Source organism: Podarcis vaucheri (genome assembly GCF_965113315.1).
Source record: "Podarcis vaucheri genome assembly, chromosome: 6".
NCBI classification, from domain to species: Eukaryota; Metazoa; Chordata; class Lepidosauria; order Squamata; family Lacertidae; genus Podarcis; species Podarcis vaucheri.
The window spans coordinates 72,780,828-73,069,185 of record NC_138764.1 but is presented as its reverse complement, the minus strand read 5'-3'; the positions used below and the strand labels follow the sequence as shown (position 1 = coordinate 73,069,185).

The window sequence follows — 288,358 nt, the reverse complement described above, 5'->3', positions numbered from 1 at the left end:
CCTGGAATATGGTTTCATTTAGCCCCTTGTCCCATGACCTGTCTTCTGGCCCTGGTTATATTCAAAACAGGTCACACATTTCCTTTGCCTGGCCAAAGGGGGTCATCATCTGCTCTCAGTTTAGCACGTTGCTGCATTGTGTATCATTAGTCAGATTGTGTTTTTTCCCAGGTCTCTGACACTTACGAAACTGCACGATATTTTCTGGCTTACTCTCAGAAAGTCCAGCAGTTTGGACTTCCCCTGGAAAATAGCCAAAGGCAATGGAAATCCTGCGAAGTGCAATCTTAGAAATGCAGAAGGGCTGAAGGAACAGCAAGATCGCAGAAGACCAGAGCTGCTACTCACTCATCAAAGATCCCACTTTCCACAGCAACCTTTCCCAACCTGGTGCCCACCACCAATATTTTAGACTAGAACTCCCATCAGACCCATTCAGCTTGTGAATGAAAACATGTACAGGGCTCCTGGTTGAGGAAGCCTAGACCACACTCCTCTCAGTGTCACGAGACTTTCTGCTGTTTCCTTATAAAAATTGCATACACTAATATACAGGCAAATTTAGAAATAACGGCTGTAATTGAACTTAAAATGCAATGAATCTCACTATATTTGAAAGGCTGAGACCAGGTGCTCTGTGCTTCTGCTTAGTTTGCTGTGACATTTAGAATAGAAAGGGGCTGATGGGTGAGTGGCAGACTCTTGCAGTGGGAAAGTCTGCTACAGCTTGCACCCCAAGGTTTTGTTGGAATAAGCAACCATCTTTTATTAAGACCTGCTGAGCTGAAAGAGAAGACAAAGCTGTTAAAGCATTAACATATATAGGAACAGAAAGCTAAGTGGTCTTCCTTAGTTGTGAGTCCTTGCTTCAACTGTCATGAGCAATGGTTGGTATTTCTAGGGTCACACTCACACCATATATTTAAAGCACTATGATACCACTCTAAACAGTCTTCACTTCTTCCAAAGTGTTGTTAAGGGCATAATGAGCTGTTAAAAGAACCCCTATGCCCCTCCCAAAGCTACAAATACCTGAATGGTTTAGCAATCAATCCCTTTTCACAGGGAACCCTGGAAACTGTAGCTCTGAGAGAGGGACAAGTGTCTCCTAACAACTATCAGGACCCTTAAAAAGCTACAACTCCCATAATTCTTTGGGGGATTCATGACCGCTTTAAGTTGTATCATAGTGCTTTAAATATATGGTGAGATTGTGGCCTAAGTAAAGGTCCAGTTCAATCTTTGCATCTGTGTCTGTCTTCCTCGAGATGAAACAAAGAACCTACTCAGCAACAGGTTTCTCATTCTAAACAAAAGGCATCACCATTCATAGTGAATGGACTCCATCTGTGAGCAGGACTCTCCTAGAAATGGGACAGAAACCTAGGAGCTGAGCTTGTTTGTTTTATAGAGAGCACATAAGAATGAATATTTCCCCACACCTGGGTTCCAGCATTGTCCCAAGGTGGACAGATTCAGAAAGCTCACAGGTCTCTCCACTGGGGTGGAGGGAGCCCTCAGCACCCCCTTCTCCACATCCCAGCCTGAGGACATGGCTCTCTTGCCATCATCAGGCTCTAGCATCGATTCTCCAGCAGCTTATCCTCCGCCACAACACAGAAGAGCATGTGAGCATTACAAGCTTGTGGGGCCTTTAAAGAATGCAGACAGTTTACCAGAGAGGTGCTGCCAATGGAAGGGATGGCCCTGCCAGCCTTAAGCCTTCTGATCCTTTGCTGAGATAGCATCTTTGGCCTGACTCGACCTCACTGAAGCAGCTCCACTTATTGCTTCCGCTTCCTCTACAGGCCCCAGCAGAGGTTCTGACATTCCCATCTCATTGGCAGTTGCCAGAAGTGTTTAACTAGGAGGACACGAAGCCTAAGCCTGCTCTTGGTTTCATGTGATGTATGTTACTTTGAACTGTTTTGAAGAAGTGGTGTAGAAGAATTGTAAAACAAGTAGAGTCCACAGCCTTTGTCCACTAGTAGGTGGGTGTGGGTGGTGCTGTGGGTTAAACCACAGAGCCTAGGACTTGCCGATCAGAAGGTTGGCAGTTTGAATCCCCGTGACGGAGTGAGCTCCCGTTATTCTTTCCCTGCTCCTGCCAACCTAGCAGTTTGAAAGCATGTCAAAGTGCAAGTAGATAAATAGGTACCGCTTCGGCGGGAAGGTAAACGGCGTTTTCATGCACTGCTCTGGTTCGCCAGAAGCGGCTTAGTCATACTGGCCACATAACCCGGAAGCTGTATGCCAGTTCTCTCGGCCAATAAAGCGAGATGAGTGCCGCAGCCCCAGAGTCGGTCACAACTGGACCTAATGGTCAGGGGTCCCTTTACCTTTAAGTGGCATCCTACAAATGGCTATGACTCACTAGGTTGCTTTTGTCTTGATTTAGCTGAATGGTGGGGTTTTAAGAATACATCGCTTGGTGTCCTGGTAGGAATACCTGCTCATAGGCGCCAACTTTTCTGCCGCAGCAGCTTGCCAGGCGCCTCCCTGAAGCTTCTTGTACTTTCACCTTGGTGGTGTAGAGAGTCTGCCACAATGAGCTCCCACTTGTCATTTCCTCTCTGTGGTCAGTGCCAGCTCAGTGCTCTGCCTGAGTCTTCCCCGCTGCACAGCCTGGCTGTGGCTTCTGGGGGTGATTGCTAGCATTCAATTTTACATTCCATTGGCACAATAATGGATTTCACTGCAAGAACTCACATGACCTGATGAGTTCATCAACCTCTGTGGCCTACAGGGCTTTCCCCTGCTGTTTCCAGATTTACACATCGTGAAAACATAATACTCTTTGCCGCCTTCTCAGGAGAGGATCCTGCAACTGGAAGCATGAATCATTTTTATTTTATTGTATTGCAACATTATCATTCCTCAGACTTTACCTTTTTTCCCCCTAATGAAAGGGAAATTTGGCCAAGTTGGATAATAATTCCAATGGGCTGCATAAACTGTCCCTGATCATGCCAATGCTGTTTTCTTTATTTCGTGTATCATATTATCTGCCCCATCAGATGTGCTATTGATGTCCTAAGTGTTTTAAGCAGCGACATACTGTGTTTTATTGGTGGTCTGATGAACAGAATTTCTCAGCATTGCAAGGAATTGGGATTTACTAACAACTGCTTGAAATCTAAAAGCATCTGATCTGACATTAATGGAACACTGACCTCAAGTTGGTGCAGCTGCTCTGCAGTGCCCTGTCCCAACACCTTAATAAGATTTTTATTAGAGCAGTAAATTTTAAGCAGCTGCACCAAATTCCACAATCCTCACTTATAGGAGTGCCATTTTCTGATGAGATAGGAATCTGAAGCCCACAAGACTAATGGTTTACGAGTCCAAAGTACAGCCTGTATCTTTTCTTTTCTTAAATGTGGGTAGTTTGTTGCCTAAAGACTTCTGTATTTTGGACAGCTTCAGAAGTGGCTCCAGTCCTTCCTGGAACTTGCACAAAGAAAGCGACCTCAAATGAGCATGTTCTGAGTTTGATCTCTAAGGGCAAGGCCCTGAGCAGGGTAGAGAGTTCACCTGCTGCTGCTGCATTCCTCAAGCTAGAACTCATCATGCAAGGAAATGCCCAAGTTGCTGGCTGTTCTTGCCTTTCTGCAGAACAGAATCCAAGACTGCAAGTCATAACTGGTGAAATATCAGAGGAAGATGGGCTCTGCCAAGGAGCAAACTACTCTGGCCCTTCTTCCAGTTGCCTGTCTTTATCCAGCCCCTCCTAACAGCATGGTGTTTCATGAATCTGTCTGAGTGTCTCCTGTCCTTTCCTTGCCCTAAAGTTCTGAAGTGGCCAATTTACTTCCCAAAACGTGTACAAGCAGGAAAATAGACACCAATACATTCTTCACATATGACAGTTGTACATGGTTTGTACGCCATTTCCAATACAAAAAAACAACCCTGCATGAAGCTATCCTCTAAAGAACCTGCCCACTCCCTCTGAGAGATGGACCAGAGTGCACTGGCAGAGCAAATGTGTTCAGAATCTCCCAGATTTGATCCTTGGCATCTCCAGTCAATAGGGTCAAACAGCAGGAGAGGGGAAAGTCCTCTGTCTAGGACCCTGGAGAGCTACTGCCAGGAAGTTGGGCTTCCACTCCCATCACCCCTTGCCATTGACCGTGCTGGATGGGGCTGATGGGATTTGTAGTTCAAAACATATGGAGGGACCAAGTTGGGGACGCTAGAGTAGATTATGCTGAGCTAAACGGACAAGTATTCTGAGCTAGTATAAGGCAGCTTCCTATATCTGAGTCCTAGGAGGCACCTATGGCAGTAGCTGGAAAGGCTGAACCAAGGAGTGTTTTCCTAGAGAACGGGTCCTGAAACCTAAAATGCTAACGTGAAAGCCTTATGTCTCATTGTCCAACTGGCAAGCAAAACGGGCAATGAATTAGAAACAGTTGCAGAACACAGGTTTATGTCTGCCATCACGGGAAGGAACATATTATTGGAAAAGAAGCCAGTCCCATGATGCTGTCTGGCTGCAATTTGGGTCCATTCTTCTCTGAAGCTTGCTTTAGTGATGTATTAATATCATCTGTTTGAAATGAATTTTGAATTGTGCTGCATGGTTCCATTTGGCTTCAGCCACTCCTTAACATCATTCTGCAACAAAAAAAAAAGCCGGGCGCAGGAATGCCAAACAGACACTTCACCGCTGAAGTCCACTCCAAGATTCCAGTGCCTGGGGATAAGGCCCCAGTGCCAACTTTATTCTGAACCCTAAAGGTGCACCAGGCTCAGCCTTCAACTGCAGAAAGATGAGGTCCAGGCCACCAGAAGCTCCATTCAGTCTACCAGATAGCATCTCAAGCTCTGCAAAACCTGTTCCTGCCTTCAGCAGATGGGGGATAATGGCCTATGGGCTCTTTCAAAGAAAAACAGCTACCTAAACAAGAAGAATATAATCACAGAGCTAGATGGGGCCACAAAATGCATCCAATCCAATCCCCTGCCAATGCAGCAAATTTACTGCTTACACAGCATCCCTGTTAGATGTTTTTAAGCAGAGGACAGATGGCCACCTAACAAAGAGCCCACCACTTTTGGGGACAGTTTATTCTGACACAGCTTGTACCACCAGAGAATTTTTGGTCATCTTTCTTGTCATTTGAAGCCATTGGTTGCCCTCAGGAGCAACTGAGAACAAATCTTTTCCAATATGGTAGCCCTCTAGATATTTGGAGGTGAGTGACATATTTCCTCTTAATTGTCTTTTCTCCAAACTGAAGATCCAACGCCTTCAGCCTTTCCAGTCAGTATTTTGCAGGAGATATTCAAGCACTTTGTGCCCCAGTACAACACTTTTTAAAAAAATGAGCTTTCACCAGTTAGGAAGGTGACAGGGAAATACACTGAAAAGTGTGGAATGAATGATCAATGGGAAGATATATAAATACCCTGCAAGCAAATCAGATGAATTCCAACTAAATGCTTCTTGCCCTGCAAACAAATCAGAATGAATGCTCAATATTCACAAAAAGTGGTTTTGTTTTATAATATATGTGGCTAACAAAGATCATGATTGAAATACCTCCCCTACCCAATCTATGTTCTCTATGGAAGGATATGTTGTGATAATTTGTAATCGTTTTATTGTACTGGAAGCCCAAACTATATTTTACAACCTGGTTACTATTTTAAATTGTGTGATGCAACACTTAGAGATGTATAAATCTCATTTTCTGATCAGGGCAATGTACCTTTTTTGGAAATACCTGTATTACTTTACTAGTCAATCACTAATGTTTGTACATTCTTTTCATTTAAATTTATATATTGTATACAATTTAATGTATGTTATTTCTTCTTATATATTACAAAAAATAATAATAAAATTTTTAAGTAAAAGAATGAAAACTCAACATATATTACCCAGCATCCATGTAAGTTTTGTACAAGCAAATAAGGATAAATGCTCAAACAGTTCCTCAGGAGTTCTTAATACCACATATCATGTCTCTGAGCAAGATGAAAAGTTCCTTTAGGTAGTACTCATGACATCATTAAAGGTCATTGGATGTTTGCAGAAATGTTTAAACAAACAAATCCATGCCCAAACAGAAACCTTATGTATAAGCAGTGAGAATGAAATACCCGCAAAGCATAGAAGCCAATACTACCCACTTATTTTAATTTTTAGGGGGAAAACTGAAGTGGGACGTTTCTCAGCTTTCATTCACTCCAACTGTAGCTTAGTCAGTCAAGACAGAATGGTTTGTCCTCCCATTCATTGGGTTAGCAATCTAAACAACATTTGGATGGTGAACATTTGAGAGAATTGCCAGTTTCTTGATTTGATGGGTGTCTCTAAAACTGCAATCCTATACAACTTTACCAGGGAGAAAGTTTGATTCAATGGCACTTACTCTCAGTAGACATGTATAGGATTGCACCATGAGGGAATTTTGCCAAACTGGGAGGAGGATCCTAATTTGGATGCTGAACCCACAATAGGTACTGAATGAAATGTAAATAGCTATTCTTTAAAAAGATAGAATAGAGAGATCCACAGCTAGGGCACAGTATTAGACATGGAAAGTAGCACGGCCTCTAAACTTGCTCAGGGTTTTAGTTACAGTTGCTGCAGATTTTCACCTAAAGGGAAACATCACAACCAAGTGAGGAGTCTTATGAGAAAAGCTAAAAGTATTTGCAAATGTTTGCAAATATGATTGAATGTCAAATATCTGCTGAATATTCTGCATGTATATGAATGTCCACAGAACATCTGGTGAATATTTGACATCTAGTTTCACAGGGTAGGTTTGTAAAGAGCCAGCCTTCAAGAGTCTCCTCCAATGCCTCTTATCTGAACACAGCTCAAGTGCCCTCTAGTGGGATTTATCTAAGCATCATTTGCTCATCTTTTTAGAGAGGCAATTGAAATGAGTTTGTGCATTTCTGGAAAATGAGCTAGGCAAATAAAATTAATGTGCCCCAAACCCTCCACAAGAGGATTTCAGAGGAGAGAAAGCACTTGGCCAACCGATCAAACTGTTTACTCTCTGTCCAAGGACCTTACAGCTTAAACATACCTATATTATATAGTTTAGGACAAGGGTGTGCAGAAGGTAGTTTGGAATCTACTGGCGAATCGCTAGGTGATCTGCCATAGATTGGCTAGGGCTTCTGTCTCCCAGTTATTTAAGAACAGCAACAACAAAATAACTCACCCCATCTAACTCAGCTGCTGAAATGAAGAATGCTTACACACGCACAGTTACTTTGCTTCATACAGATTCAAGCTATGCAGGATAAAATTAAAGTGTCCAACTGCCATGTGAATCAATTCAAAGATCAAAAGATAGCAAGCTTCTATCTATCTAAACACTGGCATACATTAAATAGCTATTGAGTAGCATCTCCCATTCTCCCCTCCCTGGAAGACAGATACCTGTACATTTTGACATGCAGATTAAAGCATCTCAGACTTAAAATGAAAATTTGGCCACTTCATCCCCTTTTATGGCATCTCTCACCGCTTGCCTCTTCCTTCAACCTTGTGATAAATTAGTTTCTCTCTCCCCTCCCTCCGCCTCTCATACAGTCATGCAGAACGTGCTGGTAGCTTTGTACAGCCAGTTTTTGTACCTGGAGCTCAACGGCAGACAATCGGCCAGGAAAAATTGAAATTGACCTAGGAATAAAAACTATACATGTCTGCTGACTCTTTAAGAACAAAGGCAAAACTATGTGGCTTTAAAAATAATCAATATATTTCATGTTTAGATGAATATAACCCTTCATATTACAAGGACTCCAAATGGTGTGCCCTCTATTACTGATGGCAGAGGGGAAGATCCTTGCCCCCTCCTGTATCTCTATTGCCTATGCTTTGGGGGGGGTTTCGGGGGGGTGGTCTTCCTTCAATTCCAGCCTAAGAGCTTTCACAGGCAGTTCCCTTTCCCAACATTCTGAGTATTGTTCATGCAGTACAAATCTTGGATTTTGAGCTGGAAGGCCTCTATTCAAATTCTGATGGAAACGTAAATTTGTTTCCATCAAATCGTTCCATCTCACCCCATTTCTTCCTCTGCAAGTAGCGATGACCTACTGCACTGGGCTGTTATGAAGACGAATGCACCAGTGTGGTTTTTTCCTGTGGTTACAAATGTTCCAGAATCAATCAATTAAACTGAAAATTATTTTTATGCTAGTAACAGTGTTACGTGATACAACTGGGACCTTCCAAAAAATGTTATGGTGTGGAGAGCTCCTGTTCAGGATGCCAGCCAGCCATGCCCCTTTCCAAAATACTCCATCCCTTTCCTACCTCCCGGTTTTCTGATCTCCACCCCTGGCAGTCAGTCCATATTCAGTGCCCAGTGAATTAGCTCACGCATCACCAAGCTGTTACCTCACCCGCTTTTAGGGTTCCCCCCACCCAACAGTTTTTCCAAACCTTCACATTTCTCCAAGTCTGCTGACATCTCCTTCTTGAGCATGGATGGGGCACTTTTAAGCTTCTTAAGGAGCCACACTTGTAAAATATGTGTCCTATTTGTACATCATCACCACCAATTATTTATATGCTGCCCATCTGACTGGGTTCCCCAAGCAACTTTGGGTGCCTTCCAACAAATTAAAACACAATATGACAACATAAAAAACTTCCCTGAACAGGGCTGCCTTTAGATGTCTTCTATAAGTCAGATAGTTGCATATTTCCTTGACATCTGATGGGAGGGTCTCCACAGGGTGGGCGCCACTACTGACAAGGCCCTCTGCCTGGTTCCCTGTAACCTCACACATTTCAGTGAAGGAACTGTCAGAAGGCCCTCAGAGCTAGATCTCAGTGTCCGGGCTGAATAATGGGGGTAGAGATGCTCCTTCATGTATACAGGGCCAAATAGGATTTGTTTTGTGTTTCTGTTGCTAAAGTTTATCTCATTTAATAAATAATAATATTAATGTGAGGAAGGGAGAGTTGTTGGTTTGTTTTTGCCTTACGTATTTTGTACTGTCATTTTGTATTATTCTGTTATGTACCACACTGGGATCTTTGGGATTCTTTATAAATGCCTTCTTTTGAAGGCCACAATGTTCAGCTTAATGGCTGATAGATTAGAATACTCTTTGCCAATCTGTTGCCTTCCGGAGGTTTTAGGCTACAACTCCTATAAGCTCCAGCTAGGCATGAGGGAGAAATTGAAATTAGTTCACATTTAATCTTACCTAATTCAAACTTTCCAACACAATATGTGAAACAACCCACCATTTGTCAAAACTGGTCTGTAGAAAGGACTCATGTATTGAAAACAGAGACACTGTATGTACTTTTGCTACCCAAGAAAATCTTTTAATAACATAAAAAAAAATCAGCACTTCTTACTTCTGCAGTGCAGTTCTCCAGCCAAATGATGTGTAGAAAAATGCATATATTGGGATTGTGAAAATAGCATACAAAAAGCAAAAATCCCAGACCAAAATGTACATACAGTATTGGAGAAATTCAAGCTAAAATGCCAATGAGTTTTCTTGAGGACTTTCTTTGAAAAAGTAATCGTTTCAAAGTGAAAGGGAGAACTGAAGAATGGGAAAATAAGAAGCCAAGTCCAAAACTGTCCAAAACTGACAGATGCAACTATCCCTAGCCCCAGGCAGTGCAGCTGTATGTGCTCATGGAAACTGTAGTCCAAAACATTTTGAGGGCCCCAGGATGTCTAAAGTTGCACTAGAAGTCTTTTAATTTTCCGTTGATGCAGTCCTAGATGATACCTTAGGTGCCTCACCTCTTTGGTCTCTTGCTGAAAATGAGACTATTGTGGAATGGCAACAATAATCTTCGGCTGCCACCCCAACTGCATTGCTGTCCCTGCCATCTATGGACTTCCCTTACAATGTGAAGCAGCTCCAAAACATCTCAAAGAACACAGGCTGAGTGTAGCACATGTGTTTCTCTTCTAAAACATTTGCATCCAAAAACCCACTTCCCTGAAAACAGTTTTAGTGCAAGTTATTTTTGTGAGGCAAAAGAGTACCTTAACTATTTCAAGAATTACTTCAAAAGATGCTCGGGCTGAGGTGGGTGAGATTCCAGAACTTTACTATCTTAGATACTCTCTTGCGCCTGAATTTAAATTTCTTTCTTTGCATTAAAAAATGTACACCCCAGCTTTCTTGGGCTCACGAACCACTCCAGGTGACTGACAACAATTTAAAGTGCAGGCTACAAAAAATGCCCATAAAACAAAACAAACTAAATACAATAAAAAATACATAAGACACAGAACATTAAGAAAGCAATAGAGATAAAAATGGCATTCACAGCTGAAACATAGCAGACAAAAGTCTTTGCCAGCAGCATGTTGTTGTTTACCAGCCACACACACACACACACACACATATATATATATGTATATATATATATGTATATATATATATTGTCCAGACTAGCAAACAAGCTTATAGAAACAGGAACTTGGTACACTATATCCCTGACCAAATTTAACTTACATGTCTGTAAGCAAGGCAAATGCATGCCATTACAGAGAGTTCCCATGCAAAAGGAAGTCAGTCTCTAAATCACCGACATTAGACTTTCATCTGAAGTCACATTAAGAGTGCAATTGCTTTACACGTTGCCAAAAATACTTGGTTTTGTTGTAGAGTGAGGTCCTTCCAGGGGAAACAGAACAGACATCTTGAACTTCTACAATAACCCACCAAAAGCTGGAGACCATATGCATATGGGATGAGGAGCGTTTGGGCTGCATCTGGGTTTTTTATGTGCATTTCTCTTTCTTGCCAGTGCCTCTGCTTAACAAGGCATATGCCATGGATGACACCATTCCTTTGGAGGGAGGTAGTGTGGTATAGTGGTTAGAGCATTGGACTAGGACCTGGGAGACCAGAGGTCAGAACCCCACTGGGTGACCTTGGGTCAGTCACTGCCTCTCAGCCTAACCCACCTCACAGGGTGGTTGTGGGGGTTAAATGAGGAAGGGAGAAAGCCATGTAGGCTCACTGGAGGAAAAAGTATGATGTAAATGGAATAAATAAATAATAGTTGCTATTTAAAAAGTTCTACCTCCAGTTAATATTCCGCCTCCACTGACATCATGCATCTGAATACCAGTTGCTGGGAATCACAGTAAGCAGAGCAAGTCGAGTGTTGTTGTGCTCATGTCCTGCTTGCGGCTTTCAGACACCACCACCTGGTTGGCCAATGCCATTGGCCTAATCCCAGCAGGCTTCTGACTGAGAAATCACCAAAGATCTTTGGACACTGTTATGTACTGAGTTGAACAGGATCCAAAATGCAGCAGTCTTATTGGTCCTAGAACAATAGGATTCAGAATGCAGGTGGAAGTAAATCCACAACCTGATTGGCCTACAGGAGAATCCTAGAATTAGCCAATCATGTGTGGTCCATTGTGTAAATAATGTATATAAAGCAGATATTTTGGGGGAACATTCATTCCTCCTCACCACTATGAGCTGAATAAGAGCATGAAATCCACTCTCGACTCAGAGTATATTTCAGACACCAAGCTGAAGGTTAAGAAATATCCTTCTTAAACCTGAGAAATAGCTCAGTCAATAGAGCATGAGACTTAATCCCAGAGCCGTGGGTATGAGCCCCATGTTGGGTGAAAGATTCCTGCATTGCAGGGGGATAGACGAGACAATCCTCATGGTCCCTTCCAACTCTAAGATTCTATATATTGTTAGGTGTGTATAAGAATCTATTTTGGCTCACACGTATCTCTTTGATTTGATCAAAGTCAACTACAGATGCATATCAGCAAAAATGTGGGAGTTGACCTAGGTTTTTGGAGAGTGAAGGATTCCATAGGCATCCTCCTCCTGTCATTAATTCCTATAAAGCTTGTATTCATGCGTTTTATAAATTCATAATAAAAAAAATTCCTTCCAGTAGCACCTTAAAGACCAACTAAGTTAGTTCTTGGTATGAGCTTTCGTGTGCATGCACACTTCTTCAGATACACTGAAACAGAAGTTGCCAGATCCTTCTATATAGTGAGAAGGTGGGGAGGGGTATTACTCAGAAGGGTGGTGGGAATGGGAGATTGGCAGATAGCTGAGATGAGCCTGTTGACGACTCTTAACGACTGCAATAGGTCTTTAAGGTGCTACTGGAAGGAATTTTTTTATTTTGACTATGGCAGACCAACACAGCTACCTATCTGTAATTATAAATTAATATATCACTCTCCTAGTTTCCTGCTTGGCAGGGGGTTGGACTCGATGGCCCTTGTGGTCTCTTCCAACTCTATGATTCTATGATTCTATGATTCTATGATTATCTGGGTAGTTCATAAAATAAAAATAATATAACAAAGCCATCAGTAAAACAGCAAGAGAAAATAGTAGCCATAAAAAATAATAAAACGCCTCAGATGTTAAAAAGCCAGGCAGAATAAAATGGTCCCACTGAGGCAGCTTTCCCCATCTTGGTGACCTCCAGAAGTTTTGGACTATAGTTCATATCATCACTGACCACTGGCCACACTGGCTGCAGCTTCACTCCAGCTACATCCGGAGGGCATCAGGTTCAGGAAAGCTGCAAGAGACATTGGCATAGGTGCCAAGTGAGTCTCTCTATTTACTATCAGAGTTACAATGCATCAGTAGGGCAGGGGGTGGGGAGAGAGAGAAATGGAATCTGTTTGGTCTGAAACAGAGGAAATCTGGAAAGGGATTCAAACATTAGGTTCTGGTCTACCCATGCCTTGTCTATACAGTTTCCAGATCTCCCTGCATGCAGCCTTCCAGGCAATTCCTTCTGCAGCCTTCGCCTAGGGATCGGCCTTAGTAATGAAAGTGCTCAGTGGCACTGAGTCAGACTCTCCACAGTGGAGCAGTTTGTGATGATCCAGGATGACAACACTTGACTTACCAGAACAAGAAGTTTCCCAGAAAATGGGGGAAAATGAGGGATTTACTGTAAGCTTATGAAACTAGGCCATTTGAAAAAATAATATTGGCTTTCACTTTCTCATACACACCTCACTGCTCAATCTCTCTTTTTTTCATTAACCCACGTGTTTGTGATTTGGCAGGTATATTTACCTGTCAAATCAGGTTAGCCATATATTTGATGAAATGGATTGTAGTCCACTAAAGCTTATGCCATTGTAAATTTCTTAGCTGCCTCAAGACTCCCTGTAAGAGAACCTTGACCAACCATTCCCAAATAGAACCCCTCTCACATTCTTCCCCAAAGCACACAGATTTATAAGAGAATGGAAACAGATGAAGAGAACAATGGTGCTAGAATGGAATCAAATTGTGTCAGAATGGTGGAGGCAAGGGCCTGCCAATGATCCAGATGAAATGATCTGGAACCCCAATGATCTGGAACCCCAAAACGGCCTGTTCTATCATGATTAATGGATGTGGATTTTCAGCTCAAATATCTTTCTTCTCACAAATGCAGTCTTTATTTTCTTTTCTTTTTTGCCAATCATTTTTATTAATTTTCCAATACAAATTTATAGTCTTTATTTTCTAAGGGTGCAACAGTTGTCCTTGGGATGCCCTTGCCATGTACCCTTAATCATTTTGGCAAGGGCTCATCAATTGACTTTTAAAGAGACCAGTCTTACTGAAGCACAGGGAGTTGACACAGAGGAAATACAGAAGACATCTAGGAAGGATGAATGGCTATGGATCAAGGGATAGACTAAAGGGAGATACAGTGGTGCCCCACAAGACGAATGCCTTGCAAGACGAAAAACTCGCTAGACGAAAGGGTTTTCCGTTTTTGCGTTGCTTCGCTAGACAAATTTCCCTATGGGCTTGCTTCGCAAGACGAAAACGTCTTGCGCTTTTTTAAAAAAGCCACTTGAAGGGGCGCAGTTGTGACGGACCGTGTTTCGCAAGACGAAAAACATCGCAAGATGAAAAGACTCGCAGAACGAATTCTTTTCGTCTTGCGAGGCACCACTGTAGTTCAAATTTGAAGTTGTCAAACAATAGTCAAGGCTACAACCTCACTTTAGGTGTTCCACCATACTTTTAAATACAGAAGCAGAATGAACACTGAACTTGATCAAGGCTAAAGTTGACAAACATTACACGTTGGTCACAAAACAGACACACCCGTCGCATTATTAAAATCTGAGTTACGTATGTTGACCAGCCCTCACAATTTTCAAGTCTACAGGGGGGAAAGTTTGAGAATGGCTGATGGGCTTCTGTGTTTTTTCCTTTTTTGCCATTGGGCACCATGAAGCATGGAACATTTCTTTGACACCATTAAACAAAAGAATGTTTCAGCTAGTTCATACTAGCAGTAGCCTCGGTTGGAAAGGAAGCTGATGATGAATACAAGAAACATGTAACTACAGAAGATGATGGTCATGAACAAGATGCAAAGATATACTGCATTTTTCCATGTATAAGACTAGGGTTGTTTCTTTACCAAAAAAATAGGCTTAAAATTGCGGCTTGTTTTATACACGGGTAGTCCTGAAGGGTGTTTTCATTTGGAGTCCCCAAAAATAGGGGGCATCTTATACATAGGGGCATCTTATACACTGAAAAATACATAAAAATTTCAGTTCAAATTTCAGTCCTATTTTTACTGAGGTTTAAGGTAGGTTAGACCCAAAGCAGAGCCCTCAAGAACTGTAATCCCTGCATGCAGGCCTATGCAGAGCTTGTCTGAAGCCCAGGGTGGGAGTCTTGTTAAAATGAGTTATAAACTGAAACAAAAAAAGAAGCTGGTCCCTGGAGGGGGTGGTCAGCTTAGCCCTCTGAGGCCCAGGGCAAGGGTACCAGGCTGTCCCCCACCCTGCACAGGCCTGCATGCATGAGTTACCTTAGGACCTAAACCAAGGATGGGAAACCTGTGGCCCTTCAGATGTTGATGGATCTAAACTCCCATTGGTCCCAGGTGGCATGAGCAATGGTCAGGGATGATGGGATTTGTAGCAACATCTGGAGGGCCACAGGTTACTCAGACTGCATATGTTTAATACTACCAACACTACTGCAACTAGTCCAGGCACCATGTTCCTTGGCCAAAATGGTCAGCAGTGGATGGTACAAAGACTGTCTCTTTGATAAGGGGTTGTTGTTGTTTAGTTGTTTAGTCGTGTCTGACTCTTCGTGACCCCATGGACCAGATCACGCCAGGCACTCCTGTCTTCCACTGCCGCAGTTTGGTCAAACTCATGCTGATAGCTTCAAGAACACTGTCCAACCATCTCATCCTCTGTCGTCCCCTTCTCCTTGTGCCCTCCATCTTTCCCAGCATCAGGGTCTTTTCCAGGGAGTCTTCTCTTCTCATGAGTTGATAAGGGGTAGCCAAGCCAATAGCTAGACTCTGCTGGACCGTTAACCTGTACTTTGCTTCCTACCAGTTCTCAGCCTCTCTCCTGCCTTCTTTTTCAACCCTCCTAAAACTTCTCTCTGCATTTGTAAACCTCCCTGTCTTGGACAAACTCCCTGAAACTCAACCCTGTCCTGAACCCTATAAATAAATAACACTGCTGAGTTGTACAGACTGACACCACCTCTCTAATCAAAGCCATTTCTTGAAGCAATCAATCCCCATGACATTAAAAACCATTTCTGGACACACCTGCACTAAGCACCACACACACACACACACACACACACACACACACACTTCTGATGAAGTAAACAAGAAATGGTTACTAGTAGCAATGCTCCCCCTCCTTGATCAGGAAATTAAAGACGTTCCTTGTACACCTGGCATACCCAGCTCTCCTTCAACCAGGGCCAGCCTGAGGTAGGACTTTGTAGCAAAAACACACTGCCCAGCCCAAACTGTAGCAAGTAGGAAAGTCCTCCTAACCCAAACAATGGCTTGATAGGCACACTTTTGTGCCTCAGAAGCAGGAAACAGTGGAGGAAGAACATCCAGTTTGATGCTTTGGAAGGGCAAGGAATGCCCAAACAAGCAAGGAGGATCAGTGGCAGAAGAAAGTGGCAAAGAGAGGCCCAAGGACATTCAGGGATGGGTTTATGGCATGGTTAACTGAGCACAGAGCTAGACTAGATGACTCTAGGAGTCATTTCCAACTCTCTGATTCTATGTTTCTAAGGAGGTGTCACTGAGTTACCAGGGCTAGTTGCTCAGCAAGGCCACACCTCCGAGCAATCAGGGTTCATGGTTGTTGGTTCAAGAGGACAAAGCAGGCAATGTGCTCCTTGCACAGTGGCAGGGCCTCACTGAATTCCAGTTGAGAAGTGACAACAGCAGGAGAGGGCAATCCACATCTCATTTGTAGCTTTTCTTGAAGCACCTGATAGGTGTATGTGTGAGCACAATAGACGTTTGCTTAGATCAAACAGAACTGCCTTTAACTTCTATTACAGCAAGCAATTAGGCAACGGGACTACAATATTGTGTGCATTGGACTGGACCAATCCAATCCAGTGTGTTTGTTCTCCCTCACAGGAAGGCTTCAAGCAGCAGTTGGACAGTCATCTCTTTCCTGTTTTGAGCAGGGGAGTTGGACTAGATGGCACCCTCCAACTCTTAAGTATTGCAAGGGATTCTGGGAAGGAGGTTTTAGCAAGCCACAACACAGCCAAGGAAATGGGTGGGTGGAAGAGCAATGAGATGCAACAGCCCCAGAATCCATTGAACTGATGGGCGGATTGGCAATGACCAACTCCAAGATCCAGTGAATGGGCACAACTTAACAATTTTGGTAACGTTGGCGAAAAAAATTCAGAGTGTTGGAGGACAAGCCATCTCTCTGTTCAATTGTTTTGCAAAAGATGTGCACCCAATAAAACCTGAGGACTGACCTTTGAGCCCAAGCTTTGAGCCCATGGTTGGGTGTCACAATCTGTAGTTTTTGCCCAAGAGAGCAGATCTCCAGTGGAATTACTCCTCACCACATCACACGTCACCACAGTCTGTTATGTAAATAAAGGGAAAGAAGGGAAAGTATGCCATCCCTTTCCCTGCTGGGTTCTCCCATTACACATTCCAACCTCAGAGCATTTTTTAAGGACCACAGAAATGCATACTTTAAAACCTGTCTAGTAAACTTCCTTGACACTGAGGCATACACTTTGGATTTAGTCACTTTCTCTCCTCACACTGCCCCTTGGAAGAATTTCTACTCTGGAGAGTACCTCTAGCCTAGACAACGGGTGATTCAAGGTCTTCTGGGGTTGCTATGCTGACAGGATGAAACGAACCCGAACTGGTCACAGGAATAACCTGTTTGGACTTAAGGAAATGCCTTGGGAGGTATCCAGCAACAGATGGTTCTGCTGTTGAGTAATAAGACTATAATTCTCAACAGATTTGTAGTAAAGGTGCAAATGTGTCCATGACACTAGCTAGTAACCATTAGTGTCTGCTTTTCCACTCATAAATCTCTTAATTGCTGTGTGGAAGTCATAGCTGTTCGCTGGCTTCCAAAAAGGGAAGGACAGATTCTGAATAGTGATTCTTACAAGGCTAGACATAAAGTAGTCAAAGAACAATCACAGAACACGCACAGAATCTGGTGTCCTCCAGATGTTGTTGGACTCTAACTCCCATCAGCCTCAGCCAGCATGGCCAATGTTCAGGAGTGATGGCAGTTGTAGTCCAAAGCATCAGAAGACATGGGATTGGGAACGCCAATTTATAGCTTAGAGTGAGGATAGGCACAATATAGATTGGGATCTACTGGTGGATTTCTGGACAATCAGCAGTAGATCTGCAAGGGTTTGTGGCTCCTAATGGTTTAAACCAGTGGTTCTCAAAGGGTGTGGTGTGCCACACCAGTGTGGCAGGAGAGGATGGCAAACATGGAGGGACATTTCAGTGTAGCGTAGCATAGCATATGCATATACATATACACATACAGAGAGAGAGAGAGAGAGAGAGAACCAGAAGCAGAATCCACACCTCTCTTCAAGAGCATTGGCTATTCTTCTACAGCTCTCCATAACATTGTTGTGAACTGGGATTTTCAACTCAGACAAATATGTAAGATCAGAGAAGAGAAAGGATTATTTGTGCTGGTGAGGAGATAGGAGTTTGTCTCAAATTAGACCTAATAGGTATGAATTATCCAGCAAAAGCAAGCTCACACATCTCATTGAGTTTGTATACGTACTTAAGGTACATATGTAAGAGGCTCATTTACAATTACATTTAGGGAATTATTCATGTTTTTATGTAGCTGCATTGCTACATAAATGACTATATTATAAAGTAGTGGTGTTTTATGTTATAAATCAAGCACTGCTAGGAGTTGTTTCTTTTTGTGTTCCAGTGTATTTCTTATCAATTAAAAATTCAGTGTTACACGAACAAATTTTTATTCTCCCAGAGAACAGAAGTTTGAGAACCACAGCTTTAAACAGCAGCAACTCATTTTCTTTCTAAATAAGGCCTCTCAAAATTTTAATTAAGGAAGCTTGGAGGTGAAAACCTGGAGTGGGTTTTTGTAAGAAAACTGACTTTTTGTACTAAAAATAATTCCTGTACTGGGCATGTGCTCAGAGGTATTCTGTTCCGTAATTATCTGTGTTCCAAATCTGCTATTTGACACCCACTGGCCTAGCTATTATTTTTTCATTTCTATACTACTTTATTTTTATGGACAAAATCTTGAGTGGCTTACAACACACTGAAACATCAAATAAAACAATCCAGAATGAAACATTACTAAACAAAGCCAAATATAAAGTATACATTCTAAGCAACACCATTAACAGGAAATTAAAATATTATCTTGAGCATTTCAAAACAAAACATTACTAAAGGAAGTCAAATATAAAATGCCCATTTCAAACAGCACAATTGTCAGGAGAATAAAATATCTGCTGCTTCTTCTGCCAACCCTGCTCATGGTGGACAATGGTTGTGGAAGCTGAGACTCAATGACCTGGGTCTGCACTTTTGCATGACCTTTTTTAATTGGCAGGTTCTTCTACCAAGGCTACTGGATTTTATGGTTCAAGTAACAGAAAAAATAGATCCTGGAAGCCTGAAGTCTGCCCTCCTCTGGCCTAGAGGTAATTCCATCCTTTCAATATTGTCATTGCTTTCAAGATGCAATAGGCTCCTTACAGAGGTCGTGTTTGCCTTGTGACACAGCAGTGGTGAATCAGCTCATAACAGTCGAGAAGATGACAAACATGTTGTCCTCGTTGTTCCATTGCCCTTTAATGATGGCTAAAATATGATGTTGGCTTGCCACTAAGGACAGTCCAGGCTATTCATGAGTTCCCACAAAGGGAAAAGCTTGCCATTTCTAGCTTCTGTGTGATCTTGATGGCTAACACTTTGACTAATCACAGTCTGAGTTAATTTTCTTGGCTGAAAATAAAATATGTGGTAAAAAACCTGTACAATCATACATTTCGCCACAGAAGCCTTCCCCAACCGGGTGACCTCTAGATGCTTTGGACTGTATGGTGCTGTGCTGGCTGGGGCTGATAGAAATTATAATCCAAAACATCTGGAGGTTGGGGAAGACTGCTCTAGCGAAAACACATTAGAGAAAAGGGCAAAGGTTCTTGGGCATGTTCCAGCATGTGTTATCTGGACCTGATGGCAGTATCTACTGTATCTTTTGGGAAATCGATTGTGCTTCTGTGTGTTTGTTCTCTATGTGTTCAGATGCCTATTGAGATACCATCACCAAACTCAGCAGAAGGGTTCCCAAGGTGAGGACAGTGGTATTCATAGATGTTTGGATGCTGGATGCCATTATGAATCGAGATGAAGGACTGAAAAATCACTTTGGCATGACTTCGCCCATTTTCTGACAGGTTCGGCTTGTTTTTTGAAATATCATTGCTAAATTGGGCACGAGGGTTCCTGAGGTGGTGGTCTTGGTCAACATTTGGGTTATAGGTTCCATGACGTACATTAGCTATAGTAACTAGGTGGAACTTCTGGGGGAGGGAATTCAACGTTGCACTATCATGATCATCCCATGAGTACAAACATTTCTGCCTGCCAGATGAAATAATCTCCCAATGAAGGAGAGTCTCTTACAGAAGTCTGTTCCACTGCTGGAAAGCTCTTGCTATCAAGAAGCTTCTAGTGTTTCTCCACCAAAAGCTGCTTCTTTACAATTCCCACCCATTGGTGCTGGTACTTTACTGTGGAGAAACAGAAAACTTCAGCTCTAAGTTCAGAATTTTAGCAAAAGAGTAGCCCTTCACTATAAGATGAACTTGGTTATCCGAAGTCCTGAGTTTGTTGTAACATCACTGAGAAAAGCTATCTTGTTCCCTCTTGCTGCTGAGAATTGGCTCAGGAATGAATATTTCTAAACAATGGCTTTGATAACTGCTTTTTTGAGCATTTGCCAGATTCTGCATCTTTGAGGCTCAAATAATCCCATACAAATAAATAAATGAAACAAATAATCAATTCCATGAGGACTTCTGTTTTGTGACTTATTTGGAGCCTTGTACCCTGGTGTTGCATGACAATGCTAAGACAGAGAGAGAGAAATCAGTGCAATTTTGAAATCAGTGGTTACAATCAGTGCAGTTTCCAATGGTTCAGTCCACCATCTTGATTCAAAAGCACATACAATTTTATCCAAACAGACAGAAACCTGCTCCTTGATCTCAGGAACCAACATGCAAATTCTGGTCACGATACCTTAACAGACATCTAAATACATAACAACCAAGCAAGCTATTAAAATATATAGCAAATAGTTCTGCTCGCCTGAGAAACCAGATTGGATTACATCTCCCAGCAGTCCTGGGCAGTGTAGTCCAAAGCACCCAGAGAGCACCAGGTTGAGAAAGGCTGCTGTATACTAATAGTGAACTCACTCTCTGGGTACAGATTCTTATATAGCCCAAACTGCACCATCCACACAGGAAAAGGAAAAGCTCAAGGAATCGCCAATATTTGCAGATATAACAACAAAACTTTAAGGGAGAAATGAGGACTATGTATCCCCAGTGGGTCCATAATAGTGATTCTTGGATGGCTGGATTGATAGAGATGGAATGGACTATCCTACAAGTGGGACTGGAAGCCTCAACAAGAGGTAAAGGTAAGGTAAAGGACCCCTGGACGTTTAAGTCCAGTCAAAGGTGACTATGGGGTTGCACCTCTCATCTCGCTTTCAGGCCAAGGGAATCAGTGTTTATCCACAGACAGTTTTCCGGGTCATGTGGCCAGCATAACTAAGCCGCTACTGGCGCACAGAGGACCCTGACAAGTGCCAGAGCTCACAGAAACACCGTTAACCTTCCCACCACAGCAGTACCTATTTATCTACTTGCACTGGCATGCTTTCAAACTGCTAGGTTGGCAGAAGCTGGGACAGAGCAACGGGATCTCACCCCGTTACAGGGATTCAAGCCGCCAACCTTCTGATCAGTAAGCCCGAGAGGCTCAGAGGTTTAGACCACAGCACCACCCGCCACAACAAGAATACTTTGTACAGCAGCACTTTGCTCCAGTTTCAGCTTGTTTTACAATCCAAAATCATTTTAAGTTGGCCTGTGGGGGGCCCTGCTGGTTGAGCCAGCCTCCTGCTAGTCACCAACAGAGTAACGCAAGCTGGCGGTGGTGCTGCAAATGGTAGGAGGTCCGCAGGTGGCAATGCTACCAATGGAGCCCAGCAGAAAGCCTCTAAATGGTGCACTCTGAGGATGCGGAGGCAGCAGCCAGTCTCACAGCAATTGGCGGCCAGCATTAGGCTCAATCTGGACCCAATCAGCCTGATTTCCCTGCCGTCCCATGCCGTCACCAAGAACAGCTGGGCTGCAGATGCAGCAATGGCTCCACCACTCTGCAGAGCCATGGTGGCAGTGGGAAGTTTGGAGTGCACCCTTGATCTCCAAAAAATGTTGAGAAAATGTCACTCAGTGGTGTAACACATTCTTTGCATGCAAATGATGCAAGCTTCAACCCCCAGCATTGCCAGAAAGGTCTTGGAAAGACTGGGCTTCATGGGCCAGTGGTCTGACTCAGTAGAACAATTCCCCATGTTCCTAAGAAATACAAGGAAGTGTGGAATATCAGAAGGAAAATGGCCCATCTTGCTGGCTCCCTTCAGAACTCAACCAGAGCTCCATATCTCTCAAATCCATCAGTTAACAGAGAAGGTCGAGATAATGGGATTCAGGGTTGACTCATTTGAACATAATCAAGCAGCTTCCAACTGAGTCAGACCAATTTTTTCCATTTAGCCCACCATTCATTTTCTATTCTTCTGCATGCAAGGCATGTGGCACCTCCTCAGGCCCGTTGATTGATTGGGGAAGGGTGTGACTCTGAACCAAAATAGGAAAAGGGAGCTGAACTTTCTTCTGCCCTTAGTGTTCTTCCTCTGCAGTCTGTTTCTGCAACCAAATTCTAATACCAGAAACGGGCTCTGAAAGACTTAGCATGCTTGCCGGCAGAGGCATCGCTAGGGGCTGATCCAGGGGGCCTCAGCCCCAGGTCTCCTGCCCCTTCCCTTTCAAAAAGGTTTGTTAACATGGTGGCTTGGTGCATTGCCATCTGAAGTCCTGAAGAGCTCCTGCCAGTCTGAGCAGACAATATGGAGATAGATCAGGCATCCCCAAAGTTGGCCCTCCAGCTGTTTTGGGACTACAATTCCCATCATCCCTGACCACTGGTCCTGTTAGCTAGGGATGATGGGAGTTGTAGTCCCAAAACAGCTGGAGGGCCAAATTTGGGGGTGCCTGAGATAGATGAACCAATGTTCTAATAAGGCAGCTTCCTATGTTCCTAATTTGTCCACTTGTACAACTTGGCGCTCCTGTTCACAAGGAGAGGCACTATGGGAAGGTAACAGGTAGTTTTGGCTTCTCTCACCAACATGCCCTTTTGCTCTAAAAATTCCTTTGCTTCTCCCCTTTTATATATACATTGGGGCAGAGCCTAGTTTAAACAAATGAAGGGTCCATAGATAGCTCAGGGGGAGACTCCATGCCTGGTATCAATTGCTGGTATCAGTCCTTTGCCAGATTTCCAAACAGCAGGGATTTGAAATACCTCTGCTGGAAACCAAGGAGAGCTGCTGCCAGTACTGGGTTAGATCAGGTGTGGGTCACCTATTCCAGCTCCAGATCAACCTTTCAAGGACCACATACCCTTGGGGCAATAGGCAAAAGTTGATGGAGCAAAAAACCATTGTACAATAGACTAGTTTCTACGGTACACACACACCATCCTCCATCAAGGCAATTCAAAGACACATTCCAGCCAGGCAAAAACACTTGGGATACAAAGTAGGGGCCATTAGGTGTATTGCCGGGGGTGAGTTCTAAGGACCAGTAAGAGAGGCACCCTATGGTTGAGATTCCCCAACCCAAAGCCTACAGGGCATCTTTGGATGGTATTTGAGGGCTGGTGCAATAGGCTAATACTGAGTACTCTGCCGCCGCCTCTTCCACTGCTGCTACCTGGCTTAGCCGCTCCCTCCAAGTGTGTAAGCACAGGAACAGAATAAAGGAGCAGAAGGAACAGCCTCCACTTGCCTGGAGGTTTTTCCCTGGACAGTGGCTTGGATTAGGCCCAGAGGGAAAGGGCATGGAAATGGGCAGTGGCAAAGAGAGGGTCCCAAATCTAAAGCCAAAACTGTGCAATATTCAACAGGGAAATGGTAAAAGGGAATGGGGTAAACTCTCCTCCGATCCAGATTCTCACCTCCCTTACTGGTGCTGATATGAGAGAGAGAGAGAGAGAGAGAGAGAGAGAGAGAGAGAGAGAGAGAATCCAAACACAAGATTAAAATAAATGTGAGACTACACCACTAAGATTTTGCCAACTTCCAAGGGCAGCCAACGTGGTGCCCTCTAGATGTTAGACTACAGCCCCCACCACTATGGTCAACGGCCAAGGATGAGGAGAATTTTGGTCCAACAACATTTGGCCAGCACCAGACAGGGAATGCTGATTTAAAGAGAAGAAAGATGATCGGGAACCTGGATTCTGGGTCCCAGTTCTATACAGTGGTACCTGGGGTTACGAACATCTTGGGTTACAAACACTTCAGCTTACAAACTCTGCTAACCCGGAAGTAGTACCTCAGGTTAAGAACTTTGCCCCGGGATGAGAACAGAAATCACACAGCGGCGCAGGGGCAGGAGGCCCCATTAGCTGAAGTGGTACCTCAGGTTAAGAATGATTTCAGGTTAAGAATGGACCTCCGGAATGAATTAACTTCATAACCAGAGGTACCACTATGTGCATTTGTGTAATGTCATCATGGCATTGTGAAATCCACAGAGCCCTGGATACAGTGGCAATACACTCTTATATAAGATGATCACCCTACGTGATATAGCAAAGAATCGTTCATAACCCATATGATTCCCCCCCCCAGCAGCTACTGAACAAACATCATGGTCATATAAAAGACATATCTGTCTAAACCAGCCAACAACACAAATCAGAGCAACACAGCAAAACTCTGCTACTACCTATGGAATCTTTTGATGGAAACCTTATATAATGGACAAACACAAAGCACAATGAGCTATATCATCTATGTTTTGACTATGGACACAAAGACATCGTTCTGGTGGCATACCTGCCATCTACAGATGCTGTCAGCATTGTCTGGAACCACCTTTGGAAAGTATGAAAGGCAAGCTCTGGAAAAAAAACATTGTGGGCCAGTATCAGAATTCTCAGATACCCTGTTGTTGTTAAATGCTCTCTTGGCCAGAAAAGGCCCACCCAGTGGAACGAAACTGCCATCCTAACTTCCTGGCAGCAGAGTCTCTTCTGTTTACCAAAGAGAAGGGGAAGATGTTGGCGAGGGAGGTGCAACAATGGAGTCAATCTGGTGTTCCCACCCGCACCAACCTCATCCCTTCCACTCCTAGTAAGCAACAGCACCACACCTTCACACCAGACATGGGTGTTTGCAGAAATAATTCTACCAGGGGCAGGCAAGGTCTATAACTTGTAGCTAAGGGCTCTGGACTTACAACTGAACCCCACACACTGTTACATGATGCTGAAGAGAAACAAAGAAATTATGGCAATTTACTGTATTGCATGGGATTATAGATTTCAGAGCTAACTTCTAACAAATTGCTTTATTTGTCCATTTAACAGCAACAGAGTAAAGCACTAGAAAAACAGACAACTTATTTGTCCACTGAACAACAATACTGTCAGACTCTTAAGCCAAATTAAAAACCCCCAAAGCTGAATTTCACACTTTTTTTACACAACATCAGCCTTGGCAAAGTCTGAAACCAGACTTTTTTTGTTAATGCTTGTCTGTCCATAATATAAGGGGAAAATATAATACAAAGCAGACTTTTTAAGCAAAAACTGGATTCTTCCATGGCCTTGGCCATAACTTCTTCTATAAACTTCTCCATGAGATAGGTCTTCAGCATTTCTCTATGGACACAACACACACAAGCCAGAAGGGGACCTAAATGCAGAAATATCTGGTGGCAAACAGGGAAAACTTTGGAAACAAAAACGTCTAAAATTGGTTTCAGCAGCCACAAGAGAAAATATGCTGAAAATCATTTTTAGATGCCGTCTCACACAAATCACACTGAGCGATATGAAGAAATCTCTGAGCAAAACATGGAATCGGTTTACACCTTTGGTGGCATTGTCCTACTATCCAAAAACCCTAGATCAGTCTTTGTCCTGAACCCCTGGCCTACCTGGCAGCAAGTCAGTATGTCAAGTTCCCAGTCCAGGGTCAATCCATGTGTCCAAAGTCCAAAGCAAGCATAGTCCCACAAGGATCCTGAAGCATCTAGCCTGAGGTGCATCGACATAGGCACTTGAGCAGACCCAGCACCTCAGCTCTGCTTCCCTTTTGTACTTTGCATGCTGATTGCAGGATCTGGGCTTGATGAGGCAGGTGACCTTCACCTGTTCTAAGCCTATTCCATCTGAGGAATCACACACCTCCTCACAGAGCTAGCGGGCCTCACCTGGTCAGCTGAGAGTTGGGCTGTGGGCCTTGCCTGTCTCAGCCTCCTAGAGCACCCCTCCCGCTTCTCCCTATGCCTCAGATCCTACTGTGTTCATGGAGACTCCTCTGGCTCTGGGTCCTACTGCTCTGGTTCCTGTGTTCTGACCCCCCCCCCCCATCACCTTATCATCCTCCATCACCCTGTGAGTACTTCCTTCCCCACCCCCTGCTCGCCCGGTGTGCCCCACTCCTGGCTACGCCCCTCGCCGGGATCCTCTTTCTTCTCTCTGTTGCCCTGCCAGTTCATGACAGTCTTGCCCACACGGACTAGCAGGAGCTGTCCAATGTTTCAGGCAGGGATCTCCCCCAGATCTACCTGGATATGTCCTGGATTGACCCTGGAACCTTCTGCACGCTAAGCAAATGCTCTCCCAATGAGTCACAGCCCTTCCCCATATCCCCTGACCACTGGTCATCCTGACTGGGCTTCTTAGACTCAAGGAACATCCGGATTGCCCCAGGTTTCTTACTCCTGGGCTAAGGTAGAAGCAGCCTGTGTACGGGAGCAGAACATCCCACCACGAGATGCAGCAACCCAAAATGGAAGAGAAAACTGGGGATTTTCTAACCAGAAATTACAAGGCAGTTGTCAGCTTATGTTTCATTAAAAAAGCATTTGGGGGAACAGGGGCAACCCAACTTCTGAACTTCTAACCTTCCAGGAATTTTCCTGGGAACAGCCTGCTTAAAATCTTGCGGCAGTGTGCAGCATGCCTATGGGGCATTGTTGATGCTCTCCCTATTATGGCACCTGTTAACATGAGGCGAGGGGGGCAAGGAGGGGGGAAGTTGTCACTCTGGGATTCACTGTGACACGGCAAAGCTTTTGATGGTACCACAATTGCATTTGCTTTGGACAAGCCTGGCTTTGTGCTAATTAGGACCCTCTGGGGGATTTCCGGCCCTGCAAGGTGACAGTTTTGTTGCTGCTACCATAACAGAGATCCCAAACCGCAACACTCTAAGGTACTGAGCACGCCAACATGTTTTACCACCATCCCCTCAAATGGGGGGGGGGGGACCTTGAAATAGTGAGATCATGGTAAACTGAGCTCTTGTGGTTGCTTTGAAGTTTTTTTCTTTCCTACAAAAGCCATGTCTTTAAACTGACTTGTCAAAGTCTCTGTCATCTTGCAACTTTAAAAATTACTCTATGGTGGCAATTACAAGAATTTGTATGTGTTACTGGCCAGGTCAGTAGGTGGCGCCAGCATGTGTGTACAAGACGGATCTAGACACATCAAATAAGCATTTTGGTTTAAAGCGTTGTAAATTTAAACAGGGAAAACAGGTAGAGAAAAACAGGACTCCACATAGCCATCTGGTGGCACAATGTTATACAATGGTACCTCGGGTTACAAAGCCACTTCCGAGCTCGAGAGGAGGGGGGGTTGCGGGCCACCCCCTCCCACACACGCAGGGGCTGGTTTTAGCCCCCGCGAGAAGAGGGAATCCCCGGGCGTGTCAGCGACCCGGCCCGCCAATCTGCAGGCAGGGGAGGCGTGGCCTAGCCCATTTAAGGCCAGGGCGCCCGGGGACCGCCCTCTTTGCCCCGTTCCAGCTGCCAGGTTTTCCCATCCCTCCCACCCTTTAGGCTTAGCTAGCTTTGACCTTGCTATGGACTTTGGTTGGTCGCCACAAGGGGCCTGGTAGGAATTTTTCCAACTTGGCGCATTTCCAGCCTTTTGGTTTTTTCCGCCTACCTCATAGCAAACGTCACAACTTCTTCGGTATTGGTGGTTAGGCATTGGCAGGGGTAATTGTTATGCAAATGAAAGGGGGAGGAAGCGCCATCACCTTCCCTCAAGGAAAAGGGTAGTCCGGTAGAGGACTCCGGGGGGTGTTGCCCTGTCCGAAACCTAGGGAGGTGATGGCCTCCGGCACGCCCCCTAGCGGTGACACCCGTGGGGTCCTAGTTGGCGTACTTCAACAGGACTTCCACGGCTTGTGGATAACCCTTCCCGGTCTCCATGCCGGGTAGTCGATAGGAGCCAATGCCTAAGGCCAATACCTTTCAATTCCTGTAATCAATAAAGTTGTGGCCTTTTTATGCCCATTAACCTTAATTAATGTGTCCTGTGTCTTCATTTCACTTGGGGGGAGGGGTCTCGCCACACAAACGCTTCAGGTTACAAACACTTCAGGTTACAGACTCTGCTCACCCAGAAGTAGTACCTCAGTTTATGAACTTTACCTCAGGCTGAGAACAGAAATTGCGAGCCAGCGGCGCAGCAGCAGCAGAAGGCCCCGTTAGCTAAAGTGGTGCTTCAGGTTAAGAACAGTTTCAGGTTAAGAACGGACCTCTGGAACAAATTAAGTATGTAACCAGAGGTAATACTGTATCACATATACAACACATATAAATCACTTTTTCTTCACCAGTCTAGCTGAGTCCCATGTCTGCAGAAGAAGCTACAAGCTACCTCAGAAAGCTACCTATGGACCTAGCTACACATGTTACAGGCAAATGCCCATAATAAAGCCCCAAGATATTTCCCCTGCCCCCCTTTAGTGAAAAAGGAGAATTAGCAGGATGTGATTTTGACTAAACTGTGAAGAGGGACAGGGGGCTGGGGAAAGTATTACTGCCATCTGGAAGGGCACCCTTGTGTTACCAGAACAGGGGCAAACAGTATTGAAAGTGGGATTGTGTATAACTGCTCCAATACTATCATGATTACAAATCATCATGAATGCACAATAGAAAGGATAACAATTCTTCCTTTCTGGCCCCAGCATCTCTTATCCTTGTTTCTCACTCTTAGCTCACCCTCTGTCCTCAGTTCACCAGCCAGCCTATTATTGCCTCAAAAATAAATGTCTGGTTTCACGCAAACTGACATCAACCACTTTCTTGATTCTTTGTTGCTTACCGTCTTGTCACGCTGCTATATTATTTTCATATGTCTGGACTTTCCAGCGTTCAATACTTTTGCCTGTACACTTAGTCTAGTCTAGAAACAGATCATAGACCTGCTTTGGTCAGAATCTGCACTGGACCTATTTCTGTAAGGGACTGTGCCAACTCTGCTCATCTTGGACTAAACCCCTGAATTTGGAGTTGCAAAAGCTACTGAACTAGGGGCATTTCTTAGAGGAAAAGGAAATGATAACCAAGGACCACTGTGAAGGCAAAACACAGGCCAGAGAGTCGGGCTGGAAAAGAGCAACAGCAACACATTCCTCGCCAACATTTCGTTCCCTGAAGGTCTTCCATGTGTACATAGTGCAGACATCAGCATCAGGACAAGACTGCAGACTGACAGATCCAGCCAATGCTTGAGTCATTACCCAACAAAAACAGATGAGTGAGGGCCAGTGAGGTGATTTGAGCAGAGAGTCAAAGCAGGAGCCAAAGGCTTCTGCATGATTGCCTGGAATTTGAGATTAAACTGCAGTTCCCAGAAAATTGCTCACTTGATATGCGAAATGTGACTTTTGAGATTGAAGGCTGAAGAAGAAACAATCTGCAGAGGGGAATAATTTTGGGCTTGGCAAAAAGATTGAGGGCGTACAAGGCAGCACCATCAAAACAGGAAACCGGGAGAATTCTTTGAAAATGGTGGGATTCAGGTGCGTGCAAAGTTGTGCTATATATATATATATATATGGATAGAGCTAACCACAGAAATGAAAACCAGTTACAAACATAGGCGCAGTGTGTGGTGGCAGAAAAAGGCCTCCCATCTTACAGCAGCAGGACTCCATCAGTTCAAGGCTGTGTTGAGTTAAGGGCTATGTATGCACTGCTGCTTACTCTGAATCCAGTGCACTCTCACCACTGATTTAGGAAGTGGAACACGCATAACATTGGCCATAATCCATATCCACGCAGTATTAATCCAAGAATCGTAGAATTGTGGAGTTGGTAGGGTCATCTAGTCCAAACCCCTGCTATGCATGTATCAAGAATACATGTTGAAGAAGCTGGGTATGTTTAGCCTGGAAAAGAGGAGACTGAGAGCAGATATGATAGCCATCTTCAGAGATCTTAAGGGCTGTCACATTGAAGAGGGAGCGTGCTTCAAGTTATAAGAAAGGAGATTCCAAATAAACATTCGGGGGGAACTTTCTGACACTAAGAGCTGTTTGGCAGTGGAACAGACTCCCACGAAAGGTAGTGAACTCTCCTTCCTTGGAGGTTTTTAAGTAGAGGTTGGCTGGCCACCTGTCATGGATGCTTTAGCTGAGATTCCTGCATTGCAGGGGGTTGGACTAGATGACGCTTGGGTCCCTTCCAACTCTAAGATTCTAGGATCCATGACAGGTGGCCATCCAATCTCTGCTTTAAAACCTCCAAGGAAGGAGAGTCCACCACCTCCCAAGGGAGACCATTCCACTATTGAACAGCTCTTACTGTCAGAAAGTTCTTCCGGATGGCAGCAAGAATACTTATTGCAAAGTATTGGAAGACACAAGATCTACCCACTCTGGAAGAATGGCAGATGAAGGTGATGGACTACATGGAATTGGCAGAAATGACTGACAGAATCCGAGACCAGGGAGAAGAGTCGGTGGAAGAAGACTGGAAGAAATTTAAAGACTATTTACAGAAATATTGCAAAATTAATGAATGTTAGAATGATGTCAGAATGAAGTTAAGTGGTTTAAGCAGTAATGTTATAAAGGTGTGTGTAAAAATGGATTGTTAACAGGTGAGAATCCAAAGTTATAATATATTATGTTAAAGGACTAAGATAAAAACAAAGAGGGAAAGAAATTGCTGAATTAACTAACTGAATTGGAATACAAAAAAAGGGAGGTGTGAGGAGGTCAGGGAAACAAGGAAATGAATGTAAGGTATGGAAAGACTGATGTATTTTTTAAAGTGTTTTTTTATCTTTTTTGTATTTTGTATTTTTTTCTTTTATTTTTACTTTTGTCTTTTTTTTCTTTTTTTCAATTCATGTAATTCTTTTCTTTGAAACTTTAATAAATATCATTAAAAAAAAACCAGAAAGTTCTTCCTGATGTTTGGTCAGAATCTTCTTTCTTGTAACTTGAAGCCACTGATTTGGGTCCTACCCTCCAGAGCAGGAGAAAACAAGCTTTGCTCGATCTTCCATGTGACAGCCCTTGAGATACTTAAATATGACTATCATATCTCCTCTCAATCTCCTCTTTTCCAAACTAAACATACCCAGCTCCTTCAACTGTTCCTCATAAGGCTTTGTTTCCAGACCTTTGATCATCTTGGTCACCCTCCTCCTCCTGTTGCCTGTGAAATGTTGTGTTTTGATATGTGTCCCCCTCCAAACAACAACCCAGCTTTGATCCCCTCATTGCCATTTCTGGTCAAACATTCATGGCTTATTCTTCCTTATAAAATCAGAGCCAGGGCACAAGGAACAGAGCAAACAGAAACAGATATAGTTGGACCAAATTCCTCTCCCACCCCATTTTCATCACACACAATCAGAGCAGCTGTTTGGTTTCGCTTTTGAAAGGGGAATTCGCCCCGAGGTTTTCTGGGGATGCTGCTTACTTGACCTTATAGCAGATGTGGTTGCCAAGGGAGAAACACTTAAAAAAATTCCACTGTGGCTGCTCTTCCCAATGACAGTGATGCTCTCAGTCCATTTTTCCCTTTGCCAGAATGCAGTGTAAACAATTCTACGCAGGGTTGCAGTGTCCTCATTTAGGCCTGAAGCAATGCAGTACAAGAGACCCAATGGACAATGTTGGGTTTCACTTGGAAATGGGTTTTGTTCAGTGTTCCACTGTGGACCATTTCCTTACCTGTAACACTTTTCTTTCCCTGGACACTCTCGCTATTGGACCATGTTCACATCCTTAGTGCGAGGCAAACGGTCATTATCACCAGTCCTCTTCCCTTGCCTGATTGCTCCCTCTGCAGGTGAGAAGTTGAAGCACATGCAAGTCCTGCAGAATAACAAGAGTGCTGCTTTCCTCAACTAGCATGGGGATCCAGCCTTAATCAGGTTTAGGGTGTTGCAAACAGTACAGCTGAATCTGGCAACACACACACACACACACACACACACACACACACACCCCTGGCCAAACCTTAATCCTTGGGAATGGGAGAGAGCCAATGTTGCGCAATTACACTTGCTTTCACCATCGTATGTCAGGGAGGTGAGGCCAGATTAGAATCATAGAAATGTAGAGTTGGAAAGGACCCTGAGGATCATCTAGTCCAACCCCCAGCAATGCAGAAATATGCAGCTGTCCCAATATGGGGATCGAACCTGCAACCTTGGCATTATCAGTACTATGCTCTAACCGACTGAGCTATCCAAGAATGGATAATAGCATGAGCAGACCACTTCAACCCATAGAAAGATATCTCAGCCCTTAATTATCTGGAGTGGGGAGAAGTGAAAGCAACTCCAATCAGCATCAGCTGCCACTACTTGAGTAGGTGTGGTCCTTGCCAGAATGATAGATGCCCAAGCAGGCCCCTCCTTTCAAAGCATCAGACCACAGCTTCCACCCAGCTGCTGCCAAGTTGGAAGCATTGTCTAGAATGCTTTTCCCCATCAGCAAATGGACTTTAAGTCCTCTCTCTAACCTGCTTACCTGTGGGTGGAACTGCTGAGAGGATGATGTCCAAAACCCAACAGTGAAAAAGACTTGGGAAACGTTGCCTCCAGTCCACTTTTATTCTTACCAAAGGGCTGCGCAGATGGAGTTGCTTCTTCCCTTTTTATCACCGGCAGATGTATGGAAGTGATTCCTCCCCTTGCACGAAATGCTAAATAATTTAAAATGTCAGGTGATCCAATAGATGTCCAGAACAGTGGGGTGGGAGGAGCTCAGACATAGGAAACAGCAGTTTGAATTTGTTTTCTGCCACAAAATCCTTTGCAAGTCCTGTGCCGATTTTAAGAAGAAGAAGAAGAAGAAGAAGAAGAAGAAGAAGAAGAAGAAGAAGAAGCTCCCAACCAAATATTAAAAACACAGTACAGCATTAAACATTTTAAAACTTCCCTAAACAGGGCTGCCTTCGGGTGTCTTTTAAAATAGTTGCTTATTTCCTTGACATCTGATGGGAGGGTGTTCCACAGGGCAGGCACCACTACCGAGAAGGCCCTATGTCTGCTTCCCTGTAACCTCACTTCTCACAATGAGGGACCCGCCAGAAGGCCCTCGGCGCTGGATCTCAGTGTCCGGACTGAACGATGTGGGTGGAGATGCTCCTTCAGGTATACTGGGCCAAGAACTGTGTCCCAAATGGTGTAAAACCACACAGAAAGTGAGGGCATTACTGATGCCATCCAGCAGTGTTGATCTTTTCACACTGTCCTCATGGCCCTTGGGAACTGTAGTTTTCCCACAGCCTACCAACTTGCAGGTGAACTAAGATCTCCTCCTGCTACAAGTCCTGGTGGAAATGTACTCACAAAATGTATCTCTGCTCAAAGGGCTTGTATAAGAATGTTTCATTCTTTCCTCTGGTCTTTTTCTTCCCTTTTTCTTTCACAAAGCTTTCGGAATGCCGTTCAGTCAGAGAGTAAAAACGCTGGCTGTTAAAATTATTTCAGCCCTGGCCTTGATGATTTTAACACCAGGGGGCACCACCAACTCATGAAACAAGAGGCAAAGGCTTTGTGGGAATAGCTCAGATTTTTACAATTGTTTGATTGTCACATTTGCACAAACAAATGAGCAGCACATCCATATAAGCCAATGGGGAACAGAGGATGGGCTGGGTAGCAGAGGCTTTTTTTTTTTAAACAACATGTTTTCCGTCACTGACCCTCAATCCCCTCCCCACCCAACCCCCCACCCATCAGGCAGGGAATGCGGGGGAACAGCCATGCACCAAACTGTGAACATTTCCTCTCTCTGATTTGGTTTCATTTCCTGTTTCCATACAGGTTTTCAGCACTAGCCCAGTGGAATTAGATGATTTACAAAAGCCAGAAAATGCTTTTGGCTTCTCCCAAGGGCAGGCCATCCTTTTCAATGGCACAGAAACAGATTGCTCCCTAGTACTGAGCAGAGAAGAGGTTTGAAGGCTTTGCCAGCTGGAATGGCCTTCAGCAAACAAGTGGCAACCAGGAAATCCGGCTGTTCGGAATTTGTGTATGTAGAAATTTGTTGATTCGTTGCACAAATCAAACACAAGGACACTGAGCCCATCTCTCACGCAAAACAAGGGAGACTCCAAAGCTTGGAACCTGGGAAGAGGCAATTAGGCTATGTACACATTACTGGTTTAAAATGCGTCTAGGTCATTATTATTTTTTCTCAATTCGGATTGAAGCTGGTTTGGGTGGGGGACACATAAAATGCAGTATTTAATTAGAAATCTCAGGGGAAAATCAGTATAGAGACCAATGTGGTGGGAGAGCACTGCACACAGCCTTAGTCTTCGTGCTTTAGAGCAGGCTTCCTCGGCCCTCCAGAGGTTTTTGGCCTACAACTCCCATGATCCCTAGCCAGCAGGACCAGTGGTCAGGGATGATGGGAATTGTAGTCTCAAAACAGCTGGAGGCCGAGGTTAAGCCTGCTTTAGAGCTACGTCCACATGGCACAAATCCCTCTCTTCTGGCACATCTAGCAATGCTCTTTACAAAATGGCATCTTAAAACACATGCAGATGTCTCTTAAGGATAACCATGTTGAAGTTTATTTAATTAGTAGTGAATACTTTCAGAAAACTTCCAGAAACCAGCTCACCAAAGACGAAAGAATAATGAACCACAAACACACACACACACACACTTGCAAATTGTCTTTGATGGAACTCAATGGCTGTTTTGCTTCCACAAAAGAGCACGTTAGCTCTATGGAGGCATTGCTTTCCCTATGGTTTTCCCAGTAGTGATGTATGGAAGTGAGAGCTGGACCATAAAGAAGGCTGATTGCCGAAGAATTGATGCTTTTGAATTATGGTGGTGGAGGAGACTCTTGAGAGTCCCATGGACTGCAAGAAGATCAAACCTATCCATTCTTAAGGAAATCAGCCCTGAGTGCTCACTGGAAGGACAGATCGTGAAGCTGAGGCTCCAATACTTTGGCCACCTCATGAGAAGAGAAGACTCCCTGGAAAAGACCCTCATGTTGGGAAAGATGGAGGGCACAAGGAGAACGGGATGACAGAGAATGAGATGGTTGAACAGTGTCTTCGAAGCTACCAGCATGAGTTTGACCAAACTGCGGGAGGCAGTGGAAGACAGGAGTGCCTGGCAGGCTCTGGTCCATGGGGTCATGAAGAGTCGGACATGACTAAACGACTAAACAACAACAAAGGGTTAAAACAGATTCCACATAGCACAATATAGTGCAAATCATCCATCACTGTCTTTGGTCCATCTAGCTCAGTATTGTCAGACACCGACTGGCAGTCGCTGTCTGGAATTTCAGGCAGGGGTCTCTCCACGCCCTACCTGGAAATACCAGAAGTTAAAATGGGGGGGTGGCTTTGGCATGCAAAGCAGATGCTCTACTACACAGCTATGGCTATCACCATATCTATGCATCTTGAAACTCCCTCTGGAAAATGCTGCCTTCTTTAGATGCTGGGATAATGTCTAAATCAGGTTGGTTGAAATCAAACCTTTATTAGGCATTATGCAAATAAAAACCGTAAGAAGGAAAATAACATGTAAAAGCCTTGAAATATATATAAAAAGGCAGCAGTTCTAAATCAAAGAATATTGCTTCTCCTGGCACAGAGTTTGGATAGGAATATTGGATTATGGGCCTACAGTGGCTACAATCAATTTGGCATATGGCAGCTGCAGGGAAAGCTCAGTCCCTGCTGAGTTCCAGACGCTCTCCGCATGTTTCAAACCAGTGATCTACATGTTCCACTTTGTGTTGGATTCAGTTCTTGGCATACAGATACACAATTGCATTTAGGGTGGGTTGGAGTGGCACAGGGAACACTGAATTCAGGTTGTGGCGATGGCTGAGCAGTATAGACTGGGATGCTCCTTACAGCTACCGCCACATGCTGAATTGATCATAAAATCTACATACTTTTACAAGGGAGTAGGTCTTATTGAACTCAGTGGGCGTGGGGGCATGCTTGGGCTCATGCTGCACATGAGTTATTTTTTTAAAAAAAAACCCCCGCCAGACTTTGGTCCCAGTGAGAATGCAAATAAGCCACAATAGCTTCACAAGACAACACTAGTGTGGTATTGTCTCCGCAAGTTAGTGTCCCTTCTGCGGAGCTGATCTGTAAGAAAATAAGATACAAGACTTTACTGACTTAAAATTCCATTGTTAAAGAAGCAGCATAAGTACCAAAGCTGGTATTTCTCTCTTCTTGCTTGCATCTACCCCACTTCTCACAAAAACCAGGGTTGCTGCTGGTTTTTCTTCTGTGCTTCTTTTCCCTTTTCGCAAGTTAATTAGTTCTGCATGTCATTCTGCTGTTATGAAATTACGGCAAATAAACAGAGTAAATAGGAAACTGAGACTGTCATTGGGCCATCTCTCTCGTTCATATTCATTTTCAATTTCACCGTGCTCTCTTGCAGCAAGCATCCTGCTCAAGAGGCCAAATTAATTCCTAGGCTTAGTAAATTATACTGTTTTCACATGTGACACAAGGCTACAATTGTCTGGACACTCACTAAAGAGAGTAAACCTTACTAAACGCATGCATAGGATTGCTGAGGCTGCAATTTTATAGAAATGTACTCGGGAGTAAGCTCTGTTCAGCTTTATTATGCTCAATAGGATTTAATTATGAGTAAACAGTTTTTGGATTGCTCACACCTTTCAGCCTCCTGTATATTATTTGGCTCCGGTATATTTGGCTCCTGTATATTATTTGGCTCCAAAAAGAAGCACAGATGGGGGAGGGGGAGGTAATATTCCCACCTCAATTTACATAAATGTAAAATCTGCGATATAGTAAAGAACAGAGATTTTTTAAAATGCTTGGAGGTAATGTGAACTGATTCAAAATTTACCTTACAAATTCACCATTTCCATACGACAACATTTACAGAGAGGTCTGGATTTGTCACAGAAATCCAGGGCTTGGTTAAGCTGCGCTATGGAGCTAGAAAGGGGTTTAGGCATGTGAGATTGCAAGAGTGTCTTTTTGATGTTGAAGTTTCTGGGTTAATCTTTGTCACTATGGGCTGTTCAGTGACTTCCTGCTCTGCAGCTGTAAATATCCTTTTAAGACAGAGAATTTTGCAGAAATGGCCAAAACACTACTCTTCATGAAATGCTTCTGAAAAGAAATAATTGTCAACGGATTACCATAAATCCACATCAGATTATCTCCAATACACCCTACTAATACTGTGTAAAGAGCCGAACATCAAAGATAATACGCTGCTTTTGACCAAGGCTGTTAACACACCCTTCTGGAAGTGATCGGAATATTAACATAAGACACTTCCTCAGCAGACACAGCTTAGAGAAGCAGCCACAGAGGGCAGGTTATAGATGAGAGCAGTGGATGATGCAGTCATTTTTAAATTTCCACACCCCTTCATCTGGTCCCCTCCTGTCTCTGTCCACTGGTATTGCCTCCCCTTTCTCTCCTGCTCTCCTCAACCTTCACTCTCTGTAACTGCCTCTTCCCTCTTTGTTTCCTTCTCTCTGCCTATATTATCTTTGCCTTGCCTTTCTAAGGCTGGGTATAAACAAATAAACCAAAATCCACCACTCTGGATAAAGAAACCTATGGGCTTTTGTTTTACTGCAAACCTGGTTGTGTGTGTGTGTGTGTTTATTCCATGGTAGCTTTCCTTAACTGAGCCAACTTTAGGCTTGAGAAAGCCTCAGCTGCTTTTGAAGTTGAGTTCCCAATGACCTCACTCTGCTGCAACAGGACTGAACTGGATTCAGATGTGAGCGGGTTCCAAATAATTCAGAAATTCAGAACAGCTCAGATTTTGCACAGTTACTGTTCTCATTCAGTAATGTGAGTGCTTTGAAAACCTGAGGTCCTAGCTGAGAATGGATCTTTGGTGACGGCAAAGCCCTGTTATGCTTTCACAAGCCCTGGCAATTAGCTGACAGGTCGTGTTAGCAGAAGCACAGGGCTTGATCACAGGCTGCTCACCATCTTTGCCACCCTGCTCCGGAGGCATTCGTGATTGTTGATATTGCACTTAAACTGCATTATTAATGCTTAAGAGCAGCAGTGCCAAACCTCCAGCCTCCCCATTTGGCTTAAGAGACTATTTCAGCTAAGCCACACCCACTTATGACATCTGGTGTTTGGTCAGGTGTCCTGTGACACCATATAGGTGACATTAGGTGCTGGGCAGCAAAATACACAGCTCCCTGTTGAAAGCAAGGTTTGCTGTGAGCCCTATGCTTTTGTAAGCATCACTGATGACCTGAATGTCAGGCCTGCAAAGGCATCAAGGTCCGAGGAGCATGAGTTACTGCTTAGAAGGAAAACTGTGATTTGGATTTCTGTGAAAAAGAATATAGCCCTGGAATCGTTGGCTGGCAATGTTTAAAATTAGACCAGAAGGTCAAGCTTCAGTAAAATGTAGTCTATAAATATCAGACAGAGGAACTCACCAAAGGAACGTGCTAACTGTAAATAGTCTAGTGAGAGGGGAATCTTTTTCCAACTAGTTTTTGACTCCCACAATATTGCGCGATTTGGTTCTCTGCTTCCTTGTGTCCTGTGTTTGAGTTGGACTGGACTGGCGTTCTCTCCCTTGGAATATGGGAAAACAGCCCAGGCAAAACCTTGGCAAATAACTGCAGAAGGAAAACAAACACTGAGTTGGTTGTCATCAGAGTCCTTTCCTTCACTGAAAGACAGTCTTTCCTTGCACTGGGGAGAAGGAACAACGCAGCCCCCACCACGAACATGCATACTGTTCATTGCCACTCCAGTTGGCTGGATTGAGGCTAAACTCCAAGCCAGTGGAAATATACCCATCAGCCCAGTAGTTTAATATGACCCAAATGCTCCATCTCACACAAAATACAGCATTCTTACTTAGCACTGAAACAGTGAATAGGTGGGTGAATACTGCCAGGACCATTTCTGTTTGCTTCCTGTACCAGGACAAAAGAACATTCTATTTCTACTAATCAAATGTTCGTTTTGGTAATCAGGGAGAACCAAATACTAGATTGCTGAATACAGTCGTGTGTGTGTGTGTGTGTGTGTGTGTGTGTGTGTGTGTGTGTTTCTCCTGCCTTTCTTCGATTCATGGTGACACACACATGCATAGAATCATAGAACTGTAGAGTTAGTTGGAAGGGATGCCAAGGGTCACCTAAAGAAGGAATCTCAACTAAAGCATCCATGACAGATGACCGTCCAACCTCTGCTTAAAAACCTCCAAGGAAGGAGAGTCCACAACCTTCAGCTAGGTTTGGGAGAGATCCCTGCCTTAAACCCAGAAGAGCCACTGCCAGTCACGTGTTGGCAATACTAAGCTAGGTTAAACAATAGTGTGTGACTCAGAATAAGGCAGCTTCCTTTGCTCCCATTTATTTAAAAGCATTTCTAAACAGCTCAATGTTTTTAAATCACCAGGTGGTAGAGATGGTTAGCTATTATTATCACTGTAGTCCCACTTTGATTCCAGCTCCCAATATCTGATGGAGACATTCCTCAGCAGCCATCCTTATGACACAGTCTGGCAAGCAATTTGGCTTCTCAGCTCCATCAGCTGTGCAGTTCCTCCAAGGCTGCAAGTCTCACACATCCGTTGAGGGCTCCATGTATGAGCTGGAAGCTGCTCCAGGACCTTCAGACTCAATGCTGATAAAGGTCAACTTGAAAGGTGTTCGTTCATGGAAAGTTTTCGGTGCAACTATGTTCCACTATATAATCTGTCAGGGAAAGGAACTCTCAGTCCCTCCACTGGGCAAAGCACAGGTTGTGGTGATTTAATTCTTCCAGGCAACTCAGATGATCAGCATTTCCTATGAGCTAGATATTACTAAAAGTGTGTGTGTGTCATTTCATTTAGGTATCAATTTAGAAGAAGGACCATTTTCAGCAATATGTGGGAGCTTTTAATTAGTTAAAGGCGTAGCCATCCATTTCAAGACTTTAAATAAAGACATGCGTTCCTTGATTAAAAGATGTACTGAACTCTTCAGGCCACAAGGCAGTTAATCACATCACATGGATTAATTCTGGGCATGTTTACCCTTCCATAGAGCCCTTTGTATACTCAAACTGAGCCTCTTCTTATATGGCTAGTTCTGAATTCGGAGCGAAAGCAGGGCTGGGGCTTGAGCTCTTCAGGGGGAGGGAAATGTTAGGAAACCAGCCTTCCTGCTTCAAAGAGTTGTCCTAAAACTATGCACGTGATTGGCTGGACTTTATATTCAATGGTACCATTTAGGGAAGGCAAATGGTGGCTGTTGCACACAGAGATTTGAGATTTTTGTAAGGGCTAATCTACACTTCCTCTGGTCCCGGAGAAAACCACTCTTTCGTGCTCAGTCAGAGCAAACGACAATTCAGGTTTTCCCTGGGTTGTCATTTGTTCAGGTCTATCAGAGCAGGTTCCCTTGGAAAGGAGTGAGGCAAAGGGAAAACTGCTCGGACCCGCGCTTTCTAGGCATGGCACAAGCAGAAGTGTAGACGAGCCCTCAGTTGGCATCTGTCCTGGAACTATTTTAAACTTTCTTAATTAATGGATTTGTTTTTAATATAGAATGGGCCTTTTCCGTGGATGCTCCGTGTCTGTGGAATTCTGTCTTCAGGGAAGCACACCTGGCCCTGTCTCTGTCTGTTTTTAGGGGCCGGGTGAAAACATACTTATCTACCCATGTTTTTAACTTGGAGAGTTGTTAGATATTCCTGTGGCCTTTGTTGCACTCATCCTTTTAACTGGGGTGGGTAGGACTGGTTCCTTTAAAATATATTGTCAGGTGATCATTTCAGCTATTGTTTATGGTTATTTTTATCTGATTTCAATGCCTTTGTTATTTTATTTTTTTCTGAGTTTTTCCTGTATTTTTTCTTTATTTTATGCTATGAGGCACTTGAGTGCAAAATGTGACTAATAACAATATATGGAGCTGTTTTAAATTGTTTTTATCCTTCGCTTGTGGTTGTAACTGTTTATGCATTTTATAATTGTACATTTTGTTCTTGTAACACATCTTGAAACCTAATCTATAAGTATAGTGTGTGTGTGTGTGTGTGTGTGTGTGTGTGTGTGTGTGTGTGTGTGTTTCAGGAGAACCTTCATTTCTGACCATCTCACTGGTTCTACGCAACAAGTGACTTTTGTTAAAACGATTCGGGAGGCCCGTATACCAGAAATGGAAACCAAAGTGATGCAGGGGACAGAGGATACATACATTATGCAGGTAGCTCACTTCATGGATCTCATTGTTGCTCCATATGAACTGAATATACACCTTGGAGCTCAACCCAAACCCTTCTACAACCTGTGCATTGTAAACTCTTCTGCTCCTACATATCTTCTCATTAAGGGGCACATGATAAGCTTTGAAGCAATTCCCCAGAAAAGAGTTTGAAAGCCAGAGTATCCCATACCATCCATATTGTAATGTGTCACATGCAGAAGCAGTCAGGGTGACAAGACATGGGGGAGAACATGGCAGAAGAAGCCACAGTTGTGTCCCTGCTAATAGATCAGGGAGGAGGCTATTTGTTCCTTCGTTTTGCAGTCTTGCAATGCTAGCAGCTATTGGTGAAGGTTGCCTTGCCAGTTTTATGCAGATAGTTTGGCAACTTCTGGCTCTGTTGTCGAAAGCATGTTTCAGTTATATAAGCAAGATCTACATACTGCTTTTCAATGATAACAGATTTCAAAGCAGCCCATAACAATAATCAATCACAGTAATCAGTGCTTTTTTTCTGGGGAGATGCAGTGGGGCACATACACGTAAACATTTTGTGAATCTAAGTTTGGCCTCATTGAGAGGCATTATTTCAAAATGAGTAGGAAAATGAGAGGACCCCTAAACATTTTTTTAGAAAAAAAAGCACTGACAGTAATAATATCAATGAAGTCAATGAAACAATTCACAACTATTACCGAAGCAAAGTGGAACAGCAATTACCAGATAATAACAAATATGGCAGCATAGCATTAACACTCCAAGTTTATCAGATAATATCAAATAGGACAGGCATAATGAAGCAGGTATGTTTTCACGCCCTTCTAAAAGGGAATGTACGAGGCTGATCTTAAGAGGAAAAGAATTCAACAGTTTTCCTTCAAGGCACAAGGATTTTATTACCGTAATTTCCCTCCCCAAACTCTAATTGTGGGAATAAGAGGTGCTCAACAATCCAACTCCATCCACAGAGATGAGACCCCCATGCATAACTAGGTTTTTCAATTTTTGGTGGTTGTTTTGTGTGCCTTTTACAATTTGTGTGCCTTTTACAATTGCATGCCAGGTGGGTATTCAAACTGGTGAAGTTTTCCCTTCCATCTTCTCTGCATACAGATCCACCTGCTGAATTTGTGGTTTTTTTAGACAGCTGTTGGACACAGAAGCCCTAGCACTAAAGATGTTAGTACAACTCCATGTTTTGTTTTTTTCTAAGGTTGACATCATCCACTTGCTACTATGCCTTTGGGCTTCTTACAGCACTCCCTTTCATCTCAAATTTGAGCCTACAATTCTCTCCCATACTAACTCCCTTAATCCCCACCTTCCCCCAACCCCACCTACCTCTTAACAGCTTATAGGAAACCTAAGCCTTTGAAGTGGGCTAGGGGACACATGTTCTTGCAGATGTTGTTGGACTCCCAGTGCCATCATCTCTGATCATTGGCTCTGGCCGACTGAGACTGATGGGAATCACTGTACATTGGGAGGACAGCTCAGTACCTTGACACCACCAGGACCCTAATACCAAAAATGCACACTGTGATTCCATTCCTCATCCCTACAAGCTCTTCCCCACCAAACAGCTACTTACCTCCAGCATCCAAGTAGACTCATGCAAAATGCATTCAGATCAACAGAAATAAGTGGTGTATTAGTGTGTTTCACAGACCCAAGCAAAGGGTAAAACAATGCATTTATAAATGAGCCAACAGCAAATTGTCATTTTTACTACATGTGGGAGTTAGAAAATGCAGTTTTGCTTAAAAACCCTGACTTACAACCCACAGTCAGATGTTTTCTTTTAGTTCTACACAGCAAAATTTGCTTTTGAAATTCTATTGCCCAAAAATATCATGTGAAAAATCTGGTAAGATGACATTTGATTATTTATACTGTCAGGGGACGGCCATTGGGAAAGGGGAGGCAGGCAGGCGGGCCGTTGGGATACAGAGAGCCTCCAAAACTCCTGAGGAGCAGTTCCTCTTCCAGCTGTGGGAAAAGCCACACATCCAGTGGAGAAGAGAGGGAAGGGGCCAGCCAGGCAAGGAAAGGGCTTGAGGATGCTATTGAGAGCCCCAGCACCTCACCTCGCCGGGCTGGCCAGGAGGGACGCACGCCACTTCTGTCGCCCAGCTTGCGCAGAGTGGTGAAACGCAAGGAGGGGAGGAGGAGGCTTGGGTGCCGAAGTTCTTATGTTGGGGGAGAAGCCGGAAGGAGCCACTCCCAGATTCTGCAAGTGACTAAGACTTGCAAGTGACTAAGACTTTGTGGATCTGCACTGTAAATGGTTTGCACAATAAAACCTGTAAAAGACAGTTTGGAGTCCTGTCTGGTTACTCATGAGCAACTACCATCATCATCTGACATACTATTTATTTTTTTGCATCCCACTTTTCTTCCACCATGAAAGCAGAATACATGGGGTTCCTGAGTAGTCTCCCATCCAGGCCCTGACTAGAGCCAGACCTGCTCAACTTTAGCAAGGTGTCTACATCAAATACGCTTAGACCATGCCCTATAATTTAGTCTTAATGCTCACTATAAATCATTGATATTGTTGGGTGACACCATCAGTCATATTCAGAGGGTACCCACTGGATATAACCCATTATCTTCTGCTTCTTCCCCAGTTCAATACACTCCATCTTCTGCACGAGTGAATATTGAGGGTTTCCTGTTTCAACATGTAAAAGATCATTAGCAGGTGGTGCCAGTGGCGTAGCGTGGGGGGTGCAGGGGGGCCGCCCGCACCGGGTGCAACATCTGGGGGGGCGCTCGCACTCGCAGCTCTCTGCCCCTATCTGGCTCACTCAGGGTTAGGGGGCGCAAATTACTTGCCTTGCCCTGGGTGCTGACAACCCACGCTACGCCACTGGGTGGTGCTAGGATAAAATGGAAGTTCTTTCTAACAGCTACCCTGATGCAACGGCATCTTATTAAATGGTAGCTGAAGCCTTTGTGCTGTAAAGCTGCCATTTGGAGCTATATAAGAGAGTGCAGTTTCCACATCATTTTGTCCTGAGAAGATTTCGCAAAGAGAACCTCCCACTCGTGTTCACTGAGGGTTACTCCAAGGTACATATGCATCTTAAATGTAATGGTGTTTTTGGACTAAAACCATCGCTTCCTTTTTTTTTTTTTTTACTTGCCCTGCTCCGGTGCTTTGAAGTACTGCTTAACACAAGAAATGTATCTGCTGGTGTTTCCTCATCCATGCCCCACCTGCTTAACTTTTATTTGGCAGGGAGTCAGCAACCTTGTTTGGGCCAGCTTCGGTTCTTTCCAGAACAATTTTGCTGAGGCTTTACCCTGTGACTCAGAATTATTTGTCTCCCACTCTGGTACACCTTTAATCACCTCCCAAATCTGTCTCTGCAGCAGAGGTGGAGAACCTCAGGCCCAGGAGCAAAAAGTGCAGCCCTCTCTGCCCGACCCTCTAGACACTCCCCCTGCCAGATTCCGCCCCCCACCCTCCACAGTTTTGCATCCATCCCTCTTGCTTGCCTGCAGAGAGGATGGAGAAATGGTGTGCAGAAACCTCTGACTTTGGCAAAGGGAAATGTCCCACCAACCAGTATCTGGCCCTGCCCACCACTGACATATGGCCCCCAGAAGTCCCCCCCTCAACAGAATGTGCCCTGAAAAATGTTTCCCACCACTGATTTACAGGCTTCACTTTGCCTTATGGTAAGCCTACTCCTGATTTCAAGTATTATCTGTCTTTAAAGTATAGCAAAAGCAGTTGTTTTTTATCTTTCTTGGTTTAATGCACAGAATATACTTACCCTTCTAGTACCCAATTCCCTTCCTTTGCTGTTGCATGCCCATGTGAGTCAAATATCCACCCATCCTTAGCAGGAAAAGAGAATTCTGCAAAATTCTAGAGATCAGATCTCAATAGAGACCCATCTCAAAAGTGCTGACAGCAGCCCCAGCACAAGCTGGGAACTGGTGGAGCCTCGGAGTCAAGTTATTTTTCATGCATTAAATGGAAAATAAACATTTGAAACAAATTCAGTATTTCGCTAGTGTGCTCTTCCAAAGTGTCTGCCTCACCTCCGTTTCCTTCCTAGCAGGGCATCCAAAACTGCTCTAGTGTGCTCCTTGTGAAGGCTGATTGAGAACTGGCAAAGGGAGAAGAACAGAGACGCTCTTTCAGACCAACAGTGAGTTCAGAATGGACAGGGCTGTGCTGGCTTTGGGGTAGCTAGTGGGATATGGTGGAAGGCAGGGAAGCCAATGATAGGTAGAGTGAGGGCTAATGACAAGCAATGCAGCCCTCTGACTGGTTGTAAGAAAGAATGTGAGGGCTTGCTGAGAACACACTTTGGTTGGTAGGACAGTGCCCCACTTACTGTAATGGACCAGCCTCTACTGCTTCTGGGTCTAATTCAAATTGTTGGCCTTCTAAACCCTAAACATTTTGAAACCAAGATCCACCTGTACCCAGAGCACTGCAATCAGGCTTCTTTCAGCCTGCTTCATCCAATAAGGCATGTTCCCTATTTGCCAAACTAAGGAGAATTGCAACAGAGTTATATTGCTGTGTGAGCCGGATTCTGCAGTCCACTGAGTGCCCTACAAACTGCCTGCATCTTTTAACTTTCCTGCCAGGGAGCCTAAAAAGTAGCTTTCCAAGAGGGCTTCCGTCCCAGATTCTTAGCTCCCCTGACGACTGGAAAAACAAATTGCAACAGAGTTAACACAGCCAGCGGCAACCATCTCGCCTTCACGGGTGCTGACAAGTCAGAATGACAACCAGGAGGTTCCCTACCCACAATACAAGCAGTCATTGATGATGCCCTGGGCTTTCCCAGGAGGTGTGGCTTAGGGCACGGGGCACTTTATTGGCAGTAAGAGAAGCACCTGGGCAGTTCAAACAGAGTCTGGGGCTGAACTGAGTGATAGTTTATAATTTTGAGACATTCTCTAAGCTGGGAAACCAGTCAACCCTTCCTCAGAAATTGGGGATTTGTGGACATGCCCTCAAGTCACACAGGACTGCTGGAGCAGAGGAATGCCTGTTGTATAAATTGTTGGCTGAGTGCAGATTACACAACGTGTTTCGTGCCAGGCGTCATTCTGTGATTTAGACTAATGGCCTCTGAATCATTACATCTCGCCTGACTCCCAAATACTCCATGATAAGGAGCACAGTTCAGTGGTTGTCTGGTTGACAACATACTTGGCATGTAGAAGGTCATTTTAGGCTCACCTGGAAAGGGAAGAGCTAGGAAAGTCTGCAATTCAGAATTCTGGAGAGTGTCTGCCAGGCAGCATAGAGCATCTGTGGCTACCCTGCGGCCCTACAAATGTCACTGGACTCCAACTCCTACCAACCCCAGCCAGCATGACCAATGATCAGTGGTGATGGGATTTGCAGTCCAGAAGGCCTCCCCATGTTGCGCCCATGGTGCTGAACTATAGCTCCCATCATTCCTCTCCAATGGTGTTCTGGCTGCAGCCCATGGGAGTTGGAGTCCAACAACAGCTGGAAGGTCAAAGGTGATTTAAACACCTTTTTTCAACATAGTCAACATGGACAGCTACCGGGGTCATTCTGCACACAAGCAACAGAATGAAACGTCGGAAGAGGTGGCAGGGACTGCACTGCTTCAGACGGCAGATTGCCTTTTCATATTCTGACAAGGAAGCAATGCGGAAGAAGAGCTGGGCTCGTTTTCAGCCCAGCGTGCAAGTTTTCTATTTGCAGGGAGTTGTGCGTTTGTGGGTTTCCACGTGGTTGAAATGTGGTGGTGCTTTTAAAGGGGAGGGGAGGCCGTTCTGCCACCTCGCTCTCTTGCACCTGTAGATCTGGCCGCTGATGGGATGCGTGGCGTGAAGGCCTGGATTGGTGCCCAAACTTACTCTGGGGATCTGTTTCCACGAGCGGGGCTGAGCGACGAGGACAGGAAACTGCCGTGAATCCTGTGCTCATTTTGGACAAGAGTGCGAGGCTTCTTCCGGGACAGGGGGCCTGGGGCTGGTCTTCTTCTCCGGGCAGCTGAAGTTCAGGGCGCCTCTTTTCCTGTCCGCTGAGCCCGGGCGAGGGACCCCCGAGGCGTCTCCGGCTCCGCTCCGCGCTGCCCGCCCGGCGCGCGCTCCCTCGGCCCCGCCCGGCACCTGCCTCCTCCTCGCAGGCCCCGGCCCCGCCCTCGCAGCCGGGCAGCTACCGCGGGCGAAGGCGTCTGTTAGCAGCGGCGAGCTGTTGGCGAAGGAGCGTGTGGTGCCGCTGCTGCAGCTGCGAGAAAGACGCCGACCATGGGGAGAGTGCAAGGAGGGATGCGCTGCGTCAAGTTCCTGCTCTTCATCTTCAACTTCATCTTCTGGGTCAGTGCGGGGCGATCGCAGCCGGGGAGAACGAGCCGGGGAGCAAAAGGCGATCGGGGACTACGGGGCTGTGGGAAGCAGTGGTCAAAGAAGCGGGGAGAGATTGAATGGGATTCAGAATGCCCGGGAAAGGCGAGCAGTAAAGTCTGGTGATGGGGCAGAGAGAGGCTGTTTCATAGATCGTGGAGCTGGGACCACGGGGTCATCTAGTCCAACCCCCTGCGATGCAGGGCTCTTTTGCCCAGCGCGGAGCTCGAACTCACGACCCTGAGATGAAGAGTCTCATTCCCTGCTAACTGAGCTTTCCCGCGCCTCCACTTCATCGGGAAGAGCAAACAGAGTAAGCCTTTTGCTGTCAGCTAAGAATCTTGCTCCTTCAGGCTGCAAACCGACACGCTTACGTACGTGCTGATAAACTGTAGCACAATCCCAGCCAGCCGGTTTCTCTCTCCCCCTTGACCATCCTTCGTTGCACAACCCCCTACTACATGCCACCCTTCATGATCTCTTGAGCCTGCTAGAGCGAAATTGCAATAACATGGGCTGGTTTGCAACCGCTCTGCCTTGCGCATCCCTCTGCTTCTGATCACGGGGAGGCTAACCTAACAGCTGCTAGATATGTGGGATACTTCAGTGGGGAAGGACAGGCTTCCTTTCTCCGTCGGATCCTCTCTTTTGTAGATACTCTCTTTCTGCAATGGCTGTTTTGTGCAATCAATTTATACAGCTATCAAAGTGGGGAGCAGGCAGGTACAAACTGATCCAAAGGAAATGAAGCTGAGGTGTTCTAGTGCAAAGTGCCGTGTGAAGTTAAGTGTGTTTTGAAGGAAGCAGTGTGTTACGGATCATCTGTCATCCTCATCTAACCCATGATATCTCAGTTACAGTAAAAAAACATATTGAGTGAATGAGTTACCTTTGTTAGAGTGTCTTTTCTGCATACGATCATCTTTTGTCTTTGGGGCAGATGAGATCATCAGGCCAGGAGAAGTGTCTGTCTCTGCAACCCTCTTGTGGGAAAATGCCTATAACTTGCAAATTGTCTGCACCTACGGGCTGGCCATATGGTCACAGCTTCATGAAGCCTAGTGCCACATTAAAAGCAAGTCAAAAAGGCTGGAATCTACAAAAGCACAAATGCTTTTTGCCCCAATAAGCATGTGATTGTGATGGGGTTTAATGTCTTGCTCCCCTCCCCTGTGGGACATCAACCATGAAACCACTAACAAGTTTCTTAAATAACACTGACATGTGAGCATTGGTTAGAATTCTGTGAGCTTTTCTATTTGTGTCTCCGAGATGTGTAAAGCTTTGTGGCTTCTTGAACCATTTCCCCAGAGATAAAGTGTTACCCCTCGCGTGTGTCGTGGATCCTTCGTACGTTTGGTCAAAAATGTATTTGCAGCATTTGTGAGCATCCACCCTGTGAGTGATGATTAATGCAGGCCTCTCTTATTTGTGGCATGAGTGTGGACGCTACTATGGCTCTGCGTGGAAGACCTCCCTTTGTATCTGTAGACTGCCCAGAATGTTTTAAGCTGGAATTTCCAAGCCAAGTGAAGTATTCTGTGAATACATTTCAATGTCTATCATATTATGGAGCATGACACGATGTGTGGCTGTAGTTGATTAGTAGGGAATCTAGCCTTTCTTGGTTGTGATCTCCTGAACCTGTATACAATAAAGGCATTAATGGTTTGCCAGTCCACTGCGGCGTGTTCCTTTTGTTCCAGATGTACTGAGGCAAATCGCTTTTTCAAATATTAAAAGGAGAGGATATCCGATAAGCAAGCAAGCTGCTTACCGACTCTTGTGCAGAATGGTGTACACAGAGTGCAAGTGAAAGGCAATAATTTTTAATAAATTCTGACAAGCAATATTACAATATGCACTTTCTTCTGGTGGCTGTCACAGTTCATGCAAATGTACAGAATCTGCTCCCTCTTATCTTTTGCTATTGTTGATGCATCACGGGAGACAATTGCACTCCAGTGCTGTGGAGGGGAAGGGTGCAATTTCAGAAGAATTCAGAAAAGCAGAAGCAACGGGGTGGGAGTTTTTGACATTGAGGTCACAATCATGGGGGAAGGGAAGCCTTGTTCTTTTCCACCCCCTGTTTTGCTTAAATGGCTGCTCAAGTTTCCTTGCTTGAGTGGTACCAGCTGAGAATATTCAACCTCTGAATAATGTCTTTAGCTAGAACCATCATCTGAGCAGGAAAGGTAAATTCCCAGAGACTGTCATCTAAAAAGGCCCTAAAACATAGAATCATAGAGTTGGAAGGGACTCCAAGGGACATCTAGTCCAACCCCCTGCAATACAGGAATCTCAACTAACGCATCCATGACATGGTCGTTTTGAAGTGTGAAGCTCACATGACACCTGAAGACCATGACCATGGGCTAACACCCCAGAGGACAGGATCACACTTCAAAACGACCTTGACAGATTAGAGAACTGGGCCAAAACAAACAAGATGAATTTTAACAGGGAGAAATGTAAAGTATTGCACTTGGGCAAAAAAAATGAGAGGCACAAATACAAGATGGGTGACACCTGGCTTGAGAGCAGTACATGTGAAAAGGATCTAGGAGTCTTGGTTGACCACAAACTTGACATGAGCCAACAGTGTGACGCGGCAGCTAAAAAAGCCAATGCAATTCTGGGCTGCATCAATAGGAGTATAGCATCTAGATCAAGGGAAGTAATAGTGCCACTGTATTCTGCTCTGGTCAGACCACACCTGGAGTACTGTGTCCAGTTCTGGGCACCACAATTCAAGAAGGACACTGACAAACTGGAACGTGTCCAGAGGAGGGCAACCAAAATGGTCAAAGGCCTGGAAACGATGCCTTATGAGGAACGGCTAAGGGAGCTGGGCATGTTTAGCCTGGAGAAGAGGAGGTTAAGGGGTGATATGATAGCCATGTTCAAATATATAAAAGGATGTCACATAGAGGAGGGAGAAAGGTTGTTTTCTGCTGCTCCAGAGAAGCGGACACGGAGCAATGGATCCAAACTACAAGAAAGAAGATTCCACCTAAACATTCGGAAGAACTTCCTGACAGTAAGAGCTGTTCGACAGTGGAATTTGCTGCCAAGGAGTGTGGTGAAGTCTCCTACTTTGGAGGTCTTTAAGCAGAGGCTTGACAACCATATGTCAGGAGTGCTCTGATGGTGTTTCCTGCTTGGCAGGGGGTTGGACTCGATGGCCCTTGTGGTCTCTTCCAACTCTATGATTCTATGATTCTATGATTCTATGATTCTATGATTCTATGACCATCCATCTATCATGCCATTGGGAAAGGCCTCTATTAAAGATGGCAGGCCCTAAGAGATTTGCTGCCCTCCTCAATCATACTTCTGATGTATCCCCTGTGTAACACCAGCAGCAGCCTGCCCACTTCTTCCCCATCACTGACTGGACAGGCTATACGTGAGAGGCACAGGGACACATTTTTGAGTGTGTGAATAATATAATTGTAGAGTTGGATGGTCATCCAATGGTCATCTAGTCCAACCGAACCTTGGGCACTGCTCTCTCCTGTCACTTCTTGCTCCCTTCCCCTGGAATGGCTCCTCTTCTCTCCACCTGAAGACTATGCCAAGCTGAAACTTGGATTCAGTTGATTTAACCTGACCCATGAAAAGCACATAGAGCTGAAAGACAACGTTCCTCCTCTTTTCAAGGCAGAAAAAGGTGACCACTCACCAAGAGGGGCAATGAATGGGGATGGGGGACACTCAGAGTCTCCATGGGCACTTGGAAATACCTTCAAGATGCTATTGCACCCAAGATGCCCTTGCATTGGTGACCCCAACCATACATTCTCCCTTGGTGGGCAGGATTGTTGTGGAAGCCTGGCAAGCTGAAAGCCAGACAGTGCTTGCAGCTAGCTTTGACCAATACAGCTAGAAATGAGTTGTCTTTTTCACCATAAGGAGAGCCTGTGAACTAATTATGTCTGGTTGGCCAGAAGTTTGTTTAAAATCTGCATTCAAGTTGCTCTTTGGCTGACTGTGCTAATTTATCAATAATTTGCTTTTGAAGATGGCAACAATCTTTAAAAGGTTTGCTTGTTCCGTTGCCTAACATATTATTTAGAGAACTGGGATCTTCTTTCTTAGAAGTAGTTTTCAGTTTCAGCATCTCTGGTCACATGGTGAAAGAAACTATCACTGAGGGTATTGTAGGCCATGTAATGAATACAAGTTTGCTTTTTATCTTGTTAACCAGAACTTCTCATATTTGTCTATTAAGCATACCAGAATCTTGTGCTCTGCTGCACACTGACAAGAATCTTTCCATTAGCAGAGATGTTTAGCCCTGAATTCCAAAAGAATAACATCACATTAATTGCTGGTACTCTAGTTTATATCTCATCTAACACATCTCTTAGATCTGAGTACCAACATCAACCCGCCCGTAGAAGAAAATAGCTCTTCACTGAAACCATAGAAACAGCAAAGGAAATAAACAGCCACAATGGGGCACATTTGTTTATCCTTGACATTGTTTTGCTATCAACACTTTCCCAGAGCTGCATGGTTCTCTGTGCCCAGGCAGTGAGGTGGATTGCTAATCTAAAAGGAAGCAAAAAATAAATAACTCTTAAGGAACAGCTTGGGACTCTTCAATTATGGGCACACTTCCATGATGGCTTAAGAATGTCCATTGTGCATATACACTTCTATAACTTTACATAGACTCAGAGTTTATTTCAGTCCTTCTAAGGGCATCATTCCTTCATTTTGAAGTAGGAATTTGTTAGGTCTGCTTTTCACAGCAGACTGACCAAACTGACACTCCCAGACTTGCTTGTGAACTGGAATGCAACTCCCAGTTGGATTTTGCACTTATCTGGATTTTGCGAAGCAGTTTTGGTGTGCAAAAAGTGTGCACAAAAATACTTATTTTATGTTCAAAATTCATATTTTCTGGGAAATATGTTCCTATTTTCTGAGAAAGTGCAAAATGTGCACAATTTAAATGTGGACTTTTTTTTTTTGCATTCTTTCCAAAAAGCCCACGCAATATTGTTTTCAACTTTTTCATGTGGCTTTCATTGTATATTTTTGTGTTTTATTGCTGCAAACCGCCATTATTTTTAATTGCATAGTAATATATTTTTTTATATATAAATAAAATAAAATGCAGTAGAATGGACCTGCGACTGTGCATCATTGAAACAAAAATTAGGATATTCAGTCCATCCCTAGCAATGCAGTACACCAGGCATAGGGAACTGGTACTGACTGGTAGCCTGGATCCATATTTCAAACACCCATGGGTCAAGTTTGATGGGTGTGCAGCGTTGCCCACCTATCAATCACCTGATGTTACAATGTCAGCATATGACTTGCTTTTCGCTGCACAGTTTGATTCCAAACTGCATGGGCAAAAAAATTCTGCACAGCACTGGGGAAGCCCTTTGCACATCATTATTTTATCTACCTCCCACTGGGCAGATGGCTATGGCTTGGCCAGAACAAATTTGCAGGCTAATAGGGAGATGTGGTGGACCTGAGTAGACCTGCAAGCCAGAGGTTCCCCATCCATGCAGTATGCATTAGGCAGATAAGTATCATCCATGTGAAGTTCCAAAGCAGCATATACAACATATTACAAACATATCAAACATTTGCTTCAAAGAAACCTCAGTTGTGTGACCTGTAAAGCTCTTGCTTTGGCTGTCACCTTACAATATATCTTGCATATTTCCTTTTCTCCCTTCTCATCCTGTCTTTCCCATTCCAAGCCTAGTTTAACATCATTATAAATCATCAAACGAGTGGAGGGTATGCTTATCAGATTTTCTAGTGACACCAAACCGAGTGGGTTAGCCAATTCCTTAGAATTGGCTTAGAATTCCTCAGGTGGGATTCAGTGCAATCTTGATAGGATAGGAAATGGAGTGCTCTGCATTTAGGTAGGAAAAATTAGGTGTACAAATAATGCAGCATGACTAGCACATGGGACAAGTGATCTTTAAAAAAAAAAAGAATACTACCCCCAGTGCCCATGTGAGAGGGCTAAAAATGACTGACACCCACCAGTCACAAAATAACAGTTCAAGAGAGGAGATGGTGACAAATGAATGGGGAGATTAATATAAGCAGCTAGCAGCTGGTGACATTGTTTACTGTTGAAATCTCATCCTTCTTTGAGAATTGCAGAATTCTTTGCCATGGCAATCTCCATTCTGCTTTCCTCAAGCTAAGTATAGCCATTGGATCTAGACATTGCATAACCTCCTCATTTTAGGCAGAATTTGCTTATCCAGAGGTTCTAAGAAAAGCAGAAGCAACTCATCTGTGCCCCCACTGCTGAGAAGCCAACATTGTGGGTCCATTCCACCAAACAAGTTGCTTCTGAAGAACTAAATATGCCTTTCCTATCATTTCTTCCCTTTTCCTTTTGCACTTGACTTTCACCCATGCCCATTCTGACACTGCTAGTTCCCCCCCCCCCGATCCTTTTACATTAACTTCTTCTCCTATAAAAACTTTCTTCCCTGTTCTGTTCTGTTATATTATATACACTGCTCTGTTATATATACACTAAGTGGAATTCAACATTGTCCATGACAAACATTCCATCTGCGCAAGTGTTGCAGTTTGCCAGACCGTACAATCCCCCGTCTCCCCCTTTCCCATGCTCTTCTGGGGGTTCTCCCAAGACCCAGCTAAATTTGGGAGACACAGGGCACACAAGGGGAGGAAAATCCCATTGAACAAGCAGAAGTCCTTGCATAGGGCTTTCCCTGATGGGGTTCAGCCGGTGAATCTCACCCAGTATATTTTCTTTGCCCTTTGAAAATGGGGTGGTTGGGGTTCAAGCCTGCAATGCAAATTGCATCCTGAACATGAGTTACTAAAGCTGATTCTGACATCTCATTCCAAAAAAACTTCGAGAGAAATGGAATCCCAACTGTAGTCCTCAGTTTGCTCAGCTAGTTCTGCAAATTAAGGGCATTTGCATAATTGATTCTGCTTCTGTTAAGGGCACTGAATCCCTGCCCCTTTGTTAGGGGAAGTCCTGCATACTCCTCATGGTTTCTGATGCTCCACCAGGACAGTCCGTATTATTTTGATATAATATTTACAGTCGTCAGGCCTAGAAACTTGATTTTTGGAAAACAAATTGATAGGCTGAGCATGCCAGCATCAGGGGTGGACTAGGGTGTTTTAAATTTCAGCAGCGCTCTGTGTGAGCCCAAAATTTGGCAGCCCCCTCAGCTCTTGCTTTCCGTTCTGCTCAGTTCACTAAGTCATAATTGTGACCTCCTGCAGCGCCCCCTGTTTGGTGCCCATTTCAGTGGAACCAGTCGCACTGCCCTAAATCTGCGTCTGCCAGCATTCTAGATTGAGCATTCCAGCTTTTGAGCTTGCATGTATGCTGTGGTAAACTGCAAAATTCTCAGTGGCCCATCCTGTTTCTTCCCCTCAGCAAGGCATGCACACATGGCACTGACATCTGACTTTCCAGAGGCCTGTCTACAGTACTTGCTGGTGGTAAATTTCTGCCTCCTACTCAGTAATTGCTCCATCCAGCCATTTCTGTTTCAGGATGTGGTTGGCCTATCATTTCTCTGGCCTTGTTTGATCAGTCAGTTTCAGGTTTCCAGTCAGCATTTGCAGGGCCAGTGCAAGACATTTTGGGACCTGAGGCAAACCACAAAATGGCACCCCTCCCCTTTCACCAGGGAAGATGGGGTGAGTGAAGCTCTACATCAGGAACAAGGAGGGAATGAAGATCCACACCAGGAATGAGGGGCAAATAAAGATCTACATCAGGAACTGGGAGGGCAGAGACCAGTAGTACCTCCTATTCACCAAGAGGCCACTGTAGAGGCGGCATTTGGGAGGCTGCCAAAGAGAAAGCAGATCTGGCCTCCAAAGAGCATGCCACAGATGCCGCTGGCACCATAGCAAAAACAGCAGGCAACACACTCCTTGAAGGCCAGATCAGCTGCTCCTGAGGATGCTGCTTCCTGAGGTAGTCACCTCACCTTGCCTCATGGGTGAGCCGGCCCTGAACTTTCAACCTGAGATGCTTTCAAGCCACTGCAGTCTTTCCAGTCTACCAAAGCTTTCTTTAGGGAAGTTAAGGAGCACTGTATATTAAAAGGAAATGACTCTCTGTTAAAAGCACTCAACCCACCTGTCCATCATGCAACTATTTCCAGTGGCATTTCTGTCAAATTAAAAAAGAAACGTGTGGTTGGAGGCTTCTCACCCAGTCAACAGCTCTTGAGTTTAGTATGTAGAACCTCTTGAGTTCTGTTCTGTTCTCTGCCTGGAAATATAGTTGTACCTCAGGTTAAGTATTTAATTCGTTCCGGAGGTCTGTTCTTAACCTGAAACTGTTCTTAACCTGAAGCACCACTTTCGCTAATGGGGCCTCCTGCTGCCGCTGCACCGCCACCGCACAATTTCTGTTCTCATCCTGAAGCAAAGTTCTTAACCCGAGGTACTATTTCTGGGTTAGCGGAGTCTGTAACCTGAAGCGTATGTTACCTGAAGCGTATGTCACCCGAGGTACCACTGTAAATGACTGAAAGAGAAAAATACAGTGGTACCTCGGGTTACATATGCTTCAGGTTACAGGCTCTGTTAACCCAGAAATAGTGCTTCAGGTTAAGAACTTTGCTTCAGGATGAGAACAGAAATTGTGCGGTGGCGGTGCAGCGGCAGCAGGAGGCCCCATTAGCTAAAGTGGTGCTTCAGGTTAAGAACAGTTTCAGGTTAAGTACGGACCTCCGGAACGAATTAAGTACTTAACCCGAGGTACCACTGTACAGAGCCATCACTAATAGGTTCAGTTAAGTTCTAGTTATGGGTAGGAGGAGGGGGAGGGAGAGAGAATAACAAACCAGCACTCAGAAGGTGAGTTGCTCACCTTGACCTTATTACATCATGGTAGTGCAGATAGAAACCATTGGCTCGGATATTTGTAAACAGAATGTCACACCAGTGCTGCTGTGACACAATGGAGATCAACCTCAGCCAGGGCTTATGAAAACTAAATTATGCATTCAGACATGAATCACAGCACTCTGCATGCACATGGAATGGTGGGACTCTTAACAGCTATTGTTTTCAATCACAGACAACATGCCTGCTCTTTACCAGTATGACTTGAGGGGGGTGTCAGTGTATAAACATTTATTTTTAGATACATGGCAGTTAAGAGTTGGCCACTTCATAACCGAACATGATGAAACATCCCTCACACACTCTTCCTTTGTGTTTCTATAGCATCCCTACAAGGCTGAAATGGCATTATGAACTTGTTTATTAGGACTGCTGATCAGAAGGTCGGCGGTTCGAATCCCCACAACAGGGTGAGCTCCCATTGCTTGGTCCCTGTTCCTACCAACCTAGTAGTTCGAAAGTACGTCAAAGTGCAAGTAGATAAATAGGTACCGCTCTGGCAGGAAGGTAAACAGCATTTCCGTGTGCAGCTCTGGTTCGCCAGAAGTGGCTTAGTCATGCTGGCCACATGACCCGGAAGCTGTATGCCGGCTCCCTCGGCCAGTAAAGCGAGATGAGTGCCACAACCCCAGAGGCGTCCGCGACTGGACTTAACAGTCAGGGATCCCTTTACCTAAAGTAAAGCATTAACACTGTTTGGCAACAGTTAGGCAAATAGAGTCACAGTACAGTGGTACCTTGGTTCTCAAACGTAATCCGATCCAGAAGTCCGTTCCAAAACCAAAGTGTTCCAAAACCAAGGCACACTTTCCCATAGAAAGTAATGCAAAATGGATTAATCTGTTCCAGACTTTTAAAAACAACCCCTAAAACAGCAATTTAACATGAATTTTACTATATAACGAGACCACTGATCCATAAAATGTAAGCAGTAAACAATGTACAGTGCTGCAGTCACACAATCACTCAATCATTAGCTGAACTGGGTTCCACACCGTCACAAAAACAAAACAAAAAAGAGCCACAAAAACAAAACCGCAAAATACCGTAAATAGCAAAAACAGAATAACACTCAAAACAGAAGTGTGGCACTCAAAACGGAGGTGTGATATTCAAATAGGAAATGTAACACTCAAAACGGAGCATGTTTGGCTTCTGAAAAAAGTTCGCAAACCAGAACACGTACTTCCAGGTTTGCAGTGTTTGGGTTCCAAGTTGTTTGAGTACCAAGGCATTTGATACCACTGTACACTTAACCATAAAGTGTAGTGCAGCAAAGATGACTAGGTGAATTGCAGGTAGCACTAGAGGAGGCTCTTGGTGGAGCAAGGGGTTGGGACAGCCACGGATGTTGCCACAGGGTAGTGCAGACAAGAAGCAAAAAAATCCCCAGATAGCTCGCATTTAATCAAAACGAGCCTTCACCTAAGATCTTGTTCACAAGTGCAGTAATGTTTATGTTTTCTAAATCACTTTCAATTCAAAGACTAAATAAAAAAATACCTTCCAGTAGCACCTTAAAGACCAACTAAGTTAGTTCTTGGTATGAGCTTTCGTGTGCATGCACACTTCTTCAGATACCAAGTGTGCATGCACACGAAAGCTCATACCAAGAACTAACTTAGTTGGTCTTTAAGGTGCTACTGGAAGGTATTTTTTTATTTTGACTATGGCAGACCAACACGGCTACCTATCTGTAATTCAAAGACTGTTCAATAGATAACATCATAGTTGGGCCATGCCCTCAGGCTTGCTTACACTCTCAACAGAAATCACTTGACAACTTGCAGGGTCACAGCTCAACTGTCCCACACAGAGTTTCCATGCCACCTCAAAGACAAAACTTTTAAATGGAAGCCATTCATACATTCCACATCAGCACATCAAAGGGTAAAAGATCAATTGATGAGCATGTGTGAGTTGCCCTATTTTCCTCAATAGTGTAAAGCAGGAGATCATCGGTTGCTTTTATCTCAGTGGTTCCTTTGTTTATTAAGTGTATTTCTTGGATGGATGCCAAACTGCCCCTTTCCCCCATCCTTTCATGTTCCCCTGCCTTAGTGTTGTCATACTAGTGGCAGAGAATGAGGCTGAAAGAGGTGGTAAAATAGTAACACTTCAGCCTGCAAGTGAATGTTTCTCTATGTAAACCAAGACACTCTCTGCAAGCAGAAAGCTAGTAAGCAAAGCAAGGGGTAGGCTTGAACTCTGTTCCCCGATCTGTTGGTTTTCTATCAACAGGGAGGTTTTTAGATGAAAGAGCTATACAAAGCAATGATCTCCTACCTGCAATCTGAAGTGGTGCTTCCTCATTCTGCTCTATGTGTAGACTAGGGCTGCTCCTCAAGTGAAGCCATGGTGATGCCTTTCATTGCGCCCATTTTTGTAGACATCCATATACCTGCTTTTGACATTTTATTTTTTTAAAAAAAAAATTTTTATTGGGTTTTCACATTTTATATAGACAAGAGCAAAACACAAAAACAAACAAACAGAAAAGGACAACAAACATGTATACTTTCCGAAAAACTTATTTTCTAACCCTGGTCGTTGACTTCCCCCCACCCCCTCCCTTGCATCCCTATTCCCAAATTTATATCAGCAAATTGGCATTTCCTTATCCATCTTATTATTAGACCTTTTATAAAAGAAAACAAAATTAAATTTTTCCTAAGTTGGACCTCAGTTCCCTTCCATCGATTTCCCATTTTGTCTTAAGTGATAATATTATTGACTAAATCCCATGGTCTTGAGTGTTGTTAAAACTAGATTTTTCCCTCCCTCCCATCCCCGATTTGCGTCCCTTCCGAAAACATGTCCAAAATAACAGTTCTTAGCCCGGGTTCCTCACGTCCGAGGCTCTCAAGTCTCTTTCAGTCCCTCTCCGCCGGTCTTGTTGGTAATCCTTTATGTCGGTCATCGCGTCTCGAAAGAATTCTTTCACAGTCAGTCCAAAATCTCTTCCCATATTTGAAAACAGCTGCTGTAGAATTTCCACAAGGCATGAATCTTGAAGGTAATAAAAGTCAGAGTCTATGTGGAGGCCCCAATTATATTTCTTTATTTTAAATTCCTTAATTTCATAGACTCCCAGGGCCTCCACTTTCGTCTTCTGCATCTTTCGTGGATTTATAGTAGATTTGCTCCAATAGTCTCCTTGTTTATATTCCGCAGGTGTCAGCTTCTGGTTAGTGTTTTCCCACATCACTTCTTCTCTTTCTTGTTTTGTCTTCTCCTCTTCTTTAGTTATCATTTCTGATTCAGCTGTGGATTCTTTCTCATTCAGGTCCTCGTTACATTCAGCAGAACTACTTGTTTCAGAAGTCAAGGTCATCAATTGTTCACTCATAGCCGTAGTCTGCTCTTGTAAGATTCCCACCAAATAGAACATCCTTTCGATTTCCCCCAGTATCTTTCCATCCACAGCCATTGTAATTCCACAGAGTTCCCCCTAGAGGGAATCTGGTTACTTAGTATTCTTTTCTCCAACAGTCCTCTGTCTTGTTATTGTTTCTTTGTTTCCAACAATTTTAGTTCAATTGTAACTCCTTTTAATCCAGAGGAATCTTAAATAGCGATTTTTCCACTATTAACAGTCCGTTTGACAGCTTTGACAGCTGTCAAACTCTGCACTTCTTATACAAGCTCCAAAACAGGACGCTCCCGGGCCCGGGAGGGAGGGTTGTTTACAACAGAACACAGAACTTCCAACACTCCTCTCTCCTGCTCAAAATTTCTTTTCCAAATCTTGGAAGTTACTGTCTTTTTAAACTCACCCTTTACAGGGTAGGCACTCCAGCTTAGTTCTTTTATCGTTGCTCTGGATCGTCTGCAAGGGGGGGGTGCGGACTTCCTTTTAACACACACCCCGATCGTCTCAAATTCAATAGGTAAAATTCTTAAAGTCCAATTCCAATTTACTCACGGGTTGTTTTTTCAGCCGAATTTCAAGGAAGGAAGTCAACGCTCTCCGGTCATGGCTCGCGGCTTCGCTCAGCAGAGGTAGCGATGGACTCTCGGTGCCACGCCACCCCCCGTATCCCCTCCGCAGCCTTTAAAAAGGCTCTTCGCGAATCAGGGGGGCGCTTAAGGCACCCACCGAGTCTTCAGTCCGCAGGCTTCCGCGCCTGCGGTTTTAAGGGTCCCCGTGTCGCCGGCACGGCAAAGACCCGTCCCCCGCTGAGCCGATTCCCTCCGGAGCTCGGAGGGAATCCGCCATTCCCAGATCGCGCCAACCCCGGAAGTCCTGCTTTTGACATTTTAACAGAGTTCTTCATTGAGAAATAATAGGAAGATTGGCATGTACACATTACCTACAAAATAAAAAAACTCTGTCTAGCATAGATGTATGCATTTATCTAGGGGCATTAAAGTACGGTTTTCCTTCAGTGGCATCCAGAATTTATACATTTTTACATGATTACTAATTTCCATATAGGAGGAAGTAACATAGAAGTCTGTCCTGAGAATTTGTGGCTGCTATGAGACCATTGGAAGAAAGCAGTAAAATGAATATGCTATGTGTAGAAACCATCTTAGGTCTGCCCCTTAAATTTCTTAAGAATGTATTGTATCCCTTTATATATTACTGAAGCTTTAGGAATGAAGGCGTAGGTGAAATGCTCTCCCCAGGGAGGTTTGCCTGGCCCATTTATTATATACGTTTAGGCACCTCTTCAACCAGGCCTTGGGCTGACTAGCATCCTGTTAAATGTGTTGTGAGTGGGAGCATTGTTTTATTTTGTTTTGTTCTTTTTTATGTATTTTCTCTTTTTATCTTGTATTTTTATGCTGTGAACTACCTTGAGAGATCTATGGATGAAGAGCAACACACACATTTTATAAATAATAATATAGAAAGTACCCACACTGGGTCCCTTGCCCTCTAGGCTTTGCAATGTAAATGGTAGTTATGCATACCTGGGAATCAAAATGGCGGCTCAGCCTTGTCTGTGGATTGGATGTCTTATTCATTTGTCAACTAATATGAGGAAATGTCCCTTGCCCCTACTTTTTTCTCTTTCTTAATATTACTGAAGTGCAAAACTGCTCTGGAGATTTAAGGGAAGGTTTCTTGGTGTTGCCAGCCAATCATCATTGTTCAGAGCAAGCTTGAGCTACAGGTATCTTGAGCATTCCCTCTTCCCTAATAGCTGGAAAGGAAAATTGCATTTTAAAAAAGTTATGTCTGTCTTCACCCTTAGTGTAGATTTTTAAAATTCATTCATCCCAGAACATTAAAGAAAATGTTTTCTACAAGTGTGCAGCTGTAGAAGGAGGAGGTACCACTGTTAATAACACTGTTTGAAACATTTCCCATAGCTGTCGAACTAAGCTTTTGCCTTCTGGGAACTTATTATTCGTGTGATTAAAATCTCATCTTTTAAGAGTTTCCTCTGCATTTAATACCATTTCCTTGCTACCTAGGGCGGGCACTGCTATGCAGTTCCAGTGATGCGAGGAGACTTTCATTACTCGTTTAAACAATGGCACTAAATCCCATAAAAGGAACATTTTCTGGTGCATGCAGCAGTCAGCAATGGGGTCGTGGAAGTGGCTGAAAAAATCAATAGAAGTTGCAGGTTAAAGGGCATTTTCCAAGCTACTCATTTCCCCCCTCTTTTTTGCTAGCAGGACTTTGTACACAGCTTTGACAAATATATCGATCTACTTAATTCCAGCCTTGCATCGCAAAATTTTGCACTTGCTGCAGCCACCATCATCACCACAGGTGCTCCCAGTGATGTGTTACACCTTTTCTCCTGCTGCAGCCTCTGCCACTAATTGGCACTTTGGCTTGCTTCTGTTTTCCTGTTTATTGCCTTTGGAGATGTGTTGATCCTACTCTGATTATTTATTGCACAACTTCTGTGCCTTTAACAGATGCATCATAGGAAATAATCACACAGGAGAAGTTTTCTAAAGCATGGAGCAAGCTAAATGTCAAATACCAAATGCCATGCATTTACTGTGGTACCTTGGGTTACATACGATTCAGGTTACATACGCTTCAGGTTACAGACTCCACTAACCCAGAAATAGTACCTCGGGTTAAGAACTTTGCTTCAGGATGAGAACAGAAATTGTGCTCTGGTGGCGCGGCGGCAGCAGGAAGCCCCATTAGCTAAAGTGGTGCTTCAGGTTAAGAAAAGTTTCAGGTTAAGAACGGACCTCCAGAATGAATTAAATCATTAACCCGAGGTACCACTGTATGCCTCCTGTCAAAGTATGCCAATAACCTGTGCCAAAGTAAATCTAAAGTGCCTGGGTGAAGCAGGTGGGGGGCTTTGTGGTGCCATTGTTGTTGTTGTTGTTGTTCAGTCATTTCCGACTCTTCGTGACCCCATGAACCAGAGCACGCCATGCACTCCTGTCTTCCACTGCCTCCCGCAGTTTGGTCAAACTCATGCTAGTAGCTTCGAGAACACTGTCCAACCATCTCGTCCTCTGTTGTCCCCTTCTCCTTGTGCCCTCAGTCTTTCCCAGCATTAGGGTCTTTACCAGGGAGTCTTCTAATCTCATGAGGTGGCCAAAGTACTGGAGCCTCAGCTTCAGGATTTGGGTGCCATAGACTAACACAAAAGCTACTGGGATTTCTGTCCTGTAGAGCAACCTCCCCCAACCTGTTGTAGTCCAGAGGATTTGGAGGGCACCAGGTGGGAGACAGCTAGGCTGTTTTGCTCTTGCTCTTCCCACCAGCATTGCACTTGATGGTCAGAGCAATGTGGCTCTTCTAGAGTCTGGTGGGAAACCGCCATCTTAGAAGAGGTTACTAATCATTATGGCAGGATTCCTTAATTGCACTCTCTGATTCCAAGTTCTAATGATTCCGAGATGGCAAATGGGATGAACCCTTTCATCCTTCTCTGGAGGCTTCAGGAAAGTGGGACGCGCAGTCTTGCGATAAATCTTTTATTCATATTTGGAAGGCTGTCAAAGTGCAATGTGTGCTCATTCAGTAGTTCCATAATTTTGAGTTTTTAAATAAAGACTAAAAGATCTACTCCCTGGTATTATATATCTAGCATAGCCAATGTGGCCCCAGCCAGCATAGCCAGTGGTCAGAGATTATGGGAGCTGCAGTCCAGCAACATCTAGAGCAGTGTTTCCCAACCTTTTTTGGGCAAAGGCACACTTGTTCCATGAAAAAAATCTCGAGGCACACCACCATGCCAGATGGGGAAAGGTCACTTTTTACTTATGTAAAAAAATAATAAAAAAATAGTAACAGCATAGAAGGTAATGGTTAGGCTAGCATCCCTCTTCCAAATATGCTAGGTTTTTATTTGCAGGGACTGTTCTACATGGGAAAGCATTCAGCACTGTCATTCTCCCATCTGCCATCTGAATTGGTACTATTCTGGGTCAACTTACTCTGCTGCATGTGTAGATGAAAATGGCACCAAGTGTGGGGGAGGGGGCAGAACAGGTTTCAGATACAGGATATTAAGCATACACGTACTTCAGATTGAACTGGCTGCTTGCTTTGCAAGTTTTCATTTCCCAAATGACTGCCTTGGCAAGCGCAATACCTACCAGGCTCAACGCCGGTCTCGCGCTGCCGCTTCCCGCGCTCTCAAGGACCCAGGAGGAGGAAGGCGTGAAGGGAATCCCGAAGGCGCGAAAACCTCGCGCATGCGCAGGCCTTCCGCCTGCGACAGCCCAGTAGGCCGGCCAAAGTGAGCGGCGATGGGATGTGGGAGGGAGCTCGCTCGCCGCCCCGCGTGTGCCTATGTGGGGCACGTTACAGCCCCGTGACGTCAGCGCCACGCAGGCAGCCAGGCAGGCAGACGGCGAGAGCCCCGCGCTGGGCGGCCTCTCCTCGCCGCCGCCGCCCCGCCTCTCGCCGCCCGACTCGCCCGCCTCCCTCGCACGGCACACCAGGCAACGTCTCGCGGCACACTAGTGTGCCGCGGAACACCGGTTGGGAAACACTGATCTAGAGGAAGGGGCGGACCTTGGTAATATGCCGCCCTTTTGTGAGGCCATTTGACACCCTCCCCCCAGCCCTCATGGCACCGGCTTAATCTGGGGTTTGGGAAGAAGTCATGAGGTTCTGGCAGGGTCCTAGAGCCCTCCTACCTCCTTCCCAAGGCCACTTGTCTAGTTTTGGGAATAAGGATTCTAGGACCCTGTCAGAGCCCTCACACCAGGCTTTGAAGTGCACCTTCCTTGGCTGCACACCCGGTGTGTCCGCACCCCTCACACTACCCTGAATCTGCTTCTGCTAGAAGGCCCCACATCAGCTGTCCTGTTATAGATTGCATCAGAGGACCTAGAAACTAAGGCAGTGGGGTGACCTTTGGGAGGATATGTCCTTTCTGATACACATGTGCATATGATTGTGACTTGTATGGCTAGGTGAATACAGAGGCATAGCGTGGGAGGGGGCTGTGGGGGCCATGGCCCTGGGTGCAATTTTGAGAAGAGGCCAGAAGGAGCTGCGGAGCAATCAATGAAAATTTGATGGATGTTTGTTCCAATTCAGCAATAATTTTGTGGGCTTTCCCAGGGAAAGTAGTGGGACAAAAGAAAAAACCTCTCAGACCCATGCCTAGAAATCATGGGTCAAACAAAACTGTGGATCATCCCTGTCAGAAATGTAATTAACACATATCAGGAGGTCGGCACAAAAATAAATGGTTTTGTAGCTGCACTTACAGTTTAGCTGATTCCCCCATTTGTATGGTGGAATGAGGAGACAAGTTGAATTTCTCCCAAGAGATTGCTGTGCCTAGATTCCATTCTAATGGCCCATCAAGCCCATTGCAAATTCTTCCCAATGGCTTTCCATTTTATTTTGTTGCTTAAATGAAACTTTAATGCAGCCCTGAGTCTGGTTACGAAAGCAACTTGCTTTTGAATACCATTGGATGTTATTCACAGCAGTGACTCTCTCTGCAGCTGCCCTATTCTGAGTACATGCGCTTTCCTGTTTGGAATTTGAATATACAAAAGCCTATGGGTGGCCTATGAAATCCTAAAGTGCAGGTCAGCTGCTCAAACCAATATGTAGATCTGTCTTAACTTAAGCTCCACATTTGCTTCCTTCTGTTCCAAGGTTGCCATGTGAGGGATTGCAATGCTGAACTCTCAGAGCCCACATGACACCTTCTCTGTGGACTCATTTCAGTATTCCAGCAATAAATTTGGCAGCATAGAGAGCGCCCCAGAAATGCCCCCCCAACACACACACACACACACACACACTGCCATCTCTGCAACAAGCTATCTGCGCAAAACCTTCAGGTGACCAGCATGGACCTCAGCGCTGATGCCTCCATGTTTTTTTACTATGGACACTGGATGTGTATTATAGTATGTTTTAGCCCAAACATAGGGTAGGGTACAAATCCTTACTTGGACATGAAGCAGCCTCTCAGCCAAACCTGCCTCACAAGGTTGCTGTGGGGATTAAATGAGGAGGGGGTGGGAACCAGCTCCTTGGAGAAAAAGCTGGGATATAAATGCAATAATTAAATAGAAATCTGATGTGCCATTGTAATGGGGATCTGCCAAGGGTGAAATAGACCATCACTCAAACTCTTAAGGGGCAAAGTAGTGTTGTGAAAAAAATATTACAAAGACACTTACGGCTTTGTTCACACTACTGTGCACCCCATGCCTAAAAGCAGTGGGGGTTGAGTGGTTTTCCATTTGCCGCATTGCTTTCCCCAAGAAAACCCACTGTTTACTGCTGAATCCACAGAAGAAGAAGAAGAAGAAGAAGAAGAAGAAGAAGAAGAAGAAAACAATTGACATTTGTTCCAATTCAGCAGTGAACAGCTGATTTTCCCAGGGGATAGCAGGCAGGAGAAGTGGAAGTGTGGACAATCCCTAAATCCTTGGGACACACCCACCCACATCCAGGGGAAATGGAAATCCTGTTTGAGGAAGGGCCATAGCTCAGTGGTAGAGCATCTGCCTTGGTACACTTATGAACATTTAACATATAACTAAGACCTCAAAATTCCTATCACACATGCAAGTTATCCCAGGTTCAGTCTCCAGCATCTCCAGGTGGGAGTGGAAGAGAACCCTGCCTGAAACCCTGGAGAAATCACTGCCAGTCAATGGAGACAGTATGGAGCTACCGTAATTTTCACTCCAAAACACGCACTTTTTTGCTCCTAGAAAGTAAGGGGAAATGCCTGTGCATGTTACAGAGCGAATGCACTCGACTGGAGCCATGGCTGCCGTCAGTCAAGCAAAGCAGGAGCCGCTTGCAGGGCTTAGCAGGGCTCTAGCTTTGCTTGCCTTACAGCCAGGAGGAGGGGGAGGAGCTGAGGAGGAGGGAGGGAAGGAGAGCCATGCCAGCAAAGCGGGCAGCAGCCACTTACATGCGAGGAGGGACAGACGGGAGCCATAGCGAGCCGGAAAAAGCGCCGCGTAGCCAGCAACAGCTGCTGCAGCCTCAGCTAGCAAAGGTCCGTGCGCTCTCTAAACGGAGCAATGAGGCTGCAGAGGGATGGCAGGGCACAGGAGGGCTCTGAGCCACGAGCACAGTGAAAACCAGTAAAAAAGTTTTTAAAAAGGCTGCTGGGGACAGGAGGGAACGGGATGAGGGAGAGGGGGAAATTACTATTCTCCCAGCGTCTCAGCTGATCCGTGGGTTGCAGGGGATTTGCCATTAGCTGCGTAAAGCAGCAAAGAGGGAGAGAAGGAGGAAAGCGGGAGAGGAAAGGAGCTGCTTACACTGCTGTAAGTGGCTGCTGTCCGGTTGGCTCCTTTAAAGCAACAGTGCTCTTTCCCTCCCCCCTCCCTGCTCAGCTCCCCGAAAAGCTCCTTCTCCACCCACCCCACGCGAGCTCCTTCTCCCTTAGACCCCTCTCCTTCATCATTAGCCACATCCTTCTCCACCCACCCCACGCATGTTCCTTGTCCCCTTAGACCCCTCTCCTGCATTATTAGCCATATCCTTCTCCACCCACCCCACGCATGTTCCTTGTCCCCTTAGACCCCTCTCCTGCATCATTAGCCACATCCTTCTCCACACACCCCACGTGTGTTCCTTCTTCCCTTAGACCCCTCTCCTGCATCATTAGCCACATCCTTCTCCACACACCCCACGTGTGTTCCTTCTTCCCTTAGACCCCTCTCCTGCATCATTAGCCACATCCTTCTCCACCCACCCCACGCGTGTTCCTTGTCCCCTTAGACCCCTCTCCTGCATCATTAGCCACATCCTTCTCCACACACCCCACGCGTGTTCCTTCTTCCCTTAGACCCCTCTCCTGCATTATTAGCCACATCCTTCTCCACCCACCCCACGCATGTTCCTTGTCCCCTTAGACCCCTCTTCTGCATCATTAGCCGCATCCTTCTCCACACACCCCACGCGTGTTCCTTCTCCTCTTAAACCCCTCTTCTGCATTATTAGCCGCATGCTTCTCCACCCACCCCACGCGTGCTCCTTGTCCCTTGAATGCTTAAAACGTGGTTACAAAGCACGGATCCACATGGATCCTCAGAATTTTTGCACTGGGTCACCCCAAGTTCATCATCAGATCATATAGCATATGCATGGCTACAGCCTGCACCAAAACACACACACGCACCCACTGTTTCATGGGGCTGCAATGGCACAAAAATGTGGTTACAAAGCATGGATCCACATGGATCCTCAGGATTTTTGCATTGGGCTACCCCAAACTCACCGTCAGATCACGTCTCTGGCCACAGCATGAACCACAAAAATCATACATCCACTGTTTCGTTTAGAATATTTTTTTCTTGTTTTCCTCCTCTAAAAACTATGTGCGTGTTATGGTCAGGTGCGTGTTATAGAGCGAAAAATACGGTAAGTGGACCATTGGTTTGTCTCGGGACTCATCCACACTTCACTAAGCCTGCACCTAGAGAGCACAGGTCTGAGAGGTTTCCCACTTGTCCCCTGCTTTCTAGGCATGAGCCTGAGCAGTTTTCTCTTTGCCCTACCACTCCGCATCATGGAATCAGAGCAAACATCAATCCACAGAAAAGTCGATTGACGTTTGCTCCAATTCAGCAGTAAAGAGTAGGTTTTCCTGAGGGACAGGACAAGTGGGTGTGTGGATGAGCCCTTGGTATAAGGCAGCTTGCTGTGTTCCTAGCTTGCTGTGTTCTTGTCCTCCTGCCCTTGGGAAAGTGGGGGTTGGGTAAGAATCCCTTTCAGTGCAAGGGAGTGTCCGCATAATGGAATGTAGGTGAGTGGGAGGACAATGAAGCCTCCTCTACTAGACAGCATGTACCGAGTGTCTCGTAAAGTAAATTGTTTGCACTGAGTTTCCACTGTTTACTCCTGCATTGAGTGCATGCCCAGAAGATCTTTGCCCGCCTGCATGAGGGCTTGGGAGAGGCAGCCTGTCTCTGCAGGAAGCCGTGGGTCTGGTCACTTTTTAGGCTTATTACGAGTGGGTGGTGAAAGAGACGAGATGATGTCCTCGCCGTGCCTTGGACTCAGCCTGCTTCACAAACTCTGCAGCCAGCAAGCTGTATTTGTTGCATCACAATAAAGCAGAGCATCACATCCCTTGAACAATGACTCGGTCCATCTCTTCTGTGTGGAGACTGTGTCACCAGGAACTGTGGGGCTCTTACGTGATTGCTCAACTGCAGCTGTGTGTGTGTGTGTGTGTGTGTTACGGAGAAGGCTAGAAGACAAGAGGGTTTAGAAATCTCACTGGGGAGAGAGGTTAAAAAGAAAGCACTACAAGCGATGTTAATGGTTTTGGGAGGAACTGCTATTCATTGTTATAGTATAGAACTCCTCTCTCTCTCTCTCTCTCTCTCTCTCTCTCTCTCTCTCTCTCTCTCTTACACACACACACACACACACCTGGGGACCACCCAGTCCAGATCTGACCTCAAATCAATTTGCAGGCAGGGCTAAACCCTACTGAACATCTGGATGGGGAAGGAGATTGTGTGTCTCCTCCCCCACCGAAGTGTTCAGTCCTGTGGAGCTGCTGCTTCACAGGCTAAGGAACACCCTGCACCCCACCGGATCGAATCCTCCACTCACTAGCTGGTGAGCAGAGGATCCACTTCTTCTGTGGTCTGCTTCCTTTCCTGCCCATGACAGAATAAGATCCACAAGTAGCTACTAAGCCTCTAAAACCCTTTTGTCGTTCCCATCCCTTGTAATATGTGAACTGAAAACCCGATAACAAAAGAACTTTCCTGGGGGAAATGAACTGATTGCCTAAATGCTACAATGCGCCTCACTACTGAGGTTTGTTCCTACCGTCACTGAAAAGGTTGTGTAAATTCGACTTTACCTTTGGACTTGTACATGCGGGCAAAGGCGGTTTTACACATACCTATGCAGAGCAACTCTTTGTAGTAGCTGCAGCACTTTTAAGTAACGTACCAGGAAAAAAGCAACTGTTTCTGAGTAGCTTGTTACTTGAAGCAGGTTACAGGAAGTTAGTTAGTCAGACTGTGCACTGAATCTCTTGATGCCAATATCCTGAGTACCGTGATGCAGCATTTTTATGCCTGACAGTACACTTAAATGCTTACAGGCTTAAATTTACTCTTTTATCATTATGATCAAAGAACTGTACAGCTTTGATTTGTACAATTTAAAAGTGACTATTTTCACATTTGTCATTGGAGCGTTCTGCCCTTTTCTACAGGGTCTCAGAGCTTGCGTGCACATTGTTGTTTCTGTGGAGTTGTGCGCGGTAACCTTAAAAGCCCTCTATGCATCAACAGGAGGGGTCTGAATTGTGCATCTTATGGGGCTCCGCTCCCCCTTTATTCTCTCCCAGGGTGGCCCTGCCCTCTGCCTGCCCCTCAGAGTCAGTGCATGAAAATGAGTCCCTCCTGTTCCTGTCCAGTTTCATTCTCTATTCCACCTGCACCCGCTTAGTGTGCCCCAGCCATTCATTTGAACAGCAGACAGCAGACAGAGAGGTGCAACAGGAGTCAAACTCCACAGAGATGGAGGTTTTAAGTAGCTCCAGCTTGCTACATTGATGGCTACTTGCTCCCTGGCTGCACAGTAAACAGCGAGAGAATGCAGAAGGGTGATCTTTCAGGTTGGAAGCCTGGTGAGATCTGATCTTTCCTTTTCCCCTTTTTTAAAAAAGAAAGATGAGTAAAGTAAATGGTGAAGGAAACTGGTTTACTTCAGGTATTGCTTTAATTGAGTAGTTTTTGCCAAACAGGAAACCATGTGGGCATCTAATTTCAAGGGAAGCTATTCTGAATCAGATCTTTGGGTTGTTTTGTCAATAGCAGGTTGCTTGCTTGCTTTATTTATCTATCTATCTATCTATCATCTATCTATCTATCTATCTATCTATCTATCTATCTATTTATCATTTATTTATTTATTTGTACCTATTGTGTGGCACAGTGGAACACATGTAATGAAGTGTCTGAGGCGCATTGCATCTGAAGATTTGTGGGTGTTTTATCAGTCAGCGGTAGGAGTGATTTAGCCATGTGAAGATGTTGATGTTTTTGTTGGAGGGCTTCTGGGGTTTTTTGTTTGTTTGTTTGTTTGTTTCCTGACATGATCACCTTGATCAGTTGAAATGTTTGTTGATCTTCCATGATACTGCTGTAGTTTGGCCAAATCAGAGCTCCTTTGTGTTGGGCGAGCAGGTGCCGCAGCTTGAGTGAAATGGCCTTGCAGGCCAAATTAGGATTCCCGCAGAGCCAAATTGCGCCTGCCAGCTGGAGGTTCTGCCTGCCTCCCATATAGACTGGTCTCCCTGCTGGCAACACAAATGTACCAGACACTGGAGATACCTCCAGTGTGAAGGCTGTACAACAAGTCTGCAGTTGAAGTAACTGCTGTGTGACTAGCCTATGCCTGCCACAAAAACCAATGGAGGGTATCTGATACCTGCTATTTCTTCCTCCTACCATGGCAATAACTGCCATGACCTCTCCACCTGAAGTTCAGTTCAGCCATGAACTCATTCAGTAGCCGTCTCTCTCAGCCTCGGCTGCCCATTGGCAGTTATGAGCATAGCAATACTTCTGTGCCAAATTACAAGACTGTTGTAAAGATTCCTGGTGCGTGTGAAACGCTCTAAAGCTCTATATAAATGCTAGATGTGATTATCATTACAAAATGCTGTGGGGTTTATATCCACTCACCTTGATCTAAATTATGAATTGACCTAATTTGACTGATTGATCAAATGTGTCTTTTCCTCACACCTGAGACAGTCCTGAAGTGAAATAATCAACTGACTGTTAAACACAAAGTAATATTTTGTAAATATGCCTATCGCTGTGTATGCCCTGGCATATTTTTCTTTCTCTATAATAATAATAATTAATAATAATAATTTATTATTTATACCCCGCCCAACTTGCTGGGTTTCCCCAGCCACTCTGGGCTGCTTCTAAAAAAAAACTAAAATACAATAACCTATTAAACATTAAAAGCTTCCCTAAACAGGGCTGCCTTCAGGTGTCTTCTAAAAGTTTGGTAGTTATTTTGCTCTCTGACATCTGGTGGGAGGGCGTTCCACAGGGCGGGCACCACTACCAAGAAGGCCCTCTGCCTGGTTCCCTGTAGCTTGGCTTCTCGCAGTAAGGCAACCGCCAGAAGGCCCTCGGCGCTGGACCTCAGTGTCTGGGCAGAACGATGGAGGTGGAGACGCTCCTTCAGGTATACTGGACCGAGGCCGTTTAGGGCTTTAAAGGTCAGCACCAACACTTTGAATTGTGCTCAGAAACGTACTGGGAGTCAATGTAGGTCTTTCAAGGTGTTATGTGGTCTCAGCAGCCACTCCCAGTCACCAGTTTAGCTGCCGCATTCTGGATTAGTTGTAGTTTCCGGGTCACCTTCAAAGGTAGCCCCCACATAGAGCGCATTGCAGTAGTCCAAGCGGGAGATAACCAGAGCATGCACTACTCTGGCGAGACAGTCTGCAGGCAGATAGGGTCTCAGCCTACGTACCAGATGGAGCTGATAAACAGCTGCCCTGTCCCCCAAAAACAGTACTTCTGTCTTGTCAGGATTCAACCTCAATCTGTTAGCCACCATCCATCTAAACTACTACTTGTTAGTTTGGGCTAGGATGAGTTTACACCGAGAAAGATTCTATTAGGATAGAGGGGCAGTTTGTTTCTCTGCCTAAAGTGCCCCTGCATTCCTCCATTGTAGCTGAAGGGCATGGGATCAACTTCTCCCTCTCTATCATCTACTGAAAGCACAAAGAGAGCTCCTCTTTTCCACCATCGTAAGGCACCGCTTCCTTCTTAACAACTTAGTCTTTAGGGCTTGACTGCTCCCTGCTGCCCCCCTCTCATGCCTGCTGCACACACAGGTCTCTGCTTTGCAGAGCTGCAGAACCGCCCAGCAGGGTCCTTGAAATTGCTCTTGGCAGCAGAGCCTGGCTCCCTGCCAACAACCCAGTCTCTCTGGGAGTGCGCTGTTAGGTGAAACTGCCAAGGGGGGTGTTTATTTCCATTTGGGTCTGTGATGATGTAAAGGGATTTCTCTGCCATTGGCAATTTCTGTCTGCTTTAAGCAAGTCGCTTCCTGGAACCACACTGTTTGTTAGCTTGGGTAGATTATTGTTCAGAAAAAGCCAGGAGGTATTGAGGCAGGCACTACTAAGGCTTATCCTACGCAGAGTGCTGCATCGTATTTTATGGCAACCCCTTACTTCTGCTAATGGTTTTGTATATACTCCTCAGAATGGGAAATCCACCCATGGCAAAGATGCAATAGTGGGTGTGGCAAATTAGGTTACCGGCAAAGGTAAAAGAAGTACTGCTGCACTGTTAAAAGTAAATGTTCCAGGTCTCTCCTGAATATTTATCCCATACGTAGGGAGTGGAGAAAGAAGCAGTACAATGTGATCATTTAGCAAAGAGCCATGGGTCAGTGGTAAGAGGGGTTCGAGAGGTCCAGGGGGTGGCAACATGAGAACGGGCCTGCTCTGCAGTGGCTCCCCATCTGTGGAATGCTCTCCCCAGGAAAGTTTGCCTGGCGCCTTCATTATACACCTTTAGGTGCCAGGTGAAAACATTCCTTTTTAACCAGCCCTTTGGTTGATCCGATTTACATCCTATGCCCTTTTAAAATGTGCTCTTTTGTGGGGGGCAGTTGTTGTTGTTGTTATTAGGTATTTTGTGGTTTTACGTCTTGATTTAATTCTGTGAATCGCCCTGAGACCCCAGGGTATACGGCAGTATATAAATTCTAATGATAGTAATAGTAATAGTAGCAGCAGCATCTGCTTTACATTTGAAAGGTCCTGGGTTCAGTTTACAGCATTTGCCAGTAGGACAGGGGGAAATCCCCTTTCTAAAAGCCGAGGGAGCCACAGCCAGTCAGTGTATACTGTTGCACGCCATCTCAATCTCCGAACGGTGTGAGATTCCAGGGGTTCCAGGTGCTTACCCAAGGTTCAGTTTCCCTGGAATGAGGGACAGTGGAGACTGTGGCATCTTTATGATATACAGTTTATTTACACAGATATACAATAAGATGGAGGGGCTCGCAGCATTAACACCCCAGCAGGTCTTGCTTCTCCAATAGCCCAGCTTTGGATCCCAGCAGAAATCAGGCATAGCTCTGCCTCTCAGCTGTCCAGCCTGCTTTTTGTCTTTCTTTTTGTCTTTTACTTTTTGTCTCTTGCCTTTTGTCTTTCTAATAGACAGTTGAGGTACAGAGCAACTTCTCTTGTTGCCATACTTTTGGACCAATTCTTTTGGAGCCATTACGGCCCTTGCCTGGCTCTCTACTCTCTGCATGTTTATCTGGTGCGTGAAGGGGCTGTACTGAATGCAAGTATTGCAAGAGTGTGTACCTGCTGTGTCAACAGCACCGTGTGGCCTCACATCTCCGCCCCCCTTTAAAAAAAAGATATTTCAGTTCATTGTGGTGGGTGTTCAGTATGCTGCCTTGGTATTTCTTATAAATGAAAGGTAGTGCAGACATGCTTTTAATAAATGCAAATAAATAGCTACCTGCCCAACTGCCGGCAACAGAGAGCTGGACTTGTGCTTTGAAAGTGAATAGCAGTTTGATATACTGGCTGTTGGTCTCTCGTAATATGACACGGAGCAATAGTTTTTGATAGTCTGATGTTTCAGCTGTGCCTCTAATTGTGCTCAGCCTGTATATTTGCAAAGAAATGCAAATTTTACAAAACACCAATAAGCTTCGGTTAACCTCCTTTCCAGTCCTCTGTTTTACCTTTCTATGTGGTTTCTGGGAAGGAGCAAGAGCTTTCTCCATCTTCCTCAGACTAGGTGGCTGCATTTCCTGTAACTGAAATTTGCACCGCCCATTCACATACAGTACCTTCCAGTTTTTCACAGATACAGCAGATGCTTATTTGTGCGTATAAGGGTGATTCTCACACCGAGGACCACTGCCTAAAAGGTGGGCGAGGGGAGCACACAAACACAAACACGCCTCCTTTTCTGACTCATTTACTCTGTGATTGCTGCTGCTGCTGCTGAAACAGGATGTGTTCATAAACTGACCACAACTGTTTTCTTTTTTTCTTCTTTTTCCTTTTTTAAGCTTCAGAATCATTCCTTCTATTGCTGGTGTTCAGTCTGGAAGTTCCATTGCTCAAAATGGCACCACCCACAGACAAGAGGGAGGTATGGGCAGACCTGGGGGAACTCCACGTTTACCAAGTAGAACAAATATTTAGAGGGGAGATTAAGGGTAGGGGGACCAGACCAATGTGGACTGTGCATGCTCAATGGCTGCAGCACACTGAGTGTGTGGGAGCAGAGAGGAAAATGGGGGCAGGGAGAGTGGAATCGAGTGACTGGAATCCTGGACAGCAGCATTCCACACTATAAAATTTTGCTACAGGTTTCACTTGTGTTTAACCAAATTTTCAGCTTTACTACAGATCAGACTGTTAGGGTATGTGTGTGTTTAATATCTGCAACATGTTCAGCAATATTTACTAACTGTTTAGGTTGTTCAATAGGGAGAGGATTTGAAGGGACGCGGGGCATCCTTAAGAATTTTAGCAAACATGTGGGCAAGCAGTTTAAAAGTGTTCCCAGCATCTCACAAAAAGACAAACTATCATCACAATGAAAATAGTGTTTTTACCAAGGACAGGTCCCAGAAAGTAGTACCTACTGCCCATGGTAACTAGGGACGATTGGAATATATGAATGCCTGGGAAATGAAGATTCCTTTTCAGCTTTCTAACTATTTTTGGATGGTCTCAGTTTGATTGTATTGACCTGAATCTTTGAGCAAAGAGTCCCCTTCCGCCTGAGTGTTCTTGGAAGGACAGGGCCTTGCTGAAAGCGGGAGAAGGGATCCGTTGTGACTGATGGAGCTGCATCTCAGTGATGGGTTTTGACAGCCAGCCCCACTTAAAGGGACTGCTTGTGTTTGCCTTGCTAGGCTCCTGTGCGGGCCTTTTTTGTTGGAGTAGTTAAGTGAAAGGCAGCTCACACTCTGAATAAGCCACTCATTCTCCCTGTGAAGTCTGAGGACCTTTTCAGCAATTTGGCAAAGGCAGAGCTTGTAAGCAGCATATTGACAAGATCTCGTCTGCAGCTTTCCATGGCAAGGGTTCCCTGAAAGATAGCATAACTTGCACCTTTGGGGTGTCATTGTCTCTTTTACACTACAGTAGAGCAGTATCTCTGTGTAGAGTTTGAAAGGACCTTAGTGCAGTGTGACAAACACTGGCACATTGTTAGAAAGAATATTAGTGGAGTGTTACAAATAGTAGTGTTTTGAGAGAATTCAGGTTTGCAACCAAGATATTCTGGGTGGCATTCGGAACAAACCAGATGGGTGGTATTCAATGTCACCCTCTTGCAGTTGTTCCATTTTCACAAGCATTGCAGCTTGCCAGATGAAACGATCCTCCCTCTGCCCCTCATGTGCTGTTCCAGGGGTTCTCCTGACCCACCCCATTTTTGTAGGGAATGGGGGGTGAACAGGGAGGGGGTAACCCGGTTGCTCAAGCAGAAGTCCTTGTGCAGGGCTTCCACTGATTGGGCTGTTTAGGTTAATCCCGCCCATCAAAATTAACGAACATGACTTAGGGTGATTAATTTCAGTGGGTCTACTCTAAGTAAAACTTAGTTGAATACCACCCACTGTTCCGATATATGCAAGTGAACTGGGACTTTATTCAGACTGTTTTGGGGAGTTCAGTAATCTGTAGCATCATAGGGGCATAGTAGAAGTCTTGCCTTGAGGCACAGAAAAGATAAGTCCTCAAAAGCAGAGCTCTGCCCAGGCAGGCCAGCAAGACTACATCTGACTCAGAAGTATGTGGCTCAATCACAACAGTTGTCCTGTTGGGTATTCATTTTTGTAGAGTGGGAGGTCACCTCCATTTTGTGTATCTTTGAGAAGCCTTTGCTGTGGCTCAGAATAGCCTCCAGCCAAAGAGGGTTCCTGTAACTACTACAGAACTACGCTTGTGCTGAAAAAGAGGCTGCCAGAGGATGACACCCTTCCCTCACACAAATGAGGTTCAACTCTACTACAGTGCAAATGAGTACAGAGTTGTGAGGCGGGTGTCCCTCAGCTGCAGCTGCAAATCGCACAGCAACACAAAGCTCTGTGTTGTGTGGCCTTGCAAAAGTGTTGGCTATTGTCTCTTTCTCTCTTCCATGAAGGAAAACAGGGTTGCTTCCTCAGCCTGCACCCTGGCCTCCTCTCCCTTCAGCTTCATTGGAGGAGGCATTCTCTCTCTCTCTCTCTCTCTCTCTCTCTCTTTCTTTCTTTCTCTCTGTCTCCCTCTCGACTTTGTGATTGTTTGAGGACTTGAACTTCCATAGCAAAGAGATTGCCTTCCCTCCACACTGTATGTTTCGTTAGACATTTTCTCCCTCTTAAAGGAGCGATTGGCCAACTGACACCAAAACTCTGGATTGAAGGGAAGCCATCGCCTCCATAGTTAGGGAATTATTCTGAATTATTGTGGCCTGAAATAAATTATATTCTAGGGTTAGTATCTGCTTTTTAGAAAATGTGTTTGTGGGTCTGCCATTCTAGTGATAAATAGAGCAGTTAAGTGTTTGGTAACATCACTTAGTTCAAGATGAGGTGACTTAACTTTTGGTTCCTTGCCCAAGGAAAAAGAGCTTTTCTTGAAAGCAACATGAATGGGATATTTATAAAGCAACGGGCTGATTTAAATATTTTGGAAACAGCTTACAAGCATCATGCAGGGAGACAATCATCTCATGTTCCATGGCCAGAGAAAATGCAACTCCTCACTAAATGGATGTCAAAATATGAGTGCATGTAAAGGAACTGTCAGCTTATTTTCTATGTGTAGCCTAGGGGTGTGTACAAACATATATGCATGCAAATCAGAACTTACCACAATTCTTTCTTTGACATCTCATGCCTGGATTCCTGCTTCTAAGGTGGCACATTTAACAGGTACACTGGCCAACAACACTGATTTATTTGTCTGCCTTGCCCTTCCTGTGCCGTGCTTCAGCTGGGTTGTTCAATTTATTTATTTTTAAAGCACTGTGGATACATTTATTGAATTAAATGTACTTTCCCCTGTGTTGTTGTTTTTAAAAAAACCCAAAAAACAAATCATATAATCATTTTTACATGTTTGAATGCTGCTTTAGGAATAAGGAGGGAGTGGGCTAGTGATGTCACCAGTTTTTAACCAATCGGTATTGTGCACAGCCAGCTTCTGCCATAAACACACACAACTAGTTTCCCCTGAGTTCAGTTAATGAGAAAAGTTTAGATTCTAAATGAAAAAAAGCAAACAAACTAGAGAGGATTTCTGAGGTTATACATCAAAATGTCTGTATTCATCCTTGTTAGCACAGGAATGTTAATAGTTTTGGACAGAGACAAATGTGTGTAAATGCCAATAGCAATCTTTATACTGTAGTGTAGCATGTGAATTTGGACTCATCTGCTCTGGGAGTTTCCAAGGAGAAATAAGAAGTTGTTTGCAGATTTTCTGTGCTCACCAACCCTTCCTTTAGCTATTAACCTTTTGAATTTCGTTTTGCTTTTCCAGTTGGCAGGCTCAGCTGTCGTCGCATTTGGGCTATGGCTGCGGTTTGGAAACGTATTAAGAGATTTAGCGACTGACAAGACCTCTCCAGAATACATTTACATGGGTAAGTTCTGTGTAAATACTGACTGTGTAAAGATAGTTTTCTGCAACCTTCAGACCAAGAAACTGGGTACCTGAATGGCATATTCTTCCACAAAACACTAGTGGCACCCTCTGACATTTCTCTCTCTCTCTCTTTCTCTCTCTCCCCCCCCCCCTCCTCTTAGTGCACACATTTACATCCTGCTCTCGCTGAGCAGCAGTAGGAACAGAAGAGGGAAAGTCTGGGAAGGTTGGCTCTTTAGGGTTAAGAAACACACATCTGTGCAATGTCAAACACACAGCATAGTAGAAACAACGTTTACGATCACAGGGGTTTTCTATGCTAGCAATCCTTTGCTGGCAGATAAAAAATCCAAATTATATTACTGTAAGTACTACAACTTAGACAGTTTGCAAATGTTTGCTTCAAGCCCCGTGATGTTCACTGTGAAGGGACCCATGGTATTTCTCTTTTTTTTAAATGTATTTTTATTAAATATTTTCTTGATTTCATCTCGCCGCTGCCCCCCTCCCCACTACCACCTGAGGAATAGAGGGTGTAGCCTGAAGTGGAACACCAGTGCATGAGGAGAAGGGCTTCTTAACCCTTTCCCTTCACACAATATTTCAATTGAACCTCCCGCCCTGCCCCCCCCAGCTGCTTTTACCCCACAAAATAGAAAATATAGGGGCACTCAATGTGTTTTTTTATATGCCTATAGCTTTCTCTTAGGACAGGGTGCAGAACTTTTCTCTGCAAGGGCCACACTTCCTTTCAGCAATTTGTCAGGGGCCACACATCAGCGCTGGGTGGACCAGAAGCCAGTGATAGGAGGAGCCAAAGCTAAAAGTGGGCAGCCACCCACCTTCGCCACTCACTTCCTGCCATCTCCTTTTCTCTCCCATGCCCATCTGCCTGCCTGTCTAGTGGCCTGCTGAGGAACTGAGAGAGATCTCTCCCTTGCTAGAGATCCAGGCTCATTGCTGACAGGGGTTTTTTCACTTCTTCACTTTCCATTGCTCCTTACTTTGTCAGATTTCCCCTCCCATTTTCCCCACATGAAATTAGGCTGTGTCAAATTAGGTCCTCAGTTTCTTACCACATTTTAGGATTAGCCAAAGGTCAGACTCGGGAGGAAGGAACTATTATCTTTCTCCTCACCCTATTTGTAGCAGATGGTGACTATGGGCTTATCCCCACCTCTGTTCGACCCTCCATTTCCCCCAGGAAAACCCGTGCTTTAGTGCTGAATCGGAACAATGGCAATTTGGTTTTCTGCAGATTGCTGTTTGCTCCAGTTTAGCACCAAAGAGCTGGTTTTCTAGGGGGGAGAAGCAGCACAAAGGCAAAACCTCTCGGACCCATGCCTACAAAGCATGGGACAAGCAGAAAACCACTTGGGCCTCTGTTTTCTAGGATAAGCAGAAGTGTGGGGCAATTCCTAAATTGAGCTCTGTTTGATTGAGCCAAGTCTGAGATAGGGAGGACCTGTTGGAGTTTTAAAAACTTTTAAACAGTTGGTTAATTTTTCTATTTAAAACCCCCACAAATAACTTTAAGAAAAAGAATGTCCCTGCTGTGTTCAAGCCAATAAAAGATGGGCAGCTTTTTGAACAGAGCAGGAGGGGAAAGACAAGCTAGTAAACTGCCATTCAGTTTGCTAATTAGCATATCCACCCAATGGGTTGCCAAGGCAAGGGGAATCCATGCAGAGACCCCGTGTCTTACATTGTGGATATGACTGTGAAGTGATCCACATGAGTAACATCCAGAAAGCACAGTCACAATACGTGGGCTGTGCCAAAAAGGCATTTGAATCCAGTTATTTTAGGGTTTTTTCCATTTGATGTGGATCTTGTGACAAAATTTTATTGTTCACGCTTGTTTCATCCTTATCCAGTCCCACATGTGTAGGAAGGAAGGAAAGCACAAGCTTGCTTGCCTGGCTGGCTGTGTTAACTGTCAGGGCAAGAGAAATACTGGCAAAGCTGAACTTGTGACAAGGCTGAAGTATCACAGAGCCTCTGTTATGCCTCCTGAGGGCTGACATCTCTCCAGAGAGCTTTAAGTGTATCTCACAGAGTGAGGAGCTGGCCCAGAGCCCGGTGTTTCAAGCACAAAGAACCATCAGACCTGAAGAAGTACACAAGCCAGAATGTAGAGTGATTGGCACCCATTTTGTATCCCCTTGGGGATACAATTGTTCAGCAAGGTTTTAGTCAAAGGGGGAAATAAGAACTGGATTCATTAGAAAATCTTTCTTCATGGAACTGTTAATTCATCCAAGAATCAAAATGCCTTCCAAGCTGGACTGTTAATGCAGTCAACAGGAGAGGCCCTGCTTGTGGTTCCACTGGTGGTGGCGGTGAGGTTTGTTGCACATGACAGGGCATTCTTGGTGTTGGCACCTTACCTGTGAAATCAGGTTGTCCCCACTCTAGTTCAACAACACAATTTGAAAACTTGAATGACTGGTGTTGTTGACAGTATTATCTGCTGCTATTGTTATTGATGAGTATTTATTTGGTGTTTTGATGCATTGTTTTATGTTGTTAGCCACCCTGTGCTCTTGTTTTGGGAGTAAGTATGGGAAATAAAAATGACAATCTGAGAAATGCACAAATTAATGTAGGGCTCCTTTTCACCAGGTAGGGGGGAGGCGGGGCACATTGATGCACGGGGCACATTGATATACCAACAATATTTCAATATCGAGAAATGTTATTTGTGTCGTACCATCACTAAAACGTGTCTATACATGTGTGAGTACAACAGTTGCGACTGTGCCACCCGTTAGTCCGGCCCCCCACAAGGTCTGAGGGACAGTAGACCAGCCCCCTGCTGAAAACGTTTGCTGACCCCTGTGTTAGTACATCCCAAATCTGACCTCGATGTGTAAGCAGGGGGGGGGGGTGGAGAGAGCTGTGTTTCAAGTAACATTTGCTATGGGAATTTGAGGCAGACCATGTTCATTTGAACTAACCTTCAGATAATCCTAGAGGTTCTTATATTTGTCCTATGTCCCATGGATCTGTTAATGTAAACAAGTGGATCATTTCCTAGCTTTGCAGCTTGACAATACTGAGAAGCATATTGCAGTTTGAATAAAATTCCCTCCAGTTTCACAGGAGCTTGGCAGTAGCATTCAGTGTGGTACAGTGGATCAGTATTTTTGGTATGGTCAGATCTGGTTCGGCTCCTGCTGAAATTTTTGCTCAAAAATTATGGTGTATTAGAGGACAAGCAAAACAAGATTCATTTTCAATTATATGTCCATATATATATATATATATATATATATATATATATATATATATGCTTTCGTAGATTTTCACGGGTACAGGAATGCAGGTTTTGGTGTCTTCGGGTGTCTTCCCGTGTAAGAGTCGGGGTGTCTGTGCGACGTTTCGACGAGGTCTCACTCGTCATCTTCAGGCTGGTGCTTTCGGCTTCTTGTTACTGGAACAGAGCAGAGTCTGGTGTTTGAGTTCCTATAAATACTGTTGAGGGGTGTGGTGTATAGCCTCCAACGTTCTGGGCAGAGAGGAAGTTCCTAGATTAGTGTGCCTTTTCTTCTTTTGTTCCTTAATTACTTGAGGGATATCTTGGGTGATTTCATGAGTGATATTCTGAATACCACTGGGTGGGTCATTAAGTGTAGATTAGTTGCTAAAGCTTTCGTGTCTTGACCTCTTGAGCTTGTGAAGAGTTTTTCTGAGAAGATGGCTGTGCTGCATTTAGTTGTGCTCTGGCTTGGCTTCGTGTATAGGGGCGAGCTGTGGTTTTGTGCCTTGTGCCAGCCAGATCTGTGTAGGGATTGCAGGGGGGTGCAGCATCCGGAGGTGCCACTATAGTTTGGCTACTGGATGGAGTCTGTAATATGTCTGTGGAGAGGGTCTGGGTTTGGGTCTGGTGTGGTTGATTGGTGACGGCGTTCTGTGTGCCTCTGGTTCTGGTGTCGGTTTTTGTGGGGAGGGCTAATTTCCAGATGTCTGGCAGGCGGGACGTGTCGTCACGCTTGTTCATGTTGTGAGGGTGTTTCTCTATCTCGATGGCTTCCATGATTATTCTCTTGTGGTGATGTTCCATGTTAAAGAGCAATTTGGAATCTGCAAAATTAATTTCGTGTCCTGTTTCTTTCATGTGTTGGAAAAGAGAGGAAGTTTTTTCTTCTTTTTTGACGGCATTCTTGTGTTCTGCGATACGTGCATTTATTCGTCTGTTTGTTTGTCCAATGTACGTGGCTGGGCAGACTTTGCAGGGTATTTCATAGACCCCTTGGTTTTCCAGCTGGATTTTGTCTTTTGGGTTTCTGAGGATATTGGCTATTTTTTGGTTGGTGCAGAAGGCTGTTTTGATATTGTGTTTATGGAGGATTTTGCTGATTTTGTCTGTAGTGCCCTTGATATAAGGAAGGAGGGCCATGCCATTGTTTTCTTCTGTGTCTTGGTTTTTGGGGGGTGTTTCTTTTTGGATTAGCTTCGTAACCCTGTTTTTCTGGTATCCATTGGCGATTAACACATTTGAGAGATTCTGTAACTCAGTTGTCAAGTGGTCTTTGTCAGCCAGGCGTTTGGTTCTGGAGATGAGAGTCTTGGCTACGGAGTTTATTTGTGCAGGGTGGTGGTGTGATTGTGCATGTAAGTAGCGGTTGGTGTGTGTTTTTTTCCGGTAGATAGTGTGTCCTAGGGAGCCATCAGGTTTTTTGTAGATTAGGACGTCAAGAAAGGGGAGTTGGTTGTTGTCTTCTATTTCCATAGTGAATTGTATTTTGGGGTGTAGGCTGTTGAGATGTGTGAGGAAGCTATCTAGTTTTTCTTTCCCGTGTGGCCAAATTACAAAGGTGTCGTCAACATATCTGAGCCAAAGTTTGGGTTTGTGTTCTGACTTGTCTAAAGCATTGGTTTCAAAGTGTTCCATGTACAAATTTGCGATGACCGGTGAGAGGGGTGATCCCATAGGTGCTCCTTCTATCTGTTTGTATCTTTGTCCATTGTGAATGAAGTACGTGTTGGTTAGGCAGTGGTTGGTCAGGTCCAGGATGTATTTGGGGGGGTTGTATTTGTTTTGAATGGCTGTCAAGGCTTCATTAATGGCTTCATTAAAGGCTTCACACCACCACCCTGCACAAATAAACTCCGTAGCCAAGACTCTCATCTCCAGAACCAAACGCCTGGCTGACAAAGACCACTTGACAACTGAGTTACAGAATCTCTCAAATGTGTTAATCGCCAATGGATACCAGAAAAACAGGGTTACGAAGCTAATCCAAAAAGAAACACCCCCCAAAAACCAAGACACAGAAGAAAACAATGGCATGGCCCTCCTTCCTTATATCAAGGGCACTACAGACAAAATCAGCAAAATCCTCCATAAACACAATATCAAAACAGCCTTCTGCACCAACCAAAAAATAGCCAATATCCTCAGAAACCCAAAAGACAAAATCCAGCTGGAAAACCAAGGGGTCTATGAAATACCCTGCAAAGTCTGCCCAGCCACGTACATTGGACAAACAAACAGACGAATAAATGCACGTATCGCAGAACACAAGAATGCCGTCAAAAAAGAAGAAAAAACTTCCTCTCTTTTCCAACACATGAAAGAAACAGGACACGAAATTAATTTTGCAGATTCCAAATTGCTCTTTAACATGGAACATCACCACAAGAGAATAATCATGGAAGCCATCGAGATAGAGAAACACCCTCACAACATGAACAAGCGTGACGACACGTCCCGCCTGCCAGACATCTGGAAATTAGCCCTCCCCACAAAAACCGACACCAGAACCAGAGGCACACAGAACGCCGTCACCAATCAACCACACCAGACCCAAACCCAGACCCTCTCCACAGACATATTACAGACTCCATCCAGTAGCCAAACTATAGTGGCACCTCCGGATGCTGCACCCCCCTGCAATCCCTACACAGATCTGGCTGGCACAAGGCACAAAACCACAGCTCGCCCCTATACACGAAGCCAAGCCAGAGCACAACTAAATGCAGCACAGCCATCTTCTCAGAAAAACTCTTCACAAGCTCAAGAGGTCAAGACACGAAAGCTTTAGCAACTAATCTACACTTAATGACCCACCCAGTGGTATTCAGAATATCACTCATGAAATCACCCAAGATATCCCTCAAGTAATTAAGGAACAAAAGAAGAAAAGGCACACTAATCTAGGAACTTCCTCTCTGCCCAGAACGTTGGAGGCTATACACCACACCCCTCAACAGTATTTATAGGAACTCAAACACCAGACTCTGCTCTGTTCCAGTAACAAGAAGCCGAAAGCACCAGCCTGAAGATGACGAGTGAGACCTCGTCGAAACGTCGCACAGACACCCCGACTCTTACACGGGAAGACACCCGAAGACACCAAAACCTGCATATATATATATATATATATATATATATATATATATATATATATATATATATATATTTGCTTTCGTAGATTTTCACGGGTACAGGAATGTAGGTTTTGGTGTCTTCGGGTGTCTTCCCGTGTAAGAGTCGGGGTGTCTGGGCGACGTTTCGACGAGGTCTCACTCGTCATCTTCAGGCTGGTGCTTTCGGCTTCTTGTTATATATATATATGATTATAACAATTTTCAAATGCCTCCTGTGAAAAATGCTATTTGGAATTCTTAAGAACTTTTTAACTTTAACTGACAATGACATAAGATCTTGAGAACAATATCCTGATATTTATAAATAAAACATTTTTTTTTAATGTTACTAGCCCCCAACACCAATAATATCATTAATATATTTCCAGGGACTGTGAACAACACAACACAAATTCATATTTTGTATATGTGTATGTTTCATCTTCATTTCCATTCAGTATCTTTTCTTTGATACTTCATTGTTGTATGTTATCGAAATATATGCTGTTGCTTAAATAAATGGATATCAAAAGAAAAATAAGTAGGAAAAGATACCCAGGATTGGGGAAGTAAGAAACTTACTATTTTAAGTTTTATCCAATTGGAGGCCTTTAGGTCACAATGTTATCAAGTCGAATGCCCATGTTTCTCAGTTACTATTCCTTATTAAACTACTTTTTTTTCATGTCCCTCAGTCAGAGACTCTGGAGGTAGCTGAGGACATATTAAAACAATAAAGTGATAAAAATTTAAAACCGGATAAAAGCCACCCTAAATAATAAAAGAGATTTTTATTGCAGCAGTGGCAGTGAAAATCAGCAATAAAATCATATTCCATTAAACTTTAGAGAGGTTTTCAGCTGTCTCCCAAAAGCAGTAAGGGTGGGCACCTGACAAATTGAAATGGGTAGAGCATTCCCCAAGGGAGTGTTGCCAGTTCAATTTTGATAAGATTTCTCCGTAGGAAGAGGGAAAGAAAAAAAATTATACAATCTAAAGAGAAACCAGAGTACAGAAAGAGAGATAATCTTTTCAGAATTTCTGTTACTTTTGGTAGAATACCCATTCATGAAGGGTATAGAAGAGTCAGAGAAGTTAGAAAAAAGAAAGACATCTTCCCCTCCAGCAGGGGGGCCAACTTGAATAAAATATTGGGGGGGCAGGTAAGCCCCCACTGATATGCACACCATTTGAATGGCAATGCCCATTAACATGGGGGGAGGCCCCCTCAAGTATTGGAGGAACAAAAGGGACCTCCGCCCTTTCGAGTTGGCTCCTCTACCCCCCTCCCCTCAACCCATTTTTTGTTAGTCATGTTGTATTATTTATGTGTGTGCAATTTTGCAACAAGAAAATAAAGATATATTAAAAAACAAAGAATGACGTTTTGATTTATAGAGTGCCCAACTGCCTTTGTAAAGGACTCCGTAGGTAAACAAGTAGTCATGCCTCTCAGATGGGAAATGGTACTTCTCAAATGGGTCTGATATATTTAGTCAGGCACAGAGACAGTAATAGTGTGTCTTATGTGGTAGAGTATCTGCTTCCTGGTCAGATGCCCACACAGTAGAAGTTGCTCCCAGTAACAATCACCACACAGAAGCAGGGAAAGGTTGCAGAAGATAAGACTTAGCAAAACAGTTCTTGAAGTAGATATATACGGCTTGTAGGCTTTTGCAGCTACAGATTTATACAGAAGTACAAAGTATCTCCATCACTCTAAATACAGTGGTACCTTGGTTTGCATATGTTTTGGATTACAAACATGTCAAACCCAGAAGTATGTGTCGCGGTTTGCAACATTTTCTAGGATTACAACCCATTTTTTTTGGATTACGGACAAATTTTTTTAGAGGCCCCATTCGAGAAACTGCGCCTTGGGTTACAGCCTGTTTTGGTTTACAAACAGACCTCAGGAATGGATTATGGTTGTAAACCAAGGTACCACTGTAAGTTCAGCTATTCAATATGTAATACTGGACAAGTAACAATGACTATCGGTCAGATTAACCAGACTGACAGCACGGAGCTAACATGCATTAACCACAGATATAGTGAGGGCACTAGGCCGTCACCATAGCAACTGGGTTTGCTGAACTTGCACCTCCAATGAGCTCATCCATGGGATGATTTACGCTCATGGAGGAAATTGACCCCTTCTCATTTCCAGGGGTCTCATTCCAGCACTTTCCAGGTTTGACTCCTATACTCTCTAGGCAGGACTGGGAAACATTCTTTGAAATGCTGGAGAGTTCCTTCCAGTCAGTGTAGACTCATTGCTTTGACTCAGTATGAGACAGCTTCCTATGAACCTATGTTGTTAGATCACTATTTAATTGTGCTGTGGAAAATAATAAAAATTGGTTTGTAGGATGCTGTTCAATAGCACACCAACTGGTGGACATTTGGCACAAAAGCATCATTGCACATGTGAGCAACCTTGGGAACGTTTCTCTGTCAAAAACAATTATGTAAAATTACCCTTACAATTCCACAGGACAACTACAGCATTCGATGATGATGTTCCTAGATGCCCAGATAAGTGTGGCTGGCGCAAGGCCTTAAAGTAGATTAGATTAGTTTACAATTTAGATTAAAACTTTTGTGCTGGTTATTGATCCTGATCGCTGTTTCTAGAGTTGTCATGTTAACAGTGGGGCACCAACGACAGCTCCGTAACCCATGGGTGGATGAAACCCATGGGAAGGCCATCTACACTCGTGTTACCTCTGTGTGGCATTTGCCTCCTAGGATGGGTCATAAGGAAAGGGTTAAAATGGGTGTGATGTGATTGGCCAGTGAGAATGCAAGGGGGGAGTAAAAGTTAGAGTGGGAGGTTTTGAAAGTTGGTTGAGGTTTGGGGAGTTGAAGAAAGAAGAGGGAGGTTTAGGTGTGGGTTGGTAGAGTTGTATTGTGAGAGAGTGAGAGGAATTGTTAGGTGGAGTCAGATAGGTAGTTGGAATAATCAGTTTGGAGTTGTTAGGAACTAAGAATAAGAAACTGACAAGAGAAAAATTAACTGAAACCATAAGCTTGTTCCTGCATTTTAAAATAAACTTGATTATTTGTTTATGTTAACAACTGACTGGACTCCGTGTGTCCCCGTGAGAAGCGGGGTGGTGGCAGCGGAAAAAGCAATCGCAGTGGCGGCACAGGGTCAATAGACCATCAAACGTCCGGGGGCCCGGTGTGTGATCTCCACACTCTGTAACTTTGAACATGCTGTGGTGTCAAGGATGTTCCAGTAGTCTTGGGCACATTATGTAGGAAAGACAAAGGCTGTAAAAGTGGTTCACTGGATAAAAGTGCAAGCGGAGTGAAGAATCAGATGGAAGTAGCACACTTTCCTGGTAATAGTTTCTTCTTGTGTTCTAACCCTTTGCGTTGCGGCAATCGGAGCCATTCTCCTGGTTTAGGATTCAGCAGTACCTTTCACGAAGGCATGCTCCCCTGGAAGAGCTCTGTGTGGTGTTCTCAGGTCCATTAAAGCTGGCAGCTGCAGTTTTCCAGCATGAGAGGGTTTTGTGGTTTTGTATTTGTTCTCTTCGCCGGGGCAGCTGCTCAGGAGCCTGTCGGAAGAGAGGGATTCAGATAATCAATGTGACAGGGAGATGTAAATCTGTTCAGTTACATTAAATATCCCTCTTCCTCGCTTGTTTACGTTGGCAACCGTACAGATTTGGCTTTGGACAGCTAGGCGCCTCCAATGAGATCGGTCCAACAGCAGTGCTCCATTGCCTTCTTTGGGCATCCATCATCTGTGGGTGGGTGCTGGGCAACAGAAGAGACACTTGCTTCCAAAGTGCAAGTACCTTCTCTTTCCATTAAGAATACAGCAGAATGCTTTTGTGGGAGATTCTCTTTGCAGTGGTGCTGGCTTCCCTGAAACAAACCCGAGAAACTAAGCTCTAATCTGGGACTCAACCTCATGTGAGGTGTAGATTCTGGTTGTGGCCACCTTTTTGGATAAAAAGGAGCTGAAGTTGGAAGCACCTTTGCACAACTTTGCTCTCTGCAACGTGACTTTCAGTTCTTCCCCTTTGATCCAGGGATGGGGAACCTGCAGCCATCGTGGATTCCACCTCCCATCAGCCCCAGCCAGGATGGCCAATAGTCAGGGATGATGGGAGTTGTAGTCCAGCAGTGTCTGGAGGGACCATAAGTTTTCCACCCCTGCTTTAATCCAAAAGGGCAGACTTTCTCCAGCAAGAAAATGAGTCCTGTGTTTTCATGTTGAACCATGACGTTGCCTGGAATCAATATGCTTAAAACCTAAGCAGAAGTTTGTAAATTACAGTACGTGGTTAGTCAAGTCTCCTCCAGTTTTACCTAGAGAACCAGGGCTTGAAGCAGAGTCTGGAGCAACTTTAATTTCAACTGTACCACTATTTTCTCATTGCACACAGGAATTGATGTGTACTGAATTTGCTAATAGGGCCTATTTTATCAGGAACAATACAGCCTGATTTGCTCAGAAACTGGCTCTCACACGCTGACTGAATACTGAATGTTGAGATGTGCTATAAATGTGCATTGCAAAACTTTTGCGGGAAACACACATTTTACAGTCAGTATGGAAAGGGCTTGCCCGCTGTTACTATAGTAAAAAGCCTTCGTTCGTTTAATATAAGCAGGTTTAGCTATTTTCCTTGAAGGGCATGATGGGCAGCCCCTGTAAACTGGAGACTGAAAGGTTGGGTTATCCCAGGGAAGGGGGATGCTGCAAGAATCAGGCACGTGGGGTTTAAAATGTGAAGTTAGTTGCTGCTGCCGCTCAGATTGGTCTATCCAGTATTCACATGGCCATTTGGAACTCCTGACTGGATATCTCTCCTTCCTGTCTACAGCTTGTTTATGGAGGGATTTTCCTGGATCTGCAGTATTTTTGACTTTATAATCATTGGTAATTACAGTCCTGTACTTTCCACTGAGCTGGCTTGCGCCTGTCGTGCAGAATCCCGACTCTACCCACAAGCAGGCCTCCCCTGCCCTCTTGGAAGAATCCCTCCCCTGGCCTCCCTCTCAAAGCCAGGTCACTGCTCATCTTTTCCATCCACTGACTCTGTCCCCTCAGCAACAGGCAGGCAGCTGTGCTAACAGCTCCAGCGTGTGCCGTGGCACAAGGTGCAGGCCCCAGCCAGGTGGGCTGAAATTCCACATTGCTTTTGTGCTAAATATACAGCGCAGGAGTCAGGCTGGCAGGAAATGCATCTAAGCAGCACCATAGAAACCAAACTATTTGATCCCTGCAGAATCTATCCACCTGCCATCTGGGTATGAGACAAGATGTCAGCAAATATAAACAAACAGGCAGTGGTAAGGAGGGCAAGTAGCCAAAGACTGAACTGGTTATATATAGCCGTGGCTCTGGTGTTCGCATGCCTGTCTGCAGAAGTGCCAGCGCCTTTCCCATCTTTCATAACTTTCACGGCTGATCTAAACAGGGGCATACATAGAGTTGCTACCCATTCACAATTCTTGTAGGCTGTTCATGCTTCAGTAACAACGGAGACTCTCGTGATACTTTTGAAGACTTACAGAGTTATGCAGCAATCCTATATACACTTATCTGCAAATAAGTCCCTTTGAGCCTGCAGGATAGCTCCGTCAGTAGAGCGCAAGACCCTGAATCTCCTGGTCATGGGTTCAAAACCCGCTTTGGGCAAAAAGATTCCTGCACTGCAGTGGGTTGGACTAGTTGAGCCACATGGCCCCTTCCAACTGAACAGTTCTATGGTTCTATTCTTCTAAATATGATTGACTTCTGCATGAATGTGCACAGGATTGCACTGTGATCATGGTATAAAATTTTTACTTTTTTGTGGCCCACTGGTCAGCTGTATCATTTGGCAGGCCTGCACACACACATGCAGGTACAGACTGGTAGGGAGTGTAGAGAAGTCAAGCTGCCAGAAAATCAAGAAGCAGCCGTAGATCTTTCATGTTCCTGTGCACAGCCAAAATGTGTGCAAATGTAACAATAGCCACCCATTCGCTGCCATAGGAACTTTATTTAACATATTTGGAAAGAAACTCCCAATCCTGATGAAGTCCAGATTTAATAATATCAAACCTGCTGATAAACCCCCATAATTAAAAAATGCCACCTGATGTCATAGCTATGCTGGTGTACAATGAATAGCTGGACTGCCCATAAATTGCAAGGTTAAAAGGTGACAGCTCTAGGTTTACAGTGGAAGCTATTTGAGAAGAACAAGGGGGTTCTTATCCTGTTCATATAAGTGCTTGAATAGGTTATTTGAGTTATCTTGTTGCAACGCCATGCTTAGAAATGTTCTGCCCACTAGCATTCAGCAGAAGCCTGTTCTGCATGCCCCTGGTCATCCTCTGTCCCTTATCCTATTATAAATAAATGTGCCGTGTTGTTGTTGTTTAGTCATTTAGTCGTGTCCAACTCTTTGTGACCCCATAGACCAGAGCACGCCAGGCACTTCTGTCTTCCACTGCCTCCCACAGTTTGGTCAAACTCATGCTGGTAGCTTCAAGAACACTGTCCAACCATGTCATCCTCTGTCGTCCCCTTCTCCTTGTGCCCTTCATCTTTCCCAACATCAGGGTCTTTTCCAGGGAGTCTTCTCTTCTCATGAGGTGGCCAAAGTATTGGAGCCTCAGCTTCAGGATGTGTCCTTCCAGTGAGCACTCAGAGCTGATTTCCTTCAGAATGGATAGGTTTGATCTTCTTGCAGTCCATGGGACTCTCAAGAGTCTCCTCCAGCACCATAATTCAAAAGCATCAATACTTCGGCGATCAGCCTTCTTTATGGTCCAGCTCTCACTTCCATACATCACTACTGGGAAAACCATAGCTTTAACTATACAGATCTTTGTTGGCAAGGTGATGTCTCTGCTTTTTAAGATGCTGTCTAGGTTTGTCATTGCTTTTCTCCCAAGAAGCAGGCGTCTTTTAATTTCGTGGCTGCTGTCACCATCCGTAGGGTGTGCTTCATTGCCGAAATGAGAGAGGTGCCTGGAAGTCATGCCCATTTCTGTAGATTTTCTGCAGGTTAGAGAGAAGTAGCTGTGATTTATTTAGTGGTGAAGAAGGGAAGGGAAGATACTCTGCGCATACCCAGAAGCACCTCCTGTCTTATTATTGTTGCATGTGTTTCAGGGTCAAGCACTGGTATGTGAGTTCTGGTGTCTGCCGGTTACCTCATTGGTTCGTATAACTGATTTCCAATCTGTTCGGGAAATAGAGTAGCCCTGACGGTTACCTTTAACACACAAGAAGCAGGGCATGAAAAAGTGCTTAAAGGCAAAGGACAACTTGTGCAAGAAATAGCTTATATAGATGGGAAATCAGCAGAGAAGGGGCATTAGGTAATACAAAGTTGGGTAATGGGATAAACAGTGTCAAATCAGCTCCTAGCATTAATCAAACAAGTGCTGGATTTGAAGATGCTTTTGTTTCATTCAATGTGATTTTCAGCATGCACACAACAATTCTCCTTATCCAAGTGGCAGCCTGCACCTCCCCCCTGCTAAATTAGGATTTTCCCAGTCTCTGAATAATCTGAAGAGGAAAGAAAACCCAATATTAAATTGCATATTGGACACATTGTGTGGCCAGATTTTTTCACATATGTTGTAACATTTCGCTGGGTGCCATTTATCATCATGCCCCCTACTTCCATTTTGCATGTTTATGGTATTTATTTATTTATTTATTTTAAAGACTCTTTTATGCAGAACTGCTCTTTTATCAAACAGCTGCATTAAAAATTAAAATAAAATTTGCCCTTGCAGGTGCATGAGGTGGGGAAGGAAAATGGGAGGAAAGGAAGCAGCAGCCTTTCATGTGAGTGACTCCAAATCCTTGCCTGGCTTAGAGCAACACACACATACTTTAATTATTATGTTTGACCGCTCTTTTGTGCAAATAATGAAAAACTTGTAATAAAAAAATATAAAAGGTGCCTACACGCAGTAAATTGACGTCAGGTTTCCTGGCTTGGAGTGGCACACACATGTTTAAAAATTACTTTTGATCGCTCTTTTGTGCAAAACTGGTCGATTGAAATCTTGTATTTCAAAAATAAAAGAATTTTCTGTGCCTACAATGGAACTCAAGTTTCCAGGACTTATGGTGGGCAAAAAAGCACTAATTGAAGGGAGGGGTACCAAATACATCCCGTCAAGCCCTGCTCACTTGTGTAGCCAGGAAACATTGAGACAGATTTTTGGAGGTCCTGTTTAGAGGAAGGCACACATATAGAAATCATGATCTACATACACTTTAACACCCTAGTTAATGTGCAGATTTCCAATGGATGCCAGATTCCACCTCTGGTTCTCTTTCTACCTCTTTTTGCTTAACTTTTCTCTCTCTCTCTCTCCAGTATATCATACAAGACATCTGGCAATATCCTCTCTTTCATAAATATCCTTTCTCAGTACATGAGACTTGTGGTATAATAATAATAATAATAATAATAATAATAATAATAATTAAAAAAAATGTCTGCTCAGAAGTAAGCCCCAATGAGTTTAGTAGGACATAACCCCAAGTGGTGTGCTTTGTTATAAGGAGGATGTGATAGCTATAACTGAGGCAAAGAGATCCATCAGTGTAGCAGAGGGATGGGGCAAATAGCCCTGGCTGGCAGTTCAATGGATGGGTTTGGTGTTCTCCTTATTTTGGCAATGGTAGGAGTCATTGAAATGAAAGTTCTAGGCCCATGATCCAGTGTTTCCAGTCTACCTAAACATTCAGTGTCACTGGCACCTAGAGTACTTCCATTAAACCTGGATTGCTGGAGGCGTGGAGAGAGAAGGAACGTTTCTGGTCAAGGAGAAGGGGGAAGGCACTATACATAAATCTGAGACCCACTCTAATAAATTCAATACTTTCTGCTGTAACTGAAATATAGGGAGCATAAGTGGTTTATCCTCACAATTTTTCTAACCTCCCTTCCCTCTTTGTATAGGCCAGGCTTCCTCAACCTTGGTCCTCCAGATGTTTATGGCCTACAACTCCCATGTTCCCTAGCTAGCAGGACCAGTGGTCAGGGATGGTGGGAATTGTAGTCTCAAAAACATCTGGAGGACCGAGGTTGAGGAAGCCTGGTGTAGGCTACTCATTTAATGTAGCAGGAACACTCCTGCTGAGCTTTCTTCCCTTATCATTTGTGGGTGCTGAATTTGCTGTGGCCAGAACATCTGTGAGTGGCGAGCCTGTTGTTTGTTTCAGAGAAGCCCTAATGAGACAGCTTCTGCTTTTCAAGGTATGAAGTCATGTCTGCCCTGGAAGGATACAAGGAGGTTTCCTCCATAGGGTTAGCACAGCACAGTTGCAGAAAGAGCAGGTTGCATCTTGCTCCCTGGTGTCCAGTCCTGCTGCAGCTCTGCCTCGCTGTCCATTTAAGCACTGCTTGTTGAACGCACCTGCTCAAATCCTGTCCTTGCAAACAGCAAGAGCTGAATAAAAACTGATGCCCAAGCCAGAAAGAAAGCCAGAACTGATTATTATATAATGCGCACAATTCACTACAAATAGAAAATGTGGGTCGGGAGAAGGGGGAACGTGCTGCATGATGTGCCACATCAGTTCTAGGATAGAAATAGGCAGGGAGTGAGAAATCACTGCCATGCTAAATACTGTTTTAATAAAAAAAGAGGTTGGTGAAGGTAGAACATTGCCAACATGGTTAATAGCCATCGATAATCCTGCCCTCCATGAATTTGTCTTATTCTATTTGAAAGCCATCCAAGTTGGTGGCCATCACTTCTTCCTGTGGCAGTGAGTTCCACTGTTTAACTATTCACTGTGTGAAGAAGTATTTCCTCTTATCTGTCCTGAATCTTCCAACATTCAGCCTCACTGGGTGTCCACACGCCTGATGTTATGAGAGAGGGAGAAATTTTTCTCTTTCTTGACTTTCTTTGCACCCTGCATAATTTTATAAACTTCTATCATGTCGCTTCTTACTTGCCTTTGCTCTAAGCTAAAAAGTTCCAAATACTTTTTTTAAAAATGTCAGATGAGAAAAACATAATCATGGAACATGTAGCTTGACAGAAAAATCCTTCCCTATCCTATAAGACCATTTTGTTTTGGAAAGCTGTCATATGAAGACATACACTAAGATTGCCTAATGATAATGATTTGTGAGACTGCTCCTCAGCCTCAGTTTCCCCCCTGTCTGCCAGATATGAATAACTCTCAATTCTAAGGTTGTTTGGGGGACTGAAAACCCCACAAAGTATCAAAATGCTTCTGTATAGCACATTTAATGTACCACGATCAATATTCAGGCGGATTTTTGAGCAAAGGGTCATTGCTGCAGAAGGTATGAGATTTGTGCCTAGTTTCTTGTGTCAGTAACTTTGCACCTGTGTAATGTGATCTGCAGTGCAGGAGGTGATAATGGACTAAATTCAAATCTGCCTCTGTGCCTCAGCGTCAGCTTCCATTACTTGTTTTGCACCTGCTTTCAGGAATTCCCCCGTGGAATTTACAGGCAAGCGGCACTAAAGGGATGGGCCACTCTGTTGTTTTAGCATTAAGAGCCAGCTGCCTTAGATTTCTGTAGGGAATTGCACAGCTCCAGTAGACAAGTATTTCACATAAACAGAAGCAGCAGCTGAGAATATGGGAATAGCCTGAAATGGGGAGTGTGGGCCATTGGTCAGGACATGGCTTCAGTTTCATACATTATCTGGGTTTTGATGAGGTTGTCCACACTATAGCCAGTACAAAGCTCCGATTTGTCTTATGCAGTGATTATGAAGTCTCCCATAGTCCTTGAAGTTTTATTCTCTTTTTAGTGTTCTGTTGGGAGCCGCCCAGAGTGTCTGGGGAAACCCAGCCAGAAGGGCGGGGTATAAATAATAAAATTATTATTATTATTATTATTATTATTATTATTATTATTACTCACCAAAGCCTAAGCTAATGCTGTTTTTACATGTACAATGGCTATTCCATACAAAAAGGGGTTTCCAGTTCCAACTGTTCCCTGTGTCTTTGTTGATGATTTTTTCTATTATAGGGTTAGTAATTGGTATGCTTATTACACCGCAGTTTTTATATCTCTATCAAATTACATTTTAATTTGAGCAAAACAGAACACTAATTATTACCACCGCTAAAGAACAAAAACATGTACGTAAAAGCCAAAAGGCAAGTGTGCTTGTGTGTTGGAGGGTTGGCGAGTTGTTGTTGTTTTAGATATTAAAAACATTTTGGCAAGAGTTTGTCACTTTCCTTGGCACATAAAACCCATGAAGAAATGTGTGCATGTTATGCCAAAATTATAAAAGTAATGAGTGGTTGTAAAACACATAAATACGCACAAACCGGGTGGAAAATAGGTTTGCCCCATCTGCAGTAACTTGGGAAGAACAATACAATTGTGGTGGGAGAGAGAGAATCTTTGGTGGTATAACCAGTGCTTTTTTCTGGGGGGACGCATACCCCAAATATTTTGTGAATCTAAGTTTGGCCTCATTGAGGAGCAGTATTTCAATATGAGTAGGAAACTTAGAGTACCCCTAAACATATTTTTTTTTTAAGCACTGGGTATAACCACTATACAGTGGTACCTCGAGTTACAAACACCTCAGTTTACAAACTCCGCTAACCTGGAAGAGTTACCTCGAGTTGAGAACTTTGCTGCAGGATGAGAACAGAAATCGTGTGCTGGCAGCAACAAAAGCACACCTCTTGTTAAGAACAGTTTCAGGTTAAGAACGGACCTCCAGAATGAATTAAGTTCGTAACTAGAGGTACCACTGTAGTCGGTAAGTTAGCTCCAGGGCTGGCATGCTTGTCCCGATCCTGGGATCTTTCAGAAGAACAGGAGGAATTTGAGTCCGTACCTCTTCTGCTATGCCCCTCCCAGCACCCTCTTTTAACCCTCTCCTGTTTCAAAGCCCTAACTAGGGATGGGCAATGGTGGTAGTCCTTTCTGCAGTGGCTAGGAGGTGGCTTCTGGTAGCACACCTCCCTCTTCACCCACTGGGAGGGGATCCATAAAATCCTAGGCCCCTGGTACACTCCCCCAGGGACTATAGGATTGTGCCCTGAAAAAGTTTCATAAAATAAATTTATTTTTCAAGAAAAAGAGAACATATGTTAGATAACAAAACCAAGTTGTTTCAGTGCTAGATCTTTATAATATGTATTCCAATACATGTTAATAAATGCATTTCATTTGCCTGCCTGTGCTAAATCTCCCCCCGTATGATTTTTGTTACTTTCTATTCCAGCATTGTCAATAGTTCCCTCCCCCTTAATGACTCAGAAATAGATGCACAAGAGTCCATTTTCCTGTATTTAGTCCAGACAGATTTTGTGGCCGCTAACAGCATTTTCTCTCCATTACATTTAACAGGATTCAAGGCACCAAATTTACTACATGGCAAAACAAACAAAAAAACAAGTAGTCATTTAAAAGATAGACACTCAGTATTGCTGAGCTTTTACACCCACAGTGACTAACTCCAAGCTCATGAGCCTGAACCGGCCCGCAGGCAAATGCTACTGAATCTGACACCATAAGTTTTGGCAGCAGTAGTAGAAAGAGGGATGGAGGCAATAGACACAGAATTGAGTGGAGTCCAACGCTTTGCTGGGAATACGAATGGCCCCTTCCCCAGCCATCGTGTTCATTATTAGCTGAAAGGAGAGGGGATAACCCTCCTTCCTTGACTGAACAGTGTGGAGCAGGTGAGGTGAGGGCCTGGCTGTTTCTGTGTGCCCTGAGTGTGAATGTGTGTAAGGGAGAGTGTACGATTCGGGGGAGCACACCCATTTTTGGTCACATCCAACATGGGCTGAAGGGGCCACCACCACCAAACACACCCCAGCATTGGCCAAGGTTGAATGTGGCCTTTGGCCAAAACAGGCGAGCTATCCCTGTTTTCCACAGTTCCATCATGGATGAAAGAAATCAGTCCCAGCATCCTGACGTGTTTAATATTAAAAAATGATAGTATGGTGTACCCTCTTAATGTTTTGCTATGGTCAGAGACCATCAAGCAGCTCTTAACTCTGAGCTACTCATTTGTATTACTATGTCTCGGGGATACCAGGGCTTGTTCTTTTATCCATTTTCATTTTCTTTTCTTTTTAAATAATATTTATTAAGTTTTCCAATTTAACAATCCAATAAAAGCCACATTAAAAACATTCCAAATTATAAAATAATCAAACAGTCCAAATATTATGCCAAATTATAATTCTTTGTTTGGCTTCCTATGCTCTGAGGTTCTAATTATCTGATAGATATAAATGCCCTTGTCATTATGTCATCATTTTCACGAGAGTCGGCCCTTGGCTCCAGTTTCCACCTCTGTTCATTTTTTCACAAGGATGCAAAGGTCGTAATCACACATTTGGAAATAAAGGGATTGCAGCTGAAACCACTGGGGATAAAGTGGCTGGTGACCAGCCAGGATTTCTTTAAAAATCCAAAATGGTGAGGGAAATAGATACTTGCAATCAAATATTTGTATGCAAACAGCCTCTTTTGTCCCTACAGAGAAAAGTCACCAAGATTATTGAGATTAAAGGATTTGTGTCAAGTGGCAGATGCCATAATCTTTATACATGACCTGCTTGAAGTTTTTTTCATTTCTGCCTGAGTTGTATTTCCATCTGGTTTCATTCTGTTAAAAGTCACTAAATGGTTCCGCTGTAAAAGAGAGCAACAGTGGAAAGAGACAACAGATCAGCTATGTGGCTTTAAAAATCTAAATTTGGGGCTTTTTTTCAGCCGGAACTCAGTTCCGACACCTCTCAGGTGGGCGCCATTGCCATTATAGTAGAACAAGGAAGGTGTTCATAGTGAGTTCTGACATCTCTTTTTCTAGAAAAATAGCACTGTCTAAATTCATTCATCAAATTACATAGAGGGTTTATTAACTGGTATATATAATTGCATTGCATTTCTTTAGGTTTTGCCCAAAGGCAGGGACTTTAAACATATCAGACCACTCTTCCCTGGTCCAGGACTTTAGCAGCACCCCTGACCGGGGTCTTTACTTTGTGTAATTCTGTGCCAGGAACCCATCTGATTATAAGCCATGCAGAAAACTCGCTTCTGATTTGATGGTGCAAAATAAACTCTGTCTCTGCTCCTCCACATGCAGCTGCTGGGTGACCTTGGGCCAGTCACACTTCTCTGAAGTCTCTCAGCCCCACTCACCTCACAGAGTGTTTGTTGTGAGGGAGGAAGGGAAAGGAGAATGCTGGCCGCTTTGAGACTCCTTCGGGTAGTGATAAAGCGGGATATCAAATCCAAACTCTTCATCATCATCATCATCATCATCATCATCATAGGAAGTTGCTTATGCTGAGGCCGGCCATTTGTCCATGTAGCTTAGTACTGTCTGCACCAATTGCAAACAGAAATCCAGGGTTCAGTCGAGAGTCTTCCTAATTCTACCTGGAGATGTCAGGGACCCTTGGCATGCCCAGCACATGCTCTAGTACTTAGGTAAGGCCTGCCCCCCAAACTTGCTTGCAATCTGGTTTCTCCACCAACGTAACTTCTGTCTTCCTAGATTCAGTTCCAGCCTGGAAAAGTGGATACTCTGCACATTTATGTCTCATGCACACAATGATTAAGCACCATTATAGCTGCCAGTGTCTGTTCTTCTACTTTCCCATAATGGAGAGAAGGGCTTCTTTTCAACTTTCTGCTGCTGTGTGGAGGCCATTCCATGTTGTGTTTATCACCTGGTGACATTTTCATATGAAGCAGCTCACCACAGGGATCATACAGTTTTTTCCACTAAGTTACTTCATGCATCATAAAAGATTTGTGGCAGCAGGGTGAAATCACCTGCTCTGAGTGTCTTGCTATGCAAATCAGACCATTTTCACCATGTCTTTCTGCACCACATTGAGTAATTTAAATTAAACCAGTCCTCAGTAAGGGCACAAAAGTTCTTCAGAGAACAATAAAGAAACCCCTCAAATCCATTTTGATCCTCTGTTTTCTCTAGTTTAACATACACTGAAGCATGGTGCCTACTACAGATACTGCGGTCTGTTTTTTGGAAGCGTTGCATTCCAAATCCTAAATCATTTGTTAGGATAAATGTACAGCAGTAACAGAGTAAGCATTTGCACAATATTTTATTACGATTGTGGATTGTGTTCTGATTCCATAAAAGCTTCCAAATGCTTTTGCAGTAAAAATAAGAGAGTGGAAAATTGAATTTCACTGATGAGGAGTTATGAGAAGAGAAAGGAAGGGTGGACAATTGTCTAATTACTGTTTGTAATTATCTTGAACCATTTACTTCCTGAGTTGTAATTCAAATGGGAGGAGACTTAATTTCTTCTTAATATCTGGCTAAGTAGACTTGTCACTGGGAACCTTATTTATGGCTCTGAACATGACCAATATTCTTGATAATTAAGCCTGAAAAATTACTCAGTAAAAAGAGGAAGTTTGTTGCTGAGACAAATATTCCAAGATACTGGTCACAGTTCTCTATTCTACATTACCGGCTCCCTGCAAACCTTAGCTTCACGGCACTGCCATGAAAAAACACCAATATATAAAATCACAATTAAAACAGGCACAGAACAATCAATATGGTTATGCTGAATCTTTATGGCTGTCTTGATTGTTCGTGTCTATTTTCACTGTACTCTATTGTCATTTTTATTGAGTGATATAATGACAGCTTTACTGAAATTTCTTTGGGGTAGAGCAATCCAAACCCTCCTTCTACCAGTGTGTGTGTTGCATTGCACAGAGGTCTCTCTCCACCCAGCTCTCCCTACAAATCTGACCTCCTGCCAGCTCCATGCAGTCCAAGCTGCCCACCCTCTTGTGGGTCGGGAGGGCATGGTGCTCAGCCTGCCTGGGATCCTAAGCTTGTCTCACTATGGCAGTGGCATTGGGCCTGATCACTGTGCCAACCAGGAGCTGATACAGCAGTTGGGTCTGGCCTGCCCCTTCCCACATTCCGCTGTGACCACCATGAGTGGCAGGGCTGTGGCTGTGACCCCATTACTCTGCAAAGCCCCATTGGCAAGGAGGTGGGAACTTTATTTCTCATGCTTCCAGGTGCCTAATGGGGTTGGGGGGAAAGTCAGAACAGATTTAAGGGGTGCACAGGGGGAAGAGGTAGAGCTGGGTTGCATGAGCGGAATCCTTGAGCTGACAGAATGAAATACAGTAGTACCTCGGTTTAAGAACAGTCCTGTTTATGAACAATTCAGTTTACATACTCCACAAAACCAGAAGTAGTGTCCCGGTTTGCGAACTTGAAGTAGTGTCCCAGTTTGCGATCTTTACGTCAGTCTATGAATGGAATCCGAACAGTGGAAGGGCACTGGCAGCGGGAGGCCTCATTAGGGAAAGCACACCTCAGTTTAAGAATGGTTTCGGTTTAAGAATGGACTTCCAGAATGGATTATGTTCGTAAACCGAGGTACCACTGTACTTGGAGCTGCACTGGATACAACTCAAAAGTAGCACACAATTAACAAAATGACCACGAGCACATTTAAACTAATGAAACTTACAAGTGTTTTGTTTTTACTTACTCCCAAGTCTAATTTGTGTTGTGTAGATGGAAACTAAGCTTCATTAAAAGTTTCTGTGGATGTTTCCTTCCAAACTTACATAATGATGATACAGTAGATATTTTCAAAATCAGCCTGAACATAAACCACCATAAGCTCCCTGTCTAGCAAAGAATTGTCTGTTCCCAACTTGGGCTCTTTTACAATGGTAGCAGTCACGGACTGTTCTGGAAAGGAGTTACATCATTAGGCAGGGTGTTATTGGTGCTGTGGGGTTTCGAGCGCGTTTCACGCCGGCTGCATAAACAAGTAAACTTCCTCTGAGGTTAATTATGTTGCAGAACACTGGCTGAAGGTTTGCATGTCACCTTAGAGACAGGACCCCAAAGAGGAGAAGGAACAAGCAATGTACAGCTTGTCTGCCTGGAAGAGAGCCAGTTTGTGTCCTCAGCACACACAACACCCCCACCCAAGTTGCAGCTGCAAAGTCCTCTCTGCCCATAAGCAACGCAGAGAGATGGAATTCTGCATTCACCACTTGAGACAAAGACCCTGTTCATTCATGGTCATCGCACACACAAAAAGCCCTCTCCCCCCCCCCCTTGTTACTAGGTGCTGAGCCATGTTGTGAGGCGGCTGCTGTCACCTCCACCACCACCATGCTCAGAGGGAGCTCTCTTACTGCTCAGAGCAAAATGGAGGCGAAAGAGCAGCTGCCGCATAGGAGGCAGAACTAAGCAGGCGGATCCCTGGCTAACTCCTTGTAGTGTCTTTTGCATGGTCTAAACCAGAGGTGGAAAACTGGTGCCCTTGAAGCAATTTCCTTTGACCCTGGAGGATTTACCAAGGATGCGCCTGCCCCAGCCTGCGCATCATGAAGGGGTGAGGGCATGTTGACAAGCAGGTGGGACAAAGTGCCAATGCCAGCCATCATCATCATTTTATTTGTTTGCCACCTTTCCACAGTTTAAACAGTGCTCAAGGCGGCTTACAATACGAAACAATTTACATAATTACAAACATAGCAAGGTACAGTGGTACCTCGGGTTAAGTACTTAATTCGTTCTGGAGGTCCGTTCTTAACCTGAAACTGTTCTTAACCTGAAGCACCACTTTAGCTAATTGGGCCTCCTGCTGCCGCCACCCCACCGATTTCTGTTCTCATCCTGAAGCAAAGTTCTTAACCTGAGGTACTATTTCTGGGTTAGCGGAGTCTGTAATCTGAAGCGTATGTAACCTGAAGCGTATGTAACCTGAAGTACCACTGTAGTCATAAAAATAAATAAAACACATCAAAAACTACATAACCAAGCTGAACAATTTCCACATAAAAATAAAGATACAAAAAAATCAGTATCAGTAACAGCACGAAAAACTCCCAACAAAACTCCCCCCCCCCCAAATACCCCAGTCCTCTTGGGCAGCAGCAGCAGCAGTAGTCCTTAAGAGCCTGTCAGGCCCCACCTTAGGCCAGGTGGAGAGAGGCAGAGCAGGGCCCTCAGGCTCTCAGCAGGTCAGCCAGATGGCTACAGGTGTTCAAATCCAATTGAAGGAGGCCGTCAAAATGTTGCCAAGCATCTTGGTGCATGCATAGACACCCTATCCCTTGGCACATGGCAGGATGAGCTGGTCATTAAGGACCATGTCGGAATTCCACCCTCCAATCAGCATTGACCTTGGAGTGTTTTTGTTTTGTTTTTTATCTTGTCTATCCTGTACTGTCCAAGGAGTGGTACCTTATGGGATGGTGGGTGGCCACAAATGCGTTCGTTTGGTTCCAAGAGAAAGCAGTCACCCCTGAAAATGAAGGGGTGGGGTTCCCTCAAGCTGTAGAGGGCAGGAACTCTCTTGGGGACACGCCTAGCTCACCCCCCTAGAGCTGGCTACTTCAAGAGCATGTATGAGTCAGGCAAAGGATCCGTCAGTGCACTATGAGTGGTGTAGGGATGGTGATGCAGAGGCAGTGCCCTGACAGCTTCTGGTTCAGAGCCAGGATAGAGGTTACTCGGAACAGGTCGTCCCTTAATGGAAATCCCCACACTGTAAATTAGCTAGCAAAGTTGTTGCTCCCTGCAGATCCTGTTCAATAGTTCATAAAGCTGTAGGCCTTGCTACCTCCCAAAGGTTGCCTCTTGCTTCTTCATTCACTTCTGTGCCCACAAATGTCTGAGCCTGGAGCTTTCCTGCAAAGCTGGCTGCTTTCTTTATCTCAATAAGCTATGACGCCTTGAGGCAGGATGCCAGGCCCTGGCCACTCCACAGCGCCCTAATTGCTGGGCAATTTGCCCTCGCTTCAGTGGCTTTTAGTGCTTCACTTTGTGTGACTCACTCGGCTGAACTGTCATCTTTAAGCAAAGCTTCCCTTTTAAGGCATGTTAAGGGGAAGCACCTCTAACCTTACTCACTGAATAGACTCCCTTGTGTTGCCTGCCCTTTGAAGGGCTTTCCTGGACAAGGGTGAAAAATGAAAAAGCTTCTCACATTTCTCTTTAAGAGGGCTTGGCCTTTGCCTTGCAAAGATCTAGCAGAGCCTGGTACATCCCCACCCCATGCTGACCAGCTGGAAAATATGAATGAGAGAGATTTAAAAGCCCTCATTGACATACGTATGCACTCAACATTACTCAAGCAAGATAAGGTCATCTTGGTTCATGGCTGGTTTTATAATTCATAGCATATTAGGCCATGGATGGCCAACTCCAGCATTTTCCCTCTAGACAACGTCCCAAGGGCTAGGCCAGGACTGGGGAATTTTTTTAGCATGGGGGCCATGTTTCCTTCTGGGCAGGCATCTGAGGGCCACATGCCCGTGTTGGGCAGGGGCTAGAAGTGAAAGTGGTCAGAGCATCAATGTCAATTTTATTTTTGTACAATCAGCATTGACCTTGGCATGGTTTTCTCCCCCTGTACTGAGCAGGCAGAGAGTGGTACCTTATGGGATGGTGGCCACCAATGGATTCGTTTTGGTCACTACAAGAAGGGACATTGTGGGGTAAAGAGAGAGCAGGCAAGATGATCAAACAGCCTGGGAATCAAGTATCAAACTTGGGAAGGGAGGGACAGGAGCACTCTTGGGTACATGCATTATTCGCCCACCCAGAGATAGCTAACTCAGGGGTTGGTATAAGTCAGGTATGGCATCCCTCAGCAGGGGCTAGTTTCTGCACAACCTCACAACCCCTCTGCCCCCTCCATTCAGCTAAGCAAGAAGCATATCAGAGTTCCAAGGATACATTCCAACCAGACAAAAAGATTCAGAGGGTGAAGCAGTGGGTTTGCAGCTTGGGGAGCAAATGGGTGACTTGAGGAAAGTCCTGAGGCCCAGGAGGGCCACATTGAACCCCATGCCTGAAGTACTCATGAGTCAACCATATGAATTAGCCTCCCTCTATTATTATTATTATTATTATTATTATTATTATTATTATTACACTTATTTCACACACTTCACCAGCAGGTTCCAAGGTGGGTTACTACAATTTAGAATTGAACAAATTACAGTTAAACTTACAGTCACAGAAACAGGGCCCAATTCAAGGACAATGCATGTAATAAGTGGGTTTATTGAGTTTGTGGTGGTCACAGTGGCTTTGTTGTTGTTGTTTAGTCATTTAGTCGTGTCTGACTCTTCATGACCCCATGGACCAGAGCACACCAGGCACTCCTGTCTTCCACTGCCTCCCGCAGTTTGGTAAAACTCATGCTTGTAGCTTTGAGAACACTGTCCAACCATGTTGTCCTCTGTCGTCCCCTTCTCCTTGTGCCCTCCATCTTTCCCAACATCAGAGTCTTTTCCAGGGAGTCTTCTCTTCTCATGAGGTGGCCAAAGTATTGGAGCCTCAGCTTCACGATCTGTCCTTCCAGTGAGCAGTCAGGGCTGATTTCCTTCAGAATGGATAAGTCTGATCTTTTTGCAGTCCATGGGACTCCCTAGAGTCTTCTCCAGCACCGCAATTCAAAAGCATCAATTCTTCGGTGACCAGCCTTCTTTATGGTCCAGCTCTCACTTCCATACAGCACTACTGGGGAAACCATAGCTTTAACTATACAGACCTTTGTCGGCAAGGTGATGTCTCTGCTTTTTAAGGTGCTGTCTAGGTTTGTCATCGCTTTTCTCCCAAGAAGCAGGTGTCTTTTAGGGTGTTATTTTATGAAATCATTGCTCTGGCATTTAGACTACCGAAGAAGGGAGGACATCCTTCTCCCTGGCATTTACCTGGATGGGGATAGGGCAGGGTAATAGGACAATGAGCCTGGGGGCCAGGCCTGTGTGGGTGCACCAGTGGGGCAATCCAGTGCTCACACTGGTGTGTCTGCACAATCGTGACCTCACTGCCACCCTGCCCCCTCCCCATCCAGGCAACTTGCAGTGATGCCAATGACTGCCCCACCACAGATGCACTTCTGAAAATATGTTGCACATTTGCACAGGGTGGCACTACATCTAATACTGACATAGAAGTGGCATTAGGAGAGAAAAGGCATCTAACATCTGTGGAGAGGGAGAAAAGAGGTGACCAGCCCAAATCATGTGAATGTGATGATCCTGCCAAAATCACGTTCCTGGAATGGTTTGGAAACCGCAGTGTTCTCAGAAAGGTATCCGTCTTGTTGCAAGAGAATATATCTTGAAGGTTCAGGTTCAAGCAACTTCTTCTCTTGGGGAAACTTTTGTTTAAAATTTCAAAAAGCAGCTGAAATTTCAAAAAAAAGGGAACATAGTATATGTCAGGTCCCGGGTATATACTGCACATGCTTCTGGAGAAACAGAAAACATGGTGTGCTTTATTTCTAAAACAACTTTTTTGGGTTTTTAACTAAAGAAACAGAAAACATTTTTGTATCAAAAGCCTTGAAAATAGTGCCTTAATGGGCAGCATCAAGTGGAGCCTAATGGATGCTTCTGCTGCCCTCTGGTGGAGCATCATTGGCATTGCATCTCAGCACTCGGAAGGTCTTGTCTGAGCAGCCACACACTTCTCAGAGGGTGAATATCAGTTGTGGAGCTACAACCTTTACCTGGCCTGATCCAGGGAAATAGCATGAATCCACCCAATGACTTCATACTGAGCCATATTTTGCAGGGAGGGTGGCAGGGAGGAGCATTATTACACTTCTGGAATTGGCTAGCTGAAAGTGAACAATGCTGGCAAACAATAGGACCGGTTCCTAGGCATGCTGAATGGCATGCTGGTGTGTGGCAGAACACACTGTCATCTTCCAAGTTCCTCTCTGTCCTACCTCATTTGTTGGAGATAACAGCTGATGCTTCTCTTGACTATGGGCATAGAGTTCCAGTTGCTCATCCACAGGAAAAGTTCTATCCTAAATAGAGGTTTTCTCAAACCTCCATAGACTTCCCAGAATTTAGATTGCAACTCTCAGCAGTCCCAGACAATGAAGTGTACTGCTGGGGCTGCTTTGAAGAATGCCGACTTTTAAGGAAATTGGACTGTTTCAAGGCCAGTCTGGATATTGCATTTGCCATATGGAATTCTTTGCAAAAGGACCATAGCAACTCTCCCTATCTGTGACACCTGGAGAAGCTTCATTGGTAACTTGTAGAAGTTTCATTGATACCTTGCATGGAATTCTTAAACTAGCAAACCCAAACTTCCCTGTAGATGCCCTTCTTCCCTGTAAGATGCCCTTTCAGAGCCCACATTCAAGGCAAGATTCTGGAATTCCACAGCAAAGCTCCTCAATTCTTTAATAAGAAGAATAATGCAAATATGCTAATGTATATACAGTGGGTTAATTTGCATTACAGTTATGAAGCAGCCACCATATAGAATGAGGCTCAAGTGCACACAGATATGTTATGATTGTGATACAGGAAATGATAGAGGAAGAAAACGCAACAGATGCTAGGAAGAAATTTATTGTTAAGGGCTGTTGCCTTCATGTTCTGTTTGTCTTTCTGTTCTGAACACCTTTATCTTGTACCCCACCCAGATATCTGTATTGACAAAGGGCGAGTTATAAATATTCATAATAAAATTATTAACTGTCCTGATTGTATGTTTCCCATAAGCATTTGGCTGCCACTGTGGGAACAAAATGCTAGACAGGATGGACCTATACACCCAGTTCAAACACAACAATAAATATTCGTTTATTATCACATGCTGCTTCTCTCTTCTCCAGCATAGCTCCAAAGAGGTGATTAAAAGTTTCCAGTTCCACTTTTTATTAACCACAGTTTAATGTTGCATCCAATTCCTAAACTGTGGCTAATTTTAACTATGTTTTTTTAAATAAACAACAACAACAAACAACAACAAACAAAAAAAAACACACAAGCCAGCTTCATAAGCTAAGGTTTGGAGTTAGCTTGTTTCAATGACTATAGTTGAGACTAATCACAATGTGTCAGGGTTTCAGACTAGCAGTTAGTCTAAAGCAGAAGGGAAACTTCTGAGCTCATCCTTAGGCCAAGGAGTGGGCCTATCTATTGTATTTTAAGAGAACCTGCCTTTCATCACAGAGCCCCAGAAGAGGTGATAATCATATAGTCATGCTGTATTGAAATCCAATTAAACAATTTAAATCAAACTAATAGAGGTCTTACAATTATCAAAGGCTAGGATAAAGAAGTGTGTCTTCAGCAAACAAACAACAGAAACCATGTAATGAAGATGCTTGATGCAGCTCTAGTAACCCAGGACATCATTGGCCTACTTGGTGCCAAAAAAGGGTTGCATGGAACAGTCCCATTTGGGGAGGGAGGGGAGGCAGACAAGAACCATCCTAATACACAGGTAGGAAATGACATGGGAGAGATGTTCCTTGTATTCTTTCTCTAATGATTCTGTCTTCCCCGTAGGACTCTATGTGCTAATAGGAGCAGGCGTGCTGATGATGACCGTGGGGTTTTTTGGGTGCTGTGGAGCTGCGCGAGAATCTCAGTGCCTGCTTGGAGCAGTAAGTAATGAAATTACGGCTTTTCAGACATAATATTTTGTTACCCCTTTAGCCTTGTGGCAGAACCAAAACACCTAGTAAGTGTGAGGTCCTCTCTTTCCCCCTTCCCTTCACACTCCAGCTTTGACACTTCCATCCTAGATTTCTTAAAACCCGAGTTCCCTGTTACATCTGAAAAGGGAGGATCTATACCAATGTCAGTTTACTAGCTAGAATCCTAAACCAAGATCAAACTATGATTTAAGATCCTCCATAATAAATCAACATTAAACAGGGTTTCCTCTGTTTTGGACATACATAGGTTGCTATCTTATACTGAGTCAGAGCATTGGGCCATAATGCACAATTTTTTCGACACTGACAGTGGCTCTTAAGCAGGAGTCCTTCCCAGCCCTCCCTGGAGATGATGGGAACTGAACCTGGGGCCTTCTGCGTGCAAAGCACATGTCACAGCCCTTCCCCTTTACCCTGTGGCCTTCGTAATATATTTACTGCAGATCATCAGGAGAAGGTTGTACGACCTAAGCCTGTAATCCTGTCTCCATCCTTTTGCAGTTCTTTACCTGTTTGCTGGTGATTTTTGCTGCTGAAGTCACGGCAGGAGTTTTTGCTTTTCTTGGCAAGAAAGCGGTGAGTTCAATGTTTGCTGTGCTCCACCCTATCCCCAGAGTCTCATGCTAACGAGTAGTTTATAAAGGCATAAAGCAAACAAAAGGTAAATGTGTCTTTGATGATAAACAGAGGAGGTTAGAACCAGATGAACATGGAGCTGTCATGGGTGTAGAAATCCCATTGATTCCAGCACATTTGAAGGTTTACACCTAAAAACGTTAAAGTGTGAATTAAGCAAACACATGCAGACTTTTCTCAATGGCAAATTCAAGTTTGCTGCCGGTGGAAACATTTCTTACTTGCATAATGCATATTAAGTAGTTTATTACCCCAAGTACAAAACTACAGTGCCCTGGCAGATTTTTCTTGCCCTTCACCCATTGGCTTCACTTAACATGTTTGGTTGTGAGTGTGGTGGTGTTCCATATGAGATAGCTCAGTTAGTAGAGCATGAGACTCTTAATCTCAGAGTTGTGGGTTTGAGCCTCACATTGGACAAAAGATTCCTGCATTGCAGGGGGTCAGACAAGATGACCCTTGTGGTCCCTTCCAACTTTACAGTTCTATGATTCTAGGAAATCTGTCAACCCAAAAGGTGGTCAAATTCCTGCTTAGCCTTTCTCCTTTGGTACCTTCTTAGCCAAGTCCAGCCCCCAGGTCATGCTGTGCCCCTGGGTTTACATTTCTTTAAAGCTATGCAGTAAAGTCAGATTTCTTCCCTTCTGCTTGTCTTTTTTTCACTCATCTCTCCTTCCTGCCAAGTAGTAGAGGGACCAAGAGCCTAGAGGGAAGCCAAGAAACTGCAGAATAGCCCCTCCAATTGTCACCATCGTGATCTCATTGAGGTTGTCTGTCTGGTTTACTGCAGGCTGTTGAAGAGGTCCAGCACATCTATGAGGAAGCTTACGAAGACTTTGTGAATAATGTGGGGACAAGCAACAAAACCCTTATCCAGTACCATGAAGCAGTGAGTAACTTCTGAATTCAGATCTTTTGCTTATCAAGGCTGCCTTTATGAAGTTTCAAAAGAAGGCTTTGAGTCAGGCATACTGGAATGGAGGTTAAGGCTTGCTTCATCTTCACTGCTCTGACCTGGTGAGTGCTCTTTACTTAAAGTACCTGAATTTCCCATTCCACAGGAAGTGGGCAAGATTCCCTATGGCATCTGGCTTAAGCACCTTTAACAATAAAGACCTTCGGTCTATTTATTTACATTTATTTATTACGCTGTTATCCTGCCCTTTTTTCCAACTAGTTCAAGGTAGGGTGCGTAATTTCTTTTTTAAAAAAATCCTCACAATAACCCTGTGAGTTAGGTAAGGATCTGCCATAAGCCAATTCTGAAAGCTAGATAAAAATGGCCTAATCAAGCAGATATTTCTATTTGCATACAGATTGGAATAGTATGTGAACCCTGACTTCAATAAGTCCTTTAGTTTGCATGGTTGTGCTTGAATTCGCTTAGCTTAATTGATTCTGCTGAAAATTGAGCTTAATGAAATACATTCAAATTGTCAGGTTCAGCAGATTTTCAGCACTTCTCCCCCCCCCACTCCCCCCCCCCGGCAATACTGCTAAAAAAATTTTTTTAACAAGAATATGCTAAACATGTCTGCTTAGAAGTCCAATTAATTTCCTAGTTAAGGAGCCTGTTGGAGACACTACCTTTGGCCTAACCTCTGTTACTGCTGTACCAACTAAGGATGTTGTTAGGAACTAATATTGCCTGCATTTTCAGTGCTACAGAAGCCAGTGAGGAAACATCACAGGGAGATATGGACACATCAGACCAGTTTCAAATCTCTTTAAACTATCATCATGTCCAACCTACAGCTGTGCTCAGATGAAGGTTTCCCCACTGTTGGCACTAAACCAAGGGTTCAGGAGGTAGTACTCCATCAAAGAGATGCACAACAAACAGAAAAAGAACAGTAGTAGAAGGGTAGACTCTGGGCAATATTATTGGTGCAAGTATATTTTGGAGCGTATGAAACTTCAGCCTGGAACAAGAGTTTAATGTGAATTTACAAGTTGATGAGAGAACACTGTTATGGACTGACTCATAAATATAATAAATAAATTTATTATTTACGAGGGGGATTTCTTTATTTAAAAAATCTGTCTGGTGTTTGGTGGTTGTTTTTTAACATGTTATCTCTGTCTTTCCAGCTTCAGTGCTGTGGGAGAGGAGGAAACGATGCTGCAGTGAAGCCCACCTGTCCAAAAGACATTGAACAGCCCAGGGTAAGTGGCTCTGATGGAGATGTTGCAAAAAATAGCCCTGGGATGTGATAAGACATGTAAGTCAGAGAAGCTGGTGGGAAGCCAGATGAAATGCTCTGGACAAGGGCCATTTGGCACTGGTCTTTTTTCTTTCCATTAGTCATTTGAGATGCTACTGAGGAGTATGCCAGCAGGACTGACTTTCCAGCAGCTGTCAACCGTGCTAACTCTGGGCACCTTTATAGATCTGAACAATACCACTGCAAAGCACAAGCAATACTTAATGAAGGGAGAGCAAATTCATTGGCAGCCTGCTTGCTTCCTTATCCTTGATATTTGCTTGCTGATTCACATGTATTCCTGCTCCATGTCACACCGAGAAATAAGGCCAAATTAGGCAACACATGAAATACATTTATCTGTTTTTATCTGCGCTTCTTCCCAGGGCAAATGGCAGCTTTGTGGGAGAGGGGACTTTCCCTAGGACCACAGCATTGCAGGAAAGGGTAAACCCATGCAGTGCAGTCCTTAAAGGTCTCTTGACAAACAAGAGGCCTAGCAGAATCTGATGGAACCTGGCGGAATTAAATAAAGGTGCCCAAACTTTCATAGCAGGTTCCACCTAGGTAAGCCATGAATCCTCTTGGAGGTCTTAATTCTGTATTGGGTGAAATTAAGCAGCATACCTTATTCGTAGCATTTGCCGTTGTGGTGTAGATTCAGATTATGCAATTTGTGGCACACCGACTCCCTTCCTCTGCACTGTTCCTCTCTCTGCTTCAATTCTTGGCACACAAATGCCACACATCTTTGTGAGAAAACCAAACAGGAAATAACTAGGAGAAGCTGCAATAAGGAAAGGAGAGAAGTAAAGTACCTGGTATGCCCAAGATTGCTTCTTGGATGTTTGTACCTGTCAGAAGGAAGCAGCAGCAGCAGCAAATTGATCCTTGTTTACAGGTTTCACCAAGCAAATTATAAGAAGAGCAACATCAAAATCACAGTAAAACTTTATGGGTGCTATTCAATGCTATTCCTACTCAGAGTTGACCTATTGAAGTTGATGGACATTGCTAACTTAGGCTCATTACTTTCAGTGGATCTACTCTGAGTAGGCCTTGATTGAATATGTGTATGATCTTAAATGAAGAGTACTGTATAGTTTTAATAAAAGTCATCAGGGCCCAGGGCTCGGGCATTCTAGAGTGGTGATGTGAGGTCCAGTTGGGCTTACAATAAACACAAATATCAAACATTTAGGAGATTATGGTGGTTCAAGCCAGTGCTTCTGTAGTGGTGTGCTAGGTTGCCTCAAAAACCAGAATCCCAACCACAGCAAAGACAAGAAAGGCAAGATGGAGCAGAGAGACAAAGCTGGTGAGGTATGGGTGAGAACTGCTGCTGCTGTCACGAAGCTCCTCAAGCCACTCTTCTCAAGGGTAGCTCAGAGGAAGCAAACGTGGGAAGGCAATTCCTACACCAAACAGGACAGTCAAGGGCAGAAGTTGTGAAGAGGAAAGGGGTTTACTAAGGTAGATTTCCCCCATGGTTGCCGCCAAGATTGTATCAACTGTGTTAACTGGTCCTTAGTAGAAACCGGAAGGGCTCTTCAAGACTGCTTTGATGTATAAAGCATTGTCAACACCTTCATGTCTCTAACAGAGTTGTCTGACTGAAATCGAGACTCTCATTGACACAAATCTTCGTTTAGTTGGCATTGTTGGGATTGGAATTGCTGGGATCACGGTGAGTAATTATCTGATGACAATACTGGTGCTGCTGCTTCTGTTGTTGCTAGCCGTGTGTTTGCGAATCCCCCAGGTCCTTCCAAGCCAGTGGAAATCAGGTTGCTGAGGAGCTCAGAGTATGAATGTAGATGTCCCATGTGTGGAACTTAGGGCTCGTCCTCACTTCTGCTTGTCCTGTGCCTTGAAAGTATGGATCCAAGTGGTCTTCCACTTGGCCTGCTCTTTCTTGGCATGGGTCCAAGCACTTTTGCCTTTGCGCTGCTTCTTTCTTCCAGAAAACACGCTCTTTGGAGTTAAATCAGAGCAAATGGCAGTCCAGGGAAAACATGACAGAGGCAGCCCTGATTATTCACATGTCTGCACCAAGCCCTTCATACTCTTCTGCTTCAGACACCTTTCTCCCCGGGTCAGCTCTGATATTGGAAGTAACTCCTATTAAAATTAGATCCCCAAGCCACTTGTACACACCCCATTTTGCACATGAGTGGGGCAGACATATGAACAACAAAATGGATGCCCTGTTCATGTCTAGTTGGGCCTGACTCAATGCATTCTGCTGAGAACATTGTTTTCCCTGCTCTGATGCTGGCTCCTTAGCAAGTTGTACCATGTAGCCTCTAGGTGTCAGCATTATATCAGTTTAAATTGATTTTATGTCTGTACTGTTGTTTTGAACTCTTTCTCTCTCTGTGTGTGTGCATATTTGAAAATTGTTACAGGATGCCTCATAGAAAGCAATTCATAAATGAAATAAGTGATAATAATTATACACAAGACTGACAGTTGTAGCCGATCCTCAGGGCCGGAATAAATGTGGCCTTAATTGCATAAGAGGAAGCAATGTGCATGATTTTTTTTCAAATGTAGAAAGGCAATGCAGGGAGTAGGACTGAGACATGGCAGATGGAAAAGTGTGGTTTAACCCCTTCCCCTACACCACAATTTATATGAATAGTCCTCTCCCCCAAAGCTGCTGCCATGCCTCAGAGGGAAGCCAACAGAGGTTTCCCTCACAGGACTAATAGCAGCTCAAGGAATGGGATAGTTTCATCAGGATTGTGGTATAAATGACAATATTAAGTCCCCACCTCCCTAGCATGGTTTAACCCCCACCGCCCAGCAGCTATTTGCATTCTTTAAATGTGCATCTCAAATGCTTTCATGCAACTAGCATTGTATTTTAGTTTGGCTCGCGGGTGGCGCTGTGGGTTAAAGCCTCAGCGCCTAGGGCTTGCCGATCGAAAGGTCGGCAGTTCGAATCCCCGCGGCGGGGTGCGCTCCCGCTGCTCGGTCCCAGCGCCTGCCAACCTAGCAGTTCGAAAGCACCCCCGGGTGCAAGTAGATAAATAGGTACCGCTTACCAGCGGGAAGGTAAACGGCGTTCCGTGTGCTGCGCTGGCTCGCCAGATGCAGCTTTGTCACGCTGGCCACGTGACCCGGAAGTGTCTCCGGACAGCGCTGGCCCCCGGCCTCTTGAGTGAGATGGGCGCACAAACCCCAGAGTCTGTCAAGACTGGCCCGTTCGGGCAGGGGTACCTTTACCTTTACCTAAGTCATCACATGGGCAGAAACACACATCAAATTAACAGAAATTTGGATTTGTGAGGATTGCTCCAAGCAATATCAGCCATGCCCTGCTTCACATTAAGGATTATGCTCCTCTCTGATGACTCGTCTCTCCACATCTGCCTGAGAGCAATCACTAAAGTTCTCTGAGCTGCCAGGCATAGTGACAAAAATCTCCCTGCGTTTCCTGGGCATCCTTTAAAATACGTTCCTTGTCTTCCAGATCTTTGGCATGGTCTTCAGCATGGTCCTCTGCTGCGCAATCCGGAACACAAGAGACATGCTCTAGAACTCTTGCTTCGTAGCATTATCTTCATCCTAGGGACCAGGGACCAGAGGACTTCTGGATGAATCTGCAAGTGCACTTGTCCGCTCAGCTTAACAACTGTAACCATTTTAATTAGTGGCGTTAACCAACTGACAGAGAGAGAGAGAGAATGAGAGGTAGATGTTTGGTGAGCGTGAGAGTTTTACATTGTTTGCATTTAAATTAAGACGAGGAAATCTGATGCAAACAAATAGGATGGGCATAACAATGTCTTCTTCAATGCAGTGGCAGCATTAGAAACTAAAATTTATTTGAAACATGACTTTGCACATGTGTGCAGGTGATCAGTGCCTATATCTCCATGTTCAAGTACATGTGTGTTTGTTTGTAGGCACACAGATGCATGTGGTGCAGCTGCACAGATATCTGTATATATGGTACTCCATATGATTGTATGTATGTTTCGTGGGTGTCTGTATTTTTGCATGCACATTCCTGCAGTATATATACACTTGGGTGCATACCCAGGCTAAAGCCCTTTCCAAGTGGCCTCCTCATTGCTGATAAGCCATCTCATTTTTATCCAACAGTGTCCAAAGGTGACTACATTTAACCAATTGGATTGGAAGTAAATGATACACAATTGGCTCTGTTCCTGGACATCTCACCTTGGAGAGTTTCGGTAGCTTTCTTTGTCACATGCAGAATTGTCTTTAATCCCTGAAGGCTCCATGGGAAACACTCTGACCTGCACAAAAGAAAGCAGAGGCTTTTCTTAAAAGATGGCAGCATCCAGTCAAATCAATTAATAAGTGTAAAATGGAATTAACTGGGAACGAGGGAACTTTTTGCGAGACCTGTGCAGCAATGTTTTTGAAAAGGACCTCTCTCTTTTTTCCTTTTTCAAAACTCAGGTTGTCCTTGATGAGGAGCTTAACCTTGTTCTATATACACTGGACTTCCTGATTATCGCTGTTTTCTCTAATAAACACCACTTTGTGCCTTTTGATTTAATTATTTTTAGTATCCGCAAAAGGAAAGGTCCTTTCTGCACAATTGAAAAGCTGTGCTCCCAACTACATTGGGTACCTAGCATCATAATCACACAGGTTTCTTTAATGTTTATACCACACCTTCCAACTTTTGGCTGTAAAAACTGTGCCTTTCACAACTGTGCACTAATATTTCCATATTCTGTCACACCCATGCCACACAGTCCTAAACACATTTATTCAGACATTACAGTTGTGTCTCTCTGTTCCATATGACTGCAGCCTTCATGAATAAGGATCATAGATTTGCTGCAGGGTATAAGCATGGTGCTGTTCACAACTTTTTGTTTGCTGCATGAGCATTTCTGCACTGGCTTAGCACAGAAACAGTTAAAAAAAACAGCACTAAACAAGCACTGAAAGAGCACTGCAGTATTGTAGTTGCACAGCTGATGAGGACACTGAACAGTTTTTTTAAATTACATTTAAAATAAATGTTCCCGAGATCTTGCAGACATGGAGTGGAGCAGGTGGGCATTGGGTTACTTGGCATTAATGAGATTCAGACAACAGTCAGTTGGTTCCATGAAGCAGTTATGCTGAGAAGCTACAGGGAAGCTGTTTGAACTCTGTGCAACAAACTGGTAATAACTGTGGCAAAAGGATTCTCGCTTGCACAATGGGACTTCCCCCTTCCCGCCCCATGTGTATCCCATGTCCTCCCTAAATCTGCTCCAGTTGGGCAGTTGGGGTAGGGTAGGAGGGAAGAGGGGGGGGGAGTCCCATTGCTCATGTGAGAATCCTTGTGTTGCCAGGATATTACGTAGCATTCCAGTGAATCCAAGCCTGGACATTTATTTTGCTAAAAAATTGATTGTTTGGAAAGGACTAGAGACAAAAATGAGAAACTCTGGGTGGTTAAAGCACAGCATGCTGTGAGCATCCTTCCATGTCATCTGTAGCACAGTAAGATGTGGCTGGCAAACTAGCCTTTAGAGGTTAGTTTTTAAAGTAAATGTCAAATGGTCTATCTTTGCCTTATCCCTGTTTTAGGAATGAAGGTAATTGACCCAGACTTATTGCTTGAACAGAGGCTGCTCAGTCTCCTGGGACTATGTGTGCATAGGAGCCACTTTATAAAGGTGATGCCAGTGAAAAAGCTAGCTTCTCTGGCTAACATGCACTGACCTTTCTGGAAATCCTGTCCCTGGGGTTCTGGTAAACCGAGGGGGGGGGTCAAGATTTTGGAATGAGAGAAGTAGCAATACAACACCCTTTATTTCCACCAATTCTTTCTGAGAATCTGAGGCTGGCTTCCAGCAGGGCATTTCAGTTAGGTCCTTGTCCTACGTGTGACCAAGTCATGCTATTATTGTCCAAGATGCATTGTGGGTGAAAAAGAACACTGTATGATTGAAATACCTCAGGAGTTAGTTTACTGTTTGCCTCTGTGTTTTACATTGTTTCTATTTATTTCTACTAAAAATGTTGCATGGAGAAAAATAATCTGATGGAATTAAACCAGCCAGTCGGTGGGAAATATTTTATGGTGCAGTCTTGATTCATCACAATCACTGGGGCCTTGAGCTGCATCCTTGGAATATTTATATATATGGATCCCATTTCTGGCAAGCTGCCATTTTAGGAGTCAGAACTCTGTTATTTTGTCCTTTTTAATATTCGGTTCTTTTGTTTTGTTTCATGTGAGAGTAGGCCTTCAAAAAGAACAGGTTAGTGAAAGAGCACGTGTTTTCTAAAATGCTATGTACCTCATGAGCCTTTGTTCCATCAAAATTTCTTCAAAGGTTTGAGAACTTAGGGAAAGTGTAGTGTGCACCCAAGTGTGTATGTGTGCATATGTGTCAGAGAGAGAGAGAGAGAGAGAGAGAGAGAGAGAGAAACACCAAGTTGTGTGTAACCTTTTCTTCCCATTTCCCCAAACATATGTTCATGTGAACCCCATTTTCCCAAGATTTCAGTTAAACCACTTTATCAGTCTCTACTGCTTGGCCCAGTTCAGATATCTGGACACATGGTAATGCCTTTCACATGCTGGGGGCTAGGCACAGTCTCAGGAATCCATGCATCATGTGCACAGTTCGCCCGACTCACACAAGAGGCCATTTGCTGCAGGCCGCACATGCTCCTAGCGCCCAAGCCCAGCTCCCAGCTTATGAAAGACACTTCCAAGACCCTGAGAGGCTCAACAAGGTCCCTGTTTTGGCAGTGAAGCAGAGTGGTCTGCATCGCACATCATTTTTATCTGAGATTTTCAGGTGGGGGTGGTCAGAAATAGCTGGATATACCGTAGTCTGTGTGTGGAGAGGGTGTGCATCGTTGCTCTAAAATTGTCATCTAGATGAAAATATTTTAAAATGACTTCAGGAATTTCTGCCAATTTTCCATGTGAAATATAAGATTTTGGCAGGGAGAGTAAAGCCCACTGTAGCTGCGAGTGGTATATGTGTCCTTTTATTTATTTCTAAGCATCTCTACTTGGCTCTTCTCTTTGAATAATTAGTATTTCCCTTAGGAGTCAGGTCATCTTCTCCATTGAAATGCCCACAAATTCTCAAATGAAGTCAAATGCGGAACAGTCACTAGAGAACAAGAACTTCTGGGCCTTTCCATACACTACCCTATCCTTCCATCTGTGAGCTCTGCTTTTGTCCCTGCCTCCTCCATTTTCCTTTCTTTTGTTCCTGACAACTCAGGAACAACTTTTGCATTTGGACCCCATTTCAGGAACTAGGAGTGTTGTCCCAGACCCTGTAATACAACTTTCTACAGTGTTTTCACACTTGTGCTGATCCTTGTCAGCTACCATCCACTCTTTGAAATGCCTTGCCCCCCCCCCCGGTTTTATGCTTCAGGGTCAACCCAGGAAGCCCCATTTAGCTGAGCCCTATTTTCATTTGCATAGCTGCTTTATACTTATGAGACAAGTGAGCCATTAACCTAAATGCAGCTTGAAGGAAGAGTTCTACTCTGCTTCATTCTGACTGTCACATTCCTTATTGGCAGAGAGAACTATACCTACTCCCTCTGTTAAATGGAAACTATGAATACCAGAGCAAAGTCGTGGGATGGCACCAGTTCAGAAAAGACTCCAAGCTGGCAACTTCTCCACTTTTGTCATTTCTGTGGAATGGCTCTGTCCTGTGCAGACCTCACCCTTGTCTGCTGAATAGTGCTGATAACTGAGCTGTGGGTTGCAAGCCAAGGGTGGGGATGTGGTATCCACACAGACAGATTGGGCAGTGCTGTGAAAGTAGAGCAGCAGGGATATACACATGCACACACACCATTATTTTGAATTAATGGGCACTGCTTGTTCGGCCTCAGAGCAGCAATGACATTCTGGCTTTTGTCTCTTTCATCACCGACTTCATCAGAGTTGCCAAGCTTGGAGAAATCAGTCTTGCTTCCCAAATACCATCTGTTGTTGCTTGGTTGCTTTTTTTTTTTTTTTAACCTCTAAGTGCCTTCTTGGAAACAGGGCTGGGAGCCAGTTCTGCAAGTAGACCTGTCTTTTTCTTTCTTTTTAATCAAAGTCAGACTTGAACTCTACTGCTTTCTGGTGAATTTTCACTTCCCTGCATGTCTTTCTATGCATGAAATTGTTATACCAATCCTCAGCTGCTTTCCAGAAATAATAAAATGATTAGTTTGGAATTTTAGATCAGAAGAAATGTAGTAGCACCTGGTGCCTATTTTTCTGGATTTTTGTGTGTGTGTGTGTGTCCCAGAAAGCAGCATATATTAAGTCTATTGGTGCCTTTAAAAAGTTCACAGCTGTAGCCTTCCCACCTCACCATGTCAGAAATTATTTACAATTGCATACTGAAGGATATATCGGCAAATACTGGTGAATTATTATTTAGTTCTATCACTTTCTTAACCTTTGTACTTTTCTAAGGTGTTTACTAATGGTATGCAATCAGGGAGCATGCTGTCAGTCTGTTTTTGGAAACATGGGTTCCAAACGATTGCCCAGGCTGCAGGCATTGTTTCAACCAAGTTGGCAGGTTGGCACACTCAGATGACCATACCAGGCCTTGATGAGAGTAGCACAAAGAATCATGAGACAGCTTTTCCCTCACATTTAGTAGACCTACAATAATGTTTACAGTGAACGAGAGCTGTGCTTATTGGTGGTCATTGCTGTGGCAGGCAGGTGCCACCTTGGGTTCCTGTGGGGAATTTCCCCCTTTCAGTGTGCTGCTACTTCTGTGCCTGAAGCATGATAATATTCTCTTTCTATTTCCAAGTTCTGATAAGGAGTGCAGTGTCTTTCCTAGGAGGGATTAATGTGAGAAATGTAGGGATCCAGCAGGAACACCAGACAGCAGATAGAGGACACCTTGGAGCTAGTGTGGTCAGATTCTCCCAAATGTCTTCAGGATATCACTGCTGCTGAGCAAGCAACACTCCCCAAGCTACCAAACACAGCACATGTGGTCTACCTCAGCACTAGGACTCTGCAGACTCACCAAGCGACGCCGTGCTGCTTTAAGCAAGGGAGGGTGAAAGAACAATTTGAGAGCCCTTTAAAATACATTGAATAAGTCCCTACTTGGAGGGGAAGCTTTTCTAACCTTTGTCCCTTGTGGAGTCATGGGTACATTATGCATCTAATAGATGCTCTGTCCTCCTGCCTAATGTAAATATGGGCATCCTCACTAGCCATGGGAATGACTGTTTACACTGAGTTTGGACCTTTGGTAAGTGGTGTGTCGAAGTGTCTATTGAAGAGCAGCACCTGGCCACTCCTGGGAACTTGCAGGGATCAAAGCAAGGCCTAAAGACACAGAGCTGCAAAGTAGCCATGCCTCCTGTGCTGATACTCCCACTGGAAACACGTGCCCAGTTTCTAGTGAAATGGATGTGCAAAACTGTTCTTATTTCCACCTTTTAAAGCCTATGTGTTAAAGTTTGTATAAGAGACTTCATTAACTCTTCAAATGTTAGTAGAAATATAAATAAACATAGTCCTCCTTCGCAGCGTGGTTGATATCTGACAGCATCAGTGCATCAAGTTCCTATCATGGGAAAGCAAATATGTTCACCATCTAGCCATTCCCTCTGGCTGTGAATGTTATTAGCCCTTGTTCTGTTAATGAAACGTGTTCTAGTTTGGCCTGCTTTCTGAATGCATTTTTTATCAGCCTTTCTCTACTGAAGTTGATGCAGAAATCTAATAAAAATAATAATCTGAAATGAAAGTAGTGGTTGTCTCTTTTTGCTGACCAACATTTTAATGCACATTACATGTACAGTGGTACCTCGGGTTACATACGCTTCAGGTTACACACTCCACTAAGCCAGAAATAGTGCTTCAGGTTAAGAACTTTGCTTCAGGATGAGAACAGAAATCGGGCTCCGGCGGCGCGGGAGCAGTGGGAGGCCCCATTAGCTAAAGTGGTGCTTCAGGTTAAGAACAGTTTCAGGTTAAGAACGGACCTCTGGAATGAATTACTTAACCCGAGATACCACTGTATTAGCTTCCTTTCTCAGATATATCTCGGATGGTATGTTGTGAGTGAAACAGACTGGTTTGGGATGTGGAGGGGGAAAGTCTTTGGCTCCAAAGAACATTTGCACTAACAATGCAATGAATGTGTGCTAGGCAGTGCTTTTTTTCCTTTAAAAAATGTTTAGGGATACTCTCATTTTCCTACTCATATTGAAATACTGCCCCTCAATGAGGCCAAACTTAGATTCGCAAAATGTTTTTTCCCCCCCCAGAAAAAAAGCACTGGTGCTAGGATATATACTAGTAGCATGTTGAGCCATGTGAATGATGGGCATGGCATGTTTTGATCCTGTGCATTACACCTCATTCAAGCTGTAGTTCTGCATAAAGCCCCAATGAACTTAATAGCATATCCAAGTAGACGTGCATAGGATTGTGCTTTTACTCTCATTTGCCATTTCAATATTTGGTTGCTCTGCTGCAAATCCAAAATACATAGACAACCTGTGGCTCTTTCTTGTAATGCAGTATTGGCTGTGGTGGAGGGTTACTGCTTTTATCTTCGTGCTGCAGACTTAAATGACTGTGTAGTTTTGCTTCACTGACTACCCATTTTCTTAGTATCAATTAGGGAAGGTTTTCCCCAAAAAACACATATCATGGAACGAGTTCTTCAGGAAGCCAAGCTAGCTGCCTCTTGTTTCTTACAAAGTCCTTTTTCAGATGACTGGTATGTTGTGGTATATGATATTACAAATATACCATGGAAAGGGCACTTGCAGAGCAAGGAAAATGCAAGGAAAACAGTTTGAGAGAGCTGTGGTACATATTTATATAGGTGTCAAAATGGCTGCTGGTGGTTTTTTGCCTGTTTAATATTGCAGTCTTATATATGCTTATTCGTAAGTAAGTCCCATTGAGTGCAGTGGAACCTACTCTCATGTAAGTGGGTATAGGATTGCAACCTAAAGTGCTCCATTTTCGTTGGACAGTCATACCAGCCTCCACTGGTGGAGAAGGAGAGGATGGGCTGGATTGGAATGACTAGACAGACGAGGTAGGTGGAGGATCCCACCTGAATTAAAAGTATGTATGTGTGTTCCTTACCTGTGAATTAAGAGGCTTGGCTGTGAGAGATGTAGTTCAAAACTGTATCAGATCAGCTAGTATGAGCCTCAAGAGCAGATATCAAGAAGAGATGCCTGTTTCCCTGAAAGTAAGACATCCCCCCAAAATAAGACCTACTTCCAGTTTTGCCTCTCGCTGTAATATAAGGCATCTCCCGAAAATAAGACCTCTCTGATAATAAGGCCTCCCCCCGAACATAAGGCCTCCCCAGAATATAAGGCCCCCGAAGCTACCATAAGGCATCTGACTCCTCTGGACCATGGCGGTGGGCGCCGCTGCAGAGCTCACTGATTGGCCGCAGCACAGCCAGAGCTGTTCAGGCAGTGCAAGGTCTCTATAAATCAGAGAGACAGCGCCACCGCCATGACAAGCTGCCACCTGCTACTAGCTCTACCCTGACGGAGTCTGGCTGACTCACAATTAGACAATAAATGTGTACCGTATTCTTCTTCATGGAAAAATAAGATATCCCCTGAAAATAAGACCTAGCGCATCTTTGGGAGCAAAAACTAATATAAGACAATGTCTTATTTTCGGGGAAACAGGGTATTTCCAAGCTCTTACAGTGTTTAAATCAGGTGTGAGGAACCTCGCTAAACAACTCCCATCAGCTCCAGCAAGCTGCAAAAAAGAAGGCATAAACAAAGGGTGAGGAATCTCCATTTGGTCCTCTGAACTCTTCCCCTTGTAACCTGCTTCTCAGCAACACCCTCTCTCCCCCCAGCCACACCTTTCACTAACCTTACCTGTCCCGGAATGGCTGGAATGTATTGCTGAACACTGATAATGCCTCTTGCTTGCCTGGATGGAAGATGGAGCAGATATGTGTGTTTAAAACTGAACTACTGTGCAAAGGTAGCATTTATCTTTGTTGCACCACCCACTTTTACCTGGGGCCCTGCCCACCACTGGCATGTGGCCCCCAAAAGGCTGCCCAAAAAGAAATGTGGCCTTTGGTCTGAAAAACTTTCCCCACATCTGGTGCAAACTATGGATTTTATCATGCATGCTTTTTCTCTCATTGACCTTAGCAGCATTCAAGGCTTATGCACCAGTGTACCAAACTGCAGCCAGTAAGAGTAATTGAGCAGTAGGAATAAACTTGCACACAACCACAGCAAGTTTTCAAGGGGGTGGTGGGGAGAACACTTTTGACACAATTTTATTGATAGACCATCTGCAGATTTTCCTGGAATAGAGGCATACACAATAATTGAAAACGATGTTCCTTTTTGCACTGCTGCTAAAGGTACAAGAGCCCCAATAGAGGCTGAGGAAAGGGGAGAAAGCCAGGGAAAAATGGAACATTATATGTAAGCCATCCCTTTCTCATTTCTCCCTTAGGCAGTACAGAGTATCAAATAACGCTGAACTGAAGCTGGTCTTGCACTGAGGTATCTGGGCTTGTGCTGAGATGAGCAACTGCCTGCCCCGCAAACCAAGTTCCTGAGAAGTTTCACATTACTTCTCCTGAAGAGCCCTATAGCTTTCTCTGCTGCCAAGATACAGCAGGCAGGCATCAGTGGTTTTAAAGCAGGTTTGAGGAACCTTCGACTCTCCAGATGTTGCAAAACCACACCTCTCATCAGTCTCAGCAAGCATGGCCAAGGGCTGAGGGTGACGGGAGGTGTGGTTCAGCAAAATCAGGAAGGCCAAAAGTTCCCCTCACATGTTCTAAACAGAGATGTAACATAACTATTTATCTGAAAAGTAGCCCTTTTCTTTTATCCTAGATGTAGGCTGACAAGGTGGAAAAAAAGCAGAGCTACACCGACCCCCAAAAGACACACACATAAATCTTGCTTTAAGCGCCATCCATGAAACTCTTATTTATTTATTTATTTATTGAACTGAATTGAATTTATATACTACCCTATACCAGATATCTCCTGCCAACCTAGCAATTCGAATGCACGTCAAATGCAAGTAGATAAATAGGTACCGCTCCGGCGGGAAGGTAAACAATGTTTCCATGCGCTGCTCTGGTTTGCCAGAAGCGGCTTAGTCATGCTGGCCACATGACCCAGAAGCTGTATGCCGGCTCTTTTGGCCAGTAAAGCGAGATGAGCGCTGCAACCCCAGAGTCAGCCACGACTGGACCTAATGGTCAGGGGTCCCTTTACCTTTATACCCGATATATAAATTCTTGCCTGCATCGTTGCACTGGCTCAAGTGGGGTGCCTTCTCATCTTACATTTTTACGGTAACCCATCCAATACCTTCAGCAGAAACTATTCCCAAAATATTGGCAGGTACGTTGCAGCAACATTGGACAAAGGAGTGCACAAGAAAGCAGGAATTCATGTGGACTTGTAGCAGCCCGTTCAAACGGCTCTGTTGGTTCCGAGATCATGGCAGCTAGCCTTGTTGCCAGCCACGTGCAGAATGAAGCTTTTGATTGATTGCTCACCAATCAAAACACACACAAGCTGCGCCTTTAAAATATACTCCAGGCTGAGGACCTGGAAGAGCGGAGCTGCGAGTTCAGAAGGAATGAGTGGAGCGCTGAAAGGAAGGAGATTAACGGTGAACGGGCTGCCAATGTGACCCATAGAGTATTTTGAGCAGCGCGCCTTTACTGACGGCGACTGAGCGGGGCTGGGGGAAGCGAGCGAGCCCAGCCTCTTCCTACCATTGGGTGGGTTGCGGCAGCTCTGGCCAATCGCAGCGCGCCTTCTGTAGAGGCGGGAGACGCACAGCCGGCTGAGCGGCGGCGGCGGCGGCAGCGGCAGCGGCAGCGGCAGCGGCTGTTCTTTCCTACCTGCCTGTCAATGGAGCGGCGGCTGGGTGAGTAAATGCGTAGAATTTGAAACCGAGAGCCGTTGGCCGTCAGTTGACCCGAGGGGAGGGACAGCTCGTGTTGCCTGGTCACCGCTCCGTTGCCATTTGATTTCAAATACCGATCCCTCCTTGGCATGACATATAAGAGCTAAGAATATTCATGGCCAAGGGTGGCTCCTTGAGATAAATGGTACTGAGGGGCAGGGATATGGGCAGGACCGAGTTTAGGCTTGATGAGGTCCTAAGCTCCTGAAGGTAATGGGGCCCTTTATATGTCCAGCTGTCCTTTCTCAACAACAAATTGTCACAGTTTTTTGTGTTGAATATCTGCTAAACAGTACGGTAATTTATGGACCAATTGCTCATAACAAAATATATATTTTATCGAAGGAATTGTTGAACTGAAAAACAATTAAGAAGTATATTAATAGTGAAATAATTATTAAGCTCTAACTTAAAATGATTTTTATTCATAGCAAAATGCAAACACATTGGCATTTGGAAATAACAAAAGTTCCTTTAGATATCCAGTTTACAAAGACTCATCTATTTTAGTTATTTTTTATCTTATATTTTTGAAATGTACATCCAAGTTTTGTTTTTTCTTTAATTTTTTTTTGGGGGGGGTTGGCCAAGAAAGTGTGGCCCTAAGCTATAGCTTGTTTAGCTTATACGTAAATCCGGCACTGGATATGGGTACGTGTATTTGTGTTAAAATGCCCTTTTCTAGAGCTCCTGTGTCTCGCTGAACTGCTGGCTGACAGGTGGGAAAACAGATGTTCCTCATGCTGCATTGATAAAGCTGCACTAAACACAATTTTTATGTCTGCTGTGCAGCTGTGAAAAGGGGGGGGGGATTATGGCGCCCTTTCTTGAAGCCTGTTATCTGTTTGTCAGCGAGAGGGTGATAGCCACCCACATAATTTCCAAGAGGGTGAGCTGTTCTAAGTCCGTTGGCAGCAAAAATAAGGAAGGGGTGGCTCCTTAAAACCACCTCATTCATTATAGCTTAAGTTTTTGTGGGGTATAGTCCATCAGAGGCATGGTGTTTGTGAAATGGCACTCTTACCTACCCACCGCCAGGGGATGAGAAAAGTGGGGAGAAGCAACAAAACCACTAGCCCTGCCCCACCCCATGTACGTTCTGTGCAGACCTCTCCCCACCCAACCTCACCTCCTCTGCTTGGGAAAATAGGAGGAATCAACCACAAAAGGGTAGTGGGGCTGGTACCACTTTTAGTTTTTGCAAATAATATTAAACTTGACAACACAAACATCCTGCCATTGCTTTCCCCTGCATGCCTGTACTTGAGCCTTTAGTTATTTGATGTTCCTAGAATGGCTTGCATAAAACCAGGTGGATTAGTAAAACAATAAAAGCAGAACAGTTGAGCACAATTAATAATAGTAATAATATATTTATTGTCATTGCCCCCTTCGGGGACAACGAAATTACTTAAGACCCTACTGTGGGACTTACTCCAAAGTGAGTGAGTATATGACTGCAATTCAAATGCCTCCCCTTTAAATCCAGATTTAAAAAGCATGGAAAAGCCTGGAGGATGTAGAAAGTATCAACTTTTGTCAAAAAGAAAAGGATACAGAAACGTGACAAATGCAGCCTGTCATGACGGTTTAATGATGGAGAGTGCTTTATGTGTATAACTGTTGCCAGGGCATAGAGCTGTTAAAAGGCCCAGGAGACCTGCCAGAAAAAGGCTGTAATCCTAGAACGGCATGCAGCGTATATGGACTAGAATTACCAGGAGCGTTTTGTAGGATGCAGGTTGAGAGAGCCAGTACAGTGGTACCTCGGGTTACATACGCTTCAGGTTACAGACTCCGCTAACCCAGAAATAGTACTGAAATAGTTAAGATAAACCAGGTGAAGATAGCCGATGGGTCTCAAACCCTCCCTCCATCCAGAGAAGCAAGAGTCTTTATTGGAGTTCAAGGACATATTCCAGCCAGGCAACAGCGCTCCAGGGGAGATGCAGGGCCACTGAGGGGGGGTGGCCAAGGGAGAATTTTAGGGGCTAGGTAAAGAAGCCTGAGGGGTTGCATTCAGCCCCTGTGCCTAAGATTCCCCACCCTGCTCATGTGGTACTGGTATGTTGTTTCTGCTTTCACCCTCCAACCACTACTATTTTGCAACTGGCTCCAGTTGGTGGACTTCAGATTTTATTTTATTTTTTTAAAAAGGTCCTGCAAGCCTGAAGGTTCCCACCCCTGAGCTAAAAGCACACTGCACAGACAGAGAGAGTGAATTTCATATCTTACCTCTCTTGGAAGTTGAGAAAGAGTTTCAGGAGCAGTGGAATCAGCAGGTTTCAGGATCTCACATATCCAAATAATTGCATTTTAAATAATATTTTGCTATGAGTTTTATTTATTTATTTGTGATGCGTGTGTTTTTAGTATTGCTTTGCTAAATTGCACCATTGTGGGAAATTGGTACAAGAAGAATTGACAAAAGAAATATGGAATGAGCAAAACAGAGATCACTTTTTATTGTTTTTCTTAGGCAAGAGCAATTATATAATTACAACTGCCTTGAGCAGTCACGGGAGAGGATAAATCAAAACTGTCGCTCTAGTTCTTTGCTGTTGTACAAAATTAAAGAGCCTTTTTTTAAAACTGGAGACACTTTAATGCTGCAACTGAAATTTCCCTGTGGGCTTTACAGACTATGCGTATCAGATGATCAGATTGTAGGCTAATAATAGCTCACTTTTTGTGCAATGTACTCTTCTCTGATGTTAGTAATGGGAACTCTACCTCCAGGCTGGTCATTGCTTCTTGGTCATTTGCTCTTTATTGCATGACACCCCCGGTGGGCACCGGGAATCCCAATTACTAACTTGGCTGCCCATGTGATAGTGGCATTGCTCTGACACATTTTAGCATGGTCTTCCGTGGAAGCACTGGTGTGTTGTCTCATCATGGGAATGGGGAACCCCAACTACTAACCTGGCTGCCCATGTGATAATGGCATTTCTCTGACACATTTCAGCATGGCCTTCCAGGGGTACTTTCCATAATTGCCCTAGGAAATATTATTAGTATTTTCTTCCTCTTCACAGATATGCCCATTCCTTGAAGTCATGCAATGCAATCCTGTGTATGTTTATACAAAATTTGCTTTACTCCCATTGAGTTTAGTAGCACTTCCTCCCTAGTAAGTGTTTTTGGATTGCAGCCTAAGTTACTATTTTTTCATTTGTGCTAATAGTACATTATGATTTTAAATTGTTTTGTGCATGACTTCTCACCCTCAACCCTATGTCACTAAAGATACCATCTTCCCTATAATGTCACAGTTCCTCAGTCATTCCTACATCAATATAATATATTTCAGTTGCATCTCTTATAGTATAAATTAATCACCTAGGTATTAATAACGGATGATGACACTTGGTGTAACAGTAGTGGTTAGAGGGTATTCTGATTTGTCATACTGAATTTGAGATGCTGTGAGCTGTTTGAAATGCCTGTATGGTGAAACAGCCAATGAGATAACTTTGGATTATTTATAGGACCACTGATGGATTTTAAAGCTTCAATTCACTCTGCAGATATTAGACAGAATTGTCTCCTTGAGGAACCAACTTCTCACCATCGGCAGCTTGTATTACTTACTGACCCAAAAGATCTTGGAGCACTTTTTCCTTTGTAATCCCAAAGAAGATGGCTGAGAAACAGATTAGGTATGTGTCCTTCCCAAGATTTTAGAAATATAGTGAGCCTCGAAACAGGCATTGGAGAAACAGTGCAATTGATTTACAGAATGAACATGACAACAAATGCTGCAAAATGAAGTATGTAAAATGTTTGGTTTTTTATTTTATTTAATTTGAGGATGGCCATTTGTCCAGTCTAATTTTAATTTTATTTGAATTAATTTTGGGATGCATTTTAATCGATTGATTGTTTGTTTATGTATATTGTGTTTTATATGATTTTAGCTGCTCTGAGCCCAGCTCCAGCAGGGGAGGGCGGGATACAAATAACTTTCTTTCTTTCTTTCTTTGATCAATAGTTTTATAACAAATTTCAAAGACCTGTTTTTAAAAATATTTGAGATTAAATTGCAACAAAGATGTATTTAAGAGCAGTTATGATGGTTATTCTTACATACCTCATAATAGCTAGAAGTATATATACTCCTGAAGAATAACTTCATGTGGTCTGAAATGTAGCAGGGCAGCTCTCTTCATTCCATAAATAGTCTCTCTTGTCTCTCTAGACTAGGTGGAATGAGAGACCCAAAGGAACCAGTCTGATTTGACATGGAATAGAGTAAGGGAGACAAGAAAAGAGAGATTGTTGTGGCAGAGAGTCATAAATGTAATGCAAGGCTGTACATATGATGCAGCCCTAACATGCAAGAGTCTCGGTATGATGTGCTTATACCGAGCACATAAGAAGCTCTTTGAGGGATGTAGATACATTAAACACATACTCAGAAACACTGCATGTTATGGACTGTATCCAACACTGCATGAGTGGACTTCTGTTTGTACAACTGGACTTCTCCCTGTACAGTCCAAAAAATACATTGTAAAAGGTCCCCAAGACTCTGGAACAGATTTTGAGGGTGAGGGGACTGCAGGGGAAAGGAGAAGAGAAGGAAGTTCCATTGTGTGAGTGGAACAGCAGCCTTGGCTACAATCCTGTGTTTTTTCATGTATGTCACAGATGTGTACCATTGTTGCATATGAAGTGCTCTAAAAGCTTTATTGTAGCAATGCTGAAAGCAACACATAGTCTGTGACCAATCTCAAGGAAGTCAGAATTTGGTGCATCACAGAGCTGAATTTGATATAAATGAAATAAATATACAGCATAACTCTTCTCCAGCCCCTAGTTCTGGAAATTCTTGATTCAATTGCATACAATGGAATTCTGTTTTCTCTTGTTCAGTTTGCCCGCTAAACTTATTAATGGAGGAGCTGCAGGGATCATTGGCGTTACTTGTATATTTCCAATTGACCTGGTTAAAACCAGGCTACAGAATCAGAGAAGTGGACAGCAAGTCTACAAAAGCATGTAAGTGATCACTGGAAATGTATTGCATCTAGATTGACTTAATATTTGAGCACCTCTTTCACCATTTGCAAGTACCTACGGATAGATGTAGGTGTTGGGAAAGTACAAATCCACAGTTATTAATGGAATGATTCCATCAAGTATGGGTCTTTATCTGCATGTATAAAATAAAGAATAATGTACCGGTGAATGAAATAAGGTAAATAGAAAATGGAAAAATTACTGTAGCCTCATTTTGGATACTAGAGAACAATAAAGGTTATAAATAATATGTTGTATTTAAGTAGCTATAATGAGGTATTATTTCATTTTTCTTCGTAAAATACATATTATTAAGGCTTGATATGATATATTTTTGTAGTATATATTACATTGGTCACTGCTGCTAAGCTCTAATATCAAATATGACAAGAGTATCTTAGCGACAGGTAATCTCTGACTATAGTGTTGTGTCTTGATCAGGTTGGATTGTCTAATGAAAACCCTGCGTTCAGAAGGCTATTTTGGAATGTACAGAGGTAAGTCTTTTCCTTGTTTTTGTAATGGCTGTAACTAACACAGTTATACTGCTTCATGATAATTGGGGACTTATTCATTGGGGTCTCATCCATTATGATTAGGGACTCATCTTGAAAGGTCAGAACTGGAGATCTCAGTGTATTTACTAGTGAGTTGGCTGCATTGTTTCTGGAGCTTACTTTTAAGTAAACATTCATAGAGCTGTGCTCAGACATTTGAAACAAAGATGCGCAAAATGAGATGCAGTCTGCTCACACAACAGGATTTCCATTTGTTCTCCTTCTGCCACAATCTGCTATTGCTTTTAAGATTAGAGTTTTGTAAATGACTGTATAACTCCAGTAGTAGTTTCTGGGCTATTTCCAATAACTTTGAAAACTGGAATCTGAGTCCCTGCCACAATAAACGATGTGGGATACCTATAATCAAAATATATTTTAAAACAAAGAAAATCTCCTAATTTCAATTAAGCTTAATTTATTTTTAGGTGCAGCAGTGAATCTGACCCTTGTAACACCCGAGAAGGCTATCAAACTGGCTGCTAATGACTATTTTAGGCACCTTCTTGCCAAGGATGGGTATGTTAACTTGAGATACTAGAGCTGTCTCATTTGTACCGTACATAAGTTAAGTCTGTGTTCATTGTGGACTCCATTACGTGAATGTGACAAATTGTGCAAAGCTCATTAAATAGTTTTTTGATCACCCTTGAGAGCAGAATGAACAATAATATGTTGATAGCAAGGCATGCAATATTACGAATCTTCTGAATGACCAGAAGACAAGTAATTATTGAAAACAGAAAGCAAAACTTACTGTGCGCTGGATGGACTACTTTGAAGGGCCAATGGGCTGGAAGAACAGGTCATCTTTGTGATGCACATAATCTAGCTCGTTCTCATGACTTCTGCAATGCACAATCATTTGTGCATTTCTATCCCAAGCCACTCCTTCATTTTCTTGATCATTGCTACCTCCCAAGTTCTTTTGCTGAACTTTGTGAAAATCCAGATATTGCAAGGAGGATAATATGTATGTATTAAGTACATCTTTGCAAAACTTCATGATTTCAGTAACTTGCTGCAGGATGGGCAGGGAAAGGGAGGGAAGATCTAACACAGAGCATTGACATTCCAATATGTAACTCTATATGGACTGACAAAATCTTGTGACTTTGATTGTAAACATAAATATTATAATCCTATGTCCTGATGGGATATTGACTGCAAGAAGCTAATGTGTCATTTTCAGTGGGTTTGATTCTCAAAGCCCCTTGCTAGTCTGAAGATAAACTATGTATTTCCTTTATACAGCCTTTTCCTTTTCTTGGATATTGCATGCTTGTATACTTTAGTGTTTAAAATAATATTTTTAGTATAAAGAATACATTTAATAAATACTGTTTTTATTACAGGGTAGCCCTTTCTTTATTCAAGGAGATGCTGGCCGGTTGTGGTGCTGGAACCTGCCAAGTTATTATCACCACTCCAATGGAGATGCTGAAAATCCAACTTCAAGATGCAGGGCGACTAGGTAACAGTTTTTGCCTATCATCTCTGAGAACAGGTTCTTGGATGATCACACAAAGCTAAAGTAATGGACCCCTGGATGGTTAAGTCCAGTCAAATTTGACTATGGGGTGCAGTGCTCATCTCCACTTTCAGGCTGAGGAAGCTGGTGTTTGTCATTGGACAGCTTTCTGAGTCATGTGGCCAGCATGACTAAACCGCTTCTGGCACAACAGGACACCATGCCGAGTGCCAAAGTGCTCGGAAATGCCATTTCATACAATAGTCCAGTTCACACCATAACACTAAGCCAAACTATCTAACTATCAACATGTGAGTGTGCAAGTACTCATGGTAACAATCATGGTCACTTCACTCTTCCCCAAGTCCTACTACTGCTAGGCTACCTGAGGCTAAGCTATGGTTTGGCTTAGCATTACTTGTGAACCTGGACTTGTAGTCTGTAACAGGAGACAAGGTACAACTCCATGTTGAGACATAACACTAAGCCAAACTAAGCAAGACCCAGGGGAGGAGTTAAGTAGCTGCAGTTTTTGCTGCAAGTACTGAGTACATATGCACACACCATGATTTGGCTTGGTGTTATGTACAAACTAACATGAACTGTTGAACAAGAGATGTTCAGTTTGGCGTAGGTTTCAATTACCATTAGTTTTGGCTGTCATAAGCTAGGTCAGTAGTAACTTGGTGGCTTGTAAAACAAGAACTGGGATTGGGAATAATATTGTCCCTACCCATGGTGTGTGTGCAGCATGAGTAAGTGTCTGGTATTTTATCTCATCCTGCTATGGATGGGGCTGCAGAAAGTTATGTACCATAAGGGATCATTTGAATGTATTGCCTAATTGACAAGAAATGGTAATCTAAGGCACAACAGTGCTTTAATCAGTTCCAGAACTCAGTAATGCTTCTAGGTTATTGAGCCAGATAAGTGAAAAAATGAGTATCAGTACTGTGTTATCTGTGTAGGAGCAAAGTCTTACGTAGGCAATTTATGACCCAGAAATATGGAACACTGTTAAAGAGCAAGGCAAGGCACCAGAAGTCAGCACATAAGCTAGAGCTCCCTGCTGTGCAATCAGGATTTCAGATTGCAGGGGGAACCTATGTGCATATAACAGACTCCCTTCTTCAGACCTTCCCTCAGCTCATAGATGGCAAGGCCAATAGGCATGGCCTATTCCATGTGGTTGTATCAACACTTATCTTTTGCCCCATGCTTTCCAGGCACAGGTCTGCACTTCAAAGCTCTGTGTCCAAGTGCTTCCCCCCACCCCTGAACTTTTCCTCAAAAACCCACTATTTAAAGCTGAAGCTCAATGAATGGCAATTTAGGTTCTCAACAGATTGTCGTTAGCTTCTATTCAGCAGTAAAGAGCAGGTTTTCACGGTGAAGGCTCCAGAGCAGAAAAGAAAGTGCACTCAAACCTTGGCTCCCAAACGCCTCCGTTTTGGAACGTTTTGGCTCCCGAAAGCTGAAAACCTGAAAGTAAATGCTCCAGTTTTCCAACATTTTTCGGAAACCGAACATCCGACACTGCTTCCGCTTGATTGCAGGAAGCTCCTGCAACCAATCAGAAGCCGCACCTTGGTTGTTAAACATTTCGGAAGCCGAACAGGCTTCCAGAATGGATTACATTCAAGAACCGAGGTTTGACTGTACTTGGATACAGAGCTTTAAAGCACAGGCCACCTGGAAAATGTGGAGGAAAGGTAAGAGTGGATAAGCCCTTAGAATGTCCAAATAGTGCTTATGTTTCACTATCACAGAGCTGCTTATAGGAGTTACAGGAGTTGAAGAGATTTCCAGGGATCAGACCTTCAGGTAATCAGATTTAGAATGCATCTCAGACTTGTATATATTTAGGGTGAAATCATAAATTTCAGGAGACCAATGAGCCTGACATATTTTTAATTGTTCTTTCAGCATCTCAGCAGCTTGTGAGCAGAGTTCCTTGTTCATCTCCTGGGTGCAAGCTTCTAGCTGTCAGCCCTGTTCTAGCCAGAGCATACAATGTAGGACCAATTGCCTTTCCAAGGAGGATATCTGCCACACAGATAGCAGTCGAGCTTCTGCATACCCAGGGCATTAAAGGACTCTACAAGGGTCTTGGAGCCACTTTGCTGAGGTAAGGATGGAACATCTTGTCCTTCCCATTCCCGGCCCAGTTTTTACAATATGTGGCTTTATAAAAATGCAATAACTCTTGTGTTCTAGGGATGTCCCGTTCTCGGTCATCTATTTCCCGCTGTTTGCCCATCTGAACAGAGCAGGACACAATTCCCTGGAAGAGAAAGCCCCTTTCTTTCGTTCTTTTCTTGCTGGTTGCATGGCCGGTTCAGTGGCAGCTGTGTCTGTCAATCCCTGTGATGGTAAGAGAATATTTATATCTCATCTCTTTTGTGTTTCTGTGTTTCATGTATTTCATGTATTTCATGCTTCTCCATACAGTAGTTATAGAGAAATACTGGGAAAAGTGGATTTCCTTGTGAATCTCTGGAAGCTACCCTTCCATCTGTTAGGGCTTTATGTGTAGGGAAGTTTTTTGTCTTCAGAATATCACAGTGCTTTGATAAATTTAGAAAAGAATGAATTTTAATATGCTGTAGTCATAATGTTGTCAGGCTTGCCTGCATTAGTCTTCTAACCTGGCAAACAATATTTTTATTTTGCAGTAATAAAAACTCGTCTTCAGTCAATGGGCAAGGGAAGAAACGAAGAGAGTTATAATGGAATTATTGATTGTGCACGGTAAATAATAAAAGCACTGTGAATAACTGACTGTTCAGCCAGAGTGTAAGCAAATGTTTATAATGTTAAACAGTATGTTAAATGTGGAGGAGGTTTCCTGTTTGAGAAGAAATGAAAAGTATTACGTGCATTCACACTAGACCTTTTAAGCTGATCTTCAGACATGTGAAGGCAGTTTCCCCTAATTTGCCACTGTAACCTCTGCAGTCAGAAGGCAGCTGTGAATCTGATAAAAGTAGGAGTAACTGATTGACCCTAAGCACATGGCTATAACATTTGGAAGCTACTTCCAACATGATTTATCCTAGAATATGTGCTGAAGAACCAGCTGTCAAATATCACAACCATTGCTTGAAGTATAACCATACAGAAATGCTTTTCAGTAGCTTCCATATGGAAGCTATACCCTTTGAATTGGCCATAAACTTGTAGGAATCATGCCAATTTCTGGTGTGTTCCTTTCTCTTTTAAGACTTCATTTTATAGGGTGAGAGATGAATTACAGCCGCAGGAGGGAATCAGGTTTTGGCAGGAGAACACATGGAGATTTTTGAGTGAATGTTCAGATCTGGACACAGGAGTTGTGAAATGATACGTGCAGAATTTAGTAGCCAAGTATATATTTGGTATTGTTTTCTCTCTTTCAGGAAACTTTGGATGAAGGAGGGTCCTTTAGCCTTCCTTAAAGGGGCTGGTTGCCGAGCCCTGGTCATTGCACCTCTTTTTGGTATAGCTCAAGGTATTTACTTTATTGGTGTTGGAGAATTTCTTATTGAGCTATACCAGTATGGAAGACTTTCTCCCTAGACTTCCTCCTTGTTCTTTGGACCTACTGGAATGAATCCACAAGAATCACCAGACAAGACACAAGAAAACAGTGAAATTTCAGATTGAATTATCAGTGTTTCTTCTGTCAAAACTTAAACTCAAAGCCAAGTCCACCTGAGCTCTTAATTGTTATCAGGTTTTGGAGCCAGACTGACTAGGCACATAGTTCTCAAATGGTGATGTGTCTCTTTTTCTTATGAAGTAAAAAGCCAAGAGTTGTGACACAGTAGGACAGTCATCGGAATATGTAGAATGCAGGATGCATTCTGGGAGTTAGAAGAATGAAGCCTCTGCTAATGGAATGGCAATGGCTACTTTTTATTAAGCCTGGCTATGGGAGGATGTATCAGAAAACCTTTTTTAATGAGTGGAACAGGAAAAGAAACTTTAAACAAAATTATTGGGGGAGGGCACTTGCAATCGTTCCAAGCATGTTAGCAAAGATTTAAAAAATGGGAACAAATTTTGTGAATTTTTTATATATCTGTCTTTTATAACTTATAACTTTACATAGAGTAAAGAATTTGGTTCCTGTGGTGACTGCTAAGAACAGAGCAATGAAATACAATACAAGGGTTAACAGGTGAAGGAAGCAACATAGGCTATCAACCTAAAGGTTTTCAGAAATGCTCTCTGGAACCTAGTTATAGGGACTAGCGATCTCTGTAAGCTACATGTTATGCAAATAAACTGCTAAGCAGTTTTTCTTGGGCTGTTGCAACTATGTTTTTGTGAAGCTATATTGTAGGTTTTACTGTTCATAATTAACTACAAAATTTCTCTATCAAAGGTGTGTATTTTTTTAATGAATTATAAGATGGTCTCTAGACATACCATGAATAATGTGTTGGCAGCGCAAGAATGATCATTTTTCTTTGCTCTTATCCTGGCACAATAAAATGGTTCAGACCAGTTCTGTGTGTGTTGTCTTTCCTGTGACTTTGCTAAGTACCCTTTGATATTTACATTTGTTATTGACAACTTGGGTGAAACTCTATTTTTCTTAAATCGCTTATCCTTCTATCGTCACACATTCTTATGAATACATTTGTGTAAGCCTTGCCAATTTTCTAAATGAATTGAAATGACCCCAGTCTTCTGAAAGACCTGCTTTATCCATATAGCTCACTAGGCAACCACCTGTCACTATGTCTGTTCACAGAAGTAGCTTTTGCCATGCTCTGGGTGATGGTTCAGTTCCTACTTATGCCCTGCCTGCCCCGCCCCACCCCCCACAGTTGTCTACCTTCATTATACACATGATTATTTTATATGGCTAATTAACAATGTTACAGTGAACACAACTGGCACTCTAGTCCAAAGAAAACCAAGAGTCCTGTGGTACCTAATTTATTATGGCATGAAATTTCTCAGAATCATAGAGTTGGAAGGGACCCAAGGGTCATCTAGTTCAACCCCCTGCAATGCAGGAATCCCAGCTAAAGCATCCATGACAGATGCTGTCTACAATTATTTGTGATATAGTAAGATAGTCTTTGGAGTGCCACAGGGGTCTTGATCTCCATGGTTATTAATACTTGACACAGCAATGGCAAAGACTGGCAAGCAAATCACAGGAGCTAATGAAATATTGGTGTAGCTGTCAGTGCTGAGAACAGCGTAGCAATTCTGGCCGAACATACAACTTCCCTCCTCTGTCAAAGCATGAATGGAAGGGGCTGGCTTGTTTTGCTTTTCCTCAGGAAGGAGAATGAATCCAACAAAGAAATGTGGATTCCTTGTGTCTGTACAACCACACGGTCAGAGCTGCCTTTGTAACACTGCTGAAAATTATTTTTGTATCTGTGAGTCCTAGATAAAATGGAAAACAGCAGCTGATTGTTTTTTTTAAAAAAAAATGTCTAAATAATTTTACATCACAAGTGTTGGATATGCTAACCATTCTATTTATTCTTGGATGCCCAAAACCTGCCATGTGACAGGAGGGATAGTGTGTCTTTGTGTGCAAGAGAGAGAAAGAAGGAACCTTATAGGTTATGTAGCTTCTGAGGTATAGTGCAATAATCAGTGCTGCTTGCCTCATGCACACAGTCGCTGTAGTCAGTGTTGCATTTCCCACACTTGCAGCTCACGGCCACAGGATAGGAATAGTAGGAGACGACATGGTGTTGACAGCCAGGGATCATCACAGTCTTGTACACCATGTCCTTGTATGTGCACACTTCCTGGGACAGGGCACTCTGGGGCAGCAGCTTCTTACCATTGCTGTCCTGTAAGAGAATGCCAGTGGTTATTGCTTTTTGCTTAATCCTACCCGCATAATTTATGTTGTGCTCAGATAGAAATCTCTCCATCTCACAGCTCCCCAACGGTCACATTTTTGTAACTGCTGCTGAAGCAAGAAAGGCCATTTCATCCTTGTGATGGGTTTTCAAGCTATGACATAGGCACAGTCCCACCATAATGTTGAATTTGTGGTACAAGCTCGGTTCCTTGTGTAGTTCCTTGGTATGATTATTTGGGGAAGGGTTGCTGAGCAGGATCAAATTCCTAAATATGGACAGATTGGTTGTGACCTCTTGGCCCTCTTCTTTTGGTTTGTCTCATTACTTTAATAGTTAATCTGAAATTCTGTATTTTGGTTTTTTCACTTTCTGAATTGGCCCTCCACTTTTCTAGTGGTCATTTGCTTTCTGAACATGTGCTCATTCTTTCAACATTTACCTTCATTAAACTGGTGGAACTTTGCTAATCCTGCTTTTCAACCTGTTGCTCAGGTACCCTTTTGAGTGCAATCTTTCGCCATGACCTTTGATTTTTCAGATCCAATTTGTTGCCAATACATACTGCTCTTAGTTCCCACCCATCAGTTATTCATGGTCATCATCGTAATTGCAATTCCCCCCACCCGGTCACATTCTTCTCACCTACAGCCCTTCATCGCTGTTCTTTTGTTTTGGTTGCTATTTATGAGTGTCATATTGATTCCACCTCTCTCTACCCACACTCCTGGCACTCCATTACTGAAGACCATGAGGAAGAGCTACTACAACACCAACCCTAAGCCAGCATCACGTAATGGGTGAGGGCCTGCTGTGTGCTGGTGGGGTGAAGTCACATTCTCCACTTCCTTTAGTGCCCTATAACCCACATGGCTAACCCAAATTTCATGAGAATTAAAAAAGCAAAAAATAATTCTAGAATGTGCTCAAGGAAAATCATTTCCTCAAAAATTAAGAAAATGTCATAGTAGAAGCAAGATGATAGTTTGCGACAGATAACTGTCCTTGATCACTTCCATGTCTCTGAAAAGTCCATTGATTCAAAGCCTCAACTACTCCAGTGTCTCCCATTTCACCTTCACATTTAGTATAATGTCTCAAACCATTATATCACCTCATTCGTCTTCTCTGTTGTCTAATAATCCTTTCCTATTTACTCCTAAGGCCTAAGCTACTTATTAAAACTCTTTTTTTCCCTAACCAACCAAGAAGGGATTCAATGGTGTGTTGTAAGAACGTACCCGTGTCATGCAATATCCTTCACAGATGGTGGTGTTGATGGCCAGGCAGAAGGCACATTCTCTCTTCTCCACGTGGATGATGTACTCAACGGGGACACAAAGGGACATGCTCTGCCCCAAAGTCAGGGCAAAGACTAGGAAGAGAGAGGTGAAAGGGGCAGGATTCATGCTGCATGCAAAAACAAAGCAAGGCAAAGTCACTTTAGACATTGTGATGTCAGGAGTAGCTTATTAACAGAATATAAGGGACTTTCCCAGTCTCCATTGCCAAACTCTCTGATCTTTTTTCTATGCAATCAGGTACATGGGTTCTCTGTGTACATAAACATAAAGAATAACTAGTAAGCTAGTTGTGCCCTAGCTAGATTGAGGGAGGGCAGGTCCAAGTGGGAAATTCCTAGTTAAACTATAATATGTACATCTGCAAAGACAAGGAGTATCTTGAAGAAAGACAATTGTCCTGACACAGAGAATCTCTGCATCAAGGCTACCTTGCCCTTCTCTTCCTCCTGTCATTCCCATGCGCTTGCATATCTAAGGATCAGCAATGCTTAAAAAGTACCCTTGAGCTTCAGGGTGCATGCACATATAACTTGGACAATAATGATTATGTTCTGCCAATCATACAGTAGCAAGCATTCTTAAATGTTGGAATAAAGAAGCAATGGTAATTTTTTGAGCCTCCCTTTCTTTAGGCAGAGAAACACATAACATTCAGTACATGGTTGCCTCAGTCTAAAACCTCTGTGCAAACTAAGAACAGCCCCAGTAAAACCAAAGTTAATGATACTGTAAAAAGAGGTCAAACATAATGCTCAGGATTTGCAAGCCATAAGCTAGTATTATAGTATCGCTTGGGAAAATAGAGCTCCTTCTGCTAAGAGTGTCAGGTTGAACGAACAAAGCAATGACAGAATGGCAAGCCTTTGGCTGATGCCACAGAATCCTCCCTAGGAAAAGTCCTTTTTCTGAGGGCTCCTCCAAATGACCTGTTCATTGAACATTCATTCTAATTTGCTTGCAGAAAGCTTACACAGAGGTTATACACTGGGAAGTATCCATTTTCCTCATCCCGTCAGTGCAAGGATAACTACTTGTGCAACAGGATTTTCCCCTGTTTTCTCCCTGCGTGCACACTCTGCAGCCTCACCAAATCTGCTTTGGAGAGGGGAGAACTGCCAGAACAGATTTAGCAGGGCACAAGGGAGGAGAAAGGTGAATTCTATTGTGCAAGCAGAAATCCTTTCATTGTGCAGACATTTACTTAGTGCTATAATGGATACAAGCCCATGTCTGGTCTTTAATGATCATCCATCCTGATTTGCTTGTGCAGTGTCCATACATCTTCCTGCAACTCATTAATTCATTCCATGCTTTTCAGTACATTTCCTGTGACTTTCCTTACTGCAAGCAGCCTGTCTTTAAAAAGGTAGATTTGTTGTACTAGGGTGAGCAAGCAATTTAATTGCACACGTCTAAATTTATGATATACACTTAAATCCCTCCTGCAAAATAGTGGCAGTGTGGATTCTGGAGGCACCCTGACAGTAGGGCACAAGTTGCCAACATCTACAAATATGCAGTCATTCCTGAATTCCCCACATACTTACATAGAGGCAAAACCTGGAACACTGGCCAGACACCCACCTATCAGCCGTGAAGTGATGCCAAACTGGAAAGACCGTCAACCGGCTCTTTCCTTCACACAAGAACCAGATGCTTCATTGATTCTGCTTCAGGCGCAATAAATCCAGCACAAACTCTGAGTGCATTTTATACTCCTCTGGTTAATTCCTGGCTGATCTACCTGTTTATGTAATTGCATTAATTGCTACTTCTAATCTCTGTAATATCTACTGAAGATTCATACTTGTCCATTCAGGAAATGTAATTGAGATATGGAGAACTATAACATCTCCGCCTAGCAGCTGGATGGCACAGCTAATTAATTTAATATTCATTCTTCACTTACCACAACATGAAAATACATATATATGGATTTAGGAAAGCCTTTGTTGACATTGGTAATTGCTGGGAAAGAACTGCCATGGAAGAGAAACAAACCCAGTTTGCAGAACAGGGGGTCTTAGGATAGATTTGAATGGTGATGGAAAAACAGAGAGGTCTATATGTGAAATTCTCAGCAAGCCTTAACAAACTACAGTGGCCAGAATTATTTGAGAGAAAGAATGCGCTTTGAATGTGCCTTAAAGGTACTGTATAGGTATAGGTGGGGACATGGGACATAGGACATGGGTGGCGCTGTGGTGTAAACCACTGAGCCTCTTGGCTTGCCAGTTAGAAGGTCAGCAGTGAGATCCTGTTGCTCTATCCCAGCTCCTGCCAATTGTTTCCATGTGCTCTGTTTTCTGGCACGGTGTTCTTCTGCTGGCCACATGACCCGGAAAGCTGTCTGTGGACAAACACCGGGTCCCTTTGTCTGAAGGCTAGATGAGTGCCACAACCCCAATAGTCGCCTTTGACTCAACCGTCCAGGGATCCTTTACCTTTACCTTTTTTTAAAAGGTATAGCATGTATGTGGCCTCAGCTGAATGCATCCCTGTAGTTCAGGACTGTGCCTAGAAATGGTAAGTGTGGATCATGTGAAGTCATTTTCATTATTCAATCCATGGGACATTATTTTTTCTCCTCTCTTCTCAAGGTCTCTAAAAATAGATCTACATCATGGCAAAAGGGGCTTAAGTGTCTGAAAGCAACACTAATTAATTTGACTTTCTATAATAAATCTCTCAAACATATTGTCAGGGGTTCAGGGGCAGAGGCACATGGGAGGCAGGAGAGGGAGGACCATTGGGCAGAGTCCGAGGACAGCGAGGAGGAGGAGGACTGTGGCCCAAGGGACTCCATGAGCTTTTCCAGCGAATCAGGGGATTCCCAGGGGGGGGGCGCCTGTTCAAATGTGCAAGCGCACGGGGAAACGGAGAGCCCGGGGGAGGAGCCAGGTCCCAAAGCCCGCAGGAGGGAGGGAGAGCCATCGGGAGATTCAGCGTCAGAGGAATCTAGGAGGGGCGGAACTCCAGCGGGCAGAAAGACCCTGCGGAAAAGGAAAGACAGGAGGAGGTGGAGCAAAGCCAGCATCTTAAGCTGGTGTAGGGGGGGGGGACCGACTCAGAAGGGACTTCAACGGTCTAAGGCTAACAGACAAGGGGCTGCGCGCCGCTATTGTGGAACCAATAATGAACTGAAATAAACATCCTTGTATATAAGAAGAACTTGGCGTTGGTCTTTTGTGAGCTGAGACCTGAGGCAGCTCTGACACATATGTTATGATGAGTCAAGTATTATATTACGGTCATAGACCGGCATAAGCAAAACATCTAAATAAATAGGATAACAGTATGAATCTAAGCGAATAATTATTAAATAAATAATAGCAAGAACCAAACATATACATAGAATGCTTAATTAAGCATAGATCATGGGTGAGTAAAAATTTATAAGAAAAAATAAAAGATCGGTTAACACAGCTATATGGGGTAGGCTTCAGAAGTGCCTAACAATATGGGCCTTCAGTTTAGGATTGAATTGTAGCATAGACCATTCTTCGTCGAATATCTATCATGGCAGCGCAAAACCTGGCGACTGAATATGTAACTTCTGGGGTCTCATCCTGTAGTAATAGGGAGATGTTGTGTTGTTCTGAATGCCCAGGAAATTTATATAAGATGGGTTGGATAAACCTAGTTCAAATGTCTATATAATATTGGCAATAAAGAAGGGCATGCTCCGTTGTTTCCTGCTGCCCAAAGCCACATGGACATGAGTTTGTTATTATCTCATTGTTAAATAATCTTTCCCAGGTGGCCCTAATTCAGAAATGGGGGCCCCAATTCAGAAATGGGGGCCCTCAGCAGATGGGTGGACCCTGGATTTCTGCAGGAAATAAATTGTGCAAGAGTGAGGAAGTAAGCAGGGGTACATTCAGAGAATGACTGTCAGGTGCTCTGTCTGAGAACCCAGGAGAGTCTTCACATATGATAGCTTTGGAACATTGCCACATCTAAATGTAAGTACAGCATCAGTACAATGGTCCTATTACCGTAATTTTAGCAAGATAATGGTGCATTGGATTGAGTGCAGCAATCATCACCATGGGTGAACAATGGGTTTACATGAGCGGGTTCTATTTCTTCTTTTGTTCAGCTTTGAAACACTGGTGGGACATTATTTTATTTATTTAAAACATTTTTATTGCACCCTTCAGCAAAATTTATTCCAAGAAAGGAAGAAAGAAGTGACTAGTATGGAACAGAAAAAGAAGCAATACTTAGAAGTAGGTAAAATGTACTTTTAAAGCCAGTAGATGAACCTTCTAAAAGTCGTTGGACTCCAACTCCTATCAGCTTCAGTTAGAATCATAGAATCATAGAATCATAGAGTTGGAAGAGACCACAAGGGCCATCGAGTCCAACCCCCTGCCAAGCAGGAAACACCATCAGAGCATGGCCGGTAGTCAAAGATGATGGGAGTTGTAGCACAGCAACATCACCTTTTTCTCCAAGATTTTCTCTCTCTGCCCCCCTCAATTCTCACAACAACCTTTGAGGCAAGTTAGACTGAGAGATAGTGGCTGGCCCAATAGACCCACAGTGAACTTCTTGGCCGGGTAGGGATTTGAACCCTGATCTCCCAGACCCTAGTCCAACACTCTAACCACTACACTACATTGGCTCTAGACATACTCAGTGTCTAGTTTGCCCTACATCAGATCAAGGTCCACTTAACATGCCAGGAATAAGTTGTTCCCATGAAGACAAAATCTCATTTATTTATTTTTAAGAGCCTTTGTTTATATCTTGGGTGGAAAGGGAGTGGATGAGGGAGTCTGACCAATGGGGAGAGGATGTGTAACAGTACAAGGCAGGGCTTGTAAGCAGGCAAACGTCAGAGGTAGATGTTTTGGACCATTATTGCTTTGCCTAGGTAGGGAAGGGGTGTGAACTGGGGTGTGGAATCTCCTCTTGGGCATCTATCAGATGTGATTAGCTAAAGAGAAAACAGATATCATCATGGGGTGAGGTTGATGCTTGAAATGTGCCTATCCTATGCTTCAGCAAATGCATACTTGGTCTAATGAAATTTGTGGAACGGCTGGCAGGGTTTGTGTAGGCCTTCATGAGAGGTGGGTTGTAAATATTTTAATATAAAAATTTTATTATTATTTATTATTTATGTTAGAATAAATAAAGTATTTAGGTGTCTTAAATACCAGACCAGCTTCACAGCTCCTCAGCTGAAGATTCTGAGGTTTCATCTAGGAGACAAATCCTCACTCCAAGTCCCTTGCACTAGGCTGTAATTATGCCTTTTTCTGAATACACTCCTTTGTCATGTACCAGATCTTTCCATAATTCCCCTCATTAAGAGACCTCTTCAGAATCTACTATACCGTGGTATTCCAGCTCCATTTCTGTTTTATCTAAGGCACACTTGCTTCCCAGCTGGTTACATGACTTGTCCATGTGCCACTTAAACTCTAGGATCTCCATCCAATGACAGCCAGTTTAAGTATTAATCATTCATCTCTAACCTTTCTCCTAAGCAAAACATCCTTCTCATTGACATCAACGAGTCGCACTTTCATGAAACAGAAGATACCGCTGCCGTGTTGCCGTCAGATGAGTAATCCCAGGAACCCAAATATCGGGGCACTGGATGTGCCTCAATGATAAGCGACGCTACAGAAAATGCAAAAGATGACTATTTAAAAGCAGGCAAGACAATGATGTCATATTTGTTGTAAAAATGTGCCAGTATTCTGAAAAGATGGTTAAGGGATGCAGACCTAATTATTCTGCTACAGCACACAACGGAGGGACAATGAAACAAATCAAAGCCTGGAAGATTTGTGGGATGAAAAGTTAGGATTTCAGAAGGAAGTCACAATGGGAAATGAAACAGTATGTCTGCCCTGAAACTTTTGCAGGCACAAACACTATTGAAATTGGGATTGCATAGAAGCAGCCAGACACCACCTTGAGCACCAATCATCAGGAATGTACAGTTTAAAAAAAAAATCTGGATAGTCCCTAAGTTGTCACAAAATTGAATCTAGGGTCCCTTCAAGTGTCCTTAATGTGCATTCATAATGATCTCTCATCAATAATTGCAATCACCCCCATCCCCAGCATTAGCTGCCACATTATATTGCACAAGTAGGAAAAGATAAATGTTGCCTCCTGTTTTCAAAGTCTAGAAGCTGCAATGGCTTACACCTTCATTTATAAGTTTCAAAGTACAAATTGTGTTCTTCGGTTATTGTGCTTTTTATTATAAAATTATAAACTAAATCTAAATAAGTAGAATAAAATAAATCTAAATAACTCTTCCTGCATTTCAGGGGGTTGGACTAGACAGGCATATCCGACTCCCAAGAGACTGCAATCTACTCCCACTATAAAAAAACTGGGAGTGATTTCTTTATTTTTTGCCAGGATCACACGATCGACCAGGATCAACCAGGGACGCCCCACAATAGACTGGTTAGACATACTCCGTACTCGATGATCCTCAGGGTTGCTCCCAACTCTACAATTCTAAGATTCTAGGAATGCATCAGAATAAGCATAGCATGGGTTGGGGAGGAAAAATGGGCAGCGAGGAAGCAACAGCAGTTTGTGCTTCTGAAGTGAGCATACAGATTATACACAATATTTTGAATGTCCAATTAGGGAGAATTTGTTCCTGAACTAGAACAGGGATTTGCCAGATGTTGGTAGGTTTTGATTCTAGATTGACACTTCCATATGTGGTATGCTGATGTAGGAGCATTCATTTCCATTATCACCATGGACCAGTATCCACTCCTGGAAAAGTACACTCCTGCCATTAGCATCTGAATGCATCCAATGCAGAGCCAAAACTCAAGCATGTCTTAGACTGGATTAGAAAATCAACACATGGTAAGTGAGGTGTCCTAAACTGGACTGCTGTTATCCGTGTTTTGCTTTTGGGTTTGAGACTGAGTTATTGTTTTTCTGTGACCTTTTGTATGAAAAAATGGATTGATTTAATCCTTGCCAGCACTAGTCACAGGTTAATCATTCACTTGCAGTATGAATCATTAAACTGTTTTCGCAGGCCTAATTGGTTAACAATTTGAGTACATTTACTTCCTGCTTATATGTAAGGTAAAATATTGTTCCCAGAATCTTGGAGCAGATGTGGCTGGTTTCTGAAGGATGAGTACTAGAAAATATTAATGGTGCGGCATTGGACTTGTGGCAGTGACTTCAGAACTATAAGTATGGTTGTTACTTTTTTCATATGTGAAAGATTGGCTTAGTTTCTAGTCTGAGGAAAATAACCAGCAAACACAAGAGCAGCTTGGTTTGTCAAACAAGATTCATTTTTCAAGACTTTGCTTCTGTTTCCTCATGAATTAGTCTTCTGTTTCTGCTGTGGCAAATCTGGGAAGGGACATCTAGAATGTTCTTGTCATATCTCTGCAGCCCAAGGTAAACCAGACTACAGAACATTGTTGGTTAATTACTACATCTTTCCTAAACTATTTCTGTACTCATCAGAAAACAAACTGGTGAGAAATTCTGGAAGGGTGTCTGTGTCCCCTAAAACAGCCTCTGTTAATGGGTGGCTCTCCAGGTGTGGTTGGAGTACAACTCACATCATCTCTCACTACTGGCTGGGACTGAGGGGAATTGCAGTTCAACAGGCTCTGGAGTGCCACCCATTAGCCACCCATGTGCTTGTTATTTGCACTGAATTCTTTTCACCTTCTTGTTTGTAGCCGTCTTTCTATGCAGATCATGTATCCAACTTTGTTCTGATTTGGAATGTCTCTATGATGCAACTATCATGTGACTTGAGTTTCTCTCTCTCTCTCTTGTTTCTGAAAAATAAGTAGGGCTATGATCAAAAGCACAGTGGCTTTAATACTCTTCTTACTCTTGAGAAGGAAACTGTTTGTTAAAGTCTTCCTTTTAAGAATTGGGAAAGAACATTTCATGGGGATAGTTGTAGAAACTGTTTTGTTGATACACCTGTCATTTCATGTTGTGCTGAAACACAATCCTATGGTACATACATATCATTTCTTGTTAAGTTACTCAGCTATATTCAAATGACAGGCCAGGCCAGGCCAGCCAATAATTGTTCTGCATGACTAACCTTAGAATTCTTTTATAGTTCTCCGTTACCATAGAGATCTCTATGGGCTTTGCCCAGCCCTGCAGTGAACATATCCCAAGTAATTAAACAAACAGAAACACGCTAAGGCTAAGTATCTGTTACTCGGGCCGTTGCTGCCATCATCATCTTTGGTGAGTTTCAAGAGATTTGGAGTGTGTGTGTGTGTGTGTGTGTGTGTTAGGGGAGTGTATTGCTTTGGATGAATCACAGATCTCAAGCTGAAGAAGAGTCCTTTGGAGGGATTCTGGGCCTGTCTGAGAAGCAGGAGTTACATAAGTATGGGTTTGTCTACACTTCTGCTTGTCTCACCACTTTCCCGCAGGAAAACCCACTCCGTACTGCTGAATCAGAGCAAATGTCAATTGGGTTTTCCATGGATTTGTGATTCAGCAGTAGAGAGCAAGTTTTCCTAGAAAAAGCCGTGGGACAAACAGAAAACCACTCAGACCCGTGCCTAGAAAGCACAGGAGAAGTGGAAAACCCCTTGGGCCCGAGCTTTCTAGGCATGGGACAAGAGAAAGTGTAGACAAGCACGTAAATAATGTAAATAAAAAATCTACTTGCTGCAGTTTCTTGTCAGTTTGCCAGGTTGCGAGCTTGGAATTGCCTTCTAAACTTGAATTAGGTATGCTGATGAACTGGAGGAGTAGGCAGACATGCCTTCTGTTGTCCCTCCCTATTCCAGCCTTTGACTTGGCTTGTGCCTCAGGTAGCAGGATCCACTGAAGCAGCGGGTCCCAATGTTGATCTCTCCCCCTGCCCCCGCTCCTGTTCCTGATGTATATCTTTCCTCACCTTTTCTTTCCTGGTGGGGAGGAGAGAGCCATTTTTGGGTCCACCTCAGGTGCCGAAATGTCTTGGGCTGGAATCTATCTTTAGATTCATAATTCAAGTCCTGTTCTTTCCAGCAAGCAGGAGATGGAGAATAAGATGTTTCCTTGTCTCCTGATTCAGCAGTAGATTCAAAGATAAAGGTCAACTACAAGTTAACAACCTGTTAAGCAAATATTATTTGCATATGGAATCCACTATGGCCATGATTTTCAGTTACCATCGTATTTCATGAATCTGTCTGTCTCTATTGTTGATTATTCACCAAAGCCAGACTAAATGTATTTCCATCAGAAGTACTAAACAGCAGACTGTCTGGCATACCCTATCAGAATAGGCTCTCCTTATGTTCTCAGGGTTTTGACTCAATTAAGAATATCCTACTACAATGTAAGCAGTTCAAACAAGCCAGAGATCAATTAATTAAACCCTTATTGGTAAACTTAACTGGAAAATCTGAAACCTTCTACCTTTAAGTACCTCCTTGGAGATATGTCAAGCAATACTACCCTGACCGTGGCTAAATTCCTCTTAGAAGTAATAAGAAATAGAAACTTACATGCTCTGAATAAAACATATTGGCCGCCTTGGAATCCTTTCCCTGTATTTCTGTTTTATTTTGCTTTTGAAAATTCTTCTGTGGGTCTTTGGACCAAAATAAAGAATGTTATCTTATCTTATAACTTACCAGCATAGTTCTTTTGAATATCTGGTTCTGGTAGTGCTATGAAAACTGTTAAGCCCTTCACATTAACACAGGGTATTCATACCCTAGCAGAGTACAGTGTTGATAAGCCCCAACGGAGGCAAAGGTTACAAATTTTCAGTATGCCAAAGGCCAATTATTATTGTTCCACATTCACAGCTCATGATTACAAACTGCATCAATCATCTTGATCCTATTTGCCCTGTGAGGTCTGACACTACCTTTCACGTGTTACTGATAGGAATCTAAGACTCAGTAAATTAATTGGTCAGGGCTGAATCTAGCATATATCAAAGTTAACCCGAGTCCAAGGAAAACATGCTATCACAGTTGTGACATGATAAGGCTCCATTTATGTATTTCTGCTGAGGTACATGCCTTCAATAAGCCACAGAATTGACAATGAAGCATTGAAATACTTGGTTTAGTTGTAAAGGCTTCTGCTGGCTCTACTCAGAGCATCCATGTTTGTCTCTTACCTCTCAAGGGGCAGAATCAATTGGTAATTACAGGGGATGTGTGTTTCTAATCCTACATGTCTTTCTCAGTGTCTCTCTCAGACCAGAGAGGTGTATGGCTTATATGAAAGACCTATTAATTGAGAAGATAGAGTTTAATGCCTTCTGCTCTTTTACACCTCTAAGTGCTTTTGCAGAGAACCTAACAGATGCAATTTTAATTTATACTCATAACTCTGCTATTGTTGTTTTAAATATGTTTCCACAGGAGAAAAAGCTAACATAATTGACGAGGAAAAAACAGAAAGCTATGATGGACAAAATAACATATGTTTGCCTTGTAGTCTCCATCATACTGAAGGCAGTTTCACTTCAGACTACAAACTACATCCCAGCAATGAATACTACATCCAGGACTGAAAGGCTGACCGTTTCCAGTACAGAAGCAGGCAACATCACTATATTGCAGAATGGAAGTGCCAGCTTGAGTACATTCGCAACAACAGTGAATATTACCAACTTTCCTACGCTTCTACAAAGCACCTATTCTCCTCATACAGAAACATCAGCTATGACTGCTGAAGCCAAAACTGAGATGACATTTCCAACAGAGTCATTCTCTACTAATTCTACACATCAAGCCACAGTTGAAGATTTCAATGTCACAACTTCAGCTACCACATTAAAACCGACAGTCCAGCCTTCTAGTACTGCACCACCTATCACCAGCAAGGGTTACCTTTCAGTTTCAGCAATTCAGTTTCCAGGTAGGTCTGATGGACAAAATATAAAGTTACAGGCAAACACATGTAAACTGAGACCTGATGCTGTGATGTTGTTTTATAGTGAAAAGCTATGTTAAGAGTAGAGAAATGGCAGGCGGAGGAGTGCTTCCTGTTTATCTGCTCCAAATCATCCTTCCCACACCTAGCTTTTCCCCTATTGCTTCCAAATAGCATGTTTGTTCTTAGGAAAAGGTATCCCATCAGACTACAAGGACATATTGGAACAATGTTTACCTTCCTTTGTTATGCACATTAGAAGAGTCACTCTTAAATTGTTTGATATTGAAAATGACACATGATGAAAGCATCTGTAGCAATAACTAGACTATTTTAGTAGTGACCCCCAAAACCCTAAATATACTTATCTAGAAGTCCCATTATCATTGATCGGACAAATGTCTGAATAAACATCCACACTGATTTGCAGTCAGCAGCACACTAAGCTATTTCAAACTAATAATAATAATAATAATAATAATAATAATAATAATAATAATAATAATTTATTTATATCCCGCCCATCTGGCAGGGATATAAATAAATTATGTCCCCAGCCACTCTGAGCAGCTCCCAATCGAGTATTAAAAACAATACAGTATTAAATATTAAAAACTTCCATAAACAGGGCTGCCTTCAGGTGTCTTTTAAAAATAGGATACTGTAGTTGCTTATTTCCTTGACATCTGACGGTAGGGCGTTCCAGAGGGCGGGCGCCACTACCTAGAAGGCCCTCTATCTGGTTCCCTGTAACCTTTTCTCACAATGAGGGAACCGCCAGAAGGCCCTCAGTGCTGAATCTCAGTGTCTGAGCTGAATGATGGGGGTGGAGACGCTCCTTCAGGTATACAGGACCGAGGCCATTTAGGGCTTTAAAGGTCAGAACCAGCACATTTAATTGTGCTCAGAAATGTACTGGGAACCAATACAGATCTCTTCAAAGGTAGCCCCACGAAGAGCACATTGCAGTAGTCCAAGCAGGAGATAACTAGAGCATGCATGACTCTGGCGAGACAGTCCACGGGCAGGTAGGTCTAAGTTTTACTGAGCTTTTTCAAACTAAGTAGGCTTTCTGTATTATTTCATTGCAGCAGAAGGAGCTGGTTTAAGCAATTCAGATACCATCCTAACCATATTTTTTGCCATTGTTCTCGCACTGACAATTCTCGGATTCATTATATATATTTTCAATAAATATCGAAAACGAAGAGACCAATTTTCCCATCATCCACTCTATGATGCCTCTTTTGAAACAGGTTAGTATATTTTAAATCAAATACCAATATCATGTACAAGACTAGTGAGTAATTATGGGAAGGGGCAATACTCAGCTTTTTATTTTCATTCATAGTAGCTGTCTTCCCTTAGTCACTTACCAACCACTACATGCTAAATAATGGAATGGCACAGCAAATGGTAACAATTTAAAACAGCTCCAAGAGGTACTACTGCTGTTTCTCAGTCTAGTGGTAAAATTAGCTGTTTGCTGTGTGGAGTGTATAGTCTGAAATGGAAGTGGAGTTTCAGCAGCAGGAAACATTGGGTTTACCAGACAATGTGACAGTTTCCTGTAGGGAAAGGATACAGCCTAAATGCATGCATGAGAGAAAAGGAGACAGAAATGTATGAGAGAGTTTTTGAGTATCAATGTTTAGCTTTAAAAAATATTTCTGGTGGTTTTTTTAAAAATATGTAAAGGAATAATGTTTATAGCCAAGGGCACAGAGTACTGGGAGCACACATGCAAAAAACTTATTTATGCTCTTATCAAACCCCCTGAGCCTCTTGAGGTGCTACTGCAAAAGGCAAATGACCCTTTTGACCAGTGTAAGGGGCTGCCTCTGAAAGAAGGAACTAGAACATTCACATGTGCTGCTTTGAACCCATGCAAACATATTTCTATCCTCATTGGATATGTTGTACACCTGAACTGGATACTGGCAATTTTCTATGAATACTACTTAAATTGTATCATTGCACAAGGAAGATTTTAAGTCTTTAGCTTTTTGGATTCATCATTTCCCAGTAATATTTGTTTTTTAAAAACTGTTTACAGTGGACAGATATGCTACTCCAGATGACACACTTGTAATATCAGGAGGCTTATATGATGCACCAAGAATTTCTAATTCCAACATGACAGTGTATGATGATGATGAGCTTCAGATTGATGAGATTCAGTTACCATTTAGTGCTCAACCTGGACAATACAGACTGGAGTTTTTGCCTGGTGAAAAAGAAGTGGACTTTTCTTCAACTTATGATGGAACATTTCAAATACCACCAGGAGGCATATAATTGTTGGAGCACAGGAACTCTTTTAAAGTGGCTTCAATAAATATTTGAACTTCTATCCAGCTCAATAAAAATAAGAAAATAAAATTAATAAAGTATATTTATTTGAAAACAAGGAACACTTCCAGCAGTGGAATACAGTTATCTGCTACTCAGTGACAACGAATGACTTTCAATTTCATTGGTAATATTGTGCTTAAATAAATAACATGAGCCTTTTTTGATTCATTCTTTCACTAACCTTACATTTCTAATCTGTTTATGTTAACCTATACATGCAAATGAGCATGCAGGAGAGGATTGGCAGAGGACTTAGTGGAGCACTATTTCCTTCTTCTGTCCCCTGCTGGTCCTTAGCTGATCACAGAATGCTATGCATTGGTCATTACTTACAACCCTGATCAAGCCTACCATGTATGCATCCAGCTAACCTTTTCTCCTGATGGCCCTGTGCAAAAGTACTCTAGATCCAGCAAGGGAGGGGTGGGAAGAAAGAGGAGTCTACTGAGCCCTACATTGATTCTTTTCCACACATGCACCTGTACCTACAGGAGATAGATCAGAACATAAGTTCTTGGGGAAGCTTATAATATTTAAATTATTCCAACACTTCCTGCCCTTTTAACAGACTCAGGACACCCTATTTTCTAAAAAAAAGATACTGGAACAAAAATGAAATGAAGGCAGAGTATTCAAATATGATAAACTAAACAATTAGTTCAACATTACAGTAAGTTTCACTTATGCAAAAAGTTTTCCAGCTTCTTTCATTTTTTTCTTTCTATCCACTTTGGAGATTGCAGTCCATCCAGCATCTCGCATCTTTCTTAAAGCTGCAACCTTAACAGAAGATCCAGGAGTTTTTAAAGTTGGTGGCATGTGAACCTGTACACAAAAATGAAAACTTCACTTAATTTTATTAACACGGCAATTGTGATATATGTTTTGGCTTTTAGTAAAATTGTGAAGATACCTTTTTTGGTGTCATGACACATAGGCAAGAAGTTTGTGGATAATCTTTATACAGCTTTTTAAACATTTCTTCCTCTGAAACGATGCTCTTGAAAAGAAATTGTTTTTTTTAAAATAAATGCATAGTAACATCTAGAGTCTTTCTTTTCCTTTTTCAATATACAACATGGAAAAATTATTTCATTACACACATCCAGTTTAAGAATAAGGAAAAACATCCTATGACTTTTTAAACCTAGAGACCCTAGTTCACAGATCTTTGTGTGCAGCATTATGCTAGGTACATATCAATAGTACTGTGCTAGATGGATTATGGGTCTAACCTGATGTAAGGCAGCTCCTTATGCTTTATGTTATCACTATGTATGTTGGTCCAGAACCAAGAAGGAAACAAAATGTGGTATTCAACTGAGCTTCAGTCAAAGTAGACCTATTGAAATAAGTAGACCTAACTTAGCCATGTTTACTAATTTCATTTGGTCTACTCTGATTAAAACTTAGCTGGACACCACCCAAAGAGAAGAGCACTGAGAGGGCTTAGCTGGGAATAGCTAAGAACTGGAGTGCAGCCACAAGGCTGGGGCTTTATAAGCTGTTTTCTGGGAACTAAAACAGGCTGAGTGGCAATGCTGTTTGCTTTTAGGAGACTGCTTGCTTGTATGTATATAGGGGGAAAGAAACAATTATTACAAGAATCTCTAGCTCTTTCATTAAGGAAATGAAACCCTATAGTACTGCTTCTAGACCATCTCACTGTTCAGAGAACTGGGGAACACATAACAATATTATGCAATCTAAAAACAGTGTTATGTTTCATATAAGTATGTAATGGAAACTACAGAAGACTGGATAGACATGACTTTCATTACACACCAAGAAATAATTTGGTTAGTTATATTACTCTATGACATTTCAAATTAGGAAGAATTTTCGATAACAATTAGAAAGATCTTTGGAAAGCTCTAAATCAGGGACATGTAATCCTCCAGATGTTGTTGGACTTCAGCTCTCATAACACCCAGTCAGCATGGCCAACAGTCAGTAATGATAGGAGTCCAGCATCTGTGGGGGGGGGGGGGGTTCAATCCAAGGAGGGGAAACAAAAGAAATTTACCAAACATAATATATGCCTCTATCTAAGGGTTTTTTTTGTTCAGACCTATGTGAACCTTGAGGGGAAAATGATCTGGCTAGGTTAGTTGTTACTTCATAGGTTCCAAGGGCATCTGATCAAGGAGTAGTAATAATCTGTTCTGGTGAGAAAAACAGTTACTTGGGGGGGGAGAGATAATCCATGGAATCATTTATATGGCTAGGAGGGGGGCATATTTTTATGTTGTAAAGCAAAAGAAATGGCATGTGATAACAAAAAGCACTTCAAATGCCTCTTTACACACACACACACACACACACACACACACACACACACATATATATATTTCTTATTTTCAAACTAATACCAGGAGGTCGTTCTCAGAGGTATCTGACTGAGTATCCAGTTCTAAAAGAACTTTTCTTTTTTTCTTTGTTACTTCTTCTGAAAGTAGGCTGGTGCTTTCTCTTAGTAATTTAGATTTTGGAGGTGTTTTCACAGTGTAAGTCTATATGGAATAAAAGAAATATTTTTTAAAAAATCCATGATGCTAACTTTAACCTTTTTTAAAAAAAGACTCTTTTAAACCTAGAAGCCCTTGTTCACAGATCCTTTTCTTTAGAATTATGCTATGTACAGATAGTACTGTCAGGCAGCTCCTTATGCCCTGTAATTTCTGGGCATGTGAGACCTGTCACAATATAAGAAATATGGAGATTCAACTACATATGTAACAATTTTTTTGTGCACAGAAGACTTGATTTGTAAGGAAATTTGTAGGTCTTGATTGGTTAAGGTGAAAAACATTTAGATTAATGAGAAAGGAAAATATTAATCCCAAAAAGATATATGTAGATTGTAAAGGAGTGGTCCCTACAAACTTTCTTAGGCTTTCCCAAAATAAAAATTTGTTGTGAAATAAATGCATGTGGTTGAAGTGGATTCCAACTTTTTTCCTCAGCTAGCGCTGCATAAGTATAAGCAACTTGCCTAGTGGATGGAAATGCAAAGCTAGCTTTCCAGCCTGCACTGTATTCCCTCTGAGTAAGTGGCAGTGCTGCTGCTGGCAAGGTAGCATTGCAGCTCTGCACCACTGAGTGAGCCGCTTCTGTGTATGGGTTACAGCTGCCTATTGGCTGGTTGCAATGATGAGTGTTCTTTCTCTCTCTGTGTATGTTGCCTTAAGACATATATGTGGAAGGCAATTATGAAGTAACAACAAGAGTGGCAAGTGATCTTCCCCAGTACGTAACTCTGCAACCCAGCTATCTTATCAGTATTAAATGATGGGGGCTATTTTCGCTAGTACTCTACCATCTGAGTGCTTAGTGAAGCTTTGATAGATGACAGACCTACACATTAAACCTACACCCTAAACAAGTTAATGTCAGTGGATGGAGCTTCTGATCTATATTGCTTACTTACAGCAGGACTTCCGGGGTTGGCGCGATCTGGGAATGGCAGATTCCCTCCGAGCTCCGGAGGGAATCGGCTCAGCGGGGGACGGGTCTTTGCCGTGCCGGCGACACGGGGACCCTTAGAACCGCAGGCACGAAAGCCTGCGGACTGAAGACTCGGTGGGTGCCTTAAGCGCCCCCCCTGATTCGCAAAGAGCCTTTTTAAAGGCTGCGGAGGGGATACAGGGGGTGGCGTGGCACCGAGAGTCCATCGCTACCTCTGCTGAGCGAAGCCGCGAGCCATGACCGGAGAGCGCTGACTTCCTTCCTTGAAATTCGGCTGAGAAAAAGAACCCGTGAGTTAATTGAATTTGGATTCTAAGAATTTTACCTATTGAATTTGAGACGATCGGGGGATGTGTTAAAAGGAAGTCCGCACCCCCCCCTTGCAGACGATCCAGAGCAACGATAAAAGAACTAAGCTGGAGTGCCTACCCTGTAAAGGGTGAGTTTAAAAAGACAGTAACTTCCAAGATTTGGAAAAGATTTTTTTTGAGCAGGAGAGAGGAGTGTTGGAAGGGGTATATTTCTGTTGTAAGCAACCCCCCCCTCCCGGGCCCGGGAGTGTCCTACTTTGGAGCTGGTATAAGAAGAGCAGAGTTTGACAGCTGTCAAAGCTGTCAAACGGACTGTTAATAGTAGAAAAATTGCTACTTAAGACCCCTCTGGATTAAAAGGAGTTACAATTGAACTAAAATTGTTGGAAACAAAGAATCAATAATAAGACAGAGGACTGTTGGAGAAAAGAACACTAAGTAACCAGATTCCCTCTAGGGGGAAATCTGTGGAATTACAATGGCTGTGGATGGAAAGATACTGGGAGAAATCGAAAGGATGTTTTATTTGGTTGGAATCTTACAGGAACAGACTACGGCTATGAGTGAACAATTGATGACCTTGAATCCTGAAACAAGTAGTTCTGTTCAATGTAATGAGAACCTGGCTGAGAAAGAATCCACAGCTGAGCCGGAAATGATAACCAAAGAAGAGGAGAAGACAAAACAAGAAAGAGAAGAACTGAAACGGGAAAATATTGTCCAGAAGCTGATATCTGTGGAATATAAACAAGGAGACTATTGGACTGAACCTACTACAAATCTACGAAAGATCCAGAAGATGAAAGTGGAGGCCCTGGGAATTTATGAAATCAAGGAATTTAAAATAAAGAAATATAATTGGGGCCTCCACATAGACTCTGACTTTGATTATGTTCAAAATTTATGCCTTGTGGAAATTCCTCAGCAGTTGCTTGAAAATATGGGAAGAGATTTTGGACTGACTGTGAAAGAACTCTTTCGAGACGTGAAGACCGACATAAAGGATTGCCAACTAGGCCGGCGGAGAGGGACTGAAAGAGATTTGAGAGCCTCGGACGTAAGGAATCCGGGCTAATAATTGCTATTTTGGACATGTTTTCGGAAGGGACACAAACCGGGGAAGGGAGGGAGGGAAGAATCTAGTTTCAACAACACTTAAGACTATGGGATTTAGCTAACAAGATTATTATTTAAGACAAAATGGGAAATCGTTGGAAGGGAACTGAGGTCCAACTTAGAATAAATTTAATTTTGCTTTTTTATATATATAAAGGACTAATATTAGGATGGATAAGGAAATGCCAATTTGCTGATACAAATTTGGGAATAGGGATGCAAGGGAGGGGGTGGGGGGAAGTCAATGACCAGGGTTAGAAAATAAGTTTTTTCTGGAAACTATATATGTTTGTTGTTTTACTTTTCTGTTTGTTTGTTTTTATGTTTTTTGTGTTTTTGTCTTTGTCTATATAAAATGTGAAAACCCAATAAAAATTTTATAAAAAAAAATATATATATTGCTTACTTACAGCATTTAAAAGTGACAAGCTACATTACTGGTTAGCTGAGGATAGAGGAGCCATCAAATCACAATAAAGTGAAGGAATATTGCATCACTCATTAATTACATAAAGTGGTAAATGGACAACACAAAAAATAAAATAATCAGAAATCTGGAAATAAAGGTAACACAAGACAACAATGACATGGATTTACAAGCAGCCAGTGAAGTGGGGCAATGCCATGCCACTGCCCTTCTGGCAGTGACACTGTTGCCACTTACCAGATGGGGCAGGGCAGCAGTGAAGTTTGGAGGGACTTCCGGGTTAGCGCCAACGGAACCCGCTCCGTGAAAATTGGGTCTTGCCGCCGCGGCGAAGGCGGAGACCCTTTAAAAATCCCAGGCGGAGGAAGCCTGGGAACGTGGGATTCGGCTGACACCAGGAGCGCCTCCCCTACTCGCAGGGAAACCCCTTTTCGGGGATCCGAAGCGACGTGGGGTGAGCAGCACGGTGTTTTGAATCGACTGCTACTTTTACGGAGTGAAGCCGCACAGCCGTTGCCGGAGAGCGCTGACTTTTTCCTGTGGACAATTGGACTCTCAACAAGTACCCGTGAGTAAAACGGAAAATTGGATTAAGAAACATTTTAATTTGGCACCGAAGCGGGAAGGTCTAAACAGGAAGTCCGCCTTCCGCTTTTTGTAAATAGACTGAAGCAAAAATTTGCAAGCTAAAGTATGGAAAGTCGCATATAAAGGACTAAATTTCCTTCAGTTATAACCATCAAAACCCCTTTTGGAAGCAGGAGAAAAGGGGGGAAATTTTGATTGTCCAAGCCTGCAGGAGAGAGAGTAAAGAAAGATAAATTTCCACCGTCTCAAACCTGGGAACGGGGTGCCAGAGACAGAAATTATTGGGGAAGTTCATTGACTGTGAATGGAACGGGTTTTTTTGACAGATAGTTAAAAAAAAGAGAAACAAACTGATTCCAATGTTGCCTTTTGCAATCAAAAGATAAAAAATATATGAAAAATGAAAGTAATTTTCTTTTGTTGGACCTGTTTACAAAAGATGGATACAAATAGAAATTGTCTCCTCTAGAGGGAGCTTGTTAAATTGTTGCTGGAGTTGATCTGGGGATTTTACAGCTGCAAGATTAGGATCGTGAGACTAGACTCTGGCCTTGAATAAAAATGTGTTTAGAAGAAGTTTTGGTGCTTGCTTTTTGCAAGACAAGCACTTTGTTGGAGCAGATGCATGAGAAGATGGATTTGATGACTGTTGCAGTCAAAAACTTTGGACAAACGGTGAATACCCATATAGAAACCATCCAGGAACCAACTCAGGAACTTGTTTTGACAGGGCAAGTGCAAGTGCAGAAGATAATGGAGGAGGTCGCTGTTGAACCTCAAGTAACACAAATGGAGAGACCCGAGGCCCTGCAGGAGCATAAACCGCTGTTCTTGAAGATTGAATCTGGAGTGGGCCAGGGGGGGTCTGAAGTTGTGGGGGCTTTTAATTTTGGAGGGTCTTTGAAACATGCTTTTAAATACTTTTGGGACTACAGTGCTGAGTGTGGGGAATGGGACTGTGGGGAATGGGCTGATCTGCTGAGGGGATATGGAGATATCTTTGGGTCGGAGTCTCCCCGAGTCCTATTCCTCAATGAGAAAGGAAAGAAACTAAGAAAAAGATCAACAGAAGACAAGGTAAAATGCAGGTATAAACAAGAAGAAGATCTGCAGAAGGGGCATGGAAGAGACTTAAGAGCCTCGGACACAAGAGCACCAGGTTGATGGACTAGATGGAATGGACAGTAAGGACTGACATAACCCGAGACCAGGAAGAAGAGACGTTGGATGAAGATTGGAAGAAAGTTTTTTTTTAATAAAAAAAATTTATTTTGAGAATTAGTGTAAAACTAATGAGTATTAGGAAAAATGTTAGAATGAAACTATTTGGCTTTAGTAGAAATGATATAAGCAGTTATGTATAAATAAATATTAAGTTTTAAGTTTTAAGGTATTTTATAGTAAGATAAGGTTAAAATAAATTAAGGAAAATTGAATGACAGAACATAGTGAAAGATAGCAAGGATTTGCTGAGTGAATTAATATGTTAGACTGTTAAGATAAATAACTTAACAAAAATTGAGAAAGATGAAAAGAATTTGCTGGAAAAATTAACTAAACTAGAATACAAAAAGGGAGGTGTGAGGAGGTCGAGGAAACAAGCAAATGAAAGATAAAGACATGGAGTACTGGATGTGTGTTTTTTATTGTTGTATTGTTGTATTGGTTTTTATGTTTTTTATTTTCCTTTTTTATGTATCGAAATGTATGTCTTGTTGAATTTTTTGTTGTTTTCCTTTTTTCTTTTTTCTGTAATTTCTAAACCTCTAATAAATATCTTTTTTAAAAAAAATAGCAGTGAAGTTTGGAGAATAGAAACTTTAAGCTAAATATTACTTTCTAAATAGTGATTTTTTAAAAAAGAAAAACAAAATCTACTTTTTCATACAAAATTTAGAAATGAGAATCTTAAATCAAACCCTGAACAAATATAGATAAACAAGTAGATAACAAACAAGTACATAAAACTAAAACGTAATATATTAAGAAACAAACCCTGGCAGGTGTCCAAGAAGACTTTTCTTTGTATTCCAACTTGTTCACATTAGCAGGTGTAAATTTTTGGGACATTTTATTTTTGGAATGAAGAGATGGAGAATCTAGGCTATTGGTTTTAGGTGTTTCCATGAAGGATGTTTGTGTTTTCTACAATTAATTACAGAAAGCATAAAAATATGGAGTAAGTATGAGAAGAACACAACTACCATAACAACAAATTTTACTGGAAAATTTTACTACTTCACAATGCATGTATCAGGTAGCTTATGCAATAAAAGTTGAATGCTATATTGTAGCAAAGCATAATAATTTTGAAAAACAGAAGTAATGGTCACCTGATGCCTTTTTTCTTTTTTAGAAATGTCACCTTTATTTGCTTCTCTTGCTAGCTTTTCCTAGACAGAGGGAAATAGTGCAACTTAAAAAAAACTTTTGAAGTTTTCTATTTAAATATACTTTTTTATTAGCACAAGACGATAAGGGAGCATTTAAGTGAGAAGCTCAGAAAACCATTATCAGCTCTACCACAGTTGTTTTTTAAAAGTTAAAATCAGCTATGAAGGACCCCCTACACCCCAAGTGGATTAGGTTCGTGCACTGTGGAAAGAATGTGCTTACCCCACCACCAAAGCTGCTGTACATTCCATGAGGCAAAAACAAAACAAAACACAGGTTCCAAAGTGTAGGATTTCAGATTTTGCACATTTGTCTATCTTAATATAGGGAGTCATCTTCCATTTAGTAGGGAATGATCTTAGAAGATCAGAAATCTGATTCACTGCATGTGGAATAGTAGAAAATAGAATGGTGGTTTCAAACTGTTATTGAGGTCTAATACTCCAATTCCTCAAAAGACAGACAAAATGGATTTAAGCTAATGGCTCCTACAATAACCTGTTGCTCTCCTGACAGGAGCAGCCAATGCAAAGGTTGAGTGGGGGGGGGGAGCAACTGCATGACCTGGCCTCCTGGCAGCAGTGTTGTTGCAGTTTATCAGGAGGGAAAGAGGAATAGGCAAGGTGGTGGGGAGGTTGGCATTCAGCAAACACACCAGCAGGACAGCTGGACTGGCTCCACCAGTACATTTCATAGCACCAAACTCCCTGCCATCTTGCCGCTTCCTCCCTCCCTCCCAGTGATTTACCAATACCATGAGGCCAGGTCTGCACCATTGCCCCTTTCTGATGGCCATCCTAGCCTCCAAATGTTGTTGTACTCCAACTCCCACCAGTCCCAGGCAGCATGGCTAATGGTCAAGGTTCAAGGACATTATAGTCCAAAAATGACTAAAGACATGGTCTGGATACCTCTAGTATAGGGGAATCCTGTGGCCAATTAAAATTATCCTTTATCATTGGTGAAGCATTACCTAGATGAGAACTCCATAGTCAAGCTAGATCAAATAATTTTTAAGGTCCAAAAATATATTTCTTTTAATCTTGCCCTGACCTCACTGAGTATATGCTACCTAGCACAAAAGTATCACTGCAAATCTGCGGGAAACTAATGAACTAAGTACTTCGTTTTTGTTTCTGCAATTTCTATGTAAGGATTTCCAGGGTAATTCTCTTTACTGTGCCAGAAGTGGCTTACTTGGTGGGATAGCTGGAATGCTAGCTTCTTGACAGCCAGGTTGCTACTGTTTGACAGGTAGGGTGCTGGAATGCTGGATTGGCTCGACTGGTGCACCTAAACCATGCCAGTTTCCCCATCACCTCAGCCTCCCCCCACTTCTCATCATAAGCACCAGTGATCCCAAAGCCAAGACTTACAGCTCTACTGCCCCCCAGGCATCCTCATGAACTTGGTAAAAATTGCTTCTAGTGATTTATTTGATTGGACTATCACTTGGGTGCTTAATACAAATTGACAAGTCTGAATTCCATTTCAATCTGAATGTGATTTGCTCAGCTTGCATCACCACCACTTTTACAGAGCAGGTCTCTACGTAGCACAGATGACCTGTGCATGGCTAATCATGTTATATATCATAAATGCATTGCTGCACATCACTCCAATCTCTGAGGAGTGCAAGATTCCAGCGGTTCCAGGTGCTTACCCAGAGTTTGTATTTCTAATTACCAGTGAGTTGAGGGAGGGGGACTGACTCATTTGCTGTCTGGCACAGAGGCACATTCTTTGTTACCTTTATGGCCTATTACCTCACCACGAGGCGGCAGCAGAGCTAGCCGCTCAGGTACTGGGAGTGGCACACATGCTGTGCACATGGGGGTGAGGCGAGCCACCTATGGGGGCAGGGAGATCCATCCAGGGGGCGGGGCGATCGGTGCAGTGGCACAATCCTCCCGGGGGCCGATCATGGCGTGGTGATACAATTCTCCCAGTGGAGGGCCGATTGAAGCACAGCAGCACAATCCACCCAGGGGGGATTTTGTCACCCCCCCTCTGTGATGACACCCAGGGTGCACTGCACCGACCGCACCCCCCTTCCTACGCCCCTGCCACGATGCTGTTCCAGAAATTTGAAAACTTACTTAGAGTTTAACACTTGCTGGATCCAGGAATTGCAGTCTAATAGACCCCCACTCCTCAAAAAAAACTCATAACAGTATGCTTTATGTCAACAGTTTGAACAATTTACTGAACAATACTGTTAATAAAGCTTTTGTGCTATTATTAATAAAAAACAACTCCTATTTTCCTTCCCTCCCTTTTCCTTCAGGTGTTTAACAAGCATTTGCTTAAAAAGCATTTTTTATAAGTCAGACAGTGGTTGTCTTAAAAAGGCAAATTCATCATTATTCCTTAGAAGCATATGCCACTGGGTGTCATTCACTCTTCTTTAGGGCTATTTAAAAGTAAAAAACAACTCCTAGACATAAAGGAACCCAGATTATTTTCACAGAATTGTGCGCATAAAATTTAAAAACCAGAAGATATACCTTCTCTTCCATTTCTATTTTAAGTTGCTCCTGAAGGGAGGAGAGTTCATTTTTCTTATTGGAAAGTTCATTTTTCTGAGAATGATAATTAGATAAAAACTTAGTAGCTCAGACTTTATTTAAAAACTCGTTCACATGCTCAACTTTTTCAGAAAAAAATACATTAAATTAAATACAATTTTAAAAAAAATTAACTCAACCTTTCTTTGTTAAAGGATTTCAAAATAAAGTGCCTCTCTCTGCATGGCAGATAGTGATCTGACAGCTACAGTAAAAGCCACATTATTGAATTCAATTCACCATTAATATATATCTTCATCAGTACTCCTTGTCTCGTTTATTTTCATTTCAGTTTGTCCCTCATGTTTCCTATAGATGTACAGGAGTACTATAAATAGTTATAACATTTGTCTACATTTAAGAAAGCTGTCGGTTTCATTTTGACTCAAAATTGGACAGTGACTTCTAGTTCCCACACAAAAATTCCTCCATTGGATTAAAAAAACTGCAGCGAATCATAATAAAATATAGAAATAGGTACTGATGGGACAGTAATGGATAACCTGTAGCCACACCATGGCTGAAATAGTTTAGGAGATATTCTTACCAAAGATCCTATTGTTGATGATACCTCTTGTTCTTTTGTCTTATAGCATTCTAATATTGCATCTTTTTCTTCAACTGTCTTATCATATTGATGCTGCATAGAAGAGATGGTCATATGTTAATTCACATATAATATTTAACTGCTTATTCTGCCTGCTTGCAGCAGAGGAAGGTGGTAAGCAGCACCAGTCTATTAGCTCTGCTGAGAGACCAGCTCCAGTTGCTTTCCCTCTCCCTGAATTGTTTTCATTTCAGCTGATAATTAGCAGCATAATATCTGTTTATGCACAAATCCTAATGGAATTCAATCAGGCTTATTCTGAGGTAAGTGAGTATATAATCCTAGCCTAAAAGAATGGGTGCTTCCAGATGGGTGTAGATTTTGTCTGATTCCTCCCCTCCACTTTAGTATACATGTATATTTATTTATATGAATATAAGCACTAATTTCACAATAGGAAAAAGATGTAAAAAAAAACAAAAACAAAATATTAAGTATACAAGTGAACGCAAGTGGAGGAAATATTTGAATGAATGCAACCAAACACTGGTAAGGACTCATTATCAAGCCTACCCAGTGGCAGTGAAGGCAGCAAAGAAGGCATACTTTGCTGCCTCCATTGCATCTTCATCATGTAGTCCAGCAGAGCTTTTCCGGGTTCTATGAGGCCTTTTACAGGCTGGCTCAAAGGAGGTGATAGAACCAATAGTAGCTCACTGTGACTTGTTTTGCAAAGCATTTTGAGGATAAAATTGCTTGCATCCACCAAGATGCTGTTATAGCAGATGAATCTCATGGAGTGTCCAGAGCACAGTCTAGTCCTGTTGTGTTGGATGAGTTTCAGTTGGACAAGGTCCTCGGATCAGTCAGGGTGACCACTTCCTCTCTAGACCCTTGTACTTCTTGGCTGATAAAATCCAGCAGGGAGGGAACAGCTGGCTATGCCAAGGAGGTGATTGGTGCCTCTTTACGAGAGGGGGTGGTCCCTGCCTGTTTGAAGAAGGCAGTGGTAAAACCACTCCTTAAAAAAACCTTCCCTGGATTCAGAAAACCTAACAAACTACTGGACAGTTGCTATTCTCCCTTTCTTGGGCAATGTTCTGGAGCAAGTGATTGCTTGGGGTTTTTTTTATTGAGTTGTTGTTTTTATTTTTATTTTATGCATTTGATATTTTATGTGAACTGCCCTGAGACCTTCAGGTATAGGGTGGTATAGAAATGAAATAAATAAATAAATACATGTTGAAAGATTAACGGCACATATATCAAGGTAATTTTAATCTGCTTTAGTATTTTAACTTGGATATGTTTTTAAGTATGGTTGTATTTTTTTATTTTAATGTTTTACCTTTTGATAGGTTGTATTTTACAATCACGCAGTGCACAAATTTTATGAAATAAATAAATCAATATAACACCTACACCCCCATCAGATAATACACACAACCATGATTTCAGACACCCCAGTTTTTTGGGGGGGGTTAATAAATAAATAAATAACTGACACACCAAAGTAGGCGGGAATTAAATACCTCATGAAAATGCAAATGTTTAAATTGCTACAACTGGAGCTACACTTACTTTTTTGCTGCAGCAGATCTCACTATTTAAAAGTACCTTTTAATATATATAATATAAATAATAGCTCATGTGTTGGAAAATGAGAACCAATGCAGCAAATATAGCAATCTCCAGCTCCATCCCACACGGCCTTTCTCTTGATTCTAGCTTGTATGTATAAAAATAAGTTGTGTTTACCTTATGCTTTTCCATAAGTGCTACCATTTCAGTTATTTTGTGCTGACATTGAATGTCGATTTCTTTCTGCTTTGCTACTGCTTCATCAGCTACGAATTTCATTCTCTCTGCCTATTAATATCATATGTGAATGAAATAGTTTAATGAAATAATATTGATATTCAATAATTATATGTGGAACCTATGAGTTAAATTCAGTGGCTGCACAAATGGAACAGACCATCTGAACAAATATGGATAAAAATAAATCATTTTTTAAAGTAACAATTAAAGACTAAATTTTAATCAAAAAAAGCAAATCTGTTTCTTTTATTATAAAAAGTTGTAGATTCTAAGAGAGTAATTAATCCAACCACCCTAGTTCTAGTTAGTGGATCAAACAGCAGGCTTTGAATGAACAGTGATGCTACACTGGCAAGTGAAATACCTGAGTCATAACAAAGTTCCTGATCATGGTATAATACTACTGTGCCTTTAATACAGTCTAGGAGGGTAACACTTATTCTATGGAATTAGCCTTAGTATCTTTTATACTTGTGAAAGGAACTCCCAGTACTTTGGGAGGCAGGAGAGATCCCTCATCAATCCAAGTTTCATTTCTCTCATCTCAGAAATCAAACACCCACAGCTCAAGATTGTAGGATAAACCTTTCCTTTGGTTGACCAAGGCACAGAGCTTAAACCTCTTTTTCCATTAGGTTTTCCCAGTGTGAAAGTAGCTTTTAAGCTCTCTACCTGAAAGAAAAACCTGCATTTGATGCTTCCTGTCCTCATCCCGAACCATAACATGTGGGGTACATTATGAGTAAGACAGATCAGAGTATGATAAACAGAGACTGCTAGGAACTGATAAGCAGATGGATAAATCCCAGTTATGTAAATAAAAATGAGTTTAACTTACGCAAATTATGCAAGTTTACAAAATGTAAAAAAACTTGAACTCTTACCTCTTTGAAAAGTTTTTCTTCTGCTTCTCTAGCCTTCTCTATTTCATTTTTATAGTTGTCAGTTGTTTCTTTATGCAATTTCTTTATATTTTCCAACTCTAATTGTAATTTATTCACCTGTAAATAAAAATGTTTGACTCAATCACAAAAGTCAAAAGACTGGCCTATGCAATCTCTAATCTGCTGGATATATTTTAGCACAGGCATCCACAACCTGCGGCCCTCCAGATGTTTTGACCTACAACTTCCATGATCCCTAGCTAACAAGACCAGTGGTCAGGGATGATGGGAATTGTAGTCCAAAACATCTGGAGAAGCGAAGGTTGGGGATGCCTGTTTTAGCATACTGTGAACACCCCTTCATTTTGGGGTTTTCCCTTGCAGTGATCCAAAGGAGAAGAAAAGTATTCCCAAATGGACTTTTGAAGTAACTGCAGTTGAAGCAGCAGTAAGGAGACAGCAACCAGTGAAGCCTTCAAAAATAAAAGTAGCTCTTACTCTGTTATTAGATGAAGTACTGTATGTTATATTCACAGAGCTCTTTTTCTGTACTGAAAGCATATATCAGCAGAGTTTTAGAGAATTAGTAGCAGTGAACCCAAATGCAGAATCAGATCTGCTGCCATTTTCCGATCAAAGTGGTGGAGTGCCAAGGAAGATATGAAGTACAGCTTCAATCCCAAGCATCTCTAGGTTCAGTACCAGGCATCTCTAGGCAAGGGCAGAGGAAGGGGTTTGTGGTAGATGTGGGTCACCCTGGGTGTCACCACTGAGGGGGTGACAAAATGCCGGGAGGCACTCACTGCAGGGCCTGCAGCACGCCCGAGCCACGCATCTCTCCTGGGAGAGACACGGTGGCTTGAGTGCATGCAGGCTCCGCGCTGCCCAAACGGTCCGTCCACTGCCTTCCCCCCCCCCAGCTGTACGGTGGCTGAGTGGGAGGAGGCAGGCAGACTCCGGAGGCCCCGCGGTGTGCCCCGCCCCTATGGGCAGCTCGCTCCACCCCTGGGCACGCCACCCCAGGGGCCTGAGCGGCTTCCTCCGCCACTGTCTCTAGGTAGGAGTGGGAGATAAAGGTAAAGGTACCCCTGCCCGAACGGGCCAGTCTTGACAGACTCTGGGGTTTGTGCGCCCATCTCACATCTATTGGCCGGGGGCCAGCGCTGTCCGGAGACACTTCCGGGTCACGTGGCCAGCGTGACAAAGCTGCATCTGGCGAGCCAGCGCAACACACGGAACGCCGTTTACCTTCCCGCTGGTAAGCGGTACCTATTTATCTACTTGCACCCGGGGGTGCTTTCGAACTGCTAGGTTGGCAGGCGCTGGGACCGAACGACGGGAGCGCACCCCGCCGCGGGGATTCGAACTGCCGACCTTTCGATCGGCAAGCCCTAGGCGCTGAGGCTTTAACCCACAGCGCCACCCGCGTCCAGGAGTGGGAGATACTCCTGTCTAAAATCCTGGAGAGCCACCTTCAGTTCGTATAGATAATGCAGAACTAGATGGACCAATGGTCTGACTCAGTATAAGGCAGCTTCCTATGTCTCTGGTTGCTCTTTTAAAGATGACAAACTGTATCTCCACTTTTCAGAGACAAGCATGTACTTGTAATTTAACTGCTCCATATCCCAGTTCTACTGGAAGATCATATCAGGGCAATTTACTTACATGTTGAATGATCTTGGTGCTCTAATCAAACAAGTATTGAAGACATTCCAGAAGAACAAAGCTAGAACTTGAGATGGACTATAATTATTATTATTAATTTATTTATTTATACCCCACCCATCTGGCTGGGATTCCCTAGCCACTTACTAGTTCATTCACAATAATGAACATCTTGTAGGTCTTAATTCTTCAAGTTTTATATTTCTTTTCTCTGCAACTATTATTCAAATGACATAGAAATCAAACATCTTACTTTTTCTTCCGTAATACTTAATTGCTTGCTCTCTGCTGCAACTTTCTTTCGCAAAGCCTTGTTCTGTTAACAAGTAAGGTTTTATATTTACGAATTTAAAGTTATATTGTGATTTTCTGCCACTAAAGCTATGATACATAATAAGCAAATTGAGCCAGTAAAAATATTCAGTTATTTTGTCTTTATTTTTTCCCAACAATGTGGAGCATTCAACAGTATGACCAGTGTGCGCGCACACACACACACACATATTGGTGTACTGAATTCTGAGAAAATTCATAAAGACTGTGGGTAGCCAACCACATATGACTGTAAAAGAACAGCAGTTCTGCTCTATGCTACCAGAAGTTGTTTGAGGATCCTCCCTGGTACCCTGGTATACAATAACATTTTTTAAATGATATAATTCTATATCTATATTTTTATAACTCTAAAACAGTACTTACATCTTGCTGCAATTCTTCAATATTCCTGGATTTTGTTTCAATTTGTTTCTTTAAACTGTTAATCTAAAAATTGATAAAAATATATTTCAAACAATAAGATACCAAATGAGTACTTAATGATCACTTTACTTTTGTTAAAACATCTGACAAACATGTACCCTACTGATGTTCTGTTTGTTTGTTTCTGCCTTGTTCTGATAACTTCAATAAAAATGATTTTTTAAGGAAAACGCAGGTAGATATTACAATATTAATTTTAGTTGGAATTATTTTGTTAGAACAAATCCTTTTGCATAGAATTTACTCGTGAGCTTGCTAAGCTTGCTGTTGTGAACAGTTATCTCTTTATAAATCCACTGAAGTAAACGCGGCATATATAGGCAGGATTGTAACCTAGAGTAGTTGTGCTAAGATTATTTTAATTTGTATTTAAGTATGTGCATAAAATAATTTGCTTACCTGTAACTACTTTCTGAGACATGTACATCTATAAGTTATCTTAATAATCATTAAACTATGAAATCATTAAAAATGAAATGATAAACCAGTAATGATTGCAACAAGCATTTCAGTTATGCATATGCTTCTTTTCTATGTAAATATTGTTTCTGAAAAACTGAAACATTGTAGAATAAAGCATTGAACAAACATGAAGTAAATTATATTTTCATACCTTGCTTTCAAATGTTTTAAGTTGCTTTTCCTTTTTAGAAATTTCATTTTCAATGTTTCGAACCTGAAATTATATTGTAAAATCTGACAATTTTTTAAAAATGATAATATTTTCATAATTTAAAATCCTGCCTTTTACTGTCTTTAAGCTTACCAAAAAACCTCACATCCAGCTTTCAATATAACACTTTATCTATACAGAAAGTAATCACAATTATTGAAAAAGGTATCAACAAGATTCCTGAATTGCATTAATTTATGATCAAGAACAATCACACGTAACACACACATATATGAACTGGGGGTTAACCTTGGGTTAGCCATCCCTGATGTAGATAGTAAGGGGCTTATCCTAACCCTCCTGCTCTTCCCAAGTAACATTAAAAGGAACATTTGTTTCTTACATTGTTTTAATTAATGTTCCAACATTGTAAACTTTATAATAAATAAATAATTTTTTAGCTCATCAGTTAACAATTAAAATATTTACATAAGAAGGACCAATATCATACATTGTCTTCACTTTCATCAAGTTTGCTTTTTGCCTCTTCATTTTTCTTTTTCATCTCTTCCTTTAGGCACTTTAATTCATTGCTACATGTCAAATTAACAGAAAGGGTTATTACAGTTAACAAATAGCTGACTAAATATATAGAACAGAAAAAGTGGCTTTATTTAAGTCCAATGTTATTGAGGTATGATCCTGTGAAAGTTTGAAGAACTTTCTGGCAATAAGAGCCATTTGACAATAGAACAGACAATAGAAGATGGTGGACTCTTCATTGTTGGTTTTAAAGCAGAGTCATGGACACTTTCATTGAGATTCCTGCATTGCAGGGGATTGGACTACATGACCCTCATCGTTCCTTCCAACTATACAATTCTATTATTCTACTTTCCTTCCTATATGGACATCCTTTTGCATGGCAAGTTCTTTCTACTGCCCCCATCCAACCGATTGGTTCTTTGAACTTAAACCCCCCCCCCCCAAAAAAAAGAAACAACTTTGAAGGGTATGTTTGGTGTTGGGAATTTTGGTCCTCCAGATATTGCTGATCTGCAACTCCCATCATCCCTGGCCATTGCCCATGCTTGCTGTGACTGATGGAAGTTTTAATTCATCAACATCTGCAGAGCCAAAGGTTCCCCAAATGCTCACCTTCAAAGGAGAAGCAAGCATTAGAAACCTCAAAATTCTTATCTGACTCAGATCAAAATCTGAGCCAGAAGACTTCCTGACTGACTCCTTCTTTGCAGATCTGATCCTGGAGAACATCATGGGGAGGTGGTGTAAAAGTCCACAGGGAATCCCTGAAAGGGTGGGTGGAATTTTGCCCAGTAAATTTAGACTGTGTACCTAACATACCTTTAAACCACAAACACATTTTCCCCCTCAAAGAATTATAGGTAGTGTAATTTACTACTTACAGAATTATAATACAGTACCCAGAAACCCTTAACAAATGCTGAGAATTCTTTGAAGGAAAGAATGTGCTTCAGATGTGTTTAAAGGTATAGTATATACACAGCCTCAGTTTTCGCTAAGCCAACTATTAAAAGCTTCTACCTAGCAAGGCAATTATGTGATCAGAATAGAGCCCAACCTAGTTAACACCTCGTCAACCTACTGAAATGTCTCTTTTCATTTTGCTACATGCTGCATTGAAGAACTGAGACAAGGGGGTCCCCCAGTGAGGTGGGCTTTTCCCTCTATCAGCAGGGTGTGGGTTTTTTTGTGGAACAGTCTTTGAAAGTAAGACAATGTTTTAGGGAGGTAGTCTTATTTTCAATGTCTCAGGCAATGAACCAATTGTTTTGATAATAATTTGATTCATTTTTGGTGAAGAAATCTAGTGTCCAATGATGGATACAAGGGTTCAACTGGACAAGGCCCATTATTTAATAAGATATCATTAATCTTTACACCTATTTCATTTCCACATTTTAAATGTGAGGGTAAATTAAATTGATTTGAAATTTTAAAAACTTTTAGTAACAGCCAAGAACTGATTCTGAATAATGCACTAATTTCAAACTGATCTATATCAGTTAAGTTTATCAAAAGAGACATTAGTATATAAGAATAAAGACAATGGGCTGAGTCCAGATTTAACCTGCACTTTAAAGCTCAGTTGGAGCAAATGGCAATCTGTGGAAAACCCAAATTGATGTTTGCTCTGATTGAGAGGATTTTTGCGAGGAAAGCTCCAGGGCAAAAACAACAACAACATTCAGACACAGAGGTTTTAGTCATGGACCTGTGCTTGGAAAGAGTGAGGAAAAGGCTATGTATGGATAAGCCCTTAGTTGCACTTAGTTCCTAAGAAAGTCAGTAGGCCTTAAGTCATGACTGACTGGATCCATCAATTTCAATAGGACTTGAACTATCTTACAAAGCAATCCTAACCGAGTCAAGTCAGATGTAAGGCCTGTTGAATTCAAAGGGGTTTACTCCCAGGTTAGTAAGATTAGGATTGCAGCAAGAACCTAATACTGTGAAATTATAATATAAACTGAAAATATTCTATAGAAAAACATTCTATAATATAGTGAAAAGATTCTCATTTTATCTTGCCTTAACTGGATGTTTGTTTCTTTTAGGTTTTGTATTTGCTTTTCAGCTTTTTCTCCAATCTTTTTATTGTCCTGAAAAAAAATAAAAGCAATCTGTTACTGAAAATAGGTGTGATATGCATGGAACTTTATATACTAATATAAAAATGGCCACAAATGGAACATTTACCTTGGATAGCCCACTGCCACAAATAAATTTCACAATATAATATGCAAACATAGTAAAAATGTGAATGCAATATATAATATGCAATAGAGAAAGCAACAAGGGTGTGAGCGCCATCTTCTGATATTCTGAAGAGAATGGGTTGCTACTGAGTGAGAGGCAGAAGTCACAATGTGTTTCCAATTCAGATTCTAGATGCCCAGGGGAATGCCATGGGGAGGAACAACTTTGGTAAGAACTTGGATGAGCTGTTCCTGTTTACACACTTGGATAACCTGGGTGGATAGATAATGATGTATGTTGCCACTGAAATGCCAGATTGGTTGCAAATATTGCATTTTGACTGTTGGGAAGTACATAATGAGCACAGTGGGATATGGTTGAGTAAGCATGCTGAGGTGGTGGGTATTGGCATCATGTTTCTGGAAGGGGAAGGTATTATATGGTAAAGTATAGGTATCATAAAAAATAGAGAGGGGGATTGGCTGCAGGCTGCTCCCTCTACCTTGCAGCCAAGTAACTGGTGATTTGGTGATTGGTGGAACTGTTATTCAATGCCAGGTATATAATAAGTCCACCCTCATCTATAATTTAATTATGGATGAGAGAGCTGAATTTGCTCGTATAAGCAAGACCTGGTTGGTAAGGTGGGTGGAGTAGATTTGACAAAGTTATTCCCACCCTGACACACACACCTCTAGGTATTCAGTACAGCACCAACCAAGGTTGAAGGACTAGGGGCCGAGAGTCTCTGTGGTCCATCTCTTCTGCTTAGAAATCCCTGTTTGCCTTGCAGTGCACCCTGTGGAATACTAGGTCAACAGGACTGGGGTTGCAGATGGTGTACCTACTGCCTCCCTGATTGAGCTCATTCAAAACACTACCCAACCCTTTGTCATGTATATGCAAAACTGCTAACAATACAAACAACATAACAGACTGTAACTATATAAATTCTTTTTCAAGTGCGATTCAACATATCATATCAAAATATATGGTTCTATAGACCAACTTATCATATAAACAAAACATATTATGAGAAATTAAAGTCCAGCAGACTGGTAAAAAAGTTGGTATCATCTGTCCCTGTTAATAGGACACTGAAACAGTCAAAGCCTTTGCTGTGGTCATTTTGCTAGGCACTTTGAGGACAAAATCTATCATCTTCATGCTGATCTTTATGCCAGTGATAATATAGGCTCTGGTGAGGAACCCAGTATGCTATTTTATTCAATTCTATATTATCATTTCCAGTTATTGAGGCCTGATGTGGACAATGTACTTTTGTCCTTCCATCCCATTTCTTACTGTTTCAGTCCTTACCCATCCTGGCTTGTTCGTGAAAATTTGGTGAGTGAGACAAGGTGGATTCAGTGGGTGGTTAAAGCATTCTTGTGTTGGGCAGTCCTCACCACCTTGAAGGAGGCAATGGTGTGTTCACTCCTGGAAAAAACCTTCCTGGACCCTGAGGTACTTGATAACTACTGCCCAGTTGCTCATACCCGGGGGGGGGAATGCTCAAGAGGATGGTGCTAGTTCAACTACAGACCTTTTTTGGAAGAAATTGATTATATGGACCATTGCAATCTGGGTTTAGGCCTGGTTTGGCAGAGAATTAGCCTTGGTCACCTGGACAAATGACAATCTCCAGAGGAGGGACAGACACAGTGCAACCATATTGCTTTTGCTGGATCTCTCAGCAACTTTTAGTATCATTGATCATGGTATCCTCCTGAAGAGTTTTTGTGAATTGGTGGTTAGGATTATTGTTCCACGTAGCTCCATTCCTTCTTGCATAGCCAGTCTCCGATGATAGCACAGGGACTATGTGACTATACCCTGACAACTCAGTAACAGAGTGCCAAAAGGCACTGTTGTATGCCTAATGTTATTTAACAACTATTTGAAGCCATTGGGTGTTGGTGTGTTGTGTCCCTTGCTGGGCACATATCACAGCAGGCCTAAGGGATGTGCTCTGGCTACCTGTTGACCATCCATCTCTGTTCTGGCTAGCTGTTAGCCATCCAAATCTTTCTTTTCTTGATACTTACCGGTACATATAAACAACTCTGAATCACATTAGTGAAATACCAACATCTCCTACATTGCCAGGTAAAACTGTCAACAAATGGAACTCAGTTAACTGCAATATTATTTAATGGTGTTGTTTTACTATAATTATTTTAATTATGGATGTCTGCATTTTAACATTTGTGGAATCATAAGCAGCTTATAAAATATAAAAATAAGTCAATTTTGGCATTAAACAATATAAAAATAAATCATAACCATATTTCATTATTACAATGAAAATAAGGGAAACCTGCCTTAAGATCTCCTTGAAGCTTTTTAAAATCAATAACTATATTATTCTTCTCTGTTGCAATGCATTCCTTGTCCAGTAAAAGTCTACTCAAATCCAGGCTTAGTTGCTCATTCTTTAATCTATTAGAATAATAAAGAAATATTAGAAATAATGATTTTATATGTACTTCGCAAGTGTGTGATTATAGACACAATCCATACATTGAGTGGTATCCAACAAAGTGCTTCTAATAGTTCAATGATTTCCACTTGTGCAATGGAACTTCTGCCTCTCCTCTCCCTCCCCTCTCCCCCCACTCCTGTGCTAGCAAAAGCGCTTCATCAGATACCACCTACAGTTAAATAGTTTCATAGAGAGAGGTTTGTACAATGCTACTACCGTATTTTTCGCCCCATAGGACGCACTTTTCCCCCTCCAAAAATGAAGGGGAAATCTGGGTGCGTCCTATGGGGCGAATGCAGGCTTTCACTGAAGCCTGGAGAGCGAGAGGCATCGGTGCGCACCGACCCCTCTCGCTCTCCAGGCTTCAGGAAGCTATCCGCAAGCCTTGCAAGCCTGGTGGGAGTACCCGCAGGCCCACAAGGCTTGCGGGCAGCAGCCTGCAGCCCCCGCAAGTGTCTGCAAGCCTTGCGCGCCCGGCAGGAGGTCCCACCAGGTGCGCGAGGCTTGGGGCGGCAGCCTGTCGCCTGAAGCACGGGGAGCCCTCCGGAGGGCTCCCCCTGCTTCGGGCGAGTGTCTGCAAGCCTTGCATGCTGGGCAGGAGGTCCCGCCGGGTGTGCGAGGCTTGGGGCGGCAGCCCGTCGCCCAAAGCACGGGGAGCCCTCTGGAGGGCTCCCCCTGCTTCGGGCGAGTGTCTGCGAGTGCCTTCGGAGGGCTCCCCTTGCTTTGGGCGAGTGTCTGCAAGCCTCGCACGCCCGGCAGGAGGTCCCGCCGGGTGCGCAAGGCTTGGGGCGGCAGCCTGTCGCCCCGAAGCACGGGGAGCCCTCCGGAGGGCTTCCTCTGCTTCGGGCAGGTGAGCGCAAGGCTTGGGGCGGCAGCCAGGGCTGGGGGGGGAAATAATTTTTTAAAATTCATTTCCCCCCCAAAAAATGAGGTGCGTCCTATGGGCCGGTGCACCTTATAGGACGAAAAATACGGTATTTGGTGAAATCAGTAGGCTGGATTGTGCCCCACTGTCTGTTTTTAGCTTGCATCAGATAGAATAATGTGGATGTTTTATTTTTATTTATACATTATTCGTATATAAATAAAAATAGTATTAATGTGAGCTGGAATGTATATAAGAAATTTAATGTGTAGTAAAGTCAATGTAGATTTTGCAACTGCAATATTGTCTGCTTGGGGACACAGCTCCTGGATCTACTACTGTCAATGGAGGCACACTTCAGTGACTTTCTACCACCTTTGCCTGGTGGCCCAGCTAAGTTCCTATCTGGATAGGATACCTGGCTTCAGTAATCTCGACTCAAGTGACCTATAGATTAAATTAGTGCAATGCACTATATGTGGGGCTGCATTTAAAGACAACTTGGAAATCACAGCTGATGCAGAATGCAGTAGCAAGAGAGTTAACAGGAACAATGCAGAATAAGCATATAATACCAGCTCTGGCACATCTTCACTGACTGCAACTTGAACATATTAGGACCCTGTGTTCATCACCTGAGTCCTTCTCCATGTACCACCTCTGAAAAAAGTTCAGAGGATGGTGACAAGACAAAGGGCCTTTTTGGATATGGTCCATGTCTATGGAATGCTTTACCCAACAAGGTCCACCTGGCACCAACATTAACATCCTTTCAGAGCTATGTTTAAATGTACCTCTTCTCCCAAAATTCTAAGGGGATATGATTATCATGCTTATTGCAGTTTCTGTACATATGCATGAGATGCTATTTTGATTTTACATGGTCAAATGTGATGGTTTTTTAAAAACTGTGAAAGTTGCCAAGAGAACCTTTTTATTATGTGACAAACTGAAATAATAAACAGTAATAATAAAAATAAAACAATTTTTGTTAGGGTATTACATGTCATAGTTCACTAAAAACAAAACATGATATGAAATAGCCTTTCATAAGCAACGTTTTGCTAGTTTTTATGTATAATAAGAACATACTTTTCTTTTTCGAGCTCTGCTGTCACTGTTGTAAGCTGCGCTAAGCAATTTTGTTTATTTTCAAATGCTCTAGATAACTCCATTTCCAAGTCATGCATTTTTTTCTGCAGATAAAAAAAGGATGAAAGAATTTGCACTTTACACCTACTGTGTCCAACAACTTCAATGAAACAGGTTGTGTTATATTAGTTGAAGTTTTCCCACAGCAGACAGAGCAGTTTAGGAAAGTGTGAAAACTGAAGGATACCTGCTTAAAATGTGGATGGAATGAAATCCTTGACTAGCACCAGTTCATGCACCCCACATCTCCATTCATTTCTCCCTCTATACATGGTCGAGATACTGGTAGTTTGGAGCTCAAGTAACTTGACAGTGAGTTAGATTGAGCACACAGATTTTCCACTCTCTGGGTTGCCCTGGCCACTACAATGTGTGCACATGCTAAGAACAGGAAACAGGGCTCTGCAAAGCCCCATGGTGCTTTGTATGAGTTTTATGTTCAGAGCATGATCCAGCAAAACAGTGCAATCCAAATCCCAAACATACCAGGAGGAAAGAGGGTCTGGAACTTTCTTGGTTCAGCCAAGCTATGTCAGCATAAGTCCCTTACCCTGGCTGAGCCAGAGATACACCAGCATAAGCTCTTCACCACAGCTCAGTTGTGGTGTAGTTCCACAAAAAGGGGCATTCCAGGATATGGCAGGGCATGAAGACACTTAACACCTATTCCAAACCCCTTTCAAAGTGGTCACATGATCTAGCAACTTCAGTCATAACTGAGGTTATACAACTCCCCATCAATTGATCATTATCCTACACTTTCTCATGCATTTCCCATCACTTTCCTTTTGTCTGATTTTTTGTTAAGTGGGTTTGCTGCACCAAACAACAACAAAGAAAATTAAACAAGCTAACCTGAATAATAGAGTCATCAGCAGTTCTAGATTCCTTTTCCTTTGTTAATTGATTTTTTTCTGACTGTGCATACTCCAACTGGTTCTTCAAATCTCTTTGAACTTTGATTGAACTTTCCTAAATAATACAGATATTTTAAAACCATATAGTAATAATATATTTTAAATACCAATTATGTTTAACACAAAGAAGACAATGATGATTGTGAACTTGGATAATAGCCTGAGATTATAAAATTGTAGGCAATATATACTTGGATCACAATCAATGGAGAGTTGAACATAGGACAAGTATGCTTTACTATGTGTATGAATGGTTCTTGTGTATTTTGGTAATTAAAATAAATTGGTAGAGGTTTGAAGAATTAATCCACAGTATAATGAAGGAAATGAAACTTTTAATAAGACTAACTGGTGAAGTGGTGTAAATAAGAGGTCCCTTACCAAGGCTATTTCCATTTCTTCAAGTTGTTTTTCTTTATCATTTTTCAGTTTGACCATTGTTTCTGCAACAAATATAAATGCAAATAATACAAAATAATGCATTCTTTGTTGAGAAGTCGCATATATTATTTGCTTTTAAGTTCAACTCAGCAAGTTACTGAAGTTATCTCAAATGTGTTGTGGGATCAGTTTGTTAATAGAACAGATGCTGTGGAAAGAGTACTGTCAACTATACTCTTGATCATGTGCCTTCTTGACTTGTGCCTGATATTTTTTTACTGTGTGTACATATCTGTATCTATTTTATTATACTGTTTTAATGTTGTATTTTTGTAAACTGTTCACACATTTTAAGTATTAAGTAGTTTAGAAATGCTTTTATATAAATAAAATAGTAAGTATTGAGCGATAGCCAATGATAGGTGGAGCAGACCCTTTAAGAGCACCCTTTGTATTTTTAAAATGTTTTAAATGTACACCCAAAAATAAAAGTACAAGCACCAATGAGTCAGGATCTGCAGGGGCAAAAATGGCTCCAAATCAAGTTTACAGACTGACATTATACAGTTGGATTTTTTAAAACAAACACAACACCTGATATTTACTTTGATCCATATTGTTAAGTTGTGGGTGAACATATCAGATGACACAGCAATTCTTCAGACAGCTCTTGTTTATTCACAGGCCAGAACAGAACTGAGCTGAAGAGTTCAGCCAACCTTCTTATATACAGTGGTACCTCAGGTTAAGTACTTACTTTGTTCCGGAGGTCCGTACTTAACCTGAAACTGTTCTTAACCTGAAGCACCACTTTAGCTAATGGGGCCTCCTGCTGCTGCCATGCCGCCGGAGCACGATTTCTGTTCTCATCCTGAAGCAAAGTTCTTAACCTGAAGCACTATTTCTGGGTTAGCGGAATCTGTAACCTGAAGCGTATGTAACCTGAGGTACCACTGTAGAGCTCAACTACAACGCAACAGTAACAACTTTCTGTAACTATCCAATCACTGAGAGTCACTTTCAATTCCTTATTTGCATATGTGGACCTGAGTGAAAACTATCTACAGTATCCCCCTGCTGGCCCAGGGTGAGAACTTCAGTACATAACATATATCTGCTAACATGAATCTAAATCTACCTGCAAAATAAAGATGATATCAATCTGCACAAAGAGGGTATAGACACCAATTTTTAGGGACTCATTCCCCACTCCATCAATTTTGTTTGTGCCTCAGACTATCCAAGCATGAAGTTCAGCTGTATTAGGCCCCTCTGAGGGCCAGTTTTCATCAGGACCACAATGTGCTGAGATGTTGTTACAGCTCATGGGTTCTAGCCCCACATTGGGTGAAAGATTCCTGCATTGCAGGGGGTTGGACTAAAAGACACTTGTGGTCCCTTCCAACTCTACAAGTCTGTGATTCTGTGCCCTATCTCTCTCCTGCTTCCAGTCCTAGCAGATAAAATTGTCTAACAAAGACTTCCCTCCTAGAGCTAATAGGAAGTGTGTGAGTGGATTTTTCAATGAGGCATGGTGGGGGAGGAAAGAATTAAACCTCCCCTCCCTGCATGCTGAAATCAAGGCAAAAATCAGTTCCCCAGAACCATCTATTTACTGTACTCCCCTCCGACCCCAACCAATGTGGTTACCAATGCTGCATTTAGCATCATGTTTGGCCCCAACACAGAGCCACTGATACTCAAAAATGAAATATAGAATTACTCGATTTCCCTGGAAAGAAATCACTGTGTATTGAAAAGAGAGAATATTAAAACTTCCTACCTAAGAGAAAGAGAAGGAGTAGCAGAAAAAAAATTGAGAACCATCATTGTTGATTCTAAACAACTGGCTCCTTCTTTCTTGCCTAACAAAGGAAACAATAACTGCTACACTACTGAATTACCATACTGAACACAGGACTTAGATGAATATACATATAATAGAACTATCACTGCTAATAATAATAATTAGTTTAAAAAAACAACACAGTACCTCTCTTTCCTCAACATACCTAATTCAGCTGATTTCTTTTGGAGTTCCAAAACCAATAAATCTGAATCATCCCTGAGTTCCTTCTGTCTATTAAATTCATTGAAAACATTCGGCGTATGATTTAATAAGAAATAAAAAAATGATTAAATCAGCAAATCATATAGCGATGAACTTGGGAGAGAAACGTATTTGTATAACTGTTAAGAGACATATATTTACTGCTTGAAATGCCTATTAATGGTAGAATTTCTTTAATGCTAGAAGAACTACCGTAAGTAAGCATGAGTCAGTGGCCTACAATGACTTATGCAACCTTTCACCTAATTGTACCTGTATATATAGAGTGGTCAATGTTAGTGTTTGGTGTGGGTTGGTTGGATGGTAGAAAGCTGGTTGCGTTTGGTGTGTGTAAAAGCTGTCGGTCGTGGTTGGAGAAGAAGACTTTTTAAGAATAAAAGCAGCAATACTCTGCAAGAATACTCTTTCTCAAAGACTCTTTTGTGCCAACTAAGGTACGAGGACTAGGCAAAGGAGTAAAAAGGAGGTCAGAACCTTTTCTTTTTCAAACACTGACAGAAATGTCTATAGAAACATGGCTGTAAAGATGCATCAAACCTGAGTGGCAGGTTGAGTAACAGACCTAACTTTTCTTTCCCATCCTCAGCTGACTTTGCCCCATCTTTCGTTTCTCTTGGTCAACAAACAAACAGAAAAGTAAGGATCTTTTAAATAATTTTATAAAAACAAAATATATCATTGGAATTCCTTAAATAGTATTACTATGTGTGAAGTTTTTGGTTTGGGGACTTGGGACTTTGACACAAGAAATGGCTCCAGAAAAGGTGAGGACCCTGGGCAGTTCCCAGTAACCCTGCTGACTGAGCTTTACAACAAAGAGCTGAGATTTTGTCAAGACTTGTGTAGGCAAACAAAGCTTATTCTGCAGTTGGCCTTGACCTCTTGAAGAGCTGGGTGTGCTGATTTAAAGGACCCTTGTCAGATTCTACAGGCACTTACTTTTACACTTGTACACAGAGAAAATAACATCTTGAAGCAAATTAAACTGGATAAATGGAGTTGCAAAGGTTAACTGGTTCCAGTCACTGTATCACTTCCTTGATCAAATTAGCAGATCCCCCACTCTTACCACATTTAGTTTTAAAAAAATTGGAAGTTAGTCATGGATCTCCCAGCACACTGTGCTTTGGCCATAAAGCAGAGTTTCCCAAACTTGGGTGTCCAGATGTTTTTGGACGTCAATAACCATCATCCCTGATCACTGGTCCTGCTAGCTAGGGATGATGGAAGCTGTAGTTAAACAACAGCTGCAGACGCAAGATTGGGAAACCATGTTCTAAAGTAATACGTTAAATCCAGTCAAATATCATATTTTTCCATTTCCATATCCTCAACTATAATACATACTACATGTATACAAGTTATATACAAATGGATGTTCCATGCACACTTCCTCCCCCTGATCCCATTCTGGGTTTGTTTTTAAACAGATGATATGGTGGGAGCTGATCAGGATGAGTACAACAATGCATGGAGAGAGGGGGTTAACCTTTTGCTTCATGAAATTGTCCTAAGAACAATCCCCTGCAAAAAAATTCAAAAACAGCAATCTTTTCAGTTTTGTAAAGTCATGAGTAACAATGAGTGGATATCAACTGCAAATATATTAGGCCAACTTGGCAGTTAATCTTTTTTAACTTTGTTTACTAAACAGAAGTAAAATAAATATGCTAAATTAGATCACTCTATATGAGTCTAGGGCAGTGGTTCCCAATTAGCTAAGTACTGTGGACTTAAGCCCCTACTTTTGAAAATTTTGATATTTCTATGGTAGCTTTATGTGAATGTTTCTATGGACCCCCTGAGGTCCACAGACCACCATTTGGGACCCACTGGTCTAGGGCATTAGCAAATTTTCCAGTGCATATTACCCCAAGAAAACTACCCTAATTTTTTTGGAAAATCCGCCTCATTAGTCACACCAAAGCTATTATTCACCCTTATGAGGGAAACTGCTAGGTTTCCCCTCCCATGTTCCATGATCCGGATTGTGATCCCCACCTCCCATGCATGCTTGCTATTTAAAGAAGAAACACAAACTATGGGGATACTGTTTCTACGTAACATGTACTTTAACCCTTAGAGAACAAATAATCATATCTGAAAGCTATTTGGGAATGGGGTGTATTTATTTTGTCCTGACTATATACCTGAACAAATGCTCCTTTTCAAAGAGGGTTTCATATGTAAAGACTTGGGCAAAGCTTGTAATTACCGGTAAGTGACAGATTCTCAATGTTCTTGTCATTCTGTGAAACCCTGTTATCATCAATAGTGCTATTCTTTCTTATGTATGCATTTTTACCTCATTTCTTCTTTTTCTAGCAGTTCCTTCAAACTGGAAATTTTAGCCTGGAGATCATCAATAACTGATGCACTTGTTCCTTTAAATTCTTTAAATTCTTCTATTGTTGCTTCCTTTTGTTCAGTTACTTGAATTAATGTTTTTACTGCAGTTTGCAACTCAGTTTCTAAACCCTTACAAGTATTCTAAACAGAATAAAGAATATATATTGAAATCAAGATACAATTCAGAAAATTTTCACTTCTATTCTGTATTATTGTACAAAAAATATTGCAAGTCCATACCTCTGCCTTTTGCAAAGAACTTTTAGTTTCTTCCAGTTCAGTCAATAAGTCATTTTGTTTAGTCTGTGCTTTTTTTAACGCTTCATCATGTTGTTCTAAATTTAAAAGTAAAAGACAACACATTTTCAGACGTTTCTGAGGATTGGGGCAATCACGGTAGGTAGATCTCAGTTGTGTGAAAAAACCTGCCTGGCAGGAAGAGCAAACTCAGGCTCCTGTTTGGAATTGCTTTGACTCACATTCCATGTGCTCGGATCTTCCCTGGGCAGGATTTCAGGGGTCACACACACACACACTCCAGTCCCAGATCCTTCGGCATATCCATGCTTTATGTCTATCTATCTGTCAGGGACTCACCCTGACTTTGTGTATTAGATTTGTTTAATAAAAAAATAAAGCTATTAATCCCATGGACTGCAAGAAGATCCAACCTATTCATTCTGAAGGAAATCAGCCCTGAGTGCTCACTGGAAGGAAAGATCGTGAAGCTGAGCCTCCAATGCTTTGGCCACCTCATGAGAAGAGAAGACTCCCTGGAAAAGACCCTGATGTTGGGAAAGATGGAGGGCACAAGGAGAAGGGGACGACAGAGGACAAGAAGGTTGGACAGTGTTCTCGAGGCTACCAGCATGAGTTTGACCAAACTGCGGGAGGCCGTGGAAGACAGGAGTGCCTGGCGTGCTCTGGTCCATGGGGTCACGAAGAGTCGAACACGACTAAACGACTAAACAACAACAAAATGTGAATATAATCATTGTGTTCATTAAATAATATTAACAATATTGCAAACACTTTACTTAGTGATATGGAAATTTAATTCAGTGTGTGGCCTGTGGGTTCTGTGTCGAAGTCTTTTGCTGCCCACTTGGTCTATGAGGTTGGACTGCTCTGATCTAGACTGTACAGTATAGGTCAGTGTGAGCATATGTAAGGGAGTGTACATTAAAAGTCACCCATAGGTGGCACTGCATGCCAGTGAGGCTTTACCAAATGACATCTCAACAAATTGTTGCCGTGCAGGTGGAGGTAAAGGTACCTTCTACCATTTCTGGAGGGAAACCCAAGGATCTGTAAGTTTTATCCATAAAGAAATGTCTAAAATCTATAAAACTGATGTCTCCTGAACTTGCTTTGTTGAATTTATGGGACAGACATATGGGTACTTTGTAACTTTTTGTAAACTACTTCGAGGTTTTCTCCAATCAAGCGGTATGTACCGTACATTTCATGAAATTAAATAAATAATAAATAACTGAAGGATTTAGTAACATGGATGCTAGCTGCAGCTATTATTTCAAGTACACAAAAATGGAAAGATTTAAAGAACTTGTAAATCAAACTCTGGTAAGAACATGTGGACAATAGCCATTTCATTTCATTTGCAAATATTACAGGTCCCAATGCACAAATTTGGCTGTCTGCATCAATGAGAGAAATTTGGGTAGCTTATACAATCTCTGTATCAATATCACTGGTATATTGAAGATGGTAGTTATCTGTATAATCATCAGTTTACAACATTTGCAATTTTTTGTTTGTTATTAGTGTTTATAAATAAAATCTTTTAAAAAAAAAAAATCTGAGGGCAACCAGTTGGTTCCGTATGCTGTACCAATACTTCTAATAATGCTATTTGGAATAAAATTATAAAAATGCTTACTTTTTATTTCTTTTAACTCAGCAATGAACTCTCTTGATTCTTGTAACTGTAGGTTTATGTATTTCATTTTATTATCTTTTTCACCATTTTGCACTGCCAAATCTGACACCTAATAAAAAGAATAATTTATGCACATAAATAGCCATGCTTGCCATTTCAGTTTCACATTTCTGTTATGCACATGGTTTAATATTTGCCTTTTTAGATATATAAACCATTATCAGTTACAGGAGATATGAGAAAGATCATCCTACAACATAATCTTACATTGCTGCATTTCATCCTACAACATAATCTTACATTGCTGCATTCAGACAAAAGACTAAACCATGATTTAGAATTATGAATTTCATATTGGGCTTGCATGCTCCTCCTCCTGCACAGCCATGAAGAGATCAGAAGCTTCCACTTCTGTTTTAGATTAATCACAATTTAGCATTTATTTCAAACTCTAAGCTGTGTTTAATGTTAATCATGATTACTGGTATTTGAAGCAAGCTAGTCTCATAAGTTATCGTCTGAAATCAGTTTGTTGCAACTAACCATAGTTAAAATTAGCTGCAGTTCAGATTCAAGGCATTACACAGCCACCATGACTAACAATCACTGATAGCCTTTTCCTCCATGCATTGGTCTAATCCTTTTATAAAGTCATCCAAGCTGGTGATCATTATTGAATCTTGTGCCAGTACAGTCCATAGTTTAACTATATACTATGTGAAGAAGTGAATCCTTCTGCTGTTCTGAATCTTCTAACATGCATTGAATGACTCCAGATTCTAGTGTTATGAGAGTTGGAGAAAAATGTCTCTCTATACATTTTTACCACCATGCAAAATTTTACATGCCTTTATCAATAATTAACCACAGTGTTGTGTCATCTTAACTGGGATCTGTGGTTAGTTTAAACCAGTGATGGCTAACACCCCGTTCAGAGGTCTAATCTGGCTCCCAAGACCCAACTGATTGGCAAAAAGAAGAAAATGTAAAGTAGACAGCACTGAGGTGTGCAAAGTCCAGCACCCTAAAGCAGATACAAATTGGCCATTCCTGGTTCTCAGATTGATCATTTGATGGAGGAGGGCATTAAAAACCCCACCATCAGTTGATCTACATGGATCAGCTGAGGAGGTTGAGCTATATGCCTCTGTGTGAGTGAGTGAGTGAGTGAGTGAGTGTACATATTCGAGAATGTGGCATGGTCACACAGTTAGAGTAGAAAAACCCCCAAATAGCTCAATGAAGACTGAGGAATGCTGAATAACTGTTGTGGCAGGGGGGTGGGGGGAGAGAGATGTAAAACCAGGTATAAAACTGCACCAGATGTGAAACTGCAAGATTTTGCTGCATGTTCCACTTATTGGTCTTATTTTTTACAAAATGTAACTCATGTGACTAACAAACACATTCACTCTTATAAAAAGGCAGGATTAAGACATCCCACTGACTGCCTGAGGCCACAGCTAATTAAAAGCCAACAGCCTGACAAAAAAGAAATGTTCTGGCCTGGCACCTAAAGGTAGATAATGATGGCACCAGGTGTGCCTCCCCACAAAAACATTCAGTAAGTGGGAAGCCACCACTAAGAAGGCCCTTTCTTGTGCTGACACCCTCCCTCTGAGGAGTCACATGAAAAAGGGCCTTGGATTATGAATACAGAGTCTTGGTTGGTTCATGTGGGGTCTTGTTAATAACTAACATAATGTTATTAATCTCAGTAACAATAAAACAAACCTGTTTTTCCATTGCATCCATCTCTCTTTTGTGGACTTTTTCAAGTTGTCCTATTTTTTCTGCTTCTTCTTTTACTTCCAAAATAAAAATCATGGATATTTTTAGTAACTAAATGACAATAAATATACTAAAAGAGAAAGATGATTCACACACACACACACACACACACACACACACACACATATATATATATCACTCATTTATATGTTCACACATCCTGCTAAACCAATTATGGAGAACCTGTTTCAGCTTCAAAGCTACATTCACTCATGGCAACTTTTCAGGAATCACATACCAGTGGCTGATGGGCCAGAAGCAAAAGTGGACATATCAATAAATGTTGTTTGTTTGTTTTTTTGCTTTGTACAGTAGGCTGTTCTATACAGATTCACTCATCCCTCTCTATCTTCCAATCAAGAGGCATTATCAGAGGTCAGCTAGTCTCAAAACACTCAATGAGAGTATAAAGCAGGATGAGTGGGAGAGTGGGTGTGGCTCAGGAGGGATGTGGGTCAACCAAGGGCCAGATAGAGAGCTGTGAACTACTGTCATTTGGCTACAATACCTGAGGTTCCTCACCCCTATGTTAAATTATAGTTTAGCACCACGTGTATGACCCAGAATGAGTTGCAGCATGAATCTAGCTGGTGCGCTCTCCTTGGCTTGCTTTTGTTTTAAACAAACCATAATTAATGTTAACCACAGTTTGTTGTTTCAGATGATGCAGGGTAGGAGATGGGGGTACATAAGTAGTGTGAGTATGTAAGTGCAAGATTGCTGCAGATAATTCTGGCTTGTGCACATCATGCTCAGCTCCGCCCTGCTGACTCCCCACCCCAGAAACAGCCCACTTTGAGTCAGGTAAAGTTTAGCAGAGGTAGATGGAATAACACTTCCTAATTTCAGGGATTGGGGTTGTTCTGGCCATAAAAGAACAGGAAAAAGGGGGGAGAAACCAGTCCAGTTCAGAAATAAAAACATAGAAGAAGGCACATTCAATAAACACAAAAAGTTGAGCAACTTGACAGCTACCCTTTTCTAATTCCTTTGACTGAAGAGTACTTGAACACTGTAGTTGACAAGAACAAGAAAACTTGGGTGTCTGGTGTACCTGCATTCTAAAACAACATGGCAGGAAGGAATAATTCCTGGCACAGCACATGGTTTTGGCATGCATAATGCTCCCCACTAGGAATTTCATGTTACAGAAAATTCTATTATCATCAGCAACAAGTATGAAACACAAGCATTTCCACTGAGTTTGCTTCTTGTGCTTTTATAATAATAGAAAGCCAAACAGGGAATCATAATTGGAAGTCTTAAAATGATTCTTAAAAACTTATTTAAAACATTTTTACCTCTCTCATTCAATTATTTAAGGTGGCTTACAAACATGGCAGTTGTATAGAATGAAATGAGAAAATAGGTAAAAATTTCATTTATATCTTTTTCTCAACCCTTTCAAACATAAGATTCCTGCAACACCAGATCAAAGCCCTGCCTAGCCTAGCATCCTGTTCCCCACAGTACACAACCAGGTGCCTATGAGAAGTCCATAAGCAAAATGTATTGTTCCCTTGTAATGGGTGTACACAGACACGCTGCCTCTTAGAGGTCACATTTAACTAGTAATCATTAGTAACCAATGGTAAATATATCAAATTCCATTTTAAAGCTAAATCAGTGGCCATCACCACATATTGGCGTAATTCCACAATCCTTAAATAGCCTTTTTCTACTGTATAACTGGTGCTGGAGGAGACTCTTGAGAGTCCCATGGACTGCAAGAAGATCAAACCTCTCCATTCTGAAGGAAATCAGCCCTGAGCGCTCACTGGAAGGACAGATCATGAAACTGAGGCTCCAGTACTTTGGCCACCTCATGAGAAGAGAAGACTCACTGGAAAAGACCCTGATGTTGGGAAAGATGGAGGGCACAAGGAGAAGGGGACGACAGAGAATGAGATGGTTGGATGGTGTTCTTGAAGCTACCAGCATGAGTTTGATCAAACTGCGGGAGGCAGTGGAGGACAGAAGTGCCTGGCGTGCTCTGGTCCATGGGGTCACGAAGAGTCGGACACGACTAAACGACTAAACAACAACACTGTATAACAATGGATCTTGATGTAATGTGACATGGCCTGGTTGTGGACCTGTAAAAAGGATCATCTAGGTTCATCTAGTTCAGTTTTCTCTATAGTGCCTGGCAGCAGCTCTCCAGGGATTCAGACAGAAGTATTTCCCAGCCCTACCAGGAAATGCCAAGGATCAAACTTGGGATCTTCTGTATGCAGAGAAGTTACTGTACCACTGAGCTTCAACCAGCCTGTGAGGAGTTGCATGTGGGGCACCACTGCTCTCCAGGCTTCCCAAAACAGTGGATCACTGGCGTTTACTGAAGGAAGGGTGAGGGGTGAGGTGCAGGGAGTTTGGTACAGTGTGTGGCAGTGTTGTTGTGTGCCAAGCTCCCTGTACCTTGCATCTCCTCTCTCTCTCTCAATAAACACCTGCAACCTTCCATGTTGGGAAGCCAGGACAGCAACTGTGAACTACCTGTGCTGCCTTACTAGCTACTACTGATTTCATTTGGCTCTACCCTTATCCCAGGCTTCTCCCACCTGTAACCACTTCTCTCAAATAATTACACAAATGCCATAAATTTAAAAAAGATTCTCACATTTAAAAACCATTTCCAGTCTGGAGTTTTCTGCTTGTACACGAAGTTCCTCAAAGGCATGTATCATTCTCTAACAGATGTAAATAAACAATTAGTAACAACAAACTTCCTATAATGCCAGTGAATATATGCTGAATTTATTTTAAAAATATTTAAAATTCACACCAATTGAGTAGGAAATGGGGGGGGGGTTGGCATTGCATGTGACATCATGATGTCATGTCCAGGCATTTCACAGCAGCTTGTTTTCCATGGCCAGCAGCGCTAGCAGCTCCTCCTCCTGCTGCTGCTGCTGCTGCCATGGCCCAGGGGCTGCTTCCCCTCTGCAGCAGCAGCAGGAGGAGCCACTGCAAACCACTGCGGCTGCACCTCCGCATTGGTTTTGGTGTCCTAGCAGGTCTGTTAGTAGCCCAGCATTCCTTATGGCATTAGTAGTGGCATGGGAGGCATTGCGCCGGCAGCCTGGTGGGCCTTGTGTTAGCAGTGGTAGCCACTGCACATCCAGATGCTACAGAATTTTGAGGGGGGCCAGCCCTCTCTTTGAAAATTGGGGGGTCAAAGCCCCCCACCCCGATGGAGCCCCTTGACACCAATAGTCATTCACTCAACGGTTAGAACAATCCCTTAATATAAATATTTTTTCTTAAGACATTAAAGAGTACCTACTAATTGAAAGCATTGCTGGATCATCTTTAAAAAGGTAGGTGGGTAGTGTGGTTTTCGAGGGGAGAGGCAACAGATGAGTGAGGAGGGAATAACCCACTCCCCATCTGCCTTTCTGCCAAACACAGCAAACACACATCTACCCTAGCTGGAGGAAAATGTAAGGGAGGAAAAGGGAATAACAAGTGACGGGAAGAATAAGGGCTAAGTGCTCTCCCCACCACCACCACCACTTGCCACCTCTCACAGATCATGCACTCTAACCACCTTTTAAATGGTTAGTGGAGACCAAGATTCCCAGATCTGTCTACTATCGAATATTTAATTCATCCCTGAGTTAATGAAATAAACAGTTGCACATCATTACCTTATTGATAATAAGTAATTCCAAACCTATGGAAAATTGCTCTCAGCAACTGCACATAAATATTAAAAAACAGTGCTGATACTTGTAGGATCTCAGGCAATATAACACCTGTAAACCGAAGATCAAATCCTTGAAGGATGCTATCAGCTGAATCCTGGGTTAACCACAGCTCACACCACTCCTTTTTAAAAGGTGTTTTTTTCTATATTTCATTTTTTCAAAGGAAAATGAAACTATGAGAGGCAAGAGTTTGGAGGAAAAAGGAACTGAAAGCAGGTGTGCACCATCACAGAGGACACCAGGGTGCTGTGTGTGTATAAATAATGCTACTATAAAATATGTGTCTTTTTTACCTCCGTGTTATTATTAAGATCCACATACATCTGTCTGGTTTCCTCTTGTTCATGTTCATCTAAAACAAAATTAACAATATAAAAGATTAAGTATTTATTTTAATATGTAAAAAAAATCAGAGATAAAGTAATAAGAATAGCAATGACCTGTTATTCTACTAAAACTCCTGAACTCTAGTGAGTCTTTAGAGACAAGTTGTTTTGCAACTAAGGAGTCACAACTCAGAATGCCTTTCTAGTACTCCCATCATATGGAATTGCTCTTCAGTTCATCCCAACAAAATAATGCTCTCCTACTTGTTTTTAAGGATGTGAAGGAACATCTGGAGTTTAAAAATCAGCACCTTGAACTCCTGTTTATAAGACTATAAGCTGTTGCTTTTCCTGCAGAATTGACTAGCAAAGCAGTTCCCAGTGTAAGGCTAACATGGGAAAGGAGGTTATAAACAGTCTATGAGAATCTTTGTGGGGGGGATGCAAACACTTTTTAAGAGATATTTACATTTGTTAGACTTCTCCATCAATTGCATGCACTTTTCTTTGAGCAAATTGCACAAATGTCTTGTAGCACTGTTTCTGGGGAGAAAAACAGTTATATCAGCATTATATCCCTAGTATTATTTGTGTCCATTTATGCTTTAATGAAAATTTGAAATCCTGTGACATCTGTATCACCCAGGCTAATAAGGGGAGGGGGGAAATAGTAAAAAAAACAACCAAGATGTCACCCAGTAGACACACCCAATAGACAAACAGCTACAAAGAAACCACAACATTTCCTTATGCACAAGCTGTCATGAGGTACAGATGGGTTGCTTGCCTGGAGAAACCTAGCAACTAGGACAAGGGTTCAAATTGTGCTACAAAACACTGTCTCCATATAATTTATATAACACTGAGTTCAATACATATGCAGCACTGTCTTTATAAATAAAGCCAGCACTTTGCTTGAACAAGGGAAAGTGGCAAGGAAAAATATAATATATAGAAAGGAGAATTTGATGTGGCATTCATCTTGCTTCAGGCCAAGGGAGCTGGCATTTGTCCAGACAGCTTTCCAGGTCATGTGGCCAGCATGACTGAACCGCATCTGGTGCAACGGAACACTGTGACAGAAACCAGAGCGCACATAAATGCCATTTACCTTCCGCCACAGCGGGACCTATTTATCTACTTGCACTGGTGTGCTTTCAAACTGCTAGGTTAGCAGTAGCTGGGACAGAGCAACAGGAGCTCACCCTGTCTCACAGATTCAAACTGCTGACCTTCTGATCAGTAAGCCCAAGAGGCTCAGTGGTTTACACCATAGTGCCACCCGTGTCCCGCTTAGAAAGCACATTAAGACTTATAAAGTGCTAAGAAATATCTCCTAGTAAGGCATTTGTAATTTGATGGAACATGGAATCTGTCAGTTGCAAAGGCTGCCCTTATGGCAAAGGGACAAACTGATCAAAAGGAAACACAGTAATAGATGGATCTCAAACAGCAAAAGGCAATTTATTTACATGAGATGATTGAAACACATAAAATTCTTCACTTGAAGAACAGAAAGCCACAATAGAAGCTCTTTGTGCTTGCATTTGAGCAGGCCCCTCTTCCTCCAGAACACATACAGTCAGGTGGGAGGGAGACAGCCATTGAGTCTGGCCAGTATGTGGTTGAACAGGCTCCACCATATATCAGGCTGTCCACTGATCAACAACAGCTGGTTTTGCCACAGTCCACCCCACAACTGTGCTGAGAAATGGCTGCTTCCATGGTCAAGTTGGATGGGTGAACCGCAGAAGCCATTGTGGAACTATTATTGGTCATATTCAGCAGGACCACTGAAGTCACACCAGCCATGTTGCCTGCCACTCTCCCATCACCCACTGTTATGGACAAAGTACAAGAGGAGTTGTAATACTCCGATGATATCTAGCACTGCAGCACACTGAGCTTCTTAGAAACCTTGCCCAAGGTTTCAAGCCAAAAGTCACTGATTGCCAAGGAGAAAGGCCCTCTCCACCTGAAAACAACCAGGAAGGGAAGAAATAAGGAGGGGAGGAGCACACAGAAATGCAGTTGTGAAAAGCGGTGTTTTTAAAAACACACTAAAGAAGACACAGAAGAATAGTAAAATAAAAAAGCAAACAAAGTATGGCAAAAACATGCAGGTTTTGATTACTTTTTGTGACTTTATGAGCCAGTGTGGTACCAAGGACAGAAGAACAACCTGAAAAACTTGTGAGTCCTAGATAGGAATAGTTCTCCTTTTATAAAAGATAAAGGTTTATCTCACAGATCTCTCATGACAATGAGTGTACTTAGAAGGGGTTATTAATTGCCTCATACTATAGCATAAACAAATGATTACAAAATTATTATCCTAACATTACTTACTCTTTTAGAAGATCTTTATTTTCATGTATTACATCTTCCAGTTTTAAGCTTAGTTTTTCATTTTCAAACTAAATTTATAAAACAAAGATATAAAAAGCATGCTTTTGCCTGGGTGAACTAATAAGTATCACTTTCAAAGGGGTAAAAATGTCAGTTTCCCAAAATACATATTTATTAGACTTGGGTATTATTGCATATATTACATCACAAACTACATGTGCATTGTAAATGCTTGAAATGAAAGTAAGCTTGAAAGTCACAAAATTCCGGCAAGATCCCATGATTTACATACGTAACCTGTCCAGTACATGTTTTAATTTTACTAATCTTTAGTAAAATCACCCAAGCAAGAAGTAATCTGTAAGCAAGTAGGTCATCCTTAATAATATATGCAATATGATCAGTGGCGTAGTGTGGGTTGTCAGCACCAGGGCCAAGGCAAGTAATTTGCGCCCCCTAACCCGTGGATTTGCGCCGCCTTACCCTAACCCCCAGAGGTTGCGCCCGGTGCGGCCGGCCCCCCCTCACCCCCCAAACTACGCCACTGAATATGATACTGTGCAAATGGACTCCACTTCTTCTTCCTGCAAAATCATGTACAACACCTTTCCCTCAGCTCATGACAGGCATTGGGGGAGAAGAGAGGAGGGCAGGACAATGTCATCACACATTAACAATCCTAACCTCCACCCGCAGGGCTTTGCAGAATGGTGGAGCCACAATCACATTTACAGCCTGGCCACTCATAGCAGCCACAGCAGACTAGTGGGCAAGACAATAGGGTCTGATTCCTGAACCAGCTTGAGGCTAGCTATGACAATCCATCCCTGTGCAGGCATTGCACCCATGCTGGGATGGACTGTGCCCTAATTTTTTTAAAAAGCATTTTATTCTTATCTTAAAATTATACATTTAAAAATGTTAAAAACACTCGCCTGTAACTCTTGAATAGCTTTACGTAGTGCTTCTATAATCTTTCTGTTTTCTTGCAATTTTCTTTCCTTTTCCTTTAATTCATATTCTGTAGTGACTTTCCATCTCTTGATCTTTTCAGCTTCTTTGTAAAGCCTTGAATATAGCTCATTCATTGTCTCCATGTTCTATAAAGGCAGGTTTAATAATTTATTATATAATGTTTAATTAAAAGGTTTTTAATGAAATGCCTTTTCATTTAAATTTTGATACCCACATTAGCCATTAAATAAAAACTTTTCCTTGTGTGCACCAAGGACAGTATGAAATATACAATTTAGTAATGTAACAGTGACTGAAATTTTATTTATTTAAAACATTTCTATACTGCCTTTTATGAAAACATCTTAAGTCAGTTTAGAATAAAGTCCCTTAAAAATACAACAATGATAAAAATAAGTCAAGTTACCACAAAATGAACTAAAAAGTTATGACAATTAGTTGGTATCAAGAACCAGCAACGGCCTCTGTGAACAGGAATGTTTTAGCATGTTTAGATAACATGCTAAACAACATAGTTAGTTAAACAACATAGAGGATAAAATTTAACCCTGAGGTTCCATGGGACTGAAAAGCACTCCCCAAGCATCATCCTTTGGAAATGTACATCTAAGTAGGACCAGAACCACTACAAAGCAGTACCACCCACTCCTAACTTGGACAGCCACTCCAGAAGGATACCACAGTCAATGGTATCAAAAACCATGGAAAGTTCAATGAGAATTAACAAGGACACATTTCCCCTGTCTCTCTCACCCAACAGAAGTCATCATACAGAGAAAGAACAGAGTGAACAAGAGCCTCTTAGGGTGTTGATGCTGTAAACCCCTCCATCATAGGCTCAGGTTGTATATATGTGTAAATAAACCATATAGCCTAAAGAACCACAGTCTCTGCTGTGTCTCATTTCAAAATGGAAACTCTGACCCTGGGTGAGCACCTGGAATCTTGCACCACTCAGAGATATGGGTGGCGTGCAACAGTATATTTAACTCACCTCCATTTCTAGCTCAGGCACAGGTTTTACAGGTTCTGGAAATACAACATTTAATGTCTGATTATTTAATAATAAATATGCATAATTATAAGTTACAAACATTATAATAACAATATAACTGAATAACAGTGTTAATTCCTAAATTGCTATGTGTTAGTCTTATTAATAAGTGCATATGAATACAAACATCATAGGCTACAAATGGAATACAGAATATATTGGATTCTGACTTACCAAAAAATAATAGAAAGCAAAAGAACGACATATATAACAAAGTACAATTTTAATACAAACAACACAACTTTAAATACTGCAGAAGTTCTCAGAGATGACTCCAGCACAAACTTGGTCTAGTTCTAATGGTTACTTCACTTTTCAAGGTCTACCATTCCATCTTCTTTAATATTTATTTTTATGTTTTAATCTTACCTATGACTTCTATATGTTTTGACATACTTTTCATCCCAAAAGGCAAGTTATAATCATCTTCAGTTCCCTTGCTAAAATCCTGGAAAAATAAAACATTATAGAAATAATAATACCTTTTAATGGACATGCTCATCTCCAATCATTAACAGATTACTTGGAAATGCAATATGCTAAAATCAATAGGACTTACTGCCAAGTTATGAAATCAGGTTAAGCTGTCATTAAAACTAATTCTAATTTAAGGGTATTACGGTCTTAGAAAAGATATTCATACTGGGCAATTTCATAACTTTAAGCACTCCACTCCAAAAGGCTAAGAGTAGGTTATGTAGACGTGGGCAAAGATCAACTCAGATATTTTAATGAGGAAGTAGAACATATGGGGAACTAGGAATTAATAATAATAATAATAATAATAATAATAATAATAATAATAATAATAATTTTATTATTTGTACCCCGCCCATCTGACTGGGTTGCCCCAGTCACTCTGGGGCAAACCATAAGTGCAAGTGGAACATACTAGGATATAGGATCATAAACACATAGACATGAATAAACACAGGAAGCCGTATTATAATAGTGTCAATTATTTGTCCATGTAGCCCAACATTGTCTAGAATGAGTTGAGTGTCTACTTTTGATTTTCATATGAATGGCATTTTCCTTTGGTTTTGTAGTTTCAAATTTCAAAACTTTGGAATGTTGAATTTTGAGTTATCAATGTTTAAGTGTGGATAAACGGAAATACAGGTAATCTTTACTTTTTAAAACACTGGTCAGCTTTTGTAAACTTGCTATATATATTTTAAAGTAACAGTTTTTATTTACCTGAAAACATCGTCCATCTCGTTTGCTTGTCTGTGGTTTGACTGCAGATACTTGGGTATTATTCAGTATTGGTGGTACAAACAATTTAAAAGATTTCTCCTGTTCCATTTTCTGTCTAAAAGACACAAGAATTAAACTCTCAAAATAACACTAGCAATACTAAATTCATGATAAAATGTACTCAATATGTTGCATTATTTTCAATCCCTTTCTATGTTCTGCAGAACAATATAATTTATCATGCTATTAATCCTTACAGTAGCCCTGTCAAGTAGACTAGTATTGCAATATTGAAAATGGAGAATTATTGATTTATTGGATTTCCCAAGTTAAACAGAAAATAACAGAAAAATAATTCCAACGTTGTCATTTGTGCATTATTAGGCCAACACCAACCAAAATATCACAAAACGGTGTATATGCTTTCAAACTCTCCTAAAGTCTTTATTCTTTGTTCCTTCTTTCCTGTAGCCCTTGGTGCAACCTGAAAGCTGCATAGTGCTTAAGAAGCCTCCTTTTAATGTTTCCTAACTCCTCCCACATTCCAGCTGAAGACTGATGAGATGCAGACTCAATCACTTCCATAGCCAACTTTTTTTCTCCCACCCACTCCGCTTTATTTATAATTGGTTTATTTATAATTGTAATAATTATAATTGTAATTATTTATAAATTTTCTATACCACCATCTGAAGCATAGGAGCCAACTCCTAGGGGCCAATCCAACTTTGCCCGCCCCCCCCCAAATTGAGCTCCCCCCAATTGAACAGCATTGCCATTCAAAAGGTGTGATTGCACGTAATCATGTGACTGATTATGCAATATGGGGCTTGCCTCCTCCCTCCCCAATAAAATTGGCACCCCTGATCCAAAACTATCACAGGGTAGTTTACAATATAAAAACACAAAAATGCATACTGTAATAACAAACAAAACCAATACAGTTTAAAATGCCATAGATTGTTTAAATGTGTAAATGATTAATAGTTCTGGGGAACTCAAAAGCTTGTAATGCACACTATTTTGTGATATTTTGATTGGGCTAATCAAGGTGTTTCCCTAATATGGATTTTGGAAATTTTCTTGTAGGCCAACATAGCTATATTTACTTTTTGTAAAATTATATACTTTGTGTTTGGAAAACAAGCCTTTTGTAATACTTATAAACTTTTTATTGTGACAAGTTGTATCAATTGATAGTGTTCATCATTCTCTATTAGAATATTGTAGATCTACTGAATTCAACGTACAGCTCTGTGCAACAATCCAGCACTATTACACTGTATATGAGAATTTAAAATGCATTCCTTGTGAATGATGAACAGAAATATGAAAACAGTTGGGCATAATAATATTTTGCCATAGTACCTCTATCTGAACCAAACAGTTGAAAATTTAAAAATATGACTGCTTCCAAAAAACCTATTTGTTGAGCATTCATCCTAATTTTGTGCCACCAATTTAGAACATTGTCAAATCAAGTGTTATCCCACACTTTTCAGTACATTTTCCAATGATTTTCCTTAGCACAAAAAACAAATATTTGTGGGAAGTAGGTTTGCTGTGCAAGACTTCCCAATCAACACTAATTGTGTGATATGAATTTGCATGTAGGTGGTTGAATTCTACCAGAAAATAGTGAGTCTGAAACTTTTGAACTTTTATGGTGGAAGTGCTTCAAACCTCTGTGAAAGCCATCTTTTCCATCAATTTCCATTCATCTTTTCCATCAAACCTTTTGCATATAACCTCTTGGTCCCCACATAATGTTGTAGCCTAAATGGCTCTTAAAGAACTCCATACCATATTTCCAGTTTACCAGTCTCCATCACTCCCTTCTCTGGTCTCCCTAACGTTATCTAGTTTGTGAAGCAACATATACATGGAAAGTGATAAACCATGAGATACTTCTACAGCAATTATATGTGACTTGTGAATCTTGCTGATGAAATCAGACTCAATTTTAAAGTTTTATAGTCCAATTACTGTTGCAAGAAATGCAAAAAAAAGAAGAAGAAAAGATTCAAATACAGTAACACAGTTGAGGGTCATATGAAGCAGCGCTTTTCCCACACGCTTTTTCTTGCATTTCCCATGAGCAAACTACAGTAGCTAATATTAGATACATTTCACAATTCTTCCTACCACCTCATTACCAACATTCACGCTTGTACACAAATAGTGCAGGCGCTCCCCCCCCCTTTTTTTTTTCATTTTGCAAAAACGACAGCAGCGCTGACTGCGTCACGTTTTGCTGCCTGAAACTGCGAGTCAGGCGCGCAGAGGTGTTACCCTCTCCCTTCAGACGCCCCAACTGACGCGAATGTGGGAGCTAAGACTGAGGGGGAAAGCGAGAGTGCTATAGGCTGAGAAAACGAAGTGGAAGGACGGATATATATGTATATATGTGTGTATGTACCTTCTATGTGTATATGTGTGTGTGTATACCTTAACGCCTCCAACGGCTGTAGGAGTATACAGTACAAAGGAAAAGAAAAGGCGGGAAAAGAGCCCGGTTAGCGGCCGTGTGCAAAGGCGCGAGCTGGCGGGTCGGCGGTTTACTTTAACGTGTCCTCCTCTCTCCCCTCCCTCGAGGGGGCTCCGTCAGGATTCCACGGCGTGAGCTGCCCCCTTCAGGGGGGGCGCGAGGGGAGGGGGAGGAGCGGGATAAATTCCGCGATGATTTCGGCCCCTTGGGAAGGGGAACCACGTGCTTGGCCGGAACGTTGCTCCCCTGGGCTGCTGGCTTCGCGCGCGCGCCCCCGCTTTCATTTGACCACATGCAGGGCCGGGTTTAGGTTTGATGAGGCCCTAAGCTCCTGAAGGTAATGGGGCCCTTTATACGTCCAGCTGTCCTTTGTCAACAACAAATGGTCGCCGTTTTTTGTGTTGAATATATGCTATATGGTAATTTAGGGACCTAATAGGTATCTAAAGCCATTTGCACATAACAGAATATGTATTTTATCAAAGCAATTGTCAAACTGAAATGCAATTAAGAAGTATACTAATTGTTGTTTTTGTTTAGTCGCGTCCAACTCTTTGTTACCCCATGGACCAGAGCACGCCAGGCACTCCTGTCTTCAAGTCTTGTAATAGTGAAATACAATTAAGAAGTATATTAATAGTGAAATAATTATTAAGATCTAACTTAAAATGATTGGGGGCCCATTACTTACATCATAGGAGCCTACACAACACAAAACACTGTTGCTGTATGTAGGTTGTATTTTATTTGTTTTTTATCTTATGGTTTGGGAATGTACATCCAGGGTTTTTTTTCCTTTAATTTTTTTTGGGGGGGGCTCCCAAGAGATTGGGGCCCTAAGCTATAGCTTGTTTAGCTTATACACCGAAGCAAATGACTGCACTATTTTTTCCCCCGTTTAGAGCTGCTTCAAGAGGCTCTCAGCGCAATCCTATACAGCTCTGCCCAGAAGTAAGTTCCTACCCTAGTGCAGAGGACTGCAGCATTCATCACGTCTGGAGGAGTCGGCTTTCAGCTGAGCCCAGCTCAGAGAGGGACTTCTCCAAAGACCCTGTTCACAGAATGAAACCGATGGCGAATTGAATGGCGGAGGGAAAGTGAGTGTCAAAACATGGGCTTGGCTGGAGGGTTGCTTGCATCCAGTGTTAGACCTACTGACATTAAGACCCGTTGAAATGAATGGGCATGACTAACAGACCCATTATTTGCACTGCATTCTCTGAGTAGGAGGACTAACACTGAATATAACCCAGAGTAGCCGTGTGTCTTGCCTTACATTGGACAGCCCTCTGTTTGAAAGGCTGTCCTCACAAAGTCAAGTTTAAAGTAAAAGAACCATAAAGGAAAACAAAGGCCTTGAAATTAGAATCATAGAATCATAGAGTTGGAAGAGACCACAAGGGCCATCAAGTCCAACCCCCTGCCAAGCAGGAAACACCATCAGAGCACTCCTGACATATGGTTGTCAAGCCTCTGCTTAAAGACCTCCAAAGTAGGAGACTCCACCACACTCCTTGGCAGCAAATTCCACTGTCGAACAGCTCTTACTGTCAGGAAGTTCTTCCTAATGTTTAGGTGGAATCTTCTTTCTTGTAGTTTGGATCCATTGCTCCGTGTCCGCTTCTCTGGAGCAGCAGAAAACAACCTTTCTCCCTCCTCTATGTGACATCCTTTTATATATTTGAACATGGCTATCATATCACCCCTTATTATCCATGAAGAGTTAAGCACCTGGACAGCAGACTGTTATTTTATTTGTTTGTTTGTTACAATTTATATACCGCTTGATTGTAACAAGAAGAAGCAACAAACAACCTCAAAGTGGTTTCATCTGGTAAATATTACCCCTCTTATGGTGAGATGTGTTGTATTTCTATTTAAATTTAATAACTTTTTTATAAAATATAAATAGGCAGATGCAGATTTTAATGCACATCTGCATCACCTTTCGCACTCTTTCTTGTTACTGCACATGCAACCACCCTAGAGAGCTGCTGTCAGTCAGTTTAGGTCAGGGATGGGGAAACTGTGCCTTCCAAAGCTTGCTGGACTCTCAGTTCACCAGTGATCTCAGACTCTCAGCATGGCCAGTGATCAGTGGTAATGGGAGATGGAGAGCCCAGCAACATCTCTAGAACCACAGATTCCTCATCCCTAGCTGTTGGCAGTGCTGAACTACATGGACCAATAGCTTGACTCACAAAAAGGCAGCATCTTATGTTAATAATAATAATATTTTTGTTATTTAATACCCCACCCATCTGGCATGTTCCTAATATGCAAGGCTGTCACTTTAAAACACCTTTAAGATTCAGCTCACTATCTCATCCAGAATGTAGTGGACAAAAAGGTGAAAATTAATTATTTCCCTTTACTGTTCTCATTTTTTTAGTGTTCATCATAACCAACTGTAACTGTAGGTGGAATGTCCACATTGTTAGAATACTGATTTGTCTGCTCTGAACTAATATGTCAATGACAAAGATACCTTAAGTCAGCCTTCCCTAAACTGGTGTCCTCCAAATGTTAGGAACCACAACTCTCCTCAGCCACAACCAGTGGCTAGGGCTGCTGGGGGTTTTAATCCAAAACATTTAGGAGCGGGGGAATCAAGATTTGGGAGGGTTGACATGGCAAGGAATCAATCAATTGTGACATCCAAAAACATGCACATTGCATCTTTTATTAAAACTTCTCCACATCAGCTTCTTAATGCAAGAAGGAATGTAAGAGGGCAGATTTCACAGCCTGCAGAAAGGCACAAAAGATCATGATTGGACTGTTTATTCCCCCACCCCTCCCATATTTAAAACAGAGACAGAGAGCTTCTAATTTCATTGGAACACATCATTTCCCCGTTTTAAATTGGAATACCCATGAAATTCAGAAAACTAGTTTTAACGTTAAAAAAGCCAGACAATCTAATTACTGCTCTCCTATATCACATATAATTCGATTCTAAAACTGGAGAGTAAATAGGACCACAGTCTCATATTTTAAACAAGCCATGCTGGGCAACACAATCATCTGTGTTAAGGGCCAAACTGGATGAAGATTTGTGCATTTATGTGTTTCTTACCAGGGTTAGCAACATAGGTGTTTTATTTGCAGAAATTGGCATGTGGATTACTATTGGGCTGGATCTAGACACATCAAAAAAGCATTTCAGTTAAATGCCTTTTACAGTTTGTATGAGAAATCGGATTGGGGAAAATGGAACTCCACACTGTCATCTGGTGTCACAGGTTTGGAACGCATAAACAACATATATAAAGTGCTTTTTATTTGCCAATGTGGCTGAGTCCTTGTTCTATTGAGTTGTAATCTGCATCAGACTTAACTTGGCTACTGTTTGCAGAAAATTGAAAGAGAGGGCTTGAAGCTGATTTGGCCTTCAGACTAAAATACTGACATTCCTAAAGCTTGCTGCATGTAGACTAACGTACAGGTCCCACTTAAATGGCATCTTTGAATCTGGATGGATGACTGAGAAAATGGGATACTTGGAATAAGATCCAGGCTTAATTAGTCATTTATTTATGGCAAAGGTCTATGGCAAAGGTCATGTGATAAAATTGGGTCGTGGTTGTGGTCTTAATTTTCTTTTCAGTTTCATTTCTATAATTCTTTCGTATCTTTTTCTTCGTATTTTTAACAAAGCATGATACGACTTTAAAGCAAAGGACCATCATGTTGGATGACTAATGATACATACAAAAAACAACTATCTTGCTGCAGAAGACCAGATTGATAGTGCATTTATTACACTCAAATATATATCTGAAAAATATAGACCTATACAAAATATTTCATGTATTAAAATATTAACTATATATTCAGATAAGTTATTTACATTATATTTTAGGTATGAAAAATAATTTCAAAATGCAAAAATAACATAATATTAAAATGCTGAGATCTTTAAGCCATGTTTTTAAAATATTGGTCTAATATCAGCAATTTATATTTTGAAACTGATAGCTGAAATCTGTTTCAAATGTTTGCTACTACATTTGGAAATTCAGTGAACATTCCATTTCAACTTGTAGCATTAACTCACTTCTAGTATGAAATTAAGTAAATTTCTACTTACACAATAAAGGTTTAGCTACACAGTTCTTTTGATTTTGATCCATAGCAGCAAAGGCACTGTACACCAACAAATTCACAGTTTTAAGGGTTTGTTTATAAGCATTCAGAAAAAAATACTGCAACATTTAAGTTTCAAGAAGACTAAAGCAAAACTGGTTCATTGTGGTTTATATTTAGCAAAAGAACTGAAGCTGTGAAGAGATGTCCACAAAAACAGATGATAATGTTGAACCATATATTGTAGCAAATTGTAAACAAAGAATTCAAACATGCATGGGGTTTCACTAATTGAACATCCACCAAACTAAATTACCATTGCTTGATCTAAAGGGGGGAAATACATAAAATAATAGCAGATATAGTGAGTTATCTTTCCAGTGCATTCTGTAACTGTTGTTACTGAAAAATTTAATCAAGGACAGACATCTGGATTTAGTACTGGTTATTCTGGCTGTTCCTCAACTAGAACTGGCAAGTAAATAAAAAGATATAACTACCAAATTATTAAAATTTTGGTCTAAACTATAATCAATTAACTATAATCAGTTTGTGGGTTACCAACTATCCTGGGTGATTATAATTTACTACTCTTTTCCAAAATTGTGTGATATACTAATTACATAACCGATCATTTCATTATTTTGTTCTCTAATGGTTATTAGTTAACTTTAATGTTTAATTGCTTACAACATTGACAAACAAGACGGTGAGTGTTGCGATGTGAATAATGTGGTTTGGAGACATGTACATGTTTACAACAGAAGCACCAGGATCCACTTCAAGTCACTGAGAAAGTTATGTGGTCATAATAGTTGCAGTATCCATCTAAGCCGTAATATATTTCTTATGGCCCATCAGAGCATACACATGTGTAGGCTTGACAGGGCAGGGATCCAGTTCCCTGCTCAACTTTCCATAGTCTCCTGTGTGCTGCCCTATATAAAGGATTTTTCTGCTGTCAACTGTTCTCCCACTCATTTAAAACCTTCCTGGGCAAAGAAAGATATACTTTCTAGAGGTGTCAAACAGCACATGTAAAGAACCTGATCCATACCATTTTTAGCTTGTCTTCCAGATACCCATGCAATTGTGGCAATAAGGTTATATAGGTTATACATGCTCTGATATCTTTTCAACTGCAACAAATGTGTGTGTGTGTTTATAACACAAATGGTATTTTCAATCCTCTCACCAACTGATCTACCTAGGCTTTGGAGCACAGTATTATTATTTTTTAAAAAAAGAATCTATAGCCATTTAACATAAATGGGATTTTTTTTAATACAAGCACAACAATTGGGAAAGAGCATATTTTGAGGAAAAAACAGTCCTGTGTAACAACTTAAGTAATTGGCAGATTGTTTAATGCAAGTCCCATATTTCACAAAGTACAGGTATCCGCTTAGGATCCTTTGTTCTCCAGCTTATTAGGACTTCTGAGTGGTTGTGGTTGAGGGTTCTGAGTTCAGTGAGTCGCCCTATGAGACGGGCAAAATGTTGTGGTTCTTCAGGGTGATATATCTTTGAATACTTGTACAGAATTCCTAAAAAGGGTTCCTGGAGTTTCTCCACATGTTGTTTGTTTTTTAGGAGTGGACGATCTGAAAAAAAAGGAAAATTAAAATTACATGATCCTATGCAGAACTCAAACATATATTCTCCCAATGTGGTCATGATGCCATAAAAGTATTGAGTGTTATGTTATTTCCAATCCCCACAAGCTTGCACTTATGTAAAATATTTCTGTAAAAAAATATTTTTAGCACTAAAAATGATCAGGATCTGATAGCACAATCTTCTGTCTAGCTACTCAGAATTGTCCTTTGAAGTTTATTAGTGCTTATTTCTAGGTAATGCTGCAATCCCATACCCCTTTACCAGGGGGTAAACACCATTAATTTTAGTAGGTGGTATCTAAGTCCGTCCAACCACCTGTGAAACAAAATTCTGCTTTCTTCTGCCCCTGCAACCCTCTATGCCCCCCCAGAGGATCCTCTTAAGCAGCTCAGTGCAGATTTACTAACATGTAAGTTCAGTTGCAATCAATGGGACTTATAACCAAGATATTAAACCTTGAAAGTATAAATACTTTGATATAATTTTCTTTGACACTATTCAGTTTTAGTATTTGAACACTGTGTGTAGTTGCTCTATATACCTGAAAAAAACACAGTAGTTGCAACAAGCAATGCATATTCTCTCTCTGTCACATTGAGTTCTCCCATGCTCCTGTAGAAATAAAATAGTGCAGTGATAAACTCCTCAGTGATACCTGGAAAAAAACCAGAAGATATCAGATGGTAGCTAGACAACATATAATTGACTTGTTTATAAGATTAGATAGCATATATAAGATACATATAAGATTATAGGTCAAGCCACTCAGAGGAAAGGGAGTGGAGATAAAATATTAATATGCGAGAAAATACCAGGGTGCAGAATTAAGTTTTATCAGGCATTTAAATATATTAGTAGAAGAAGTCACAGATCTCAGGGTGCAGAGAGATGAATCTAGAACATTCAAGAAATGCAGTCTAAAGTGACTAGTCAACAAGATCGATAGTCTATTCAGCAGTCTAATCAACAAAATAGATAGTCAAAGAGGTATTCTGGCTGAAAATCAAAAGTATCTTGCTATTAAAAACTCAGTAATCCAGTAAGCGATGATTTAAAAATTTACTAAAAGTATATTTGTGGGACAGCTCAGTTACCTGTTGTAGTAGTTGATGTTGGGCTTTCTTCAGTATGAGACAGTCCTAAGTAAGTACTTTTATCTTGAGCACATATAGCATTGGCAGAAAATTTTACTTGACCTAGAGCAAGGGAAATGAAAGTCTATAAGAGCAGATTTTCCCTTTTAAAGTTACCTTATGATTATCATATTTTTAAATTTGTGTCACAATGTATCATTTGATAAAGTGAGAAGAAAGAACCATTTATCCTAAGGGAAGGTCATATTTGGGAAAGGCCTTAGGGTAAGCCATATCCTACCTCATCAAATGCATATAGTGAAGTGATCATGGCAAGCACGTATATGCATGAATTTATTAAGTTCATCTAATGCTAACATAACTTACTTTCATGGAATGATGACTGGCATTCAATCCCTTGCTCATTGTATATCTGGGCAGAACGTAAAAACATTGTTTCAATTGTGGAGCCTTTCAGCAATGCAATCTGATCATCACTGGCTAAACTTTCGAACCCTATAGAGAAATGAATAGGTAATCAAATTACATTGATTTTTGATGGTAGGTATATTTCTGAAATTTGACAGCTCTTTACTTACATAAGCTGTTTAATCTTGCAAAGAATAAATTTTTTTGAGAATCAGATCTAAAGTTTTAAATGTCCAGCTACAGACACTCCCAATTATATCTTTTAATAATGATACATTGATTCAAAATGTTTCAAGTTTTAGGAAAGGTGAGGTAGGAACTTCTATTGGATCTGGCCATTTTCCCACTAAAAATCTTATGCTGCTTTTCTCTTCACTGTGGAAAAAAGTCCTTAGACTTCTAATGTCACAGTGCTATCATACTCTTTCAGTTAAGCAGTACTGTAATCTATAAGCTTTTTAGCATTTATTCAAAGATAACTTTTAAAAAACTAATAATAGGGGTTATAAAATGGTGCCCACTACAAAGGTAAATGTGTGCCAAGCTGTAATAAAGTTTGTTTTCTCAGTACATCACTGGGTATATCAAAACAATGTAGCTTTAAAGAGTCAGAAAAAATCCCCTAAGGCTCCAGACACCAACCCATTTTGGCCAGTGGAAACATTTGGAATGTTCATAAATGCCTTGGGTGCCAGTCACAAAATGGCTTCTTTGAAGGCATAGCAAAACACAAAATGGCTGCCATGTCTAAAAGAGCACAAAAAGAGACAGGACCACAAAAGGTTGCAGATATCAGCCTTGCCACATAAATGGGGAAAAGGCACTTATATCAGACATTTCTGCAGTCACAGATAAAAGCTCTTTGCAGCTCTCCTCTGTTCAGAACAGAAATAAGGGTGGGTGTTTAATGTTGATATTCAGTGAAATGTGGGCATGTCTGAAAGGGCATGTTCAATGCAAGAGAGGCTGAACCAATGTAAACAGGAGCAGAATAGGAAAAACAGTCTTGCAATCTGGATTTTGAGGGGATATATAGAGACCTTATGTGGGCACCATAGGAGGTATTGGTGGGGGCACCTGTGCCATGATATTTATTCATAAAATTTGTATATCACTTGATTTCTGTTAATTGCATCTCCTGCACTAAGGTATATACATTTGTGGAGATATCACGACCCTTCCATTATTTCAATATCATTTCAATAACAGCAGTGGACTTTCTGAGAAGAAAGAAACTGGAATAAGCACTGGGAAAAGAAGAAGGGTTGCAAATGGATGATGATGATATGTGCTCACACACCCAGCCCAATGAAATGTGAGTGGCATGGCAGTTCCATGCTAAATGCATAGTGTAGAAGCACCCCAAGAAAATTTCCTGTGGAATGCATTACCTGGAAGTCTTTTTGTAAAATCCACTAGTACCTGGACATGAACCATAGCTGTTTCTGAAAGATGTAGGAAGTTCTCTTCAGGATTGGCAGTTTCCTGCAACTAATTAAAAACATGTATTCACAAGATAAACCAATAGAAAGTTAGGGGTTTTTTTAATTCATAAAATTTATACACTGCTTGATTGTGAAAAACTTCAACATGCTTTACAAAAAGATCAAACAATGAAATTGGCAGTAAAAACAGTTTAAATATGTTTAAAACATTTTTTTTAATGCAATAAACTAAAAATAGATTAACACACAACATACTACATATCTGGGTCATATAAAAGGACATACAAAAATATCCTTAAAGGTAAGGGGACCCCTGACCATTAGGTCCAGTTGTAACTGACTCTGGGGTTGCGGCGCTCATCTTGCTTTATTGGCCGAGGGAGCCGGCGTACAGCTTCTGGGTCATGTGGCCAGCATGACTAAGCCGCTTCTGGAGAACCAGAGCAGCACACGGAAACACCATTTACCTTCCCGCCAGAGCGCCAGAGAGGTACCAATTTATCTACTTGCACTTTGACATGCTTTTGAACTGCTAGGTTGGCAGGAGCAGGGACCGAGCAACAGGAGCTCACCCCGTCGCAAGGATTCGAACCGCCGACAGGCACCAAAAAGTGTACAGTGAAGGTTCCTGCCTAATGTTAACAGGCACGGAATTCCAAATTGTAGCTGCTGCCACACTTAAAGACTGATTTTTTTACAAATGCAGAACAGGTATTATGTGGCACCTGTAACAGTGCTAGTTCTACAGACAGAAGCAGTCAAGTGTGCATATATGGCATAAGGTGATCTCGCAGGTTAACTGGTCCCAAGTTGTTACAGCCTTTATATATTCATAGTAACACATTGAACTTGGCCCAGTAGTGAATTGGCAACCAGTGCAGATCTTTGAGCACTGCTAGTGTATGCTGACAAGGCCTCACTCCTGTCAGCAATTGTGCTGCAGCCTTCTGCACTAACTGCAGCTTCTGGATCAAGTGCAAAGGAGGCCCCACTTAGAGCACATTTTAGTAATCCAGTCTGGAAGTAACCAAGGCATGAACTACTGCAGCCAAGCTTTCCCAGGCCAAAATTCACATTTGCTATATTGCTGTTTATGAACACATACAAACTTCTTTGCTTCCTCCAAGGGAATTGTGCATTTTTGATGAGCAGCCAAAATATGGTCAATGAGCTGATGTTCTCCAGGAGTCAGTTCCATTCGCTCCTGCACCTTAGAAAGAAAGATGTGCATGTCTTTAAAGCAAAATACAACAGTTAAAATACAACAATTAACATTATTTTTAAAATACCCTACTTTTAAAGGTTTTGTTGTAGAGGATACATGCTTGTTGTCCACTCCCTCAACTTCCATTTTGATGCTACAAAGGAAGCTACTCTTCTTTCGGAGGCGCTTTGATTTACACTGGACTTCTGTTAGTAGACCTGTAAGAAATGTAAACCAGAGGGGGAAACAAGAAGTTCCAGAAAGGCATTGATTTCAAGCATGTTCCCTTGCAAAACATTTAACAGTATATTCCTAAGCCATGACTACACCAAAGTAAGTCCTACTGAATTCAGTGGAGTTTACTCTCAGGGAAGGGGTTAGGTTTATAGCCTAAAATTGGTTACTTATGAGATTATCAGCTGCAGGCAAACCACCTCAGATAATAGGAACTCCAGGGTTTCAGACAAGTCTTGTTCAGTTTTACTTAGAGATGTCATGGATTGAACCTGGGACTGCTTGCATGCAAAGCACATGCTCTACCACTGTGTTGTGGCCCTTTGGTGAACAGCAGCTCCATTTTCTAAGAACACATAACTTGCCAAGTTTTTAATTAATTGATTAATTTTTAATATTTTCACACACCTTGATTTTTAAGTCATTGTTCAGTAATATGCAGCCCGATTCAGTAATATGCAGAACCATAGGGTGGAGCCTCTATGCGAGCTTCAGACCAAGTGGGTCACTATTGCTTGCCCTGAGGGGTAAGGCTGCAGAGAGGTTGGTGAAGTGCAAACACACCACTGGTGCATTTGCTCCATGCCCACTGCCTCATCCCTCTTTCTCTCCTGGTTAGCTCATATAGCACCCCCAACAACCCACTTCTGCCTGATCCTATACAGAACCCTACTTCTGATGACAGCCCTAGTCTTCTTAATCTAATCAGTGCTAGAATAATAGGTCTGGCAGCCACCATTTTTAATTTTCAATAAAGCCCTCTGTGTAGCATGGCTCAGGAGCTATGTGAATAAATAGAAGCTGCCTGCTGCTGTCTCATATTAAACAGAATGCTGCCACCAAGTAAGTCTTATAGAGTTCACCCATATAGGAGGGAGGCTATCAGAGGTAGAGAACACTTTGTGAAGGTCCCACTGTAACCAGCCCTGTGCATTCACCCAGACCTGGTTAGCTTCAGCAGAGTTGTTAAATAGCTTTATACCATGAGATCAAGTTTAGAAACATGTTTCTAAGTACAGATACCTAGCAGAGGTGGAATTAAATACCAGATGTACTCTAAAGACTAGGAAACTATTCTCTTAGTGAACTCCCCCCACCCCACATGCACACATACTACTTTGGGAGGAATACCATTAGTTGCCTTTAAACACGGCAGGAAAGCAAAATTCCTTAACTCAGCAGCATGTCAGAATTTTTTGTTGAAATTTGGGCACTCACATTCAGCCAGCATTCCCACAGCTTTACATTTCTTCAGGCGACACTCCTGACACTTCCTCCTCATATACATATCCATTTCACAGTGGCCACCATTCTTGCATCTGTAGATGGCGTTTTTGGTGATGCTACGTCGAAAAAATCCTAGCATACACATTTGGAACAATGAGCATAAAAATGAGAAATGATACAGCTGAGAAGACAGCCTGTTACCCTCGTATGCAGTAGAGGATGCTGTCTTGTCACCATTGTTGAAGTAAGATTTAACTGCCAGTTAAATGGACTACTCTCATCATCCCTGGCCAATGGCCATGCTGGCTGAGGCTGATGGGAGTTGGAGTCCATTAGCATCTAGATTCTACCAAAACATCCTCCTTCTTAGCCCTTCATTTGTAAGCCAGAGCTTGGGACTTTTCTGTCCAGGTTATCCCCATGGAAACCCATGCTGCTTGTCCTTAGGAACATAGACAGCTTCCTTATACTGAGTCAGATCAGTAGTCCCTCTGATCCTGTGCTGGGTGGCAGCTATTCTCTAGTATTTCACACAGGATAGAGTTGCCATATTGACACCAGCTTTTGGAGCTGTTTCCACTGATTTTTCCACCACATTGTCTAGGTTTTCCCTGACATTTTGCCGATTCGGAAAAATTTCCCCCATTTTTACACCCCATAACCAGGACATATCAGAAATTTTCCTGATGTATGGCAAGCCTAATACAGGACATTCCTAGGCTGACTTCAAGATGCTGGAGATTGAGCTTGGCACCTTCTGCATGCGAAGCAGATGCTCTGCTACTGAGCTACTGCTCGTATCAAAGCTGGGTGTCTATCTTACTACCAGAAATGTAGTCCAACAACATATGGAAGGCCATAGGTTCTCTATCTCTGCCTTATGCACTAGACCTTTCTCCCCAACTTTAACTTTGCACTAGACTTTTCTCCCCCATTTTAACCAGCGGACATTCTCTGATTCACAAAATTATTTCCCCATTACCTTTGCAGCCTTCACAGGTGAGTGCGTTGTAATGATATCCTGAAGCCTTGTCCCCACAAACCACACAGAGCTCTTCCTGTCCCTTTATTCGCAAGGCAGAGTGACTAAGCCTGGGTCTTTTGTGTCCAAGATATCCTCCCCCATCATTCTGGGCACCCATGCAGGTGGGCTTACTGAGTTCACAATTGCTGATGATGTATTGCCCATCACTGTATTGAGAATCCAGGTTGTATGTGCTGTACTGTGTTTGGGGAGATGGAGTCTGTAATGCTGCAGGAAACTGAATGGTTGAATACTGACAATAAGGAGCAGCTTGGAAGTCAAGATCTTGCAGTGGATAACTGATGTGCTCTGGGAAGGCATCTAGATTATTTTGAAAAATCACATAGAAAACAGTGGATTAGTTTAGGATTTTACATCTCTAAATTATAGAATATGGTATAACAGAATTGTTTGTAGAAGGGCACCCTGTGTATACAGTTCTGCTGACAATATTACCCTTGATTGGAGGGTTTACTGTTAATTTTAAAAAATGTCAATAATAATAATAATAATAATAATAATTTAATTATTTATACCCTGCCCATCTGACTGGGTTTCTGGGTGGCTCCCAACAGAACGCTAAAAACAAAATAAAACTTCAAATATTAAAAACTTCCCTAAACAGGGCTGCCTTCAGATGTATTCTAAAGGTCAGATAGTTGTTTATTTCCTTGACAACTGATGGGATGTCAAGGTGGGCGCCACTACAGAGAAGGCCCTCTGCCTGGTTCCCTGTAACCTCATTGCTCTCAGTGAGGGATCAACCAGAAGGCCCTCAGCGCTGGACCTCAGTGAATTTTATAGTCCAATCATAAAAACACTTACTCAGAAATAACTCTCTAAATTCCATGGGAGTACATTTGCTTCCAGACTATGTTTTTTGAGCATTCATCCTGATTTGTTTGCGAGCAGGTTTCATGACATTGCACCAAGGAGTTATTATTCCACACTTTCCAGTACATTTTACTATCACTTTCCTTACTGCAAAAGTTTTTTCCTTTGAAGCACATTTGTTTCCCAAGAGTGCTAAATCTAATTCTGCAATCTGAATTAGCCAGTTTGTGATTAAATCCCACTACAAAATAGCAGGAATCTGAAAACAGCCTCCTATCTGGTGAGTATGTTTAGCACTGCAGCCTTAGGCTGCAATAGTATGAATGCAGTAAGCCCCATTGAATCTGATAGACTTCTAAATAAACATACATAAGATTGAGCTGTAGGTTTTCAAAAGAAACTTTAAAATAATTTCTGCAAAGTGCTGTGGCATTTTGAGACACAACATCAGAGACTAGACTGGTTATGAAACAACATTCTGAAAGGAGGAAAGCTAAAGGGGTGAAGAGACATGCATAAGAAATATGCATCATGCATTTTATATATACAGTGGTGCCCCGCAAGACGAAATTAATTCGTTCCGCAATTTTTGTCGTCTAGCGAATTTTTCGTCTTGCGAAGCACGAAATCCCATAGGAATGCATTGAAAATCAATTAATGCGTTCCTATGGTCAAAAAAAGTCCAAACAAAGCCAAATTTGGTACAACAGTTTATTAACTGCTCTTTAAAGTCACACATACTGTAAAGAGCAGTTCAAAAATTTAAGGGAAAATAAATTAACTTTATAAACAAAACATGTCTTTGTTTTTAGTCAAAGAAAAAAAGTCGCGAGACGTTTTCGTCTTGCGAAGCAAGCCCATAGGGGAAATTCGTCTTGCGAGGCAAATCGCGAGCAGAAAAACCTTTCGTCTAGCGAGTTTTTTGTATTGCGAGGCATTCGTCTTGCGGGGCACCACCGTATAGTACAGTGGTGCGTCGCAAGATGAAAAGAATCCGTTCTGTGATTCTCTTCGTCTAGCGGTTTTTTCGTCTTGCGAAGCAAACCCATTGACGGATTAGCGGATTAGCGCTATTAGTGCTATTAGCGGCTATTAGCGGCTTATCTGCTGATCGGATCAGCTGATAAGCGGCTTAGCGGCTTAGAAAAAAGGGGGGAAAACCAGCAGGAACTTGCAAGACATTGTCGTCTTGCGAAGCAAGCCCATAGGAAATTCGTTTTGCGAAGCACCTCCAAAACGGAAAACTCTTTCGTCTAGCGAGTTTTCCGTCTTGCGAGGCATTCGTCTTGCGGGGCACCACTGTATTGCATATAGAAATAGAACCTTTATATACAGCATATATATAGAGGTTCTATTTCTATATGCAATTTATCAGGTGCAGGTATATATCTTACTTTATTAAATATATAATATAAAGGCCACAACTGGTCTTAAATTGTTTGAATATATCTTCTGAGAATGAAATTAACTGCTTAAGTGAACTTCATTGCATCCACACTGGAGTAGGTTTTTGGATCTTGTACTGTATATCTTTATGTAACCTGAGGGAATTATTTGATCCCCTCAATGCAGAAATGGCACACTGGATGGCTTTGAATGTCCTTCATGTATCAAACATATATTTAACAACTGTAGAAATTCGGTTCATACACAGAGAGACATGTGGATAATTGCCTTTTGCTTAACTCACCATAATACTGGATCGGATCACTAAGGCAGTACCCATCAGGTATGGTCACAAAGGTATTTGCCATAGTCTGCTCTAGCTCCCACTGCTTCATTCAGTTTGGAATGTTACCTGCTTTCAAAAAGCTTCTAGTTACTTTAAATTGAAGAGCCAATATGTTGTCAAAGGATAAGATTATTTCCTGAAACAATTTATTGGAGGAAAAGGAGAAATAGTTAGAAAAACTCTACAGAGTGAAATAGAATTAGAAATATTATGTTGTGCTAGTACAAATACAAAGTTACTAAGGATCTGATTCTGTTGAATTTACTGTTCCATTAATCTTACTTGCTTTAAAGGGAATCCACATTTCTATTAATACTTACCCTCAAATATTCTCAGTTCTCACTCCAGCTATTAGCCTGGATCCTGACGGCCTCAGAATGTCATTATTTCTCAGTAGGAATGCAGTTGCTGGGAAATTACTTTTCTACATTTATTATTTCCTTTGCAATCAATGAAGATCTACAAGGCCTGTATTTTTAGTGTCGGGTAAGTAGGGTGGCCATGTGTCCTACCTAAAAGAGGACAGCACCCTATATGAAGTGCAGCCTAACGACATCTCTGTGTTTGACGATACCTTCTATTCAGTTTCATAAGGTGGGAGAGCATCTTGCCCAACAACTTAGTTAACTGATCTTAGTTAACCTTTGGATCACCTGGGCACAATCTTCTCCATTACTGTGATATACATTTTAAAAATAAATTATAGTAATCTTGTCTAAATTTGCATCTATGTTTATAAATGGCACATGCACATTTTATGCAAATCTAGTCCCTTTTTTGACATCTTCCTAGTATAGGATTATTTAATTTCCACGGAAGGTTTATGATCAGTATTTGTTTACCTTGCTTGAAAGATCAGGTAGAAAGCTTGTTCTACAATGTTACTTCTCTTTCCTAATTGTTCCTTGGCTGATTATACCTCAACCATTTTGTTTCTGTCTGCCATTACTGAGAATACTGTGAGTGCAATAGTTTAAGCTCTCTCTGGCCTGACTGAGGGTGGACCATGTGGGTGGAGCCATTGATAAGGTTCTGCAAATCTCACTGGAAAGTCTCACAAGAACCTGAAATTTCAGATCTCATGAGATCTGTGCAAAAACATCCACACCTGGGGCTTTTAGCACTGCTGTTCAGATCTACTGCATTAGGAGAGAGGGGGACAGGTAACATGAAGAAAAATAATGAGATAATTGCAAAAAATATATATAACAACAATATTGTGTAGAAGCCCCTTTAAAAACTAAATAACTATGCAGAAAGATCTGTCTAAAATTATCCCTAGCCTAATGAATCTAGCGGCTTCCACTAGTAAATTGAAAAAGGCTCATCCCTTCAAAGCCCAAGGAGCATCAAGATTTGCATCCTTTCATAGGTACCCTGAGAACATGTCAGTTACTGCAAGCCCAGAAAGAAGTAGTAAAAATGGCTAATTTATATGCAGTACATGTAAAAACCTAAGAAGACAGATAAAGAGATCCGCTGTCTAGAATGGGAATGAGCAATGGAAGATCATCCTCCCTGCCAGCACTTCCCTTGGCTCCAACAGTGATCTATATAAAAAAAATAACATGCTACTTCTCAACAATCTCTACCAGAGACCTCTCCTTCTGAGCTGGGTGACTTGTCAGAGAGTTCAAATAGCACATGATGCAAAATAGGGTCTATATCCTGAAAAGATCACAACTAAAAGTTTGGAGTTTTAGGTATATATTATTAGATTAGTTATTAAAGATAAAAAATAAACATTAAACTTAAGCAAAACAAAATTAGTATCTGAGATGAGATCTTCCCATTTGCTGAGGAGGCAGAATGAAAGATTTCTGTGGATTAATGTGCTTGTTAAAGAACTGAACTGGATAACTTCTGTACATATTTAATACATTTTTGGAAATGGGTTAAATGCCATTTTCATACATTTACAGGGAAGAAAGTATGCCTTACAGTAATTTGTACAATGCGTGCCTGAAGCAAAATCGCAAAGCATATTTCTGGGGAGAAGCACTTTCCAAAGCAAAAAGCCAGTGAAAACAGTTTAATAAAACTCCAAGGAAACAGATAAGAACACAGGGCCATCTAGACTAGAGAGCTAGTGCTGATATACTTTTGTTTTTCCTCAGTGAGAGGCTGATCCTACTGATGTGAAATCATGTGGGAAATGTTTTTTTGCAAAAAAAAAAAAAAAAACTGTGAACGGGAGACTATCTTTCCAATCATTTTTGATAGTATTTATAAGGATTTTGAATTCCAGTGTGGGAAGTCACTTGGATTCTTCATAAGTATTCTTCATTGAATAAAAAACATTAGGTCGCAATTGACCCTTTCTAGACCATCTATTCACCATCTATTTTCTCTGTTTATTGCTCTTCTGGCAGTGAAGCCTCTGACACTGATTGACTGAGCTGATGTTTAGGCTCAGAATGTTCTTTTGCTCTGGACACTAAAGAGTTTGCAGTTAAGATCCTGTGAGGGAAGCCAATGTTGTCAATTTGGAACTACTAAACCTTACAAAAAAGTACAGTAGGCTGAAGAGTCGGGAGAGGTCTGGTGTGTGTGGAAGCTGAGAGATAGCTTAGAGACAGAAGGCTCTTTAGCATGGAGGCTAAAGGGAAGGCAGTTCAGAATGGACTTAGAAAGGAACCTGAAGGTAGCTTTCAAAGGGTTATTAAAGAAAAATAGCAGAGGGGTTGAAATTGAGGAAAAGGGACCAAAAATGGAAGCAGGAAGAACTACCGCCGATAGAAGAGTGGAGAATGAAATTAACAGACTACGCACAATTAGACAAATTTACAGGAAAAGTCCGAAACCGACGAGATCACAAGTTTACTGAGGACTGGAGTAAATTTGTAGATTATATGAAAAGCATATGTGATGAACAAATAACGTTTGTGGGTTTACAGGAAGTTTTGTGAAGAAATAAATATTAGAAACATTGTAAAAAAGGGAACAGGAGGGAGTAGGTTTATTTAATACAAAAGGCAACGTTAAATTTAGAAATGCGGAAAAAAGATTAGAAAACGGAAGATTCGCGGATGAACTGAAGGAGGTCAAAATTATGCATTTGTGATAATACTGAAAATGTATGTTTAAATTTTGTATTGGAAATCAATAAAAAAATAATTTAATGGAACTGAGGAAAAGGGAGAAGTGACAGAGAAACTTGGCAGTGCTAAAATAAGCTACAAAAGGGAAAGGAGGAAAACAGACAGCTTCCTTCCTTCCTTCCTTCATTCCTTCCTTCCTTCCTTCCTTCCTTCCTTTCTTCCTTCCTTCCTCTCTTTCTTTCTCTCTCTCTCTCTCTCTCTCTCTCTCTCTCTCTCTCTCTCTCTCCCTCCCTCCCCCTCCCTCCCTCCCAAAGGCCACTTCCCCTCTTGGCCAGCCCTCCAGGGGCTGCATGCAGTGAGTATGCCCCCCACCACTCAGGCACACAGCCCCTCCTCCACAGCCGATTCATGCAGATAAACTGAGGAGTGGCGTTATTGTCCCTTCTCCACTTGATCTGTCTAATGACCAGGAATATGCCTCCCCATGAGGGCATCGGGCTTTGCTCTGCCCAGCACTGTATCTCCTTTCCTTTTTATTTTATTTTTATGTTTTGCCGGTGCTAATTAATGGGGTCTTAGTGGGGAAGGAAAAATATTTGGGGGGATAGATCAGGCACCTGAACTGGAGTTTAGCCATCTCTGGGTTAGATCCTGATGAATGTATTCTGCCATTTATGCCCCTGCCTAAGTAGGTTTGGTACATGAAAGCTTATACCAGCCATTACGGTGCTACAAAATTATGTTGCTATTGTGTTCTGGCAATTCTAAGGATGTAGCAAAAGGCAGAAGCAAAAAGAAAATTGGGGGAGGGGGTTGAATTTCTCTGATCAGCCAATACTTTTGTCTCCAGACCTCTTGTTTTAATGTAGTTTGTACAGCAAGGATTGCTGGAAGGGCAGAAAAAATGTCTCATGGCCTGTTCAATTTTATTTACAGATTTCTAAAAAGACATTTTTCTGACATGTTCCTCAGACATCCCAGCCCCCTTCCACCATAGAGCAGGAAAAGGTGAAACTGTATAGTATGACAAGAATGCTGCCACTTGCTATCTCTGTTTGTAAATGTTTGTTCAAAATAGAAGTGCCTTGATGAATCATGCAACCGTTATCAATGGGATCAGTTGAGCATGTACAAAGTCTACATGTTTTAATCAGCAAATACGCACTTTAAATGGAGCATTGTGTGATTTAAATTACATCATAGTTTTGAATATTGCTTTGAGGGAAATGTTGCTCTTCCTTTAACCAATTCCTGAACAAAGTAAAAGAGATAGCAAGGAACTAATTCAGTCACAAAAACAAATCCTTCCTCATTCTCCTGCCTAGGAATCCACTGCTGCCTTTGCTGCACACAAACCACAGTGTGTATTCTTCATAACAGGCATGTACTGGATCATGCTGTGTGATTCTATATTATGATATACATATTATATTGAATGCTAAATAGCACTATATTTTTGTATGATTAAATGTAACATAAAAATCATTGGTAATTTTAAAAAATGCAATAGTATTTTCTGAACTCGGAAATAAAGTGAGCATTGAACACTTTTACAGGTGTAAACTTCTACTGAAAAAATTCTACTTTAGCCTGTGTCTTTAAAAAAAAAAAAGTCTAATTGTAGGAAGGGAGGCAGCTGAGAGGCAGCTGGAGGTGTGAAAGAGAGAAAATGGAAAGAGCAAAAATGGAATTGGTTGATGGGGAGTGCATTAGAGAAAGAAATAGAGTGAGGTGAGTGTCTGCCCTCACGTACCTTTGGCTTGGACTCTGCTCACTACTGGATGCAGCCCCTGGAAATTCCCTTCTGTGAAATTCAGCCTTTGGGCTAAAATAGGTTTCCCACCTTTAATTTAGATTGAAAATGTGAGTAAATGAGCTAAACCTGTGTCTAGACTGGCACAGTTAGTTTGTTCTGCATTAGCTAAGTGCCACTTGACAACCCATGCATTCAGTGTCATGGATTAGTTGCATGTTTAATGTGTGCAAATGTACAATGGATATAATTCTTTGTATTTTCCCATTTTCAGGGGAGTGTAACATTGCATATATTGCCAAAATGACATTGTCCATTCACAAGAGGGAAGTCTAATCAGATTTGGTACAAGAGTACAAAAGAAAATTAGGGCCCCTTTACCCCCTGTCATAGAACTCCAAAAACAGCCCAGTAAGGACGGGTATGCTCAACTGCCATCGAATGCTGATTGATTTTTCTGTTTCTGAAACGATTATTCTGGACCCAGGCCGGTAGAACATATATCTGAGTAAATGTAAGTAGGATTTGATCTGTCACAGTGCAAATTACTACTACTACTTACTAGTAGTAGTAGTAGTACTACAGGAATGTGTAAGGAACTTTACAGAGTACAACAGGACATATCCCTGACCTATCCCTGATTCCAGGGAAATAACAAAGGAACAAATTCACAGCCATAGTGCAAAAAAAGGTAACATAAAATCCTATACAAGTGTTAATACTAATATGTGTTCAAAGGTAAAATCTAACCATATGGCCACAAAATCTCAGTGGAATCCCTTTGGAGAAAATACCAGTTCTAACAAAGACACTGCTCAGCTGCTAGCGTATTATTAATGGCAAAAAATATGCAGTGCTTGCTCTATTACAGCATATAGAGCATAGGTCTTGCAGGATACCCTCCAGGGAGTACTTCAGAATGTTTGAACCGACAGTATATTAACATCTATCGTAAATATTTTGACAGTTATGTCAAAAGGGAAATTTCTTCACCAGGGAGAATTTTAGGAATTCAAGCTGAACGTCTTCTCACATTTCTGAAGTGCACTCATATCCTGGGAAAGAATATGAGGTTGCAGGGCAACCAGATTTAGGCAGTAGATTTTAACCTTGATTTGGATCCTGTCCTAACCTTTTCTTCTGCTCCACATACTGAAACTCTAAATCATGGGTGGGCCAATTGCGTGCATTATCTTTTGTTACCTTTTGCTGCTATCAGAAGAGAGATCAAGCTATAATTCAAATACTTAATCGTACAAAGAAATATTTCATACTTTCAAAAGCCTGGAAACCATAAATCGAAGTGTGCCTGTAGTTTAATAAGCTTCCAGCTAAGGTTGGTTCTTTCTTAACAGAAAATACCACAACAGAAATATCAAGTGGAACGGTTAAGGGTTTTTGTTTTGTTTTGTTTTCACTGCAAACAAGACTCAATTTATGCAAGTAAATACCTCTAGGAAACTGAATAAATCCTGTGCATTGATCATCATGTGTGGCATGTACAGTGGTGGGAAACAATGCCAATTGTGGCCTACTAGTGTGTATACAGAGCCATCAAAATACATTTGTGTGTTATCATCACACAACATATGGATAATACTGTACTATTTTGCCATGTTTGAAATGATCTTCATTGGGCCTTACTTCCACGTTAAATGTGCCTGTGATCAGAGATCCAACTCTTAACAAATCTCTATATTATTGGCATCTACAACCACAATGCGTTCTGAGATGCATTCACAGTAACAGAAGGATTTTGTAAAACCTTGTCCAGTTATCTTTTCAATTCAGTGTAACAACAACTCCCTCATTCCAACAGCACAAGGATTTCTACTTGTACAAAGGAACTTCTTTCTTTTTGGGCCCCTTAAATGTGTCCTGGGGGTTCACCAGCTTTCCAGAGTAGACTTGAGGGAGGTGCAAAGAAAGGAGAGGGTGGCGGAATTTTTAGTTGCACAAGCATAAATCCTTGTGCTGATGGAATGAGAGAGCTGAATATCTCCCAGTGTCTCCACTAGTTCTATCCTGAATACATTGATACACTCATTTTATATGATCTAATTGTACTTTCAGGTTGCCGTTCTTTTTTACTTGTGACAATAATGCTAACTGAGCATGCCTGGCACCCACAATCCACGTGGCAACTATACTTACATCTCTGTTGACTACTTCTAGCCAATGTACTATTAGGTTCATGATGAGTGCAATATATACTTTTTAAAATGTTAGTTTTCCTTAAAATGCACTAGTTTTCCTTCCAGTGTATTTAATAAAAAGGAAATTATTATGGTGTGGTAACTCACTTCTTCAGAAACTAGTGCATGGCAGGTTTTTGCAAAGCAAATGAACCTAGGGGGCAACTTTTCAAATTGCCACTGTAAATTTAGTGATCAGCAGCAATTAGCAGGTAATAACATTTCCCTGCTGACAGGATGATCTTTGGGGGAACTCTTAGCATATGTAATAATTTAGTCCCTGACTATACTCTTTATTAAAGACCAAGCTACTTCCAGTTGGGGCTAGACTGTATGCCTGGCCAAACATTTTTTTTCCAGAATGTTAATTTCATTTCTTTAAAACCCGATAAGCACCTGTCCATTTTAGATAACAAATTTAGCTACCAAATATCTCATTCTTAAAATACTAATACTAAAACTTCATAATTTCAAAATTCATCACACATTAGCTAAGTTGCAAAATCCAATTCTCATGTAAAATGAAAATTTTATTGAACTATTAAAATGATTCAAATGCACTGTGCAGGTAATATCCTCTAGTAGGTATAAATCTAGTATGTGCCAACAACCTGTGCATGCTAAAACAAAATAGGCTCTGCTCTCATTACAAACAGTTAAACGTTATGCTTGTAGACTAATACATACAGTAAATGACACAGCACTTTAGACCAAGAAAATAAAGCATTATGGTGGTGGGAGGGGGAAAGAACATATTGAAAATAAAGCATTAGAAAGTAAAATTAACTGTTCAGGTGCATATTTCATTATAATTAGCACGGCATTTAGAAAATCAAACGCCAAACTTGACATAATCATCACATCTCCCAAGTATAGTTGTATGTCAAGACCAGACAATCCTAAGGCATTTACGAAAAACATTAAAATACTTACAGTGCCTAGTTCCAAGGAGCTGTTTTCTTATAGTTCCCCTTTGGGGTGCATCTGGAGCACAGAGAGCCTTTTCTGTATTTATCAGTTTCTTTACATTCACATTGGCTCCAAACACTTTGCAGAGCAGCGCTTCACTCTATCTGAGAGACACAAACTTCCCACACAGCCGTTCTGAGGGTCAAAGCAAGGGCAGCAGCAAGACCACATAAATCAAATAATAACTGAATAATCAGGGACAGAGGCCATTGGGACCCACACGTCACATTTTCCCAGCAACCTCTCTACCCAGTTCTCTAGCAAACTTTTTTTGTTGTCCCAGTTAGAGTCTGGCATTTCCTCATTTTGATTGCTTCACATTTGACAATCTTCACAGTGCAAGGACCACTTAATTGAAAGAAAAACAGCAGTCATTTTATAATGTGAAACATGGTGAAGTGGTTAGTGTATTGAACTCTTGACCAGGGAGGTGGACTTCTTGAGCACATAGTAACTAGCTGAAACCAGATAGCTAAACACTATCGCTTGGCTCCTCAGTGATTTAGATCAGGCTTCCTCAACCTCGGCCCTCCATATGTTTTGAGACTACAATTCCCAGCATCCCTGACCACTGGTCCTGCTAGCTAGGGATCATGGGAGTTGTAGGCCAAAAACATCTGGAGGGCCAAGGTTGAGGAAGCCTGATTTAGATGCTGCTATTGCCATAGTACCAGCCAAGGTGTCCAATGCAATGTTGAGCCCAGTTTTGTGGGATCATTTCCAATTGATAGGGCCTGAGGCAATGGACATGATACTTGAAGTGATACCCCCAACCACCTGCTCATTAGATCCCTGTCCATCCTGGCTTATTAAAGGTAGCCGGAGTGGGGTGATTGAATGGGTCACAGGTGTGGTAAACACATCCTTGTGCGATGGAATGGTGCTTGCAGGCCTCAAAAAGCCAACCTTAGACCCACAGAGTGTAACAACTATAGTCCAATTGCCAGCACCCAGAGATCTGATACATTTCAGTTCAGGTTCTTAAGTGAAACCAGAGAAGAAGCTGGTGCTCAAAGCTCATTGATAAAGGTAATCCCCCTACCTCCCGAACTTCATTGTGTTTACCTGTACTCCGTGTTCCTGCAATTGTTCATTACTGCACTTGTATAAGCAAATATTTAACTATGGAGATTTGCATTCATAGATAAATTTAGTAAGAAAAAGAATCAAATATACCGTATTTTTTCTATAAGATGCACGAGACCATAAGACACACCTAGTTTTTGGAGGAGGAAAATAAGAAAAAAAATATTCTGAATCTCAGAAGCTAGAACAACAAGAGGGATCGCTGCGCAGCAAAAGCAGCGATCCCTCTTGCTGTTCTGGCTTCTGGGATAGCTGCGCAGCCTGCATTCACTCCATAAGACGCACACACATTTCCCCTTACTTTTTAGGAGGGGAAAAGTGAGTCTTATAGAGCAAAAGGTACGGTATATCGTTCAGTTCAATGAGTTATGGGAAGGTGACATTCAGGTCTACAAGTGTAAGAGGCAGGTGGATATCTAGCTAGGGGTGAACATTACTTTGGTGATCGTAGAAAAAAAGTTTGGGAAAATTCAATAATTATATTTATTTTATAATACAGGCAAAGACAAAGATCACTGGGCAAGGTCCTACATTCTGAACAGAGAAGAATTCCCATTTCTCCCCTTCATGTGCCCCCTAATCTGTTCCAGAGGGGGCCCCAATTTTCCAGAGCAGATGTTGGCAAAACACAAGAGGCTGTAGAAGGGAGGGGATGAAATGTAAGTCCCTTTTGCACAACTAGAAATCCAATTGTATGTCATCCATTAGTTATATCCTTGAGAACTACTTGAAATCTCCTAATTCTAAAAAAAAGTAAACAAACTTTTTTTCATTAATTCACAATCTGATTTGATTATTCTACTTATCTCTTCAGAGGGACTCTCTCACCACATGACTTCAGACTGTTGTTGCTGACATCTGCCTGTCTTGGGAGACAATGGAGGAGTATGACTTTGGAGTAATGCCAAACCATTGGAGAGTTACAGCACCTGCTGTATCAGAGACTGATAGGGAAAAGAAATGCCATGGTGCATTCTGCAGCAGCACAACTGGGCTTCAGACAATGCAACATTTAAAGGTGCCCATTTTGGGAGGTAACTAACCATTCAACAGTGACTGACTACGATGTAGCCAATGTAGCTGCTACATGATCACTTCTTTTCCAGTCTTTACTTGGTTAACCAGTTGTGTCCTTTCCTGGAGAAGTCTTTTAAACAAGCTTTTAAACAATTTTAAACAAGCTCTTAATACAATTTTATTCCAGCATGCATTTTAGTTAAATATCTGATATATTTTTGTGGTTTTTATAGAGAAGGCTTATGGTGCTGTTCTAGTGCTTTTTCAAATTTTATTTTTAGAGTGGTTTTTAATTTTTGTGATTTATATTTTTACTTTGAAAATTGCTTTTAGTTTGGTTGTATCTTAGAAAAGCAGAATACAAATGGCCAGGTAAACTAACTATGCTCTTAGTGGTACATGAACATGGAGGGAGAACATGGCAAAGTCAACTTCACTGGATCACCAGTCAGCTCCCCATGTTGATACAGATGCTGTACAATATTATAAGCTACAACATATGGCATGTTGGCTCAAAGCACTTTTGCTAACCCCATTTTAGGCAACAATACTATTTTAAAACTTTTACTACTTGTCAGGGGTGTTGAGAAGAATATACTGGCCAAGCCACCTGTTGGAGGCTAGGACAAGAATGGGAAACTGACAGGCGGTGATCTGCCTTTCAACTCAAAATCATGTTTTAGCAATCACAGACCTGGCTCAAAAGTAAATGGAACAACTTACACAGGGGCATCCAGATCCCAGACCATTTCCACTCAACATTTTTTATCTTCATAAATTTTATTTCCTTGCCACTGCCATCATATATGATGCGCAGAGGATGACTGTTTCTCAATTGCTCATATATACATATTATGTATCACATACAGCCGGCCATATTCCTTAAACCCAGTAAATGCACTGGGCTTTTAACAAAATGAGAATTGTCTGTTCAATTTGGTATTCAAATAGTTAAATAAAAAGCTTCATCCAGTCAGTCCAGCTGGATCATCTCCGCATAACTGACCCTGTCTGCCTGATCTGGTAGTGGATTGTTTACACCACTTTGGTAATTAACCACTATCGGCCTCATTAATGAAACATAAACCACCTCTCCAATTCATTTATAAAGCTCTTGTCAAACATTTAAAACCAAGGGCAAAATCTGAGCAAAGCAGCAGCTCTTTCATAGCTACTGGGACTCTGATTACTGGTGGTCGCTTTGTTGTTGTTTTTCATTTTTTAAAAAATTAAATTATGGAGTAATCTATTGGTCTTGGCTAGCCCTCCAAAAATCCATCTGTGATCTGACATTTAGAAGAGTAACGCTTGGGCAATTATGCTGCGCCCTACCCTCCCACTACCCCCCCCCCCCCGTGTAGAAGACTGATGTTTTAACTCCTTAACTATAAATCATTTAACTATAAAAGCAAGAATGTAGCCCAAAGCAGGCACAGTTCCTTAGAAGATCCCCTTCCTCGTCCTCCTATAATAGAAGTGGGAACAAAGTTCATGTTGAGGTGCTATATTAGGAATAACCAACATGGTGCCCTCCCATTGTTGGACTACAGTTCCCATCATCATTGACCATGTTGGCTGGGATGATGAGAGCTGGAGTCTAACAGCCATCACGAGGTAACCACATTGTCTACTCCTGTGCTGTACAGGTAACTCACAATTTATGTGCATTTAATTTGTGTTCATTCAGCTTTATGTGCTTGGCAAAAAAATTAACAGAAGGGGGGCGGGGTTCTGGGGAAAATGACCTTGGCAATCCTACCCACCATTGAACCCAATATGTTTTTACTATATGTGATTTTGGCTTTACGCTCAGAACAGCATACATATATTTTCCCAATTGTATAACTAGGTTTATAAGTTGCATCTGAGGAGGAATGGTTGCTTATTGAAAGCAATTAATGCTTTATATATAAATTACACATTGGGTTGGGTCAAGACTAAGACAGTTGAACTTGGGTCCTGTGTAATTAATAGGACAGGATATTCATTATTTAATTTAAGTCCCATTGGTTTCAATGGGACTTAAGTTCAGCTAAGACTGTAATCCTATACACATTTATCTAGGAATAAATCCAATTAAACACAAGGAGGCTTGGTTTTCAGTAAGCTTGTCTAGGGTTGCACTATTAGATTGGACTCAGCCCATTGTATCTTGTTCACTGGAGAAGTTCCTCCACTGAAATCTACCTCTCATTTCTTGCAGCTACATACCTATACTGTGGGTTTGCCACTTGAGTTGTGTTTTGGTTTTGATTTATTTGTTTATTTGGTGTAACTGAGTAATTCTGTAAGTACTAGGGTTTAATTATAGCCACTTGCATCACTCCTCCTCCTCTTTACAACAATCCTGAAAAGTAGGTCATTATTATGCCTACGTTGTAGATGGAAAATTGCAGCTAAGTGAATTGCCTAGATCCAGCTGGACCTCAGTTTGACAGTTTAACATTAGGACAGAAATTGTCCTGACCCAGGCCTCTGACTCCTCATCCTCATGTTCAACTGGGAGAAGAATACGTGCTCTGGCCCAGCCTGTGACATACCTGCCTACTCAAAACTTGCAGTCCTGGTGCCTCTCTAGCCTATAAGATCACATTGCCATCTTTGGGCTCTGGTTAGGAGGCTGCAGTAGAACCACAGCCTCCCTTGCGCTGTCAGAGTCCATGACTCCTAAAACACTTTTTAAGAGTAGAGGCTTCATTCATTGGGTGGGGCTAGCTGCCTAAAGAAACCTGTAGTTTCATTTCTAAATAAAAAATGGAACTGGGGCTTAAGCTTTCCTTGAAATCTGTTCTGATGGCCTTTCTTTCTGATTCTAGTACTACAGATTTGAGGGAGGGCTGGTTATGCTTATGCAGGAAACAACCACTATGTGTTGACATGCAATTTACTGTTGCCTATCAGGACCAAGCTCTCATGCTGAAACTCCTAAGAATTTAAAGCTTGAATGATTAGCAAGTTCTGAGATTGTGTGGCCATTGTGAATAGGTTGTCTCTTCCATCTTAAGCGTTAACTGCTATGGACACATTTAGTCTCCAGCTTCCTCTACTAATGCTTAATTTAGCAATGCATGATTTCTGGCCCTTTGGCAGTACAGCCTAATAGGTTCTTGAATGTCATCTCTTGATACCACTTGAATCAGAATGAGAATCACAATCTTTGGATGCTGGAGTCTTGTTGCTGGGCCTCTGCCACAAAAATGTTGTTCAACAGCAGCGTTCAAATAGGGTTTGCAGACTTCAGAAAAACTGTTGATTGTTTATATAGCACAAGGAGACAGCAATTGGACAGGAGTTCCTGGCTAGCATTAAGGATTGGCCATTCTTCTTCAGAGAGCTGGTTAGGTAACAACATAAAGAGACTTCTGTTTTATGTCAAGTATTTTAGAGACATTTGTCTAGTAACATCAATAGTGAAATAAGCCAGTGATGGATATGAATCATATTAGTCTTTCTTGAATGAGCTACTACAGAGTATCCCTAAATTCTGTAGTGGGAAGGATGAACTTCTAGTTTGGATTCCACCCTTGTGCACAAGAAAGCCAACCTACTCATTCTCTCCAGTGACACGTGTAAATGTAGCATCCCTGAGCATGTCAATCTCAACATTAGGGAAGCAGCTGTACCTCTTTGTAGTAGAGCACGTTATTTGCTTGCAAAAGTTTCCAGGTTAAATCCCATGGATCTTCAAGCAGGACTGGGAAATATTAATTTCTGAAACACCCATAGCCACTGTCACATCAGTGAAGATGTTGGACCAATTATCTGATGAGCTTCCTGTGTTCCATTTTATTTCTTCAAGATGGTATGACTTCTGATATTAAACAGTTCTGTTATGGAATTATTGCTGCAGAGCAGCAGTACAGGTAATAAGATAACTCCCCTAACCACTTGTCACTTGTATTTTGGAACTGCAACTGCTGCTGCTGCTGCAATTCTGTAGTGAATACCGAGCCACTTGGTTACTGTTCTCTTCCATTAAGTGGCTTGCGCTAAATTCAGAGAACCAAGCTTGTCCCTGCACTGTTAATTTGCCTGGCTCTTTGTGGACTGATGTCTGGATTTCTTCAAAGCACATGGCAGATAAGAACAAGTGCTGAAGCACAAATAGTTGCAGTGATGCTGATTCTAGAGTCCTCAAACTCTCAGCTTTGTAAATCATCAACAGTGGCTGTACTGCAGAGACCTTGCTCCCATCCTACTTGCTCTCTTTGGTTTATTAGCACACACATACAGTAGTACCAAAAGAATATGTTCTCTGTTACAGTAATCCTGCAACTTGTGCTTGCTTTGCTTACACGGGCGTGAGGGTGAGCATAAATGAATATATAGAGAGCAGGAAGTCCCACTGCTCTCCACTCTCCATTTATTTTCACCTCACCCTCCACACACACTGGGTTTTCCTCACTTACCAGGCATGACTACTGCTGTTGAGGATATATTTGCTGAACGGTGAACTGCAGAATTTCTTTTAATTTGCCTACACACAAAACCTGTGCTTCTCTTGAACACTCAAATCCTGACTGTTCAGAAAATTGGCACTTTCACTAGGTGAGCAATATATGTACACTAGTGTTGGCTGAAGCTGTTGGAATATTTGGCTATTGTGAAATGTCATTTCCCAGAGATGTGATAGCCTGTTTTTCTGTTTAAACGGTAAGCTGCTTAGAGAAAGGACTTTGTCCTGGTGGACATCCAAAAGGAAACCCAAGCCAGCTGCCCAAATGTTGCCAGCTTAAAAGTATCCTGGTCAAAGGCATCAGAATTAAACCACAAACCCAAATTCTTTTTTTTTATATAATAATTTTTATTACATTTTTTCCAAATTACAGATAAAACAGAAAAAAGAAAGAACATAAAGAGCAGAAAGAAAGAAAAAAACAGAAAATCACAACCATTTCAACAACTTATTTCAGATTTCTATCGGACTTCCCCGCATCTCCCACCTAATGCATTCTTGACAATAAAGTTATCAGCAAATTATAACCTTGTTTCGTGTGTTTCTTTGTATTTTCAATTGCGGTTTAAGTTTAAATTCTTATTTTCCATTTACTCTAAAAATATAACATATTGTCATTTTTACCCATTTAAACTTTGATTCTTTCATAAATATTATCCAATTTCATATATAATCAAGTTTCGTTGCTGGGGCTAATATTCCAAATCATACGGCATCTTAAGATTCATATAACTTATAATACTTTTGCAAATAGTCTTTGAATTTTTTCCAGTCCTCCTCCATTGCCTCTTCTCCCAAATCTCGGATCCTTGCAGTCATCTCGGCTAATTCCATGTAGTTCATCAATTGCGTCTGCCAGTCCTCCAGTGTGGGCAAATCTTGAGTCTTCCAATGCTTGGCGATAAGGATTCTTGCTGCTGTTGTAGCATACATAAAAAAGGTTCTATCCTTTTTTAACACCTTCTGGCCGACAATGCCCAGAAGAAAGGCCTCCGGTTTCTTGGGAAAGGTGTATTTAAACACCTTTTTTAACTCGTTATAGATCATTTCCCAGAAAGCCTTCACTCTTGGGCAGGTCCACCAAAGATGAAAAAATGTCCCTTCAGCCTCCTTACATTTCCAACATTTATTATCGGACAAATGGTAGATCTTAGCAAGCTTGACTGGGGTCATGTACCACCTGTATACCATTTTCATAATATTTTCTTTCAAGGCATTACATGCCGTAAACTTCATACCGGTGGTCCATAACCTTTCCCAGTCCTCAGACATAATGTTATAACCAATGTCCTGAGCCCATTTTATCATGGCTGATTTAACTGTCTCATCCTGAGTGTTCCATTTAAGCAGCAAGTTATACATTCTCGATAATAACTTGGTCTTTGGTTCTAACAGCTCTGTCTCAAGTTTCGATTTTTCCACCTGGAATCCTATTTTTTTGTCTAACTTAAAAACCTCATTAATTTGGGCATAATGTAGCCAATCTTGCACCTTACCTTTTAATTTTTCAAAGCTCTGCAACCTCCAATTACCTCCAATGTTTTCTATTATTTCCCAATACTTCGGCCAGTAGGCCTCCATATTGGGTTTTTTCCGAGCCTTGGCCTCTATTGGTGATATCCACCTCGGAGTTTTGCTTTCCAATAAGTCCTTGTATTTTTTCCAGACCATAAATATTGCTTTTCTGACAATATGGTTTTTAAACATTCCAAATGTTTTTGCCTTGTCATACCACAGGTACGCATGCCAACCTAACGAATTGTTAAAGCCTTCCAGATCTAGGACATCAGTGTTTTCTAACAGAATCCAATCTTTCATCCAGCAGAAGGCCGCAGCTTCATAATATAACCTTAAATCCGGCAGGACAAACCCCCCTCTCTCCTTTGCATCAGTTAGTATTTTAAACTTTATTCGGGGCTTTTTGCCCTGCCAGACAAACTTAGAGATGTCCTTCTGCCACTTTCCAAAACAATCCACTCTGTCCACAATCTGCAAGGCTTGGAACAAAAACAACATTTTTGGCAAAACGTTCATTTTTATAGCTGCAATTCGGCCTAACAAGGATAGTTTCAATCTTGACCAAATTTCTAAATCTTTTTTCACTTCTGACCAGCATTTCTCATAATTATCTTTAAATAAATTCAAGTTCTTGGAAGAGAGATTGACCCCCAGGTATTTCACTTTTTTAACAATATTTAGTTCTGTTTCCTTCTGAAATCCCTCTGCTTCATTAACTGTCAGGTTTTCCCCTAACACCTTAGTTTTTTGTTTATTCAACTTAAAACCCGCCACCCGACCAAATTTCTGAATCAATTCCAAAACTCTTTTTGTACTAGATTCTGGCTCCTGTAATGTTAAAACCAAGTCATCTGCAAATGCTTTCAGTTTATATTGTTTCGCTCCGACCTGAATTCCTTGCACCAGCCGATCCTTCCTTATCATATTCAGCAAAACCTCCAGGACCGAAATAAACAATAAAGGGGAAAGGGGGCACCCCTGACGTGTTCCTTTTTCAATATGAAGTTCTTCTGTCACCACATTGTTCACTATCAACTTAGCTTTTTGTTCTGAATAGATTGCTTCTATTCCATTCTCAAACCCCCTTCCCACTCCCATCCCTTCCAAATTTTTCTTCATAAATTTCCAAGAAATATTATCAAAGGCCTTCTCCGCATCAATAAAAATTAAAACTGCTCTGGTGTTAATATTTGTTTGTAAAAGTTCCAGAATATCGATGATATTCCTAGTATTGTCAAACAGATGTCTACCTGGGAGAAAGCCAGCTTGGTCCTTGTGAATTACTTCGTTTAAAACTTTTTTAAATCTGTTAGCCAATATATCTGCAAATATTTTGTAATCCACATTTAGGAGTGAGATGGGACGATAGTTCTTAAGTTGGGTCTTTTCAGTCTCCACTTTGGGTATCAATGTGATGAGTGCTTCTTTCCACGTATCTGGTGCCTTCCCTCCCCCCATAATCTGATTACAAACCTCCATTAATGGTTGTATCAAGAAATCTTTTAACGTCCTATAATATTTGGAGGTAGGTCCATCCGGGCCTGGAGATTTGCCTAGCTGCATGTTCTGAATGGCATCCTCAATTTCCTGTTGTGTTATTTTACAATTCAAGATTGACCTCTTCTCTTGTGATAGTTCTGGTAGGCCATTGTCTTTCAGGAATTGTTCTATCTCAATTGCTTCCTCGGGTCCTTGTGTATAAAGTTTTTTAAAATATTTCTGGAAACACTTTCTAATTTCTCCCGGTTTCTGAATATTTTTCCCTTCAACTTCTAGATTGGTAACATAGTTTAATTTTTGTCTCTTTTTCAACTGCCAAGCTAGCAGTTTCCCACATTTGTTCGCAGATTCAAAAGATCTTTGTTTCATTTGTTTAATTTTCCATTCCACTTCTTGGTTAATCAATTTCAAGTATTGTGATTGGTGGAATTTGATTTCTCTTAAAGTCTCTTTTGATTTTGGATTCAATCTTAGTTTTTTCTCTCCTTCTCTTATCTTCTCCAATATCTTATCCTTTTTCCCATTCCAGAATTTTTTCTTAATCGTATTCTGTTGTATCAGAAACCCTCTCATAACAGCTTTGCTTGCGTCCCAGATTATTCTTTTTTCCACCGAGGTATTCAAGTTAATTTCAAAATAGTCCTTTAAAGCTTTTTGGGCCTTCTTTACAATCTCTTGATCTCTTAACAGGTTGTCATTCATTTTCCATCTGAAGGAATCGGCAGTAGTAAATCTCATTTCCATTTTCAGAGCGTTATGGTCAGAGCAAGTCTTTGGGCAGATTTCTACTTTTGTAGTCTTAGGTGCCAGCCCTCTAGTTGTCCAAATTTGGTCGATTCTTGTCCATGACAGGTGGGCCTCAGAAAAGAAAGTTCCTTCTTTACCTAGGGGGTTTCTCGTCCTCCATAAATCAATTAAATCCATATTGTCAGTTAGTTCAAAGAAAGTTTTTGGTAGTCTTCCATCTTTAGTCAAATTCTGGTTCTGTGACTTATCCATAAGGGTAGAGACGACCCCATTCATGTCTCCCATCATAATGATGTTAGAATAGTCCAGATAGTCCAGTAGTGTCTCATGTAGCTTCTTGTAGAATTCTGATTTCCCCTCATTTGGTGCATAAATTCCTAGTATCAAAACTTTCTCTCCTTGGGTCTGTATTTCAATAGCCAGGATTCTTCCTTGTTCATCTTTGAACAAAAATTTTGGTGATAGATTCTCCTTAGCATAGATCACCACGCCTCTCTTTTTAACTCTATCTGATGAGATGAATTCTTGGCCTAGTCTTTTGTTTATTAACACCTTCCTGTGGAGCCTGGTCACGTGGGTTTCTTGCAAACAAATTATATCCAAATTTTCTTTCTTTAAAATATGAAAAATCCTTTTGCGTTTTTCCGGGGAATTTGCGCCATTAATGTTCCAACTGTACAGCTGTAGAGACATCCTGTATCAATCTGTTGTTGCTCTTTATGGGGCGTCTTCTTTTTTATCCAAATCCGAGGGTGCTAGCTCTTTTCCAGACTCTGGTGGAGGCCAAAGAGCTGCTGCTCCTTTCTGCAAGTCTTCTCCGTGGTCGTGTAGAAACTTCTGGCTGTCCTCTTTCGTTTTGATTTTAATCTTCTTTCCTTTGTAGTTGAATGATAAACCTTGTGGAAACTCCCACCTGTACGGTATTCCGTTGCCTCTCAAAAGTCCAGCTAGGTCGGTGTAGTTAGATCTGAGATCCAATAGTTGTTTAGGAATATCCTTGTAAATTTGTGCTCTTCTGTCCTGGATCTCAAGTGCTTTGTTAAAATGTAGGTCAAGTAGCTTGTCTCTCTCCTGTTTAGTCCTTAAAATGATCAAACAGTCTCTAGGCCTGTCTTTCCTGGTGACTCTTCCCAGTCTGAATGCGGTTGTTATTTTAAAGTCTGTATCTTCCTTTATACCCCAGAATTTAGAAAATTCTGCTGTCAAAAAGCCGGTCAGATCCTCTTTCTCAATCTCTGGGATAGAGCGTAATCTTAAATTATTTTCCCTGTTTCTCAGTTCCACCAAAGACAGGTAGGCCTGCTGGTCGCTGATATGTTTATGGAGCGGCCTTACCTCTCCTTTCAATTCATCCACTTTCTGAATTGCTTGATCTACTTTTTCATTCGCAGCCTCGGCCAATTTCCGATTTTCAGATGTAGCGTCCTTTAGATTCCTAATATCTTGTTCATGCTTAGCCACCTGTTCAGAAAGTTTGGTAATTGAAGATGTGGCTAAGTCAATTTTTGCCGTTTGGTCATCCACTTTTTTATTCAAAATTGCAAATTGTTGTAACATTTCCTCTAAAAGGGTGTTAGAGCCCCCAGCTGCCATATCCTCAGTTGTTGACTGTTCAGCTTCCTTAGATGGGGTTGTTGTTGATGGTACAACTCCCTGTAAGACAGCAGGGACTGAAGATCTACGAGCCTTAGAAATCAGGGTTGTTTGTACCAATTGGCCTTTCCCTGCTTTCGACGCAGCTCTTGTTTTTGGTTTACCACTCATTCCACACTCATTCCACACCTGTCTTTGGATTCAAGGTCAAGCTGTCAAAAATTCCATGGGAAAGACAGGCTTCAGAGTAAATAACCAAACCACAGAGAGTCAAAACAAAGTTAGTTCTCAGGAAATTGTAAATCCCAAACTCCACTAGGGGGAGTATTGTTGCAATTCAGGAAAGAAGAAACAAAGTTTCAGTCGCCATTAAAGTTCCTGCAGTTAAGTAAATTAACAATAGTCCTTAGAGAAAACTTTTTCCCTCTAGCAGAGCCCTCTCAATGTTGCCACAGTAGTTTCTCAGGAGGTGCAAGATACAGTTATTTAGTTGTATCCACCAGTGATGCCTCTAAGTATCCATTTCAACTTTGTATGTGTATCCGCAAAACAGCCTTTTGCCCCGCTGCAAGCCCGGGACTGGGGTTTTTAAAGTTTTAAAAGTCCAGCAGAGGAGAGGGTCCCCAAGTAGAATAAACACAATAGCAAGGAGAATAAAGATAACTTGCCTTTCCCTTCAATTTCTGACTTCACCAGACGTATGATACTTCCCGTTTTAAAACCCTTTTGTATTGCTTCCAGCTTGTCAGTTCCTTTGCCTTTGATCACTAAGCACCACCGGGAGACGGACTTCCTTTTTCTCGTCTCCCGCTTTCAGCCAAATTCATAAATTTGTAATCCAATTTCAGATAACTCTTACTCACGAGTAGTTGATTTGTAATCCAATATTAAGGAAGAAAGGTCGGCGCTCATCCGTAACAGCCGCGCGGCTTCACTCCCGCAGAAAGAGCGATGAATCCACAGCACCGCTTCCCCTCCGCGCTTCCGGAGCCCCTTACGGGGTTCCTTCTTCGTTTTGGGGGTCGCTCTAGGTGCCCGCCGGATCCCACGGCCACGAGCTCGCTCTGCTCGTGGTTTATCTTAGTGGGTCGTCGCTTTGCCGCAGCGAACGACCCTTTCCTGCGGAGCCCCTCTTCGCAGCGCAAAGAGGACCGCCATTACTCGTTTCGCGCCGCCTCCGGAAGTCCCACAAACCCAAATTCTTGGGTCTTTGTTTCTTTGAGGCACTGTCTTGCTGGGTAGTAAAATCCAGGAGTGGTTTGACTGGTTTGGTCCACTATTCAATGGTGTTCATTGCTTGTGGTGTGGCCACTTATTTATTTATTTACTTATTTTATTTGCAAATTTAACAAAGAAAAGAGGAAAATTAAAGAAAATAATAATATACAACAGGAGGATGTCAGGAGGAGCTGGGGATGGAGCTAAATGCAGCAGCCACATGGTTGCTGCTCCTCCACCTTCTCCTGGTGCTGCCACCAATGGGAGGCTGCTTCAACCCCCTCTTCCCCTCTGCAGCAGCAGCAGGAGGAAGAGCCAGGCACCACAGCTGCTCCGTGCTTTGCCTCAATGCTTTTTAGACATTGAGGGGGCCTACCCCCAAAATATGGGGGGGCAAAAGGGCTCAGCCCCCAGGAGCTGGTCCCCTACCCTGAGACTCAGATTGCCTTGGTGACTAGGAGTATGTGTTCTCCCTTGCTGCTTTTCCACTCAAAGGTCACTTGCTTTCTTTTCTCTTTTCTCTTTTCAAAAATGGCATCTGTGCTCCATAGCATGCATAACATGTCATTGGCTCCTCTGCCATTCTATTTATGGGAACATCTTATCATTGCTAATGAAAAAATGTAGCAGAACAGAAGCATTGCATTTGAGACACGAAAGAGCATTCTAGCCTGCAGAGTGTTTACATTCACATTACAAACCAAGAACCCCCTTGAAACACCATGTGGAAGTGGGTGGAATACCCTGAAGCTGAAAGAACACCCAGCTGACCCTCTACCTTCCTACAGTTAATACAGCTCACTGGCCATTTGGGAAGGAGAGTTATTTAAGACTTACTGGAACCCTGGTTATTAAGTATGTGTTTGCTCTGGAATTATATATTTGCAGCAATCAGTCAACATTAGTATCCAGGGGCCTGCTTTGGCTTGGTTGTTTTGCTGCAGAGAACCAAGCCTTCCAACTCTAATCCAGCAACCACTTTAGCTGGTGTGTTTGTACTTAAGCTGAGCAAGCTGTAGCAAATAAAATTTAATTAGGTTGTGGTGCTTTTTTTACACATTTATCATCTGCAGCCATAAACCACACATTGCACTTGACTCTTGGCAAAGCGGTGGGGGGAATCTCAAAACAACAAATATTTGGGTTCTAGTTCTGTTACCCTTTGTGGGAGGTCTTGATGGTCAGAGGTGGACTCACACTACAGAATAAGTATGCTGCTTTCCCACCCCACCCCCCAATTAAGAAAGAAAAGATTTTCTGTAAGGATTGAAAAGGGTAGACAATGGACACCAGGAAAATAGAAGAATGAAAGCTGTCTTCTGAGGGATGTTAACCAGTTCCTGAGTGTTACTGTGCTGAGACATGCAGCCAAATTCCATTTTTAATTGTATTTAAGAGAGTATATAAAGTTGTGTTTGAACACTGGATATTTCTTTTCACACAAAAAAATCTGGGTTTTATTAAATTCCTTTAGGATCACAGAGAAGATGTAGTAAAAGTAGATGCTGGGGGTGGGGTGCAGTTCTGAGTAAAATTTCATAGAATCATAGAGTTGGAAGAGACCACAAGGGCCATCGAGTCCAACCCCCTGCCAAGCAGGAAACACCATCAGAGCACTCCTGACATATGGTTGTCAAGCCTCTGCTTAAAGACCTCCAAAGTAGGAGACTCCACCACACTCCTTGGCAGCAAATTCCACTGTCGAACAGCTCTTACTGTCAGGAAGTTCTTCCTAATGTTTAGGTGGAATCTTCTTTCTTGTAGTTTGGATCCATTGCTCCGTGTCCGCTTCTCTGGAGCAGCAGAAAACAACCTTTCTCCCTCCTCTATGTGACATTCTTTTATATATTTGAACATGGCTATCATATCACCCCTTAACCTCCTCTTCTCCAGGCTAAGCATGCCCAGCTCCCTTAGCCGTTCCTCATAAGGCATCGTTTCCAGGCCTTTGACCATTTTGGTTGCCCTCCTCTGGACACGTTCCAGTTTGTCCTTCTTGAATTGTGGTGCCCAGAACTGGACACAGTACTCCAGGTGAGGTCTGACCAGAGCAGAATACAGTGGCACTATTACTTCCCTTGATCTAGATGCTATACTCCTATTGATGCAGCCCAGAATTGCATTGGCTTTTTTAGCTGCCGCGTCACACTGTTGGCTCATGTCAAGTTTGTGGTCAACCAAGACTCCCAGATCCTTTTCACATGTACTGCTCTCAAGCCAAATTTAGTTGCATACCACCCATAGTTATACGCAGAGTAGACCTATTCAAATGATTGAACATGGCTAAGGTCCATTAATTTCAATGGGTCTACTCAAGAGTAAAACTTAGCTGGATACCACCCTATTTCATATCTGTCCATAGTCACCTGATAACATTTTTTTTTAAAAAAAACTGAATATCAAACTGAACAATCTCTTGCAATCATGCTTTTGGTTTTACAATGGAGTAAAATGGCGTATCTGGGTCAGGGATGGGGGACCTGTTGCCCTCAGGACCTGTTGTCGCACTACATCCCCCATAAGCCCCAAACAGCATGGCAATGCACAGGGATGATGGGAGTTGTAGTCCAACTGCAACAATTGCCACAGGTTCTTGACTCCTAATTGAAGTTAACTGTTGTGTGAACAAGCCAGACTGGATTTGTTTCCAAAGATAGTGCTTTCTCCATGGATATTTCTAAGCACCACTGTTTGTCTGCTGAAGTCTAAGGTACAAATTCTCTGGCCAACATCATCAGTAATCCATCCTGGCTTAAATCATGTGGAGACCAAATCTTTGCTAAATATGTTCAGCTCATTACCAGCTCACATATTTTTGCCCAAAATGTAGCAGTTGCCCTTTGGGGGAGAAGCATCAGTTAGTTTGTTCCTATCTGTACTTTTCCTGTTGGGACAGCTCTGTGCTTTATTTGACAAAATGCAGCCATGTGGCTAAAAGAACTATTAAAAGCATTAAAGCATTAACCTCTCATAACCCCATTTTTCACTTTGTACACATCCATAAGTGTTTAATTGAACTGGAGTTAAACACAGAAAACTTGGAGAAGTCAACTTTATACATTCCCTTCAGTTTATACAAAGCCAGCACGATAAGAAGCCAAAAGAACTAGAAAGAAGACAGCACCATGTGAAAAGCACTCATCATTTCATTTGCCTCCTTTACCGCTATGATCAAATTTTAGAAGGACTGCTTGGATTTTAAAGTAATTCTGCATGGACAAATTTAGGGGTTTATGCTGCTTTTTATAACAGATTACAGGGTTTTTTTCCCTGCAAAGGTGCCAGTTAAAGTGTAGATGCTTTTACAAAGAACGTGCTCTGGATGAAAGAATTAAGATAAGTCTCTCAATAGATACTAAGCGACAAACTAGATGTCACTAAACTATGCATGCAACTACATATCTTATTTTTTCCTTAAATAATTACAGGGGTGGGGGAGACCAATTATTCAACAAAGGAAGACTTATCTCTTTACTCCCCCACCAAGATCAGAATGGATGGGGATGTTAAATGGGGACATTTTTTTCCTTTTGGCTCCTAGCCACAAGAATGAACAACCCCCACCCCCCACGTGATTCCTTCACAATGATAACTAGGCTCTCCTGCCCTTGTAATTTAGTGCATAGCTGCTTGCTATGTGTTTAACTACCCTTCAAAATTAACATGATGATGTGATTCAGTAAATGCACATATTGCATCTTTGCAGAAGATCCACCTGTCTTTTCTCAAGTTTCCATTGGGCATTAATTTCAGCAGGACATTTTGGGACATGCAGGGGTTGGAAATTAATCAGTATGACCATCCCAAAACTTCTGCAGGCACAAATAGTATTGAAAGCGGGATTGTGAGTGACCACCCTGCCCCGACAGCAGCATGATCACAAATCGCCATGAATGCACAATGAAAAGGACGTCTGGACGGGCCTTAAGCATAGGAATGCTGGTGAGCCTTTTAAAAGAAACTGATGAACAGAAGCAATGCAAGCTCCTTTCCCCCAGCAATTCCATGACACCGATAATTTTTCACCCTCTTAATATCTCTATTGACGCTTTGAAGGCAATGTGCTTCTCCTCTCCAGCACTGGGGCCCTAGGGTATCAACATTTTAATTGATCACTGTAGGTATGTGTTTAACAGTAGCATGATATGGAGACATTAGCAGCTGATAATGTTTCTTTCCATGTCAAGGCCAATTTGTGTGCATCAAACTGCTGTTAGAAAAGCAGGCAAGGCTGATTCCTACCCCTCCCCCGCCCCGCTCACTTTGCAAACTTTGGAGCAACCACAAATAAAAACCCTATGGGGTGTGTGCACACATCAAATCCTCTGCAGCTTGGCAATTCCTTTGTCGGAAAGGCTACTCCTTTATGTGGGGACTGAATATCATGCACTGCATATTTGCCAAGTGTGAATTTAGAAGTACTGTATCAGGATTGGAGGTAGAGGGCTTGGGTTGTGTGAAAGTTACTTTTGCCACCTTGTTGCTTTTTTTACAAATGTTACCATGCCAAGACAACAAAGACTTTAGTGCTTGATGAATACAACAAAACCCACATCCCTGATCTTAAGTGAACACATTTATTTACAAATCTTGAGATAAAGGTTTCTTGTCTTCCCAGGTGAGCCTTATACAAGCAGGAGATCCAAATATGTGTACTATGTTTGGTGCAGACACCCAGCTTACATTCTGTCTTGTGAAAATGCAAAAGGAAAGATTAGGTTCCAATAATGGAGATGTACTTCAATGTAACTGAGTCTGGGGCCCATCAGACATCATGCAAGAAAGTCAAAAGAAGCACAGGAAATCTACACACTGAACCCAAGCCAGTCGCTACCTCTTAGCCTAACCTACCTCTTGGGTTCCAGTTACAGATAGGTAGCCGTGTTGGTCTGCCATAGTCAAAATAGGTCTTACAGGAAAAGGCAAGGGGTGAAGAGGTGAAAAATGGCTTAGTCATGTATAATGAGATAAGAATCCAATGTCTTTGTTCAGACCAGGTCTCTCCATGGTTTTAAGTTTGCAACTCATTACCATTTTTCACCTTTTCACCCCTTGCCTTTTCCTGTAAGACCTATTGCAGTCGTTAAGAGTCGTCAACAGGCTCATCTCAGCTATCTGCCAATCTCCCATTCCCACCACCCTTCTGAGTAATACCCCTCCCCACCTTCTCACTATATAGAAGGATCTGGCAACTTCTGCTTCAGTGTATCTGAAGAAGTGTGCATGCACACGAAAGCTCATACCAAGAACTAACTTAGTTGGTCTTTAAGGTGCTACTGGAAGGAATTTTTTTTATTTTGACTACCTCTTGGGGTTGAACCATGTACACCACCTTGAGCTCCTTGTCAAAAAGGTGTAATATAAACACAGTAAGGAAATGCAAGGGGGGAGTCTGTAATGCACTGGAAGAGGGTGAGGATGCGTCTTGATTTGAACCAGGGCCTTCAGCAGCTAGTCTTTGTTGCCTTCTGTCACCAGAAGGTTCCTTGACAAACCAGGAAGAAATAGCATTATGAGTTAAAGCTTCAGTACCGGACTGAACACTATTGTCTGGACCCCCAACCCCATACCCTAAATCCCTGCCATTCAACACCTTGCCATTGGGAAATGCTGCTGAAAAGACTTACTCTGCTTTGTCCTTTTGCTATAGAATTTAACCATTGGCCCATCTACCTCTAGCTCTCTGGATCCTGACCTGCCTGTGCAGCAACCGAGTGTCCATATAATTTTAGCAGAAACTGCAGAAACCAGAAGATTAAACTTTTCATAGCAGGGCACCAGCAGCAGACAACATGGTGGGGTGAACCTCTCAGTAGGTGAGTCACTGCTGTTTGCCAGGGTGAGATGGTGGTGACATTGGTGCATTGCAAAAGCCCCATTGAGATCAGTCCTGTGCTCCTGATAGTGCTTTTGCACCACACTGCCCTGCCTGCTGCCTCACCCTTCCCAGTAAGCACCAGAGACTTGCTGCTCTATTATATCATGAATAATTTTAAAATACCAACGCAGCAATGTTATGCAGTTGGAGAAACGAAAGTATGTATTGTGTGTGAGTTATTGCGCTCTCTCTCTCTCTCTCTCTCTCTCTGTGTGTGTGTGTTACACATCAGGAATTCATAACCTATAATGGATTTTTAAAGTAAGGTGTGAAAAACCATACTTTTAGCATTAGTGGGTGGGATTTAACTGGTACCCTTACACTCACAGAAGGGATCCAGTGGAGGCATCTGCTCACAGAGGAGTAGGGGATTTTTGCCTTTTAAAAAAAATAATAATAATATTTATTAAGCTTTTCCAGACAGTAAAAATTACAAAATTATAAATAAGAAAGTAAAAAAAACATAACAATAGTAAAAGAGAAAGAGAAAAAAATACAAAAATAAACAATAAAGAAGAAAATTAATAAAAAAGAGAAAAACAGTCAATATTTTCATGTCATATCTTTCAATTACTTATTTCCTGACCTCCTCACACACCCCTTTTCTGTATTCTTTTTTTTTGCCTTTTTATCCTTCCATTTGTAACTCTCCGTGACACCACTCATTCTGGAAGGCCCCTTAACTCTCAGGAGCTGATTGTCAGGGGGCTGTTAGTGCAGGGGTAGGGAACCTATGGCCCTTGAAACATTGGACTCCCAACTCCCATTAGCCCCAACCAGTATGAGAAGTGGTCAGGGATGATGGGAGTTGGAGCCCAAGAACATCTGCATGGCCTGGAAGGCCACAGGTTCCTCTTATGTTAGCAGATGCCTTTTCTGCATCGTAAGCCATTTCATGAATGCAAGGGCAGCACTTAGACTCAGTTCCCTTAAATCAGAGAAAAACATCACAATACTCAATATAATGAAGGTGTGTTGTACACTTTCTTGGAAAAACAGCCTGAAGATCCTAATTGCAGAAAGTTGGAGCAAGCATTGAATAAAGGTTTTTCAGTAATACTGTTTTTAAAGGCCAATAGGTCTGAGCCATTACAAAAATGTCCCATTGAACAAAGTTAAATGAAAAATCAAGGACACCAGCTATCACTAAGAGTACCTTCTCTTAGCAAATAAGTAACAAAGACTCCAGTTTCTGTAACAGAATGTCTGGTTTTTGGTTTGTTTGTTTTTAGAAAACATGAATAGAGGCTGTTTACTGTGAAAAGGAGCAAACAAGAATATTAGATAAGATGACATATTGACAAATCTCAGCCTGGAATTCATTAAACACTTTTAAAGGCAGTATTTAAATAGATAACCAGGGCCTGTCAGGTCAAGGATAGGAATCCATGTGCCATGCAAATATACGAGTCCAACTATTTACAGTATAGCAAGAAAATGAGGCACAGTCCTTCGAGAACTAGGGCAGGAATGAATAGCCTCAGGGTTCTTTCAGCAAGCTTGTGTGTGTTGCAATGGTCAACATAACTATGACTAAAGAAAGCAGACCATATATCTATCTAGTTCAATACAGCTGACACTGACTGGCAGCAGCTCTCCAGGGTTTCATGCAGGGGTCCCTCTATATACCTGGGATTGAACCTGGAACTTTTTGCGTGTAAAGCAAGCATTCTGCCACTGAGCTAAGCTCTTTCCTAGTTGCAATTCCAGGTTGCACAACTGTTCAGCCAGTTCCTGATTTTCGCATCACAACTAACCTTCCTTGAGTTACCTCCCCTTCTTAACACAAAACTGCTCCAAAACAAGTTTTGAAGATAAGAAGCAAACAACCCACAGCCAATAGGATATGTTTTTATTCTAATCCTCAAGGTAACAAAACTCTGCAGTGAATTCCTTTGGTGGACCTGGGGTGGGAAGCTCCTGAGGTTGTTTTCTGAGAAACATCTGATTGTTTAGAAAATACATTCTTTTGACCCTGGAAAGTCATTCAGAAAACACAAAATATTTGTACACAGTCTCTTAACAGTGGACAGATTTCTGGGCCCTCTTCTTGCCATATCAGTCCTTAGATGCAACTGCAAATGACAACACTGCACAGTGGGATTTGTTTATAAAAGCCTTTGTTTACAGAAATCCTTAATTTGCCAAATTCTAGTTTCTTGGCATGGTAGTGGTTTAAACGCAACATTCCTTATATCATTTTTCTCTTTACTTCCATGAGTAGGCCACACTAATATAAATACGGGGGGGGGGGGGACGACACACAAACATCCATGTTAGACAGAAGGAACATCAGCAATACTGCCAACGTTTGCTAGAGCAGTCTCATCACCACCCCTGCTCCAGATGTTACAGAAATTAGCATGAGGCTTAAGTTGAATTCTGTATATACTTGTCAGGACACTGAATTCAATAGGACATTCTGAGTAGACATGGCTAGGATTCCATTGTTGAACAGTTTTTAATTTAACTATTTGCACCATATCAATCCTGTATTTCCTTTCCCTACAATAGATCCCTTTATGAACCTTAGGTAGGAAATGCCAATCTCTTTTCAAGTGACAGCAAGGTGAGGGCATACAACTTCAATTACTGTAGTGAGCAAGCAATCATAACAAAGAGAAATAACAATTAAAAGTTCCACCCAGCCTTCTCTTCCTGTTCTGATTACAATCTTCCATGTGCAGGACAAAGGTAGTGGAAGTAGAATTCAGTTGTAAACATGTAAATAACACATCCTCTTGGCAACATGACCACTGCCTAAAAAAGCTAATTTGCTCTGTCATTGTTTTTTGGGACTGAATTCTGGGTTGTTGTTTTAAAGAAAATATTAGGGCCAGGAAGATAGACCAACAGGAGAAGTTAAAAGCAAAGATTCCATGTGTCAATCCAATTGATTTTTTTTGTAAATACAGGTTTGCTAGTTAAAAGACAAGATCAAAATGCAAAAAACCCATATTAGGGTAACACCTTCAGGCAACCAAAATAATGTGCAAACTTTCAAGTTCTTCTATCAGGCTAGGTTAGGGTGGGGAATCTTTTCAGCCAGACAGCTGTAGGCTCCTGGACATTCTCTAGAGAGCCATGCACCAGTGGTAAGCAGCAGAAGTGGGCAGAACATCAAATGTAAATTTTGCCATTGTACCATAGGCTGGTTTCTACACACCCTCCCTCTTGTCCATCCAGACAAGCAAGAGAAATTCCAATCAAGCAAAAAATACTTGGGAGTTTGAAGCAGGACCTGGATGGTAAACAGAGTAATGGGGGAGGGAGTTGGGTGACAGGGACACCATGGAATCAGCATTGGGGCACGCAAGGATAAGGAAATGAGGAGGGTGGAGGAAAACAGAAAGCTTGGGGACTAGCTACAATTCTTATAAGGACTTGCTGGAATGAAAACAGGGCAGTCAATGCAATGACTGTTACTAGATGGCAGTTAAAGGGAGGACCAAAAAAAAGCTAGCCTCCCAGCAGAGTTGATGGGAATAGTCCTGCTTCTTTTCTCTACTTCTGTTCCGCAGTTTGAATGACTCCAGCCGGCAGAATTTAAAGCAACATTTCATGCTTCAGACTTGACAGGCAGAAAAGGGATTGTAAACGGACAGCTAGAAGGAAGGCAGGCAGATGGGATAGGTGCGCACATGGCTGGGTAATGGCTTGCTAAAACAAATGGAATTGGAAAGCGCTGCATTTGAACTGATTTTAAAGAACAGCACAAGCCTACACGTGCCTACTCAAAAGTAAACCCATAGACTCCAATGCGGTATCCCCTACCCCCTCGATGAGCAGAGGATTCTCACTTACAGCGCAATCCCTATACATGTCTACTCAGAAGCAAGTCCTACATGGCAAGTAGGTACAGGACTGCGGCTGTGAATAACGAAATCAAACCCACGGACGTGGTCGCGCGCAACCGATGCCTGAACCAGAACTTGACACCGAGCTTTCAAGCCACGTTTCCACGAGGCTGCGCCTGACAACTGATCTTGAGCCTTTGGCTCCTGCTAGCGAAACCGCCGGTGCCCTTACGAGGCTGCAGGCCGGAGAGATGCTGCAGGCGCAGCCTTTCCCGGTCGCTGCTCCGCCAAAGGAACAGGACGGCTCCACCTGTTGGATTTCCGCAACCCGAAGGGGAACCTCGGCGAAGCGCCCGCCGCCTGCAACCGGAAACCGGAAGTTTCTCCGGAGAGCTATGAATTTCCCTGGACTCGGAGAGGAAGGAAACTTCATACCGGAAGCGGCGGCGGCGGCCAGAGCGCGGAGCCCGTGACCTCTGCGCCCCCTAGTGTGCCTCGGAGCCGGGACCCTCTTCGCTGACGGCCGGAGGGAGGGAAGCCGGAGCGGGAGGCGCGGCCGGAGGGGGTAAGTAGGAGGGCGCGGACCGGGGGTCGCCTCCTGGGAAGGGCGAGGGGCTGCCTCGGGGTCGCCCGGGACTGGGAACGGCCGCAATGCTCTGTTGCCTCCTTTCTCCCATTCACTCCATGTCGGACGCGGAAGGTGCTGCCTCCCTGGGAGGCCGCTAAAACCGGACCCTGCTTGTCTGCCCTTCCTAGGGCACAGACCTCCCTAGAGCACACAGAGTGGAGCTGGGGGCACCCATGTCGTGTGTCCCAGCCTCCTCTAGTGCCTGGGCTCTCACTTGTGGGGTGCCTCAGGGTTCTGTCTTCTCCCCCATGCTTTTCAACATCTACATGCAGCCGCTGGGAGAGATCATCAGGGGGTTTGGGCTGGGTGTTCATCAGTATGTGGATGATACCCAGCTCTACCTCTCTTTCAAATCAGAACCGGTGAAGGTCCTGTGTGAGTGCCTGGAGGCGGTTGGAGGTTGGATGGCGGCAAACAGATTGAGATTGAATCCTGACAAGACAGAAGTACTGTTTCTGGGGGACAGGAGGCGGGCAGGTGTGGAGGATTCCCTGGTCCTGAATGGGGTAACTGTGCCCCTGAAGGACCAGGTGCGCAGCCTGGGAGTCATTTTGGACTCACAGCTGTCCATGGAGGCACAGGTTAAATCTGTGTCCAGGGCAGCTCCATCTGGTACGTAGGCTGAGACCCTATCTGCCCGCGGACTGCCTTGCCAGAGTGGTGCATGCACTGGTTATCTTGGACTACTGCAATGCTCTCTACGTGGGGCTACCTTTGAAGGTGACCCGAAAACTACAACTAATCCAGAATGCAGCAGCCAGACTGGTGACTGGGAGCGGCCACTGAGACCATATAACACCGGTCTTGAAAGACCTACATTGGCTCCCAGTACGTTTCCGAGCACAATTCAAAGTGTTGGTGCTGACCTTTAAAGCCCTGAACGGCCTCGGTCCAGTATACCTGAAGGAGCCTCTCCACCCCCATCGTTCTACCCGGACACTGAGGTCCAGCGCCGAGGGCCTTCTGGCGGTTCCCTCACTGCGAGAAGCCAAGTTACAGGGAACCAGGCAGAGGGCCTTCTCGGTAGTGGCGCCCTCCCTGTGGAACGCCCTCCCACCAGATGTCAAAGAGAACAACAACTACCAGGCTTTTAGAAGACATCTGAAGGCAGCCCTGTTTAGGGAAGCTTTTAATGTTTGATGTATCACGGTATTTTAATATTCTTTTGGAAGCCGCCCAGAGTGGCTGGGGAAACCCAGCCAGATGGGCGGGGTATAAATAATAAATTATTATTATTATTATTATTTCGTATGAAGACACCTCCACCCTCCCAAAAAACACCCCACCGTAATATTTATTTATTACATTTATGTGGTGTACATGGTTCTCCTCTTCTCTGCTTCATCCTCTCCACAACCCTGTGGAGGTAGGTTAGGCTAAACGATGGGGAGTGGCCCAAGGTCATCCAGTGAGCTTCATGGCTGAGGGGGGATTCGAACCCTGATCTCCCAGGTCCTGGTCGAACATTCTTAACCGTTACACCACATATTTCAAAGCCTCACATACTCTGAGCCTGGCTTTGATAGCTCTTGAATCTTAACCCGATGCTCTTGAATCTTAACCTGATCCGTTCTCCTTTCAGTTCTCTGACAATGGCCTGTACTATAGAGAAGATCCTGACCGATGCAAGGACCCTGCTGGAAAGGCTGAAAGACCATGACAACGCAGCTGAGTCTCTCATTGACCAGTCTACCATGTTGCACAAGCGGGTTGTGTCCATGAAGGAGGCCGGCACGCCTCTTTCACACAAGGTGAGTACGGACCCAGCAGTGTCAGCGTGAAAACGTGGGTCGGGGTGAGTGGAATGTTGTATGGATATTATTAGACTGCTCTGGGTTCACATGGACCATCTTTCCTTTACAAGTATCAAGAGGACGGAGCTGAGCTGAAGGACATGTCTAAATACAAACCTCATATTCTGCTATCTCAGGAGAACACTCAGATCAGAGACTTGCAGCAGGAAAACAGAGGTGAGCATTGTGTTAGCGAGGTAACTATGAGCCCTCAAGTGACTTGTTTGGCTGCAAGGGTTAACCAGAACATAATGCAAGCCTGCACCACTGATGGTTGTCTTGAACTGAAGGATGCAAAGAGCATCCATGCCTGTGTGGTCTAGTCACAGCTCTAAACAGGATTAGTCCTTGGATATGGTTGCTCATTTCACAAGCACCCTAATCCTAAACATACATACTTTAAGTTCTATTGATTTCTGTGGGACTAATGTCTTAAGTGTGACTACTGATCTACCGTAATTCCTTCATACTAAGTGGTGTGTGGCACCTGATGAGTGCCACATTTTGTGCTGTAGCACAAAAATATATCTGGATACTGCCCAAATATTCTTCTCAGTACCAGTTCCTTATTCAATTGCATTCTTGGTGAAAGCTGTCTTTAAAGCTTGATAATAAAATTCTATTTCTATGGCATGCACACATTTCACCTACAGTCCTTTTTTAAAAAAACTGGCACCCATTTCCATTTTTAACCTGATCACTTTCCCCACTGCCTCCAAAATACAGTCTGAACCTGAATAGCATGGCAGTATTGATGTTTATGATCTATTACTGTACCTTAAACTTCATGAATTGATGAGTTTTTCTTTTAAAACTTTGGAAAACTTCAGGGTGCTGGGGCCAGTAAAAGTTTCAATATATTCTAATTGATGGTTTCTGCCAATTGTAACTAATCTAAAAATTTAAGTTGTGCTTGTTTGGGCTGAATTAACACCTAATTCAGTACAGTACACAAAGACTGCAATTTACAGCCTTTGTGTGCTGGCCATTAATGTATGTCAGATGGATCGGCTCTTGAGAGCATGATAGCGACAGTATGATTTCCCAAGACTGCCATCCTGAACAGACACATCTTGAACAAAATGGGGCTTATATCCAAGTAGATGTGCACAGTATTGGTTTGGAAACAAAACTGAATAAGTGCTGCACATATATCCAGAGTTTGAATCAATAGGTGAAGTACTGTACAGTTAAGGAAGGCCAGACCCATAAGGAATTTCTTGAAATTTCAGAAAATTTAATTCTTATTATAAGAGTAATAAATCGTGTTCATAAGACACCAGTGGGCTAAGAAAACATAAGGATTTGAAAATTATTGTATGTATAGAAGATGGAGAGGTAGGATGCACAGGGAAGTTATACAGCCTTAATGTGACCTTACAATATGGAGTTTCTTCCTTGTATTTGCATGGAATTTGTGTTATATTTTTCAGAACTGTGGGTTTCTTTGGAAGAACACCAGGATGCTTTGGAACTTATTATGAGCAAATATAGGAAACACATGTTACAGCTGATGATGAAAAGAAAAGATGTGGATGCTCAGCCAATTTTGAAAGTGCATCAAGCTCAGTCTGCAGTAAGGAATTATTATCTTCCTTCCTTTCTATTATCTTATTTCTGGAATAAAAAGAATAAGTTTTCAATAGCAATAAAGATGAGTGGCTTAGTTGCTGTGCTCTGTTCCAATGATGTTTTTTTCTTGCCTTTTTTACATTTTCCTCAAGAGTTTGTTCTCTGAAACATCTTCCTTCCATTAGTGCTCACAGGTCACAAGTGCCTTCTCTTTGTAAAATAAAGTGTTGCAACTCATCCACAAGGTATCTTCCTTAGAATTCTTATAAAGAAAATTACCTGATATCACACACACACACACACACACACACAATATAATTGCAGTTCTTTGTGACTTCAGTATTGTAAAATGCCATGAGATACCCTTAATTTGTTTTTGTACTGCTTGCAAAAATACATACCAGTTATAAGATCCAAGAGATTCTCACCACCACAACTACCTTAAAGCAGCCAGTATGTTGTAATTAATTCTGTCAGATTGCAACCTGAAGATCTGATCTTCCCTCTTAAACCTTCTGGGGTAGCAGGAGAACATGCAGTTCCAGTACCTCCTGCCACATTCTGTAACAATCCCTCTCCTCTATTTGTGACAGCAAATGAGACTTTGGTTTTACCACACCGCCAGTTAAGGGAACCAACATGGGAATATGACAGAAGGCACAGTAGAGCACAGTTCAGGAAGAAGCTCAGATGTACAATATGACAGCACTAGGTCCAGTGAGGGAAGGATGAAGATATGACTCTTTGGTTCTGTGTTCATTGACTTTTCTTTGGAAATATCTGATTTAACTTGTTTTTCTTTTTAATAGTTTATAATTTTGCTTTCAAATCTGCTTACAGGAAATTGAGAGTCAAATCGACAGGATCTGTGAGATGGGAGACGTAATAAGAAAAGCTGTTCATGTGGACAATGACCAGTATTATAAAATACAAGAAAAGCTAGCACAGTTAGAGGTAAGATGCTGAACAACGGTAGTTGGGGATAGAAAACAGGGAGGCTTGTGCCTTGTCAAAGGGTTCTTTCAGCCTCCAAGCCTAAACTAGAGTTGATTGCTGCTTTGTTAAAAGCCAATGCCTGCCTTGAAGTCCTCCTGCTGTAGTCCTGGTACAGCTGATGAGATAGGAAAGCTGGCAGCTGAGCATCATGACAGTAGAATCTGCACTTGCAGAATGCTGCTCCGTATCATAGCCCTTAAAACTGCAAGTTAAGAGGCCGCAACTCTTTGAGTCAGGCTTGAATTACTGAAAATTCTGTTGCTTCACTTTGATATGGGACACATGAATTTACTGGAGGGAAAGGGGTAACGCTGCATAGTATGAAAATACGGTTTCAAGTTGGCAATTAAGCAGGTTAATTGGGGGAAACAGCATTCAGTAGAACCTTACGACTAGGTACAGCAAGGAGCACCATGCAACCACTGAAGCTTTCTCACATGATTAAGAAACAGTAGTTGAGGTGGATAATCAGAATCTTAGCTTATCCCTCCCCTTTGAAAGTCAGTTAGGTAGCCATGTTGGTCTGACGCAATATATATATATATGTCCAGTAGCACCTTAGAGACCAACTAAGTTTCTTCTTGGTATGAGCTTTCATATTTGAAGAAGCTGAAGAAGTGTGCATGCACACGAAAGCTCATACCAAGAACAAACTTAGTTGGTCTCTAAGGTGCTACTGGACAATTTTTATTAATATTTTTATAAATTTCTGCTTTGAAAGTCAGTTGCAGAGGGAGCCTGTGAAAGTAGAATGGCACTGTCTGTGAACACCGAAAAGCAAATAAAATGAAACTTATGGTTCATTTTATTTTCCTTTCAATTCCCTCCTTAAGGAACTGCCATGACTCCAAGCTCCTCAGGCAAGTGCCAATAGTGGTAATGTTTCAGTACCTCTAAAAATTATTACTATTTTATGCACTGCTTTTTACATGAGTCCGAAGGCAGTTTACAGACATACAATAAAAACAGCTAAAATAGTTTTAAAAGCTGAACAAAAACAACTAAAGATAGGTTTAAAAATAATGCAAAATAAACCTCTAAAACAGAAACCTTTTCGTCCAGCTGGAAAAGCTTGTTCAAACAAAACTATCCTCAGTTTCTAGAAAGTACAAATAATGGGTGCCTGTTATACCTCAATAGGGATGTTATTCCACAAAAAAGGATTCAAACTTAGTTTATTAACCCTCATCCAGCCCATCACTGCACCCAGACTGTGGTCTGGGGCCTACACAACCACTCCCAATTCAGATGTTACAGAGAAATGGAGCTTGGTATCGCCACAGTACTGATGACACTACAGTTTATTGTGGGAGGAGCGGGGTACTTTTCCATTAGCAAGGAGGAGTGTTGCCAGATGGCCCTAGGGTCACCTAGTCAGGTGGAGAGCTGCCACCAGTGGTTCTTCTGCCTAGATAGTCAACAGAAAGTTCTGAAACAGGATGTTTCTGTTTGGCGGAGGAGGAGTTTGGATTTGATATCCTGCTTTATCACTACCCTAAGGAGTCTCAAAGTGGCTAACATTCTCCTTTCCCTTCCTCCCCCACAACAAACACTCTGTGAGGTAAGTGAGGCTGAGAGGCTTCAGAGAAGTGTGACTGGCCCAAGGTCACCCAGCAGCTGCATGTGGAGGAGCGGGGAAGTGAACTTGGTTCACCAGATTACGAGTCCACCGCTCTTAACCACTGCACCACACTGGGGTATCTGTGGCTTTTGATGTGCTGGACCAAAGCCCCATGAATCCCCCAAGGGGTCTAAATTCAACTGCCCCATTCCAGGGCTTCAGATGATCCATAGTGGGTTCACCGCTCCCCTCCACCCCACAGCACCCCAGATCATTTGGATTTCTTTGCATTTATGTGTAGGAAACTTGAGCAAAGCCTCCGTTTTTTAAAAAGACCAAACCAGGATCAATTACTGCAGCCACTCCAAATGGTTGCTAGATATATTTTTTTCTAGCTGCCTTTAAGGGAATCTTAAATACGAAGGTACAGCATTGTTGTGAAATACTATCTCACCAAACCAGCAATATGAGGATAATAACACTGGATAGCTTTTGTATTGGCACCATTTTAGTGTATTTTTTAAAACTTCATTCTCCAGACAAGTTGGCCTTGGTTTGAAGAAGCATGCTGCTGCTAAATTAGTACAACAATTTAAGTCCTGGTTTTCTCTATGAGCAGTTGTTCCTGTTTGTCACTCTTAATGAGAGATAATCATGACAACCAAACCAGGAAACCAATCTCCAAACAAAGGATCTGTCAGTCTGATATTATAATCTGGCCATATGTGTCCTTTTGCTGTAGGAAAACAGCTTCCACAGGAGATGGGGATTAGAGTCCTGCTCTTTAGGAAAACATTCAGAATTGGACAGAATGTGTGTGTGCCCCTTTCCTGGTAAACTGGACCAATCAGTATCTTAAGTGGCAAGCTTATAAAAAGCCATTGAGGGAGTCTTACGTTGACAGTTTCGCTTTGGTATAAACACTAAATCATTGAACAATTTGAACAGAACCAGGAATAATAAGGTGGCTACTTGGCAGCAATGGGGTGATCTTGACTCTCTTGAAAAATTCTTGCAGAGCATTTAAAGGACATTCAAGGTTGGTGGTCAATAAATAACTAGGCCAGGAAGCTGTGTGTGTGCTTGCTAGGTTCTTGTTGTCATGGCAACAGAGAAGAAATACATATAAGCCCCAGGCTGTGTCCAGAATAGGAGTTTGAGCAGTTCTTAAAATGGATGTTAGATCACCAAGCTGGCAATTACCAGTCAACTTGGCCAACACAGGTTTAGTACAACACAACTTGTGAAAGTGCTGATAGAAATGGATCTGTAAATGATTAATGTTTTCTCTTGCTATTTTTGTCTAATAAATGAGACCAATATTTATTTGTTTATTTACATTTGCCAAGGGTCTGGATTTAGTACTATCTTATATTAGCACTTATATAACTGTCACTGCTTTGCTCATAGGTTTGTAACTGTTTTTATTGGTTTTATAGCTTGAAAATAAAGAGTTGAGAAAACTCTTAACAATCAGCAGAGAATCTATCGAGGTGAGGCAAGAAGAAATGCCTGATGGTGCTTCTCAATCCACAAAGCAACTGCCTTTGAATAGTTGATCTCTGAAGCTGGTAAACTGCACTGCAGGAAGGAGTGTGCTTATTTTACAAGCTGTTCTTTTAATTCCCTCATGTCTCCGTTTGGGTATCATTCCAGCCTTTTGCTATATTATAGACTGTGCTTTGTGCATAGCTGCTGAAATGACTCCCTCTGCAGGCTAAGCTTTGCCCTGCTTAATCATGCAGAGGAGTACTCGTGCAGCTGTAGTCCTAAGCAAATGCTTTCTCAGGGTTATCCTTGCTTTCAGAAATCTCAGTTGGATAGGACAATTTGATCACTTTTGGCTTTTCCAGTGTAAGTATATTTCTTTAAAAGTCAGACTTTTATAGGAAATGCAGCAAAATAGTCCAAACAGACTTATTTTCTTAGAAGTTTATTTACTTTCAAGCAAATAATGCCTAAGATAAATTGTCATGCAGAATTTAGGCACTCCCGTTCTTAATTTGATTTAATTAATCGTCTAAGCAGTATTTTGGTTCCATTTAACTACTGTGTACCAAAATTACTTCTCTTGAATACATCAACCAATATAGAAAGTAATGCACAATTATCTGTAAAAGTATTCTCTGAAACCCTACATGTGTGAGTGCAGTGGTTGCATACAGAGAGATCTCATAATGTATAGCAGAATCTTGCATTTAGCACCCTGTCTAACATGCCATACCATTATGGAGGTCCTTGAATGTCTCATGTATTTCAATCCATTCCTCTTTTCCCTCTCCCTCCCCAACTCAAGGAATCTGAGCTCATGTTCCTTCACTGAGCAGAGCTGGCATGTACAGACCTCAAATTCCTTGTAATTGCTTGTTGAGGGTCAGGGGGCAAGATATCTGTTAAATCCCTTGGGAGACTCCTCTGTGTGCAGGCATTGCTCTTGCATGGGGAAGAAATCATGCCCAATCTATTCATGTTTACATAGTACTGAAATGATCTAGAATGATGACTCTTCCAAAAGCAGCATCCTTTGGAACTTCATGCTAAGTATTTCAAAATTTACTCTTTGCAAGGTATTGATAGTAAAATGCTGCTGTTTCTAGATTTCCCCCCTTTTCTTCTACTTGAGACTTCAGATGGGTGCTGCATGGAATCTTGTTTGTGTACTTTATTGAAGATCTTGTCTTCATGCTGAGTAGTTAAGGAAAGCATTCACCAAACAGACTTGAAGACAAATAAATTATAAAGTGATTGTATAGGAACCTAGCCAAGTCCTGTCTTCATTTATAGTGCTCTGCAGTTTATTGTGTGTTCTTCTTAGCTGCTCGCTTGCAGACTCTCACATCCTCATACCTGATAGATTCTATGACTGTCTCAACATTGTGCTTGTGGAGCTAGAACTGGAGACATGTCTAGCCTGTGTGGTCACATCTGTATAAATGTATTTGTCCCATAGCATGCTTCCATCTTGTACAGCATATTGCCTATTGCTAAAGTGTTGTAAACCATAATGAATGGGAAAGAAGATATTTCAGTGTTTCTGCTTTCTACAGGTAAGTTTCAGAGTAGGATCAATTGCTCAATGTTGACTTGAGCTTGCGGCACATGTCCTTTCTCCATGTTTATCATCTTTCCCCATCAGTGTGGTGGAGATGAGAGCCGGGTTTATTCTTCAAATTCATCTTTTGGTGTTTTTAAATCCTTACCAGTCAGTTTTACTTTGAAGACTGAGCTGATAAAAGCGCTGCTGCTTTTGTGCATTATGCAAACATAACCTAATCAGCAGGACAGATTCACCTGTATATCATCACTTTGCAGTGTTATGCCTTAAATATATGCCATCAGTGCCACCTTCAGAATCAAACAGGCTCTTGTTATGAGCGGCAACATGTGCTCAGTCCGTGCATAGATTCTGGATTATTTTGTAAAGACCCTTGAGGGATGTTACAATGTACATAAGTGAGTTACAGAGCTGTTGTGCTATTGTTTGCCATCTTATCTGCCTGCTCTGATCAGTGAATTCAATCTTGTCTTTACCTCTCAGGTATTAAATATGTATATTTGCTCATTTTCCTGAAATAAATGTTTTGAGGCAATATTATATGTTGTGGGACTTTTTGTACCGTGGATAATTTATGGACTTGCTTTACCATTGGCCAGTACCATTGTTTGCTGATTAACCACTTGGACCATTGCATGTTACGTTCTGTATTTATCTGCAAATTAGGCTGAGTAAAGGGAACTGAAATTGGCATATGCTGGCTATAAATAGGTGTCTAGTGCAACCATGTTTATCAAACCAATTAAACCTTTAAGAATTTCATAAATACCTATATTTAACTTTGTAAAACCAAGATTTATTTCAGTCATTGACTGAAACACAATGTACACATTCTCCTTTATACATGAGAATGCAAAAGTGAGCCTGTTTTCTAACCTAATTAGTAATTAGCTTTTCTCTAAAATACAGTCTAGGACACACAATATGAAATACAGTAATTAAAAAGTACAATTCAAGCTGTTACCACTGCAACAGTACAATCCTATACATGTCTACTCTATTGGACCTCCTCTCCCTCAACTACCACCAGGCAGCAGCCATTCCATCAGGCTGCCACAGTGGGGGAGGTAGGAAGCAGGGCTCATTCCATCAACCAGCCAAAAGACCAGCTCCATCAGGTGCCTCCTGCCTCTGAGCTGTTTCTAGGCCAGCTGGTCATTGTGAAAACTAATCTTTAATAATTGGCACCGAGTTGCTTTTTGGTCTTTTCTCCCTTGCCTCTTGTGTTTTGAGATGGGAAGCCTGCAGGGAAGGACTGTCTTGTTTTCATTGATTATATGTAAGCCCCTCTGTGAACATCTATAGCTGAAGAGTGGAGTACAAATGCTCCAAATGAATGAATTGTTTTAATTTAATTTGGGTCTTTGAGTAAAGCAAGGTTGGGAAACCGTTTTTAGCCAAATGGCATCATATCCTTTTGGGCAACATTTTGGGGCTTGTGTGTGAGTGAACGGGTCTGGAAGGAAAAGTGGATTGATGGATGGAGGTAAATGTTACAAAGGGTCACAGTCAGCTAGTTTCTAAATGCAAATTTGAGCCCAGATAAAGGAGTTTGGCCTGAAGTTCTTCCCTCGGCTAAAACAACACAATTAAAAGTGTAAATGTCGGTCAGTATTCGCAACAGGAGATGAAAATCCCTTCACTTGCCAATAGGTAATGTAAAGATAAACAATAGAATATGTGTAGAGAGACTGCCAGTCAACCCTCCCTAGTCCACCAAAGTGAGATCCATGACATGGAAAATACATCAGATATTGTATCCTTTGGAGAGTAAAAATATTGTCTGGTTCATACCTGATCATGACCCCTTCACCATCTGTAGTTTAATTGGAGATGTAGCCAATGGAAAACAAGGTAACCTGCATCTTTGCCCTTCAAGAAAAATACTTTGGGCCATAATGAATTGAATGTGGAGATATCTATCTATCTAGAGAAAGAGAGCAATTTGGTTAGGCATTTAATTCTAACTTGCAAACATAACAGTTTGTGATAATATTTGGCTTCCTCTGGCAGCTTTCTGTTATCCTGCTAGGCACTGGCTGAAATTACAAGGGAGAGAGAACCTGACAAAGTAGAAAGTAGAACAAGTTTCTTTCAGGTGGCCACTGAGTAAAATTATCCTTGCCTCTTATATGTACAAATGTGCTTCCTTTGTTTATCAGCCTTTTCCTATAAGTCATGTTTTGCAAATAATCTGTGGCTTCCTACCTCCCACAAATCAAGAATCAAGTTTGTCTACATTTTTCATAAGTATGCCTCTAGCTGAAAATTGCTTTGCAGTTAACAGCCACTGCAAGAATAAAATAACACCTTTGTTTTAGAAAATAGGCATTCAGTTACCAGCCCAAGATTGCAACTAATTTTACAGTGATGCTCATAATGGTTTGGACCTAAAAGTAGAATGAGGTTGCTTTGGCTCATAGAAGGGGGCCTTGTTTGCACTCTTCATTGCAGCAACACCATACACCCTTAAAAATTATCTCCTGAAGGTTGGAGAACGATCCAGTGGCTTTGGAGGGTGGGGAGAGACTACATTTGCAGAGGGGGGAATCTGCAACCCTCTCCTGAGTGTGCAGAAATACCTTCTGTGTGTGCATGTTGGGACTGGAGTCCAAGCCTCTGACTGGTTCACTAAAAACACTGCCTTTGAGTCAATAAGGACAGGGCATCTCAACCCGCTTCAAGGTAATTCACTGACACGATCAGGGTTGTCAACAGCCACTGTTGTTAGAGTGCCAATATCCTGCATAGCTGTCACAAAAAGTAATTTATGTGCGCTCCTAAATCCAGTTAAGGAAGTTGCATACCATATTTTGCTGATACATAGTAATTACTATTATGGAGTTGCAATTATAATCCAATGCAACAGGCTAAACTAGTCTGACTAGCCTTGGTTTATTTACCCTACTTCTAAGCAAAGTGGTGTACCATGCAATGTTGCTGTTGTGTGGGAGATGATAGGTGTGTGTGTGTGTGTGTGTGTGTGTGAGAGAGAGAGAGAGAGAGAGAGAGAGAGAGAGACTGAGTCTACTATGTGGCACCTTGCACAGAGGACCCAATTTGTTTGTGTTTTATAGAAAAGGGAACTGGAGGCTTATTGGTGGTCAAAGGTGTAGGAAGCTGCAATTCCAATTTGGGGATCAACTGTAGCTCAGATAGAGCATCTGCTCTGCATGCAGAAGGTCCCTGGTTCAATTTCCAGGTAGGGCTGAGAGAGGTCCCTGCCTGAAACCCAGGACAGCTGATGCCAGTCAAGTCAAGGTAGACAGCACTGAACTAGATGGGCCAATGGTCTGACTCAGTATAAGGCAGTTTCCCATGTTGCAGGTAGTTCTACAGATACTCTTATTGTAAATGGAGGCAGCCATTCAGTAAGCTAGAACTAAAAAGGTGGAGCCAATAGGCAGCTCCTAAAGTGCAAGGATGTTTCCAGCATGAACCTTGAGATATTTGTGGTGGTGAACAAAGGGGGATTTAAAATGTATTAGAGGAGGAAATGATAGCCCTGTGAAACATTATAAATCCTTCGTTCCCTGTCTTCTTGTCTCCGTTCATTTTTCTTGCAGCCACCCCGTTCATGTGCCTTTTGCTTCCTCTGCATAAAGCATTGTTAATTCTCCCTCTGCCATTCCCCTTTTCTAGCCCCAAGTATTTTTGCAGGGGCCTTAGGGCACGCTCAAGCAGCTATTCCTCTGTGTTAATGAGACTCTCTGCTTACATAGGTTATTACACAAGCTGCTTTGACTCTTCACATTAGTCTGCAGCTGAAATAGCTTAGTTTAGACTGCTCAACCTGCCCTATCAATGCTTCTTACTTCCAGGAAAAATAAGAGTAATGGAGGGATGAGAGATGTGGAAAAGCACACTATGCCAAACTAGGAAAGCTGACAATAGTTATGGTTGCCAATGCAAGGTAATTCCCAGTGCCTTAGGCTACAAATCACTACACATCATTCTGAATTGGACACATCTACCCATCTTACGTGAGGGAAAGGAAGTAGATGCAGGGCTGGCTGAGGGAAAGGACAAGATGGTTAACAGGTGAAGCTTATTCCTGCATGGAAATGGGTATAGCTTCCACTGCTGAATCTCCTGTCTGTTGTGCAGCTGCTTAGAAAATAAAAGTGGTAGTCCTAGACTGCGGCCTGGAAACTGCCTGCATTGTAGGTATGTGAAATTATGCGGTGGGGTGGGGTGGGGTAGGTGGTGCTAGCAGCCATCCATATGCCTGCAGACATTGGGCATCCTGGCACTGGGGCTAATAGCCATAGGCATCTGATTGGCCAATATTGGAACAGGATGCTGGGCTAGATGGGCTGCTGGCCTGATCCAACCGGCTCTTGCGTGAGGGATGGTGGGAATTGGGAGTCCAGTCCAGCAACATCTGAAGGGTCACAGGTTTTCCGTCCCTGCTGCAGAACAACTGGACAGTTCACATCTTTCCGCGGAGGGTTTGCCATGTTGTGTCATTGTGCTGGTTTGATTAGGTGCCTTCCGTTTGCCGGGCTCATGGTTCTCATGCCCTTTGTTACACATACACCCAACTTTCTCATATTTTGTAATAAAGATGCAATTCGTGCATCTCAATACTGCACGGCGTCCCTTTAAGCAGCGGCTGCCCTGAAAGGCGGCCAATAAGTAAACAGAGAGCAAAGGCGCGCATGCGCTTTTGCGCGGCTACTTATCCCGAAGCCTCCCTTAGAGCGCGAGCTCCCGCTTCCACCCCCCCGCCCGGCCTTGCTGCGCACGCGCGGAACCGCCCTCCTCTCTGCCCGCGAGTCTCGCGAGAAGCCGGGATTTATTCCTACGTGCTGTGCCGTGCTGCTCATGGCGGCGCTGGAGCGGGGGCGCTGAGCTGTTGGGGTAAGTGGGGTTGTCCCTGCCGTGAGGCCGGCAGCCTCCTCTGCCCGCCCGGCGCGACCTTGACGGTGGCGGGCAGGGAGAGCCGAGGGGGCTTGGAATGTCGCCTGTCACTCTGTCCCAGGGACCAACGGTCTAGCGCGGGGGGAACCCCTCCCCCACCCGCTGTGTGCCCTGCTCGTTTGACAGACGGGCGCAAAGAGGCGGGGGGGGGCGGGAAGGGAAGGAGAAGCGAGAGAAAGGGAACCTTGCTGGGCCGAGCGGGCTCCCTCGCTCTCTTCTCTCCCCAGCTTCCGTTTGTCTCCAGGCAGGGGCCTAAAGAGAGGGAGGGAAAGGGAGCGGACTGGTGGGCCCGAACCCCGACATCACTACGGCTCCCAATGTGCACCGCGCGACTGGCCTTCCCTCGCAGGGGCCGCTGGGGCTTGGAGTTCAGGGGCGCGGTGCTCTGGGCGGCCGCGGCGATGGAAAGCACTCCAACTCCCGGCGCGGCGGCTGTAAGCTGCGCGGCCACTGGGCCTTCTGGGGGGTGGAGTCCTGGCTCCTCGTCTTCGGCGGAGCGGAGTGGGAGACGGGAACTACCTCTCCCGGCATGCAGCGTGCGGGTGCGGGGAGGGGAAGAGGAGGTCAATCTTCCTTTGTGTGAGGGGGAGCGGTCGCCATTTTCCTTCTCTCCCTCGCCCTACCCCCACCGCGCCCCAGCCTCGAGAGAGGGGCAGATAGTGGACACGCCCCAGGCGCCTGAGGGGAAGAACGTGCCCATCGGTGTAACCGGCCGGAGGGGCGCCCAGGGCTGTATTCCGGCCTTGGCTCACTCCTAGGCGCAGCAGGGCTGGGGCTTTGGGTTTCCGCATCCTTTCCTTTTCGGATGCGGACCCCCGCCCCGCAAGCGTTAGATCGCCCCTCAGTAGTAGGAGCCACCATCTTGCTGCCTCAGTGCCATGTGCTGTGGCTTTCTTTAATGTGATGCTGCGGCACAGGGTGGAATGGCCACCCGTAGCTCCTTTCGCTCATGTGGACAGCGGTAACGAAGCTGAGGAAACAGACGATTGTCTGGCACCGCTCTGCGGTCGTCAGAAATCCGTTTTGAGTGCTAACCCTACAACTAGGCAATTCAATTTATTTGCTGCAATATAAAACTATAAAGGCATTGTAATCGCGCATTCAGATCTCAGAGCAATATTTTGAGGCTTTCTTCAATTATTATTACATACTGCCTAACCAACATATTCGCCCTTTAGGTTATAAGCATTAAATATGGGTGTAGTCTGATCCGTAAGCCCCCTTTAAGAATAAAGCCTTCTTAATTCTATTGATGCCTTTGATTTGCTGGTGACTTTGTCTCCAAACGATGACTATATTTGCTGATTTACTCAGTGGGAAAGGGGTATATAACAATACTGAATTCATAAAAGCGATATTGAGTTGCAGTGCACTCCTCTGTGTGTTCATATATATATACACACTTGGGAGTAAACCCGCTAAATTTGGTGGTCCTTTATCCTAAGTATATATGCATGGTTATAGCTCAAACCCATACATGTCTGTTCAATAGGATTTGCACTCAAAAATTATGTTTAGGATTGCATTCAGCCTCCTGTATAATTTCCTTTAATTACTGCTATCTCTTAATTGCATGTGGATTCTTCTGATCGTGATTACCAATATTCTTTTTAGCTGATACCAAACAATGTTTTCAAAGACAAAACTCTTTGGTAGATGTCTCTGGAAACATGTAGCAATGCCTTGTTAGTGTTGCAATCTAAATATGGCTGCCACATCAGCTGTGTAGACAATGTACAGAAAACTTGACTCATGTCAACAAAGTACAAAAAAACATACAAAGATCACTTAAGTCATAAGGGGGGGATACAATTGAACTTGTTTTTACTGTGCCTAACTTGAGCTAATCCTTTGTGGATTTGTGTGTTATCCCAGAGTCTGCTGCATTGGAGGCTTGGCAGCTGCACTGGGTGTTTGCCATTGGGAGGAGTATTTATAGCAGCTGAGCTGAAAAGTAAAGAATTTAAAGCACAGACATACACACTACTGATTTCACTGAACTACAGTCCAATGCTTCACAACATGGGAGGATCAACATATTTTGCCACCAAGTACAGGGAATAGTTAGGTTTAAACTGCTCTGAGCTTGGGAGTTCTGTGTAAAATATGCATAGGAATTAAGACTACATTCAGTGGAATAGGCACTCTTAAGCATGCTTATGTTGAAGTAACAACTTTGTTTTAGTCAAATTTAATTTCAAGGATGTGCTTAGTAGTACAGCATAACAGCATTCTAGATTACACCAGCTAAGCTAACCTGGTTCTGTTCTTACAAAAATGTTCAATTTTCTTATCCTGCATGCTGACCTTCCTACTTTGATTGGCTAGGAGAGATTTGGGATGTTCCTTTTTTGCCTTTCTAAGTTTCTTGGACTGTTTTTAGCTGTGCTAACTGTACATCAGCAATAATATATGGAAAAACTTACTATTCAAGAGATGTTGTCTTTCCTCCATAATATGTTGTCTTTCCCCAAAACATTGTGGGTTAGGAAAGACTACAGAAGTATAAAAACAAAGATGTGGGGGGTTTTGTTTTTTTAAAAAACTATTTACTCATGTTCTCTAGCTCTTTCTGCTCATTCCCCTCTCAAGATCACAATCCTTTTTCACTCTCCTTCCCTTTATGTTAACTGGCTCAGCTGTTGCACAGCATCATTCTGCATTCCATGTCCAGTGAAGTTTGGATGCTGAAAAAAATTATCACTAGGGTCAGATTTATCTATCCGTTACTGCATCATCCTGACTCTATCATATAGGAAAAGAAATATGTAGCCCCTTCATTAATGAGAAAATACGTTACATAGGTGCTGTTGATTATTTATTAATTATTTGTGTATTATAAAAGACAAAGTAATAAAAGCTAGTTAAAAACCATAATTAAAATACACCAAAACATATGTCTAGAGACAATGAAGACAATGAATGAAACAAACACTAATAGATGTACTGCTGGATAAGTGTTTAATGGTTATTGTATTTTTTTAAAAACCAATTAAAAATTGTGTGGTTTGGTTTGGTTTTTTTAAAAAACTCATTAAAACCAGCAGTAAAATACAGTTTGCCATGGCAGTGGCCCAGTGGTCAGTATTGTCTGCACCTTAGTTTTCAAATTCCTGTTTAAATAGGAAGGTCCTGGCCTGCCAGCGGAAGAGGAAGCCAGTCTAACTTCTCTTGGGTGGGAATCCCATAATATGGGAGCAGGCTCAGAAAAGGCTCTCTTGTGTTCCAACCAACCATGTTGATGGAACCGAGAGAAGGTGTTCACCTGAGATTCTTAGCACCCAGGCAAGTGTGTGTGTGGAATGTACTGTTTCTTCCTAGTGCATTGGGTTTGGAAACAAATTCAAATACACAACTTAAAATGTAACTTTTACATTTGTCTTCTCCTATAACTGGCAGGCTCAGGATGAAAAACAAATGAAAACAAAAATATACTTCCATGTTTCAACTCTTAAATCTTTTAGCAGTGTTCTTTGGTATTGGCCCAGATAAACTGCAGGGATTGGTTTGGACAAGCAGCTTACAGCTAATTTTTGTGCTACCTGCGTAGTTATGCTTGTTGTTGATATTATATAATAGCTTTAAATATTACAAATTATTGTACTGTTACATTAGAGCATGATAATATCAACGTTTTTAGATTACCGTACTGCTTTCCTAGAAAGCAAGTAAAAGTTCGTTTTCGAAAGAAATAGACATTTCACATATGTTTTTGCATATCTGTGGTGATTTGTGTTTGTCTCTGATCTCTATTCCAGAAGCAACAGGAGTTTATATTCTAGTTGCGAAAATGTTCATGACTCAAATATATGCTTATAAATGTATTGAAACTGGTTAAGAAGGCCTGATCAGTATATAAGCATTAGAATTTACTGGTAATTTCTGAGATTCTAACCAGATGTTATGTTCAGTGCAATTTAGGATTTGAGCTTAGTAAAAAGGTAGAAGCTTTTTTCAAGCATTAGTAAAACCTTGGAGTTGTGAGAAAGATCTGCGCAGAAGGATGGGATCACATCTGTTAAGTGTCCAAAATGTCTAAAAGTTGTGGCATAATAGACTTCTTATTTGTTTGTTTTCTCTCCAGTATGAAGTGTAACAGAACAGAATTTACCACCTGAAACTGCTGCTTCAAGTTCAGATCAGGAAAGGAACACATCACATCGTAACAACAAAACAAGACCAAAGAAGAGTAAAATTTACACTGAAGACACAACACTTGATCTGAAACAAGAAGTTTGTGCCTACTCAACAGCTTCAAAAGAGCACGTCCCAACGCTGCTAGTAGTCTTTGTTTTCTTCAGTGCTGTGCTGAAACTGCCCAGTGCAGCACCAGTTATTCCTTATTAGCTTGATAGATCACTTGTCTCTTGCTATCTCTTTTTTTTAACAATAGCAATCTTCAAACTTTGAAACGTGTGCTGAAACGAAGAAATCGCGAATACTACTGAAAGTGCAATATTAGAATATCACTGCGAGGTTGGTGCATGTACTCGTTAAAACAGTAATAGATACTGGAATTAAAACTACTGTTTGACATGAGTTTAAATAATGCTTTTATTTAAATCCTGACTGCCTTCATTTGGTCAGAATATCAAAAGCAGAGCTAACATCTGGCTGTGGTGCTTATGTTTTTAAATGATTCGAGTTCATCAGTATTGCCATTTGGTTATATTTGCTGAGCTAACTGTGGAATGCAATCTTATCACTGTAGCTATTTCATTAAGCTTTCTGCTACTATTTTCCAGTTTCTCCCTTTTGAAATCAGTTTACTCTAATGCTATAAGTCTGGATCTCAAACTTTCTCCATATCCTTCTCCCAATTACTAGTATCGGTCAGTGAGTCTCCATTTCATAAGCTGATAGGTTTAAATGTTAATTGTCTGCTATAAGGACAGCTGAATTAATAGTAACCATGAGTTCAGTTAGCATCCAGCTTCTGCTCTCCATTTCAGAACCCCTCTTGAGGTAAAATAAAGCTATTAAATGCTTCCTTAACTAGCACATCAATCCCTTCTTGTCTTAATATGTTAGGAGGCTGCCAGAATGGCAGCTTTTTATGACACTGGATAAGTGGCAGATATACATTGACAAGGTTGTCTTGTTTGATTTTGTTATATGCAGCATTATAAAATTAAGTTGAAACAGGCGTAAAAATATGGCAAGCACCTGGAAAGAATTTGTTGAATTTTCCATGCCGTCTTCTCCCCCTACTGCATACGTTAGTGCCAACCTGGGCAATGCATCTCCAGTCGGACTGAATTTATCACCTTATGGCCAATCAGTAAGTTCTTTTGCCATACTAGCAATATTCTTAAGGGTAAAGCCAAGCTAGCTCAGATGGTGTGATGCAACAACCTCCTTTGAGCAAAAAAATAATAAAAAAATGTGGCCAGTTTGCAGATTACTAGCAGAAATGTCTGCTCATTTTGGAACCTCTTATTAATCAAAGCATCCTATAACCATGCCAAAGTGCAGTGAGCAGGCTAAAACACTCTTAATTTGACAGTTTCAGTTTGAAAATCATTTCACACTCACCCCTCATTCCCAACCATTCTTTTCATTGGTCATTGTACCAGGCCTAGTTCCTGTTTCAGGGCAATTGGTTACCTCTCCAGCTGTTTAAAATCAAAACTACCCTAATACTTAGATCATTTTGGGTTTCTTTTGTTATTTCTCTGGAAAACCCTAAAACAGAGAGATCCAAAGCTTCCTTCAAATGGCCAAAGGCAGCCGATTCAAATTTTGAGCCTTTTTGAAAATGAGCAGAGTATACATCTGCCAAATTTTCTTGTCTGTGACAACTCAATGTCTAGCTGGAATACGGTTGATAGCTAGTTAGTTGAAACATGTCCATCCTTAGCCTTTACTACCTGGAAATTGTTCAGGGGTTCTCCCCAAAAGCCTGTAAGATTGGCAGCGAACTACTAAGTTTAAAAGTTTATGTCCTTGAGAGACAATGTGTTTGTTCTCATGTCTAGCATAGTTAAATGCTGGGGAAGGGGCTCTCTTCAATCCTCTAAAGACTTGTTTATTGCTCAATAATGAAATGGAAAAGTAGTTGTGATGCCATAAAACATAATTAGGCAAAATTCTCAAGCCTCAAGATCGTATTTCAAAATAATTGAGGGCTGCTGAAATGGAATTATAAGTGCAGCCCAGAAAAGGGCCATAGCACAGTGGTACAGCACATACTTTCCCATAGACAAGGTCCCAGGCTCAATCCCTGGCAGCTTCAGTTAAAAAGCCCTTTCAACAGGGCTGAGTAAGACCTTTGTTTTAAATAACATTCAGCAGCTGCTGATCAGTAGCACTGAGCTAGATGGACTAATGTTCTGATACTTTATAAGGCAAATAATATTCTTAAAATAAGAAAAAAAATCCAGGGGGAAAAGCTTCTAAAATCTCTTGTTCATTGCCCTAAAAACCCTGAAAATGACTGCTACTGTACATCAGTGTAGACATAGTAAACAGTAAACCAGCAACTGTTCATGAATACAATACTGGTGCAACATGCTCTGTAGAATAGAGGCCGTAAATTGTTGCTGGAGCAATTTCACTTCAGTTCATCTCTGTGCAATACAGTTGATGTTTGCTTAAATTTATTAAATAAAGGTTGAGGAGAACTGAGACCAGCTGTTATCTTGCTGCCAATATTCCTGGTGTCCTAAATTTAGTTAATGACCAGTTTTGAAGTGCTCATTACTTGAAATTCAGGTACTAGTCTCTCTTCTCCAAATCATGAGAAGGAAAGAAAGACTTCACCTGAACCCTTAGGGTTAATGAACACAGATAACATAGAGTTATCTGTGTAAAATTCCAGTTTTTGAATTGTTTATGTGTGAATGAACTCTCTAGAACCTATGTAATAAGCAGTTTTTCTGTGTCTCATTAATAGTGCCAGTACTTCTGCTATCCCTTTCAAATGGGAAATATAAAATACTATTATAATTCTATCTGGATATTCTGTTTGCTGCAGTGCAAGAACATGCAACATGTTCCAACACTTAGCTCAATCTATTACTCAGTTATTTCAAATGACACTTCTCCCTTGTGAGTACTTTTGTGTAAGAGCTGGTCAGAGTTCTGGTAGTATGAGCAAATCAGAACATTGTTGGAGAGGAATTGACCTAGAAATAGTGCTTGCTAATACTATTTATACTGTAATCCTATTTTTAAAAAAGAAATTTGGATTGATTGCTTTCGACTTCCAGCTCTCTTGAGAAATGGAATTTGATAATTACTTGGATGTGTTTAAAGATGTGCTAACTATTGACTAGTTATACTGTGTACTATGTTATCACAGCTGTATGAGATGGAGAACCATTATACTGTGTCATCAGATCCTCTCCCCCCTCCTGCAGCTCCCCCTCCTTCTCATCCTTTACCTTTCTCTTCATCTTCTACTTCATCCGGGTCTAAAAAACAGAAGAGGACCCCTCTTTATCAGAGATCTGTAAGTCAGGGCAACTTGACAGACATGGAATCTTAGCATGGGGATCCTTTGCAGTTAACTCATCTCTGTATATGTTCTCACTTCTAACTTCACTGATATTAAATCTCCTCAACAGGTTAAAGGATAAAATTCCACTTGAACCAGCTGGAAATCTTGCTGGGTTCTTAAAAGGTGCTTTCCTGTATCTGTTTTAGAAACTTAATGAAAGCTTGGTCATGTGTGTGTATGTGTTGCAACTTCATTTTATTCATTCTGATAAGTTGATGGAATGTATCTTGCCCACTTAGATTTATTTTCCTAAATCTTCAAAAGAATGATGGCATAGATAATATAAATTCTACTTGATACACTTGTAATAGGAAACAGTTTATAGCAAGCACCTTCTCCAGATGCATTCATTTCTAAGTAGGGAGTTGTTGCATCTTATGTTGCCAAAAATGAGTTGCAGTATATCTTAGTGCTTTTTGGTTGGCATGTGTACAAGGGATTTCTGTTCTTGTTTCTTTGCAAGAAGAGAAATGACCACTATTCTGTATTTCATAATGTTATCTTAGTGCCTGTACTAGTTGACAAAAAACCAAAGCCTCTTTCAGCACAATCCTATACTCAGAAATCCCACTGAGTTCAGTGGACCTTGCTCCTAAGTGATTGTCCATAGGAGGATTGTGCCCACATGCATCTCCAAAAGCTATATGTGGGCTTAGAATCTGGCATTGTCCTTGGTGGGTAGGTCAACTCTGATTAATAATGACGACAGCAAAGGGCATTATTTCCAGCATAATGAGTAAGGATCTGTTTGGTTATAGCTGTGCAGTTAGACTATTGTGTCTAGAGCTTCTTACACTTGGAACTTTTGTACACTTAATGGCTCCTTGGAGTTGCAGGAATTTTAGGTTTGCTTTCTTAAACAGATACACAGGAAACTGCAACATATCTGTAAAATATATGGTCTCAAAATGCATGATTTTGGCAATTTCTTGCCTTGAGCCCTTTGACTTGCATGATATGTTCACTGATTCTTCTAACAGGAAAGTTAAATGATACCCTAATGCTAACTTATCTCTGGATTTGATTTAACTTAAGATAGCAAAATTGTTTTTAAAGCACATTTATATCTATGTGTTTCTAGAAGATTAATGAGAATTCAGTAGGGCAGTTTTCTCTGTTTTCTGGCATTAACCAATGCATTTATGGATAGAGAAGGAGCATTTAAGCTGAATGAGTACAGCAAACAATTATGAAAGTTCATAAGATATTAGGCCTCCAGTTCAACAAGGGTAGAGTAGGTGCTAATGGAAATTGCCTTGAGATTAGCAAGCTTTTGTTTTTGCTTTCTTGGTAGCCTTCTTTGGCAAAGGCAAGTTTATACTAATGACTAATTTTGAATAAAGTATTAACTTTATTCTGTATATAATGCTGTATTAACCGCATCTAGATAAATCCTACAAGGTAAATGTCGTTTAGTTACTGATGAATCTCAGCTAGACAAATAGTGTACACAAGCTGTGCCTTAGCTGCCATAAACTTGCTTGCTTATCTGATGCTCTTTAATGCACACTATGTGTTCTGTGTTCCCTTAAGTATGAAAGGTGATGGGAATTGCTTTTGGAGGATTTCACAAGTTATCTTTTGCTTTCAGATGAGCTTTGATCCAAACCTTCTCCATAACAATGGACACAACGGGTACCCCAATGGTACTTCTGCAGGACTGCGTGAAACTGGGGTTATTGAAAAACTGCTGACCTCCTATGGATTCATTCAGTGTTCAGAACGGCAAGCTAGACTGTTCTTCCACTGTTCACAGTATAATGGCAACCTACAGGAGCTTAAAGTGGGAGGTAATTCATCTGGTGGAATTCTCTGGGTTCATAACTGAAGGCTCTTTACATGTGTGACCAGAATTGGCACCTCTTAGCACACTAGAGATGTGTCTGCCTAGTCAATAGTAGTTAAACCAACCATTAGTTGAGAGAGCCAAAGTGAGGCCTTGTGTTTCAATTTATGATAATTTTTTGTTTTAGTTTCCCATTTTCTATGGATTGTTTTTATGTACACTGCTTAGAAATGCAAATAAGTAATATAGAAATGTCATAAATAAATGAATGATAAATAGATAGGCTTAACTATATGGATGCTTCTATGATGAAGATACATTGAGGAGAGTATCGTAGAAACTGGTTTCCCATACTGTGTTTTGGGAAGCTCTTCCTTGTTCTTCGGTAGAATGGCTGATAAGTTTGCTCACCACTACAGACTGCTATCAGGGTGGGATGTAGGGCTCATGTTAATCCCCTTATTTACTAACTACATGGCCAGACTATTTGTTTCCTGTGTACAGTTAAGTGCTGTTTTTAACTTCTAAAGCCTTAAATGTTACCTGGCTTGAGAGCAGTACATGTGAAAAGGATCTAGGAGTCTTGGTTGACCACAAACCTGACATGAGCCAACAGTGTGACGTGGCTGCTAAAAAAGCCAATGCAATTCTGGGCTGCATCAATAGGAGTATAGCATCTAGATCAAGGGAAGTAATAGTGCCACTGTATTCTGCTCTGGTCAGACCTCACCTGGAGTACTGTGTCCAGTTTTGGGCACCACAATTCAAGAAGGACACTGACAAACTGGAACGTGTCCAGAGGAGGGCAACCAAAATGGTCAAAGGCCTGGAAACGATGCCTTATGAGGAACGGCTAAGGGAGCTGGGCATGTTTAGCCTGGAGAAGAGGAGGTTAAGGGGTGATATGATAGCCATGTTCAAATATATAAAAGGATGTCATATAGAGGAGGGAGAAAGGTTGTTTTCTGCTGCTCCAGAGAAGCGGACACGGAGCAATGGATCCAAACTACAAGAAAGAAGATTCCACCTAAACATTAGGAAGAACTTCCTGACAGTAAGAGCTGTTCAACAGTGGAATTTGCTGCCAAGGAGTGTGGTGGAGTCTCCTACTTTGGAGGTCTTTAAGCAGAGGCTTGACAACCATATGTCAGGAGTGCTCTAATGGTGTTTCCTGCTTGGCAGGGGGTTGGACTAGATGGCCCTTGTGGTCTCTTCTAACTCTATGATTCTATAAAATGGTTTGGAGCCAGGCTATAATAAAGGACACTGTCTCCTGTATAATCCTGCCCAAGAACTGAGGTCTTTCACAGAGATCCTTCTCACTGACCCTTCAACAATTTCAAAAAGTGATAGTCCTTGAGGGCCATTTCTGGGATGGCCACCACCTCTAAAATTCTGTCTCTCAGGCAACACTTAACTGCCTGTCTTTAGGAGGATAGTTTAAATAGAAAAGTTTTATCAGACATTTGTGCTCTTGCTTGGGCTGCTGTGAGTTTTACTGTTTTCTATTGGTTTTTAGTGCACACTGCTATGATTTCAGAAAGGATGAGGGTGATACAAATTATGTAAAATAAATAAATTTTCCATTGCACTGTGCAGCTACAGGAGGCAGTTGTGTGTGTCCCAGAATGCACTCAGTTTCTCTCTGGCAGGGTTGGAACACCTGTGGCTCTCAAGGTCTGACTGAGGTATAATTCACATAACCCATTACCATTGGCCAAGCTGGCTGGGGCTGATGGGAGTTGATATCCAACATATAGAGGTACAGAGATTCAGTATCCTTGAGGTAGAGCAACAGTGAGGCCCAATCTGTGTGGCCTCACACAAGGTAATTATGGCCCTAAAAATACAAGAACCCTGCTGGATCAGACCAAAGGCATATTTAATCAATTATTCTTCTCTCACAGTGGCCACCTAGATGCCTTTGGAGACCCTAGAGTTTGCTTTAGCTTTTTATAACACTTAGAGTTGTTTTTGTAGATGAAGAAATGTGGTGGAAAATACCTCCGGTGTCATAAAGTTGTGAAACCAGTGGACTAGAAGAATGGGCTGTGAATGCTGTACAGAAAGAGCCTCTCATTTTGCCTACTCTGAGTTCATGAGCCAGATTCACTGACCGAGGAGAATGCAGTCATGTTTTAAATTGTTATTTTGATCTTAGCATGCATGTGCAAGATAAATGCCACTGACTGAGATCCAGGGGAACCTTTTACATGCAAGCAACTCATTGAGCTTTTTTGTAGTTTTCGAGAGTTCTATCCTCAGGCAATCCTCCCTGTCTCCAATACTACACAGCCTCAAAATGCTTAATGCAAATTTAAGACTACTTTTGAGGCTGTGTAGTATTGGAGACAGGGAGGATTGCCTGAGGAAAGGTAAAGCTGTGCTTGCGAATTTTTCCTGTTAAGTGTTACTAGACCGGTCCTGTATCATTGATAAAATTTCAATTGCTTTACAGATGATGTTGAATTTGAAGTGTCTTCTGACCGGCGAACTGGAAAACCGATTGCTATTAAACTGGTGAAGATTAAAACAGAAACATTACCTGAAGAGCGAATAAATGGACAAGTTAGTGGCTATGATAAGCTTTTTCCATGCATGCGATTTGCATCTGCTGTGGTCAGACAAACAAGGGCAGAGTTGAGTGTAGCATGCCTCTCCTTGGTTGCATAGAAATATTTTTCTCAAATTTAATTTTTTCCACTTGTTTTGGCAAGCGCGTAAAAATTGGGGTTTTACCTAACCAAGAACAATTCTTACAGTTAACAAAAGTACTGTAAGATATAAGCTTTGCAGCATGGCATACTGTTGTGGGTTACCTGTAAAGTGCATCCCCAAGTGTATTATAGAAAACTAACAGTCTGATGCATAATGCTGCCTCTGGAAATAATTAGCAATGGATTTTTTTTTGACTGGTAGGTTGTGTGTGCTGTTCCTCACAACTTAGAGAGTAAGTCTCCAGCTGCCCCGGGTCAGAGTCCAACAGGGAGTGTATGCTACGAACGTAATGGGGTAAAACTTATGTATTTACTTAAACTTTTTGACTGATCCTCCAATATGATTTAAACTAAAATACTTGCCAGAGTAGACAGTGAAAAAACTGTACTTGCTTTAAAAAGTTAAAATTTAAATTGCTAAAAACTTATTTATTGAAATAGAAAACATCTGACTTCATGTTTTGACTGTAATTCTGAAATATTTTCACAACTTCAGTCTAGAATTATATGGCTAGTTAAAATGAAGCAGAAGAGTTAACTGTTTACTAATGTCTTCACTGTGACTATTTTTTAGTTTCATAAAATGCTAATAAAACGTCAAATATTCTGCACACTTCCCAAGTTCTGAAGCGCAGAAGTTTAAACTAACCAGGACTTTATAAATTTCTCTACTCATAGCAAAATATTAATGATATCAAATTTTAATTCACAGGAAGTGTTCTACTTAACTTATACCCCAGAAGATGTTGAAGGAAATGTACAGCTGGAAACCGGAGATAAAATTAACTTCATTATTGATACAAATAAACAGTAAGTAGATACCTTGTAATGACTGAATCCATGTTGGTTCTAAGGTAGTAAAGTTCTCCAGAAACTAGTGTTACTACTTGAGTTGAAGTATACTTAGCAAACTTTGCAAAGGCCATTCAGATCAAGTTTCTGAAGATGCGTTATTTTTGAGTGGTTATTAAAATTGCTAGTCAGTTTGGCTATTTCTTTCACAGACAAATGGATAATCTGAAGTACAGCCATCTAATAGGAAACTTGCTTTTTTTTTAAGACCTAAATGTGAATGTGTACTTCAAGTAAAGAGATTGTAGCAGTGTGATGTTTTCATCTTAAAATATCCTGGTCATTACGAAAAGAGACTTACGTCTTTCCAGTTTGTAGAATAGAATTTAGCACATTAAAACCTATAAGGTGACCAGGTATTGCACCAACTCATGTAACTCATCCCTCCTAGTCCCCCCCCCTCCCAACCGCCCCAATCTGCTCTGGTGGGATAAAGTAGGGTTTCCATATGTCTGGGAATTCCTGGACATGTCCTTTTTGGGGGAAAATTTACATTTCAAAGCAGATGTCCTGGATTTGGGGTTTAATTTTTTTTTGTGTGTGTGTGTGTGCATGCGCGTGCTCAGGCAACCTGGGCTTGGCAGTGGCAGCGGAGCTATCAGGCGATTGCCCTAAAAACAACAATTTTGGGTGTCCTAATTTTTACTTCTTGAAAGTAGGGGCAACCCTAGATAAACACAACTAGAGTCACTCATAGAATTTAAGAATCATTCTGTAGTTGGCTGTATTGTGCTAAGTCATTGAATTATATTTTCCTTGTGTGACCTTCATCTACTTTTTCCCATAGTACTGGTGCTGTAAGTGCTCGTAACATTATGCTTTTGAAAAAGAAACAGGCTCGGTGTCAAGGAGTAGTTTGTGCCATGAAGGTAAATTAACACTTAACTACTTTCTGAAATTTACTTGTACAGTTATGGAACCATGTAGGTGTGGAGAAGAAGGTGTATAGACTTATTCTAGTACTTTTGAGACAGAACTTCCATGTAAGGTTGCTTGGGAGTAAGTCTCATTGAACGTTAGATCTAGCATCTGAGAGAGCAGGCATTAGATTGGGCTTTATATAATTCACTCATTCCTCCTGTAAAAAGTTTTTATATATGCACATTTTTAGCTGTAGATCTTTCTTATACAGTGGTGCTTCGCAAGACGAAAATAATTCGTTCCGCGAGTCTTTTCGTCTTGCGATGTTTTTCGTCTTGCGAAGCACGGTCCGTCGCAACTGCGCCTCTTCAAGCGGCTTTAAGAAAAAAACGCAAGACGTTTTCGTCTTGCGAAGCAAGCCCATAGGGAAATTCGTCTAGCGAAGCAACGCAAAACCGAAAACCCCTTTCGTCTAGCGAGTTTTTCGTCTTGCGAGGCATTCGCCTTGCGGGGCACCACTGTAACTATTAGTCACCAAAAAAAAGAAAAAATGTTTTATTCCAGCTAGGTGGATATAGATCAAGATAGCATCTCTTTGCTTAACAATCCTATTTTCTTCTTAGGAAGCCTTTGGATTCATTGAAAGAGGTGATGTTGTAAAGGAGATATTCTTTCACTATAGCGAATTTAAAGGTGACCTAGAAGCCTTACAGCCTGGTGATGATGTGGAGTTCACAATCAAAGACAGAAATGTAAGACCAAATTTCTTAACTCCAACTTAAATTGTAAATGCATGACATTGCAGGAACTTCCTTAAATGTCTCCATTAGTTTGTTGTTTGACCTATTGTTGGTCCTTGTAACTACTTAACCAGTTGACTATTTGGCTTAATTTTCTGCTTATAGGGTAAAGAAGTTGCAACTGATGTAAGACTTTTGCCTCAAGGAACTGTTATTTTTGAAGATATCAGCATTGAACACTTTGAGGGAACAGTAACCAAAGTAATTCCAAAAGTACCCAACAAAAATCAGGTATCAAATATCTTACATTACTGTGTACAGAAATTTATTTGTAAACGTTTATTTTAAAGTACTTTGATAGTCTGTGACACTGAGCAAATTCAGTAAAGGGAGACAAATTGGGGAAATCATTAATGAAAGAGGCATCCTTGGGTGCTACAATGGAAGATGGAACTTGTTCAGCTCTCAGTTGATGTTTTAAAACTGTACAATCCAGGAAAGCTCTAATGTGGCCTTTCTTTTGTACTCTGATCAGAATGACCCATTACCTGGGCGTATAAAAGTAGACTTTGTGATTCCTAAAGAACTTCCATTTGGAGACAAAGATACAAAATCAAAGGTGACGCTGTTGGAAGGTGACCACGTTAGATTCAACATTTCAACAGATCGGCGTGACAAATTGGAACGAGCCACTAATATTGAAGTTCTTCCCAATACTTTCCAACTCACTAATGAGGCTAGAGAAATGGTAAGTAATTAAAACTGCATGCCATGTCTACTTTCATAGGAGTATGTTCCATTGAACTCAGTGAGAATTCTATAGAGATCTACTCAGATGTAAGTGTTCTACACAGAGAAATAGGATATAATTACTGTTGCCTCTTTTAGCATTGTTGGTACTGTAGAACGATGCTAGATTTATGTAGCAATGAACACTGAAATAGTCATGAGAAGTTGCCTGAATCTTCAGCATGTTGTATTTCTCCTGGCTACGTGAGGAATTATTTTCCAAGGAAGCCTTTGATAGAAGATACGGCGAGCTGCAGTTTTACAGAATTCTAACTTTAGTTCTATATGTCTATATACATATTATAAATACATTTCCATGGGCACAACAGAACATCCTCATCCTCTCCTGTCCCCTCCAGCCCTTGTGCACCCTCCGATTCCCAACCTCTGGGTGGTTGGGAAACCCTCTGGAGCAGATTTGGGGGGTGGGGTCTTGGTAGTGGAGAGGAAATGGAAGTCATTTATTTTTTAGATAAGTGACCAAGAAATATAATAATAAGCATGATGATGGGAGGGCATTCTGGTGCTGAATTGCTCCCATGGAGAAGGGAGTACATGAAACTTGCATTTGTAAAAGAGAAATTTTTCTGCTTTACATATCCCGTTTTAAAGGAAACGTGTAGCAGGAATTGCATTGAAATCCTTCTGTTGCCTCTTTCCACTTAACTTTATCTCAGTTTTCAGAAGGAGTTTTGCATCTTAAAAACTGATGTTAAAATTCATAGAGCAATTTGAGCTTAACTCAAAGGCTTCCAAGTTCAGAGCCGTGTTGGGACTTGTACAGCTAGTTGCACAATGTTTTGAATCCTCCATCTGAGAATACAGTTATTTTCAATGAATAATGCCTCACAGTTTTTTCTGAGGAATTAGAGTGAGAAAAGGAAGAAAAAGCTTTGTGGGAAGGAAACAGTTCACTGAGATATTGTCTGCTTGCTCTGGATTTGTCTTAGAGTTTTCCTAAAAACTACCATTTATCTGAGTCAATGAGGTTTTTATGCTCTTCCATTGTAGGGTTTTTCTGGCCGGGGGGGGGGGAGTGCTGGGCACAAATTACTGCCATAGATGTGTCATTATTTTATAACATTTATTTTCCACTTGGTTCACATGTGGCTTGAGTTCTCTCATTGACTTATTAGGCTGATAACTGTTTTTTAAGGCAAGGAGAGAATGCCTAGAGCCAGGGGTAGGCAACCTAAGGCCCAGTGGGGGCCGGATGCAGCTCATTCGCCTTCTCAATCTGGCTTGCGGACGGTCCAGGAATCAGCGTGTTTTTACATGGGTAGAATGTGTCCTTTTATTTAAAATGCATCTCTGGGTTATTTGTGGGGCATATGAATACGTTCATTCCCCCCCCCCTCAAAAAAAAATAGTCCAGCCCCCCACATGGTCTGAAGGACAGTGGACCAGCCCACGGCTGAAAAAGGTTGCTGACCCCTGGCCTAGAGCATTGTGGACTAGATGATATTCTGTTGTACCTGACAGATATCCTCTAAGGCAGGGTTTCCCAAACTTGGGTCTCCAGCTGTGTTTGGACTACAGTTCCTATCATCCCTGACCACTGGTCCTGCTAGCTAGGGATGATGGGAGTTGTAGTCTGAAAACAGCTGGAGACCCAAGTTTGGGAGTCCCTGCTCTAAGGATTCTTCATCAGCTATAGTTACTGACCTATGTGTTGCATCCACAGGGTGTGATTGCCGCAATGAGGGATGGCTTTGGTTTCATTAAATGTGTTGACAGAGATGCCCGCATGTTCTTTCACTTCAGTGAAATTCTAGATGGCAACCAGCTCCACATTTCAGATGAAGTAGAATTTACTGTGGTTCCTGTAAGTACAATTTTGTGCAATTTAAGTTTACCAACTTCATGTTGCTTCAGGTCATTTATTTATATTTGCTGACTTACTATACTTCATTATTATCTTTCATCTAATGAGATCTCAAGATTGCTTACTGTTCGAATTAAAGCAGAGATAAAACTAATAATGAAAACAGCCAAATAAAATAAAACAATACAGTATCAGCTGCAGAATTCAGTCACTTTTTATCAATTTCATGACCTTCCTCTTCCAGGATATGCTGTCTGCTCAAAGAAATCATGCTATAAGGATTAAGAAACTTCCAAAAGGCACTGTTTCATTCCACACCCAGTCAGATAATCGTTTTGTGGGCACTATAGAAAAGGAAGCCACTTCTGCCAAATCCACTAGTCCAAATAAAGGCAAAGAGAAGGTAATACTGCCTGGGGTTTTTCTTCTGTTTCTCTGTAAAATAATAACTGAAAACTTCTATAAAGATTAGACAAGGAGTATATTTATAAACATTCTCTGGCTGAAGATAACAGTTTCCGTACCTTTATTTTTAATGTGTCCTTTGAGATGGATAAACACACATATTCCAACAAGATAATGGAAGTACAAAAGCTGGTCTTGCAAGTGTGTCTAAACCTGATTTACTTAGTGTGGTTGCAAGGTTTGGGTTTTCTATAAGCATAATGTAGATTCTTTTTGGTTGTAGAAATAAACATAGGTGCTGAATCTTAAGAGCATCTCTCTGCTATGAACTAATTCTTATACCAAGTATCTAGTTGAAACATACCTGTTGCATTAATCTTCCTCATTGCTAAAATAGTTTAGGGCTTGTAATTAAATCCTGATTACACTAATGCTAGCAATATCTCTGTTCAGTGGAAACTAGGTAATATATATTTCAGAAACTGGTCATGAGTTACCTAATTGATACTACTTCCCTTACTACTACTTTATACTAAGTATAAAAAGATAGGTTAGGCTTTCTTGAAGTTCCAATAGTGATTGGTTATACATCATTTTTCAAAATGAGGCGTTTCCCTATATAAATACATCTGTGTCAAAACTAGTGAATTTCATGATTACAAAACTTAGTATATTTTCTGCCACTGAATACCTATGTTCACACTACCAGTTCACATTTGTATTGACTGTCAGGCTGTGGTCTATTGGAAAAAGTTAAATTCCTTCAGTTTTGATCCTTTTATATTTTATTTCCTCTCCCCCTGCCCCACTTTTAGGAAGCTGAAGAGGGAATAATTGCTTATGATGATTGTGGGGAGAAGCTGACTATTCCCTATCAGGCTAAAGATGTGGAAGGATCTACTTCTCCTCAGATAGGAGATAAGGTAATATGCATACTGTTTTTAAAAATGTAAGAATGCCCATGATTGGGTAAAATACTTCTAGAGATCCTTCTTGGTTTTTCAGTTTTCACTATCTGTGTTGATTTGTAATTATTACCTCATTAAAAAGGTAAAGGTACCCGTGCCCGTACGGGCCAGTCGTGTCCGACTCTAGGGTTGCGTGCTCATCTCGCGCTAGAGGCCGTGAGCCGGCGCTGTCCGAAGACACTTCCGGGTCACGTGGCCAGTGTGACGATGCTGCAGCTGGCGAGCCAGCACCAGCGCAGCACACGGAAACGCCGTTTACCTTCCCGCTGTAAAGCGGTACCTATTTATCTACTTGCACTAAGGGGTGCTTTCGAACTGCTAGGTGGGCAGGAGCTGGGACCAAACGACGGGAGCTCACCCCGCCGCAGGGATTCGAACCGCCGACCATACGATCGGCAAGTCCTAGGCACTGAGGTTTTACCCACAGCGCCACCCGCGTCCCTATTACCTCATTACCTCCTTAATATTATTAGAGTATACTGAGAACTGGTGCATAGTTGTGGCCTCTCTTCAGAAGTTGAGAACCATTCAGGCTATGAACCTTACACCAACATCTTGTGTCCCTGGATTAAGATTTGTTTAAGGCTGCTTTTGTGTAATACATTTTTTAAAAAATAAGATCTCAACAAAAAACAATGGTGTCACTATGAAAGACTGTTGTGAATTAGTATGTGAATTCCTTCTCTTGTTTGGCTACAAATGAGACTGCTGATGTTCAACTTTAAATGGCATAATAAGAGAGTACTGACTTCAGCCCTTGATAATTGAATAGCCTCAGTGAGGGAATTTTCAAAAGAGAGCTAATACTACCATAAGTTGTTTTCACTTCTGAGAAAAAGCAAAATGTCCCATTAGATTACTTCCAGAAGTGCATGTGATCTTCCCAATCCTAGAAGGCATTTTATTTTGTCTGATATCTTTTCCCAAATAGGTTGAGTTTACAGTCTGTGAAGTGAAGAGAACTGGGTTGCAAACAGCTACATCTGTAAGAATGCTTGGTAGAAACTACAGTTCAAAAAGGCTTTTAGGATATGTGGCAACTCTAAAGGATAACTTTGGATTTATTGAAACAGCCAATCACGATAAGGAGATTTTCTTCCATTACAGGCAAGTTGATTAGTATAAGAGTTTGTTGCATATTAAATCAGGTATGGTACAGGCCAGATGAAGCAGCTTCTACATGGTCCATACAGCAGCACACAGGAGTCTCCACATCACCACTGACTGTTCCTTGAGACTACTAACAGTAATGTGGAGGTGCTCTGTATATTGGAAGGGGATCCATGTGGTCAGCTCTTGCATCATGATGTCATGTGCTGCATTCCCCATATGGAAACCGTTACCATCTCATTTAAGTGTGCTCCAGTGGTTCTGAAAAGTGGGAACCTCCTTTGGTGTACATAGAACATCTGGAAGGAGGATGAAAATTTCCAGTGAGGGCACAGAATTCTGAGACAGGTGGAGTCTTCCTTCACCAGCCATAACAATTGGGTTGAGTTGAATGCCTGCTAGCAGAAGATACTCATTGACTCATAATTGGATTTGTGACTGTAACTACTGCTCCCCAAACAGATTTAGGATGCTGTGGCAGAAGCATTGTTCTACTTGTATAATGCCAGTGCTGGATTAGTGTCTGGATCCCCTGATCTTTGCACACAGTAGCAAGCAAGAGTCCCTGTGCGTCCTGCTGTGGAACAGATGGTTAATACTGAGTTGGTTGGTTTGCAGGGTAGAATAGCATGCTTTGTCTGCTCCCCGCAGACTGCATGTTAACCTTAATGTGAAAAAATCTTCCTATAATCCCCAAAAAAGTGGAACATGAGTGCTCTACGCAGCAGGGATGGATAATCTCAGACCTGGGTGCCCTGCAAGCCTCTGTCTGGCTCATGCTATACAGCAGGGACGTCCAACTCCCAAGAAACAGCGATCTACTCCTAGAGAGAAAAAACTGGCAGTGATCTACCCTTGGGCAGGGAGTTCAGAGTTGTTGAGTGTGGATAATTAAAATGAATCACTCACCAACAACACAGCCGCTAACAGAAGAACACACACTAAACACGACGCAGGGAAAGACCAAGCAGGGAGTGGGACAGAGACATGATTCTAAAGTCCAGCGATAAGGATCCCATGATCATCCGGGGATCGACCTGTCGATCACGATCCACCGGTTGGACATCCCTGCTATACAGCAACAGACACACCCATTGGTATTCCGCTGCGCCAGAAGCGGTTTAGTCATGCTGGCTGCATGATGCAAGATGAGCGTCACACCCCATAGTCGCCTTTGACTGGACTTAACTGTCCAGAGGTCCTTTACCCTTTACCTTTACAAAGCTTATCAAAAATATTATTCCAGTGTATGTGTGTAACAAGTTAAAGACCTTTCAGTCACTGGCAATAGCAAAATAGATATACAGTGGTACCCCGAGTTACAAACTTTTCTAACCTAGAAGAGTTACCTCGAGTTGAGAACTTTGTCCCAGGATGAGAATGGAAATCATGTGCCGGTGGCGCAGCAGCAGCAAGAGGCCCCATTAGTGAAAGCACGCCTCTAGTTAAGAATAGTTTCAGGTTAAGAACGGACCTCCAGAACAAATTAAGTTTGTAACTAGAGGTACCACTGTAGCTTTGATATATTGCTCTCTAAACTGGACTACATCTCCCATTGTCTCTGACTAGTAGTTGTGCTTAGTTAGGCTAATGTGAGTTGTACAGCATATGTTGAGGGCATAGGTTTTTTGCTCCTATACTAGTGACATAAGCATCCCCACTTTATATATGCTGCATATTCACACTTTATAAGTTTATTCTGATTTACACAAATAACGGTTGATGTAAAAAATACTCATGGAAGATCCATTTGTAATGTTATTGATAGTGGCATGCTATGGGTGTTGCATAGGGCTCTTATATAAAGTAAACATTTGACCTCTGATTAATAAATGAGGTCTTCTACATGATATGCAGCCTGCTGCACTGTGAATGCTTGAAAATAAATTAGATTCTCAAGATCATCCCATTTGTATTGGTTTGCTAAAAATGTAAATTTGTTGGGATGGCATTCTTGTTTACATTTATGCATACTCAAGATTTCTTTATAATTGTTTGTAGTGAATTCTGTGGTGATATCGATAGCCTGGAACTTGGCGATATGGTTGAATACAGCTTATCAAAAGGCAAAGGAAACAAAGTCAGTGCAGAGAAAGTGAACAAGACACATGCAGGTAAAGCTGTTTTTAAATTTCTTTTAAAGCCAAATATTGGTACTCAAATGGTATGTACTTGGTGCTGACAATTTTGTGGATGCCTGCTTGTTGTATTTATCCCAGGTTTGAAAAACAGAAACTTAATTCCAGCCTCGGACTGTTCCACTGTAATGGTTTATTACCCAAAACTAGAAGTGATAATTAGATCTGTCTTGGTTGCCTGAGGGCAATTCTTGCTTAGAAACAAGGCTAATTACAAACCTGTTCTATTAGTGTTTTGGATTAGATAAAACTAACACATATATGACATGAAAAGCAGGACAAAGGGGGTAAATAAGTTGACAGCAGCTGCTGCAACTACCACTGCTGCTGTGAAAACAGTAAAAAGATTGCATTTTAAAACAAAACCTTCTCGCTTGGGAACCCCACAAAAGATTTTGTCAAGTGTGGAGTACAAATCAATCAATCAATCATGATATCATAATGATGTATGATTGGCAGATGGCTGGCTCCATGCACCTGTCATATTTGGTCTGTGAGGCTGATCCTGATCAGGATCTAGCCCATGGAACCCAAAAGGTTCCTTACCCTTGCTATAAAGTGTTGTTTGGTATATATGGTATTTTGACTGAAGTGTGGGAACCTTACTGTCTTCATATGGGTTTCAGATTCTGATATAAAATATTTTGGAACGCTGTATTGGAAACTGAATAGCAAGGATATAGAACTAAAAGACTTTACCCTATAATTGCCACAAATTGGAGAATTGCACTACTCAATATTGGGAAACACTGCAGTAGAAAAATTGACAGTGTAGCGACCCAGTGAGCATATTTAAACTTCCGTGCTAGATATGTAGTGTTACATCTTAGAATGTATTTGGGGAGTTGCACATTGGAATGTGATCCCATCAGGTTCCATATATAAGGAAAACGTGAAGTGCATAGTTAGGTGTGCTTTGTGCCCTTCCCAAACATATGAAGAAAAGCCAGTACTGACAGTATGTGGATGAATTTCTGTTTTCAGAATTGTCAGAGACTTTCCCATGACATCTAGTGATGTACTACTGTGTTTCCAGATAGCAAATATTAGGAAAATTATTAAGGGCTAACTTTCTACCTAGATTCTATTCCCACCCCCTTGCATTTTGCAAACCTGCTACTTTTAGATTTCCATAACTTTAGCCATGGTAGGACAGGTTTTACTTGATACAGGGTGACTCTTCTAAGCTCCATAAAGTTATTTGGGAAAGATTGCCATTTGTAATGCGGATGACCTTGTTTTATAGTGAATGGCATCACAGATGAGGCTGATCCAGCTGTTTACACGGGTAAAGTAATTCGTCCTCTCAGGAGTGTAGATCCCACCCAGACTGAATACCAGGGAATGATTGAAGTCATGGAAGATGGTGAGTAGTGTGCCTTTCCAGTAGTATGCTGATCTAATTCCATAGTTGGTTTGGTACCCTAATGAATCTTTCTAGAAAAGTTGGTTGAAGTGAGACTTGCATGTTACAATGTGATGTCTAAATGACATGGAAGCTGCTACTTCAGAATTCTTAACCATGACACGTCTTTGTGTTATGCTTGTTTCTCCAGGAGAAATGAAAGGTGAAGTCTATCCTTTTGGAATTGTTGGTATGGCAAACAAGGGGGACTGTCTGCAAAAAGGAGAAACCGTAAAGTTCCAGCTTTGTGTCCTTGGTCAAAATGGACAAACAATGGCTTGTAACATTACACATTTCCGCAGAGCCACCGTGGAATGTGTGAAAGATCAGGTGAGAGGACTTCTTGAGATGTCTTTGCTGTTTGTGTGATTTTTCTGCATTAGGGCCTCCTCTGTTTAAATACTGGAAGGAAATTATTGGAATATAGCATTCTTGTTCTTTTGCACCCAGCTAGATTTTGAAGGCCCCAAGTTTGACCTTCAAGCAGTTGAATTAGCTGAATTTATAACTTTCATTTGGGTGTAAAAGACAAGATTACAGTTCTTGAATCTTGATAGAAGCCAGGAAGTATGAAAATAATATTGATCATGGAGAGACCTGTTACAAATGTTTTCTCTTTTAGTATCTTATTGGGCGGGGTTAAAATGTTTTTCAAAAAATGAGGTCTGCATCCCCTTTTGTCAGGAAACGTTTAAGATGATAGTAGAATCCATTTATTTCAGTGGGTCTACTTTGAGTATGACTATCATTGGATATCACCCTAAATAGTCTAAATTATGTGCTGTCTCTAAATAAATTCCAGTCCTACTTGTAAACAATTTGATTGCTCATGTTGTGCAATTGATAAGACAATTTCCATTCCTTTTTCAGTTTGGTTTCATAAACTATGAAGTGGGTGACAGCAAAAAGCTCTTTTTTCACGTGAAAGAAGTTCAGGATGGTGTGGAACTGCAGGCTGGTGACGAAGTAGAGTTTTCAGTCATCCTCAATCAACGCACAGGGAAATGCAGTGCCTGTAATGTGTGGCGTGTTAGGTAAGCAAAAGATACAAATTTACCTTACTCTCTTGCGGGGGGGGGGGAACCAAGCAATCCTGATCTGATTTCTTTATAGGAAATTGGCAAACATCCTTGAGCTGCCTCAAGTTTGAATCTTGAAAGTAGCTGCTGATGAACAAATTATTGAAAATCTATTAAGCTTTGTGTATAGGGGCCTTTCAGTGGCCCTTCTTTCCCTTCTTTGTACCACATGGGATGAGTTAATGTTGAGGGTGTTGGTTTAAAAGGAAAAATTGGGAAAGAGGAGGAGGAAATTGTCCTACCTTGACCAAACAGGTTATACATACTCCGTTTATTGATTCTCTTCATTTATAGCAGCCTTCCCCAGATGCACTCCAGATGTTTTGGACTAGATAGCTATCATCAGCCTCTGCCAGCACAGCCATGTTGGCAAGAACTGATAGTTCTAGCCCAGTAGTGCCACATCAAAGATGTCTTTCATGAGCTGATTTCTTTAGCATTCAACATACATCTGTTTGGGTTTTCCCCTCTGTTCGTTAATAAACTTTTAATGTTCTATTTCTTCACCTGTTCCTTTCAGGAACTCATTTTACGCATTTGTAAAGCTTGAAATACTACTGTGCCACTCATTTCCAAAACCTTTAAAAAAACCATCAGTACTCCAGATACTGTGCAAGGAGCATTTCCTAAATGTATTAATTCCTTGAGTAGTTACTCTTTATGTATTTTGTTCTATCAGCTCTTTAACATCCTATTCTCCCATGTTTTTTTGGATCTGCGAAACATAATGGGTTGCAATCCTAATGTTTTGTGAACACATGATCACTCATACAACATGACTTACCTGTCCTCTTTTTTGTATTTCAACCTCCTTCATCCCCCCCAAAAAAGGTGCAGGGGATTGGGACTGAGGAGAGGTCTGGGGTGCAGCATATAGGGGCAGCAATGGGAAAACCAGAAATTGGGTGGGGCCATCTTGTGACAGCAAAGCTCCCTATATGCTGTAGTCATGGGGAGGGTTGGGAAAGCCGGGTTTTGTGAACAGTCTTCTACAGGCAACTCCCAGTTTACATGGGGGTTACGTTCCAAGGTACTGTGTGTTTTAAGTTAATTCATGTGCATTTGAAACCTTTTTTAAAAATTCAAACACCCCATTCCACCCCTTTTTGTGACTTTTGGGGTCACTTCTGGCTTCAGCGCAATGTGTGCGTGCACAGTCAGTCATATGTCGGGCACGCCTTAAGTGGTCCCTGCCTGTACTTGCATTTGGACACAAACCATTGTGTGCACAAAAATCACTATAGTTTCATTACTGTTTTCCTTCTCGGTTCTTTCTTACCCCATAATTCAGTTATCATTGGTGGTTTGTTTGTTTTTTAACATTAAGGCTGAAGCGCAGTTATACTTGCCCTAAAGGTTGTAGTATTAGTATCAGTGGAACCACTTCAAAACATTTTGATCTTATTCTACCATTCCAATTGTCATTCTTAGCACAAAATTGTATTTCATTTATTAGCTGCAGTATTTCTTTCATTGCACTTTTCTTGGCACTTTCACGTCTCCAACTTATGCTGTGGATTTCTTGCACTTTTTTGTTGTACTTCATGTTTTTGTAATCCTGTTTTTCTCATATTTTCTTGCTTCCTGTATTCCCATTACTGTTAGCTTTGCTTTGCCTGTGTGCAGAAACAGAAGATAGGCATTTCAAATTCTAACATATTTCCATTTTGTAATCATAGTTGATGAAAGGCTTTCACATGGTTTATGACTTCTGGGGGTTGGCTCAGTAGAAAGCTCACTTGCATTCCAAACAGCTTATCTTCTCTTTCACTTTGTGTGTATGCTCATTCCCCTCCTTTGCCTCTTGGAATCCTCAGATTGCACATACAGTCTGAGATTTTATCTAGATTTGAGAGAGATGTGGGTCTTTGGGTGGGAGAAACATTCTCAGGGATTCCCTTTACCTAATTTGGAGCCCCCTGCATTGGTCCACAACTTACTTAGTGAGGGGACTGTTCAGTACTAGTGTCTAATGAGAAATGTGCAAATACAGATTAATAATAGTTGAGCATTGTCTACATGCCAGAGTGCTAAAGATACTGGCAGTCCAGAAGCACACTTATATCTATTAAAGCTGCAGTCTTAACTCAGTGAAACTTTCATGCATGCCATGATTACTACCATGAGCATAATATTACTGCAGATTAGGAATGCATCTACCTGTTAGGATGCATTTTGATAATGGAATTTTATCCAACATCAAAACTACATTTATCATTGTAGGATGTCCATATATCTTGAACTGAATTCTCCTTCAAAATTAAACAGTTATTCCAGGGCAGTGTGGAAAAAGATACTAATAACCAGCATGAATGCTGTTATAGTAGAAAGTTGGCTTTTTCTCTCTTTAAAAAAAACACAACAAAACATTGAAATACACATCTACATGTTTCCCCATATGATTTAGTTTGTTTCTATTAACAGTGAAGGTGCTAAGGCCATAGCTGCTCCACGTCCTGATAGACTTGTTAATCGCTTAAAGAGCATTACTTTGGATGATGCCAGCGCTCCTCGTCTAACTGTTCTTCGTCAGCCAAGGGGACCGGATAATTCAAAGGTATGTTCTAGGATATTTGCCTGATGTGTGGTCATAACACTGGGATTTCCGCTTCTGTGACATACTGGATAAGAAGCCAAGCAACTTCCTTTTAATTAGTAGGAATTCTAGTAAATGTTAATCATCAGCAAAAGATGGAAGGACATAAAAATACTTTAGGAACTCAATTTTTCCCAAAGGCAGTTGAGACAGGATGCTGGATTTCTTAGGTTGCTGAGATTGTGAGTTGAACATGGAAGTACAAAGGACTTAAATGATAAACTGGAACACAGTGCAAGATTTTAGAGTGCCTCTTCTCTAGTGAGTGTAATTCCAAAATAAACGAAAGAGGGGGATAGAAAATAGTAGGAGTACATGAATGTGTGAGAAGATTTACTTACATACGAGAATGTAGGTAATGGGTCAGCCAAAAACCCTTTGAAAAAAGAGGGATTTGATGGGAGAGAAGAGGTACTAAATGTTTAAGTTATCTTAGAAGACCGGGAGACTGTCAGATTGCAGAGGATTCTATAAGAAAGTGCTGTCATTAGCAGGGATGTAACTGGCAGACCAGGGGCTAAAAAGACTTGGTAAAACTGGAGAGTTTTAACGGTAAAGATGTGGAGCCTCTGCTGATTTATTTATTTTTTTAAAGGATGCCAGTAAAGAGATTTGGGGAATATTGTGTACAGGAGTCTTCAGGGTTGGTGAGGGGACTAAGTGTTGTGTAAATTGTGGAAAAACTCCTCTGTGCTAAAGGGATCTAGTTCGAGAGGGAAAGGGCACCTCACACATCTTTAGGTTTTGTAGCAAAATATGTGCTATTTCTAGCAAAAGCAGTCAGTGGAGTCAAGAATAGAACTGGAAGGAAGGAAGGCAAGATTGCACGAATAAACAGTGCCCATGAGTTTGGAGCAAAGGGGGGAAGGAGCAAGCAGCTGGCAATTAGAAGTTGAGGTTAAGTCAGTGGAGGTTTCTATTTTTAGAAAATAGGATGTTTAAACATGGTAGAGACAGACAGAGAGACAGGTTAATAAGGAGTGATAGCAAGAGAGGTGGAATAGCATCAAGGGGGCATGTGGCATGATTGGGTGTGGACAGATGGCAGTGGAGGAGAGCATGTTATGAAAATGAATAAAGGATTTCCTTCTAATATGCTCAGTAGCAATATTGATTATATGTGACTGCTTGCAGCTCTCTTTACTTTCCTTATTCATGATTTCAAGTTCCAATTTAAACTCATTCAGTTACTTCACTATTTACAGGGATTTGGTGCAGAAAGAAAGATTCGTCAAGCTGGTGTTATCGACTAACTGGTCTCAAAGCAAATAACTATGTTGGAGCAAGTGGTGGGGTCTGGTGAAGGGTACTGAATATCCCCATATTCATCCCTTCCAAATTCTAAAGAGCTATTACACCAGTTTTAACACCTTCCTCATGTTATGTTTAAAAATAAATTTATGAAACAGTTTTAAAATATGCACAGTTGCATCCTGGAGAACCTAAGGTGGCGCCTTATAGTATCACGTGTTAGAAGCTTTTTGAATGGTGCATTTAACGCAACTGGTAACTGCAAATCTACTTTGCCTCTTTAAGTAAACATTATAGACAGTTCTACTCTGGTAGACCTTATGAAATTCTGCACTGAAAGGATATACATATATCTATCTATATATATATTTCCTTAATTCACATCTTGCCAAGGTGTTACAATGCCTTAGCTTTCAGTTGCTTTACTCTCTCTTAAGACAGGAGAGGTTAAGTTCCTGTTCATTCTGCTCTAGTTTTGAGGACCATATGAGGATGAATATACCAACTGTTTATATAGAATCCTGTATGAGCACTCAAACCAGTTCCTTAAGTTGATGGCCAAATGTTAAAATGTTTTGTATGTCTCATTTAAACTAAAGTCCATATAGCAAGCAACATTATCTCCTAGATCACATTGAAAGTATCTTCCAGAGTAGACTTGATAGTTTTTGTAATTATCTTCAATTAGCATGCACAGTGCAGAATTTCATAAGGATGAGGTGTGCCATCAGTGTGATAACTTAAAGATATTTAAAACAATGCACAAATTTGCTGCTGCTTAGAACACTGCAGCTTCTAAACCCAGTTTATTTTACTGAATAAAAAATTTAAAAAGTTGTGCCTGAAGTGAATACTTTTTTTTTTTTTTGCAGCCAGCACCCAGTGTACTGTAAAAGAATACTTAGGCTTTCCATAGCTGTATTGAGACTTTCATCAAGGTGAAATAGTTGATGTCTGTGTGCTTTTTTTTTTCTCCCTCCAGGCCCCTTCTCTCCCCTCCCTCCCCTTCCTCAGCCACACTTTATCAAGCGAGCAAACTAAATGATTGGTCTAAGTATTACTTTAACCAAAAAGATCAGGAGTTATTTTCTTTGAATAGAGGGCAGTACTGTGTTTTTTTCCCATGTTACCTCTATTCTCAATTTAGGGTTTTTCTTCTCTGGGAGATGCATTATCTTTGTAAAACAAACATTGCTTTCTCCAATTTTTCTGTTAATGGCGAAGAATGGAAATAGAATAAAGTTTTACTGATTTTGAAAAACTGCCTCAATCTTGTAACTCCTTCATTAAGACTATTCCTAGTCGCAAAATATACCCCATGTCGTATAGATCAGAGTTGACTAACTTCTGTATTCTCAGGCCATTCTAGACACTTTGTCCAGCCCCTGTAAGGATATCTGGCTCAATGAAGTGTTGTATCCTACTGGTAAGGGTTTCCACATGTCCTTGGATGGTATGAGGTCAGAAGCTGAGCACAGGTTGGCAAGGAACAGTGGTTTTTTCCCCAGGCAGGGGGGTCTCTTCCACACATCCCACAGTGAAATGGATGTCATACCAGTCACACTGGGTAACTGGAATTGAAATTGCCATGCCTAAGTAGAATTAGAATAATTTCAAGGAAAGCTTTGGGTTTTTAAAAGATAACACT

The 288,358-nt window shown here is 42.0% G+C and overlaps 8 protein-coding genes and 2 long non-coding RNA genes across 34 annotated transcripts; 5 read left to right on the top strand and 5 right to left on the bottom strand.

The window, feature by feature from the left end:
• Positions 1-47,328: 47,328 nt before the first annotated feature.
• TSPAN2 (tetraspanin 2) lies at positions 47,329-117,152 on the top strand. The gene is made up of 8 exons (XM_082227454.1): positions 47,329-47,492; positions 78,392-78,494; positions 108,208-108,305; positions 108,861-108,935; positions 109,786-109,884; positions 111,087-111,161; positions 112,803-112,886; positions 114,678-117,152. Exons 1-8 carry the CDS (start codon positions 47,424-47,426, stop codon positions 114,741-114,743), a joined length of 669 nt encoding a protein of 222 aa, XP_082083580.1. The 5' UTR covers positions 47,329-47,423; the 3' UTR covers positions 114,744-117,152.
• A 2,275-nt stretch (positions 117,153-119,427) lies between these two features.
• Positions 119,428-120,933, bottom strand: LOC309534904. The gene is made up of 2 exons (XR_014220913.1): positions 119,581-120,933; positions 119,428-119,524 (listed from the first exon to the last, which is right to left on the bottom strand). It is a non-coding gene; the product is annotated as an uncharacterized lncRNA (long non-coding RNA).
• Positions 120,934-121,658: 725 nt separating this feature from the next.
• LOC309534906 lies at positions 121,659-125,021 on the bottom strand. Its single transcript, XR_014220915.1, has 3 exons — positions 124,538-125,021; positions 123,065-123,119; positions 121,659-122,939 (listed from the first exon to the last, which is right to left on the bottom strand). It is a non-coding gene; the product is annotated as an uncharacterized lncRNA (long non-coding RNA).
• A 110-nt stretch (positions 125,022-125,131) lies between these two features.
• Positions 125,132-136,688, top strand: LOC309534893 (mitochondrial glutamate carrier 1-like). 4 transcript variants are annotated; one of them, XM_082227438.1, is made up of 10 exons: positions 125,132-125,289; positions 128,636-128,806; positions 130,023-130,148; positions 130,611-130,666; positions 131,155-131,245; positions 132,082-132,200; positions 134,124-134,325; positions 134,415-134,569; positions 134,873-134,948; positions 135,596-136,688. In XM_082227438.1, the coding sequence occupies exons 2-10, from the start codon at positions 128,787-128,789 to the stop codon at positions 135,753-135,755; spliced, it is 1,005 nt and encodes a 334-aa protein (XP_082083564.1). In that variant the 5' UTR covers positions 125,132-125,289; positions 128,636-128,786; the 3' UTR covers positions 135,756-136,688. The 4 variants fall into 4 exon arrangements, with proteins under 4 accessions (XP_082083564.1, XP_082083566.1, XP_082083567.1 ...); XM_082227440.1 differs by having other exon boundaries at positions 125,137-125,289; positions 128,675-128,806; XM_082227441.1 differs by having other exon boundaries at positions 125,137-125,354; positions 128,675-128,806.
• A 974-nt stretch (positions 136,689-137,662) lies between these two features.
• On the bottom strand, positions 137,663-149,687 carry TSHB (thyroid stimulating hormone subunit beta). 4 transcript variants are annotated; one of them, XM_082227464.1, is made up of 5 exons: positions 148,821-149,687; positions 148,226-148,375; positions 144,813-144,960; positions 139,261-139,429; positions 137,663-138,007 (listed from the first exon to the last, which is right to left on the bottom strand). In XM_082227464.1, the coding sequence occupies exons 3-5, from the start codon at positions 144,845-144,847 to the stop codon at positions 137,765-137,767; spliced, it is 447 nt and encodes a 148-aa protein (XP_082083590.1). In that variant the 5' UTR covers positions 144,848-144,960; positions 148,226-148,375; positions 148,821-149,687; the 3' UTR covers positions 137,663-137,764. The 4 variants fall into 4 exon arrangements, with proteins under 4 accessions (XP_082083590.1, XP_082083589.1, XP_082083591.1 ...); XM_082227463.1 differs by having other exon boundaries at positions 148,226-149,687; XM_082227465.1 differs by lacking the exon at positions 148,226-148,375.
• On the top strand, positions 146,434-152,617 carry LOC309534895 (uncharacterized protein). 3 transcript variants are annotated; one of them, XM_082227447.1, is made up of 5 exons: positions 146,434-146,526; positions 147,428-147,561; positions 149,694-150,192; positions 151,299-151,463; positions 152,264-152,617. In XM_082227447.1, exons 3-5 carry the CDS (start codon positions 149,736-149,738, stop codon positions 152,503-152,505), a joined length of 864 nt encoding a protein of 287 aa, XP_082083573.1. In that variant the 5' UTR covers positions 146,434-146,526; positions 147,428-147,561; positions 149,694-149,735; the 3' UTR covers positions 152,506-152,617. The 3 variants fall into 3 exon arrangements, with proteins under 3 accessions (XP_082083573.1, XP_082083572.1, XP_082083571.1); XM_082227446.1 differs by having other exon boundaries at positions 146,455-146,739; XM_082227445.1 differs by having other exon boundaries at positions 146,455-147,561.
• Positions 152,585-198,577, bottom strand: SYCP1 (synaptonemal complex protein 1). 7 transcript variants are annotated; one of them, XM_082227413.1, is made up of 32 exons: positions 198,441-198,577; positions 195,993-196,107; positions 195,162-195,240; positions 194,733-194,767; positions 193,699-193,863; positions 192,764-192,831; positions 190,884-190,957; positions 190,382-190,440; positions 188,999-189,068; positions 186,322-186,395; positions 184,588-184,696; positions 182,928-183,022; positions 182,644-182,828; positions 180,280-180,347; positions 178,268-178,329; positions 177,825-177,941; positions 176,910-177,013; positions 174,792-174,909; positions 172,300-172,370; positions 170,237-170,318; positions 169,726-169,788; positions 169,053-169,115; positions 168,607-168,669; positions 166,686-166,802; positions 165,739-165,849; positions 163,981-164,073; positions 163,374-163,448; positions 160,806-160,865; positions 160,468-160,617; positions 154,935-155,075; positions 153,476-153,562; positions 152,585-153,387 (listed from the first exon to the last, which is right to left on the bottom strand). In XM_082227413.1, exons 2-32 carry the CDS (start codon positions 196,098-196,100, stop codon positions 153,244-153,246), a joined length of 2,910 nt encoding a protein of 969 aa, XP_082083539.1. In that variant the 5' UTR covers positions 196,101-196,107; positions 198,441-198,577; the 3' UTR covers positions 152,585-153,243. The 7 variants fall into 7 exon arrangements, with proteins under 7 accessions (XP_082083539.1, XP_082083542.1, XP_082083540.1 ...); XM_082227416.1 differs by having other exon boundaries at positions 195,993-196,103; positions 198,441-198,548; XM_082227414.1 differs by lacking the exon at positions 198,441-198,577 and adding an exon at positions 198,138-198,249.
• A 3,412-nt stretch (positions 198,578-201,989) lies between these two features.
• Positions 201,990-221,628, bottom strand: LOC309534887 (bile acid receptor-like). 3 transcript variants are annotated; one of them, XM_082227421.1, is made up of 11 exons: positions 221,314-221,618; positions 213,350-213,527; positions 210,784-211,146; positions 209,793-209,933; positions 208,431-208,558; positions 208,242-208,346; positions 207,083-207,182; positions 205,650-205,778; positions 205,284-205,385; positions 204,731-204,844; positions 201,990-204,173 (listed from the first exon to the last, which is right to left on the bottom strand). In XM_082227421.1, the coding sequence occupies exons 2-11, from the start codon at positions 213,438-213,440 to the stop codon at positions 203,935-203,937; spliced, it is 1,512 nt and encodes a 503-aa protein (XP_082083547.1). In that variant the 5' UTR covers positions 213,441-213,527; positions 221,314-221,618; the 3' UTR covers positions 201,990-203,934. The 3 variants fall into 3 exon arrangements, with proteins under 3 accessions (XP_082083547.1, XP_082083546.1, XP_082083545.1); XM_082227420.1 differs by having other exon boundaries at positions 208,242-208,558; positions 213,350-213,457; positions 221,314-221,628; XM_082227419.1 differs by having other exon boundaries at positions 208,242-208,558; positions 221,314-221,627.
• A 22,937-nt stretch (positions 221,629-244,565) lies between these two features.
• Positions 244,566-254,299, top strand: SIKE1 (suppressor of IKBKE 1). The gene is made up of 6 exons (XM_082226969.1): positions 244,566-244,724; positions 246,370-246,538; positions 246,652-246,757; positions 248,014-248,156; positions 248,993-249,106; positions 252,149-254,299. Exons 2-6 carry the CDS (start codon positions 246,380-246,382, stop codon positions 252,266-252,268), a joined length of 642 nt encoding a protein of 213 aa, XP_082083095.1. The 5' UTR covers positions 244,566-244,724; positions 246,370-246,379; the 3' UTR covers positions 252,269-254,299.
• A 4,192-nt stretch (positions 254,300-258,491) lies between these two features.
• CSDE1 (cold shock domain containing E1) lies at positions 258,492-287,971 on the top strand. Of its 9 annotated transcripts, none has more exons than XM_082226950.1 (22): positions 258,492-258,627; positions 262,772-263,163; positions 263,809-263,968; positions 266,114-266,140; positions 267,780-267,978; positions 270,433-270,542; positions 270,894-270,986; positions 271,404-271,501; positions 272,331-272,412; positions 273,028-273,156; positions 273,310-273,435; positions 273,680-273,892; positions 275,618-275,758; positions 276,003-276,161; positions 276,979-277,086; positions 278,063-278,238; positions 280,243-280,355; positions 281,626-281,745; positions 281,936-282,114; positions 282,655-282,818; positions 285,288-285,420; positions 286,665-287,971. In XM_082226950.1, the coding sequence occupies exons 3-22, from the start codon at positions 263,843-263,845 to the stop codon at positions 286,710-286,712; spliced, it is 2,544 nt and encodes an 847-aa protein (XP_082083076.1). In that variant the 5' UTR covers positions 258,492-258,627; positions 262,772-263,163; positions 263,809-263,842; the 3' UTR covers positions 286,713-287,971. The 9 variants fall into 9 exon arrangements, with proteins under 9 accessions (XP_082083076.1, XP_082083073.1, XP_082083081.1 ...); XM_082226947.1 differs by having other exon boundaries at positions 265,991-266,140; XM_082226948.1 differs by lacking the exon at positions 258,492-258,627 and adding an exon at positions 259,098-259,121 and having other exon boundaries at positions 265,991-266,140.
• The last annotated feature ends 387 nt before the right edge of the window (positions 287,972-288,358 follow it).

What these genes read in the sequence shown, in the direction of transcription:
- TSPAN2 (XM_082227454.1), top strand. Translation starts at nt 47,424, where the DNA reads ATGGGGAGAGTGCAAGGAGGGATGCGCTGCGTCAAGTTCCTGCTCTTC. An exon ending in TTATCCAGTACCATGAAGCA is followed by an intron (nt 109,885 to 111,086) that starts GTGAGTAACTTC and finishes CTGTCTTTCCAG; the next exon opens with CTTCAGTGCTGTGGGAGAGG. An exon ending in TTGGAATTGCTGGGATCACG is followed by an intron (nt 112,887 to 114,677) that starts GTGAGTAATTAT and finishes CTTGTCTTCCAG; the next exon opens with ATCTTTGGCATGGTCTTCAG.
- LOC309534893 (XM_082227438.1), top strand. Translation starts at nt 128,787, where the DNA reads ATGGCTGAGAAACAGATTAG. An exon ending in CTATTTTGGAATGTACAGAG is followed by an intron (nt 130,667 to 131,154) that starts GTAAGTCTTTTC and finishes ATTTATTTTTAG; the next exon opens with GTGCAGCAGTGAATCTGACC. An exon ending in TCAAGATGCAGGGCGACTAG is followed by an intron (nt 132,201 to 134,123) that starts GTAACAGTTTTT and finishes TTGTTCTTTCAG; the next exon opens with CATCTCAGCAGCTTGTGAGC.
- TSHB (XM_082227463.1), bottom strand. Translation starts at nt 144,847, where the DNA reads ATGTCAATGAGAAGGATGTTTTGCTTAGGAGAAAG. An exon ending in ATGTTTTGCTTAGGAGAAAG is followed by an intron (nt 139,430 to 144,812) that starts GTTAGAGATGAA and finishes TTTTGCATGCAG; the next exon opens with CATGAATCCTGCCCCTTTCA. An exon ending in AAGGATATTGCATGACACGG is followed by an intron (nt 138,008 to 139,260) that starts GTACGTTCTTAC and finishes ATTCTCTTACAG; the next exon opens with GACAGCAATGGTAAGAAGCT.
- LOC309534895 (XM_082227447.1), top strand. Translation starts at nt 149,736, where the DNA reads ATGATGGACAAAATAACATATGTTTGCCTTGTAGTCTCCATCATACTG. An exon ending in TTCAGCAATTCAGTTTCCAG is followed by an intron (nt 150,193 to 151,298) that starts GTAGGTCTGATG and finishes ATTTCATTGCAG; the next exon opens with CAGAAGGAGCTGGTTTAAGC. An exon ending in TGATGCCTCTTTTGAAACAG is followed by an intron (nt 151,464 to 152,263) that starts GTTAGTATATTT and finishes AACTGTTTACAG; the next exon opens with TGGACAGATATGCTACTCCA.
- SYCP1 (XM_082227410.1), bottom strand. Translation starts at nt 198,206, where the DNA reads ATGAAAAAAAAAAGGGGGGGGGAGCGCCTGCACTATTTGTGTACAAGC. An exon ending in CTAGAAAAAGAAGAAATGAG is followed by an intron (nt 180,348 to 182,643) that starts GTAAAAATGCAT and finishes TGAATTTAATAG; the next exon opens with ACAGAAGGAACTCAGGGATG. An exon ending in TTGATGAAAGTGAAGACAAT is followed by an intron (nt 169,789 to 170,236) that starts GTATGATATTGG and finishes ATATAATTTCAG; the next exon opens with GTTCGAAACATTGAAAATGA.
- LOC309534887 (XM_082227420.1), bottom strand. Translation starts at nt 213,440, where the DNA reads ATGAAGCAGTGGGAGCTAGAGCAGACTATGGCAAATACCTTTGTGACC. An exon ending in TGGAGGAAGCAAAGAAGTTT is followed by an intron (nt 207,183 to 208,241) that starts GTATGTGTTCAT and finishes GTTTTTAATTAG; the next exon opens with TTGCAGGAAACTGCCAATCC. An exon ending in CCAGTCATCATTCCATGAAA is followed by an intron (nt 205,386 to 205,649) that starts GTAAGTTATGTT and finishes CCCTTGCTCTAG; the next exon opens with GTCAAGTAAAATTTTCTGCC.
- SIKE1 (XM_082226969.1), top strand. Translation starts at nt 246,380, where the DNA reads ATGGCCTGTACTATAGAGAAGATCCTGACCGATGCAAGGACCCTGCTG. An exon ending in CTTGCAGCAGGAAAACAGAG is followed by an intron (nt 246,758 to 248,013) that starts GTGAGCATTGTG and finishes TATATTTTTCAG; the next exon opens with AACTGTGGGTTTCTTTGGAA. An exon ending in TGCATCAAGCTCAGTCTGCA is followed by an intron (nt 248,157 to 248,992) that starts GTAAGGAATTAT and finishes ATCTGCTTACAG; the next exon opens with GAAATTGAGAGTCAAATCGA.
- CSDE1 (XM_082226947.1), top strand. Translation starts at nt 263,843, where the DNA reads ATGGCAAGCACCTGGAAAGAATTTGTTGAATTTTCCATGCCGTCTTCT. An exon ending in GAGTAGTTTGTGCCATGAAG is followed by an intron (nt 272,413 to 273,027) that starts GTAAATTAACAC and finishes TTTTCTTCTTAG; the next exon opens with GAAGCCTTTGGATTCATTGA. An exon ending in TAGAATTTACTGTGGTTCCT is followed by an intron (nt 275,759 to 276,002) that starts GTAAGTACAATT and finishes TTCCTCTTCCAG; the next exon opens with GATATGCTGTCTGCTCAAAG.